At 40.2% G+C, this 231308-nt stretch overlaps 4 protein-coding genes and 1 long non-coding RNA gene across 6 annotated transcripts; 2 read left to right on the top strand and 3 right to left on the bottom strand.

The window, feature by feature from the left end:
- Positions 1-9865: 9865 nt before the first annotated feature.
- LOC118225209 lies at positions 9866-13344 on the bottom strand. Its single transcript, XR_004764785.1, has 3 exons — positions 12012-13344; positions 10878-10987; positions 9866-10420 (listed from the first exon to the last, which is right to left on the bottom strand). It is a non-coding gene; the product is annotated as an uncharacterized LOC118225209 (long non-coding RNA).
- A 4853-nt stretch (positions 13345-18197) lies between these two features.
- On the bottom strand, positions 18198-25699 carry galr1a (galanin receptor 1a). The gene is made up of 3 exons (XM_035407443.1): positions 24568-25699; positions 24116-24181; positions 18198-19728 (listed from the first exon to the last, which is right to left on the bottom strand). Exons 1-3 carry the CDS (start codon positions 25234-25236, stop codon positions 19411-19413), a joined length of 1053 nt encoding a protein of 350 aa, XP_035263334.1. The 5' UTR covers positions 25237-25699; the 3' UTR covers positions 18198-19410.
- A 22949-nt stretch (positions 25700-48648) lies between these two features.
- LOC118230525 (myelin basic protein-like) lies at positions 48649-108780 on the top strand. Its single transcript, XM_035423626.1, has 4 exons — positions 48649-48856; positions 66459-66517; positions 82253-82316; positions 108401-108780. Exons 2-4 carry the CDS (start codon positions 66473-66475, stop codon positions 108691-108693), a joined length of 402 nt encoding a protein of 133 aa, XP_035279517.1. The 5' UTR covers positions 48649-48856; positions 66459-66472; the 3' UTR covers positions 108694-108780.
- On the top strand, positions 108756-132420 carry mbpa (myelin basic protein a). Of its 2 annotated transcripts, XM_035423612.1 has the most exons (6): positions 108756-108905; positions 118888-118977; positions 120788-120814; positions 121413-121442; positions 125978-126088; positions 130712-132420. In XM_035423612.1, the coding sequence occupies exons 1-6, from the start codon at positions 108786-108788 to the stop codon at positions 130745-130747; spliced, it is 414 nt and encodes a 137-aa protein (XP_035279503.1). In that variant the 5' UTR covers positions 108756-108785; the 3' UTR covers positions 130748-132420. The 2 variants fall into 2 exon arrangements, with proteins under 2 accessions (XP_035279503.1, XP_035279510.1); XM_035423619.1 differs by lacking the exon at positions 121413-121442.
- A 483-nt stretch (positions 132421-132903) lies between these two features.
- On the bottom strand, positions 132904-201009 carry LOC118209310 (zinc finger protein 236-like). The gene is made up of 32 exons (XM_035384543.1): positions 200863-201009; positions 199140-199282; positions 198428-198592; positions 196637-196815; positions 195774-195904; positions 194743-194915; positions 187444-187566; positions 186975-187148; positions 185049-185247; positions 184691-184963; positions 180437-180640; positions 179896-180028; positions 178415-178675; positions 177267-177520; positions 174946-175047; positions 173263-173405; positions 172280-172383; positions 167080-167231; positions 166450-166632; positions 163682-163970; positions 161099-161202; positions 158695-159102; positions 154598-154743; positions 153168-153393; positions 152209-152403; positions 151386-151541; positions 150449-150621; positions 148672-148800; positions 148075-148272; positions 143416-143545; positions 139057-139230; positions 132904-135367 (listed from the first exon to the last, which is right to left on the bottom strand). Exons 1-32 carry the CDS (start codon positions 200912-200914, stop codon positions 135234-135236), a joined length of 5610 nt encoding a protein of 1869 aa, XP_035240434.1. The 5' UTR covers positions 200915-201009; the 3' UTR covers positions 132904-135233.
- Between the last annotated feature and the right edge of the window lie 30299 nt (positions 201010-231308).

Below are 231308 nucleotides of genomic sequence, written 5' to 3' on the forward strand. Positions count from 1 at the left end.
TGCAGGTGCTAATTCATAGCTGGGCATACATGGAAACATAATGCACATGAACCAGCCAATGAGAATTGAATATTCAGCCAAGCTGTTGAATATTGGTTTTGTGGGTGTGCAACATTTGTTAGTTGAGAATAATATTATTTGTATGATATCTGACACTGTGTTCATTGATACCATAGGCTGCAAATTAAGACTTTATGACTGAAAAACTTAGGTACTGATTGTGTGTTATGTGTATATGCATTTTCTATACACCGAGCGGTGCCTCCCGCCCATGATGCGTTCTAAAAATAGATTTTTTCACAATGCCAGCAATCAATTTGGAATCGAGAAAATTATGTGATTATTCGCTCTGCTAAATAATTGAAAATCACCATCCCTAGAGTCTACCATCCCCCAACAGAAGAGGTCTGATTGTCTTGGTAGTACATCATAAGCAGATCATTATCAAGAAAGTGTCCTGGGGCTCTGTTTTCCAGAGCTTGTGTCACGTAATTTTGTATCGTAACGCTTGTTCCCAACTGGTCTATGATCCTCGCTATCCATCAATCATCGCTGTCCTAGCACACATCTCTTCTACCTCTGCTCACTCTTCCTCATGATCAAACTTCCACTTGTTGCTACCTTACAAGACCAATCAATAAGGGACATATTACTGAATGTACAGTAGCACAGCCAGTGATGACACATGCCTTTTATCCCTTAGAATATTCTTGTGAAGCCCCCATTTTCACTTGACTCCCATAGTTTCAGTCACTTCCCCCAGATCACCTGTTAAAATCTTCCATCTTGCATTGACTCCCATAGATTTTTACCCAGACAACATCCCCCTAACATTTCGGAATATACTAAATTACAAAAAATAAAAATTCTGAATGCAACCAGCACTGTCTCTTTAAAAACCCTGCTCTTGTGCAGTCAACTTGCCTTAATGTTAACAATTACACTTTGGCAGGTTTATGCTTCCATAATTTTCTGGGGTTCCTTTTGAATATCTATCAATATCTAGCATGGCATGGAATATCTAGCATGGCATTTGGTATTAGATATGCAGTAAATTCACATTTACATATTAGGCATATAGCTGATGCTGTTATCTAGAGCAAATTACTGGTAATTTGTCAGCAACCAGCCAAAGTTTCACTCGTACATTGCTACACAATCATTCATTAAAATGTCTCAGATGTTGTGTCTAGCTTGTGAATGTGAGGTTTGGCTATAGCTATTTACCTGAATGAGGTTATAATAATTGTCTGGCATTTGGGGATCTCCTTTATATCATTACTTTTAACTACCTTTGCCACACACAACTCTGCAACACAAAAATGCAAGCAATATAATTTTCAACAATCCAATAAACACTAGAGGATAAGCCTTTTGTAACTATTTATAGATGCAGATATGACACATTCTGCCCCAGAAACTCTTTATTAATCAGAGGTGCACAAGGCTGGAAGTACAGCTTGCGTGTGATCTGCGTGAGCCATCACGAGGTGCAATCTATACTGTAAGCGTTGCTGATAATGTCTTCCAACGAATTAACTAAAATTCCCACAATTAATGAGGGTCAATCTTTGCATGAAATTCTCCCCCTCTAAAGAGCAGGCATGAATCAAGGTGCAAGATGGAGACACAGGTATAGTCCTTGAAGAGAATCTTTGCAGCAAGTCACATTATTTCAACTTCCTGAGCAAGAAATCATCAAACAGTGCAGATGATTAATATGAATGATTATTAATTCATTATTGCAGCCAAGAAATAAAGGCTGGGTATTTGCCACGGAAAATAGAATCTAAAGTTGCAGAGCGGTGACGGCAAAGTTGTTAAAAATCACGGAAAACTGAAAAGAGGCAGAAATCACAGAATGTTCAAAAACATGAATTTATTTAATTAACCAATAGATCTCATGTGCAGCAGTGGGACATAATTCACATAAAATGTCCAGTTGTAGCAGCAGTAACAAGTGCTTCAAAAAAAAGACAAAAATAACATTGTCCGTGACACCTGCGACCTTTGTGACACCCAACCATTCAAATAATTACACTTCTGGGAGAAATAACAGATGACCTAGAAACTCCCACTCATTCCCATTCCGTCCCATCAATAGTCAAGCCCCTTGCAACATTACACTCTCTCACATCTGAATTAATTTATGTGCCACCACAGCTGGAATATACACATTCTGTTCTGCACTGTCTATAGTGAGGATAGCCTACACTCTTATGAGGCATGAAATGAAGATACACAGTACAATGTTCAGTTGTGAAATGTCCAGTGTAAAATCGACTCTTACAGATTTTATATGAAACCACTATAGCCAAAGTGGACTCATATTAACTCTGTAGGAGCTGATTTAACACTCAACATTTTACCGTGTATTCAATACACTAAACGGGAGTTTTCGTTGTTAAACTCTGCTTCATATGCAAATGTGAATAGAAGGCAGTATTCGCTGAATTGCATAATCAGCTGTAGCCTTAGTAAATAAGACATTCATTTCAGCGAGACTGCAAATGCACCAACATACCATCCAACAGCCCACAATTTGCGCTGCAAGCTTTATGTATGTAAATTTGGCCTTAATTCTTCAACAATGTCACATCACACAGTCATTTACAAAGAACAACAAATTAAGCAGAAAAAATATTCCCCTTTATAAGATACTAACTTGCAGGGATAACAAATTTAAATGGTCTTTTGTTCTGTTGACTGACTAGTATACAATAATGCACTGGTATACAGAGAATAATTTTTATTAACTTGGAGCTGTGAGAAAGCAAAATTGTTCATCCGCAGTCAGTGGTACGTTGGATCACAGGCCCGTATGTACCTTTCAGGCAAAAGCTCACAATGTTACATTATCCATTTCTCGGAACGCAGGGCTTTGTTTGAGTAATTGCTTCTGCTCCAGGTAACATTCTGCAGCGACATTTTTTGTAGATCACAGTGACCTGTGAGCATGGTAGCGAAGGTAATATTAGGCCTTCTACTCTCCTCCGTCCTGTCACGCTGCCTGTGATTATCCCAAAAAGGTGGGGCACGTTGCCAAGGCGCCGTGCTGTTATGCCGGGTGCCTAGTTTTAGAGAAAAGAGGTTGCCCATAGCAGGTTCCAGTCACATCTCAGCGCCAGGGCGACCCTCAAACACAAAGGACCAGCCGATACTCTACACGACGGCTTGTTATGCTTTGACAGGACAACGGTGTCTCTGTGCTTTTGCATACATTTGTATCATTTGTCAGCCATATGTATTGGCGATGTGGGCAGAAGTGGTCCATTATAAGGACTCTTGAATGTTTGTTTGGAAGCTTCACAGGCAAGGGATGCTGTTGAATTGGGGAAGAGGTGGGCTCAGAGCTTTAGGATTTTCACTCTATATCCAGCCCAAGCTTACAAAAAAATGTTGATTAATTAATGGAACTGGGAAGTAGTGCTTCGCAACGTTTAAGGGGCTGGGCTTACAATCAGAGAATGGTATATTGGATTCCAAAGTGGGGTACTATCATTATGTTCTTAAGCAGGAACTTAAACTGGATTGATTAATTAAATGTACAACTACATAAATGCACATTATAATAATAATCTTACATACGGGGGCAGGGGGGGCAATTCGTCCCGGCCATGGGCTCGAGGGGGACCCAGGATATGGGGTAAAACAATTTCTAATTTATATATATATATATATATATATATATATGTGTGTATGTGTGTGTGTGTGTGTGTGTGTGTGTGTACTGTATATGAATTCTCAATTACTTGTCCATTTCCCATTTTGGAAAAGCAGAAAACTGACCACAGTTACTTTCATACTGAACCTGTCTCTGTGGACAATAAAATTTGCTCATTTCAGGTGTGTGGGTGTGAGAGAGAAAGACTCTGTAAAGCATCTTTGTGACAGTTCTCTGCAAGAAGTGCTACACAAATAAAATTTATTTGATTTTGAGAGACGTGACAGAGACAGGGAGAGAGAGAAAGAGAGAGAGAACAGCAGTGTAAACATTTACATGTATTCCCTCTATAATTCTTTCTCATGAGAGGGAGGAAAATTGAACAAGTCAGACATGACAGAAATTATGGCAATGACTCTAATGAATTTGAGACATTTTAATCAAATGTGAGGCAGCTGGATGACTGTTGGAGGTCAATTCAATTAAATTAATCTTAATCAATATCCAAGGCAATTACTCTTACAAAGCGTGTACAAGGACAATGCACAAGATGTAAAGATCCCTTCCTCTTCAAGTTGGTGGCATGAATATTAATTGCTTTGATGTTGGATGTGCACTCTTTTTCCCTCAGATAAAATGTGTCAATGTTTGTCTTTGCTCTTTAACATTTCCTCATTCTCAAAAGATACTGCAGAGAAGAATAATACACATGATGGAGTAAGCTTTCGCTACTTTTCAGCTTTATTAGAAAGCTTAATATTTGGTGGACGGTTTACACAAGCTGTTGCAATATCTGAAGAAAAACATGTTTTCAGTGTACAAAAATGCCAAGTTATTCTCACATACAAAGCACTGTCTATAAGTCATTAAAATTGCTAAATTTAGGCCTGCCATTAAAAGTATTGATATCAAAACCAAGTTACAAGACAATATTGGCAATCTTAGCTCACGCAAATTAAACAAGATGTATTCCAAAGCAAAGCTGCTGCCCAATGTTTCCTAAATTATTTCTAATAACTTGGCCCTGTTTTTTAATCTTACCACCTGAAGAGAATGTGGTCATTGGAAGTGTATGTGTCACATCAAAGTGTCAAATGGGAATCATTTATAGTGGAAATAATCAGCAAGTGTACTGTTTAGCACTACCACTTTTCTATATAAATAAAATAACAATTGTTGAGACACACGGAGCTGAGCTACTTCAAACTATAACAAGCTGTCACCATCAGAAACCAAACACATATCCCCTTGAAAAGCACTTTACTCCTTCAATTTCAACTCCTGAGCTGTTACACTCTTGACAGAAAGTAGCCTTTCCATTCAGACTCTTCTGTCTGATGCTGCTCGTCAAGTAGTTCTTGATTAATTTTCATTTTAAAAATGATTAATTCATTTAAACAGTGCTTTGCTGTTGCTACTGTGACAGGCAATGTCAACAAGTGCAGTAGCCTACACCTCTCACTGAAGGTTACCGGATGATGCAAAATAAGCATTTTCACTAGTATGAGACTGAGGTGTGTGTTGCCGATCTCAGTTTTAAAATATAGCCTGAATGACAGCAGTTCAGCTAGGAAGGTTGTTGACATACCCATGTTCAGACAGACTATTTGACATGTTTCTTTTTTTTTTTTTTTTAAAAGCCTTTGAACTCTGGCAACTTCTCAACCTTTCTCTCCAGGTCCGTTTTCTCTTTTGTCTTCTGAGATCCAGTTTTTGTGTTTATATGGCATTTTGACAGGACAGGACAGGATAGGGCTAGCTACCATTAATTGAGAAATGTGACGTTTGCCGGTAGCTACAGTAGCCTAGGAAAAAACATATATGTCCATTGTGTGTAATAACCAAAGAGAAAGTTGCCTGTAATGTATGCAAACTGGAGCTTCCCTACTAACCTTCCAAATACTGACATGTTTTCCCCTCCAAAGGAGATCAGTCAGTACAATTTAGTTTAAGTAAGCCATCGTTGCAAATTAATGATTCGACCAACAGTTGATCTTCATTGGCATTGTTATGATCTTCCCTGGTTTAAAAAACTTACTGTTGTCATTATTTCTTAGTTATAGCACAGCATCTTTAATCTATTTAACCACAAGTTTAATATGGAATTTAAACCTGACAGTAATATTTATACATTTAGACAATGTTTTGTTGAAATTTTGACATTGGAGAATTCCAACAAATCTCCGTTATTTACGAGATTCATTCAAACTCAGTTTTTGGAAATGAATAACATGTTGGTTCAACTGGGATAACCATTTGGACTAAAACATACTGCTATTCGGCATCAATTATGTGTATTTCATCACAAACAAAATAGCCATCGAAACCAAGGCCTAAGATAACTTCATATTAAACAATTTGTGAACTGTCCAACAATACCTGGTCAATCAAAGCACTACATTTGCCATGTAGTAGAACCATTCTGCAACATTAACCTGTGTTCTTCTTCAAAAGCGTTAGTCCGCTTTGTACTCACTGTTCAGTTTTAGCAACAGTTGATTTTCAAAATTGGCACAAATGATCCTTGCTCTTTTGGCTGAGAATAGTAGCTCAGCACAGCTGCAAAGGTGTTTACATGCTGCAGAGGCAGGAAGTCTTGTGTTCACGTGCAGATGCAAATTTCTTTTCTAAAATCTAACCCTGTAACAATGCAAAACAAACACTTTCAGATTATGGAATATTTCTGAACTTGTGTTGCATAATTAACTGACTGTGATAAAATTTGCAGACTGTAACTCTGAACCTAAAGCCACCTTATTCCACAACCTAAAAAATCCTATGAAAAGTCTACTCACCCTTTTTAAATGTGATGGCCAAGTCACAGAATTATAACAAGGCACTTTTCAAAGAATGCATGTACAGGTATCGTCTATCGTCTAAGATTGGGGAATGTTTCAATAGTATCATTTTACGTTCATCACTATGATCATATTGTGCTGAAATTAGATATTGTATTGGGCCTTTCTGTGTGGAGTTTGCATGTTCTCCCCGTGTTTGCGTGGGTTTCCTCTGGGTACTCCAGTTTCCTCACACAGTCCAAAGACATACAGGTTGGAAACTCTAAATTGTCCATAGGTGTGAGTGAATGGTGACACTGGGATAGACTCCAGCACCCCCACAACCCTGCCCAGGATAAGTGGGTATAGATAATGGTTGGATGGATTCTGCAATATTGTTGCATGAATTAATAATGAGCAATAATTAAGTTTGACCCCTCACAAAATTAAGTCTCAAATATTTGTTCCTGAAAACACTGCATCAGAAAATAATGTATGATTATATTTACCGATCACTAACATTGACAATAGCTGCCCCAAACTCATTCTACTGTTGTGATGGGCGGTGACATAATCATGCATCACTTTCCGAGATGCAGTGTTTTCAGGAAGCTTAGTGATTTGAATGGCGGTTGTGAGGTCACTGGGAGGACTTTAAAGAGTTTCATATCATGTTTCATATTACACAATACCATGGAGGTCAATGTGATAAACATCAATTAGATTAGCCCATATAACCTTTACTGATTTTCACAGAAAAATACCCAATTTTTTTTTTGTTTGTTTTTTTTTTTTTTTTTTAAAGAGCTAATCAGTTTAAAACCGATTTTTACTTGGATTTCATATTTCCACTCTTCAAAAAAGTTCCTGTTTGTGTGAGATCATGTAAACGCTGTCCTCTTGCGGTCAATTTGACCCTTAATTTCAGCCCTCCTTTGGGCAATGGGCCTGGTTTGTCATTATTGTAAACTATAATGGTTTTCCAACAAAAAATGCTTGAACAATGAAATCGATGACATCCTAATCGATTTTAGCCTGTGATACCAGTTTGGTTAATCCTGACATGACCAGGACAATACTTGCTTGCTTGAGGAAGGTGGATTCTCTGATTCTGCCTCTTGTTTTTTGAATACAGTCATCATATTCTTTCAGTTTTGATGGATGCTTTCTCTTTAACAAGAAATATCCATGATTAATAAACAAAGGTGCAACAGACGTTTTATAGAAGTTTTCAGCGTTCTGAGCATTGCAAATCCTGTGTCTGACAGTGAGGCTAACTGCCATGAGGCAGCTATCATAGATAGTGGTGGGCGTTACAGTTCCTTTCAGGGACACAAATCCTTTGATTCCATTCCCTAAAAGGATTCGTTCCCAGATTTGTTCACCGGGTCCTTCGTTCTTGACTCCAATTTCTGACTTTGTTCACTGACTGCAGTTCCTAGTGAACGAGAACGAGAGTCATGCAGAGACTGGTTCCGACTTCTGACTCTTCATTCAAGGATTCTATTTCCTAGTGAACGAGAGTCATGCAGTGACTGATTCCAACTTCAGACTCTAGTTCTGAGTGAAAGAAATGTGACACTGTGCTTTGTATGTGAATTCCTACATTAACCTAGCACAGGCCAACACTGCTATTATGCAATTCACCAATATTTTCTAAACATTTTGCTAATTTAAAAATGATATGGGCACCTTTTCTTGTTATTTACTCAAGTAGCGTTTACTGTTTGCTTGCCAGTAGGCCAAGTGGCACAAGTTAGCCCACTAAATATTTTGCAAATGACAGAACTGTTGACGATTACAATATAATGTATCCAGGATATTTTATTTTATTAGTAAGGGCATATTAATTCACAATGTGGGACAATTTCTTATGGATTTGTAGCTTTATGGTGCAGATGTTTTATAGTGGATCAAACCAGTCATAAAATAGCTAGCCAAAATTGTGATTTTACATTTCAGTTTTACACTCTTTATCTTCATAGTCAGTGGCTGTCCCAATTTTATGACCCGTAATTCACATATTTTACTGCATTGCCGTGCCATGCGTTACTGTGGCGTGATTATCGGGTATGATTTTATGTGCCTTGGCTATAGCTATTTGTATTTGTGTTGGGTAACTGTGTCAGTTTCCTGCATCAAACATTGATACCCTCTTTTGTTCACGGTTTATTTACATCATGCAAATAAGAGAGCAGGCTACTCATAGCTTATAGCCTTTCTCAGGTGTAACTGGGCTAGTGTAGGCCTATGCAAATTGATTTTAATTCTATAGGTCTACTCATTACTTAGGCAAGTTCATCATTGTAATACAGGCAACAAGCTATTAGGAAGAGAAGTAATAAAGCTAGAACACAGAGTTTGCTGTTTCTACTCATACTGTAGTTTTGGTTGCAGGAGCACTGAATGTCTGAGAAGAGCAATTTCAGGATGCCAGCGTCCTGGCCACTCGGGGGCTTGCATGAAGGGGAACACAGAGGGCCTGGTTTTTTTAATTCTTTTTAACGATGAGTTTTTTATTATTATTTTTTGACTGAGCAAGGCAAGATTCGACTATAGTGTTGATAGACAAGCAGGGGGCCCCTATTGGCTACAAGGAATATAGAGAGCCCCCCCCCCCACCATCCTAGTAGCCAATACCCTACATCATCGTGAGGCTTCCTACCCGTCTATCATGCTACCATCAAATCATGTCTAGTTTAACCCGAGTAGAACCTACCCTTCTGGGGCTGACCAATGTGAATGAGTAAGCTAAGGCTACTTTGTAAATGAAGAGAAAATGTCTGAGTGGTGCTTTAAAGAGACAACTAGAACAAAATGCAGAGCTGAATAAAACAAAGCTACTGAATATACCATCTCTCTGGTCATTGCTAAATCAGGTGGGAGAGGGAATAGGCTTTGTTATTTATTTATCTCAAGATGATGACTAAACTCTCTCAGTGGTTCCCAAAAATCATTATCTGAATAAGCTAAAGCTAAAATACCAAAAATGACATCATTATTCTGGCCAGTAAAAGTCAGCGAAGTTTTCACATTGACTCTCAAATTGCAATTGCAGGTATCTTGTATGCCTATCTCCACCACAGCAGCTTGCAGAGGCCAGAAATTGTGAAAAATAAGAAAGCTGAATTAAAGATGTTGCTGAACTGCTGTATTTAAAGCACTTCTGCCCAGTTTTTCTTATGTTGCCACAGAATGTAATCTCTTTTTGACAATTCCTCTGACTGTGGCTTCTGCAGAGAGAGCAAGCTGAACCTACAAGCCGTGGTTAAAACATTTGCACAAAGAAATGCAAGGCAACACAGCCGCTTAGGCTTAGTATAGACATAGAAGTAGTAAAACAGGAGGACAGGACTATCTCTCAAGTGAGATAAAATATACATAAATTAATCTATGTAATTATTATTATTATTATTATTGTTATTTGTTTCATGAAATGCCGTTGTGCTTTCCGAGTTGTTTATTTGTTTCATGTAACGCAGTTGTGGTTTACACATCTTGGTCACCGTATTATTTATTTTGAATAAAATTTTAATAAAAAACAACAGTTTAAGATTCCCCGTCCATAATTCGATTGCCCCAGACACTACTGTTAGGTTGTATAATTTAAAGTGGAGAACACGTCTGACTTTTCAGCAGTGCATGCAAGATTTCCAAGCAGTCACATCCTTTTCTCAGCTCCATTGACCTCATCATCTGCAATAATGAGTCATAGTTTTTTGCCCATTAAAGCAATTTTGAAAATAGCCCATTAACCTGAGGCAAGATTGTTCTTATATTAAGAATTCTGATGACCTGTTGCTACTCTCAAAATGGCTGGACCATATCCAAATTTATTCATTCAACGGAAACAGGTTTTTCTGAGATGGGAGTTTGCAGTGGAAGTGCCAACAGGATCCTGTGCACATGCATAGGCTGGTTTTGAATTCTTTAAAATGTCTCCTTGCTAACTGACATTGCTTCCTGTCCTTGATTCCTTCTGAGAAGAGATGAAGAAATTAAAATGAGTCAAAGGCTTCAGAAGAATTGTGACATACAGTACTTGTTCATTCACATCTAGAAATCAGACATGTTCAATCACATGTAGAATTTAGACATGCTTGTTCATTCACATGTAGAATTGAGAGATATTGTATACTCATTCGTTAACATGTAGAATTTAGACATGCTTGTTCATTCTCATGTAGAATTCAGAGATATTGTATACTCATTCTTTCACATGTATAATTTAGACATGCTTGTTCAATCTCATGTAGAAATCAAACATACTCATTCATCCACATGTAGAATTCAGACACTTATTCATTCACGTTATTTTGCGGTGAAACAATTTAGGATTGATAATGAGGCCCCTCAGTACATATGCGTTTACTCTAATCCTGATCTAATCTTGTAAAATATGGGCAGCACAATGGTGCAGTGGGTGGCACTGTTACCTCACAGCAAGAAGGTCCTTTGTTCAAATCCCGACCGGGGCCTTTCTGTCTGGAGTTTTCATGTTCTCCCTGTGTCTGCGTGGGCGTTCTCCAGGTTCTCCGATTTCCTCCTGCAGTCCAAAGACATTCAGGTTAGGTTAATTGGTGAGTCTTAATTGCCCCTAGGTATGAGTGTGTGAGTGAATGGTGTGTGTGCCCAGCGATTGACTGGAAAATTGTCCAGGGTGTATTCCATGCATGTTGGGCGAGAGGCAGGATCGGAATCAGCATCTTCTGCAACCCTGACCAAGAATAAGTGGGTATAGATAATCGATGGATGGATTTTGTAAAGATTCCATTGTGTGAATATTATTTGGGGGCCAAGTACCAATGGTGTGTCAGATAACTAATTTTTAGATTATCACCTTGAGAAACACAATATTATTTGATCTGGCAAACTTGCTCTGTTCTGACCATAGGAATGCTGTCTTTGCCTGCTCTCCCCCAACAAACATCAAAGGAAACATCCTTGAGGCAAACTTTGATCTTTTCTTTTGATGGTTTTCTTGGAACTGACTTTGGAGAAACAAGCTGTGGTTTGATATTTTTTTCATTTATTCTTTTGTGGCTGTAACCTGTCCATGGCTGTAACATTATTTATCTGTTAAGGTAGTTTGAATCTCATTTTTAAATTAGACATTCAATTTATTTATTTGTTTATTTATTTTTGTACATAATACATTTCTTACATTTATTTTGGTTGTGAGTTGTACATTCTGGTAAAGATTAATCCAACAGGTTGCTCAGGGGATGTAATTGCTAATTAATAACTTTAAAGCAAGAAAATAAAACGCCAATATATGTCTCCAAAGCAGCTTGTTATGCCCCCAGGGGTCGTACTATGTCTGTATATTATATGATTGTCTTTAAATTACCTTTTATTTTTCCTTTGGTTTGAACTATTTCCTATGACACATGGTACCTTGAGACTGTAGGACTCAAGGAAAGAAGTGCTACAGCTTCCTACAGTATATCTGCAGCACTATACGTGGACAGAAGCAGCTTAGTGCATCAGAGAGAAGACATCAAAGTAGCAACAATGGAAATTACATTAAAAAATAACAAAAACATCTTCATGTCATTTTCACCAATTACCTTTAGACAATCCAGATCTATTGAAGATGTGGTTAGTTGTCCTCAACCGGGATGTCAGCACACCAGTTCACCTTCCCTCTTCGACCACCCATCTGCTGCAACGCCTCATCCGTGAATTGCACCTTTATTAATGATTGAAGCTGATGTTTTGTAGTTGTAATCGTAGATGTAATCGTAGGTTAAATTTTGGCATCCCTTGCTATAAGACTTCCTATAACAGCAAATACCGGAAATTGATCCATAAGCATAGTGCACTAATTACTTGATGATGATGGGATGGATTGTGATGGATTGTGAAGCTCTTCAAACAACGATATGATGCATGGAAGTGAAAAATACCTAATAAGTTCTATCAGTGTGTGTGCGCGCACGCGTGCGTGTGTGTGCCTGCGTGTGTGTGCATATATGAGAAAACCAGCTGCAAGTGGCTTTTCGGGGAGCTAACTGAATCTCAACTTTTCCCCGCTCCAGGGGTAAACAAAAGATGACATGAGCAAGAGGGAGTGAGAAAGAGAGAGTGCAACCACAGCCCAGAGACTGCATTGCTCTCACAAAATATATCACCAAATATACTCTGTGTTCCAGCCTTGATTGCCAAGGCTATGGAATAGCAAAAAATAAATAAATAAAAACTCCTTTTGGAGGCTAGTTGCAAATGTTTGCTATATAATGGTTTTTCACAACATTGATGAATGCCATGAACTTGTCAACCGGTAAACATAAAACCTCTTCTAGAATGTTGATATCTAAGATCCTTGTTGCTGAACATGCATTTTACATGGTAATGCATATGTCCATCTACTTGCTGGCTGCAACACTCTGTCCTAACTGCTCACTACTCAGCCTGCATGTGTGCTTAGCATTTTAAATATCTTCAATTGAGTGGGAATGGCGCTCAGCCAAAGAAGACATTTAAAGTGACGTTTCCCCTGGCATACTGTGACAGAAGCAGGGAGTTTCTCCTCAGAAGAGTAAAAACTGTCACATCAGTCAAAAAAATGTACAGTCTGGGGGCTTTTCAGGAACCTGGGCGCTGCAAACCATTTACTTATCCATAATTTCCATAAAATGCTCCAGTCATCCATTTTCCCTGTCAGCAGTAGCCTACGGAGCTAGACACTGTGAGAACTGGTGTAGTTTTAGATTCAGGATTTGGTTTTGTATTTCATTCAAGGGAAGAATAAATAAAAGCTAACATTTGTAAATAACTCCTAGCTCAATTTATTATTAGATGGAGGGCACCAAAAGTAAGCTCTTGTTAAATTGGCATGTTTTTGTTACAAAACCAGACTAATCTAGCTAGTGTTAATATGAGAAATTATCACAGAGGCAATTCTACACCAATGTCATGCACAGGAAAAATATAGATAAGAGCACTCCGGACTGTAAGGTAGAGAGTACAGTAAATACATGTTCTTAAATTAATGCTAATATATCTCTGAAAAGTGCAGTTTTTGCTTTAAATAATCATTGACATAATATTAGGTAATAATAATAATTTCCAAAATAATGCATCCAGGTATCTCAGAAATGAAATGAAATACAAGTTCATTTTAAAGGCACAGACAGTATTTGGAGACATTTATTTTCATGTGTATGAGTTTTATGAGGTAATAGCATGTTTCTCTTTAAGACAAAAGCAAATTCTATGAACACAAGCTAAAATACACAAGAAATTTAGAGAAATCTATGGCATTTATGTCACAGGTCTGCTTATTTATCCAAGCAGATGCAATAAAGCCTTTCAAACTGATGAGAAAAGCATGGTGAAATACTTATCTTCAATTCATGTGCAGTTGAAGTTAAGACAGAGGGGGGAAGAAGCAAAATAATGCAAATTTAGGAAAACAAAGGCTGAAAAAAAACATTTAAACCACAATTGTATTGTACTAATTGCTGTTCCTTTCCTGTAAGCTGTTGAAATGAAAAACAGTTCCTGGAATACCCTGTCAGTTTAATGAATAATAAAATGTGGTACAGACTATTTTACATCCTTGTAATTTCTTACCAATTTCTTGGTCTATTTATGGATACCAGACCCAGCACAGAGTGTACACTAGTTTCTGTAGCCATGCTCAGTTCACATCTTTCTTCCATAATATCTCTGTTGACAGTGAAGCCTGGGGCTACTGTATGTGCTCCTGTTGCTGTCAATACATCCTACTATTTCAGACACCAGGGGTGAGTGGAAGGATCTTCATGCACATAAATTAAAATCCATTCCATATATTTCAACACCCAGAACATAACTTATACAGCAAGACAGCACCAACACAAAATATTAATAAGATGAAGATGTACTTGTCATTTTAAAATTGGTGCATTTTTTCAGTAATTAAAAAAAAAAAAAACACTTCACTATTAATGTAGTAACAGTTTAATTGTGAGCTCATTTAATTTGTCATTGAAAGTTAAGGGCAGCCCACAAAGGAACTCTGAATCTGGTCAGAGCAAGGCAAATTTGCACTGAACAGCAGTACCCATCCCATCCCACAAACTGCAGTACATACTGCCATGATTGGTCAACCAATGACTGATAATATTTATCACACAAGCCATCAAGAACCTGGAAACCAGATGTGTGAAAGTGACCCAAAACAGGATTCTGTGTTACATATGCAGTGAGCTTCATAATGATTGGGACAAAGTTTTTTTTCTTTCTTGTTTTGGTTATATTTCACTATTTAAAATTTGTAATCAAACAATTCACACGTGTTAAAGTGCACATTCTCAGATTTTATTTAAGGGTATTTTTAATACACTTTGGTTTCACCATGTAGAAATTACAACACTTTTTATACATAGCCAGTCCCCCCCTTTTCAAGGCATCATTGTGTTTGGGACATTACTAATGTCATGTAAATGGGACTAGTCAAGTTTAGAACTTCGTTGCAAGTCCTTTGCATCCAATGACTGTTTGAAGCTTTCTGACCCATAGACATCACCAGGTGCTGAGTATCTTCTCTGGTGATACTCTGCCAGGCCTGTACTGCAGCCATATTCAGCTCCTGCTGGTTTCGAGGGCTAGTTTCCTTGAGTTTTTTCTTCAGCATATGAAACGCGAGTTCAGTTGGACTCAGATTGGATGAATTGCCTGTCAAGAACTTTCCGGTTTTTGGCTTTGAAAAACTAAGTTATGTTTGGGATTATTGTTTTACTGTAGGGTGAATTTCCAATCCAATGAATTTGGAGGCATTTGCTTGAACTTGAGCAGATAGGATGCTTCTGTACACTTCAGAATTCATACCTGTGGCAGCCATACATGCCCAAACCATAACACCCCTACCACCATGTTTCACTGTAAAAAAATTTTTAAAAAGGGGGTTGCGGGGTGATTTTGACCTTTGGCAGTTTGATTTGCCTACACACTTTGCTCTTGCCCTCACTGTGATACATGGGAATATCGGTCTGATCTGTCCACAAGGCCCTTTTCCCAGAACTCCACAGGTTATTTTAGGTACTGTAGTTTTGTTTGTGAAGTCCTTTGCGAACCGTGGTCACTGACACATGCATGCCTGCCGCCTGAAGAGTGTTTCAGATCTGTTAGAGTGGTTTTTGGGGGGTTTTCTTTAGTATGTTGGGAATTCTTGGGTCATCAGCTGTAAAGGTCTTCCTATGTGATTACTGAGTTTACCAGTGCTCTCTTTCTTCTTATTGATGTCCCAAACTGGTTTTTCTTATTTGTCAGGCACATAATGGATTCCTTGACTTTCACTGGCACAGCTCCAGTCATCATGTTGACAAAATGCCAATAACAGACTCCAAAGGCAATCAAAAGCCAAGAATTAAGAGATATTAAAAGCCCTCTTACACCTACACTAAGGAAGCAATTTAACACACCTGATTAATCAGAAACACCTGTGAAGCCATTTATCCCAACCATTATGGCACCGTGAAACCGTGGGCTATTTGTAAAAAGCTGTAATTTCTACATGGTGAAACCAAAGTGCATAAAAATACCCTTAAATAAAAGCTGGGAATCTGCACTTTGTTTTATTGCAAATATAAAATTGTGGAATACAGGGCCAAATCAAGAAAAAAATAAGTCTTTGTCCCAAACGTTTTGGAGCCCACTGTATGCAAATCAGATTTTTAATTATGCATATTTGATTTTACAATGGAAATATTATCTGCAAGTTGGCCCACTGACATTTTCCCATTCATTTGTGAGTACACAATTCCAACAAAAAAGTTAACATTAACTATCTAGTTAGCTAGCTGAAAATGCACACCAAACAGTTATTGTACTGGAGCCAGGATGAAGGGACCCTGGATTTAAACCAAAAACACAAAAATATATAATGCTGTCATTGTTTTTGAACTTTTGTGACAATTTGTATTATTTCCCAGAAACTGTAAATTAATCATTACAGTATATCTTATCTGCATTGATACAGTGGCGAGAAAGTTATTATCATATTGTGGACATTGGGGACATTTTCCTTTTATGATTGAATGTTTAATATGCCACTTTAATATTTCCACTTCCTTCCACAGCCAAATATGAAAAGGTGTTCTGAATAAGCAACATTATTGACAGCAGCATTAAATATAATCCAACATTAAATGCCTTCCAAAGTTTTTATGAAGTTACTAATAAATTATCTACACTACACAAAATTCATAACAAAGTTATCACCCATCACTTGTTACAGATAATAAATACAGATATATTTTCCAGATGTTCACTTTGTACAATTATGAGTGACGATCAGTTGCAGTTTTAATGCGAAACACAAACTACTGCAAACCCAGAGCAGAAGCCTTTGTGGTATACAGAGCAGGCGTGTGTTAAAGTCCATCTCATAATCATGTGTCATTTTGTTTTCATTAGGCGTCCATGCTTAACAGTTTCTGCCACTGCATGGAAAAGCACACAGCATTATGCTGTGCCATACCCCTGTATCCTGACATCATAAATAACCCCATACACCCCTCCAAAGAGATGGGCAGATGCTGTTTGTCAGTGAACACAAGATGAACAGCTTGAGAGCACACTGTCTAAAAAAATAAATAAATACAAAATGGATGCAGATAGTGTTTCTCACAGGCCATGCACATATTTATAATGGCAGTAATCATAATTGGCCAGTTTCAGCCCAAGCTGTCTGTTATTTACAGATATTCTCAAAAGATTCCCTAATCAGTCGGATCAGTCCAAAAATTTAAATAAAATATATATAGTTTATATATCCATGCAGTCGTAAATGTGAAAGTGTACGCTGTAACCAACGCTTATGATTTTCTACTTTTTCAGTCCAGGGGTGGACAAATCATAAATCCATGTGGTAGTCCTCCTACTACAATGACTGCAATGCAGGTAAATCTGGTAGCCCAGTTTCATTTTTCGGCAGCCCACATATATAGATATATGCAGGTATGTGTCCCTTATCTTACATTTACTAAGTTATTAAAATTGCACTAAGTGTGTCAGATTTAAAAATCAAAATAGCGCAAGGTATTCTTTAATTTGCTTACCCTTTCATTCATGCTAATGATTATAATTGTGTAAATGGTGATCAGTTGTGAACAGCCTAACATTAGATTCATCAAGGGAAAACCTTTTTTTTTTTTGCCAAACCATATTCAACAGTGGCCTAGGGAGTTCACTGCTGGTCCCTTGGGTTTTGAAGCATCACAGTTTGTTAGTCCTGTACAATACATGCCATACATGCCCAAACCATAACACCCCCAACGCCACGTTTCACAGATGAGGGGGGGTGCTTTGGATCTTGGGCAGTTCCAATTGGCCTTGATACAAGTGAATCTTGGTCTCATCTATTCACATTTTTTCCAGAACTCTGCATTCTCCTTTATGGTGCTTCTACAGCAAACTGTAACCTGGCCATCCTGTTTTTGCGGCAAACTAGTGGTTTGCATCTTGCAGTACAGCCTCTGTATTTTTGTTTGTGAAGTCATCTGTGGACAGTAGTCATTAATAGATCCATGCCTGCCTGAAGTGTGTTTCTGAACTGTTGGACAGTTGTTTGTCTTCATTGTGGTGAGAATCCTTTGGTCATCTACTGTAGAGGTCTTCCTTGGCTTACCAGGCTTTTTGTGATTTATGAGCTTACCAGTGCTCTCTTTCTGTTTAAGGATGTCCCCAACTGTTTTTTTTCTTCTTATTTCACTGAACACAGAAACACCTGTGACACAATTTGTCCCAAACATTATGATGCCCTGAAATGGGGGGACTATTTATAAAAAGAGTTGTAATGTCTACATGTTGAAACCAAAATGTATGATAAATTCCCTTAAATAAAAGCTGAGAATGTGCACTTTAACCACATGCAAATTACAAATCTAATATATTTTGTTCAGGACTAACAAACTGTGATGTTTCAAAGCCCGAGGGCCCAGCAGTAAACTCCCTAGGCCACTGTTGAATATGGATTGGCAAAAAAGACAAAATCTAATTGGGTTTTAATCTAATCTAAAGGGTTTCCCTTGATTAATCTAAGGGTAGGCAGTTCACAACTGATCAGCATTTTGACAGCAGAGTGGAGCTTGAATGTCTGCCCTTTCCCAGGAGCTACAAAATTATAATAATTTGCTTGAATGAAACCACATTAAAGAATACCTCACGCTATTAAGATTTTTCAAATCTTACGCTTTGAATAGCCCAATTTGACTATCTTAGCAAATGCAAGGTAAGTGACACATACCTGTATATATCAATATATATGTGGGCTGCCAAAAAATTGAACTGGGCTACCAGATTTACTTGCATTGTAGTTCAGAGGACTACTACATGTATTTATGATTTGTCCACCCTTCTGAAAAAACTGAAAATCTTGAGTGCTTGTTACAGTGTACACGTTTATGACTGAGTGGATCATTCAGTGGCTGCAGATGTTTATTTTTTAGACTGCAGCCATACTGTTCTTTTTTTTTCCAAGAGTGTGGTGTTCCTTTCATCTTGTTAAAAAAGTGTTAAAGACCAAAGTAGGAACAATGAAGCTATTACGTACACAAAAATCAGCATGAAAAAGGGATCTCGTTCACAGTTTTTGAAATGTCATAAGCATTGAATATGTCATCAAGAATCAACAAATACATTTCTGGTATCCTAAAGGTTTCTAGAAACACTTCCCATTCCGTTTCCATTGACCATGGCATGGATATTATATAACATACAGGTGTCAGTAATACTGACATGTATGTCCGTCCCGATGGGACCTGCCAATGATTTAAAACCACTGGTTGAGTTATTATGATACATCTACAGTATGTTAAAATTTATCTGTATCACTTCATGTCACAGTAGAAAAAATAAATTGTCAACCTCAGTCGTTTACACAATCTGCGGCTGTTCCATCTTGCTTCTCACCCCTCTCTGAAATGGCCATGTCTTTGCCCAGAGCTTCTCGCCGGGGGTAACAACCTCCCAGAGACTCAGTCAGACATTTGTGCAGTTGGTGGATGGCGGTGTGTCCATTTTGCTCCTTATCTCTTTGATGTCATTGAGGGGGGACTCGTTGCTGAGCTGACACTTAAACACTTGCTTGTAGGCCTTCCGAAAGTTCTCCGACAGGAAGGCATAAATGATGGGGTTGACGGAGGAGTTGCTGTAGGCCAGGCAGTGGGCCACCACCCGGAACACAAAGGAAGCCTGGTTGAGGGGGAAGGTACCAAACTCCGCCCAGAGGTGAACCACATGGTGGGGCAGCCAGGACAAGCAGAACACCACCACAACCACCAGAACTGTCTGGGCAGTCTGGGGGAGGGACAGGACAGGACATGAGTGACTTCAGAGAAATACCCTCCTGTTTCATTCATTCACATCTCAGGAAGATCTCGTTAAGTTGTATTCTGAGACTAATACAGATATTCTCTGCAACGTCCTCTGCATACTATTTTTAATGTAATAGTAGTAAAATGAGGAGTGATTTGATGATGTCGGAAAAAATTGAAAATAATTATTTATTTTTCTATTTTATTTTTTTAAATTTTATTCTAGATTAAATGGAAGTTGTATTATTTTTCTTCACAAATACAGTTTGATGAGGTAATTAGTGATTGTGGAATATGGCTGTCAGGTTTAGATACAATATTTTAATATTATTTGAAAATTGAAAAAAATTAACGTTCCAATATGTAATTGCTTTATCATGTGTGCTATGAAAATCTACAGTGTTCTGCGTTTCAAAGATGTATGTTTTCCTTCTGCACTACCCTTTTCCTTACACTGGTGCATAGCCAATCAGGTTTTGAGTTTTTTTATTTATTATTTTAATTAGTGTAGCTGAATAATGTTCTGCAGTTAGAGATGATGCATGGAAACAAAGCACTGCAACCAGTTACCCAGAATCCACTTGTGTGGTGGAAAACCATTGCACAGCTAGTGCAGAAACACATAAGCATTCCAGGTATTTCTGTAAATATATATATATTTTTTTTTTAAATGTGCAGCACTGTCCTCTAACAAAGTGGATCACGGTGTGTAAATAAGCTTTGAAAGAATCGTGTTAATGAAACCTACAAAGCTGACTGTAACTGCTTATAATGCCTTTATCAGTCATATTTTAAAGGTGTTAGGTCATCGAATCTGGTAATGAGACTCACTTCAGTCAAAATGCCTTAAAAAAGCAAGTTCCTCAATGTTTCAGTTCTGGCTATGATGTACTGAAGTATCTTTGATTGTTGCATTGATTCTGACTAATAACCCCTGTGACTAATGATACTTAGATGATGATACATTGCGTGTTTGTGCAAAAGTCAATCTAGCAGATCACAGTTATTCATGGATTGTTAAATAAAACTGACAGCTAAAGTCTTTGAGCGTTGGAAAAATTCTGGATATTTATTTTTATAAATGACAAGTTATGTTTCTCTTGGTCTTTAGGCAACTATTAGCATAATTACAATTATTCCATGCAACAGATGCTTATTAAGTTATTAATCATGATATCTCTGGGCATGTAATACATTTGGAATACACTGTTCTGTATTATGTATTTCAGATACGTAGCAGGCTTGACAAAGCAATATGATAATGGCTCCTATGTTTATGGGAAAATTAATGTTGTCCCAGGTTGAGCTCTTTCAACCCCAAACCAAAACCCTACCACTTTGGGTATAATGTATATTCTAAAAAAGGATCAGATTCTCTGGCATGTAAAACAATGACAGGGTGAAGCCCAAAGCTTGATAGGCAATACAGAGGTAGATATGACTGTCCTTGGGAAGCACAGCCCTTGTTACCCAGGTGGCAATCCCAGTTATATTAGCTGGCTTGGCTGAGGCAACCAATCATACTCTAGTTCTGATTCTAGGACATGATATTACCATCTGTAGCAGACACCTGTACACTCTGTTGCTGTACATTCTCTCTCTGTGCTAAATCTCACAGAAAGCAGAGAGGCAGTTACTGTCGACTATCCGCACACATACCAAGAGATACAATTACTTCCAGTAGCTAAAGGCACAGATCCCACGCCAACAGAACAAACTTCAGCATTTCTGTGGCTGGAATTCTGTCACCATCTTCAAATGATGTGCATGTGCACATTCAACACTTCAGAGTTTTAGAACACACAGCAGTTGCATCACATTTATGTTACGTGCTTCGCTGATCTCAGACTCATAAGTCACGGTTCTTACTTGAGTCATCACTATTCTTAAGAGCTATGACTACTTGAATGCTACCAGGCACAAAGAAAAGGTGGCCAGTGTTGTCGTGAGAAAAGATCAGGCAAAGCCTCAGAGCCAGGCTCTGAACTCTCAGGCCGCATGCTGAGAGCGCGAGAGCAGGACCCATGACACCTCGCTGCGAGCCAGTATTAGGCCCATCGGGCACGGCTGGCTTGGCTTCCCAGGATCAGGTTTCATGTCCTTTCTGCCAATGCTTTTATTAGGTTCACCACGGGGTTGCAATTTATCTTTTGCCCATAATCTTGGCTCGTCCAAGTTTTTTGTTTCTCCTTGTATATTGCCTTATCCTCATCCCCAAACTCTAGAAAGAAGGAGCATATGGGAAAAGTCTAAAAGAAAGATTCTCTCAGACCAGAATTCCCTTACATACATATCAATGAATCAAACCAATCTACCCAGGCATTAGCATGACCAATGCATTCCCATCGGTAAATTAAGTATAATCCTTGGTTTCATATCTAAACATTTCTGGAACCCTAAAAATCTTTGAAAATTAGCATCCATATTTAGCAAGCACTGCTGACTTAATGCCTGACTGAGCCAAATAAATGAACACAAATGGCTTAATCACTTAATTAACTGAAGTTCCATTCCTCTGAATAAATTATATATTTGACAAACGCCAAACAAAATTTTTATTTGAGGTGCCATGCAACAACGCTCTGCCTTTCATTTAACTTGACTGTAAATTTTGACTGATGCTGCTATGGACCCTTTGAATTTAACTATTGCAATCACTATAATTGTTTCCTTTTTTGATGAAGTGCATGCATTTTTAAAAAATACAATACTTTCAGTATCAAGCAGTATTAACATTATTCTCAAGCTACCCTAAATGTAGTCAAGAACGATTTGGGAATATGAAAAAGTCCATACACTAGTTCAGGCTATTTTGGACACAAGGAAGCAATATCTTCTGGGTATGATGTTTCTTTTTCCATTCATTTATAAATGTGATAAAAAGAGGTTATTTAAAAACTGTTTTTATAATTTTGTTTTCTCAGCTGCTATTGACAATACGCTTCCCACCATTATACCCGAGAGAGCAAACTAGGCCTCTAATTATTGATTAAATGTTTATTTAAATTGCTTGTGCTCAGTCAGAAGAACAGACAAACCAGGTTTGTTCTAAATATTTGATTAATTTACTTTTTTCATATTGCAAGTGCTGCTAGTTGGTTTGCCCTGTTTAGATTATGTTATTGCAAATAAACTGTGGCACTACTGGCTCCATGGTCCATCGTAATAAAAAAGATAAGCATTGTGGAATAACCAGTCAGTAACACTAATTTAAAATGAAGAAGCAGCATTAAAGGAGGGGAGCACAGAGAAATGTATTCAGGACACACTGGATGCTCTGAATCAGGCACAAACCTCCGGTTAGTGTGGGCAAGTTGGCACAAAGTGGGTAATGTTAATGTTTATATATGAAGGCAGCAGAAGACAATTCCCTTTAGGGATAAAAACACAGAAAAGACTTTCACTGTGGTCCCCAAAATACCCAACACACACACACACACACGCGTGCGCGCACACCCACACACACACACACACACACACACACACATTGAATCGGACATTCTATTACTATGAATAGCAATGCATTTTTTGTAATAAAAATGTTTCATTGCTATGTTGAATCTGAGTTGAGTGTTGTGCATTTAAGAAAAGTCTGTGAAATTACTACTGGGAACTAGAGAAAAACAATTCTTGTAATTGGACATTTGACATGCAAAATTATAATATTTAAAGCTTCTTCATCTTTACAAGATTTATTTTTTTATATGGTGCAGGGAGACTGTGTTTTGTAAGATAAGGTGAATGATTTTAACGAATGAGTTTATTCAAGAACCACATATTAATTGCAAGACTACTGTAACATATCCTACGTAGGCTGCGTGTGCCTTGCCGCAAATAATATACAGAAGCAAAACCACTGCAATGATACCATCCAATCCAAAACTTTCGAACGATTAATATCGCCCTGTATTATTTTATGCGACTGAACATTAGTGAGAATTTTAATTTTATGATTAAACGCACAGAAACAAAACACAAACGCAATAAAAACAATCATACTTCATTACAATATTGGTTTGACTGCCTTTGTGTTTTGCCTTTCTCCATAAATAAGCTCACTAATAAATTAATATAGTGCGTACTATTAATTGTTCATAAAAAGTGTTAAATGTATACAGACATGGGCAGGTCTGCCTTCGGTATCCATAGTCACAAAAAAACATAAACCATGTCTATGGCTTTTAATGTAACATATATTGATGGGTCATTAGGCTGGGTTACTGATTTTTCCGTTGCGAGCTGTGGCATTCTAACAAAGTAAATACCCGTTAAAACAGTTGTCTCGCTTTTAGAGCACCTAAATGTCAAGGAGCGGCATGGATTATTTAGACTTCCTTACTTGACAACTGTTGACAAACAGTCATACATACCTTCTTCTTTGACGCTTCCGATTTCTTGGACAAGTTCCTCAGCTTTTTGTGCAAATGGTTTAAAACCTGCAAAGGCATAACAAATACAATGGTGACAGTGGTATACGGACGAACTGGAATAAGCATCCATCTTTGTCATATGTGGAGTCGCTGAAATTTAATGGGTTTTTTTTCCCTTTTCTTTTCGGTTTCCATATTTTTATTGTAAAAGGGGTTGCTAAATCAGTTTGTTTCTTTTGCTAACCAGTGCTTTGCTAAACGTGCGCAACTTTGCCACCAACAGCGAGAATAAAGGTGGGGAAGGGAAGAGGGTGTTTAGAATAATATAACATTAGCTAACGCCCAATACTAAATTAAATTACTATAAAAAATCACCTTTTTGAAAATATACTGATGGGACTGATGTTTAATGAGTGCGTTACTATGGTAGGCTAAATATCCAGGATGCTTACCTTTGCGTAACAAAACGAAATTAAAAGAAGCGGCAGCACGTAACCAAAAACAAAAGTGCATACAACGTAGACCTTCTTTTGATTCAGATCCGGCCACTCTTCCCAGCAATAGGTACCGTTATCTCCCCTCACTATGCCCTTGTAATAGGCAACCGGCGCTGCCATGGCAAACGACAGAATCCAAATCACGACCACTCCAATCAAAGCATGTTTAGCCACCCGAATCGACGACGATTTTCTGGAGTGCACGATGGCGATGTAGCGGTCCACCGACATCGCGGACAAGGTGAATATACTGACCAACATAGACACCGTGAAAAAGTAGTGAATGAATTTGCAGATGAACGCTCCCAGCACCCAAGTCGGGAGTATATACACAGTCGATTGAAACGGAATGCAGAACAGAAGGTACGACAGATCAGCTATGCTGAGGTTGAGGATGAATATGTTGGTGGTGCTCCGAGGTTTTCCAGGTTTACTCCGGGCGAGGACCGTTATCACCATGGAGTTTCCCAGCACACCGAGAGTGAATATGAGTCCAAAGATTACAAGCGTTATAAAGTTGTCGATGCCAATCCCAAATAAAAGTTTCTTTGGCGCTGTCGCCGTATCCGTTATATTGAAATTCCCCAGTCCTTCACTTAGGTTACTTAAAGCTGACGAGTCCATCACTTTAGATCACAGGAATACCACACTCTTGAAAAAAAAGATATTACGTTCTAATTTCTGCAAAGGTCAAGCTAACTTGTGCGTATCTACTGCACATCTAATATACGCACAATAAGGCGAGGGTGTCTTTTCGATTGATACATGACTTCTCACGCCTCCATTAAAAGTAGGAGCACACGTTCTTCGATAAGAAAAATTGACTTAGTAATTTATAGGATTTTTTGCCGATTTCCTGTTTAAAACCTTTGGCAATGTGAACATTTTAAAGATTTACTCCAAAGAAATGTCTAAAGCTACGTACGCTTTAGGCTACATAAATATGTAGTCACATATAATATGTAAATGGTAAATCTGGTTTTCAGTATTGATACTTTATGGTGCGGCTCCCACTGGAGAGACTTCTTCTGTAGACACCTGATGCGCTCGTGTTCGCTGGCTGCCTCCTTGCAAGTCCCTTCGAACCGGCGTTCCCACCAGAAATTATAGTGGGGCAGGGCTGCGCCTCCAACGTCACCAGGCAGTGTTGCAGACTCAAACCTACCAAAACTCACTGCACACAGAGCAACGCTACCTATCAGCGTGCGTCAGTCCCTATTTCATATCTCTCGGTGTACACATTTTTTTTGTGTAAGATGTCTTTTGTGATTAAAAGTTTCTTGCGCAACCCTAAGACACGAAGACAACCTTAGTGATGAGTGCGTGACGAATTCAAGGAACAATGAACCTTTGTTGCAGAGAAGGTCCATATTTCTGTAATGACAATGATTTCCTGCGATGATGGATAGAGGAGGGACTGGGGCTGGCAGTGGAGCTGTGATCTGAAAACAAATTAGTGTTATAATATATACATAACTCTTGGGGACGCTATCCACTTAAACTGCTTGCTAACTTTTGTGGCCAGTTCTTAAAAGAAAAATGGTCCCCCAGGAAGTATCCAGAGGCACATTTGAGTGTCTTCTTATTTGAATTTAAATGATTTGACTTCAAATAGCCCTCTGCCAAATCGCAATGAGCAGAGCTAAACAGAAAGCAGAAAGAAGGAAGAGCATTGATGTAATGTCAAACATCAATTCTATATTATTTTTGCTCGGGTATATTCGGCAGACAGTATTATTTGTGAAAGCAGATGTGCAATTATTTCTAATACCTATCATTTTCTGAAATATTGCAGGGACGTTGCATGCGTCCTTTCCATAGGTCCGCCTTACAAATGAAAATCGTTTACGTCTGCCTGCTGATGAAATCATCAGAGATATGCGAGGTCAGTTCTATCATTACTGCAATCAGTTTCTCCAAATGGTAGTCCACATATTCTTGGTGAATTTTTCTGGTGATGTCGATGTTGATGTGGAACAAACAATTATGTCTTTTGCAAATCCCCTGGGAAATTGTAGAATTTACATAACACGGCGGTTCAAATGTCATAGATTAGTTTCCCTTGTGTTTGAAATATGCGTGGTTTTCAGAAGTCATACGCCATTCTGCATTTTAACAAGCACGAATCCGCAATAGCTGGGACCGCACACTCGCATGCATCCATGTGTGCATTCACGCACACACCCTCACACAACACGTAACCTCTTCTTTGGCTCATGACCAACCTTTCCACGAAATCTTGTGCAAATCTGTGAATCCATTTGGGAGTTATGCGCCTTTTTTGTGGTAGGCCACGCCCCCTCTTGGTCAATCGGCCTGAAAGATACCTAGCTGTACCTTCCGGTCATGACCAACATCCATGCCAAATTTCAGCCTCCTGGGGCGAAAACTGTGGCCGCTACGGGGTGGAACACTTTTGTGTACCAACCGGCCAACCAACCTACCGACCGACAGACAGAGCTATTAGAGCTGCGGTCGCAGCTAAAAAATTAACTTGGACTAACAAAACATGATTAAACGTGCATTGATTTAAAATGTAGCATAGAGACTGCATGTTGCTCAACGAAATCCTAGACATAGCTATATTTGAATATGCATATTCATATGCATTTTCTCTCTCTCTGTCTCTCTCTCTCTCTCTCTCTCTCTAGCTACGACATCAGCAAGTCTGTTCTCCCTGTGCTTTTTATTGGCATGCTGTCATGATAGGCGACCTGTAAAAGACCATTATTATTATTATTATTATTATTATTATTATTATTATTATTATTATAATAAGCCCCCGCAGCTATCGTTAATTGTTCACTATAACTTGTAACCTCAGGTAGGCCTGTCTGTGGGTCTATGGGTTGCACAGCTATGACCGTCAGTTTATCTTCATTTATTTATTTATTTATTATCGCACTTGTTTGAGGGAATACTGTATTTTCGCCAGCGATGATGGTAATTAGAGTAGTGGCTGTTTGCTGTTCGAACTCTTCCGATTGAATTACTGCCTTACTTTTATCTGAAATATGGCATGCACTCGCGTTTACTTAGATTAATTAGTTTTATGGTACTCATGCTTTAAAAAGCTCTTAAAAAATAAACATAGGAGGCGCACATGCATGATTAAAGAGGGAGATTTGGCACGAGGCTAATGGAACAAGATCCCAAGGCATTGAACATTTGCACCACGAGAAGAGCTTAGTATGTTTACAGTGTTGTTAAAAGTATCACAGAGAAGGAACGTTTTCAGAAATGTGTTGCTCAGAGTAAAGGATAAAGCACACACTTGTGATTTGATTTAGGCCTTGATGCCAGTAGTTACATTCATAAGGTGGGGAAATTTTTATCTGTCTTTCTTGTGATTTTCATTCTTATATGTCTAGGTTTTACTTTATGCGTTTTTATTATTATTATTATTATTATTATTATTATTATTATTATTATTATTATTATTATTTTATTTATTTCACTATTAGTGTTTGTTTTCAATTGGCCCAGGGTTGTATATGTATTTATTTTTGGATATATATATATATATGAGATTGTAGACATTGATAACATTCACGTGAAGTAAATCCAAAGCAACTTGTACAACAACATTATGCCTCCACTGGTTGTATATGTTTATGTTACCTGATTACTAAAACAACAAACAAACAAAAAAAAACATTTAATCTGATCTTTGTTTGGAACTGTTACAGATGTTTCTATGAAGAAGGAATGTATCCCGAGACCACTGCACTCAGTGTAAGGTGTGGCATGGCTTCCTTTATCAGGGGTCTGCAACCCTGGTCCTGGAGAGCCACAGGTTCTGCTGTATTTCATGGTTCCTCAGCACATAATCAATCAAAGCAATTGGTTACACAGTTAAGTCATTTCACCTGGACACTTGGTTGGTTCTGATTTTAAAGTGAAATACAGTCTGTCTGGTCCTGATTAATCTTGGGAATAAAGAGCTTGTGACACATACAAGTGCTGGCATAGGTTGTGATTGTTAATAAGTACCATAAAATGTATATGTTTGTGTGCATAGCGTCAGAAAACATAGCATTGCCGTACATGCTGCTGGAAATGACTCATAGTTTATTCTATTACATTAAAAGCTACAAACTTGCTGATGCCCCTAGCCAGCGTAAAGCTGGCAGGTGGCTGGCATCACTATATCTTTCAATGCACACAAAAACTAAATTTAAAACATACACTGAAACTGAAATAATGGTTTCTAAAAACTTAGAAAGTAAACTAACTTTAAGGATTTGATGACATCTCAGCCATAATATTGGTGAAGTGATCACTTGGATTCAGTTTAAGCTGCAAGTGTTAAAGCCAGGTGCCACCTTGCTTCACCACCAAGGTTACTTACTCTTTCTTCTACCAAATAATCACAGGTGAGATATATTTTTGTGCTGTTATCTTAGTCTTTGGACCCAGGTGTGAAAGAAAATGAAATGGAGCAAATGTCATGGAATGCCAAGCCAGGAACTATGGGAACCAGCAGCAACTCACAGATCTGAGTTGCCTCCGCCTGTTGTCACGATGAGGGTCATATTTTTCACAGGAGACTTCCTGTGGAGTGGAGGGGTCACCGATGGGGCTGGTCTGATACTAACAGGTACCTTAAACATTGGATCCTTTTTGACTACACTGGATAGCACTGCTGGAACAGTAACAAGACTACCTTCACACACCCTTTATCATTGAAACATATTGATCAGGCAACTACATTTTATTAATGTTATTACTTCATCAAGATTGATAAAGCACAGATCAAACAGCCATACTTTCAAAAATAAGGCAAAAATCATATGCTCCAAATTCTGTGATAGAAAAATAAGTATACTAGAATTAAATTGGAATGGTTTGTTGTAATATATATGCCTCGGCCATTCGTGAAAGTTGCCATATAACAGAAGGTCAAAATAATAGATTCCAGTTCTGATGGGGAATAAATTCAGTGTGTACTTACTCTATGTTTTTCAGCAGATTTAAGCCAGACAGACAAACAGGCAGACTGGGATGATGATATGTAATCCACTTTAGAGATGGTTAGAGATCAGTTGAAGAAAACATTTCAGTTTAACAATGAAACAAAATATCTATCAAACATAAAGCAAGAGAATACAGTCTGAATGATAGCATTGAATGACTTGCACCATGGCAATGAATTTAAGGAGTACTAATTGTACATCATTCTGTCCCTTGTCTGGGTCTTTAGTGTACAGTTTCTCATAGTTAAATTGTTTTCAACTGATAATGAGAACACAGGTATGTATGTGATTAATACTTATGTGTAAAATGTATCCCTCTCATTGACCTGTGGATATCTGTCATATATTCATATTTTATGATTAATGTGGTTATTCCAGATTAATGGCCTGGACTACAAAATGGCAGTATTATGAGCAGATTGGTTTAGATATGTTCCACTTAGTAAGGCAACCTAAAATATTTTGCGTCTGGCCCAAGCTGTTGCATTTAAGCTGTCTACACAAGGTAGCAGTAAGTCCACTAGATGGAGCTGTTTCAAATCGAAGTGGTGTCATGGGGGTATTTACGGAAAGCATGCTTACTTTCAACTTCTGTCCATTATGTTGACACCATTTGTCATGGTTTTATTTGAGGCTCCATGGAAAATGTAGGTACTCTGCAAAATTTTAAGATCAAGTTTGTCATTCCACCACAAAAAACGTGTTTTGACCTGAGATCACTGAGGCCACTGAGACCAATCACTACTTTAAAATGGCGAAGATAAGGTAGATGTTTCTCTTTCATTGGCATAGACAATATTCAGAGAGTCATATATAGAACAAAAACAGCACTGTATAAAAAATACACATTGGACATAAAGGCAAGCATGGTCATGAAATCAATCAAATATGCTGAGTAATGTTTTTATTCTTCTGTTTTAAGAACTAATTTAGCTAATGGACAGATTTATTTTATTTTATTTTATTTTTTTAGGAAATGTAAGCACTTGCACTGTAAAATGTTTTAACTACTACCATTCTATCCAGAGGTTTTGTAACAGATTTGAGGAATTTTACATCCTTATATCGATACGCAGTGCAAAATTGAAAACTGGAAAGAACAGTACTGTTGTGCTGCTTTTACCTGTGGTTGGGTTAAGTTGAATATGCTGCAATCATGTAACCTCTCATGATGATCATGAAGAAAACTTTTTCCATGAGCATAATGGTGAGCAGTAACCCATGTCAGTGTTCATGCACTCTGGCTGCATTTTCCCCCCACAATGCTGTTAAAGCCATGCACTTATTTGTTTTAAGATTGAACATGGGAAGGCATCCGAAAGTTATTTCCATATTGGCACATATACCCCTGAACTTGCATGCTTTTTCTTTCTTCTCTTGTTTTTAATACGGTTTAAAATTCATATATTCTCAAAACTTTGTGAGGTCCTAAATTTAATTTAGAAAAGATCAAGGAAATGGTACTACAGTTCTGGAGGCTGAACCATAGTTGCCCAGAAGACAAATCTATACTTATGATTCCAAAAGCATAGAACCACAAGTATACAGTAGATCTCTATATGAGTCACACACTTCATATGCCCATGTTTAATACATTGATTGAGAGTCTGAAAATGTCCCTCTATGAAGTGTCCTATCCCCTGTCTCTTATAAGATACGATAGATTGTGAAGCCTGTTGGCTTTGTTCCATTGCTATCATTTTAACTGCACCTTCTGAAAAGGGGATTCCATAAATGTGCTTTTCCTTCAATGGACTGTCATATCTCGCTTGTTCAGATATCCTTCATTTCTTAATCCTCCTGTTTGCCAGGGACACAGGAAAGGTGATAGTGGATATGCAAATCATCCATTTATGTGACGGTCTGTGTTTCATTCATTTTGCATGAGATATGAGCAGCTGTTGTGTCACTGAAATCATTTGAAATCCATTCTGAAAAGCTGGCTCTGCAGGCCAGTTACTGTTGGATTTTCGTGAAATGAACCCAGATCATATAGTTTTTTTTTTTTAGCAGAATTGGATTGTGAAAAGGGCTGTGTAGCCTATTAGAAGGTGATGCTGGTCAGGTGGTCAGTTTTGTGGGATTTTGACCCAGGGCACTATTGTTTTATATTAAAAAGGGTTATTGCCTTTTTGAAAAAGTGCCTTAGTCTTTAAGGGCCACAGTGAGTTGGGACCTTGGTGTAACATCTTATTTGAAAGTTGCCATGGCATTATACAACAATGGTTCCCAAATTCCCCAAACCTATGACCCATTTAATGGACAAATACATTTTCTGTAGCCCTCCACTTATGAAAATGTAGTCTAATATATAAAAATATAGAATTAAGATCATTTGGCTCCAACTTAGTTTTTTTGCAGTAGGTTTCCTATGTGAATACTAAGCACAATTCTGCTCACTTTCAGGAGTTTAGCCTGAGACAGGTATAGGCTGGCATGGTTGCTGGTAGCAGTCCTCTTGAATTGCACAGGAAAAGTGAAATAAATGAGAAAATGTAAAAAGATTTTGGGGAGGAGGAAGACTGCTCTAATGAATGTTGTGTGCAATGTTTCATCAAAAAAGTGTCCCTGTCGCCATCTGTTTTAAATGAGAAAATAAGGAGAGGACTGACCTATGGAGAACTCATTTACTGGGAAATCAGTACAGCACAAAGGAGTGTTACAATTAGATGATCATCAGTCCTCAACGCCAAATGTTCAGCATTGCCTTCTGCCTCTTATATCTGCAGTTCTGATGGCTGACAGGTATTGGAAAGGTACTAAATTAGGACTTTTTCTCCATTAAGATATATCATGCTGACTGATTTGCTCATGTATCCGAGTCTGTCTTACAGTCTGTCAGAGGGATATGTGTTTCAGTATTGCGAAGGGGAGGTAAAGCAATTAAGACCAAGCCATTAATCACATGGCTTATTGAATGAATGACCACCTTGAGAAGGTCGATAAGTTTATATATCTTTCAATGTTCACTATATATTTTCCATAAGAAATGCCCTGAGACAGCCATTTATTTACATGCTGGCTCACTAACAACACAAGAAAAAAGAAAAACACCATTCCTCACAAATTATTGGAGCAAATTGAACTGCTCAAAGTTAATTGGGGACAGATTGGTTTGGGTTTCTTTTTCACTCATTAGTACCCAATTTGTCTTAATGCGATGGAGAGACCAGAATCGAGTTTCAAATAACAAAAAGGACACCACCAAGGCATTGGTCATCCCATCCAAAAATGGACTGGCAAATTGTGCTACTTTGCACAGGAGTCTGAATAATTTATAATCTGATAGATTAATTTGTTGATGTCATTTGTCAGATTTATTTGAGTATCTGTGTTTTAAGGTTTTTTTTAAAGAAAATTGAGTATTTCTAGTTTTAGAAATTCTTAATCAGAGTGACCCTTCTAAAGGTTCTTAAGACCCAAATAACCTGCTTGTTTACTGTGAGCAAAGGGAAACAACATTCGATGTTCGTTGGGTACATCTTAACATTTCCCGGACGAGTGTCAGTTCTATTGTAGTGAATTTAGGGTCAAGAAGGAACATGCTCAGCAATGTACACTCCAGTGATCATCTCACATATATGTGTCATCGGAGCCTGAAAAATAAATAAATGTCCATATGTTATGGCAAGTAATAGATTCATTCTCAGTTCTAGGCTTTGATAATGGTATGGTAAGATTGGCTTAATGGCCTGTGCTCCTCATTATGCTTTCATCAGTTTAATGTGTTCTTTTGTTCGCTGCTTTCAAGTTTTCGTTACAAGGCAGTTTTATGTCTGTCCAAACAGCATTTGGGCTTCATTTTTGCATTGAATTCTCCAACTGACAGACACAGGGGGAAAGATGCTAGAGCTGAATTTTGTCTCAATAATAAACTTCACAGATTCAAACAGAGTTCAAACACAGATTCCTTCAAGAGATGAGATTTACAAGTATTTATGATGTTCCTTTGTATTTTTTTCATTTCATCTTCAGAAAACTAAAACATTGGGCCACATTCACAAAATTTTTCTAAAATTATTCTTACTATCGCTCTTTAAAATGTTCCTATGAAAATCCAATTCATGACACATGCAGACCTTTGTTTTTGTGCGTATCCCAGTTTTATGAGATGATGAATGCAGGCTGTTTGTCAACTTTATGCACAATCCTGTTCATGTGATTAGCATAATGAATCAGCCATGAACAAATACAGATAAGAAAAAAAAATTATGAATGCCAAATTGTTCTTGAAAACGTTCTGATCGTACACATTTTGTGAATGAGGCCAATTGTGTCCTCTGAAGTAGCCAAATTCATTTAATTAGAAATGTAATAATTTCATTTTTAATTATTGTATTATTATTTATATGATGACCTTTATTAGTTTGCCATTACTTTGTAGCTTTTGGCTGTGCTTTTAGGTCATTGTAGTATTGGAACATTAATCTCCGCCCAAAGAGCAGATCAGGTTCTCCACAACATTTGCCTGTATGAGGCTTCATCTATACTACCTGTGAAAAGGATCCCCCGTTCCTTTTCGCTAGCCCACGAGTCCCCAAGAGTGTGAATAGCTCACACGTGTTAACTGTGTTTAGCATAGACCGATGGCCTGGTGGAGAGATATAACCAGACCCTGAAAAGCGTGATCCGAAAGTTTGTTGCCGGAAATGGCAAGGACTGGGATCGCTGGCTGCCCTACCTGATGTTTGCCTACCGTGAGGTCCCCCAGGCCTCAACGGGGTTCTCTCCTTTCAAACTCTTGTATGGGAGGCAGGTGAGGGGACCCCTTGATGTGCTGCAGGATGCATGGGATAAGCCAAAAGCACCGGAGAAGACTACCGTTCTCGCCTACGTGCTGAAAATGAGGGAGAAGATGGAGGAGATGGCCGAGCTGGTGCACACCAACATGGAGAAGGCTCAACACCACCAAAAAGCCTGGTATGACAAATCAGCTAAGCAGAGAACCTTCCATTCTGGACAAAAGGTACTGTTACTGTTACCCACCTCTGAGAACAAGCTGTTAGCTCGATGGCATTGACCCTATGAGGTAACAAGGAAAATGGGGCCTGCCACTTATGAAATTAACATGCCTGAAAGAAAGAAAACTAAACAAACCTTTCAGGTTAATCTCTTGAAAACATGGAATGATTGGGAGGTTCCAGTCAGCCAGCAATTCATGGTGCAGGCGGTCGTGGAGGAGGACATCCCAGAGCAGTTCTTCCCCTTGGGGGTACAGACCTCCACCCTGGATTTGTCCAGCATTTTGGCCAGCAACGGGAGCTGGAGGCCATCATTCCACTGGGCCTTGTGCAAGAAAGGCCTGGATTTACCACCCTGGTAGAGCACAACATCCCTCTCAAAGACACCACTCCGGTGCGACAGAGGATGTACCGGATTCCAGAGAGCTTGCTTCCAGTGCTTAAGGATGAGCTGGAAGTAATGAAGTCACTGGGGGTCATCGAAAGGTCACACAGTGAGTGGAGTAACCCTGTTGTGCTAGTACCTAAAAAGGATAGCAGCATTAGGTTTTGCATAGATTTCTGCCGTGTCAACGCACAGTCTCACTTCGATGCCTACCTAATGCCCCGGCTGGAGGACCTCATTGAGCATCTGGGTAAGGCCAACTACATCAGCACCTTGGACCTTTGTAAGGGGTATTGGCAGGTACCCCTTGCCAAAGCAGATAGACCATTCACAGCATTCAGAACATTGCAGGGGCTCTTCCAGTTCACTGTGATGCCCTTTGGCCTGCAGGGGGCACCGGCTACTTTCTAGCGGCTCATGGACTGCATGCTGGAGGACACTGACTCCTATTTTGTGGTGGTCAGCACCACCTGGGAGGAGCACCTCACACATCTGGCTGAGGTGTTGCAACGCATCGACCAAGCGGGTCTGACTATCCAGCCCAAGAAATGTGTTCTGGCTAAACCTAAGGCCAGGTATCTGGGACACATCCTGGGGCGGGGGGTGATCAGACCGCAGAAGGACAAAGTGCAGGCTGTGCAGGACTATCAACGACCACAGACTAAGAAAGAGGTCCGGTCCTTTCTTGGACTTATTGGCTGGTACCGGAGGTTTGTGCCAGATTTTGCCACTAGAGCTGCACCTTTAACGGACTTGACACAGAAGTTGGGGTCCAATCAAGTTCCATGGGGGCCTGAGCAAGAAAGGGCTTTTGTCGATCTAAAAGTGGCTCTTTGTAAAGATCCAGTCCTCCAGAGCCCTAACTTTGACGAGCCCTTCACTGTGCAAACGGATGCTTCAGGCGTTGGGCTTGGGGCAGTTTTTCTCCAAGGAGAAGGGGGCAATCAAAGACCCGTGGCTTATATAAACCGTAAGCTGTTTCCAAGGGAAACTCGATACTCGACTATTGAACTCGAATGCCTTGCGGTGAAATGGACTTTGGACACTTTTAAATATTATCTGCTTGGCAGAGACTTTATCCTTGAGACTGACCACAGAGCCCTTCAGTGGCTCGGGAACATGAAGGACTCTAACGCCTGGGTCACCCGGTGGTTTTTGGCTCTACAGCCATACAGGTTCACGGTCCGGTACAGGGCCGGAAAACAGAATACGGTGGCAGACTTTCTATCTCGCCATCCAGATGGCGAGCCTTCAGAGGGGGAGGGAAATGTGAAAAGGATCCCCCGTTCCTTTTCGCTAGCCCACGAGTCCCCAAGAGCGTGAATAGCTCACACGTGTTAACTATGTTTAGCATGGCCGAGTGTTCGGTCATACCCATAAATAAAACGCAATGCGATAATTGGCTCACATTCCAGTTTATTCCAACCAAACATCTCCACTGTTTAAATAATGTCATACCCATAAATAAAACGCAAAGCGATAATTCGCTCACATTCACGTTTATTGCAACCGAACATCTCCACTGTTTAAATAATGCGGTACCCATTATTTTACATGGTTCATTTTATATTCCATCTGTGTTTCTGTCATATGCCTTCCTATATTTCAGTACAAACATTCATTTTACTCACAGTTTAATCACAAACACCTCCACTTCCGCATTCAGCTGTCGGCTGGGTTACTAGGGCGCGTGCCCGTCGTTCACGTGCCTATTTATCAGTTGAGTGGAAGACATCATTTAAAGGGAGGGTGTCGAGATTTTGAGACATGACACATTTTGATGTAATGTGATTGATTATGTATGTCCAAGGATGAACTTCAAAGGAATAAACATGGTATTGTTAAAACGACTTGAATTGGTGTAACTTGTAACTGTTATTGCATGTATTACTTTTTTCCATTGTGGCTATGTAAATTGGAGTACCCTGGGGAATGGTTTAGCCCAATTATGGGAAATATATATAATGGGGCCAGTTTCTTTCAGTGGGGTTCTTTTCGTTGGGTGAACAGCTTGCTGTGAGGCTGGGTAATGTTATCATGCTAAAGCTATCTGCTAATTACTAATGACCAATTCTACCTGTTACTAAGGCCCTTTTATTGTTTCCCGGGAATGTACAGTACCTTGCGTAAGATGTATGTTTTTTTTTTGTTTGTTTGTTTTAATTGTTGATTTTTGGGAAGCTCTGTAAATAAATCAGTACTTTGGCATCCGACTTCTGGAGTGACGCCGTCTCTGTTCACCACCATCCAGTACCACCTGGTCACACTCATTCTGTTAAACAAGTGAGTCCCGCTAACGCAGCCTCACACTACCCTTGATGGCAACAAACTTCCCAGTGTGTCCTGCTGAAAAGAAACCTGATAGCATGATGCTGCCACCACTATGCCTGGTAAGGATGGTGTTACCTAGATAATGGACTGTTTGGTTTGCGCCAAACATACTCTTCCCTTTCAGGTCAACTTTTGTCTCATCAGACCACGAAAATCTTCTTCCAGAAGGTCTCAGGTTGTCTCGCATGGCTTCTGATAAACTCCAGGTGTGAATTAATGTTTGCCTTTCTCAGAAGTGACTTCTCACAAGCCACTCTCCCAAAGAGGCCAAATCCACGAAGTGCTGTAAAACTGGGTTATCTCTGGACAGTTTCTCCCAATTTAGCCCAAGAGCCATGCAGCCCTCTGTCTTAGCTGGCCTCTTGTTTACTTCTCTGATAATTGCCCTTCTTGTCCAGTTGCTCAGTTTGGTAGGACAGTCTGATCTTGATACTATCTGTCTTGTGCTATATTTTCTTTTTACATTTGGTGCTTTGCCAGTCTTTTTATAACTTTATCCACCTTTTGTTTACTTCATTTTGAAGTTCCACAAGCAAGTCCCTGATCTTCATGTCAGTATGACTGATCTGATCTGCTGTTTCAGTTGTGAGAACTAACAAAGTAAAATATTCATTCTGCAAGCATGCAGTTGAACACAGGTGGATTCAAAATCAGCATAGATGGACCTTGCTAAAGTATTTAGGGAGATCTCAAGAAAATTGAATACATCTGGCCCAATCTATGTTTCTAATACAGATGGTGTGAATACCTATCAAGACATTTTCAGGTTAATTTTTAATATAGTTCGGAAGACGTCTGAATACTTCATTTTATTTTGACATTACACTGCCATTTATGTAGAAGTACAAAAAGTCCCATTTAAAGATATTTTAATTTAACTTAGCAACACTGCATAATAGGAAATAATCAATGGTGACATTAAAACTTGTCTCATTTGAAACTTTATAATGTGTAAAAAGCTCAACAAACAATGGTGGCTTGGCCATTAGTTGAATCCACAATGCACAATGTGAGAGAGGTGGATTTTGGCCCTAGCAGCTGTCAAACCAGGACATGTCCTGCCTGTGAACCTGGGGGAGAACATCACAGCTTCCATGTCCCCTTCAGCTAGGTAAATAATAATATTAAAACAAAAACAGGGTTTTCCTGTTGATGATAACAACAAGGCCTTTTTGAATGGGTTTCAGTAACTTGACATTGTTCGTTGGGCCATCTGGGTAATTTGCATTCATGGCTGATAACAGGGAGATAACCGTGGCTCTAACTCACTTCCCAATTAGATTGTGTCCTGGGAGCAGTGCTCCTGTATTAGTCCTGCATGATAGCAGTGCAGGTTCTGCTGAGGACAAACCCATGGATAATCAAACAAAGTACATCTCATGTAAACCAGGTGGGAAAACGAAACACACTCTGCGTAATACGAGTGATGGAAAGTCTCTGTATAATCTCTGCATTTCTTTTTTCATGGCCAGTGCAAGTCCTCAAGAAAAAAAATGACACTTGTGCAATGGCGGTTTTTAATTAGTGTAATTACATTTTTATGTAAATATGAATGGAGCCATTCTCAACCACGCATCGTGCTAGTTCTCTTCAAACAGAAGCCTTATAGCTATAATCTAACCGTACAATGTCTTATTTATTCAGTTTCACATTGAAATTGAGAGGAAAATGTTCAAAGAGTAAAATTAATGCTGTTATTTTATTATTGATATATGAATGGAAAATTTCCCATTGTAAACCAAATATACTTTATCCTCTTGCTGATTTCTGATGTCTCGTGTGACAGTTATTTAAATTTGAAACAATACCTTGAAAGTTATATGGAAAACAAATATTTGGGGAAACAGTAATGTGACTTAAATAAGCAGATGGATGCACTAGTACAACAGTCAAATTCTTAGCTTAAAATATAGAAAACGTGACCTGAGAAGCAGGTGATCTACAAGGTGAATCACAATTTGCAACAGTTCATGACATTTATTCAATTTAAAGGATTTGTTTACCATTGTTCTCTATTCAAAATGGTGCTGCTCCTATGTGCACTACTTTTAACCAGTCCCTGAGGTACTGCTGTTTCTATGGTGACCAATTGCTTCCTGTCCAGACTACATGTATTTTAACAGTATTACCTAGTTATCAAACCAAAGGGCTTACAGTTTTTATGTAATTATCTTTAATGCTTTTGCTTTCTGAGTTCTGGCTAAACAAGGTTCTCAGTGTAGAGACCTAGGAGACAGGATGATCATTTTCTGCTTTGTGTAGTTGAAACAAAACAGAAAATATAGACAATTATAAATAAACCTTTACTTAATGCATTTCCATCCAAACCACTAAATAGTCAAATCCATTTTCTGTGACCCATCCCTTAATACAATCAGACTAGCACACATTGCCCCACATTGAAATTATTCACACATTTAATAAAGATGGCCAAAGAAGACTGTATAAAATAAACAATATATGTAATCAGCTACATTGCATGCTCAAAAAAATTGGAAAATTATTTAATTTTATGCTAATAGAAAAAAACTAAGTAAAAGAAGTTATGAATACAGTCTTCATTGTTAATCTTCAAGCGCATGAATAAATTTAGAGGACACTATGTAAAAGTATGTAAATAAAAAGTCCGTAACACAGTGGTTTTTAAACTCCATCCTGGGGACCCCTGTGTATGCTGGTTTTTGTTCCAACCACAATGGCAATCCCAGAATTTTAACAAACTGTCAATTTTTCTTAATAGTGTTTTTTGAGTTTTGAGTGATTATTTAACCACTTAAGCCACATTATGTGAGAAATAGCTATGCATGCATTGAAGAATAAAAGTTTCCTTTTCACATTGTGCTAGTTTGCAATTGATCATACAAAGAGAGGTACAACATTTTTGAACTGATCAAACTAGTGACTGAGCTGAATCGATTGGCTCCTAAACGCTTTGCAAATAATAATGAACCAAACTTGCATTGTGTTGACACAATGCTAGTTCGACTTGTTATCATTTTCTTTGACTTCAAATTCTTCATTATCAACCAAGTAGCTAGTTTTAGTGTCCACATGCTCACCAATTACGAGCCTGTTGATTCACCTCAGTCTTTAAATTGATCATTTAACAAAGGTATGTATGTAATCATTTGCAATATTGCACAATGTGAATGCAGGACATAATGCCACCTAAGAGGGTAAATATTGCCTCAAAACATGAAAAGTGTAATTAAGAAATCTTAAGAGCTTTATAAAATTGTGGGATTGCAATTGTGGTTGGGACGAAAACCAGCATACACAGGGGCATGCAGGACCCCATTTTAAAAACCGCTGCTGTAACATGGCAAAACAGCTGCATGTACAGCTTGATAACTTGAAATGCAATGCAGTACAGTTCTTTATTTGACTGGTGTGCATATCAATGGAAAGTGTATGTTAAGAAAAGCTTTTTATCATATTTGTCCCAGAACCCACTTCGACCCTTCTCATTACCAGTTTGGGAACCACAAATTTATAGATCGACGTAGTTGCTTCCATTTGATGATGCTTATGCCAAGTCTTGAGAATCCCAAGTCTTGAGATTTTTGAATGATGCCTGAATCTGAGGGCTGGCACTGTATCATTTAATGGCAGAGTGTCCATGCCTTGACTCAGTTCAGCCATAACAGCAGGTTTTGAAATAAGAGGCAAAACCATTAAGGTTTCTGGAGATCTATGGCATGACCCAGAATGATAGCTTCTGCCATGTTGAAAAATTATTTTGTTTCGTACTGGCGCATCTGATTGTGTAGCCCTAAGGCCATTTTATACCAGCGTCCCTATGCCCTCCAAAGGACAATAAAAAGTGCTAGAGAGGAAGGAAAAAGCAATTTCAGAGAGCCAAATTGTTTGTGCCAAGCGTTTGCTTGAGCATGTTCTATTCTATATCGATTCAACTTCATGTATTGTTACCGAGGGATTTTATGAAAGGTGACACTTTCAGGATGCCCTAACAAATTGCATGCCTGCTTCGCTGAATGCTGAGAAAAATATTGCCTTCCACAGGGATTCTGAAATATCCTTGAGCCCACTTGATCACTTGATCATTTCAACATCCCACTCATCACCTTGTATCCGTGATTACTGATGTATGATCTGTGCCTCCTCCCCAGAGTAAAGGACAGAGGAGAGGAGGAACCAGGAGGATGAGTCTTCCATGCCGCAGCCATGTTGCCAAAACTTCTCAGTTGCCTACAATGTTACTGTTCCCATTTTCATCCTCAAATGTTGTACACAACCTGACCATGCAGTCCTATGCATTCTGATTAGACTTCACTGTCCTGTACATAATCATCCATCTGAAACATCAAGACCCCACAGCCCAATCAATACACAACAGAGGTTAGAATTTCTTGGGGACATTGTTCAGTGCTATTCCGGAATTATTTTTAATTTCCACAAATAAATTTCAACATTCATTTTCGTCTCCATATAAAAAGGTTTAGACAAACTGGAATTTCTTGAAGGTACACTGAACCTGTAGCCTATCTTGATATGCCCAACAGACACCAAGGTGAAGCCACTGGCATAGAGGAAAAATATCTAAAAAGCCAAAACTTGATAATGAAGCATTTGTGTAAATCACATCCGATAAGGTTAACGGAAAACATTACGAAAAAATAGACCCTTAATGTCCACTTCATACACTCTGCAGTGAGATTTTGGGAAAGATATAGTGGCAGCATTCCAATGCAGACTGTGCATGGACCGCACACATTTCTTACATCATATAACCGAAATACAGATTGGCCAAAATCTGCCGGTCACCGATCGCATGTTATGGAGCAAAAAACCGTCCGGTTCCAACCCACGGCTGATCAATTGGTCCACCCCTAGTTGTGACTTTTGGAAAAGACAGTCCTAACAGCAGCAAAACACACAGAACTCCCCATGTTCTGAATTCATTCTCCTTAATAACAAATAAAAAGTATACTAAATGAATGAATGTTCTGATCAGAAAACATCATTCCTAATATTTGCATAATGGAGCTAGCTATTTGTACACACACTGCCAATAGTATTATGATATCTTGTCTTATCCCTCCTGCTTTTCTCAACATTTTGTCTGCATCTTCCTTGGAACAGAATGTCACCATGGTAACCATTTATTGCCTGTTCTCTCAAAGAGGAGGGAAAGGTCTTCTATATCTTAAGGAGACTCATAAGTTGATCTCGACATTGATGAGGGTAAATTTGTCCTTGAGCTTGCTCACATGCAATAGTCCCCAAGGCTAACGAACATGTGTACTTAATATAATGACCACTGAGTGCAGTTTGGGTACCCTAATGTTGGACACAGCCAAGTTAAACAATAAACATAATTATTTGTCATATGTTCAGACTTAGTTCTAGACATAGGTAATTGCCTAGAGCCCTCTATCTGGAGGGTCCCTCAGTCCACAAACCCCCTGCCAACCGCAGCCAGGTCTGCAGTTACAATCATGACATTACCTTCATATATACCGGACAGTATGGACATGCTAAAGAAATGTTAGGATATAATTATTAATGATCAAATAGTGTATCATAATGGAGATAAGTGGGACCATTACATAAGGTACTCAAGTGCATAATGATGACTGCTTCAGTTTAAAAGTGGAGCTGTCACAACAAATTTGATCCGGGCTGCAAAAATGATCCGGATGAGGTAATGACATTTTAAAACCATTGTGATGTACTTAAAGTTTCATTACAGCGTCCGTTGCTATGCCAACGTTGTCAGCCTTGCTACATTCCGTGGCGATAAAGATTTTAAGACAACTCAGCAATTTCTCTGGTTTAATGAGTTATTTTCCAGCCTGAAATGCGATTTCAGCTACGCATGCCATCTAACTTGCAAGTAGTATCTCCCTAAATATGAATTAAATTAAATAAAAAAATTTAACAGAAAATAATAATAAATGTGATTTTATCCACAGAAATAGCTATACAAAAATGCAAAATAAATGTTGTGGTCGCGATCGCTGTCGTAGACATCAGAAGGAAATGTCACTGACAAAATTAAAAATGTTTGCGCTCTTTGCAGTGGCATGGGCTGGAAATGAGCTGTAAGAGCAGAATAAGGCCTTGAAGTGAATCACAACACTGCCTACTGATCATACATAAGATCGCTGTGAGGTTGCTTTCCATAGAGGATTTCAGCTGCATGCTCCCATATTACTGAAAATGTGGTAGCGGTGGCTAGCTATAAGTGCATACCGGCATATGAGTGTTGTGTGCGTTGTGTTGATCGTAGCGTAGCGCTGGGTAGCAGAGCAGCTAACTAATTTGTGAGACTGAACTGCTGTACCCATTGATATACTTTTGGACTGGGAAGGCTTCCGTAGGTGTAGAGAGAGGGGGTAGTACAAAGTGTGAGAGGAGGAGAAGAAACAAACATGGAACCGTCCAGACCTACGGCGCAACTCAGTTCTATCTGTTTTTAGCTGGCACCACCTGCGCATGCGTCCTACTAAACGAAGCACCACCTGCGCATGCGTCCCACAAAACGTCCCTCAAAGGTTGTCCGTGAGTGAGTGAGTGAGTGACTACAATTTGCCATGCATAGCCCATGGCGCCAGTTCCTGTGCGCCGTGGGAAAAAGAAAAAAAAGGCAGTCATCTTTGTTCAGAATACTTTTCTTTTTGGAGGAAAATAGGGAACCAGATTTAATAGCCGTAAACATAAAAGCAGTAGGGGACAGCAGGGCAAAACACTTTAAAGAGCTTTAAAGACATATCAGGTTAAACATGCAGAATTACTATCTCTTTGTCTCCAACGACGGCCGGAGAGTTCTATAAACAAGTCGGGAGATATTTCCAAAAGTCTGTTTCAGCTATATGCAAGTGTTTTTTGGCTACTGCATTGTGTGTGTATGCCAAGGAATCCAAAATATGTCATAGTAAACAGTCGTTTAGTGGCTAAAAGATCACATAGTTTTGATATAGCATACTAGCATGCTGGGATTGCTAGCCAGGCAAGAGTACAGACACCCCCCTGCGGGGTTAAACCTCTAAGGGTTAAACCGATCAGGGTTGTTAGCGTGTTGTCAGTTGACTATTAATTAACCAATTGATGGTTCTCAAGATGGAAATCATGCACCCTGTTATTGTTGCACTGTTTAGGTATTATCTAACTATCTAACAATCAAACGTCCAGCAGAAATAACAGTATAGCTAACTGCAAGTAGCTAGCTCAATTTGTAGCTAACGCATCACTTCAACAAGTATTTAGCCATGCCAATTGTAGCAGGTACTAGTAGCCATACATATGAGTCATAAACACTGTGCAAAGGCAAACTGGTGCAAAAATAAAATGTATTATGATTTTGTTACCTTAAGCAGTAGCAAAATTTGTAGTCATGGAAGCAATTTTTCCTGCGGCATTCATAGACTCCCATGTTTTTTTGTTTTTTTTCCAAGTCGGAGATGTCAGAGCCATCAGAAATATCCCATATTTCCTACTTACACTGGGAGGTTGTGAACAGTTTTTCCCGGTTGGAAGATGGTAATTTTGGTAACTTCCATTTAACGTGAACACAGCATAAACACACTCTGTCCCCACTTCACCAAAACTTGTGAACGCACATCAACATTTTTAGCTACGACTCCTCAGCAAGCTGGATTACAAATACACTGAATTCCTGAACATTAGTCGGAACCAGACATTAGCTGGCTACAGCTGGAAAGCAGGGTTGGGTTTAACTAATGTGATCTATCTGACAGGTAACATTAGTTTACCTAGTTAACCTAGGTCAACTACCTAACTTAACACACAGATAACAGTAGCAAACATTTCCCATTTCCAAGAACTAGGTTCCAAGTCAAGTAATGTTATCAATAATAGCTACCTACTTCGGTGGCTAAATTCATTGAAGGACCTGGTAAATTAGTGTTGAATTTTTGACCTACATGTCCAGCAGTAGCAATAGTTTCAGAGCGAGCTCTATCAAATTCTCTTTTTTTGTGCATTTGCTAGCACTGACCATGCCCGAGCAAGGCATTTGTCAGCCATTGGTGAAACTCTTTCTTTCTCAACACATCTATGTGCACAAGGTCAATCCTATTGTTGATTGGTTCACCACATATAACCCAGCAAATCTGGAACATTGGCTGAAGTACAAAGCTGTTCCAGGTTTTACTCAGTGCACTTCGCTAACTCAGTAATTCTGCTTTGTGGGTGGGAATTTGAGGGTATAAACAGCGTATGGTGCCTAATTTTTCTCACAGTGGCTGATTAATACCATTCCGCCAACATCTTTCTAAAGAATGTTACTGCAGCTTTACGTAAACCAAAAACACCAAATAGGCCTAATATAAGTGTTGGGTCTGATGGCATGCTTGTGAGTGTTTATATTTGAGTTAATGCAAAAAACATTGCATTTATATAGCACTTTTCCAGATGCTCAAAGGTGCTTTACAGTAAGGGGGGTGGGAGTGCTCACCTTACCCACCACCAATGTTTGGTAATGCATGGCAGCCATTTTTCGCCAGAACGCTCTCCTCAAATCAGCTAGGTGGAGAGAGAGAGAACCATTTTTAGGCTATTAAATCATGGTGGCATCATTAGGTGGCAGCCTGGGAGAGTCCGATTGGGAATTTAGCCTGGACCCCAGGGAAACCCCTACTCTTTGCGATGAGTGTCATGGGGTTTTTAATAATCACAGTGAGTTAGGACGTCGGTTTAATGTTGCATCTGAAAGATGGCATCTTTTACAGCACACTGTCCCCGTCACTACACTGGGGAATTTGGGTTTATTTGACATATCATTATCAATCATTGGCAGTCACTTTTATTGAAAGCTAAACTAAAACTAGCAAGCTTGCTCTTCAAACTAAAATTAAAATGAAACTGAAAGTCAGAATTGAAAGCTAAATACAAATATGAATTATTTTGAATAAATTGAGGTTATTTAGATAGGTTAGTTAATACTATAATTGTACTGATAAACATTGTGCTCTGTAAGTGGTCTGTAACTAGGCTACTTAAATTCGATTTTCATAGAAATAATAAGCATTCTAAATAGAAACCTCTTCTGTGTTCCCAAACACACATTTTGATCATACCAATGTACAAATTCAGATAAAAAGAAGAGATGAATGGCAGTGTTTGTGTAAATTAAGTTTTACATTTCTTAAGCACAGTCATGACTGTACACATACAGTATGAATAATTCTCATTGTGTTTGTTTGAAGCATTTATTTCATTTTAAAATATGTAAACAAAGTTCTGTTTTTTTCGTCAACACAGTGATGGAGAATAGGGAACTGTTTCTTTATTTTCAATTCATTTTAAATGTCATTTGATGAAACACATAAAGCCAAGAAGACATGTGGGATAGTATGAATTTGTCATATCACTTTTAAAAAGTATACAATTTATAATTAATTGTTGATTAGGAGTTGACAATGTAGAAATGTCAAAGTTGGAAGAAAGGAAAAAAAAGAAAAGAATGTTGATTGATCTTTGCGGTGCCGGCCACTATATTTTTTTGCTGAAACCTGTGTGTGTACCACAGCTTAATTAACCTGAGAAACAATGCATTATGCCCCTAAGGCATACGTAAAAATGTTGGGCATTTGTTTTAGTTTTCATGTTGTTAAAATAAATGAAAACACATTTTGGTGTGTTTATGCATTGTGTGTCATTTTATATTTGTCCAAAGAAACCAACAGTCTAATCTTTTGTATGGCTGTAAGCACTTCACACAGGTGCTAAGGAATATGCTTTAGTTGACTATCACTTATGTAGTTTAGATTGGATTTACGATGGACACGGACTAAATCACTGTAACATTCAATCATTCAACATTAAAATTCACTCCAGGACTTGGCCTGTCCTGCTTCCGTTGTAATACATTAAAATCAGTCACTATTACCTTAATCTTGGGTCACTTGCTCAAACCTTTCCAATTTCCTATATTAAATAGGACTATGGAGGCCTGACTAGTAATTAACAGTCTCTGGTTCTACCTGTGCTTCAAGCTATCTGAATTAATGTTGTTTTGCTACCTCGTTTCATTAACTCAATACATCTGATTTGAATCTGCACTATAATTTTCATTTCAACATTTACCATTAAAAGATAAAAATTCCAATTGACTCTCGGTGGCAGAAGTTGACTAGCTATACAACCAAGGGCCTCCTTATTGAACTTTCCTTAAACACACTGCAACATTTGCAAGATGAAAAACTGTGGCATTCAAAGGACATGCGACTACATAACTTATGTGCACTAATTTTAAAAGGGAAAAGTTCAACTTTCAAGTTAAATTGTACAAAATTATTCTGTTCCAACCTTGGGATACCACATCATGACAAATTCTTATTTGAGCATTATTCTTTCAAAGCATCACTTGAACATATTCATTTTTAATTTTTAAATAAAGTCAATGGGAAAAGTCATTTAAACACTAGAGAGGAGCCCTCTGCAGTTAATCACAGAGTTTGCTGTTTGATATATTAAAGCATTATCATCTAATCTACTAAGATTTTGAAAGGCGCAATGCACAGAGCCGTTCATTTTTAATCCAACGTCATCATCGCTAATTTCCGTAACATTAATCTTGTCTACTGAAAACTCTGCTGCTGGTTTTACAGAGTGCTGAATTTAAAGCCTATCAGGTAAATACACCAAACCAGTTGAGCACATTGGAGATATGGGGAATCTCATGCAAATGTAAATTTGAAATGTCAGCAGGGTACAGGAATTTTTCCCCTGGGCTGTAGGCGGAGCCAAGTAGGCCTAAATGCTTCCATAAACTTAAAACAGCACAGAAGTATTAAACCTGCACATTGTGTAATTTGCTTGGCATGGATAGATGTCTATGTATAAAATAATAAATAAAAAAAAACAATTTAAAGCTAAAGTGGGATAAACTGAACAAGTGGGGAAACTAGAAATAGTGTTCTAAATAATTGCTGAGACAGAGGTTAAAAATGCATTGTCAAACGTGGACTAAGTACCCTACCTTCTTCTTTGACCTTTAGTTTATCATACTGATAAGGCTTTTAAAAAATGCCTTCAGAAATTGCAGAGACATTATGTCACATTTAAACGTCCATGGTAGTCTATCGTTGTGCCATACAATTTAAAATTATATTCTGGCATTGATTGCATATTTGGCAAATAATTCAACAATAAACACACTACTATTTTACTTTCCAAATGACTGATTAAACATAACTAGTGATACGCAGACTAGGCTATTCATGGTCGTGAGGGACATTGATAATGCGATTTTCTAGCGTTACTCACACATAATGTGTGTAGTATAAACCTTAAGAACATATCTCGTGACTCCCATATCATTATAACTGTATGCACGCTCGCTCTCTTCACCCATAATCCACGGAGCATGCCCCACCCCGCAGAAACATCACTCTTACCTAAAAACAGGAAGCAGTGAGGCATGCTCACTCACTCAAACCAGAAACAGTGAAAAATACGAAAAAAGGAGAAAACTACCGACGACAATTAGAGAGGAATTTCCGCTATAGTTGTCTTACCGAAGGTTCTCTAAAAGGAAGGAACCATTGGTACACCGCTTTTATTTAACTGTGGTGGATGCAGTTGATTGAATCCAAAAGAAGAGGGTATGTACAAACCTCACAAAAAATTATTGTTGTTTACTGGGGCCAGCTGTAGCCTACTGTTTGGTGGAAAGACGGGGCGCGCAAACGTTCTCGGTCCCGATGTTATGGAATTGCAGGAATGACCAGTTATTAAATGATTGATATGTAATCATGAAATGCGCGTCACCGTGATCCTGAGGTTTAGCATGGTTCATCCACTCAAAATATGCGTGGTATGTTCTGTTTTTCCTCGCATTAGCTAGCGAGTCCTTGGTGGAGAATGCAAACAAAAGTCCACGTCGTATTACTATCCAAACCACAGACATTTATTCAGTTAATGCTGGATGCTTGGGATTGAGCTGGGGTGTGCATAAATATATACATCTCACAGAGCCTCGAATTTGAACCGAGCATCCTGAAGCATATCGTTTGATAACATGATAATGTCGCGCCTTCAGTTATAATTTTCGTTAATGTAGTCATGGAATATTTCACAGGCACGTACTTGACCCAGAGGAAATAGCTACGAAGATACAGTAAGGAATGGATTGGAAATTCTTCAGTGAGTAGGCTAGTAAACACGATCGGCTGAAGAGTAAAATTGGTTGCGTAAATATCATTTGCAGCTTCCGGTATCTCGTGGGCGAACGCGTTCGTGTGTTTTCCTTATTTTTAATTTGGTGGATGATGAGTTTAATTATTTTCTTTTGTTTTATTATTATTTTTACGTATATTCGAACTTGTATCACGTGGACTGCATGAGGCGGGTATATCAAATGAAAACTCATACAGTCTTCAACGTTTCACTGACAGATGCATTTCTGTTAAAACTAGCTGTGCTATATTGCAAGTAAATCTGTCTGGAAATAAATAATCATCTACAGGCTGTGTGAAACATTTGAAAAGTACATGTTTTAAGGTTTTCTGAAAATGCATTTCAGCGTAAAAGGTCGATGATGCTGTGTTCTAGAAATAAACAGCAAGGGTACATGAATCTTATGTAGCCTATATACTAAATAAAAGCAGCCACCTTCATGCAAACTTGACATGCCAAGATAGTGAGAACAGGGAACTTGAGTCGTAATACCATCTGTTAATCATGAATGTCTTAATTCCATATTGCATTTTCACCAGACAGGCCTCATGCCTGACTTTTTTCAAGTAAAAAAAATAAAGTTTATTTGTATACACAAGTATTTTTTGAGAATCATTTTTATTAAATTTGTTAAGAGGAGAGTGCAGAGGTCAAACCACTTCATATAGGCTATCTAGTTTCTCGATACTGTGGCAACATTGTGCTATCACTGCCCACTCTGTATATTATCTGGCACAGTGGTACCATGACCATCTTGATCAAAAAAGAAAATTTCTTAGATTTTAACATGTTTTCAGTCAAATCTCGATATAGGTATTGCCTTTTTCATTTCACCTGGGCTTTCTTATCACCTTAGATCACCTGTATAATGGTTCAGTCTATCTTGATCCTGGTGTGCCACAGCTATATAATCCATATAATTAATCTGTCCTAATTTTGGAGTTAGAGCTTTGGGCAGAGCAAAAACTAGAAATATGTGCTCTAAGACCTCTCCCTGAAACTGAGCTAAAATACCATTGTGCAACATTTAATGAAATGAGCCGTGAACAAAGGAACAACTGTCACAAGTGAAGTTAGTATATAGGAAAGTTTCATATTTTGGCCAGTGCTTTAAGACTGAGAGCTTTGCTTGGCCCCTGAAGAAGGGTGTCACATATTTCTGGAATGTGGTAAACCCAGTTTCTCTCATGTAGCAAAATGTGGCAGTCTTAAAAAATGTGATGTTGAAGGGATAGTTCGCTTTCTGTTTTATTTAAAAATATATATATATATATTATTTCAGTTTTAGTCTATGCATTTGATTGACCCAGACTGTTTTTGTATGCATTGTAGGGTATTTTAGGTATTTACTGAAGTTTCTGATAACCTGTCAGCTTTACATTGGGAGGTACACAGCATTCAGGGGTTTGTGGTCTAAAGCAAGAAAATTCACTTCAAGTAACTCCAGAGCAGGTTGTATAGTCTCTTTATTTTTTTAGTGGCTATACATATGAACAGATTAAGCTAACTGTTTAGCACTTATTCACAATTATAAATATTAGGCTAGCACATTTTCTGTATTGCCATAGTATTCCTTTACTTGAGTGCAGCAGTCCCAGGTTGCATGAGCCACAGGAAAAATATATTGAAAATAATATTGAGCATATTTTTTTGAAGAAACTTTGAACATCTGGAGGCATAGCATTACTGTACAAAATGAAAATGTACACTAAAAATGAAATGTTTACAAAGCTCAGGAAGTGAACTATGATTTTAAGGTTTTCTGAAAGCCTTGTGAGGCTGTTGTGGAAGTCAAGGATAGAGTGAACACACAGAATAAAACTTATGAGTTTTGTGAGCTATTAAAACAATAAAATCCTAAACATTCTGAAGAAACGGCTGACAAAAATAATTTTATAAATAGCAGCCGAAATGCCAGTCACACACACAGGCTCACGGCTGTGTTGCCTTACATTGTGTTCAGCGAAGGGTGGATTTCCCTCTTATCAGTTTAGAGTTTCCAGATTGCACAATACACAGAACATTCCATATGTGACACAAGGGGAGAGGCTGGGAACAAGGTGAATGGGGCAGTTATTTTCTGTGCGTATGTCATTGTTGGCAACACGCTCAGAGTTTGTACTGTTAACTAGTTTGACGGAGGTATAGTTCCAGGTGACACAGCGGTCTTCAAATCCCACACTCCGTTTTATCGCCCAAATTCCTCCCAAATAAAGAATTAATAGGGGGGAAAAATATCCAAGGTTCAGTAGCTGTTAAAAAAAATTGCAGCAGGTGCCAGGTTAGTCTATTTTCAGATCTAGAACTTTAGATCCATACTTTTGTAAGGCATGAAATTGTTTTTTGGAGCTGTGGGTTTCTTTAGGGTCTTTTTGTCACGTTTTTCAATTGTGCGTTATGCCCTTTGGTCTGTAATTATTCACTTTAGTGTCATTTTGTCTTCACCAGTGGAAGACATCTTGGACTCGACAGGTAGTGACAGGATGATTACTCAGTGAAATTGTGTGGATATTTTGAAAGGCTGGGCAGTGTGATGTGTGGGTTTAGGCTGTGGTTCCTGGCATTGTGGAGCAGGTCAGGGAGCTATGCAGACGGTGCTCAGTAGGTGGACACCAGCAATCTATCCACCAAGAAATTGAACTTCCGCTCATGCCTACAACTTCCCTGCATTCATTTGTTTCCCGTAGATGATGATTAGTGGTCTGTTAAATTGAATTACCCGTAATTGTGTTAGGCAGACGCAGAAGTTGCCCCACAGATTGGATTTCCAAGAAGGTCTGAGGCTTGTGTTCCATGTATGAAAAGTTAAGTGGATGGCACAGGCAGAAGATAGAACCAGATGTTCTGGGTTATATTAATAGTTGGTTACAACTATAAAATGGAGAGCTTTTGGTAGGTAATCCTAGATGGTTGATGTAATCCACAATATATTCTGTCAGCATCTCTGGTGGTAACAGGTTTATCAGTGCTATCAGTGGTAATTCTATCAAAGGGTTAGATTCTTTAAAAGAAAAAAAAGCACAAAAATGTAGGCCTACAGCTTCAGAAAAAAATATAAATAGAAAAAAGAATGTATGATGAATGCGATTTCAAGCATGTCATATTGAACTCAATCGACTTATTCAAGGGCCAGAGCTTAGCCTGGCAGTTGTAAGGTTCTAACATACACATAGAACTCAGGATATCTGCACCCCCTAGTAACTTGCCTATACACTAGTGTCGTAGCAGGATACACAATTGAATTTATGCAGGCTACACAAGGCAGAAACACGACCATGTCTACCAAGATGATAGCGAACCGTATAGATCCACACTACCGGCGGAAAGCAGACTCCTCCGTATAGGCTATGCATAACTGCTAGCACAGACGAAAGCTTGAAACACTATTTTGGAGTCAGATAACTGAGATAACATTAAATAAATCCTGTTCCAGTAGCAACAGGTAAGACTGCACACATTCGTTTGACATCACAAATACTTCCAGTGTTTGTTTTGCGGTGGGGTTTCTTAAAGTTGATGACCTCAACGTGACACATTTTGGTTTCTTACAGTGGGTGACCTTGAAACACTTTTTGGTGTATCTGAGGGGTTTCGTACACTCTTTACCATTCAGAAAAATCTCTGGTCAGAGCTCTAAGCAAAGAACAAAGGTGGAATGAATACACGCCTTAAAACATTCCTTATTTTAAGTTTGTTTGACCCAGAGGCGTAGACGTGGAGGTTGTTTTGCTGCAGTGCAGAAGGTTACTGAGAAAGCATTGAGCGTGACACACATTGCTCTTTCAAGCGACAGCAGGTTAAGCATGTGAAGAATGCAGGGCTTTGGTGCACTGTTCCAGGGAGATATCAAGGCCAACTTTTCTTCTATTTACCCACAATCCAGCAGAACAAAGCTTAGCTGGAAGGTAGGCGGTCTCTATTGGAGAATGCTCTCCTGCCTTTTTGTTACCGTTTTAGATATTTATAAAGTATGGGTCATGGTGAACGCTGTTGTGGTCTTTACTGCCTTATACTTGTACACAAACTCTTGCTATCTTTCTCATATGTGTGCTCACTCACTCACTCACTCACTCACTCACTCACTTTCTACTTCTCAGTCTCTTTTTCCCAGTACTAAACCAAGCAGTGATCACAATGTCTTCCTGTTTGAAAATGAACCCTTTGTCTGTCTTGTTGGGAATCACAGGACAGAGTACTTCAGGATGTCTCAGAATGCAGCTGTTGTTTTGCCTGCGTTGGGTTTTCTCTGCTGTGAATGGCAGGACTCTAGGGCATCCCGGGCTCAGTGGAAACATCACCCCGTCCCCAGCCCGCAGCTGCAGTCCTCTCCTGAGCTGCGCTTGGGATGGCCATGAGCCAGAGAGCTTTTCCAGAGACAGATGTTGACATCTGACCCTCGTGTCAGTGACTACGCACTCAGGGGGCTTACGCTGTGCGGCAGCGCACGACGGGGCATTACACGTCTCCTCCCGCCAAGAGTCAGCAGCTGCTGTTTTGAATGATGCGTTTGTCCGTTGGGCCTTAAGCCTTAAGTCAGTGGGTAAAAGACGCCGGCTCGAGTACTGAGTTCCAGGCACGAATGGGTTCTTTCTCTTTCTTGGCGGAATTTTATATGCGTGCATAGGCATGTGTGCGTTCCATTGTACAGCGTCTGTGTTGGGGGAGGGGTGGCTGTAGCACTCTGTTCAGTACCTTGGAGAGTGCCACTCAACGACACCGTGGCTCAGCTGGGTGGCTTCGGTTTTGGCTGGTCGCTGGAATGGCGGGTTCAGTGAGCCCCCTTTTCCAATTCACTGACTGACCTGTCTGTTCCAGACACTGAGCGCCGTTGATGTTTGCACGTGTGGCCCTACCTTCATCAGAAACGTCTGACATCATCTCCGTGGGGGTCGGAGTGTTTTTGCAGAAGCCAATTTGAAGGCAAGTTTGAGACATCCAGACAAAGGACAAAATAAGACTTTTTAATGAGTCCGTGAAAGTAAAGTCTTGCTGTGATATGCCAGGCTCCCGGAATGGGTGCTAATTTCAAGGCCTCTATCATTTGTGAAATGGGGTTCTCACCTGTGTCCTACCCCATTGGCATACCTTCCTGTTCTAATCGGCATGAAATGTTTCTTCATCTCATGGTATTGACTCCCTGTAATTGCTGGGTTTTTGTACTACAGAATAATCTAGGCCTATATTGCTTCGTGTTCATTTTCCTAAGTTCTACGCAGTGCGAGTGTTTCAGCTAAGCAGTAGGCTATTCATTTCAGCTCTTTGGTACTCAGGGCGTATGCATAGATCAGTGAGTGACAAAGGCTACATTTCACAAAGTTCCTCTGGAAATATTACTTAGTGGTGTTGATAGGAGAGAAAACATTGGTTGTAGATTTGAAGGTTTTGCCAGAGCTGAATTTATTGCCTCTGTGTCTCAGCTTTTGTCATTGTTGGGAGTTTGTTGTCTCAAACTGTCTCTGCTTGAAGTAGAGCCCTTGTTTCGCTGAAATGACATACTGACTAAGAAAAACAAGTCGCTAAAAATCATCCAGATTCAAGTCCCCTTTTTTCTGTGAAATATTTTGCCATTTTATTTTTTTCTTATTCTGAGATGGTACTAACTTAATGTAATCACTATGGTATTCTTGTCATCCATTTTGAGTAATTATTATATGGTAGCATTGTGTTTCTTCAGTGCTCACAAAGTGTTTTGCATTACTTTGATCATTGACATACTTATGGCTAAAGCATACAAATGAACAGTTGAAGAAGCCATAGTGACCATAGTTGTTTGATTGAATAGGCTACTTAACTTCTACTCTGTCTTATTTCCCAGTGCTTCTAATGTCCAAGCACTGCACAGAGTTATGGAGACTTAAGGATAGATCCCTGGCAGTCCTCTGTCTTAAGAAATGGGACGAAAGTCGAGCTGAACCCTGGATGTGCACCATTACATATACCCTAATGGCAAGGATAAGGTCCTGTCAGCCACTTAGTTGAAAGTATGTGAATTAGGCCTACATAGTGGATGACATTAACAATGATGTTGGTTTGGTATTTGTGAACGATGGGAGATTAAATCCACTTATTACATCATTCATTCCTCCCTGTTGAAAGAGTTGAGCTTTGACTAATTAACTGAAAACCTGTTATTTTTCTAAAAGTATGGATGGGCAATATGGGAACTGTCACAGGATGAATAGGGGACAAAACAGTACTTAGTAAGATTGACTGTACAATGGAGTGTCTAATTGTAACAAGCAAGCTTAAGGAATTGCCATCAGAACTGTCCCCCTGAGTGACCAAAATAAAGTGACATTGTCTTAGCTGATTCTGCGTTATGTGGCAGGCTCATCTCTGTCATAGGCAAAATTTTAAAAACAAGCTATACACCCAAAACATGAATCTGTTATTCTCTCCAAAGGCAGGCATGAGTTTTTTGGTGTGGGCAAATCTGTACAACTGTGTTTCTTAATTTTTAATTTTGAGGAATGATTGCACATGTGTATTGCATTCCCTGAGTGCTTAGACTCAGTGCTTACATTTGTCATGCTTTTCAATAACTGCTAAACTTGTAGCCTGTGTGAATTAATAATTGCAACTTTTACTTCTGCTTGTTGGTAAAACCTGAGGACTAAGTCAGCATAGCGCTTAGATTTAATACTCCCTTAACTTCAGTGAGTCATAAACCCAGTCCTGCCCTCTGAATGGGACAGTTTGCTCTCACAGGTAACGAGGACCCACATTTGCAAATAAATTGAGCCAGTGTGGACTTGAAAGAGGGGATGAGACTCAGGCCTAGATTAATGGCAGACTGCGTTATTTGCTTCTTGAAGAATGAAGCTAGTTTGATGGTGTTCTCAAACTGAAATAACTGACTTACTGACTGCATGACTTGGAGCTTTATCTTGACTGAGGTTTCGTTGTAACTATCACCAATTGACAACTCCTTGTCCTGTGACAGCCATTACATAACTATTGTGCTTAAGCTTTAATATCGCTAATGGGAACTTTAGATTTCTGAATTTATAAACCCTTCAAGTCTTGCTTTTAGAATGCCATAAGCCGTTCGCTGATGACATAGTTTGCATCTGATTCTTTGAAAAGGCATTGGTTGCAGAGTTTGAGTGTTAATGTTTAATGATCTTCCCTTTACTCTGATCTTTGTGATCTGTGGTGTTGTGGGTGTTGTATATGAAAATAGTATAAAGATCAAAATGATAGTAGTTGATACTGCTCTCTTGAGGTTTTACAGAGGTATAGTGCAACTTGCTAGAGTGTGTACCTCCATAAGTTAATTTAACTGAGGTTCCCAAAATGTATTTTCCATTCACAGTTCCACAAACACAAACTAACAAACAGATAAATAAACAGGAAGCCTGGGCAATAAGATGGACTAGGCTATAGGTTAAATTAGAATATTGTGCACCCTTGTTGAAACATAATTTCAGAGATTTTGTTTACAAGTTTCTCATTACCCATATGAACTATTCTTGGAATAATCTTGAATGCATTTCATTTTTTATGAATTTAAAGCCTTAGCCTGTTATTTTGAATACAGCATCAATGGTCCTGTCTATGTCGCTGGTGTGATGTGTTGCATAACATGACAGCCTAACTCATATTTGTGTCTGGAATTTGGTACCCTGGATACTGTGGAATTTGTATGCACATATTCAAAGACTTTATCTCATGATTGGACTGTATTGTGTATATATAACTTTTCAATCAATCTCCATAGTGGGAAAAAGTAGCCTAATTGTTTTCAAAATTCTGTTTATACACTTAAATCATCTGCAGTCATTTAATGGCAACACTTCCCATTTGGAAAGCATTTCCTTTTTCACCATTTGGTCTTAACTTCACTTGCATTGAATGCAACCTTTACTGACGTATAAAATGTGGTAACATCAGTCTCATTACCACATGAAAGCTTTGAATCATCAAGCAGCATTTAAGGGAAATGTAGCCTACCTTCATTGACTTTGGATTTGTGCCTTCTAAGAGGATTACCGGATGCCTACAAATAAAAATCTCTCTTTTAACACTGTCTCTCTTGTTATTCTGGCAGTATTGCATACAGAATTGGAATGGAAAAGATCCTTTGTTTGATGGGAGCTTACATGTTGTTTGAATAAATGTAGCTTTGAGTTTTTTTTTTGTTTTTTTAAATGAGCTGATGTGCTTGCGACCAGTGACCAGTCATTATGGTCAGCATCCTTGGGAAGAGAGGGTGGATTAACAGGAATAAGCAGAGGAAATGCAGTTATTCCAAAATATACCCGCTGTAAAATATGCATACTGAATTCTTCCATTTTAATTTCGTCACAATGCCAACTGAAACCTGAAGATAAAATGCCTTATGTACTCTATACCCTTCAAACTGAGTACATTATCTTATTTATTAGATTTTTAGTTGCAAGGGGGATTTGTAAGGATTTGTAAGGTGCTTAATTTCTCATTTCTAAATGAGTATTGTGTAGCAGTTGCTCCACAGTACACTGTAGAATAATGGTTATGTTGTGCCCTATTTTGAGACGACAGTCAAGAATGAAATGGCAACAGAAAACAAAATTATTGGTTGACCTTAGTCTTGTTATGGTAGAATGTTGTTTTATGGCCCAGTGATTTGAGTAATTTGTGATTGACCTGAAAGAATCTATTTTCTTCAAATATCCAGCTATTTTATAAAATGGGTGCCAGATTTACCCTCAGAAAAACAGTCAACACTTTACCATATTATCAAGAAGATTTAGGCTATGCAATCTGGAGGTTTTGGTTGGATGTAGCCTACAACATGAACAGCAAGTTGATACCCCTTGCTCGTTTGCCATTTTTACAACAACTGAAGCAATGCAAAACAGATTTAAAAGCAGAATTGCCTTTGCTGTGGCATTGGCATGAGCCAGCTGGCTAGTTAACTGGGTGGCTGGAGCTGCCCAGTTTGCAAGGCTGGTGATATGCAATTGGCGTAGGGGGCTGGGGGAGAAGCCTTCCAAAGTCGACCGTCATGGCACAAAAGGCGTATGAGCATACGCCTCTGAAAGCCGGTGCTTCGTCCAGGCTGACACTTTCCCTGAGTTAATTTTTTTCTCAGAGAGAATTCCCAGAACTCATTGAAAACGATACACCCTTTGTCATTCTTCCAGACTGCTTTAGCTTATTTTTCATACTTTCTCTTTGGGGTGCAATGAATTTGAAGCAGTCTCTGTGATCCACTTCTTTGATAGTGGTATTTAATTTGTTCCCCTGCCTCCTTGCAAAGGCATTAAAACTTGCTTCCTGAATGCAGCCTTATCAGAAAGTGTATTTGGAGATATGTGGGGGCAAGGGAATGTATAATGTTAACGCAATTTGTCTGTCAATAGTGTAGGCCCCACTCTTTAAACACTGAGCATTTTTAACTCTGCTGGATGTGCTGACACCCAAAGCAGTCACCCTATTGTGACCCAGAGCCTAGCTTCATAAGACTTCTTTACTTGATTGAAAGTTTCTAATCTTAACTAGCTCACCTGGTGCCATCACAGGACCCAAAGGCTAATGTTGCACCAGATCTGGTTCTCCTGAAAAATGGGGCTCTCCTCTGAGGTGCTGTCAAAAAGTATTAGTGAGATTGTCTGTATGCTTGCAAATCAAATAGTGCACAACGTGAAATCGGCTGTATAACGAAACTGAATTCTTCTGCTTTGCTACGTGCTCTGACAACGAAGTGAGACTTTTCACGCAGTCATGATTCCACATACGTGGTGATGTCTGCCTTTCAGCATTCTTCACACACGAGACAGACTGACTCTTGTACTCTTTCAACAAATGTAAAAAAAGCAGACCAGAAATGATACTGTTTCTTGTTGATGCACTCTGTGTTAGGGAAAGGATTGAACTCCACAGCAATATGCTGTGGAGAAATGCACTTCCTGGCTGTCACATGGTTGAACTCCCATTAGTCCTTAGAAATGAAATATTTTAGGTATTTTTTTACAGAGGAAAAGGGTGGTGGAGTGGCTATTACAGGTAATAGAACCTGGTAAAATCTTTATACTCACTGAAGATTCATCCTTGCACTCTTACTATTGCATACTGTGTTGCTATCATTGCAGCAGTGCACTATGCTTTGAAGCACGTAGAGGAAGTGATCTGTGGTTAGCTCAAGAGGCTGAGTAACCATGGCTGCCTGAGTTGATTCACACGTTTGTAACACCCTTTATCTCATGGCTATTTCTACTGCATACACCTTCGTAAGGTAATTATCCTTCCGGCTTTCATATGAGCTACGAAGTAATTGCAACAGGCTTGGAACTGAACTGTCATCAAATGACCGGTTCACCACTTATACCGGTCTGCGGCGGCACAACCCGCACATAAGGCAGAGTAGGTTGTGGAGAGGAAGTGATGCTGCTCTGTTACCTTTTTTTGTTGAAGGCAGGCAGTTGAAATATACATGACACCAAGAGATGCAGTTTCCTTGGCTTTATGCAATGCTTTCGTCTTTTAAGTCCTTGCCTGATCCTGGAGCAGTTGCATAACCTGTGGAGTAGATGCTGTGATGGGCCATGTTAACTCTCTCAGCGCTGAGACAGCTTTCTGCCTCATGGCCAACAGACGCCTAGCTCTGCTTGAGACTCGTCAGATTTGTTCAGCTCTTGTTGTTGATTGCAAGTGGTTTGTGTAAATACAGAGGCCCATCACAGAAGGACAAAATATTTCCAGTCCAATAAACTGTTTTACTTGGAGAGTAAATTTGGACGTTGGCAATCGATTAGAAATCTGTCAGGTGGTCATGTGTGAATAACAGATAATAAAGAAATGCTAATACATATCAGTGCTGTGTCTGCCATATTATATTTGGCAGATGTAATGTTTACCATATTTATTAATCTCAATGTTTATATATATTTAATTAGCTTACCTTCCACATAATAGATATGTGAATGTACACTCACTGGCCGCTTTATTAGGAACACCTGTCTAGTACCGGGTAGGACCTCCTCCTGAACAGCCTTAATTCCTTGCCGCATGGACTCAACAAGGTGCAGGAAACAATCCCTTTGGGAATTTGGTCCATGCTGACTCGATAGCATCACACAGTGCCTGCAGATTTTTTGGCCCCACATTCATGCTACAAACCTCTCATTCCACCTCATTCCAAAGGTGCTCTATTGGATTGAAATCTGGAGACAGTGCAGGCTATTGGAGTAAACAGAAGTCATTATCGTGTTTACAAAACCAGCTTGAGATGATGTGTGCTTTGTGACATGGTTTATTATCCTGGAGGTATCCATTTGAAAAAGGGTAGACTGTGGCCATAAAAAGATGCACACGGTCAGCAACAATGTGTAAGTATGCTGTGGCATACCACCACCACCACCAGCCTGATCTGTTGACACAAGGCAGGATGGATCCATGGATTCATTCTGTTCACACCAAATTTTGACCCTACCATCTGCATGTCATAACAAAAATTGAGATTTGTCAGATTCCAATCTTCAACTGTCCAGTTTTGGTGATCACTTGGCCATTGTAGCCTCATCATCCTGTTCATAGCTGAGAGGGGTAGAACCCAGTATGGTCTTCTGCTGTTGCCTATCCATGTCAAGATTTAGCATGTGTGTGTTCAGAGAGGCTGTTCTGTACACCACTGTTATAAACAGCTGTTATTAGAGCATTTGTGACCTTTCTGTTAGCTTGAACTAGCCTGCCCATTCTCCCCTGACCTCTGTAGTTTCTGGTCACAGAACTGCTGCTCCCTGGATGATTTTTGTTTATCGCACCATTCTCTGTAAACTATAGAGACAGTAGTGCATGAAACTCCCAGGAGAGCTGCTTTTTTGGAGATGCTGTAACGACCACGTCTGTCACCAACAATCATACCACTGTCAGAGTCGCTTAGATCATGCATCTTGGCCATTCAAATTTTTGGTTGAACAAATAACTAACCCAAACCTTTATGTATTGAGCTGCAGTCTCATGTTTCGCTGTTTTAAGGAGCAGGCTATTTGCTTCAACCGTAGGTGTACCTAATAAAGTGGCTGGACAGTATGTACTGTAACTGTACAGTGAACTAAAGATTGCTTTGTTAATGAACAGACCCAGGTATACTTTACAGTAGCATGTTAAAGGTACAAAAAAAACTCCTTAAGCACATTCACACATTGGCCTGGGTGCTTGGAGATCAAGTGTGTCACATGACTTGGGCGTGGACCCAGTTTGCCTGGTTACAAACTTGTGTGTACATGCAGTAGGTGTACCTTTTTTGCAGACCTCTTTTCAGAAAACAGGCCCAGCACACACGAAGGGAATGCACATTTTACATCTTTGTTTAATTAATACTTGCTTTTCTGGCTCTGTTTTTAATCAGTCATAAGAAGTAGGCTATATGTTCCCGTTTGTATTTATGTATTGCTGTTCTTTGCTCTTTCTAACTCCAGTTAACTTTGTCCTTAACTGAAAATAATAAGTATTACTATTTTGGTTACTCACACAATATTGAGTCTGTAAAGTGCTAAACTTTTCAAAAATGTCCTAGTTGCGAAAACTGTAGCACTTATTTATATATTGCAAAGGTGTTTGACCTGAAGGATGCGTGGACTACTCTGGCTGGGGGGTCAAAAGGGCAGATGGTCAGATGGCCCTTTTGTTTAATTTTCATGGTGGGGTGAAATCATGGGTCTGAACACAGAGTGGCTCATTCTCACTGAAGACATATTTGCCAGTCTGCCAGCTCGTCTCTGGGTGTGACTCTACTAGCTTCAATCATTTGTTTGCACTTCAAACCGTTCCTACATTAATTTACAATGCTGCTCGTTTTACCCTGTGGGAAACTACATTGAGCTGTGCTCTTAGGCCCAGTGACTCTGGTTCACAGTCCAATTCTTAATATGAGTAGGAAATTAGATTGTTGGACACACTAATCATTTATAATCATGCTTTTAATGGCCTCAAAACTGTAAATGAAACTTTTCCAGGTAAACATGCCCCAACACGAAATAGGCCTACATTTCCTGCATGACTGTATCTCGTGGAGAGCAAGCTAAAAACTCACCCATTTAGGAACATACTATGCATCTTAAAAATAAATGTAGTCAAAAAGTGAATTTTTAGATGTTCGATTACTACACATGTAGTGCGATACTGATACCTTCAACAAAAAAACCTCAAAGAAGTACAGAACATTTATTAACAGTAAACCTGTGATTCACTGAAAATGAAAGTAGGTTGTTTATTTTTCTAAGTTCATTACATTAGGAACAGTTAAAGCATTCACTAACAGACCTGAATATAATTGTACAAATTTGGCAAAATGAACATTAAAATTTTTTTTTATTATTATTATTATTATTAATATTTTGCAGTTAGTATGCCTTAACTTAGTTTCAGGTTAGATTTGCTGTATAGCCTAAGGCTCCTGAGCTGTGCATCTCAAAACCTATTTTAAGCAAATAGACTTTGAAACACAAATTACGTCCTGTAGTTGACAACAAAAGGCTACACAGACATTCAAATTACCCCCAGAAAGCCTACTTTGAAAGCATAACATGAAAGAAAACAAACTAGTCCCTGTAAATTCAGTTGCATCTTGGTTTTTGCAATTAAAAAAAGCTCTCACTTGTTATCAGTGAACCAAGCATTCCTGGTTACACAGTCTGCCAGTATGTATATTGACAAAAGACCTAATGAATCCCTGAGATATTTAAACATGTTAGATGCTTCCTTCTGTTTATGAATATTTAATTGCACTATAGATACTGCCTCATTTTTTCATCACTGCAGCACATACAAAATATTGAAAGAAAAACAATCCAAGCTTCTAGGTTTGGACTCTTTAGGAACAAGATTTCTAAATTCCTAAATTCCTGCTTGTTCCATAAACTATAATTAAACGAACAAATAGCCTAGTATTATATGTTCATAACGCATGTCCACACGTGTTCTCTTCTTTGAAATCCAGTAAGTGGTCATCCTAAATTAAATGAAAAATTATAATTATACTATGTTGATGATTATCAAATGCTGATTGTAACTTTGCATAACAATCATTCGCCGCCATATGGCTTAACTTCTTTCTTTCATCTTTATTTCCTTTAATCACATTTGATGTGCTATTAAATATCCAAACCACATGAAATGCTTCCGTGCGGAGGGGGGGGGGGGAAGGGGAGGGGGGAAGGGGAGGGGGGGAACACTACCATTCCTGTCTATTGGGTGTTGATATGACTTCCACTCAGTAGCAGAGCCTTGCAAGTTCCATGTGAACACATCACGTTATCAAAGAAAAGGAGGATGATTCTTTAAAAAAACATTTGATAATTGCTGATTTGGTTTATCACCCAGCCCTATGAATCCTTCACAATTTGTGCAGCCAGATTTGTAATAGTCAATGGATGAAAACTAATAAAATAGGCCTTCCATTGATGATGGTATTTTAAAACCACATTGCGTAACTTTATAAAAATACGGTATATCGCCCAGCTGTAGCCAACATATGTTTTTATACAAGATTTCAATGTGTGCAAATTTATGTTTCCTGTCTGAAGTCCCTTAAGATAAAAGAGTGTTAAAAATTTAAATTTTAAAGATAGATAAACATATTTTGATAATTTGAAGCCTTTTTTGGTTAGAATATCTACATTATTATTTTATTTCATATTTTATTTTATTTTTATAGGCATCTTTAATTTTGTTGCAAACCATCACAATACTAAGACTGGTAAATGAGAGTGATGCATTTCCTTTTCAGTGGCCCTGCTATCTTTCACCTCTTGTGAACAGTTTGATTTCCCACTGGACCTAACTAATGTCAAACAATTGGTTTATCCGCATTTAATTTAATTGCTAAGACATGTGCCTTTGTCTAATTTTGACAAGATTTTTAACCATTGAAAAGTCTGAATTGTTTTTGTTTCATTGCTTGCCTTTGCATCATGAATAATAAAGAGTCTTATATAAGGCATAATTGCTTGTACTATTTCTGGATTCTTGCCACGTTCAGCAGCCTGTGCTTCGTCAGAGGTTTAAAATTCTGAGGTTATATCTTACATATCCAAGTTTACCTTACTAGCGCTGCTTGTAATGAGGGTTTTACCTACCGCTGTGTTTAATTTACACTTTAAGCTAAAGTGTGAAAGGTGAGCAATATTACTTTTACTTTTCTATAATGTGGAAATTGAATTTCTCTATTCCGTATATTTTTTTTAGGCAAGTCTTTCCAGGTCCTCATTCATATGCACATGACTGGTGAAGAGAATGGGATTATCCAGCTTTCCGCATTGTAGCAAAGATCTCTTTAGTGTGCATTAACATTACCATGTCGCCTCTTCTATGCTCTTCCCTCACCACCTGCTTTTCCACCTGTGCAATTTAGAGGTGATGAGGTGTACAGTGACTGCTGTGACTCGGTGAAAAGAGCATTCAGTAGGATTCTTTGTTTGCCGTCTTTGATTCTTTTTTCTTTTTCAAATTGTCCAGTGCAGTGGGAAATGGAAATGGGAAACCTGGAAACTTTCTTTATAAGGTTAAATGCGCTAAACCCTCTCTCTATATATAGTGCTAAATTAGTCCCACTGAGCTCAGTTTAATGATGTTCTACAGTCATGACAGATTCTGCTGTGTGTTCGAGTAGGATTGCCTTGCCCTAGGTGTGAAATTGCATTCAGATTAAAATCATGAATTTAGAACTTAACAAAGAGGAAAAGTTCAGCTTCCAGATAATACATTGCTCAGAGGGGCAACAAAGAAAAACCTGGCACTAAGAAAACAAACATAATATTCATGAGTACCTAGGAACCTGTGACCTTTAGGTTACAAGACTAGCTCCTTACCCATTGTACTATGCTGTCGCCCCATTGCATACCAAATTGCATTTGCTATGCATTTCTGAGTATGCCAGGTTATAAAGTTCCGTAGTATAATAAATGTAGTATGCTTCAAGTATCCAGATGGCATACTAACTGTAATTACACTAACTGTATTTACACCAACCACACTATTCTGGAAATAAGTAGCATTTGTGATCAGAATTGTTCTTTGTGCTGGGTTGTTTCCATGGGGACACATGAGCTCCTCCTGGTCAATCAGAGAATATTGAACAACTATGGCAGCCAAATTATGGTAGTAACCCAAGTATAAGTGACTGCATAACGTTTGTGCTTAATTTGACATGAAAACAAATACAATGGATAATATTCATGTAATGGCTTCAATTGTGCCAGTTTAAACATTTTTCTTGGGGTGGGGGATCCTCATACTGAAGACAATTCTTTTGAATAGTTCCACTTGTTTAGTTTTCATTGATATGCCCCTTGCTATTTAGTTAATGTGGAAATCACAAAACTAGATAGCACCACTAATTTAAATTGAGCCGTTAGCTCCTTAGAAAGGACTCTGTAGTCCGTATGTTTTGATGAGAGAAACACAGAGTCGGTCCTTTGAGGGAATTTTTCACTCAGAAAATAAAATCAATTTTTATTTGAGCTGTCATTGAAATTCATAGGCAATAGGTCTAGGCCTGTACCCAGCTTCTTTAGGGATCTGTATGTCTGTATTCTAAAATGAAGAACTTAGAAAAGAAACATACCTTGCATTAATGCTGGTAGCTTGATGGTTTGAGTGTCTTTTGAAAAACAAATGTTTCCCATCACCTGATGCATAAACTCTTATCTGGTGGGCTTCTGCTTTATAGCTTAGGTACAAGTACTATACTTCCTTGTTTTATCATTTCCTTGGTTTAAGTCACCATGCCCAACAACAATATTGAGATCCCTGTAGACATGCAGAATTTGTTTCCGTTGAATTATAAGAAGTTTTGACTGGTTAGTGTGTTTTGCTAGTTCACCTCTAACTAAACTCTTGGGTGTAGTTTCAAATGTCTGTTCTTTTACTGAATCATAATCACATTAATCTCAAGCTCTGAATTGGTATGGGTGTTAAATGACAGTCATGAGGTCAATTGTCTAAATTTTACACTTTAAAAGTAGCATGCATCAATGTGGTTGTAGCATTAATGAAGAAGCGGTCATTTTCTATGGCTTAAGGCATGTCTCTCTCTCTTTGTAGTCACAGTTGATGACATGGGACTGCACCTGGCAAAACGTGAGACCCCTCTGGAAGAAAAGGTAAGGCTACCACGTGTGCAGGGGAAATGTGTGCAAGGGCAGGAAGTTCTGTTGAAAGGGAGGCTTACTAACTATTGCAGTAGCATAAGACTTGGGTGAGTGGGGTGTGAGGAGACAAAACTTTGAAATATAAAATGCTGATTCAGGGCAGTGTAAAAAGAACTACGGAAAATCTAGAGCACTTTTTTAAGAGGGCTCAGACGTGAAGTTGCTGACATAGCAGTGCAAACATAATTAAGCTGATTTGCTCATAAAAAAAGAAAAGCATTACTGCAAACAGAAACATTAGTCGGTTAGTGTGGTCAAGTTCAGACGTCCTACTTCACAGCCTCAAGTAGGCAGTATACTTCGTACGAAGGTAGAACTTTTTGAGCAAAACAAAGCAATCGGAACAACTGACGAACAAAAAGATGCGGTGTTGTGTGTTCGTACGATGCAGTGTGCGACGGACTCCAGGGAGAACTTTTCGAAAAGTTCTTTCTTGTTCTCCGACCTCCCCCTCTGAGCTATTGGTCCAAATATCGCATAGTTGGTTACGTCACGGTTGAGAGTTCAGAGGGCTGAATTCACATGCTAATGTACGGAGAGTCAACGCCAATCTCTCTTCTGTAGAGATGGGAATTCTGTGTGTTCCCGCATGTTTGATGAATGGTGCTACTCGTTTCAGCAAGTCATCAAAACGCGTAGCGCACATTCGGAAATAAGAGAAAGTGGACTCCCTTGTCTAAACTCGCATTTGCCGAATGTACAGACAAAACTCTACATTCTCCGTCCTACTCTGATTTAGAGGGCGAACGTATCATCTTCTTCGCCTTTTTGCATAGCTAGATAAACTAAAGCCACTTTAAACACTTAAAACTTTTTGTTTTGTGTTGTGATCTCACGTAGCCCTTCTCTTTATACATCCATAGCGTAGCCACGAGACAGAGATCTAGTTGAGATTCCAGCCCCAGTTAATAGCTGCCTCATAATTATTCGTAATTATTCACGCCCCAGCGGCGTGGACTGACTTTAAATGGTGCAGTGTTCTCACTGAGTATACCGACAACAGTTTTCGTGGACATGTTCGCCGGTGGTTCTCAATCCTGAAGTTCTTTCTTCTTACTGAGTATACTGCCAGCTTCAGACAGAGAGCCTGAAACTTCAGGGTCTGAAATGCAGACAGACGTTTGGTAATTGGAGTATGTGTCTGTCAGCATTGTCTTATCCTTTCTTTCTATCTCTGTACACTCAAATAGTAAAAGAGGTCCTTGCACCTACCATACACTACGCAGTATTTGTTGCAATTGAGCTGTCGCAGACAGATTTTCAATGTCGGAGATACATCATCATGATTTTAGCTTGTGAAGGACTAGTGATAAAAAAGACAGGTTAAATGTGAGAGGATATCCAGCTTTATTTGTCTGAAACTCATGTGATGTATTTGAGGCATTATGTCTATCCTTGGTATCATCTAATTCGAACCCTCTGATAGTTGTACCCTGCAGTCTCCATCATTTATTTTACTTTAGACAGAATCTGCATTCCCTTTTAGCACTTTTTTCTTTTACTCTGAAACGATATTTTCTTTATATGCTGAGTCTACCGTGACAATATAATCATGTATCTGCACATTTTCGTACTACTGCAGTGTTTTTGTCGACGGTCTTTCCTTTATCAGGTAAGTGCCTAACGTTTGCATTCATACTTTATACGGTCAAAACTGTTAAGTGTGTGCTTCAGCCATCTATGGCTTTAAAATTCATAAAATGAATTACAGCCATTGAGCAGTGAACAGTCATTGTCTAAATGTCTGGATGATCCTTTAAGTTTAGAGAGGATAGAAGATGGGCCTTTCATTTTAGCTAATTTTCTTTCAAATGAATTTGAGACAGTCTTCTCCTCCATGTACTTTTTGAATCACTCTCTTTGTTTGTTGTTCTGGCTGAAAGCATCTATTTTTGTACGCTATTCCCAAGCAGCAGTCGAGATAACCATTTTCTGCTCTGTAGGGCCTGTGTTTCCGTGGTAACTGTTCCACCGTTGGAGGCAGTATTAGCCAAGTTTATGCACCGTCTTCTGTCCAAGTCAGCTTCAGAGTTACTTGACACACTCTGCAGCATGAAAGCAAACAAAAATACTTTGAGTGGGAAGGAAGCCTTAGCTATAACATGCCTTTTTACCGGTATATCTGCTAACAGTATGTAAAGCAAGTTGTGATAACAAAGAAGCAAATGAAATGAATAGAGGTGATGGCTGAGATGAGTGCTGCTGGCCGCTTTATGAAGTCAAAGTGAGCCATTTCCAACAACTTCATCAGCTAATGTGTAGCCAGGTCAAGCTTTGATTGAGTCACCGTGTCTGTCTATCGATCTCAAGAAAAGAAGTTCCAGCGTTGCCAAGCAGCACTACATTAGTCAGCACGTTGAGGAGGAAAAGGTGTTGCATTTATTTATTTATTTTGTGAGTGTAGTTGAAGCAGACATACTAGTGGAAAGTCTGTCCTAGCTGGAGAGATGGCAGCCAAGTTTTTTTGTTTTCAAGATAATTTTTTGGACAGACTTTGTGCATTCACCATATCAGGGCAGGCTTGTAGTGGCACCCTTTGATGGCTGTCCTATCAGAACTTGAATGCGCAAGTAACAAGATCATTTTTAGTCTTCCATTTTTTGTGAAGTGCCACATTGCTTGGCTAATAGTTGCTGTTTTACAGCCATATTGATGTGTACTGCTGTTTCTGCAACTACACACAGGGAGTTTGCATACTCACTGATGGTATTTTGTGTTTACCTTGCACTTCACTAAAACGTTCCTAAAGATGTATTCATTTTTTATTTTTAAAATTATTTATTTATTTATTTATTATTTTTATATTTATTGTTAAAGCAAGTCACTAAAAGCACTTTTTATGTCTTTTATGTCTGTTTTATATGTTGTTTTTGTCTGCTGCTTTAACACCCAAATTTCCCCACCTGGGGATTAATAAAGTCTATCTTATTTTATCTTAATCTTACCGATTTGTGCTTAAATAAAGCCCCCTGGCACTTTTCAGGATAAGTGCTGAGACACTGAATGTTTTGCTGTAGTGATTTCTGATTCGCAAGAGATTTTTCTGCTCTGTAACCTCAAGTTCATCATTCTTTCTTTCCCAAAAATTGGCTAATGGTTCATCTTAGACACTTGAATCATGATTTTAGCATTGCATGAGCAAGTTTCCCTTTCCTTTTTTAATTTTTCTTTTTATAGCACCCCTTGTTCCCCTGCTTTTTCTTCTTCTCCTAGTGCAGTACCCAGTCATATATATCACTCTGCAGTGTTGCAGTCATTGCACCGGAGGACTGCACTTCTTGTATCCTTTTTTTTTTGTTGCAGTGAGACAGGGAAGCCCTGTTAACTAAATACACCCCCCCCCCCCTTCCCTCCTGGTGACACTACAGCCAATCAGGGACCTCTTCGCAACTTGCCGGCACAGCCAGGATGCAATTCTGGACTGTTGGGCACATCCCCGCTTAGTGCTATAGCTCAGCACCCCTTCTGGCAGTCTGTTACCCAGAAATCAACTGGAAAAAAACCTACCTTTTAGATTTAGTATAGAACAATGATTAGATATACTTGAATGCTTGCACTTTGAGTTTAGACTTTTTTTTTTTTGGAATATTGGAATTTATTGACTTGAGCATGGTTAGAGAATTTTAAGTTGCATCCCTTTTGATGTTTTCAAGCATAAAACCCACTAATCGTTTTGTGTTAGTAGTCTATGAGAAAAGATTCATGCAAATGCATGAATGCAAGTTCACTGAAAAAGTAAATCATTTTTTATTACTGTCAATACTGTTAACCACAAAAAAGCGGACAACTATTTTGCACAAAAATATTGTGCCCCTTAGAAACACGTTTTTGTGCTTCAGAACCCAAGCTCCTCACTGACAATGGCTTGAACACAAAAACATCCGATGTGCTCATGCTGAACTGCTGTCAATAAAAGAACATAAAATGATGTGAAAGGTTATCTTTTAAGTGTGGATCTACAATATAGGCCTACCTGTTATTAGCTTAGAGTTTTAGGCTTTTACACACTGGATTTTGTAGTATCGTGGATTTCTGATGTTTAAGTCCAGCAATTTGTACCACAATACTATCAAAGTTGAAGATACTGATTAGTCAGATTATTAGATTATTAATTTATTAAATTATCACTGTTCTTGGGAGTATCTATCTTCTCGTTCACTTCTTTTTAGTACGACTAGACTGTTAGCTATGAAAGCAATAGTGTTCGGGCCCTAAATAAGTTGTAGTGAGCCCATGATTGCTAATAGAACATGAAGGATATTTTGCTGTTTTTATTTCAGGGAGAATGAGCATATCTGAAATACTCCCATAAAGATGTATCATTAGAGGTGGATCTTTTATGGTGATGTCTCCCTGTCACCCTTTCCTTCCTCTCTGTCTTCCTCTGTTCTTAACCTCCAGTAAGAGACAATAAGACACTTGTGCAGACGTCAATGAATGTGAAATAACATTTCATTTGATAATAGATGGCATATTTTAGCCAATATGACTGGATGGTCTGTATGGACCATGTCGTCTGCCCGCTAAAAACTGGTGGGAAAGGCATTGTGAGATACAAATCATCGTTTCTCTAGAATAATGTGGCCACTGTCATTAGTGTTCTTTTTCTCCTGACCTCTTCGTCTAGTGGAGGGAGGGAGAGGGAGAGAGAGAGAGAGAGAGAGAGTTTGTTTTAACTTCCCAACCATAGCTTGACTTAAAGTATGATTTTGGCTATGAGGTCCCCTGGAGTCACCACCACTGTTAATGCACAGTCCACTAGCAACATTAATTTCTACCCCAAAATATTAATTCACACTCTTACCTCCCATGCAGTTACATTACATGACGTATTAGGACATCACTGTTTAACAAAGTGAATGAAGGTGTACAATTAAATGTTCCCTTAGCCAGTGGTGTCATCGTTCATTTTCGAATGGCTAAATGAAACTGAGGCTTCAGCAGGTGAATTTTGATGATCTAGATGAACAGCTGTGGGTAGACAGCTGATTTCAAACATCCATGTCTTAGCACTAGAATTTCCTTGCTATGCTGAACCTGCTGCACATATATAGCCTATATATACAATGTGTAGCTTATGTGTTTTGTGCTGAAGAAAAAGAAAGCGCTGTCATTTTGTATATTAACACTGGAGGCTGAAACCTTCAACAGGATTTTTGTGAATAAAACTATGAGATATAAAATACGATTACAATCACTCAGTTCACAGAACCATGGCAACATTAAAAATGTCCATGCATTTATTTCTAGATGTTAGGGATGGGTATGAGCAATGGATTAATCGATTACTTGGATACGCGCATACTTTTTTTTTTTTTTCTTTTGTTGGATACGCGCATACTCGACTGTTTTTATTTTCACATATAAGGCTACAGTAGGACTATGCAGCTATGTGTTGGAACTTGGGCTCCGTTTATCATCATATCATCTGTAGGCTATGTAAAAAATGAAACATTAAAATTGAGGATATTTATTCATCTAACATGAACAGAATAAAGCAAATATATGTTGCTATGCTTTTTCTTGGTAAACCGTTGTATAAATGGGATTATGCCCGAGGGGCTGATCATTACTGATAATTACTTATAGCCTAATTGAATGCTCTGTGGTGAGGAAAATTTCCCGAGACAAATTGACTGCCTCCTTCAGTTGTAATAAGACATGTGTTTCATTGTAATGTAAACGTTATTTAAAGTAGTAATCTCGAAGATTTTCATTAAAATAAATGTCTGTTAAGTCACTATCTATCGCCGAATTAGGTAACACAATGGTGATTGAGCCTGTTATTATATTAATTTATATTATTATTATTATTATAATTTATGATTAAAGAACTGGGTGTCTGTGGCGACATTCCCGGGAAAAAATCACAAGTGGCGCATAGTTAGTGACGCGTTTTCCATCGCCCATCAGTGGTTGGTCCGCCAGAGAGGGTAGGCGGAGCTAACGCAACAGGCTTGCTTTTCAACTCACTTGTGTGTGAGCGGCGTACTGTTTTTTCCGGTGTCTGCTACAGTAACAGAGAAAGTTATGGAACCCTAAAAAGTTCTTGTGTAACATGAGAGGTCATATTATTTGTTGATGTAGATTTCGTATTACATTTGATGACAATGTAACGTTACTAAATTACTAAGCTATTTGCACAGCTAACGCTAGCTACCGGACCATGTCAAGAAAGGCAACATTAGTTTAGACAACGTTGCGCACAGTATCCATCTCTCATATCAGGTAACGTTGCGTTAGCTAGCTAGCTAATGTAATTAACACAATCTAATGTCAGCTAACAATTAGAAAAAACGCTAGCTAACGCTACCGACCGGTACCGACCTCGCCAACCGTCTCTCGAGTGCAATGCAATGCTAAAGGGGCAGGCAACGGCTCTGCTACTAACCAGTTCACACCGCTGCAGTTTTCTCTGCAACATTCTAAAACCGTTTCGTCTCGTTGCGAATATATCCTCATATGTTCCTTCAACCATGACCCCCTTTTCTGATGAAATCTCCTTTGTTTTTGTTTTATTCGTCTTGTACTGATTGCTAATTTAACACTCAGCTCAGCTTTATTCTCGAACAGTTTAGCTAGCAAAACCAGAAACACCAGAGGTAACATTTTGTAAGGCAGTTGTTTCAAAAATATTACACAACAGTCATTCACGAAAAAGACTGTTTATTGTGCACGAGATACATAATTGCACGAGCCACAGCGAATCCCGCAAATTCTTCCCTGCAGTGTGAAGATGTTCACACCGGGCAAACGGTGGATAAAGAACGTGTGTGGAAATTGATCATCACTAATTCTACCCCAGATCTGCTACAGCATTTTAACCTGACTCGGCAGTGTAAAGACAGTTTAAGTTAGCCTAATGTTAGACAATGAATGAGTATGTTCATAACATTACTTTTATAACAACCATTTTTTATTCAGTAAAAAATAAGTGTTATAGTTGGCGTGGCCCAGGTGCCAACTGACTGACGTCACACAGGCGACAATGGTTGGATCCGGTTGGATGTGAGGTCCAAAAACGCACCTGCAATTACCGCTTCTCGCCATTGGCACCGCCATAGAGAACGAAACTGAAATCTTCGAGATTGTAACTTTAAGTATTCCGAAAAAAATCCTATACCATAGCCTATAGGCTATCACTTTCCAACGATCACATTTCTATGGTAGCTCAAACGGGTTATCTAATAAAAAAATGTGTTTTACGTCAAAATGGTCTCACACAATGCTTATCACGGTCTCATAGAATTTTTATTAATGTAGAACAGTGATTGACCTTTTCAGGCGCTACTTCATAGCCGGGCTTATGTGGGAAAACAGGACCAGGTCAAAACCTAGTATACGGTTGAACTGGCCGACCAATGGTGTAACTTCACCACAGACACTCGCGTTAGTAGAGCTTGCCTGCTGTTGCGGTCCAGGCAAAAAAAAAAGTTCAGTGCAAATACTTTACCAATATAATAAATAGTCTACATACATAAATAGATAAGCAGTCCAATCTATACATTCGAGTAAAGCAGATCGCGGAATTCTTGTCAACTTAATTCGTAAAGTCGTGTTGACTAACTTCGGGTTAAAGTGCACAGCTAAATCATGACTAATCCAAAGCAAACAGCGATGCTTGTAACTATTAGGTTAACGTCTGCTAAATTAAACTGGGATAATCTCAACAGTAAATTAGACCTCTTGCTCTCTTAACGATAGCGTCAGACAACTAACCACACCACCTAGCCAACTAGTTAGACTAACACCTCAGAAAACACAAAATTCGAGTTCAAAATATTTTGGACCTATACTAACGTTAACTTTACGTAACCCTGGCTTCACACCCATCAGTAGCAGTCGGAGCAGAGTTTGCTAGCAAGCCACGAAAATGAATCAGTCACAAGGGGAAAACGGATAAATAAACGTTAGCGGGACAAAAAGTAAACTACCCACTGTTTTACCTGGAATCTAACGATGTGTGATCTTGATAAAGGGTAACGTTAGCGACAACATGTTTGTCGTTAAATTCGGCTTGCTGGCTAACTTGCCATTTATTTCTCAGAAGAAAAGCTGTTTATGGGGGTAGTACCAAACAACTTACGTTGAGCTTCTTTCATGCGTTTCTTGATTCAATTTAAACTACTAGTTTATTCCTCTTCATTTAGATATCTCCCCGTCATAGTCAGTTTAAATGGTAGCTAAAACTAAACCAGGTTAAGACCTAGTGTATGGCTGTGTAACTTTATCATTGACAAAAAGACTAAGCATTAAGATTTTATCATGTTCAGAAAACTTAGGTACTGATGTGCGTTGCGCGTGCATGCATTTTCGATATGGCTGGTGCCGCCGGGCCAAGATACGTTCTAAAAATAGCTTCTTCCCCATGCTAGGGATCTATTTGGAATCGGCCACATTAAGCGATGACTCCGATCTGTAAAATTATTGAAAATCACCACCCCTACTATATATGCACGTACAGTTTATTATATTTCTATACATATCGTTCTTTTGTTCATCTCAATGCATTGTAGACTGACATTTGTATGTGGTTTATCCGTCATGCTTGAAAGGAAGCGTTTTATAGCCTGTGTCAAGAAGAGTCAAGAAACTCATAACTGAGAATTCATCCCTGTCTCTGCACTGCTTACTGTAATTGGACCTTAATTGAAAAGGACAGGGAGCTCAATTTGCAGTCCCTCACCTTGTGAAGTAGGAAACTAAGCCTTTTGTTCCTGGCTGCATCAGGGGTTTAAGTGGCGGGTAATGCACGTTAATGACATTGCATAATTAACCTCCGCCTAAGTTCATTTTTCATTTCTCCCAAATTGCTGCAGAGAATATAACGGTGCCATTAAAATCTAAAAGCCCTGCTGTTGTTGAGCTTTGACACATTTCTTGCTGAGATTTTTCTTGCAGTAGCTTGTATACCTTTCGTATAAACTTAGAAGGATTAAGAAGGAAATTACACAGAACCATGTTTCTGTCGTAACAACATGAAGAATATCGTAATGGCAAATAACTTGCATTGCATTTCTCTGGTGTACTTGACAGAATGGAAAGGCTCACTTTAAATAGTTGTTTTAAGAAACATAGATGACACTCCCAAAGTCCGTATGTAACACACTAAGGTCTCTGTTATAATCATTTTGGATGATTTTAGGAGGCTGATTTCCTTCAGAAGAAATTAAGCTGTTCAAAAGGTTAACAGAAATGGTTAATCGCCTCACAAGTCGTAACATTGTATCTAGTGTAGTAGTTCTGTATCTATGAGGCAAACCTTGTATGATTGAAGCTTTGGCTGTCAATCATGCAGAGGCAGACACTCATTCTTCATACGTTTGTGTAAATCTTAAAGGGTTTAGTGAATAAATTTGATTAGCATTTTCTGAACATAATAGCCATATGTTGCTGTAAATCCTCTAACCTCAAAAGTGAAACTGTTCAAGAGAAAAAAGACTGAAATATCTTAGTCTTTCAATCCGGTGAGACCTATAATTTACATTTATTTGCATAACATCCATAAAATAAAATTCATTTTTAATTACATCATCATTAAAATGTTGAGGTATTTGTGGAAGTACTTTCTGTGGTAGGTATTTATAAATCCATAAGAATTTTAATTTTTTAAAAATAAATATTTAAAAAACCTTGAAGTTCTAAACTTTGATCATTTGGTCATGTTTTCTTTTGCTATGGCAACACCTTTTTGAATAGATGGTGCTTGTTTTCAAAATGGAGCAAAGTGCAGCTTCTACTAAGGAATATTAAGGCTGCAAATCAATAAATGAATCACAGAAGTTGTAAAGAACCTTCAGTGTCACAACAAGTAACACACAAAGGGCACCATCTAGACTGCCTTTTTAAAATTACCTAAGCAGTCAGTCATCAATACACCAGTGGGTTCTTGAGACAGTTTTCTGACCCCTGTCGATGCTGTCCTAATCTCAGCTTTTAATTAGCCAAAAACTAACCGAAACAGGCTTTTGGTCAATGCCCTAGGTCCACTCATTAAAACAAATATCTGTCATTCCTGGTGAACTATAGTGTAAAAAGTAAGGTAGTTACCTGTATTTCCTAATTGTGTGGCTTCATGAGTGGCAAACATTTTGGCAGGTTAAGTTGGGCATCCTCTCCCCAGACTTCAAGCTGTCTGACCCTTTGGAGTTAGCTGCTGACATACCGCATGTTCTACCTGGCTTAATTAGCTTGTTCGCTGTAACCATGCTCCGTTTTTAGTTTTTGGCTTGGATGTACCCCTTCTCTGTTTCTTGAGTTGGTTGCACCCATAACCTGTTTTTTTTTTTTTGCTTCTGTTTTTGCCCGGAGTAAGAGAAAAACTATTCAGATGGCAGAACGATGCACATATACATCATATAGTGTAAGCTAGTTCTGCTCTAACTCAACCGTTTTGTGGTGTCTTTAAATAGTTTTCAGAGTATTTCCACTTTCAGTGAACTTCCATGAAACCGTGTTTTTGTCAGGTGTATCCGGTTTTTCCTCAGAATTGAAGTCTGGTATACTTACTGCGAAAGCTACCACTGTTGTCGTGACAACTGCGGAGGAGACAGGCATAATGGGCAGTTTCCTGAGTAGAAATATGAGTTTACTGATGGACAGAATGCAAAACAAACCTGAAAACATTTCTCCAGTTATTGTAAAACATGTGTCTTAAAAAACCTGTAATTCATGTAGTATCCATGTTGCTTTCAGCGCCAACTCAAATTCGACACTCATTCAAGTGGTTCATTCTTGTACACTTAGTACAATACAATACTACAGTACCTTTGTGTTTATATGAAGCACTATATTATAATTTTGCAGTGTACACTGAAATAATTTATTATTTAAATTGGTCAGTTGGCGAGTATGCATGTCAATTTTTGTGTGTATATGCATGCGTGTGTGCGCACATGTGCACTTTTGCAAGGAAGAAAGGTGTTAAACTAGTTCCCATATTATAATTTTAAAATGTGGTATGCCAGAATGACGTAGGTGTTCAAAGAAGCAGCCAGCAACAAGGCTGATGCACAGGATGACGGACATGTTCGTGTTCTGTTTAGAAGTGTTTTTTTTTTTTTTTGCAGCGGATTCAATGAGATAGATTAGTTGGTATCCAAACAAAACAAAAGAAACAGTTTACTAAAAATTGAGATTAGTAAAATTTTAACTGCACTGTTATCCAAAAAAAGTTTAACATGAGATGGTACTTCATAAAGGGAAGTCAGGTACAGACATGAAAAAATCTGTTTGTTTTTAGCTTTTAATGATGTCATAGATTGATATCAGCGAAAAAGAGACCAGATGACCAATGTCCCTTTTCTGCACATCACTATCACCTCAAGCCTACATCCCACTGCAAAGTCTGTCGACATCTGTTTACACACAGACACACAGACATACACACAAATGCACACACTAGGACTTTTCAGGCTAATTAGTCTAGTCTTTACCTCATTAACATTCTCTGCTGCACACACTGTATCTGTGCCTTGTTAACCTGCTCTGCTTTGTTAACATGCTCTGATATGTGGACACTTTCCCTTGTCCCTGATCTTGCCACCTAGCCAGAAGTAATACTAGCCGAAATGTCATCACAAAATGATAATTTTGCTTGTCTCCAAATTTGAATCCTCAACTGTGATGCAGCAATGTCTGTTTGCATCCCTGGCGAGTTTTTCCACATCAAGGGCACAAGTGTTTTGCAAAATGTTGAAGGTTGGGGCTGTCAAAAAACAGAAGGATCTATTTGTAAATCCTACACCTCCCTATTTGTCACTGTTGCAGCCTTACAATGCCCTTCTCCTCTGTGTCAACCTGTTTGATGATGAAACAGTTTCTATGCCCAATCTTTATGGTGTGAGCAGGATGTTCCTCTCAATATTTTATTCTACACCTTCTCGATTCACTTGGAGCGCAGTAACCAAATTTCCATCACCCACAAGGAATAATAATATTAAAGCATTTATTCAGCAGCAGAGATGGTCCCTGAGCACTCACATGAAAGCACACGAAGGCTGTTAACTGATCTGATTGCGCCTGTCCTCATAAAACATGATGGATAATCTCAATAGCCATGGGCATCATTCAGTGCAGAGTGCAGGATGGTGTTTTTGCATTACCCAGGCACTTGCAGTGGGGTACATCTCTGGGTAAGCACACTGGTACAAGAATAACTTGGAAATTTCCACAGAGCAAAGCTGTCATCTCATGTAACAATTGCCATATTGCCTCAAGAAGCTTCTCTTTCACCAGAAGCACACATTTTAAAATTAAGTTATCAACAGACAGTGGATATGTTTGGATAATGTATTTCTTTGCAGATAAACCTTTTTTATTGTTTTGTTAACTCACTTCATTCAATTTATTTGGGCTTTATTAGTTGGAGTTTTTAAGATTTAAGCAAAAAAACAGCTCTCCAGAATCAGAGTTTCAAAACATTGGTTATGACGTGTCACTGTAACAAATTGCTTTTATTCAAGTACCGGTTTTCCAAAAAAACAACCTTCCTTTTGCTTTCTGCACAATAATTACCATTCAGTATTTTATTTAAGTTTGCAACAGATTTTTTTTTTTTTTTAAAGAATACTCCAAAACACACACACACACACACACACACACACAATGCATTGCCTCACCAAATACACTTCTCACTTATATGTCTACACAACATGATGTGACAACATCCATGCATGCATAAAATGTGATGTAATGCAGTTGTTTGAGAGAGACCTTTGTGTCTGACATACGGTTATTATTTATCTAGGGAAATGAGCTGGGAAGACAAATGCACACAAAATGGCGATGTCGTATAATAAAACCCTTTATTCTAAGCTGTTATTATACCTAAATTGGATTCAAAAGGTTATTTCCCCTCAAGTGTTCTTCATTATAACAAAACATTTACTTACCCAGCATATGTTGTTTTCCCTTGCCAGATCATACTGCATAATGTTATTGGATACTGAAATCCATGAACCTATAATAATAGCATGTTTTGCATATTCTGAATGCTCAATGCAGTCTTTTTCTACAAAATAAGTGCTTATTAAGCTATATGGGGTTAATGTGATGCATCTGTACTTTTTGAATGTGAAAAACAGAATCTTACAAAGAAGGCAATGTAAGAACGTATGTTTGTTTAAACAGAACACATTTAAATTCAGTACAAGCAAAATAAATAGGTCTACATTTCAGTGTGATTCTGTGCTTGGTTTGTGGCTGCATTCATTGAAAAAAACATAGCACCTTTATATAAGAAATATTGTTCCTAGCTTTCAAAAGCACACTAGGGATGAGATCAGTTGGACAAAACAATTCATCACCACTTCACAGGCATGCTGTTGATGGATGAAGTCATAACAGTTAAGTAAGATTTCTCCACAATGACAGAATTGGCATGCAACTGATTTTGCTGTGTACAGTTGCAAAGTATTTACAGGATATTGCTAAATTAATAGAACATTTGCCTTCAGACTAAACGATGAATTTTAAGACAGCCGTAAGGTGACGCCATTTGGTGTTTGTCCAGAATGGCTACAGCAGCACTTTATTTCTGATTTGTTGTCAGCAGCAGTGAACGTAGACAGTGGAATTCAGTCAGTGCATCTCCCTGCCCCTCCGTCACCCTGGATCGCTAGTTAACATTGAGACGTGCATGCGTGGACACCAGCTGGAGGAAGCAAATGCCTCATTGGACACAACAAAGAGGGTTTCTGACTCACCAGGGTTGACGAAGCTGATCTCCCTTGGATTGGCGTAAGAAGCAGTGGAGCAAGCCACACTGAGTATTGATGAAACTCATCATTTGTAACATCATTCGAGGTGCAGGAGGCACGGAAAGTTGGGTAAATACAGGAGAGAACCAACAGGAGATGAAATTACAGAGTAGTCACAAAAGCCTCCCTGAGGGAAGTACTCTAAAAACGAGCAGTACGTAATAGCCTTCAGAAACCTAAAAATACCTATTCTATATTTTCCTTCCTAGTGGTGTGCGTGTGTGCGTGTGTGCCTGCAGTCTGAAAGAAAAAAAAAAAATATATAAAAGCAATGAAGAGGTGACGGTAAGCTCCCCAGGGAGCTGTCCCTGTGGCAGCCAGAAGGCCTTAGGGGCTGAGCAAAGAACAAGAAGGGCCTGTCTATTAGGAAGTATATCTCACATCTACTACCTTGAACCCTAATGCTTAAATAATCCACTCCAACTGCAGAACCGCGCTAGAAGCAGCCTTAAGCTGTATGTATGGTTATTCTCTGTGAAATAAAGCAGCGGGGGTTCTATCCGTTTACCTGCATCATTTAATTAATTATGTCAACATGAATTTGAAAAGGAAAGCCAGAGAATGTATTTACTCAGGGTTGCCAGGCACAAACAAAATAAACTACTGTAACAATGGTGAGCATGAATGTGTGATGTGCTTCTGGTCTTTCTCATAAACCAGCCTCTATATTTTAAAGGGCTTACTCAGTAGCTAAGTGGGTAGTATAATGCATACAACTCTCAACAGTAAATATTTAAAATAATCATAACCCCAGCCTCCGGCACTTTGTGGACCTGCAGTTTTCACAGTAGAGATTTATTCACTCTAGATGGCGCAGCATGTTCTCATGTTTTTCAGACAGAAGAATTTAAAATGTCAATGTTAATCTTATTTTTGCAGGATTTTTGTGCCCACAAATATGGACAGGAAAGACTCATTGGAATAATGTTTAATTTATTTATTTTTTTTGTTCATAGGAATTTTAGTAAAGGATCAGTGGCTAATCATATTTGAGGGCTTCCTCTTGACCCGTCTGACAGGCCTTGCATGTGCGGTCTGCCCACCACCTTTTAACATTTAACTCGTTAAGGATTTTTTCTGAAGAGGAAGAAAGATTGACACTGTGGCATTGTTCGCAAGATTCTCTGCGCCCAAGCCTGAACCACCATTAAACATTTAATCACCCAGACTCTGTTCCTTTCTTGGTCTCTTAGCATTTGATGGTGGGATAAGAGTGTGGTTTGCAGAAAACAGGAAACACTGCGTGAAATAATCAAAAGAGCATCACTGGCAGGCAGTGAAAGGTGACCACACAGCGTTTCGTAGAAAAGGAGTTTAAGGAAAACATACAGTATTATGCACTTTTAATTGCTGCAACTCTGCAAATAGCTTGTGGCAGTTTGTGATAGCATTAATGTTACCAGTGTTAGTGTTATTAGTGCCTGTGTTCCCAGTGGAAGATTCCAAACGATTAGCAAGTCGTAGATTTTAAAAATACACATTTACCTTTGTGCACGCAAAGTGTGGACGGGTCCTCGTTGAAAAAGTATGCGCCACTTTGTCATGTTCATTGAGAAACAAACACAAACCTCTAATATGAAAGGGGGATGTATTTGGTTATATGAACTGTGGCTTTGTAGGATGCTGAAATGGGTAACGATAAACGCAAATCTCTCATCTCGTTTGTAAAGCGCTATCACCAGCACGCATTAAAAGTGGCCGAACACATTTCTTGGGACTGTTTGAAAGCTTGTTCCATTTTTGATGCATCATTTCATTCATAACACATTTGTATACTCTAAATGGATACATCTGTGCTGTAGCCATTCAAAACGATGATAATCATTAACCTTCTCCACCCCTGTTTGAACGAGCGTATGTGCTGAAAAGCATCTCTCTCTCTCTCGTCATGGTTGCTCATGTCCTGTTTCTGCTTTTTTTTTTGCAGGAGCCAGCGTCAGAACCTGCAGCAGCCCTGACTGCCGCTGATCCGGACGACAATGAGGTTTTTGGTAAGAAGATATGAACAGACGGGGGGGAAAAATGCAATTCACTTCTCTTGACATTTTATGCTATAGAAAAATATTGCATGAAGTGCCACTTAGAATGCTGCTGTCAAACGCCAATTCTGAAAAACAGAGAAGCGTGTTCCTTCAAGGCAGACACTCTATTGTTACCTTATCTCCCTAGGATTAAAAAATATTCAAATGTCGTTGTCTGTACAGAAAGGGAAAGGTCTTCATCCTACCAGAAGTGCAATGAATTGCTAATTCAGAGGTGGCAGGTGGCACACTAAACGGTGAACACTATAAAAATAAGGATTGTCCCCCATGAATGCTGGGGTTCCATTAACTCCTTAGGGCCACAGACATGCTTTGAAACATAAGATTTATGTCTCTGTAGATGTATTCTGGGTCTCTGTACTATGTGGAGGTGTAAGAAGGCCATTTTGGTGCAATAGCACAACACTGGCCACTTATAACTTTAAGTCACAAATATTAAGGAATGGGAATATGCATTACAATTTGGAATACTTGAAACAGTTTTGTGTAGCTAGTGTTTCTGCCAGTCCTCAAAGGCAGACTGTGGCACATGAATATGTGTTATATTGCAGCTCTGGGTGGCACAAGGATCCTGGCTACACCTACAGGGACGTAAATCTTAGATAATTCATGTTGTTGTCTTATTCCTTAGGCTCTGGTTTCCATTTCACTTAGCCTATATGTTGAAAGGGCAGAATCATTTGTTTTTTTAATTGTTTAAGCTTTAATGTGGCATGATGTGCTCTGAAGGCAAATAGTTTTGCATCCGGGTGCTACTGGCAGAGTTTAAAGAGGTAAATATCTGTGCTTTTGTAGTTAAAAGTCCATAGCTTCTCAGTAGGATAGAAAGTAATATTGACTTGCAGAATCACTGCCAATCTCTTATTTCACACAAGAGAGAGATATAGAGAGAGTGTTAATTATGGTTTCATACTGCTTGACACTGCTATTCTAAGGTATGGTTGATGGTTATAAAAGGAACATGGTGTCCTGCAGTACCACAGCTGAACAGAAGAGGAGGTTGTTTCTCTCTGCCTCTCCTTTAGCAGTTGTGACTTCATTGTCCACCACCGCCCTAGTCTTGGTGCAACCCTGAAAGGCCTGCCCTTTGAGCTCATCTACAGAACATGTCATTAGAACATGTAATGCAAACTAATAAAAATATGTATTATAGAAGATATATTTAAGTATATGTCAAAATATTTGAAATATGGAACAAAATAAGTGCCTCCCCAATTCAGTTATTGGGAAGACATATGTGTCTAAGTCATTCCTAATGTTGGGCATGTCCCAGAAGGGGGCTCTGTCATCTTTTTCCCTCAGGGACACTGCAAATGTTTTGTTTGAGGGCAGTGACCACCAGAGGAAAAATCCACACTTGCCATCGTTGTGCATAAACTGACTTTATGAATGTCATTAATTTATTAGCTGAGTCACCTGTGTAGACTTCTGCACAATAGGCCATTGTCACGGTGGATGCAGCTGAATTAAGTCAGGACGGCTCTCTTAGAGGCCGATTTGTCAAATATCACACCAAGAAAGATCAGCAATCAACCGAGACCTGTGGACCTTTATATTCAGAATCGGGCAACAGTTGAGCATTTATGTAACATTTATTTCTTATTTTTTTATCATGTTTCCTTGCTGTGAATAATTGTATTTCATTTATTTTTCTTTGTTCTGTCGGGGTGGAGGGGGGGAGGGTGCATTATAGCCATAGCACAGCAGCACTATTCATTAACACAATGTGTCTGCTGTTAATGCGTGATTAACGGTACAGCATGAAGAGAATGCAGGTGTAATGAGTCAGTCTCTGGATTCACAGGCTGGAGTTAGCCAGCGCCTGGCACACATCCAGAATAATGTCTCCCTTCACACAACCAGAAATGGTGGAGAAGAGAGCGAGAGAAGAAGGGAAGAGCAGAGAGAAAGGACGTAGAGCACTGCAAATCCCATCCTCATTTCAGCAAATTTCCATTTCTTTTATGACAAGGGATTGTCATTTAGAAGGGATGATCAGGCCTCATTAATTATGTTTCATTAGTTTAGGCTGTGGCAACTGTACTTATTTTGTAAATAAGGACACTCGATTCAAATTGAAAAATTATATTCAAATATTCGGCTTGATTTTACTCATGCTGATTAAAGTATGTTCCCTTGTTTTGTCCATTTTACCTTAAAATGAATTGTCCTTCAATTGAATACATTTGGGGGAAACAAAACATTCTAGTGCTCTCTTGAACTCCACAAATATTAATTTCGACCACTAATACAGTTACTCAGTCATTTTTCATAATGTATGCCCAGGGATATTTATTCAGTTCATGCATATCATTATAGCTCAATTATAACGGGCTAAATTCATACCATGCAGAATTACTGGGATGCCTGGTGTGCCAACCCCCAGTTCCCCATACCCCATATCAATACAGAAATTAGTTGGCACTTTTCAGGGTTTCCTACTGAAATAACAACAATAACCACAGACTCTCGCTCTTTTCAGTCATTGACCTCAGTATCCTCTCGCCTCAAAATAAATGTAATGTAAATACACAGAATTCAAATACAGTTCTAAACACAGCCACTCAATCCTAAATAACTTTGCCTTGCTTCCTTTTCTTCTTAATTTTCCTGTTGATTACATCATTGGAAATACTCCAGCAGTTATTCATCTCTATGCAACCAAAAACAACCTCATTTCACATTTATTTCTCCATCTGTTCATAGAGGCCATTTGCAGAACACAAACGTTAAAATAATATATATTCTTTAATAACTTGCTTTAAAGGCCCAGGAAACTGGATACAGTGGAAGTGTGGTTACATTGCCCAGAAGTGACAATTGATTGTCTTTTTAATATTTCTTTCAAATTTTTAACCCACTTATAACCATTAAATTGTAATAAACACTATTAGATTATTGTGACATGGTCAGCAGTATGACAGGATGGGCGTGTATCCTGCACTCATGAACATTCACTTTCATAAGACACGTCATATGTAAACCATTCCTAGCTAGATTAGTGCCATTTAGCTGGCAGATTTTCCCATGCAGTAACCTTAAACTACCAGATAAATTGAAAGAAAGCAACATAAACTAAGATTTACCATTGTATAGTTAAACCTGAAGATCATTCAATGTGCAATAATGTTGTAACATTAGACTCTATAGCAGTCTCAAACTTTGGACATCACCCCCGAATAAAGAAAGTCTTTGATTCCTCGTCTAAACTTGAAAGCTATTTAATTGTTGCTAGATAACGGTAGGCCTACCCACTGATCCACCAAGTTCCAGATGAAATTTGGCACTGCAAATGCTAACTGTATGGGTTATTGTAATATTGCAGTGCCTGTGGGCTCCAGAAATAAAACTAATTTCTTGTCTTCATTTTTGGGAAAAGAAAAAAATGTATTGCTTTCTCTGCATTTAGAGAAAGGACGGTGGTTAGGCATTTTCAACTTAGCTTGCCTTACCTGCACAAAAAGGGAAGGAGCATCATTTACATATTACATGTAGAAAGGATTTCACTGGACTTAAGGTTTTTGTTACGTAACTGACACCCAGTTAACCCTGCCCACTGAAAACCTGGCATTTAGCCAAGCAAGCTAATTTTTGCACAGGCAAAAATATGTTCTCTTTGTAAGTGTTATTTAAAAATATTTATCGGCTGTTTATGAATGCGAAAAAAGTATCAACACATCAGCAAAGAATTCACAAATTTCAGTTTCCTGGACCTTTAAAATGTTTGAGTAACATTATACGGAATATAGCATAAGCCACATCTGTCCCAATTCATGTGCGACTAGCTAGCTACACAGATTTTAGCTACAAAAGCTTCAAACAGTTCACTTATAATGAAAATACTATAGTGTAGCCAGTTAGATAGCTAGCTGTTTGCTCTCTCGTCCCTCAAAGTTTAGCTAGGTTAATTTAGTTGGAAGGATTCCTGTTCCTAGCACAGTATAATTCACTTCAGAATTGCATGTTTATTTTACCTATAGTAGTAAGGATTGCAGAGGCAACTTAGTTCAGTAATTAAATTTTTGGTGCCTCTAACATTTTAAAGGTGGGAGCATGAGTTTAAAAAGCCCTGCTGCCAACTGCAAGGAAATGGCGACTGCTGGATGTGCTGTACTCAGAGCTAGGAAAGGTCATGGTCTGGGTGACCAGCATGTTGCCACTGTCCTCCCTCCTTCAGAAGGGTGAAATGAATATGCCTTTATACCGTTATACACGGTGCCGACTCCCAGCTGCTTTCCAGAGAAGCTCTAGCAGATAGCAGGATAGCAGGGTGCCTATCCTGAACCACCTTTATGGTGTTACACAGGGTTAAATAGCAACAGTGCAAAGTGCTGCCATCCTCGCATCCCCTTTGATGGTGCCGAATATTAAAATGGATACCCTTGAACGGTTGTCATGGGGAAGTCGGCTCCATGCTTTTCAACTCAATAAATATAAAAAAACGCTGACAAAACAAAAATATAGATGTGAAGAGAGGATGCGTAGAAAGCGGTGTTTGCCGAGCATTGCGGTGTTGCTCACCCAACACCAGTGACGAAAGAAAGGCACTTGTTTTCTGCTTCTCGGGTCCGTGTATGAGCATTGAGCTGAAGATGGGGTGGCTGCAGCGTGCTAGTGAAAAAGACCAAGCCTTTGCACTCTGCCCAGGTGTGGTGGACAGAGAGCAGAGAGGGAAAGCAGGATCTAGCATTCGTATGAGTGTGATGGGGGACACGTGTACAGCACATTGTTTTTGTTTGTGCCTGTGAGTATGTGGCAGAATCAATACTGTGTGCGCGTGTGTGCGCGTGTGTGTGCGTGCGTGCGTGTATTTGTGTGTTTTTAAGTATGTGTTCGCTTGTCGTGGCATCTTATGTAAATGGTTCATGTGCATACATGTTTCTGTGTGGGTTTGTGTGTGTGTGTGTGTTTCAGGGCTGCACGATATATCAAATCAGTTTCTAAAAAGTTTTTAGCCTAAGAATAACCTCTGCTACAGGGCATATTGGCGATATCTTGTCTTTCATTTTTCCTGTAAACAACCAAATGTCAGAGGCCAACTGAAATGCTTCCAGGAAAAAAAACATCACGCTTATCTATTGAATGCTGATAAGATGGCCAATCAGCAGCAAGGCCTTACAGCTACACATGATCACTTAGAGGCCTTGCTGCTGATTGGCTGTCTTATCAACACCCAAGATATCCCCCCACCCTCCCAGAAGCATTTGACCTGGCCTCTGATGCTTGGTTGTTTACTACTGCATCAGGTATGATTAAAGAAAAAAAACATCCCCTGTACGCCCCTTGGTGGTTGGTTTTTGTAATTACGTCCAAAAATACGTGATTCCATATGTTGTGCGGTGCTAGCGCATGTGCATGTTTGTGTACATGTAGAAGCATATATGTGTTCCCAGGAGAGAGTACCTGCAGAGCCATATGATCTATTTTAATATGGTCAGTGGCAGTGTCCCCTGCTGGGAGGAGGGCTGCGGGACCCCTACGGAGACAGCTCAGCAGCAGCACACGTCACAGTGTGCCTCTCCAGCAGAAAAGCAGGATGCAGACTAAGATTAAAGCACCGAACAATCAGCTCTCCGCTGTTACCATGAGCACCAGATCAATAGAAAAGCCATTTTCACCAGGACACTAACAGAAGCTATTTGTAGAATGGGCTGTACTGAGTCTTGTCACTAGGTAACTATAGTCAAGAATGGATGGAAGGAATATAACCTGTTACTGGCACGAGTCCACCAATCATAGCTGGTTCCGTTAAGGGCATAGTACTTCAAACAGGTACTTGGCGTCCTTTATTTATCAATTGTTTCTCATCAATGGGGATGTAAAGCTTTTTTTTCACTCTTAATCATCCCATCTCCCAGCATGGTGTGCTGGCCTGCTGCTCACAGTAAAAAGATAAGCAGGTGCTTTTAAGCCTTGAAGTGCTACCACAGTAAATTTGAATTTTGCCCATGAAATGCCACAGAGGTGAATTATTAGATAGTCCCTGTCAAAGTATTTTTTAAAATGAGCTGGTGAAAAAATAAATGGTGAAAGCATTGCAGTGGGTGTTTATGTTGGCTAAAAAAACAACAAAAAAAACAACAGAGGCACTCAAAAACGTGCTACCTGATAGCCTATTTGTATAATTCTGACTCTTCTTTAGGCCACAACCAAGAGGTGAAGTGTTAGGTGATGTATGGTAAGTTTTGCTTGATTAGCTGCATTCTGAAATTCTAGCAATTGGTGCTAAATGCAAATGTGTCCACTTAATTACATTACGGTATTTAAGTGGAAATTGTAGACCTAGATTGAAGCATCATGTGTTAATTTTCCTACTTCCCAATTATAATTTCAAGTTCAGACTTTTTGAAATTGTGATTACAAAAAACAATTCAGTTAAAGTTAAAGATGGTTTAGTTTTGGTTTAGACTGGCAAAACACAATCTGTAACATCCCAAGGCTGAAGATTCACTGAAATTGAGACTTCAGTTTCATCAGTTGCATGTTGATAACCATTCTGTAGGACATCAAGTGTGTGTAATTACTTGTGTGTCTGTGACTGTGTGTGTGTGTACATGTGCGACACGCGCCTTAGTGTATGCTTTGTTTATATATGTGTGCGCGCATTCCGAAAAACAGTTGCAAATGTGCAAAGAAACTTTCTCTTATTTATTGTACTAGATTGTTCTAGGCTTTGATACATTTTTTTTCATAACACATTTTAATTAATAATGTCAAGGCAAGTTTTTAAAAGATTGGTTTATGAAAATCATTGAGAACCGAGAAATCAGAAATAATTCAGAAAAGAAAAAAATTTGAATTATTCCTACAATGCTTCTTGCAAATAATTTGCTTAAAGATATATTTTTTATATAAAAGTGCCAGCATAATACATAACCCTGATCAACCTGGTCCCTGTCTAGACTAGAAGCAACCCATTTACTAATTAATAAAAGGGTGTTCTCTGACCAAAACTATAAATCTACAAAAAATGTAGTGTCAATGTAGGTTCTTGCTAGTGAGTGCCATAAAAATATATGTGTGTTTCTTGACCAGTAAATATTTTCATGCAGAAACATTTTATTTACACCTTGGAATTGGACTGTTTTAATAAAAGCCAATAATAGGATTCATGCCAAGTTTGACCTCCTTGGCTAGTGTCCTGAAAAGGCAATTCCTTTGGAATTAAAACATTTTATCAACCATGACCTCGTACTGACAAATTTTACAGTTACAAGTAACAGTATTTTAAATAATAAATTGATTTCCAGATATCGTACACAGAAATAAAAATCACTCAGGAGAGACTGTTTGGCACAGTCCATTTCTGTAACCCTCTCTGCTTTCGCATTGAAATGTGCTCAATGATAAATGAATTAGAAGAAGGAAAAAGCAAGTAACGATTTTGAAAATTAACAAAAAGCTTTTACCCCACTCAGGTGGGTGGGTTTATTTCCGTTGACCTATCATCTTCAGGCACCACTCAACCAGGGCACACAGAGGTGGATACAAAATAAGTATTGTACCTTACTGAACCTGTGTTTAGCAGTTGTCTATGACCATGAAATGCACTTTTTGTACGTCGCTTTGGATAAAAGCGTCTGCCAAATAAATGTAATGTAATGGATACGACAAACAAATACAAGTATTTGTTTTCACAAAAATAATAACATAAGCTATATATTCATCTACCCAGCTGATGTGTTTTCATAAAGGCCTGTCTCTTGACTGCTGTCTCCTGTTTTGACTTCCTGCCGCGTATTTATTGCATTCTCTGAAGTTTCAACTTCCTGTCAAAAGAAGTCCCTCTGTTCTGTTCCTGTGCTTTGTGCTTGAAGCCTTTCATCTTGGAATGTGATGGGATTTCTGCACATGCCCGCTGTTTGATTAGTGAGAAAGTAAGCCTGTCGCAGTCTCGCCGCAGAAGAGTAGAGGCCCGACACTGCTTTTCACCTCCGTCCTTTTTAACATCTGGCTTTCAGTGATTATTGCAGACACCTGTTGCTTAAAATAACATTGTATTCTGACATTTTGGCTTAAACCGAGTTAAATCATTAAAACGTAAAGATGTAAAATGCAGTGTAAATTGTTTCAGAGCTTTTACTTGGTTTGCATTTTGTGGGCTACAATTTTAATTAAATACTAATATAATATCAATAGTACGTAATATATAAAGTAAATACTCATGCTAGGCCAATTTTTACTTTGTTCTTGAATAAAGCTGCCATTGACCTGTTTTCCTAAGAACTGCAATGTGTTGGTCCTTAACAGATTTAGGGTAGTTGCTTATATTTAATTTTACTCTATTTTTCATTTCTTTCTCAGCCGAGTGGTTAGATTTAAGTGGATAGATCGAGACTGTTATCTGAGTTCTTTTTTTGTTGGTATCTATAAAACTGTGCTTTGAGGGAAAAAGTAGGCTATCTCCCCTATATCCCAGGGACTCTCAATTCCCAATTGTTCATAAGACGGCCTTTCATTGCGATTGTATGACTCTTCAATCCAATACTTGCACTGGGGGTTTCATACTCTGTACAGAGAGCTGTATTACTAAAGCAAGATACCAAAGATTGGCACATAGGCTATTTGGTGCATTTTACCTCCACTAAATATAGCCTATTAATTATTTCTTGAAGTGATACACTGTTGCTGGGTTATGTCAAGATGTAGTTATGTCCCATTGCACACTTTGCATACAAGTTAACAGAACTATCCAGAAACAAAGAGAAAAAGGGAATGTCCTTGTTTAGTGTTAAATCACTGCTGTCAGTCAATGCACTCTTGTAAAAGCATGTTCAAGATCAAAACACTCTTGCTCCCAGAAAGGAACTCTGCTTAAGTCAACCATTTAGTTTTCCCTACTGTGTCTTTGTAGAGAAAATGGAAACAGCAGCCCCAATGCTTGTTAGTTTCCTCCAAGTCTCACTTGAAGCTGCCTGTTGGTGTTACACTAACCTGTTGGTTAGGCTAGCCTATTGGTTTTATACCTGCAGTAAGAAAAGCGTTAGGACCATTATTTTCACGTCTGGTGGAGTATTGAAGCTCAGGACAAGCTGTTCTTATCAAATGGAGTGAGCAAAACATCCATGTGACCCTGCTTACCCAATCCTGGCTGGCACTGTGTGATAGACACAAGGGCCGAAATAATTTGGTGCCAGCTGAAAGCACTTGGGCTGCTATTAAAAGGGTCTCGCTTCGAACGGGGCTGTTTTGAAGTGTTTTACCAGGAGCCGACGTACGGCGCCTCCCGGCACATTTTAAGCCTTCCTGTCCTTCCTGTGTGGTCACAAGCCTTGTGCAAACAACGCAGGTTAAATCAGCACTGGTTTAAAAACCCATTAGGGTGCCATTACCCGTGAGATTGCAATGATTCAGTCTAATATACCGCCCTCCACTTCCCCTGGTGGAGGACCCAGATGACTCCACCGTGACCTCCCTGGCTCCACATTGGCACACTCCCCGTGCCCCGCGGTGTACCGGCTGGCGTGTCGCTCCTTTACCACTTTTAAATGAAGCCCCAATGGTTTCTCGGTCTCGCCGGCGTGAGTCTCAAAGGCCACTTCCTTTCATCAGGGAAGCGGCAGCAGGAAAGAGATGAATACAGATGACTGTTAAAAATTCATTTACAGTACTGGATGAAATAAAATGGGTGCCTTTCATCGAAAAGACTCCAATTCTGCTTTATTTAAGGTAGAGGGGTTTCTTTTCCAAATTGGTTTGTGTTGTCATTTATTCCCCTATACATTTCTGGAAAGGGTAAGCTACCTCTACATAAAATGATGGTTATGTAGATTCAGCGAAAATGAATACTGGTGCACAGACTGTTTCCACTTGCTCAGGCAGAAAATGAGGGTGAATTTGTGGGATAACAGCTGGATATGATATGAAAGACGATACTGGAAACATGTGTCTCAGGGCAGCATTGTCTTCCGCCTGTCATTAGAAGATCCATTGACAAATTACCGTGCCTAGCCTTCATCAACCACATGGCAGTTTGTGTCTGATACTGCTGAGCTCATTGTGAGTCGCAGTCCCCTGGTTAAGCGCAGATGCAGATTGCGTCCTCCATTCTACTGGGTAGAGTGCTGCTACTCCCGTTTCAGTCCTCTCATAATGTCACAGCTCTCCCAAGCGTGTGCATAATTATTTGTAGTGAACTAATGAAAAGCTGGTGAAAGGTGTGCGATGTCAAAGAGTTATTTTACTTAAAGTTAAATATTGAACCAGTAGCCCTTGAATAGGAAAGTCCTCCCATCACGTACCTGGATGTGTATGTAATTCCACTTAATGATCAAATAGAAATTGGAAAAAGTCCTGTGCAGTTGGATCGTTTTGACAACTGATCATTTAGGCAAATGACAAACATAAACAAGACTTGCGTAAATTTGTTACTCATTACTTTTGGGAAATGACATTGCATTTAGATAAAATGGACTATAGTGTGGTAATAAAGCTAGACAATCAGAAAGAGAAATGTGACTTAAAGTGTAAATTGTTCCTGGCTTACAGGGCTGAATCGCTGTAATTTAATTCCCCCCAGTATCTTCAAACATTTTCTGAGTAAATGAAACATAACTCATAGCATGTGGTCCTTGACTTTAATTGCTTTTCTGTCGAGCCCCTTTCTTCAGCTTTGTAAGGGCGGCCTGCGATGCAGCGGGCAGCGGTGATGTCATAAATCATGATTTTGTTAAGCCTTTTACCCTCATGCCCTCGGAAAGTGGAGGCTCCCCTCGAACTTGGCCCTGCCCTTTAATCAGCCCTCTGCCGCTCGTTACTAATGCCATTGAAAAGCCAGCATGCAGAAGGTCTCGGACGGAGAATTAAAGTTAATTCACAATATACTTTAATAATTTGATTCCGGGGCCTTTTCTTGTTTCTCGTTTATATGCCAAATGAAGAAAAATGCAGTATGAAGAGATTGCAGGGTCCTATGGGTGGGTAGTGGTGGACGGGGGGGGGTGGGAGGTGGGGGCAGGGGAGGGGGGGTGTTGAGATGTGTTGTACCGTGAAAGCCATTCAAAATCTTCTTTCTTTTACGTTTGACTGAACTGATGAGCACTGTTGTGATTACCAGAATCGTTCTTCTCAAAGTGTGGGAGTATGCTTAAAAGGATTAAATATTGGATTAAATATTAATAAAGATTGACATGCAGTCTTTATTATTATCATTTTTTCAGAAAAGGGCAATTTTGCAGTTGCAGAAACAGAACACCTATGTATTTTTCCTTTGTTTTTGTTCCGTTACATGAAACCAGATCCATTGTAAAATGAAAAATGAAGCCAAAAAGGAGCAATTTTGCTTTCTTATTAGTGATCTGGATATCCTACTCACGTTGGAGGCAGTGCGTCCTTTACTCAAAGACAAATGCATAGTCTTCTGTGGCAGTGTACATTTTCCTTTTAATTATTTTGCTCTGTGCGAGGATATGAGCTCCATTCTTCTGAAAAACCACCTCCAGACTCTGTTTTAATCAAGGCAGAAACTGTTTGATTGAAGTATTGCTTTGTGCAAATTTGGACAAAAATGATTAGCTCTGTTGTTCTGAAGAACACAGAGTAAGACTGACTCTAGCTGACATGTCCATAAAGGTATATATAGAGACAAAGTTGTAAATGAAGCAACGGTGTGGTGTTTGTTACAAGACGTCCACTCTCGGTCCATCTGATTGTTGAATAGTGTTGATGTTACCATTTGACAATTAAGTTATTGATCATGACCAAAGCAGTAGTACACTTGGTGAAAACAATGTTCCATAATACCCTCACAGATTTAGGAACTGATGTTTCTGTGTTGGAAAGAAAGTGTAAGAACCTAAGAACATTCATGCCTGACCATCAAGCCTGAAATGATCTGGCAGTAGAAATGTTGTTTTTTGATTGGTCAGTTGTGTGGTGTCAGAAGATGGGATCTTAAGAGGAGTGGCAAAAGATTGGTATGCCGGGCTAGTCATTCTGCAACAGCTTACAGGAGACACCGACTGTAAGATAATTACCTGCAAAGACACCTTGCACTACATTACAGGCATTTAGCAGACGCTCTTATCCAGAGCAACTTACACAACTTTTTACATAGCATTTACATTGCATTAATTACATTGCACCCATTGCACACCTCAGGTTTAAACAACAGGAAGTAGGTTTTGCATATGGTCTGTAGAGAAGAAAAATTCATAATAAGTCAAAGTACCCCTCCCCCAAAATAGTGTATTGACTGGATGCAAAATGTTGTTTTTCATTTTCTGCCAACTTAGAAATTATAATTGAAAACAACCAACCGTCATATTTAAAACCTCACATTGAATACACCACAGTATGGAACATTATTTCACAACCTCGGTCCTTGGGGACTCCTGTGTATGCTAGTTTTTGTTGCAACCACAATTTCAATCCCAGAATTTTAACAAGCTGTTATTTTTTTTTCTTAATTAGGTGCTTTTCATGTTTAGAGGCATTATATTATGCTCTTAAACCACATGCCATGAAGAATAAAAGTCCCGTATTTGCTATGTGCTTATTGTGCTGTATTGCAAACAAGTGCATATAAAGAGTAACAAAATTATTTAACTGAACAGATTTAAGACTGAGGTGAATCAGGAGGTTCCTAATTGCTATGTGGACACATGGTCACTAAAACTAACCATTTGGAAGATAATGAATTCAGAGATAAAGCAAATAAAAATGATCCAAACTCGTGTTGATAAGTTTAAGGGAAAACAATGAAAGAACTTGAAAACATGTGTTTGACAAACCAGTTAGGAGCCAACTGATTCAGTTGGCTTTAATTCGATTATATAAAAATGTTGTGATTTTTTATGTAACTTGTTTAGCAATATAGTTCAATAAGCACAATGTGAACAAAGGATTTTTATTCTTGCATAGGAATGTATGACGTAATGTGGTTTAAGAGGGTATATAATCCCTCTAACTATGAACATTTAACCTAATTAACCTAATCTCTCTAACCTAATTAAGAAAAAATAACAGCTTGTTAAAATTCTGGAATTGCAACTGTGATTAGAGTAAAAAACCAGGTCTAAGGTTGGGAACCACTGGTACAGAGTAATCATAGAACAGTATGAATGACAGTTACCATTGCTTTATAAAATATGTGAGACAACTAGAGTAGTATCTAGTATTTATACAATATCTTTGCCTACTCTGTAGTCTGGGACTGACTTTTAAGCTGTCAAACATATGATCAAGTTATGCTGTTTTAATGCATTTGAATGTATTCTTGAGGCATAACAAGTCAATTGTAGTCAATACATTAATAGATATTAATTTGTTTTACCCATAATTTGGACTTTTTCTGGACATTGAAGGTTAAGGTTTGAGCCAATTCATTTCACCCCCGCACTGCTGATAACTGGTCTGAATAAAAATAATTTTAAAAAACCTGAAAGAGACAAAAATGCAGCAGTGGTAATAGCATTTTCAATGCTGAGAGAATTATACTGTTTCAGATTTGTTCATTTTTTTATGAACAACTGTCAACCTAAACTGCAGAATAATTTTCTGAGATTCATCACACACATTACAAAATTCATTACAAAATTTTAATACGTTTTTCATTTGTTTCTTAAGCACCAAGCTTAGCTATTCTAATCTATTTAATTCTCCTTTTTAATCTTAAAGTAGAGAACATTGTGAATTATTCATTAAATCAATGTTTGTTGGGAAGTCCTATTGAGATAACTACTATGAACAAGAATTAGTACATTTGCTTTTAAAAAGTGGTGCAGACAATGTATAGTAATTCAAATACATTGAGGAAATCATACATTAATTCCATTTTAGTCATTATTTTTCATACATGTTTTTGTAATATTAATGAATTGGTGATCCTGACTTTCATTCATGTGCACAGTATGCTTTTTTTCAAGAAAAACATGTCCAACCAAGCCACAGATAATTATTTGTACAAAGCTGTTTTGTTATACGTTACCTTTTAAGGTTGGAAAGGCAGTTTTCAGCTAAATTGAGATAAAATTCCGCACAGATATGCAAATACTATGAGACAGATCTCATTTAATTAAGCTATGCATTTTATTTAATATTTATGATGTTTTTCTGTGTAATGGTTACATTTTTTAGGCAAGTGACCATAACATCTGTATGAGAAAGAAAAATGGGGCCTCACAGGCACATAAGCCTATGAAAGCTTAATGTCAGTCCCTGCTTTCTCTTTCCTGTGGAAATGATCAAAGATCAAAGAGGTTACAATAAGCATTGTTTCTGACTCATCTTTATATGCAGTGTATATATGCTTGCTCATGTACACTTGCACATGTACATTATGATAGAAGCAATTTGTACTTGCTTATTTGCCCCAAAGCTGGAAGAAAGGTATTGACTATTTTGCAGAGGGTAATAAAACGTTGTGAGGGCCCTTGCAGTCGTCTCTGCGGCTGTATCTACCACTAGCTGGCACAGGCCCTGGTACGGCCTTGGTGCTCCAGTGGTGTCCTGCAGCTCAAAAGCAGATATTGTCAGAGTGCATCACTGTGACAGTGTTCTCCAGTTTGACACCATTGTTCTGACTCTCTGTGGCAGGCGGTGTGTAAAGACCACGGTGTGCGCGTGTGTGTGTGAGAGAGGGAATGCAAAGTAAACCCCGTGAACTGGTTGACTTCCAAATGCTTTTGTGAATGGGGTATCTCACTGGTGGGACCCCCACCAGCAGACCACTGCCAAATGGGCAAGAGAAGACTCCTTGATTCTGGGTCTGAAATTAGTTTTTTGCCTGATTCTGCAAGAGTGCAAATGTTTTTTATCACCTTTTTGCTATTGTGTCTATTTCCAGTTCCTTTCCGGTGAATATTACATTTAAAATAATGTAAGGCCTTTTTTTCATTTTCATTAGAGGGTATTTGGATCCACAGGGGAAAATGTGTGTTTGAGGATTTATGGATAGCACAATCCTGGGATTACGTCACCTCTCCAGGCCATCTGGCTGGACAAACGACGAGTGTAGTGGACAGCTGGAGCCGGCCAGGGCAGGAGATGAATGGATCGTCAGATCCTAGAGAGAACCTACTGTAATATACTACCCTTATGAAGGGTTTCAATTAAAGTTCAGTTTAAGTTGTATCAGAGTTACACCAGAAGTATAGTATTACCCACATGTAGAAGTTCAGAAGATAATGTTGAATAAGCATTCCATTAAAGTAGAGAGGAGGGCTAAAGAGTAGAAAGATGCCCTGAGCTAATATCCATAGATTTTGAATGAAATCACCCATTTCGCTCAAAACTAGGTGGTGACACTCCATTAGGTGACACCCTGTGAATACCATATCTGTAGAGCAGTGCAGGAGTGATCCCCCTGCAAGGCCGTTCCTTTCCACATGCAGATCTTGGGAGGTTTCAGTGGGAACGTTTGTGTCTGGTTCGTCTTCCGCTGCGTAGCCTTGCACACGGTGACATGGCGGGGCTTGTTATGTCAGGGTCAGATCGACTCGTCTCTGACTCGTCGATTGTCTCTCAGTAACCATCTTTCAGGGGCGGGGGGTTCCCATCATTAGTCATGTCCAGGACAGGCACGATGCTACAGTCTATCATGCCTGTATGAAGCACGTATTGCTCTCGGAGTGTAGCAGAGGTAGCGGCTGTCAGTGGAAGAAAGCTGCGGAAGCCTGATGGGTTGTTTTGGATTTGCTCCAGAAAGTTGAGGATGCTGAGAACACTACATTGTGGAAATAAAGAACTGTGAATCATTAATCACAGTAAGAAGGTAGCAAAAGGGCGAATGACAGACAATGCTGCTCCAAGCTGTTTCTCAGTGAACATTTTTTTTTTTTTTTTTTTGTGAAAAGTCCGTGAAACACCATCTGGGCTTTCGGGTGAAAACCCATCAGCATTTGGTTGAAAAGTGAAAGTTTTCTAGCCAATTAGGACCGTTCTGTATCCAGGTAAAAGCTGAGCTATTCAGACATTTGAAAAAGAAGTACTGCTTGGGTCTGGGAACAACTGGTGCTCATTGGTAAGGCAGGTAGAACAACAGGCCTGGAAGAAGACACCGCCTCTCGAAAGTGAATAAATTTAAAAAGTGCAGTACTAAGGAAAAAGGCCAAGGTGCTCTGTCTCCAAGTGAAACAATGGATAAAAAGCCTTTATTAAATTGGCTAGAACAAGGCAATGAAACAGACCAATGAGTACCGACACTAAGTCTTCATCAGGGTCCTAAAAACAATAGGTGGCACAAACACAAGGACTGTTGTTCAGCATTTGTAAAAACCGGAGCTATATTGGAGTAAACCTAGTCTGATTATGTCAAAATGTCTCTCAACCTAGATTTCCACCCCTCTAGACATCTAGATTCTTGGTTTTTCTGACTGAGTTGCTGCACTGCTCAAAGTTTCCTTCTGTTGAAGGGCATTTAGAGGAAATGGAATGCAAAGCAAGAACTTCATGTCTTATATGGTAACAGTAGCCTGTCAGATTCACCCTCAGGCAGTTCCATCACCCTCATTTGAAACTTACCGGTGGCTTGAAAATAGGGTCTGTAACAGCAATGCTACATTAGTATCAGCTTGTTAACTAGTGCCAGTACAGAAAGGATCACACCATGTTTTAATAGCTAGGCTATTTAAAAGTGTAAAGAATGCTATAGATCTAGCCTAATACCCTGGTTCAAGCCGACGATTAGCGTTTTCTCAGGTGAGCTGATTAAAACGGCGTGTGCTTTGTTCAGTTGAATAACATCAAACAAACTAAACCACTCACATCATTTATGTCTGGGGAAAAATATGAGAAAAACAAATATGAAAAGCGAGAAAGTCTAAAATATATAGCATCCCTCAGTATTCCATACCACTTTTTATTCGTATTCAGTCTGCAAGGTGTATTTATATTTTATTACAGGGGCCATTGGTTGAAAGAATACTAAGCCTAGGAGCATTTTCAAAATTCCATTAATATTTTATGTTTTCATTTGGGATTTTCCCTTCCTTTTAAGCTTTGAACAGTCTGGAAAGCCATCATATAATTTTTCGGTGCCTTCTTTCAATAAAAGAATAGAAGAGCATTTTTTTTAAAATTTGACAATTGAATAAAATCATTTTGTAGCTTGCTCCAGTGGTTCTGAGCTTTCCAATACATTGCTTCGAGGGTTGCTAATAATAGGATTTTTGTTTACGTGATGCCGAATTTGAAGGAAGCACTTTGAACACACATATTGAATCAGAAACACTCCAGTTATGAAACAAGCTGTGTTTCTCAAAGATTCATGTTCAGATACAGCTGGTGGAATGAGTACATTATTTCAGTGGGTTGTCTCTTTATTACAAATACCATTTATCACTTGTATTATACAAGCTTTTTTGTGGTGATGAATATGTTCTCTGTGTACGGTTAGCATGTCAAGTGTGGAAACTTAATGCATGTTCTCTCCCACTCACTGTTAGGCCCTCGTGGATTGCTTTAACAAACCTTATTTGCGTATGCATACATTGCCCTCCATGAAGTTTGTGACAGACATATTTTTTCTTGGCACTGTTCTCCACAATTTTACATTTCTAATCAAGCAATTCTCATGTAAAGTGCACACTCAACTTTTATAAAATCTTGGATTCACCATGTGGAAACTACAGCACTTTTTTATACATAACCCCCCCCCCCCCATAATTTTTGGGACAAATGGCTTCACAGGTGTTTCTGATTAGTGCAGGTATAAGAGAGACTAGTATCTAGTCTCGATTCAAGGCTTTTTATTGCCTTTGTAGTCTTTTATTGGAGTTTGTCAAAATGTGGACCAGAGTTCTGCCTATGAAAGTCAAGGAAGTGATTATGAGGCAGAGGAATCTATTTTTTTTTAAACAGTCAGAGATATAGGCCAAACCTTAGGCTCACCAAAATTAACTGTTTGGAACATCATTAAGAAGAAAGAGCACTGTTGAGCTCAGAAATCACATAGGGCCTGGTAGGCCAAGAAAGAGCTCTACAGTTGATGACTGAAGAATTCTCCCCATTCTCACCTCAAGCACCTGTCTGACAGATCAGATACACTCTTCGGGAGGCAGACATGGATGTGTCAGTGATTGACTACTGCTACCGCAGAAGACAAAGGCTACACTGCAAGGTGCAAAAAACTATCAAAAATAGGATGGTCGGGTTACAGTTTGCTAAGAGTTCTGGAGAAAGGTCTTGTGGACAGATGGAACCAAGATTTGATGACAAATATAAAATTGTGGTGTACAGAGCCAAAATCAAGAAAAAATATGTCTTTGTCCTAAGTATTATGGAGGACACTGTATATCCTCAGATCTTACCAGAATGTTGTATATACTTTAAATTACCTTTTGCTATAATTCACTATATTTAAATGAATACTGTAGCAGAAGAAGTTCCTAGATTTACACTGAGTCACTGCCTAGTTTTCCCTCTAATGTGTCTAAGACATGCTGTGGGTGTGGCTTCTGTAACCCCACCCGATTCATAGATCCTTGGTGGGCTTATAAGGGGCTTCGTTAGTGAGAACAATGTGGCTGTTCACCAGTTTAAGGGAGGCACCATCTCAGCTGTGATACTGGGAGGGAAAAAAAGATCTCCTGAAGGATCGACATGAATAAAACATTTAACGCAGTGAAACAGGAGGATGCTTTGTTCGCGGGCTCGTGGGTGCCTCTCAAAGCAATTGCGAATGCCGCTACAACGGATTTGTTCAGCGCTTAGGTGGGTGTCAGCGGTCCGGGGCCGCATACCTCTCGCGGTTCGAAAATGCCTCCCGTGCCTGTGTCCCACCACTTCTCTGCATGGCTCTTATTGTTGTCCCGGTCAACCCCCTCCTGCCCTCGATGTGGAGCCACAAAGCCCAGCGTCTTCTGCAGGCCGTGAGGCCGGCCCACCTCATGCATTCCTACCCCATGCTGGCCGATGGCTGTGGGTGCTGCTCAAACCCCCCCCCCCCACCTGCAGTAGACGGCAGATGCCTTGCGGTGGACATGACCGAGTGAATAACCGTACCCCCCTCACTCTGTGTCATCTCTTTCATCTTTATGTGACTGAAGACCCATTTTCTGAAACCCAGGTTGTGCTCAGTAGGACATCGTTGAGTGATATCTCAGAAACTGTTGCCCTGGCACCCTGACCGCCCTTTGATGTCCTTCCCCAAGGAAAGTGGGATATCCCTTTATTTCATGTTGCTGGACTCCTGGAGCCACATGAATTCCTACACATTAAGCCAGTAGCCATTCTTAATGGAATGTTTTTTTTTCAGTTCATTATTTGCCACATCGCACAAACGAATAGATAGATACTCCATTGTCCTCCAAGAGGATACTTTTACCATGACTGGTATAGGTGACCAATGTAGATTCACATTCACACCACTTCAACAAAGGCACATAAAACATGAGAAACACTAGGGAAAAACATGGGCACATTCACTGTTTAAACTTTTTTAGGAAAATGACTTTTTTGTAGAGTCAAGATTTGAAATGCAAGACTACTTAATTTGTAAGTTTACAACCCTCTTACATTTAGCAGAGGTCCTGGACAAGCTTGTATGTGTTTTTTTCCCCCTCTGAAAGTAGATTTATAAACACTAACATCTGCTGATGAGGTTGATGGAGCTCTCTCAGTTAACCTCCAGGCATGGGTATCTGTAATTGATCTGACCTTCACCAATGGTGGTGTGTGCCACTAGTAGCACACCCTCAATTAACACTGTCCACACTCATTCTACGACAAATACTGCCTAAGATCTGTGATAGTGGTCCATCAATCTCGCCACCTGTAGGGACAAGTTAATAATTGAGCAGGCCATGGCAGCAGGACACGAATATTATCTGACAGACGGGAAGTCTTTGACGATAACATCAGCGAGGTCGTGTCCACCTGAGATTGCTTTTCTGCCCATTGGGCCAATCACTGAATGGCACTTCTGACATCCTTTCGTTCGTTCAGACATTAAGGTTCAAAAAGTAAAAATTGGATTGTATTATTTGAAAAGCACTTAGGGGAAATTAAACAGGTGTCTTGAGAAAAGGTTGTTGAAGATCTGCGTCAACTGAAAACGACATTTTCTTTCTTCCTCATGATGCAACTGAAGCGCAATAAGAAAATATGTTTCCAGCGCAGACACTTCACCTATGTTGATGTGATAATAATGTAAATGATATCCCTCTGTGTTGTTTTGCAGTGGGCTCGAAGAACATCAAAGCAAACCCTTCACAAGCATGATTTCCTTAATGCCCTGCTGTATACTGCTCCTCCGAGTTTGTTCTGTATGCTGTTTTATGCTTATCGATTTGCTTTGATTCTCCACTATTTTCTGTTGTGTTGCTCACCTCCTTTTAAACTCTGGCAAACTTTTCTCTTCTGTTGTTGTTCTGTTGTACTCTGCTGTGTCACTCTGGGGGCGAGCACCTGCAAAACGAATGTAATGTATTCTCTTATACTGTCGCTTTTTTATTCTCTTTGGTTCTTTTCTGTTGCATTTGTATTAAGCTAAATAACCCTGAGTAACCACAGCAGGCAAAGTAGCTCTCAAAGTCTGAGCATATAGGGAATATAAGAGGGAGTCTCACTGCATGGTGGTTAATTCAGTAACCTTCGGTTCACAGCTTTGAAATTCAATGGGAAGAGTTTTGGAAGAAAAGACATTCATCGTCAGCTTTTACCTTCCTTTGCTCAGTGTGACGGAAGAGTCTTCCTCCGCCCTGCCAGTGCTGGCTGCAGAGGTCGAGCGAGTGGGCGGAGCCATCGTGGCACTGTCAGACTCACCCTGCATGATGATGCCCAGCGGCATACCCTCGGTGCAGCACACTGCTGTTTGATTCACTGACTGGAATTCATCCATGGGAGGCATTGATGTAACACTTGTTTTTAATGCGATACACCAGTAACATTTAAGTTGGATTAAACTGTGTAACAAAAATTTTTTTTTATTTTTGGTGGTTGTTTGAATATGTGTTGTTCAAGTCACCTGTGCCAGCTGTGGAAAGAATATTCTCTTAGCTTGACATGTACTATTAGAATCATGCCTTCAATGACCAGTGGTTGGTTATTTACAAGCCACCACATCAGGATCCCTATGAAAGTCAATTAGCTGGCCTGTGCAAGTAGTGTTTAATTTGAATTGAAAAATCAGTTTGGCACACAATGGATGACCTTGGCATAATTCTAATTTAGATATGCTGTAGGTTATGATCAATATCTGCAGGTTTCACATCTGACCTTGCATAGGTTAACCATAGACCTTAATGGTAAATCTTGGTTACAGAAGGTGGTCAGTTTGTCAGTCAGGACTGTCTTGTTGCAAGGATACTTGAACCAAAGTGCATTGTAAGAACAGATGTTCAGGGAGTCATTGGACCGGGAGAGGGATTGAAGAGCTGCAGGGCTGTTACTGACACCCTCAGATGTGTTGTGGCTCAGTTGATGGAACTGTCAGACATCCACCTGAGAGACTGGGCTGTTCCCGGCAGGGTCCTCAGAGGGAGGGAGCGCCCCGTGAGCAGATGGCACTGCGCTGACTGTGCCGAATCCGTGTGGCCGTGGCTCCGGTTGGGTAATCGCCCCGGATACCGTGCCACACTCTCACCAGCAGCGTGCAGAACCGCCCCGGTTGCCACAGATCACCTGACACTAGAGAGCTCCGCATCATAGGACTTTTGACAACTACCTGCGTCCCCCACAAAAATCATATTCTCATCATTAAGCTTTCATGTGTTCTTTAGGACTGTGGCAACCTGCCTGTATCCAGGGAAGAAAAGGAATAAAAAGACCAAACTGTCTTTCTTAACTCTTTAGAAAGGCCTTTTTTTGCTTAATTACAAATGTAAGTGCTGCAATTATTGTGCAGTATTACGTAAGTCTCAGAAAGCATTACTGTCTTGTGCAGATGGTTTTATATATCCTAACAAAGTGTGTTAGCACAGTCGTTCCTGCAGGCTGCTTGTATAATTGTACGGGTCCAAGGCCACTAATGCAGCATGATCCACATTTCTGCAGGTCAGGCTTTCGAGCCTGACCCTCAGGCCGGTGGATTTAGCTGTGAGTGCGATAATTGTCATTTGCCAGAGATAAGGAGAATGCCATCTTGCTGGCCAGAGGGTCTACATTTCTACCAGTCCATTCTGAACAGCATGACTAGCAAATGGGAAATGGACGTGCTGCAGGGCCATTTGCACAGTAGTCTGCTTCTCAGTAATCAGACAGACTTCTCCAGGCTGCGAGATCGCATCGTTTTTATTTGTCCCTTTGATGTGTTTATTTACAGAGGCATACTGCTGTATTTTAGTAATGTCGGCATATACATAGATTTTTCCTGCTATAATTTTTATACTGGAACATTGAAAAGAACTGACCTGGAATACATTTTATCACTTAGGGGGCAGTTCTTCCTCTGAGATTTACACAGCACACATGCTTGTGGATTTATTGGTGCAAGCAAAGACATTAGACACATCCTTTTTCCTTTTAAACATAAAAAATTTCTGTGTACACGTGTGCGTGTATACGCATGTGCGAGTGGGTACACTTGCATGTATATGCGTGTGTGCGAGTGCATAAGTATGTGTGTGCGAGTGTGTATGCGTGTGCGTGTGTGAGTGTACGCATGTGTGTGTATATGCGTCTGTGTGCGAGCATGCGTGTGCGAGTGTACGCATGTGCATGTATATGTGTCTGTGTGCGAGCGTGTATGCACGTGTGTGCGCAAGTGTGTGCATGTATATGCGTCTGTGTGCAGGCGTGTGTGCGCGCAAGTGTATGCATGTGCATGTATGCGCGTCTGTGTGCGAGCGTGTATGCGTGTGTGTGCGCGAGTGTACGCATGTGCATGTATACGCATGTGTGCATGAGTACGCATGTGCATGTATACGCGTGTGTGTGAGCACGTCCAACCTCTTCACACTCCCACACAATGGTTCCGTCAGCAGGCATGAGCCTGAGTGAGATTTTTTTTTTTTTTTTTCCCTCTGCTCCTCAGCACGATGTCCTGCTGACATCATGGCAGCCAGCAGGAGCTTTTCCATAACCCAGAGAGTGCTGGAGAAAAGAGACAAAACTCTTACTCGCTCGGACTCAAAAGAGCTGGTGGCCATTATTTTTACTATTATTACTGTTTATCATTATGCACATCAACTACAATGAAAAATGGGCCAATTATCAGGTATAAGACTTGGGCTGGGGGTGGGGGGAAAATGAAAGCATGTTAGTCTGTAGAGGTCTATGTCCTTGTGAGGCCTGTGATAGTGTTAACAAAACAGTAATATAACAATTTTCGGATTTGCCAGAGAACGTGCTGGTGCTTTTATCATCTTGGTCACTGCCTCGTCTGACAGACAGTCAGACACACTTGTCTGGGTTGTCTGAGCTTCACTGAGCGAAGCAAAAAACCAGAAATGATGCTTTCTGGAGTTTTGGATTACAGTAATGGCACTTCGTAGCATGCTCATTTTTCTTGTTCTATGCTACTGCTTTTGTTTGGTTTTGGGAAAAGGATAAAAAATGATAAAGGCACATGATATGTGTCTGATAAGACAATATATGCTCATGTGGTTCTGCTTCAGAGTGAACTATGGCACCTTAATGTGGTCATTACAAAAATAATCACTCATCATATTGGACATTCAGTGCATTGTGGTCTAAGGAAAAGGTCCAACATAGGGGCGACATAGCTCAGGAGGTAAGAGCGGTTGTCTGACAGTCGGAGGGTTGCCATTTTGATCCTGGGCTTGTCGAAGTGTCCCTGAGCAAGACACCTAACCCCTAATTGCTCCCAACAAGCTGATTGGTACCTTGCATTGCAGCCTTTCACCGTTGGTGTGTGAGTGTGTGTGTGAATGGGTGAATGAGAGGCATCAATTGTAATTGCTTTGGATAAAAGCTCTATATAAATGCAGTCCATTTACCATTTACCATTTAGGTCCAAACCAGAAAAAGATGGCTGCAACAAGCCACAATCAATTTGGATATATGTAGAGCTCCCTCACTGTTGGATCAGTAGTTTTCTGATAAAGCAAATATATTTCACCACAAAGTATTAATTATTAAGTATTAGTATAATGTTTCTTCATTTTTGATCAAATCAAATTGAATGGCGTAATCCATTGAAAGTTCTAAATTGTCGTTTTTTATTTCAGTGAGGTCAAATCGAGATAGGATGTGGTACGGAGGGCCTTTGGAGTTTATTAAATTGGCAAAGTATGAGTTACAACACAAAATATACGAGCTATACAAGTCAGAAAATAATTTTTTTACTGGAAGTCCATTACAGATAAAAAATGTCCTCTTGGTTAATATTTCTGAAGAGATGAAAGGGTTATATTTATCCGTTTTTACTTTCTTTTTCTCCATCCGTTTTTACTCACGGAAAGTACCTGCAACTCATTGCCTCACAGTGAAATAAGATAGGCTTTAGCACCAAGCTCAACAGAAGGCATGGATAAGCACATCAGTGCGAGTGAAGCTGGCCTTGGTACAGTTCTGTGTGATACAGAGGTCCATGAGGCCTGGCAACTCTAGAATGCCTGTGTAAAATTCCCCTGATCTGGGACAATATTATTCAGGTTCAGTCTCTTTTTCATTAGTGTTCATTGGTCCCATATGAGGACAAGTTGTGATTAGTGAAGTGGCTGTAATATGCAAAGGTCTGTGAGGTTAAGTCGTAGAGGTGGTAATTGCAGTGAGATTTGGAGGCAATTCGACTGAAGTCTCCATAGGATGCTTTTGAAAGCTCACAAGTTCTCACACAGCCAACATGATAGCCCTCTTAGGAAACCCATTTACAGGTTTGTTCATTTGAGAATTGCCAGTGTGAGCATAACAGTTTCACATTACTTTCTTGTTTTTGTTTGATGGATAATTCATTTACACATTTAATACCTTCTATTATTACCGAGTGTTGTATTCCCCATGGTAATTCTAACTTGCATGATCTGCTGGAAAACCACCAAAAAAACATTCTGTGCTTAGTTTTTTTTTTCCTCATCTATTTTATGGAAATAATTTTGATGGTGGTGAAATCTCACATAATGAGACTCTATCTGAAAGTAAACAAGTTGTGTCTTGCTTTATCTTGCTTGCTTAAATGGCTGTCTTATCTTTACCATTTTCAATCGTGCAATTGAAACGGTATTGGCAACACACTGTCTCATCATCCAGGACAGCACAACTGTTTCCTAGTAACCTTTGAATATCAGGATTTTTTTTTCCGCCTTCATGCTGGTTGAATCCCCAAACTCGTTTCTATAACGGCGACTTTGGTAGATCAGATGGCATTAAGATTCCATTTGGCTGTGCAGTCATTCCTAAATAAGATAAGTGTCATGATGCTTGTCATTTCAAATCCATACTTAGATGAGTTATTTTTATGACACAGCTCGCTTTGTTCCTCAGAAATAACTATGCAAAAAGGAAGGAAAAAACAAAAACAAAACAAAGGACGACTGTTAAAAAAATGTTAGTATGCAGATACCCTGGTGTTCTGCTGCACCACTTAGCGTAGTACAGTATCGCATTGTTCACTGGGTGTGGATAGCTGATCAATGCATAAGAACCAGTGGAGTTTGCCTCACCATCTCTTAACTAAATGCCATAGATCTTAATATGTCAATGTGTTCCACCTTCCATCACACTTGAACCACTGCTTCCATGGAAAAAACACTTACATAACCTTTAATTTGTATGGTATCCATTTGTTAAAAAAACATCCATACTGTTGTATTTGTTTTGGGACTTTGTGACTTCATATGAAAGAGTTTAAAACAAAGGAGCTGTTCCATTTTTAAAAAAAGAAATGTCTCTTTTCTGATGTTACTTTCAAGCCTGGTGTCGTTTAGGTTCAAATTATGGTACAGCACCCAAAGCGTGTATTTCTTGATGATCAGCGGAGATGGCCTCAAAAATCATGATCGGTGACAATTTGCGTTGTTACTGTGCGATATAGTAACATATCTCTAAACGTGTTCACGGTTTTCCACCCCCACCCCCCACCTCCATTTCCAATGAAAGAGGAGAGAATTTTAACAAGAGGCCCTATTGTCCCTGAGGCAGTTCTGCACCAGGCCCAAGTCCATAGATAACCCTTGTTGTTCTTCTTCTTTCAGGCCAGGGTGAGGCAGATGTAAACCAGAACAATGGGAGCCCCTCGGAGAAGACAGCGGCGACTGACTCCACGGGAGCAGGGGGCCCGAAGAATGCCTGGAGCGATGCCAGCGCAGCTGACCCCAACGCCGCCCGCCCCCACTTGGTCCGCCTATTCTCCCGAGATGCCCCGGGGCGGCAGGACAACACCTTCAAAGACCGCCCCTCCGAGTCGGATGAGCTGCATACCATCCAGGAGCACAGCGGAACGGGCACGGAGTCGGGTTCGGATTGCGCAGAGCAAGACGCAGACTAGAGTCGCTCTCTCGTTTTTTTCCTCCCCCCTGACATTTCAAAACCGAGAGACAGAGCATCCTAAGCCCTAACCCTTGACCATCGACACCTAAAATGGCAACCGCTGGCACTTCGGGACAGGCGACCTTCGGTCTGGGCAGGAGGAAGAAGAACCCTGGTCTACTGGACCAGATTGGGAAGTTCTTTGGAGGGGACAAGAAGAGGAAGAGCAAGGTGAGAGATGAGGAATTCCATTCTGGGTGAAAGTTCCGAATAAGTAAAAACAAACGTGAAATTTTTACATAGTTTTGTATTGTCTTTTTTTGTTATCCTTTTTTTGAAAATGGTTCGAAAGGATTCATTGCAGGAATATTTACTTGTTTCTGTTTTCTGTTTTTTCCTTTTGTCAGAGGTTTTAAGAAATGTTATGTACCAAATTTGTATTGCGTGGTTATTAACCGCATGACATTGCCATTGCGGATACACTGGATTAAAACTTCAGGGTGTGGTTGGAAGTTTATGGCCATATAGTAGATAGGCGTCTTATCAATAACTTAGCATTCCTTATCAAAACTACTTTCTTATTAGAGTAGGCCTCTAAGAGATGTTTGCAAATTTGCAGGATATTTCTGACATTGATTTTTTATGTCTTCAGCCAAACTATAAGATTGTCCAGATGGTCTCATGAACTATGCTGTCTGTAGCAGACTCAGCTGGGTCAGTTTTGTACGCTTATACACAAGCTAGACAATTGTGATATTATCATTTTCTATAGTGGAGGGTGACAGTGATAGAGAACCTTTACTTTCATATATTCCTTATTTTGTGATCAGTGGTACTAATGTAATGGTCTCAACTATTAAATGACCATTTTGGAGTTTAAGTTTGCCTAGTTGATGGAGTTGATTACAGGAAAAGCATCCTTTATTTGTGGAACAGGCGATGTGTCACCTGCTTAATCTGTACTTGTGTCAAAAATTAAATGTATGTAAGTAGGTATGTCTTACTGCATTTCAAATCTTGAAAATTTCAACAACTTTGCAGAACTTGACAATTCTGCATGTCGGGGCTAGATAGCAGGTTTTTCTGAAGGGGTAGACTTAAAAATGGGTGTGTCTGCTGTTTTTGAATATACAGTATAATATGAAATGTCAGACTTTCCTGTACATAATTGTGCTGAGAGATAATATATTATCCACTAACCTAATATGTTCAGATTAATATATTGGCATTTCTGGAATTCAAGAAGCTGTATCACATATGGTAATGGGTACAGAATGTTTACGACTAGGTTCATGAGCTTACATTACTGTGTGGCATTACTGAATCGCTGCAAATGCAAAATCTCCTAAGAAATCAGGTGGCAAAGCCTGAAGTTGACTTGCGATTCAGAATGAAAGTCAAAACAGGCAGAGTGGCGATATTGGAGTCCACAACCCGCTCTTTTCTTGCATAGGGTAATATTGAACTATGGAAAGTGCACAGCATCTCTGGGGCCAACCCTAACATTTCCACATGGAAACATAATCATAAACCCCATCAAACAGTGTCGATTTTTGCTCCTTCATCCGAGATTGCATCGGGGAATACGGCAAACTGGTTCCGTGCTGCGTCTTATGAATATGCAATGCACCTAGCCCTCTGTGTCGGTCCATTACTGTAATGTAAAAAAGGCCTGCCACAGACAGCCCTCAAGGGGGCTTGTATAGAACCAGAACAGGGAAATCACATTCAAGTGTATAACAATTCACAGTGTTAAACATTGGAATGTGTGGGACTACAAAATAATCTGCTCATTAGTTCTATGAAGTTGGCATATGAATAATCCCATAGACTTCTAGACTCACAGTTTGACCATTTTTATAACATGGATTTGTTTTTCCAGATATAAATATCTGTTAAGCAAATGTATCCTGCCACATTTTTGCCACTGTTTATATTTTTCTGTTTCGTTAGACCTAACAAAATGTATGATTTTCCTGCCACAGTTGTTGGAATGATTTGGGAAGTGTTCTTCATGGCTGTTTGTTCAATTTCTTGCCAAAAGGAACTGATTTAGTGTACTTTCTGTTGCTCGTTGCAGTTGGAGTATTCCTATGAGTACAAAGTAGTTATCTCTTTCTACTATTAAGGCTGAAATTTCTTCTACATATCTAAATAATTATGTAATGGGTGGGCATGCAAAGGATCAAAGTTTCTACTCAGTGTTCCACAATGGCCTTGTTCTTTAAAATGTACTAATTGGGAGTAAAGCTTCACCAGTCTTGTTTCAGCCTTTCAAAGGATCTTGAGCAGGGCAACAGTATTACTTAAAATGATCAAGTTATTTCCACTCTTTTAATGTTATTCAGTTAATTTGATAAAACAAAAAAACTTTTACTCCAGGTACTAATTTTGAATAGAAAATAAGAAAAATAGTTTTAGAGGTGTAAAATCCTAATAAATAATCATCAACAAGATGTAGATTACAAGGCTGTATTCTCTTTCTGGTGTTGATTTATCTTCAGGAATAGATTGTTAATCTTACCATGTCTTGAATTGTTTTTTGGTTTTTTTAATTGAGCAAGTTTGTCTGTTAAACTTCCCTAGAGGGGAAATAGTGCCATGTTCAATCAAGTGGATCGAATGACCATCGATTCAAACAGCAAAATGTTTGTGCAAAAACGGGAGGGAATCATACATCTTCTTTCAATGTTACAATGCAGAACACCAGGTCAAGTAGTTCTGTCTTGTTTTAATCAAATGCAGTTTACTTAAAATCAAATGGTTGAGGCCAGATCACTGATTAACATTTAGTATGAGTTTGTACCAATGCTATTTGTACGGCTTTGATGTGTATGTTTTTTTTTTTGTTTTGTTTTGTTTTGTTTTTTGCTTTGCTTGTTTTTTTGTTTTTGTTTTTGTTTTTTTTACTATTCTGTCTTAAGTTCCTCTTGAATGCATGGCCAATGAATAACTATTCTACAACTGCTGAGTATCACCAAAACTATTGCACACCAAGTTTGAATCTCAGGAACCTCTCCGGACATATTTTTGAACAACTTCTAATGCACCTACCACAGAAGATCTGCCAAGTCTGAAAACAGATTTTTATTCATTTTAAGCTATAAAATGATTTACTACTAGGCCTCATTTTGAATATTTAAAATTATAAGAATTTGTGTTTCGCTTCATGGATTTATGTATTTTGCGGTTACTTGTACATGGACATGGCAGTTGTCTGTGGAAAAAACTACCACAAACAAGAATTTTAGGGGTGACAGTGTGTGCAAAAGTCTGTCCGGTGTCACTCTGTCCAAACCCTAGCATGGTCATTCCAAGCATGTTGCCTTGCTTGTGAGTGAGTCCAAAAACAAAGGGAACTTAAGTATCACATTGGGCCAGTCAATGAACCAGGGGACCTCACTCCTCTAGTGCAGATTACCTGTTGCCTGTTTTTACCTTCTCAGAAAACTGTGAGGTCACACTTTGTATGAGGCTATAGTGATTAACCGCAAGTATTTCAGAGGCTCACCTTGTTGAATGATCTCTTTTGTAAGCATTGTATATGAAAATTAATGCTTGTAATCTTTATTACTCTACTGTATACCAGCCTTCCTCCAAAGCTCTCTCTTAACCGGACATTGTTCTATGCTTTTGGATGACAGCTTGATTAAACGCTTTAACAACAAACACACAGCATTCTCCTCTTTCCTTTGTTTAATGTTCCTCTTTCTTTGATAACTCACCATGCGTCCAAAGGTTTTGATATTGCCAGAAATGGTTATCATTCTAACCCTGTAACAACATTATTGAGTAATCATGCCATGAATAGAAATAATGACATGCATTTTCACAGTGGCTTTTCTGTCAGATGAAATGAGGTTATGAAATGAATCAATGCATCTGGGTCTAATCACAGCCACAATGTTTCTGATTTCATTTGATACCATAGGCCAAAATGTACAGCGAGTGGAAGGTGCCTGTCGCTTTATTTATTCATGTTTAGTTTTACCATTATTCAGTTCTCATCCACGGTGACAATCTGGTGACTCTGGTGACTTAGAGGTTGGTGGGGAATGTGAAGAATTGTTCAGTCAATCAACTGTAAAGGGGATTTGTGGTTTGGATGGCCAGGTTAATGGAAGTAGTTTTATCAGTGAGTGGGGAAGAGAATGTCTTTGTAAAGCATCCTCTTGAATCCAATGGTGGTGTGTAAGCACTGTGCCAAAGCCCGTCTTATGATTGTGAGCCTAAGCCTTTCACATGATATTCATCATTTTCTGAGATTCAGCCTTGTAAGGCTTTAGGGGGAAGAGTTCCTTCTGAACTCCCAACTGTCTGATTGGCCTTAGTTGACTTTGTAAAAAGTATAACCAAAGCCTTTATGATAACCGTTAAGTTAAACCATGCTGGTCTTAAATCACAAATCTGGGTCAAATAAAAAATAACCCCCCCCCCCCCAAAACTATGTATACAGGAAGGTTAGACTATCTTTTATAAAACATTTTCTGACTCAGCCAGAAAACATTACAATGATGAGAGGCATGGGTAGAGTGACATCACGACTAACTGCGGGAGAAAAGCTGGGTTGTGTGCTGGTACTAAGAATATGGACCTCAGTGGCAGCATGACCTCTAATTTATAGGATGTCACATTTCAGGTCAAAATGTGAAGATGCTTTTAACCATGTTAACTGCAAAAGATGATAAAGGGAAAGACTGAGTCTTGTATTCAATTGTGGCTCCTATAATCATAACAGAACACTTGCTTTTGAACCAGGAATGCTATAACATTTAACCACAATTTAACCATGGTTTACTGTTGATGGTAACTAATTACTGTATATTAAGTGCCCTATAACAAGCAATTAAGGACTAAAAGTCAATAATTTGTTTAATTGCACATTTTATCTGAATAACCCTGACCTCAGCTGTAACTCTACTGCTGAACTTAACTTCACCCAAAATTATAACTCAAAACTCAAGCTAACCCATCACACACTAACTACACTCAGTGTCTATCAGACAACTGTACTAGACTTGATATGACCTGACAACTGGAACTGCAGCTTAACTATAGTAAAATTTTGGATCTGAAACATGTGCATTGTTATGAGCTAATGTGAATTTTAAACCACAGGAACACACTGAGGATGTTTAGGCCTTACATTGAGAAGATCAGGTTGAAGAAGTCTAAATATACACTTATTTTGCCTAGGCAATAGATTGTCCCATCGTTTATGTGAAGAAATTATTTACTTTACTTTGTAACATGCTATGTATTGGTGATGGATTTTTTGTCATTTTCCTGGGTGGTATAATTAAATTTAGTGAAATGTATGTATCAAATCTTTTTAAACAGTTTAGGTTCTCTAGGGTCATTCTATGTTTATCTGAGAGGCGGAGATCATTCATCATAGTGTATTTCCCATATGTTCAAACAGTTAAAGCATCTCCTGCTGAGTAATTGTAAATGTTATTTCGAATATACTGCAGGAGGGAGCTTAGGAGATGCAGGACCTGTCATATAGCACTGGGTTTTACTTTGAAGGTTGCCTGGAGTTATGAGTATTTTGGAAAGTGGATTACAGGATGGGTAGTGTAGCAGTGTTCTGGAACACTCCTCCTGTGGGGAAAAAAAGCTATTTTTATTTTATTTATGATATTATTTTGGCTTTGGGTAGCTGTAGGCATGACTAATTATGAAGCACTGGTGCTTGCTGCGATTTAAAACAAACAAAAAAAACAATGTAACATTTTATCAAATAAAAGCAGGCCGCTTCATCATTGTGAGACTGTAGAGCGAAGATAAGGCTTTAAATCCATGGACATTATCATTTTGAAAGGCAAATTTTCTTGCTTATTCAGTACAGGCCATATACTAATATACAAATTTAACTAGTTTGTTATTTACCATGTGCATGTGTAAGTGGTTGAGCACGTGTGATTGGATGATTGGCTGTGTGCTGTTTACCTCCACTGGGCAAAGAGCTTTTGATAAGTACTCCAGCAGAATGATAAGTGTTCTGTCCACATTAACACCTCTTTAGCATATTGAATAATTGTCCACTCATGATCCATTTTTAAAGAGCACAATTTTAAAGAGTGTATAGAAAAGCAGAATTCACATCTCCGTAGAAGATGAGTCAACGTCACATGAAAACGCCAGCAGCCTCTGAACATCCTTCAGGGTCTGTGATGAGGAGGCGGAGTCACCGCAGGGATCCCGGTAGATGCTGTCTGCAGGTGCCCAGTGCAGATCTGTCCAAAAGGCTGACCTCTTCAGAGTGATCCTGTCCAGTGGATGTGACAGATGGGACTTCAATTTGGGTTAAATGCCTGACCCAAGATCACAATGGCTGTTTCCCAACTGGGAATCAAACTTGTACCACCCGTTCCAGCTTGTCAGTCCAGCCACTTAAGCAAAATAACTTACAGCATCTGAAACTTCTGACAGTCTTGTGCATAGAAATGAACCCCGACCAGGTGAGTTATCTTGACTTTCAGTAATTTATAATCTTAACACGTAAAGCACTGGACACTGCCCCCAACCCTCTTGAGAATCATCAGATTGTCTCCTTTGAAAACCTGTCAAACAGGCCTGCTGCTATAGGTGGAGACATCAGTGAAGAAAACAACAGAGCCAAACACTGGTTATAAGTATTGACTCACAAATGATGTTTATCTTCAGAAAGTTTGACATGCTCAAAATTTTTAAATCTCCAAAAACCATTTGAAAAAGTATTGCATATATTTGTAAGTCAAAGTTAAGGACAAATGCTGATTGATTCAAGGACACTGTTCAGTAGCTGCATGTCAAACTGTAGGAACAAAGTAGGAAAGTTCTGGATTCACATTATGGAACCTCAAGGTCTCCTCTAAAGACAGGAAGTCATGAATATTCATTAAGCACTGAGATCCACAGCATGACATGATTGGCTCTGACTGTTAAATTGTGTATAGAACCTCAGTATCAGCCAGGTTTGTAAAATAAGTTCAAGGCCTTGCCAGTTATGAATTTTCAAACATAAGCACCATATTCATTGGAAAACATCCAAAGCAGGAAGAAATAGAGAGATATATCTGTGTGACAGGGTGGTAGTAGGCCCCAAGCTTTGACAGAAGGCAGAGTAGAGGGGTTTAAGAGAGTGAAAGAAATATTTGGTCATCTAAGATGGCTCACAAGTTTAAGGCCATGTCCGCTTAAAATTTCTTCCTTGATTGGCAGCCCACAGAACGGGCACACAACTGATCATGGTCTCCAAATGTCCATATATAAGAATGTAGTTGCTTTCAGAATTCAAGAATAATCTCAAATTTATAAAATAGTCTTAATTTCACTGTATTTTTTTCAGTTGCTTTGTGGAACTATGGAAAAAAAATGTTTTAATAGCACACAATATTTACATTTCTCAATTGTGATACTCAATAGTCAAACGATTTTGAAAGATTGGCAGGCACAAAGATATGGTAAACCTTATGTTCTCTTGCAATGTCTTCTGTTTTTATGACAGGGCCAACTGCATTTAAACTATTAGGATGATATCTAACCAACAAAGAAGTGCTATTTTGGCTGTAAACTTACTTTATAAATCAGTGGCTTAAAAATACTTCAATTTAAATAAAAAAGTTTGCATCATTATTCTTACTTCCTTATTCTGTCTTGCAACTTTGAAACTACTTTTAGGTGCTATGGTATATCTAATCTAATTTAATCTAATTTTGTTTCTGTCTCTATCTGTTCATTGAATTGTCTTTGCTCCAAATGAAATGTTGATTGGCTTGATTGATCAGTTTGGTGAAAACTATAAGCCGTATTTCTGTGCTAAAAGATGCAAACAAATGTGTTTCTGCAGTATTATTTTGTTAATACAACCTGTGACAAATGAAATTTGGTGGGTTTCTTTTTATTAATACACCTGGGCCAAAGTTATATTCAAGTATTCTGTGTGTATACGTTTGAAAACAATAGCTAGGCTACAGTGCTCAATCATTAGAACAACCAGCCACAGACTGAAGATTTGAGTCTCTTAAACATCATTCTCTGACATGGGAAGTGCCACCTCTTCACTCAGTACACTCAGCTGACTGTTTGTATTTATTTGTACTGTAAGTTAAAATGACCTTTATAGTGCATGGGGATCAACTCAGGGAGACAGGAAATGAGAAAAGTGGGGGAAATATACCTGTGACTCTTTCTCACTACAACAAGTGACTGGTGACCTGAGTGTTTGGCAGAAATAGGCCTTCCTCCTCTCTCCACCCTCTTGTCTTATTTCCATCCTCCACTTCGTGATTGATCCATTTAAATAAGTTTCAGATCAATTGAACCTGATGAAGAGATGGGTTAGCTGAATGACTAATTTATTCATTTGAACTCCACTTGATCTGTGCCAAGTTGTTTTCTTATTTTGACCATAAGTAAATATCTTAGGTGTGTGGTGCTGTTTGAGATTTGGGTCACTTGGCTTTAGTATGTAGCTAATGAGCACATGCTTTGCTGTCTCTGGGTGCCCTGAGTAGTCTACAAAAACCAGTCGATTCCAATCCAAAGACATACACTGATTATACTGGCTTGATGAAAAAAGTTTAGTAATTCCTGATAGATTCTAAATATGCTCTGCAATTATAGCTGTTAGTGGCTTCCAAATGTTTATGTTGTGTCTACCCATCAATAAAAATATCGACTACTGCCAACGATGTAGGTGGAATATCAACTGAAATGATGGCACAGAAGGCCTAAACAAGCAACTAAACAGTTTTCTGAGGTACTAAAATAGCTTTAAAGCAACGGAAGTTTCTTTTGTCATGTGTTAACATTGTATACCATTGTATTGTATACATCTTTTGAAATACAGGCTATCCTTCTATGTGCCAACTTCATTTCAATTATGCATTAAGTTTATGCTGTCTTCGACAAGTACGGTGCTTAGCGGAATGATTAAGAATAACCCACGTCGTGTGCTGACACAAGTCCATCCATGCATTCATTCACTATGTGGCTGTGGGCACGCAAATGTTGGAGGTCCATACATCATTAAGGTTGAAGCAGCATAGATCTGTTGAATCTGTGTTTTACAAGGAGATCGGGGCCCGGGATCGTTTTACTTCACCAAGAAAGGTATTTTTAAGTCATTACATTTGTATTCACTACATGAGAGTAATGGGGAGTTGTTTGAAGATCTATTAGTGAGCTGAAAGTGTAATTCCCCCACCCCACCCCAGAGACTGAGACGAATCTGTAATCTCACAATTTCAGGAATGATTTAATTAATTCAGGCTTTATCAGCGTGCACTTAATATGTGAACTCCCCGATGCAAGCATTCAGAGTTCAGCAGCCTCTTAATTACTATGCAGAGCCTGAGAGTGAGGGCAATCATTAATGGAAACCTTTATATCTTTTGGACATTTGACAAGGTTGCTTCCTCTGCACACGAATGATATAGTATGTTTGCAGGAATTGTTTTAGTCTCCAATCCATACCACAGTGTTAAACGAGTGTGCAACTGTGAAAGCGTAGCCTTTACTATTGCGTTTCTGTGGGGTCTTCCGGCCTACATAATGCATATTAGGCCTCCGTGATTTTTAATGATTTTTTTAAATGCACATTTTATTTGAAGATGGATTTGGATGCAATCTAAATGAAGTGTGCCTCATCCTTAACTTTGAGTGAGAAATAATGATGCACCATTTTTTTAATTCTAGCCAGGCATGTTTGTATTTAGTTAATTTCATCTACTGCTGTGTAAATTAAGCAATTAAACATAACATGCTTAAATGGATTACTCTACTTAACGGCTTAGGGACTAAATGATAAATGTGACTGAGTGGAAATAATACACAACCTATAATCTGCCACAATATTATGCTTCATGTGTCCTTTTTTTCTACATTATTTGCTGATCCTCCCGGATGTACTGTGGAGTTCATATTTTACATCAAACATGGGAGATGAAGCTGCGCGGGTTAGCCTACATATCACTCTCAAATCTGCTGCAGCTATGGCCGACATGGGGTTGGGACCTACATGGGCTGCCACTGTGCCATACTGTAATTTCTTAATCATATGTATGTATGCCTTTCCATGATGGATAGCACTGTCTACATTTGCTTGAAGGAAGAAAACTGCAAGCCTGAGTTGAATCCCTCCAGGTAGATTACAGAACCTGAAAGGATTTTGGCTGTCTATGAGGCACAGTGTAACCTGGAATCTTTTTCTGTCCGTGTCCCCTAGGGGTCCTTCCGGGGTTCCGCCGCCCCTGTCCAGGCCTCCCCTCGTCGCCGTGGGGAAGAGAACGCCGTGGTGCACTTCTTCAGATCCATTGTGAGTAGCCACCATCAAACACCTCTCCTCTGTCACCAAAGAGATTCTCTTCAAAATATTCCACCCTTTTGTTAATCGCCTCAAACACATTTCCCTGGATGCGATGAAAACCAATCTAGCAAGGAGACATTTTTTTATCACCCAGTATAGTAGTTAGCGACCCACTTCCCATCTACTTGCAGTGCAACCCTAAACTTGTTAATTCTCTTTTTGCCTGGCTTGTTTCGGAAAGCATTTCTTGGACCAGACATTTTAAAGTCTGGCTCCAGGCTTGAATAAGTTCACGTTTCCCTGAGGTTTATCAAGTCTTGGAGGTTATTTGAATTGAATTTGCAGTCAGCATACTGTGGCCCATGGAGGCCTTGACCGCTGGCCATACTCTGCTCTTGATTAATGCTGTGCGTGGCTTTCTAACTGAAATATTGATCATACTTCTTGCAGAGAAGTCTAAACTTAACAATTAATAATTCAGTGGACCTGTCTAACCACCAAAGCTGTTATTAGAAGGAGATACAAACTTTTTGAAATGTTCTGCTTGCAAATTATGACCCACTTTCTCAGCTCAAGTCATTAATTAGAAATATAATTATTCTCCAGGTACAGTATGCCATAGCTAGATTTACTTTCCAGCTTTTTTTTTTTTTTTTCCTTTTTTGCTTTTTTTTTTTGGTTTGCAATCCAAGTGTAATGCAATTTGGAAAGAGTATAAAGGAAATGAAATTAAATAATTAAAGGTAATGGAAGAAAATTTTGCATAACAGAGTGTTCAGGCACATGCTCGCTTGGATAATTTATAGATATAACATTCTCTTACCAGTCTGTTACAAAGCCTGGGGCCTCATTTATAAAACGGTCTTACGATCAATTTTGATCTTAAGTATGACTTAAACAGAAAATCACATATAAGTAGTTATTTATGAAACCTTACTTTGACATGGAAATGATCTTATCTCTCAAAGTCTAGACTTGACGTAAGTGATTTTCCTGCTGGCTATGTAGGGGTATTGTAGGTTGGGACGCATATGCGTCCAAGCCTGTGGTGAACTTTACATTAGCTTTATGAACAATTTGTTCACTGCAGCGGCAACACATTACCAAGCTACCTGTTTGGCTTTGTTTGTCAACCCACTATTTATTCCACCGAATAATACATGTTGCCTGTCTTCAATCTCCTCTACCATTGCCGTGATCTCGTCTTCCAAATAGTTTGCTTTTCTCTTTTGGTCCATGGTTATTCCTGAATAAACCTTCATTTGTACTAGCATTATATAAGGGGAATTTGGTGATTGTAAGTTAATTTGAGATTTATAGATCATAGGTGCGTAAGTTACAAATGGGCATCTTAGAACCTGCGTAAGAAAGGTTTTTTATGCTCAGTATCTTTTATGAATCGAACGTGAGCACACCATCGAAAATGATCTTAAGACTAAGTTCAGGTATAAATCTAAGGACGTTTTTATAAATGAGGCCCCTGATCTTGTGTGTTGATGGCTAAATATTTTCACCCACTGCATTTGGTTTCTATGCTCCTGACTTTACATTGGAGCGGCTAGTAGTGACTATAACTCCTCAACCAAACCATGAAGGAAAACAGTCTCTCCCTAATGATAAACTTTCTCTGCTTGTAGTCAGAGGCTTATTTTCTTCCTGTGGTGCAGGGGCAAGAAAATGCTTTTCCTGTCAAGACAAGGCAATAATGAAGATCTCCATATCTCCATCCCCACCATTATACTTCTGCGTATGCTATACAGTGTTTATGACCTGAATTCCATGGCTAATTCTGTTTGCATTTTTTGTTCATTGTCCCCAGGTTTCCCCTCCTCCTCCCAAATCCAGGGTAAGTTCACTACCTCTCTCTCTCTTTCGTTCTCTCTCTCTCTCTCTCTCTCTCTGCTTTTTGAGTTAGTCTTGACGCATGGAACACAGACAATCAGAGGACAACTCTTTTGCCACACAGACCCATGACTCCACCACACGTGCATTGATTATGTCACTTCCTGTCTCACAGCACTTTTTTAATTGCCATGTGACAATCTCCCCCGCACGAGGCTCCAGGAAATATTTGCGGTCTCCTCTTAAACCTGAGACAGAATAATTTGTGCTTTTCTCTACCAACATTGAGTGATTTCTTAACAAGAATATAAAAACAACTGAAAACGGCGATAAATGTTAGAATTTGCAACGCCTCATTTCAAGAAACGAGAAAGGTGCCATAAATGCCTGTATGTTTCATCTCAATGCCATACTGAGGTGTGTAGGATGGAGAATAGGAGTCATCTCAATGCTGTTGTCACCAGATGTCTGTTGAAATATGCCAGCCTGACAGAGGCTGGGCATGGCGGCACAGGTCCGCAGAGTGCCCAGCGAGCTGGGCTTGGCAAACACGTTTCCAAAATGTCCCCTCATGACCCTGTCTCTGTCTCTTTCATGTCCAGTGGAGAGGACTTTCTGCCAAATTAGGCCTGGTAGGTGATTCAAACGCAATCTCCAAACAACAACAACAACAACAAAAACTCCATATGTCCCTTGTTTTTTTTTTCTCTCCCGTTTTATTTTTGAACATTTTGCCAATCCCCTTTTGGCTCACTTCATATTTTTCCCACCCATTTTTTCTTCCTTGTTTTAAATAATTTCCCTCTGCATGGTTCCTCTTGACCTGACCTTTGTTTGACCTGGCTCATTTTTCTTCCCAGTAGTTGCTTCTCCCCCATTGGCTGTGTTCTGTGTGATGAGCACTTACATTATTTAACAGTTCAGACCAGATTTGTCTAGGGAACAGGGGGTTGAGTTTTGAAGGGGTGGAAGGGTTGATGGTTTTTTGGTTTTCTAAGATACTGAATTTTTACCTTCCAGAAGTTTTCACAATTTCTCTCTTTCTCTTTGATATAATTTTTCTCATGCAAGTTTAACTATTCTTCCAACAGCTTTCTTTTCAATTCTGTTGTGACAGTTAAAATTGAAAAGGATCCAAAATCTTGTCATAACATGGAACACTGGTTCAAGAGAGCAAGGTGGATTTGTGATACTTTTTCATTTTCACGGTTTTCTTTGCAGTATTTTTGAAGTTTTCTTAGGGATAGCAAATTTGGTAAACTCTGCAATGTGCAGCTTTTGCACATGTCAGTAATGAATACTAAATATTTAGTTAGAAGGAGCATTTTAACAGGTTTTATAAATGTTTCACAAACATAATATTTGATAAATAGCAAGGTTATGTACGATTATATACAGCATAACCAAACTTTTGAGAGTGTGTTGCCAAAAGAAGCCACAGTTCTCATTGCAGTGACCAACTGGTGAACCTAAGAGGTTATGAAAGGAAGGGATTGTGGGGATGTGAAAGTCAGATAAGGGGGCAATTAGGTGGCAGATGAGAAAGTCAGTGTTTTTTTGGAGTTTGACCAGGACGCTGGGGGCTAACACCCTTTCTCTTTCAAAAAGTTCCAAGAGCTCTTAATTCATTGCAGTGATTCAGGGCCTTGGTTTAAAATATCAGCAGTATCTTCTGTAGCACAAAGCTCCCCTCGCTGTTCTGGGCATTGGATTTTTAATTTGAAGGAAGAGTGACCAGGATTACTGACCCACCAACACCTCCTTCAGCAGCAAATTAGTTTTCCATGCAAGTCTCCCAACCAAGCACCAACCAAGCCCAACCATACTTAGCTTCAGTAGCTTGACATGAGAAGGGTACAGGGTGTTTTTTTCCCCTAAAAAGAGAATACACCCTCTCCCAAACCTGGCAGATTCTTATTTCAAGAATCTGTGAAGTATTCCTAGTGTTTTTTGCTGGCTTATTTGGATCTTGATTTGATTGTAGAGAAAACAATTAGCAATTGGAATTTCGTTTGTATACAGTGTGTATGCTGGTCAGGAATTGGTTGAACCATAGAGACTTGTAAATGTGTACTTGTGCATGAAAAACAATAACTGTGAGTTCATTATAAGTACTGCAGTCAGATCAAGTGTAAAGTTTGTGTGATTACTTGCCCATTGCTTGCAAATTACCTCCTTGCAAAGGAGGTCACTTTTAATGAATAAATGAGTGTATTGCATTTAACTATAATAACAGTTAAATGAAGCGTTATTTGTGTTATGACACCTTAATCTAGAACGGCTAACTTTCTCTGGACCTGGACATTTTATGTACCAGAACTCATGTAGAACTTAACTCCGGCCTAAACTGGAGCAATGATATCTGTTACACAATCACATTATATGGCCATAAGTATGTAGACACCTGACATCCAACATCTCATCTAATAATATGGAATCCGTCCACCCTTTGCTGCTATAACAACCTCCACTCTTCTGGGCAGGCTTTATACTAGATGTCTGAGCATTGCTTCCATTCAGCCAGAAGAGAATTAGTGAGGTTGGGCACTGATTGGACGATTATGCCTGGTTTGCAGTTCGCTTTCCAATCAATTCCAAAGGCATGGATGGAGGTGAGGTCAGGTCTCTATGCAGACCAAGTGAGTCCACACTGTTCTTGATAAAACCATTTCAATTGAAACAGAATAGTCTAGAATGTGATTGTATGCTGTAGCATTAACCATGACATAAATTGATCTCTGAAACAGGGCAAGGTTCTGAAACAGGGCTGAAACAAATTGAGAATTTCTGATAAATTCCGAATCAGTTGTTGAATTGAAATTGGAGACAGGACATTGGATTTTAATTTAAATTTGCAAAGGAGTGGAATTCATTGAAGTTCAATAGTGAGTTTTATTTTTTATTTTTTTTTACATTTATTTATCACTATAAACAATGCTTACTTTGATATCAAGGACATTGTTACAAGGATTTTGTCAAAAACACAAGCAAAACAATTACTTCATAAGATAAATACCATTATGTACAGTAGTCTGTTAACACTTAAAGATATGTATGTATTGTATGAAGCCTATGACAAGTATTTTCAGTTTAGTTAAATATGTGAAAAATACATATCCATAATGTATTGCTTAAGATATGAATAAAGAAAAGTCATTGATAATGAGTTGTGTTTTATAACACTATTCGACATCTGACTTCTAAGGTAATATTTTAAAAGGAAATTGTTGCTGTTATGAGTGGAAAAAGCTGGAGGAGGCATATTTGTCATAATGAACAGAATTGGTTCATTATGGAAAATGTTCAGTTCATTTGTCTAATTCCTGAAATATCAATTCAAATTATAATTCAGCATCCTGGTGGGTTTTAAAAAACTGTTATTGAAATAATACATTTAATTTTAATCAATTAAAAAATTGTGAATTGACCCCCAGTCTTCCTCTATAATTTTGTCTCCATTGACTCACAGGTCACTGTTAATAATTCCAGTATAATCAGCAATCCCCACATCTTCCAGTTCAATAGTAACTGATGAATTAGTTCACTGTGCTGTAACATCTGTTTCAGACACAACTTTATTTTTCTTGTTTCCTCCAGGTTAGATTGAATTAATCAGGATTTCTCCCTATCTTCCCTGCGTTATTGATGTCTTTTACTTTGCGAAAGTACCTTTGGTCTCCACCGTTTACCAGCCTCTTAATCACTGTCAGAAGGCATCTATGTTCACTGGGTTTAGGAGTGAGCAGAAAGTGGTTGGCTCTTAAATTGCAATGAATAGCTTTAGCCATTCTGCTATTTTCCACAAAGGTATGGAGGTGGACAAAACCTGTTTAGTTTAATTATTTTAAAAAATATAATAGTGTAATAATATAGTGTAATTTTCAGCAATGTTTTCTGCTTTGACTGCACCAACCCTCATTTATTTATTTATTATCCGTAGCATGTTTAAAGGCATCATGATAATATATACAGTGAACATTGTAAAACGTATCAGTGAATATAGTTAAAATGCAAACACTGATAGTGAGCAGTATATATACAAAGGCACGGTATAGTTAAAAGCTATATCTGGAGGTTAGAGGTACAATTTCAAAAGTAGCCCAGCTAAATTACAAGCTTAAAGCTTTGTCCCCTGCAGCTTTCACTAGCTTTGACCAAATACAAGATTGCATTTCAGGTGCAAGCTCTGTCACCCTTCTGTGAATCTGCCATTAAGTTGCTAAACACATCTGTGAAAACAGGGGCTGTAATCATACAAAAATATCTCTTGTTGAAAATAGAATTTAAGTTGGAAATCCTTTAAGCTAAATGAATAATCCGGCACAAAGTCATGAAGCCTTTTTAGATCTTAAGATTACTCATAATCACAAAATATCTAAGCAAATAAAAAGACTCAAAGAACTCACACTAGCTTCAGAGAGTTCATATTTGTAGTTGAAGGTCATGTTTGACCACAACAAAAGATTTTCAGATGTCTTGGAAGACATTTATAAGCTTCCCTTTCTGTGCTGACAATTTATATCTTTCTGAGCACAGAAGCCTGTGGTTTCATTTGTCTGTCAGCCAGAGTTGTTAGTGTAGTGCATTTGTCGCAACAATTGAAATATATAATGAAGGAGCACACTCCCATTGTGTTTTCCTGACAGCTGATCGGGCGTAGCTTTTTATTGAAAAAGACAGTGATGGTGAAAAGACTCAAATACCCGTATATGAAATGGATTGCAGTGTTATTGTGTGCGTGTTCCATAACATAAAGTTTCTTTCTCTGCAATCGTGTAAGGCGCACTTTCTATTCTGTCTGGGAGTTTCTCCTAGTTTCTCTCGATGTTACTCAAGGTGCAGTGGTGGGTGCACTCTAACAGTAGTCCAGGACTTTTATGCAGGACTGCATTTCAAGTCTTACGCCTATTCTCAAGAGTTTCCCCGAAGAATGTTTATGAACATGACCTCTGATGTGGTGAAGTTTTCAGTCTTTGTGTCCCCCGTCGGCGTCGCCATGGCGCTCCTCTCTCCTGGGCATGGAGCCTGTCTGTTCTACCTCAGCCTCATTCTCTTGGCCCCTCAGGGGGCGGGGTTCTTCTCATTCCTTTCCGGAGCAAAGGCCCGGGCCCTGCTCACCTCGGCCCCGCCCCTCTGCTGTGTCCTGATTGTGGGTGTCTCTTTCCAGGGGGACCAGAGGTCCTCGCAGTCTCGCTCTGATGCCAGCAAATCTCCCTTCAAAGGACAGAAAGACCGCCGGGGAGAAGGGGAGGGCACCCTGTCCAGGATCTTCAAAATGGTAAAAAAAAAACAACAACAACAACAACATAAAGTGCCTTTTCTTTTTACACCCAGGGCCAAAGGAAGCAGTACCGCCTACACGGCTGGATAGAGAGGAGGAACGCTTTTCTTATGCCTTTCTCTCACACTACAATCATGATGTCATCATCGCTGTCATCATCAGTGAGCAACCAGCCGCAAATTATTCATCCAAACCGTTTTACTGGTATTACATGCAGCTCAGGAAATATTCACTTATGCATGCCATTTGAGAGACGTGGGTATGTTAATTTGCACTGACCTCATTTGGGTCCGTGGGCAGTCCTTTCCTGTGCCACTAACAGGCCACAAATGAAGCAGATATTCTCATACAGAAGAGGATTTAGGCTTCATTGCACATATTATCCATTCACATCAGTGCGCATTCACTCTACCCATTCAGGTTGAGTACTTTTCCAAGGAGATGCACCACCTAGGATTTGAACCAGCAAATCCAGTTCTTTAACCATCCCTCAGAGCACAGATACTCATCAGTTCAACACACAGTAGAGACTGGGACAAGTATGACACTGAGTGACAGGAGTCTCACATGCTAGAGATGTTGCCCTACCCTGATTTTGAAAGTATGGTAAAGTGCCAAGAATCACAATCTCCAAACATGGCTGCTTGCTCACTTTTAACTGAAAGCGGTGGTGTTCTGATACATGTAAACAACCTGTGTTCAGTCTTCAGTCGTGCTAAGGATGCTGGTGGCGTTGCTGTAGAAAATGTACAAATGCATGTAAGCGTATTTTTTTTGGCTGTGTGTTGCCAAGGACACATGACACGAGATATGAATTGACACTCTTTGGACAGCTTTAAGTTAAGCCCAGCAGCGAAATCCAAGATTCTCAAACGCTCTCTCCACAGTCTGAATTTAACGAGGCTCAGCTCCCCGTGCACTTCACTGAGGGGGTGAATGGCCCAGAATTCAGTTCATACCCACTTAAACCATCTGACAGCCCTGCCAGAGGGAAAGTACTTTCCACCCGTCTTGGCACTACGCTGCTCGTCTGCGTTTCGATGAGGTAGAATTATGTTTCTCCATCTGTATGGGGATCCTTCTCAAAAATTCCTGGAACATCAAGAGCAATTTCCCCACCCCTAATTTAGAGAGCCCCTGCACTGAATCCTAATATTTTGGACATAGCATAGCGAGGCAGTACCAGTGGTTTAATTAGTCAAGCTGTCTGAGCTCAGATATATCCTGTTTAATTACAGTTCCTGAGAAACATAAGAAGAGTGAGGGGCCCACTTAGTATGTGCTGGTTTATCAACCCAAGCCCCTCATTTCCCAAGGAATATGCTCTCTCATAGAAGGTTTCTAGGCTGTCACAAGTAAACCGAGTGAAAACTGATGTTGAGAAGGTGGTTGTTCTATGTTGTAGCTGAAATGGGATGTAATTAAGTTATCCAGCTCCACATACACTCAATTAAAATTGAGCAGGCTGTCCAAATGTCAGTGCCCATGTGAGACAACAGGGATAATTGGAAATAAGCAATTATAAGAAAGTATACTGATTACAGATTACTGTGGTTATCCCTCAGAGGAGAAATAGTCAACAAGCAAGGAAGACTAAGGTGTAATGATACAGTATATGAAAGATACAATGAAAAACTGATGAAATACATTCTCAGATAAGGGTTTGGGGCCAAGACGGTAAATGGTAAATGGCCATGGCGCGTGTGTGTGTGTGTGTGTGTGTGTGTGTGTACGGTTTTTTTTTAAGCAAATAACATTGAGGCTGGTTTGTCTTTTCCCTTTTTGTCCTCTTCATGTTAATTAACAGATTATATCCCTGCCTCTTCTCAGGATTGACATGTGATTGCCAAAACGCTAAAACAATCATGGAAATTTTTCATTGTTCATGTAGGGGAAAAAAAGTCAAGAGTTCTACCGTCTCTTGAGAAGTGGGGAGACTTCTCTGCATAACGATGGATCATTCAAGGGAATCAGTAGATTCATTTAGCATGACATTCAGTATGACACACTGGGAGTTGATTAAGGCGCTGACTCCCATGTGAGTCAATTGCACGTGCACTCAATCAGATGGCATTTCAGCTTAGGGCTGTAAGTACTTGTGAAAAGTGTCCTAGGTGGGCTGTAGTTCTGGTTGCACGTTAGCATTCAGCACGTGCACTGTGTTTGCAGTGAAGTGCGGCGTGCCTGTTCTGGCTCTTGCAGTTATCCGTTTTTAGTTGCACTCAGAGCCATTTGCAAAAATGGCGTTGAAAATCACTTTGGACCAAAGCGTCCGCTAAATGGATACATTTAAAAGCAACAACTGAACGCATCTGAAAGAGAGACTGGTTAATTTTCCCAGCTTAGGAAGGCACAAATTTTAACTGATTACAATTTTGAACTGATTTTACATTTTAAGCCTGGTCCGAGGGAAATGTCTGCACATTGGCAGTTCTAGCCTGGTATGTAGCATTGAAAAGTACGCTTGAACACTGACAAAACAGGGAGGTATCATTTGCCATTATGGTACAGTAAGTGATAAACGCAAACCACTCTGCATCCTTCCTCCAAACTGAGCTGAGTACCTCACCTTTTTCAGCATTTTTCATGCATGTTGGAAAAGCAGGACTTTCAGGTGAATCCTTTGACTTAAAAATTCTTTTTTTATCAGCAATGAGCTATGTGAAGAGGAATTAAGCTGGACTGGACATATTTTTCCCCTGTAAGTAAGGTTTGCATTTTGTGCATGCCTTTTAATGATGCAGATTTTCCCTCATATAATCTTGTTTTGCAGCACAGATGGAAAACACGGAAACGGGCTTTCATAAAGTTTCATAGTTTTCTTCCTTTTCTTTTTTCTAGTTTGGTTTTAAAATGCATGAGTGTTTTCCCCTCCCTCCAACTAGGAATAACGATTTTCAGTGACACTCCAAAAGCACGTTTCTCAAAAGCGATGTCCGCTTTTACTGTTGCCTAGGAATGAGGGACTTAAAAGCTTTGTATGGTATGGATTATCTTAATTCAAATCATTATCTCAAAGAAGAGCTTTTCCTCATTTGTATAATCATGTTTTGTTACAATCCTCCCTTTTTCTGTTTCTTTCTTCAAGGGAGGAGAAGATGCAGTCCATTCCTGAAATCCGTTTATGCAAAATACTTCCAATCGGAGATCAATTTTGTCTGAAATCCCAAAACTCACTGGGAGCTTTTCGTTTTTAACATTGTGTTCTCATTGCTCTTAGGAGAGGCAGAAACGTATAAAACCTTTTCATAAAGTTTTCTTTTTATATGTTACCTGACTATGACTATGTCAAATACGAAAAATGACTATGAAATACGAAATTGCCCTTTTCCCCTTTTGTGTCTCTACGCAATTAACTTTTAGCTTGCGTATCCCCCATTCCGGCTTTGTATACTCATCCATTTCCTTACACTCTCCCTTTCAAATCATCATCAGTCCGGATACTCATAAGTAGTATTCTTAAACCCATACTAATATTATTGTGTCACCCTTATGTGTAATGTTGGAGTAAGTAACCCTGGTTGTGGGGTACAGTTCTCGAGATTTTTCTGGTCCCTTTAGATGATGAATTACTGAGAACTGTGAGCACAAAGTACTTTTCATTCTTCATGGTTAGAGCAGGTCTCCCCTGTAAAAAAAAAAGTTATCATACTGTGAAAACACTGTGCTTTCAAAGCTGATCCCGAAGCTCAGTGCTCAAGTGGCAGCATCTGGGCTTATCTTCCATCACACAGGAGTTTCTGCTCAAGTCTTCGTGAACTCAAACAGCCCACCTCAAGCAAGAAATGCACAGATCCAAGTGCACCATATGTTGTACTGAATCTCAGACTGCAGTCGGAAGCTCAGCTCCGAGTTTCTCTTCAATCCGTCAACCAATCGATTTTTTGCCTACATAGAGGTTTATTTTCCCCCCACAATTTTTTTTTTACCTCAAAGGCCTAGACCCAGTGTGAATAGCAGGGGAAAATGTGAGGGGAAAACAGAATGGAAATAAAGAATGAAACCTTGCTTTCTCTCTTCAAGAACGTTGTCTATGGGGATGTGTAAAGTAAGAAAAACTTTTTTTGGAGAAAGAAATTCCTTTACTACTCTGTGCCAATTTGTTAAAAAAAAAAAAAAACTTGTTTATAGACTCTCATAAAGCATGTACATAAAAATAATTTTATGTACATGCTTTAATTTTATTTAAAAAATTAACATAAAATTCTTCCTATCAACATTCATAGACAGTAATGCATTATGAAGTGGTAATTCAATGCTAATGATGAAGCATTCTGTTGGGACAAGAGCTAGAGGCCGTATATAATTACACAAAATAAGGTGTGACCAAAAATATACATTAACCCTCATTGCATGTATTATTTTACCCTTTTGTTTTTTTTTTCTTCAATTTAATATAATCAACAAAATGTACTGCAAACTAAGATGGCTCTTTCTCAAACGGTAGGCTCAGCGTCAGCAGGACTAGAACATCCACGAAAAGTGTTTCTTCATTATCACAAGTTTCCTGACTGAAGATACATTTTGAGTATATTGTGATTACTAAAGTCATGACGGTTGACTGCCATCCAGTCAAACTAGCCTCCTGCTAACACTACATTGCCTTTGTTTGCTTTACAGGGAGGAAGCCGATCTGGTTCACCAGCGAAACGCTGATGTCACTTCCTTCTGATCCCCTTTTAAAGGAACAAGATGTCAACTTAAAAGAGGAAAGAAGAAAAAAGGAAGGAAATCTCCGCTTGACAGACTCACACCTTGCTCTGCTCTTTAACGCACTAATAACCGCCGCGCCTCGTTTCCCTGGCAGCAGATAGCATCGAGACCTCCGCGCATAGTTAGCCCCGCTGCGAATCCAGTGCGGTCGCCATACTGTATGTGAGACCGTTGTCGAAGACGTCGCTGGTTGCCTCACAAGCTAAGTCCTAAAGGATTCGGGGTTTCTCTTTTTTTTCTTTGCTACCATCTTCAAAATGTCCAAAAAAAAAACCAAAACAAAATTAAAAAAAAAAAAACAACAAAAAAAAAACCAAAAAAACAAAATGAGGCCGAGTAATCGGCCGAACTGAACTGTCGTCTTGTAACTGACCCAGCGACCGGTCAGATGTCCGCTTTGTCCCTGTGCTTTGGTCACATGGTTTCTGGTAGAATGTAGGAGTTCATTTTCATTTGGTGTCTGTCTTAGTCTTTTTTCAACATAGAAGGCTTGTCATTTAACACGTTTATTACAATTGTTTTTGTTGTTCATTTTATTTTTTTTAAAATATCCCCTTTGGTTTTTGGGTAGCTTGAAACATTTAAAACATGCTCAATGTTACTGTCTGAAATGTTAGTCGTCCTGTCAAGACTACACTCTGTCTACCTAAAATATGTATTGTCCAGAGTCTTTTGTCCTCAGTGTTTTACTGCAGTCTGTGGCTGGTTGTGAATTTTGATGATGCGTTACATATGATGGTTATAAACTGGACTAACTACGATGTTCTACTTTGTATTAATACAAAATGCGCTATTAAATTATAGTCGTCATCCTCTGTTGGTCATTTTTAACAAAGGTACTAAAATCACAATGGATATGGCGCTGGACGTGTTCCAACCATGTCTAAAATGTAAAAAGGTCTGAAGTGCACTGTTTATTTTTCCATAAGAAAGGAGAAAAGGTCTACGTTGCGTCAAAGCGTGTGCTGGCACAGCTGTATTTATAGCAGCTGCTGCAGCATGACAGCCGATTTAATTTCTGCTCTTCTCTCCATTTATTTGTGTTTTTCTCTTTCCGTGTTATGGTGTCTTGCCTTCTACACAAGCACTGCGCATACAAAGAATTGTAGCTGATGCAAAGAATACAGCTAGCTGATGCAATGCCATGTGATTTCCTAAGAGTGCGCTGCATATATAGATGGGTTTAAATAGGCCCACGTAAAGGTGCTCATTTATTAACAAACTAAAACAAACAAAAACATGTGTTTTGTTGTTCCTCGTGTGTCCAAACGTGGGTTAGGATTTCATGCGGGAGAGAGGAGTGTTCGGGGAAGTCGTTGAGAGTCCAGAGGGAAAGAAAAATGGCAGACTGATGAAGCATGTTGGCTCTGCAATGTTCATGTCTCAAAAAAAGAATAATAATAATAAATAAAAAAAACTGCCCATGGGTTTATGAACAGTACAAGTATTCTGTAGTGCATCCCCACCCCCATCTCTGTGTGTATGTGATTTCTGTGAATGAATGTAAATTAAAACCCTGAAACCTTTGAGTATTGTACCTGCCACCAAAAAAATAAAGATAAAAACATGACATGCCTCTTTAACGTAAAGTAAAAATAAAAAAACTCATAAAAGAAGCTTTTGTCCAAGAATCCTTTTTAGTTTAGCGAAACTGCACACACACACAGACACACAATTTCACATTCAGTTTACTAAGACATGAGGGTCCCCAAGGGAACGTATGCTTAAAACACATATTGACCCCTTTCAGTTTCAAAAAGTCCTTTGAGAAGACATGGAGTAAACATGCTGGTGTGCGTGCGCACACACACGCGCACACACACACACACACACACACACACACAAGCACACTGCTGGGAATACAGCACATATGGTGCTTGTGCCTGCTGCTCCAGCTTTAGCTCTATGAAATTTAGCTCCACAGATGAAGCACAGCCAAAATATCAACATATTAAATGAAAGGGGTTTTAGAGTGAAACAAAAAAGCAGATTTGAGATTTTAAAAACACTGAATTAAATTACAGCATGTTTTTTTTTTTTTTTAAATACCAAAGAATGCACAGACACAAATGAGAACACACTTTCAGACAGAAAAAAAATAATGTTTAAAGACTTACGTAAAAATGAATTTATTTTCACTTAAATACTTTTTAAAATTACAAAATACATTCCTGTCCTGAACTATACAACTTATACTATCTGTACATTAACCTAATGATGGATAAAACTGAACCTAAAGAAAAAAACAAAGACAAAGTGAACTCCCATTCAGCATTCATCTGTAATTATGTGAAATAAATCCCCAAACATGTCCAATCTATACAATATTTACATTGTAATTTAAACAAAAAGTACAACCCAAAGTTTTATGAGGTTGAAGTTGGCTTCAAAGTAAATACTGCATGACAAGGCTGCCTTATAACAATGCCCTCTCAACATGCTTTATGTAAACTAAGGGCTGTGAGTTTTTTAAACAATTTATGCTGCATCCAGACTGTGTACTTGTAACCTGTTCCACAATTATGCCATTACATTAACAAGTGAAACACTGAAATGAGTAACAAAAATGAAGGCATCCTTTTCAGTTTTACAGCAAAATCATTTCTAAACAGTAATAGTAATAAAAATAATAATACATTATTACTCAAGCTTGCCTTTTGGAAAATGTATAAATAATGCCAACATATGCAGTGGAAAACAAATATTCACATCTGAGGTTATGCCCATTTAGAAAAAGCTGAACCAGCCTGACAATTAGAATCGAACAGTAGATAATGTAGAATAGCATTATGGTATTCCTGCATGTCATGTGGATAACATGTTTATCACTTGTGGTTTCATGCAAATCAGTCAATACGCTGCATTACGGGAAACCATTGATGTTCAAAGACTTCCATTCACAGATGGTGACACACTGATGCACTAGCTTCCACTTTGTAGTCTTCACACACTGTCCCCCAACAAACTCGTTAGCTGTGCAGCTGTCAGATTTGATCTCTGCCAATAACCAGTTTGCACAACATTGTAGCCTCGGACAGTTTTAAAGTTTTGAAAAAAAAAAAAATAAAAAAAAAAATATATATATATATATATATATATATTAAAAAATAAAATTGTTTTTTTAAACTATCCTTATGAGTGCCACGGTTTTCGAGTCAAATGAAATATGCTCTCTGAAGGTGTGACCAGAGTAGAGAATGCAAGCATGCGTCATATTTAAATGATATAAAAAATTGAATTGTATACTACCACAGTTAGCCGTTAGCACAGCGCTTAATTATGTACTGCACTGTACGAGACATACTATTAGTTACGTTACAGCGTACGCCTTATATTGGACTTGACCTTGTATTGGACCTTTCTGTCACTGCTATATAAACCAGAAGATACTTTGTTATCAGCAATATTACCCTTAATCAAAGAATGTTTAACACTGACATGCTAATTTTCTATTGTGGGACCAGTAGGTGGAAATGTACTGGATGTCTTAGTAAATATTTGGCTTATTATATAAAGGTCTTCATTTGGTTTTCCATTTACTCGTTGTTTGATCTGCTATGATGCACAAGGAATTCTCACACACAAATTCATGCTAATACAGAGAGATATACACATGTGCAAATGCAGATGCACACAAAAGCAAAAGCATGCAACACTACATGTTTGCAAGCACACACATGTATGCAAGCATGTGCACGCATGTGGACACAGACAATCAGTCAGACAGACAGACACACAGACAGACACACACTTAAGTTCTGCTGAGAAAGACACTATAGAGAAACGGAATCAGAAGAACATTATCAGTAAACCGAGGAGCCTAGAGAATCTGTACCCACCGACCACAAAAATGGTGGTGTTCTCTCTTCTCTCTTAACTTAAACTCCCAGAACACAGGTCTCATAAAAAGCTGTCATTCACATACTCGGCTGGCCCAACACAACTTTCCAGACTATCCTGCCAACATTTACACACAATGGCAACAAGCACTTAAAAAGCAGTTCTTCATGCTTAGTAAAGCCAGTTCAATGGCGGAACACAATCCAGTTTTATATGGTTATGTTCAGAATGCTTTCCAGCAACACCTTTGATAATCCGGTGTGAATTTACCTCTGAGGTAGGGGAAATCTGGTGAGATTTGAGATTTGAAGTTTATGAATTTTATTTTAAGCTCACCAGAGTTCTCATTTCTGTTATGGTGCATTGGGCCTTTGTGTGTGCAGTTGTCTGTGGTTCGGTCTGGGATGAACATGATATTTCTACATAAAGCACTTATTGGGGAGTTGTAACCAGGTGTGTGGTGAAATATATAAGCTTTCCAGCGTGTCAGTGTGACACCATCATGACGTAAACACTTCAAGCGATGTTTAAAAAGAGGAATAAAAAAATGAAACAAAAAGAAAGGGAAGAGTCCATTGTGAGGCAGAGGCTACCGGAAAACGTTAGGAATCGTGCACTGCCAGTCTCCAGACGACTCCTGCACCACCTCCTCCAGGTCCAGCTCCGGCCCAGCCTCCTCCTCTCCCTCTGTTCCCTGCTCCATGGACACCTCCTGGTTGCCCCCTGGATTGGAGGAAAAGTATAAATTAGTCTCACTCAAATCAGACATTATACTTTCCAAGACTTTTCAATGTTTCAAGGAAAAACATGTCACAGGCAAGCATTTCTTGTGGAGTCAGGGATACAGTACTTTTGTACATACAGGTACATACATTTTTAGGCATATTATTTTCGAAACATTCTGTGCTCACATAAAAACACTCTCCAGTGCCAAATGACTTTTATTTGTGGAATTAATGTGCAAAATATTGTCCATGGATGTGTTTTGCTCGCAGAAAAGTTTTTTTTTTGTTTTGTTTAATTCAGCCAATTTGTCCCTGCTACTTTGGGACATTTTAGATACCTTTCATGACTTTCAGCATGGCATGATTTCCCAGAATTAAATATTTTCAATGGTTTTAATGGCACAAAGAAGGGAATGGGCGGTCTCAGTGGGCGGAAAAAGCAATAGATTTTAATGACTTCCCCGAATCACTTTCAAACTTCCTGGGATGCCAAGTGATAGATGATAGGGGTCTGGCCGGCGCTGCCAAGGCCAATACTGATTATACCTCCAAACGGCGCTGCTTCAGAATTCATTCAGTTAATTACACAAGGTTGATGGACTTCTATTAATATGGTTACTTACATATCCACACACCTTAATCAGGCTGCTCTGAGTGACTGGAAACCAAGAGAGCTGGCACATTTTCATGAATTAATCAGAAGTAGAAATAAGCTGAACAGTGGAGCAAAGCAATCTCCAGCAAATGCAATCAGGGAGGTATGTATTATATCTATGAATCTATGATCTAACAAGCCCCCCCCCCAGACAGACAGGCAGACAGACAGACATATTCACACACACACACACACGCATGCATGCAAACGCTCGTACACACTCCTCTCACACTCCTCTCAGCGTACCTACACCTCCACTCCAACACACACCGAGGCCGTGCAATCACCGTCCCATCGTAATCTAAAGACCTCAATCGAGTTCTGCGGTGACTTTTTTCTTCCCTCAAAAATAGTAAGTTCCCCATCTCATCAGCGAGAGACTAAAGCAGCTTTGCTGCAGTCCCCAGGACAAGTGCTGATTGACCCCCTGCGAGGCTGGGCTCCTTTCAACACTAATTCATTCATTATTTCTTCTCAAAGGTATGGAGGTTTCCCCTACTTCAGCCATCCTCTACGGAGAATAAAGCATGAAAGGGTTCTTACTAGCAGGGCTGCAGGTGCATTATGCCTGCTACAGTTACCTTATATGACACAGAAGGAGCAGGGACCCTGGACCTAACATTTACCTTATTTTGGCGATCAATTTCTTTATAACATTTTGCATTCAGTAAATTGATGCACACAAATGCTCAAAAATGGAATTAGCTAATTCCACAAGGCTTTCTTTTCAAAAGGGCAGGAGACAAGTTAGGAATGGTCATAATAAAAGAACACAAAACAAAAAAGTCAGGTCCTGATAACATTTTCAGTGACCCTGCACTACATGTGCACTCATACAAAGGCAACAAAAATATACTGTGTACGGTCCCTTGGCCAGGATTTCACAAACTCCATGTGTAAGCTGGTTTTTATTTTAGCCAGTCAGCCTCAATTAACATTATTTGAAAAAAAAAAAAAAAAATTATTTATGTGCTTCTCCCTCAGCTAATTTGAACAAACCGCAGGCTTGGCTGGTTTATATTTGAAAATTACCCGCAAACTATAATTTCCATGACCAGGTGTCCACACTTTCATCATTTAGAACCCTACTGTGATTTCACCAGTCATTCGAGCTCTTTAGCATAAACAGCGAAACCACTTTCAAGGGAATTATCTTTCCCAGAATGCATTACAGAAGATGAAAGCCATGGCCGTCAAAGACATGATCTGACTGATCAGAAACTCATCTGACAAATACGGGTTCTTCATTTCTCACGGCATGCATATCCATTTCTCACATACTGTGACATAACGTGGCCTTAGAGGGCAAGTCATCATAAGTGTCTGATTCAAAATGATTAACTGAGCATTAATATGTGGGAATTGTTAATAGTGTCGGAATGAGAACCGGCTCACGGTGATGACAGTGTTAGGGAAAGCCTGCTGTAGACCCAAAACCCAGTCCTTTCAACCCTGGTCCCCGAGTCCAAGATTGTCAGCTCCTTTATTCCGGCTGAACACAATCAGCCTCTCGACTGAAGCAGTTTAACAGAGCCGGGAAAACCGTAGCATTCAAGGCTGTTGGGTGGCAGAAGCACTCACTCATTTTCAGCTGATGCTCCCCATAGCTTGGAATTGCAATCTGCCTGTGCCAGTGCTGACAGAACTGCACAGAGGCGTATAACTGGCCGTGACATAGTCCAGGGCACTCACCTGCCCCATCACACAGCAGCAACTCCTCCGGTTGCTAGGGCGCCTGGTGTTCGTCTGCACCAAATGCGTACGTGGGGCAGTTCTCTGGCGCAATGGCCGCCTACTCCAGCCAGTTGACTGCAGACTGAAAATAAGCAGCAGCTGCCAATGTATGGGGTGCAGGCTCCTTCGCTGAAAACTGCTGAATTGCGCCCCCTTTGGACCAGAGCTGGGAAATTCCACCAAACTGAAGCCTGCAGAAGTCGTTTACATTAATAACTTTAAAATATTCAACTGCTAATAATAGTAGTTAACTAGAAGAGTGCACTCAGCAGAGTGCAGATCTCCGCCAGGCGAAGCACTTGTTGATCACTTGCGGCCCCTACCGGCCGGTTAGAGATTTCGCAGATACACAAACACACACATACACACACACATGCACACACGTGACCAAACGCATAATCCCCTGCAGGCTCTGCCTGGCGGAGATAATTAAAAGGTATATGTATGTCAACTACTAGTTCACACTAAAGTCACACTGCCAATGGTCAAATAATTTTTTCTTCTCCCACTTCCAATTTACATTAAAAAATGCCAATCCTAGTCTCGACAGTGAGGGATGCTATCATGAGCACAGAGCCCAGAGCGAACACCTTCAGACTGCTAGTAGACACCTTCCTGTGCTCTGATGAAAAATTAAAGCAGACAAGTCACTCAAGCAAAGAGGCGGTTTAAAATATTTAAGGCGAGCCCCGAAAGTAACCCAATGTGTCTTCCATCTTCAAAGCTTATCATTTCCACCTGTCATGATATCAAACCTGTCAGACGGCATGAGACTGAAAGTGATAGGCTGGTTGGACAAGAGCAATGATAACAACACCACAACTTCAGAAGGGAAGACTGCATATGATGGACTCGAAGGGGCAGTGTATTCTTTTTTTCCAACTTCTGCAAGGTTATGTTAAGTAAACATAGGAAATTTCTTTGGATGGGATACACAGAAATTCCAAATTATCTCTCCAAAATAATGACCTGAAAAACTACACGCACAAAAAGCTATTACAGGGGTAGAGATTCCCAAGAATCAAGTAAGACTCAATCATGTCAACCCTCTTCTGTTGATACTCTAGCACCAATTTATACTCAAAGCCCCACCCAGGCAAACCATTTGCTTCATTATTTAATTCTATCAGTCTGAAGTCTTCAAGTTGAAGACAAACCATACAGTAGTCAGATGGAAATAACCCTGTGTCATGTCTCATTTGTCAAACTGGACAAAAATATCAAGAAACTGAACAACCAAAACACCACCTTGAGCGTGACTTCATTTTGAAAACACTGTTACTTCGGCAGTGACCCACCATAGCTGTGCGAGCGCTTCACGTGGAGCTTCATGTTGCTCTTCTGGGTGAAGCCGATGCCGCACACCTCACACTTGTAAGGCTTCTCTCCGGTGTGCTTCACCCTGTGGACCTGGAGGGCGCTCTTCTGGTTAAACGCTTTATCGCACTGCTGGCACTTGAAGGGTCGCTCACCTGAAAATAACACGCAGCTGGTTAAAAAGGCTTGCTCTGAAAAGGTTAGTCTGGGTTCATTCGAACTTGGCATTTAATATGAGTAGAACCAGATATCTCTGCTTGATTTCGTAAAATTTTTATGAGTAATGGGGGTAGGTCTGCTACGGATTTTCAACTGGATCCTCAAACGACTGCATTGTGTGAGGTTAGCTTGCCAAGAAAAAAAAGACCAATCCTCAGCAGCCAAGGGGACCAACTGCACTCTGGTACATAAGGACAACATTGCGTGTCCCTATGCTAAAATGTGACAAAATTCATAACGTTCACAATCACAGTTAGCGGTAATAGAGACACAATATCTGGGTTTATTGCTGTAAGGGGCACATGAAAATCAAACGCGTGGATTTGTTCTCATGTTCAACTCTCTGAATACAATAAAAATACATTTTACAAATTTCACAGATGTTCTTATCGTGAGCAAATTGCACAATTGACATGCTTTTATACAGAATCAATTTACACAGCTGGATATATACTGAAGCATGTTAGGTACCTTACCTTAAGTACCTTACTGGAGGATACAACAGGAGTACCCCACCAGGGAACTGAACCAACAACCTTAGAGTTGCAAGTCCAGATCCCCAACCACTGAACATGCTAATGCTGATGTAACAATAGCTACTGGTAACTGAAAGCAATGGAGTCCTACAGCACTGACTTAGAATGTTGAAAAAACACTCCTAAAAACCTACTATTCAAATGGATAAAATAATGTTAAAATAAAACAATACTGAGCCCTGCTGCAAGGGTATCACTAGGGATTAGCAGATCCCCTCTGGAATTCTGGAAGCTAACCTTCAGTTAAGTCTTAAATACTGTGATCTACAAATACAGGGAAATAAACAGATGTGTCATCACTACTATTTTCGTCTCTCCAATTCAAGATACCTTCATTCATTAAAATGCTTAGAAAATTAGTAATATACCAATTACATCATCACTTCAAGTCTTTCGCAGGTGTAAAAAAATATCTGTTTTTTTACACAGGAAATACAGCTAACACCAATTATTCTGGGCATTAGACAGACCATATTGAGTTATGATTTTTATGTAGAGTTGGTGATTGAATCCATGCCAGTGAATGTATAAATGAGAAAACCACCCACACTGGCTAGCACTACTGAGGAGCACACAATGAATTTTTATCTCAGGCAGTGCCTGGGATTACTTCCAATACCTTCTTGAACACCGAGAGATTTCATTTCATTTTTATCTATTCATTTATATTTAAACACACTTTTCCATGTTCCTTCAATAAATATAACTCAGTAGCAGAAGTCATGTCGTACCACAGCCAATTGTCAAAACTGATTTTCCCAGACAGAAATGGTTTCCTGTTTATTTCCATTGTGAAGCACTAAAGTACCCATTTACGGGCTTTAAAACCGAGGACTGGTCACGTGCATCCTCCCAGCTTTAACGCGGAGAAGATTCCAGAGGCCTCCGTGTGACCAGACACGGTTATGCAACATCACCCCATGGCAGACCCTCGGGTTGACTCCTGAGGGGTGAAGGCTGCACTCTGGGAAACGTGGAGGGGCTCTGAAGAGAGCGATTAGCGCAGTCTCTCGCTAACGCTCTGCTGAAACAGGAGGAGCTGAGGCTGGAATTTTCCAAAGGTAATTTCAATCGCACGTATGCGGAGCTGTGCACCTCGTAACAAAAGACAGGAAGAGGCTGTCACATTGCACTTACGAATGTGTGGCAACCAAATTTTGGTAAGCCTGCAGTGTCAAAAGAAGTTCATTTCTAAATACAGGATTGACTAGAGGGGTTTCATATGTAGAACTTCATTGGCTTTGCTGTTTTGAATTCGTTCAGCTTCATTCTGGAAGTGTATTGATAAAAGGGGCATAAGACCAAGTGGGGTCTTTCGCTGCTACGTGGGTAGATCCTGTCAGGACACCTTACACCAAAAATGTTCTGTTGCAGAGGATGCTGACAGCCAGTGCACTCATACGGCAGTTCCCTCCCTGTCTGTCTGCTTCTTTGCCCACTAATCTCTAACAAAAACTCAACACCGCCTCCTTAAAGCTCGACTGTGCCAAGACTGACGGTACCGTGCTTAAGTTTCAAGACAAATGCCATGTTGGCTTTCAACAGTCAAACTCACCAAGTCACAATAAATCCTGCCTATATCTAAGGCCCTGTGCGGAAGATTATGAGGGAAAAAAATACACACGTGAGGAAGTGATTGATTGAAGACCACTTGCTGTCACAAATAAATATTTTTTAAAAACACCTGTTCACTCTCAGGGGCTGTGTATGAGCATGCTTCTACACAGTTCACGATTTGGGAATTCCAAATGGGTGGGACTGGAGATACCAAATTTATTCAAAATAAAAAACAGGGAGTGCATTATTATAATCCCCACTCCACCATCTTTTTGTTGTTGTTTAAAACTTGCTATACTGAACAATAATTCACTGATCACAAAAATTAAGCTAAAGGAGCTATGCGTTATAATGACATGGAAACACTTACATTGTTACAAATGTAACCACCATAAAGTAGAATCTCCTTAAGCAGGTTTGTGTGCTCTTTTATTACTGAGAGACCGTTTAATTTAATTTGACTTGACTTTTCAATAAACATTCAGTTCCAAGCAGATGAACATATTGCTCGTTAATCATAATTTAGAAGGGGAAGACTTCGCATATTGACTACACGTCTCTGCCTAATTGGTATGAAACTGTCTCAAACTGTAATGCATCCAACCGTAGCGTTCGGTATCATTCTTTAAAAAAGGCTGTCATTTCAGTAACAGCAATGTTCTCCATATCGTATCGATTTACTAACAGGCTAATCAAATTGTGACAGTTAAATCAAAGGTTAAAAGCCCTTCCCCCATTAATGCCCCGACCGCAGTCACCCAGGTCCACTCATTCGCCCTGTCCTCCATTCGCCATGGCAACAACAGATGGCAGTGAATTAGCGTGGAGTCGGCATGCATATTTTGATTAGAAACATGGAGGTGTCCCCCCAGCAGGCAAAACTCAATATTTCATCCAGCAGAGAAAGTCGAAGAAACAGTGCTAGGCCACGCCTTCTCAATAATTGTGTATCATTCTGCTCAACTCTCTCACAAGGGGACTCGTTCTATACTTTCAATTATTTCAGAGCTTAAATAATAAGCATCTCTGTCAAACAGAAGTTCAAAGCAATTATCTCAGGGTGTGAGTATTTTCTCTGAAATTATTAAAAAGGAAAATTAATTGCTTTTATTTCAATGAGCTCTATTTACAATGCTGATGCTGATCCTGGCAAGCATTAGTGTTCAAGACAGCCATTAGATACCAAAGGGCTGACTGGAAGAACACAATTAAGAAACAAAAAAAAAAAGCAATTAAATATAATAACACATTAGGGAAGGAAACGTTTTCCAGAAAGTTAGATTTGCAGAAGTTTGATAAACTTTGTGAGCCCAGGGGGATGGAGGATGGGGAGGAGGGCTGGTTCATGTTCTTTAAAAGCAATTAATCACATAAAATTATGTATTATTATTTTTTTAATTACAGGCACAAGTAAGACTGCCAATATTTGAATAATCTTTCAGTTTTAATGTTCATATGTCACATATTTAACTGTACTTACATATTGTTTCATTGTCATAAAAAAACAGTCATTGTTGAGATCACAGCAAGAAACACCTCGCCCACAATATACCTGCCGTTTTATTGGAAACAATACTCAAAATGCCTGCAAAATAAAATAATACAGTGCATACCTTGCTAAATACATACCTTCACCTCACTTTAACCAATGCATATGTGCGTGTGTGTGTGTGTGCGTGTGTGTGTGTGTGTTACAGTATAAGGGTGCAGCTCTACCTGTGTGGGTCCTGTTTTAAGATGGGGCAGTGCGTGTGTGTTACAGTATAAGGGTGCAGTTCTACCTGTGTGGGTCCTGTTTTAAGATGGGGCAGTGCGTGTGTGTGTGTGTGTGTTACAGTATAAGGGTGCAGCTCTACCTGTGTGGGTCCTGTTTTAAGATGGGGCAGTGCGTGTGTGTGTGTGTGTGTTACAGTATAAGGGTGCAGCTCTACCTGTGTGGGTCCTGTTTTAAGATGGGGCAGTGTGTGTGTGTGTGTGTGTGTGTGTGTGTGTGTGTGTGTGTGTTACAGTATAAGGGTACAGCTCTACCTGTGTGGGTCCTGTTGTGCCTCTCCAGCTGGCTGGGCTTGGCGAAGGCCTTGTCACAGGAAGAGCACTTGAAGGTGCGGGGTCTCTGTGAGCTCAGCGAGGGCCCCTGCTGGTGGACATGCTCATGTTCCTGCAGTCAGAAAACAACAAAACAACCAGCGTTAACAACCAGCCCATGGCCCTGGAGGCTGCTAACGGAGCTCCTCACAATGGCTGCAGCCATTAATGCTCCGTCTCCTGCCAACTATCCACGAACTGTCTCTACACAACGGAGCAGAACTGTATCCTTCCCAAATAAAACGCATTTCATTTTGCACAACAAAATGGTTTGCGATCACTGGGCCTCATTCATGAAACCTGTACGATTACATTCGTTCATAAACTGTGTGTAAGGACATTTCCAAGAACATCTCAGCATTAATCATTTTTTTCTTATCTGTATCTCTTTCCTTTTGCTAATCACATGAAGCATAAAAAAGCATTATGCATACAATTTACAATCAGCATTCATCATCTCATACACCTGGGACATGCACAAAAACAAAGAACAATGGTCTGTACATGTGTAATAAATCCCATATTGGTTTTTTGTAGGGAAGTTTTTAAGAACAAAAGTAAGGATAATTTAAGAAACGTTTTGTGGATGAGGCCCAATGATATTACTTCATAATAACTTTTTAAATCAACTAGGTTAAGGATGATGGTTAAGGATGCAAAGTTGGCACATGACTGAGATCCTTTCCCCCAAATGCAAGTACAGGCAGGCAGGGGAGTCTCCCACTGAGAAAATGGCCAAGATTACATCAACCTTTCACTTCGACTTAGAATACTTTATTCTTCGCAAAAAAACTTATTGGTGAGTTTCTGTGATCGAGAAACGCAAAAAGCAGCATTTAATTTAGAGTCAAAGTTCAGCGTTGACTGGCTCAGTGGCTCGCCCAGGTAAAGTCCAAAATGTTCCGAGCAGGTGTTACTTATAACAAATGACTAATCCATCTCGGCAGGACGCCAGCTGAAAGGACAGTGGACTAAGTGCGATTCCCTAGCCTGATGATCTTTCAGGATGGTTCCCCTCCGTTCCCAGAGCTCTCTGTGTCACGCGCATCCATTTATGGGTAAAAAAACAGCCTTAATTCAATTCAATTCAATTCAATGTGATCCACAGTCCCTCGCCTGCTGTTGAGGCAAGCCTTGGAAAGATATTTACTGGGGCCTTTACATAGCTGTCAACCAGGTCTGCTGTGGCATTGTATCAATGCATAGATGACTGTGTGTTGACTGGACATATGCTTCCAGCTGTTTGCATGATCATCACCCTCATCATAGGCTGTTGTACCTGGTATGGAGAATAGCATACAGACCATGTGGACTTCTAACCCACAGATGCAGCAGCCCTGATGCTCAGAACTGTATTAAAATAAAGCGTACGGTACAACTAACCAGCTGAGTTCCACAAATACTCTTGATTTACAGAAATAAGACTACATAAAAATAAATATGGACTTTAAAAGTCTACTAAATATAAAAGGAGGTGCCTCGCTTTGGTTTTGAAATCCCACAAAGCATGCCGTAAATGACTGAGAAAAGAGTTTTCTTCTTTAGCAAATGACAGCAACATAGGAAAATATAACCTAAACAAACAATAAATTCCAATACAATAAGACCACGTGATGGTACACTTCAAAATGAGAAATATACAGACACAGAAGAGCCTGGTTCCACAAATAAGTGAAAGGCAGCTTCTGTTACAGAAAAGGGAGTTTACTTATAACAACACAAAGTCATTGCACTCCAGAAAATATGTTCCAAACTGGAAAATGGAAAAAAGAAAAAGAAAAAGAAAAAAAGAAAAAGAAAAATAATCACAACAGTTCCAAGCTACGGAAATGAAGTCTTGACCCTGAGCCGCGAACACGGAATGCTATGGAGAAACTCTGACTGCAGATACTGGTGAAGTCTGTTCACGCTCCATCACTTCATTATTCCCGTTTTTTTCAAAAGATGTAGAACCGGAACGAGCAGCGCGGCTTTGACACTTGCGCCAAAAGATAAAAGCATCCCTCGGTTTCGTATCATCGCAAGATAGCATTGTTTACATTAAGAAGCAATCTGGGACAGACAGGTCCCTGAGAATCTGGCCCTGTTCACAGAGTGCACAGGGAATCGTTTACCGTCAAACTGTTTACTGCGCTACAAAACCTCATTTGAAAGCCTCTACGCAACAGGACCGTATCTGGTTTTCTCCTGCAGGCAAGGGTGCAACCCCAGCGGGTAGTTTGAACCCAAAGCAAAATGCTGGAGATGAGCGTTAAACAAGCAGTGATGAATTTGCCAAGAACCTGACTACAAAAGCACTTAGAAGATGATTATCTTGAAATGTGATTGACCCCCCTCTCCAACCCCATCAATAATGTAGTCCTCTCAGGAGTTTGGTTTGTTTAGGAATTTCACCCCTCCCCTCCTCCCAAAATATGAATTCACTGGACTCCACGGTTCCAATATACGGCTGTTTAATGTTTTGACATTACTCCAATTGGTTATGCCAAAAGGTCATTTCATAGAGCTTACGCTTGCTGGAAAGAATCAAAAATATTGGGCAGAACAGTGCTATTCATCATCCATGACACGCAATTCCTCCTTTTCTTCACTTCTGAGTCAGGGCAGGATATATTTTCAGTGGGTACATCCAACAAACTGTCACCGCAATGAATCCACTTCACTTTGTGTGGATCGGGTTTGTCAGATTAAAAAAATAATAATAAAAAACACAAAAATTTGGGTCGGGGGCAGAAGCTAGCTGCAGATGAGTACATTTTCAAGTCCCAAATGAAGCAGAAAGAGCTACCGTCGTCCCACAACGGGCAGGGAAGAGCCAGCGAGAGGGTTGAGTGTCGCGTGTCCAATGAGGTAAACCGTGCGTAAAGACGCCTAAAAAACAACTCCACTTCTGCTACCGCCGAAACTACGCTGAAGTGTCTCTTACAACCCCGCAATCCGACTGACTCATGCTCCCTCACTGCCGCGCGCCGATTCGCTGTCACTAGGGACGGCGTCCGTCCATTTCTCGGAGGGTAAAAATAAATACATTGAGACATCAATGCTTCGATTTTTTGGAACGAGGCGAAACCTGCTTTTTACGCAATTTGTGAAGACAGGATCCTGTATCCACACATTGGTATAACTACAGCAAATGCTAAATTAACACTTTTATATTATATTCCATCATACTTACATTACTGCTAGAAATGATCCAAACACCATTCTTACTGAATAATCTTAGTACGCTTAACACTTTTATCTGTGCCTGTTTTGTTTCTTGGAGCCATTTTTGTGTGAAAAAATGTATTTGAAACAGTTACCTTATTGGCTACGAGTGGTAATGATATAATGTAACCATCAGTAATTTGAAATAATGTCTACAAGCAAAAATAAATAAATAGCCTAAATGCATTGTTTCTGTAATCTGTGCCAGTCCAGTGCATGTAACCGTTTAACAGTCAATGGCAAATTTGGTCTCTGTTCTTTCGATCTGCAATGCGATCGCCACTTTCGGTAACAAATGTACCGAAGCGCTTGTTCGTTCCACTAATTTCAGAAAAAAATTAATTAAAATAAAATTCTGCACTGACAGAAACACAAACAAAAAGGTTTAGTAAAAACATTTACTAAAACAATTTAGGCAAAATCAAAGACAAAAGCACTACTGGCTGCGCTGAAGCTGAGCAAGGGTTGTGAACTGTTTTACATTGTTGTTGTTTTCGGTGTCCTCCATTATTTCCTCTGGAGAATGCTTATTGGAGTGCGCGGGAAAGGTGACAACAGATGTATTGTTCAAGGGCAGAATATCAAACCCATTCTGAAGTCCATTATATTCGGGCCATTTAGGGTTATCTTTCAAGGCTGGCAGAGCCTACTACAGCCTTCGTTCGTGCTGCCCTTTCCGACACCTTTATCACGGTGTACGATTCAGTTTCCGCAGTTCCGTGACCCTGACCAAACAAAATGTTTAAAGCACCTTCTCTCTACAGCTAATCACATGTTTGAGGGCTGACCTCTATTAATTGTAATTCCACAGGAAGTGTTTTTCTCCTGCTGTAGGGAGACCATCTGCTGTCATCCAGAGGGCAAGAGTCAGGGGAACACAGGGCATGCACAAGGGGTGGTGCAAGAGATAACAGTTGTGTGTGCGCGTGCATGCGTGTATCTGTGCGTGTGAGTTTGCGTGCGTGTGTGTGGGTGGTGTGTGTGCGTGTGGGTTTGCATGCGTGTGGGTTCGCGATTGTGTGAGTGTGGGTTTAAGTGTGCGGGTTTGTGTGCGTGGGTTTGCGCGTGTGTGTGTGGGTTTGGGTTTGTGTGCGTGCATAAGTGAGTGAGAATGAATGATAGCTCACATGAGCATGAATGAACGAGTGGGTGAGTATGCATCGGGGACTGGCTGCACGCGTAAACAAGTGAGTGTATGAGTCAGTTATGTGAGACAATGAGCAAGTGTGTGTGTGTGCATCAATGGCTATGTGTGAGTGAGTGTGTCATTGTGTGCGCATCAGTGGGTGAGTGTGTGAGTGTGCATCAGCGGGTATGTGAGTGTGTGCATCAGTGGCTGTTTGCGCCTGTGAGTGAGTATATTGCGTACATGTCCGTGCCTGTGTGCAGTCCTACCTTGAGGTGCGTGGCTCTCTTAAAAGCCTTGTTGCAGACCCTGCAGACATGGCAGCGCTCCTTTCCGTGCGTCTGCCTGCAGTGTCTCCTCAGCATGACTGCGGTCAGGAAGACCTGGTTGCAGTAGAAGCACTGGTTCAGACCCTGCTGTGTGTCAGCTGCTGGCTCCTTCACCAACTGCCTGGTCACCTCTGGGATCTGGAACATGGCAAACAGATGTTACAGGAGCATGCACACATGCACAGTATACATACACACGCACGTACACACGCACACACAGCCACTGTATACACACACGCAAATACACACACACGCCAGTGTCAGGTACATTCTGTTATCACATAAATTTCTTGATCAGCAGAACAAGCTCCTTATCCAGAGCAGCTAGCTGCTATAAGTACTCATGTCTTTTATTCTTTTTATTTTCCAAACAATGAGGAGAAGGGTCTTGCGAATCCCTGCTTTTTACCCATACCCCTCAGATCCAGAATATGAGGGATTATTTTAATCTCTAATCAGTCATTTCCCTCCCGTCCAACACAGGACATTATAAATATAACATTACATAATGCGTGTGCATATATATTCTCCTCTTACCCGGAAACCATCGTCAGGAGGTCCCACAGTACCATGGGTTGGGTGGCTGACCAGAATGACCTGCTGGGAGGAGTTGGCCGGTTGTCCGTGGATACCGGCTTCACTCAGAATAGCGGGGAACTGCTGGCTCTGCAGAGAGAGGCGGGGGACCATTGGGTAATGCGGTCTGTCTGACAGAAATACACACTTCCAGGTAACTCAGCTGCTACTAGCGGGCCCGAATTGAGGATTGTTAAGCCGTGGATCGAAAACGAAAACTATTAGCATAAAAATGAGCTTGAATGCGGTTAGTCACAGAATGCTTCACTGTTCAACACGCCTGTGAATCAGCTCTCAAGGGGAGGAGCATGCATTGTGTCACAAAGGGAGGACTGTATCTGGAGGCTGTGCTGCAGTACTAGTTTACTCAATAGGTAGCTAGCTGGTGACTACCCTAGGCTTTAGCATGGCGGCTGCCTGGATTAAGTGTTCGTGGGGGTGACCACAGGCATTCGTTTGAACAGGGATTTGAAATTGTACAGTATATCATTAAAGTTACTCTTCCAAGTATGACAGAATATTTAGTCTTAAAAGTTTAGAGTCTAAACTCTCATGCATATCAATTATATTTGCTAAAATCTGTCATCCTAAATCCTGTCCATCAGAGAACTCAAGCTGACACCCAACTGATTACTGCTTTATGAATTGCAATTATACACACAGCATGAAGACACCAAGCGGTTATTAGATCAAAGTAGATGCAATGAACCTTAATACAGGCCAAAAGAAGGTTTTAACCCCAAATGTTTAATACAACCCCGAAAAACCTGTCACATACTGCATGTGTTTGTCTGTCTGAGTGAATATACTTGAGTTTGTTTGTTAAGAGATGTGTGTGTATGTGAGTTTGCGTGTGCCCATGTACACTACATGGCCAAAGTATACGGACACCAGACATCCAACTTCTCATCCAATGCTATAATAGCAATCTCCACTTTTCTGGGAAGGCTTTATACTAGATGTTGGAGCATTGTTGCAGGGATTTGCTTCCATTCAGCTTGAAGAGCATTAGAGAGGTTGGGCACTGATTGGGCAATAAGGCCTGGCTCTCCAATTGATCCCAAAGGTGTTAGATGGGGTTGAGGTCAGGGCTCTGTGCAGTTCTTCCACACTGTTCCCAACAAAAGCATTTCTGTGACGTATTGTGTTGTGAGCAGGAGTGACGTTTTGTGTTGTGTGTATGAGTGATGTGTAGTGTGTGCATGAGTAACGTGTTGGGTTGTGTGTATGAGTGATGTGATGTGTGTGAATAACGTGTTGGGCTGTGCGTATGAGTGATGTGTTGTGTGTGAGAGAGTAATGTGTTGGGTTGTGTGTATGAGTGATGTCCCGTGTGTGTGTGTGAATAACGTGTTGGGTTGTGTGTATGAGTGATGTGATGTGTGTGAATAACGTGTTGGGCTGTGCGTATGAGTGATGTGATGTGTGTGAATAACGTGTTGGGCTGTGCGTATGAGTGATGTGATGTGTGTGAATAACGTGTTGGGCTGTGCGTATGAGTGATGTGTGTGTGAGAGTAATGTGTTGGGTTGTGTGTATGAGTGATGTCCCGTGTGTGTGCGTGAATAACGTGTTGGGTTGTGTGTATGAGTGATGTACTGTGTTGTGTGCGCGTGAGTGACATATTGTGATGTATGCGCGAGTGATGTATCGTGTTGTGTGTAAGAGTGATGTGTTGTGTTGTGTGTGTGTGAGTGACATATTTGTTGGGTGCTGGCTGTTTAACTTGCGTGCAGACCTGGGAGGCGATGTTAAGGGTGACTGTGTCCAGGCCGCTGGACAGCATGCCCTGAGTGTCCGCCAGGGTAAGCGTCACGCTGCCGTCGCTGGCCACGCCCGTAGATGACATCACCAGGCTCTGGGAGGACACCGTCGCCTGAGAGAGGGAGGTGGTGGGGGGCAGGCTGTTGACTGACCAGGAAAAGGAGAGAATAAAGAGAACATTCTCATCAAATCAGACCAGTGCACTTAGTTCATCCACTTACATATTATAGCTGCATAATGCTGTGCCAGTGGTTTATTGATTAGAGTTAAAAGGTTCATTTACGCATTTGCCTTATGATATATATCACTGTGTACACACACACACATGTACAAATTTGTGTTCATACATACATATAGCCCACCAAGTCTGTTCCTGAAGTATAACACATAGGTAGAGTTCAATAGGCATTAAATTACTGTGTATATCACAATGAGCATAATAAATAAGAGGTCTTTCTTCATGCGAGTAAACAGTAAATTCGCCATGCGGTGAATGCCCTGCTGGAAGCCCGGCACACAGTTCGTTTTTAGCCTGGTAAATGCCACATTGCTTTTGAATGTACAGTGTGTGAAGGCTTCCGACAGAAGCAGAGCCGGAGGAGTCCGGGTGACACACAGAAAGAGTTCTCTAAAGTGCAGTTTGTCACAATCCCCGGACTCGCCCACTATACTGACACTACTTTTAGCATTCCCATAGCATATTTATGCTACATGGACAACTGAGCGCAAAATTGAATTTCCACGAAAGAGCAATCGAACTCCTCCTAGCTCCTTTGCCATCATAACAGAACAGCACTCAGTTATTTAGATATACATTTAGTTATTTATGTATATCTATTTATTTATGTATTTATTAGAATGGTTAGTGTCTGTCATTTTAAAGGTTTGTGACTCCGCACACTCAGTCTCACCTGTCATTCCAGCGCTGGTCGGGCTCTGAGATAGCAGCTGGTCGCTAGCGATGGTGAGCGTGGCTCCGCCCGCCTGGGTGCTCATGGGAGACGCCAGCCGGATCCCGCCCATGTCGGCGCCGCCGGCGGTGCTGTGCTGCGGGATGAGGTCCTGACCTTGAGGCGAAAAACACGGGGGGGGGGGGGGACACACACGCTCAGACGCATCCCGCGCTTTTCAGCGCCGAGGCAGACGCGCGCGAGCGGAACGCCACATCGGCTTCGGCGGTAAACGCGGCGCGACCGCCAGCGGCCATGCCGTTGACAGTTTAAGGCAACAGGAGAAGGCAGAAGGTATCCCCTAATTAAAGTTACACATGAACCGCTAAGCTGCTGGATTTCAGAGGATTTTCATAGCGGACGCAGGAAAGGATCGTCATGGCCTGGGGGTGGGGGTTTGGGTAAAGATGAGTCTAAGAATGCACTATGAAAACAAATGTCATTCTTCACAGTATTTAAAGGAATATTCCAACTGTGCCTGGAAAAGGATGCCGCATTCGTCTTTGATTGCGGGATGAAATGCGTAGGCAGTGTGTGTACGAGATCCAGCAATGACTGCTTGCAGAATTACCTACTAAATTGACTTTTTTCAGCTAAGGACCGGAGCCTCAAGTGGTTTGCGTGCATTGTCATGCGATGCACGTCCATCAGCGTGCATTGTGTGTGCGCATGTGCGACTGTGTATATTCATGCGTGTCCTTGAGCGTGTATGTATGCGATATTTGCATGCATGTGCGAGTGTGCATTTTCATGCATGTCCTTGAGCAGAGATGCGCATGGGTACCTGATATGGTGAGCGTGATCTCCTGTGGGTTATTGGCCGAGGGGGCGGAGCCTGCAGCAGTAGAGGCCTGGGCCTGGGCCTGGGCCAGGGCCTGGCTGAGGCTGGAGTTGTTGATGGTCAGCGTGATCTCCTGACCGTTCCCGCCTGCCGTCACCAGCCCCGACGACGTCATCACGTGGGACAGATCCTGAGAGCCTGGGGAAAGGTGACAAGCCTACTAGCACCAGAGCTCCCAAACTACCACCAGCTCTTCACCCTGAAGTGTCCACCCTGTGATTGTGGAACCTCACCGCTATAAAACGGGTAACATTTCATACCTTTGTCCAACAGCACCTACAGCCTACAATGACACATTTTGATGTCTTTACTTCTCGGATATATGCAAGGCCACCTAGCTCCCTAGCTCTTCAATATTTAACAACTGCAAGCAAACAAGTTTATTTTTTCTGAAAGTCAAAAACCCATATTTTATCAAATATGACAGTGTAATCAATCTACTCCTGAACAGGGAAGAGGCAGGGTTGCTGGACGGCTCATCCTGTTAAGGCACTGTTCCAGTGAATGGCTGAGACCCACAGGCTGCTAATGAGTCTGGACTGCGCCAGTGCTTCTGTGTTCCCCTGTCCTGCTCACATCTCTTTTATATACTGTGTATACATATATATATATTACATATTGTATTATTACATATGTATCTGACACCATCACACTTCATGTGCACTCTGCTGAATAAGGGCGGCAGTACGCGCATCACCGGGCATTCCGAAATTGTGAGGAAAAAAAGGGCAAAAAGCACAAAACCGGAAAAAAAATAAAATAAAGACACAGAAAGGAAAAGGTCTCACAGCGGTTTGAGAGTCCATGGAAGAAAGGTTAATACAACAGAAACGACAAAAGAAAAAAAAAACTACAAAAGAAAACAAAAGGGGACGAGGGCACTGTCGGGGGTCGTGACGCACCGCTGGCATCTCGCTCCGCCAGGCCCGCGATGCCCACGCTCGCCGAGGTGATGGAGGGCTGCAGGGAGAGGCTGCTCAGCGGGTGGATCACCACGTTGGCGGGCACGGCCGAGTCGCCCGCCATGAGGTGGGCGCCGGAGTGCTGGGAGAGGCCAGAGTCGCCCGCCAGCTGGTGAGAGAGCAGGCTGCCCTGCTGCAGAGTCTGCTGCAGGATACTGGGGTCGATCTGGAACAGGGAAATGGAGTTTCATACTTTACACATGGGGAATATGTGCATAATAATAACAACAACAACAACAATAATAATAATAATAAAAAATATTATTATTATTATTTAAAACAAAGCTGTTTACACAGGGCTAACAAAGCACCCTCCAAAATAATAGCTGTTAGCTGTGCTACAGTGGTACAGTGGATTGTTACACTGCTACTGGCCTGACAGTTAATTGTCCCATTAATGTGGTCACTGTTCCTCTTATGAAACCTAACAAACGGACTCATCTTCTTCATTTAACAAGACGCTCTGGATAGGAGCATCTGCACTACAGAGGTAATGTACCAACAACCAACAGCTCTTTTTTTTTCATTCGATCAGAAATTCACAGGCAGCGAAAAAAAAGCATGCATGGAGCTCAAAGGCAACTAATAACAATAATAAAATAGAAAGGAGGTGCAAAAACTGAACAATCACTCATACAGCACTCAAAAATAAATAAAAAACGAACCCAGAAATTGTATAATCACTGTGCTCAGTGTTTCTTTTGATCTTTTGAGCCCTTTCAAAAACTGTTATTTCGCTCAGAAAAATCAATGAACATCCAAAGAAATAGAAGAGAAAAATCACACCATATAATTTGTTTTTTAAAATTTTATTTATTTATTTTTACCTATAATGCCCTGTACTGTATCTTTGTTCTTTTCTGCACCTTATTTGTGAACACATTTTACCCAAACAACATTCAACCAAATTCTACCTGTCACTTTGAAAGACAATGCAGCCAGTGTTTCCAACAGTGATTCTTTGATGCTGCATCCCATTAGGAATCTGGAGCAATCAATGTTTTTCTTCAAATTTACAACATAAAGAAATTAAAGAATGAAGAAATGTATGCCAGAGCCTCCAACTGCTTAAGAACTGTGTGCGGGCTGTGTTTTACAGTTTGTGGAAAGTGTACTGTGTATCTTTCTGAACTTATAACATAAAGGCTATACAACCTACAGGACATTTCACATTTTTTGCTCTGAAGGAAACATTGACTGCCATCTCCGTTTTGTATAGCAGCTCCATCCAAAAAACATTTTCCCTTTTCATTCCAAGAGGTTTGAGGGACATTTCTAGACAATGACAAGCTCTTAATAACATTTTTATCAGCAGCAGGGGGTGAAGGTGTGTAAGCGCACGGCTGAACCCGAATGGGCCGTTTGAATACCTGCAGCGTGATATTGTTGATGTTCGTGGTGTCGATGCCGGAGATTTGCACGTTGGGGCACACCAAGTTGGCGGAGGTCAGCTGCAGCTGAATGCCCTCTAAGGTGGCGAGTCCTTCGGGGAGGGAAACCGTCAGATCGCCCGCCGCTGGAGAAAGAACAGACAAGCAGATGGATCGGGTTTACTCATGTGATGGGTAACAACTGGAGCTGTCATGAGCTGGCGACCGCAGTTCTGTCAGCCAATCAGAAACACTGCTGTGAAACACAACATCTGCTCTTCATTTAAGGCTCGCAACTGAGCGCAAGTGTTGCTTTTTTCCTCTCTGTACACAGAGTTCGGGGAGTTAAACAATCATTAAAATCAACCTTGGGCTAATTAAAATTCAGCCATATGCTTGTATTTACTGAAAACTCATACGAGTTTACTGGTGTAGTGAAATACACTAAAGACAGCTTGATTTCTTTTCATAAGCTTTTAAGTCATTATTTTTTACAATTTTGTTATATTTGGGCTTAAACGCCAAAAACTCAATCAGCAATTTCACTGAGTGACATCGTATTCCAATGCTGTGATACGTAGACGTGGACGTCAGTTGCACCAGATGCAACCCACGACGTCAGTCACTCAGTGAAAACTAGTTTTCATTGGCTAGAGCCTCTGACTTCCGCCACCATATCTCTATGATAAAACTCGCCTTCATTCTGATAGCACCAAATAATTCCAGGAAGGTTTCCTTTGCTTTGACTGAGTTGCATATGCCCTTAAAGAGACTATCCATCTGACTGAAATGCACTCTTAAAGGTTAGAAGAAATGTCGATTGAATCCAGGCCTACGATTGCTTCAATGCAGTAACATCGCCTTACAGCACCTAACAGCTCCACCCATGTTTGGGTCAATGAAACTCTACTGCGCAATCACCGTTCTTTTCTCCCTCCTTCAAAGAAAGAACGAGAGTGAAAGAAAGAGTGGCTCCGGGAACTGAACACTCAGCTCCTCAACGTGAGTTCAGAATCAAGTCTGGCTTCTGATCGGTTTCATGGTTCAGCACACCTAACTTAAAAACAGCCATTTCTCCCTGACTTTTTGCTTTGGGGAGTCACGCAAGAAAAAGCATCATAAATTACTTTCGGATTTCTCATTCTGTGGTTCTGTATACTCCTTTGAGATTTGTTTATGACATTTGGGGTCTGTATGCTTTCCCCCCTGTAAGAATAATTTGAGTGAGGGTTTGACAGAAACATATTTAAATAATTCCACTTTCCAGTTCCAACTGAGAATTCCTGAAAGTCTAATATTCTACTATGTTACCACTATTACGCTATATCGAAGTCAGTAGAGTTTCATTTATAATCCTATGCATAAAATCAACCAGTTGTCCAATTTAATACATTTTTAAAGTACATATTTTCTGCAATGAATAATACATGTCAGAAATCATACACTGGCCACGAAGAAACTCTAGGGTTGTTTTTTTTTTTTTTTTTGCTTGAATTTCAGTCCTCTATTTCAAGCCACGTGTCAAACAAAAGTCTCAGGCACAATGAAGAAGGACAGCGTGAGACAGTTTTTATTAGCTGTCGGGCTCCGGATTGGCCTTTAGTGTTTTAGACAGCACAGCACTTCAATTAAAATGTCCACCGTTCCTTGAGGTGGTGTGGGGAGGAGAAAGTGGACAGATACACAAGAGATGCACATAAATAAATAAAGGGTAGCTGTGAATGTCACACATTTAAGTAAAGAAAACAGCACATTGCTCGAAAAGTTAAATTTAACCATCGTCACCAGCTGGTTTGCCATTTCTTATTACGTTTTGATGTCGATGTGCGAAAACCTGCTTGGGTCTCTCGGCACAGAACAAAATCTATTACAAGTAAGCCTTTGGCATCAGGGAACATTTTTTTCAGGGTATCTCACTGACCAAAGTACATTTGCCATTTTTCCTTAGTTGTGGGTGACAGACCTCATAAAAAGCAAGGTAAAACACAAAATAAATCGCAATAAATGAATAAGGGGGATAAAAGTGCAGCATCACGTTCACCATGGGCTTAGGGTCAAGTGTTGGCAAAAAAACAACAATCTGCACATCCTCCATCCCAGAAAGCTCGAAAGCCTCAGCAGTGTATTGCAGAGTCATTCTAAATATCACATCATCGAATGACAGGACGACGCCGATAAGTTTCCGCGGTGACATGACTCACAGGAGGCACTATTACAGAATATTTCCTTACAGAGATTGCAAGAAAGAAACAGCAGGATTAAGATAAAAAGGACTACATAAATAAACGTCTTGTCGTTGTGAGCCTGCTTACGGAAGATAAGAGATGCAGGTGGAGCTTTATGCATCTTATCCCTGTGAAGGGAACCTATGGTGAAAACCCTGATAGCAGCTACGGCTACGGCTGCCAGTCCTGATCCCAGCGCGCAGTAAAGCCTCTATAGTCTAGAGTAAATCAGCGAATTCATTTCCACTCCGCTGTCCGGATGATTTCGGCGCACGTGTCAAGTGTCGGGGAATTAAGGTGGGAACAAGGCAAATTTAAGACGTCTGGCGGAATTCAATCTCGAGTGGCTCTAGAAAAGGCCGAGCCTCGGGGGACGCGCGAGGCTTTGGCTGTTTGTAATAAAGACATGCTGCTGAGCTCATTATTGACGGCTTCCGAGGGGGAGCCCTCAATCCAGGGAGCATTTTCCATTTTAACAGACGGATTCCTGCTGCAAGTCACCGCACGGCCAATAGAAAGCCAACAGCAGGACTTAGTAAATTATATATTACTCTTACAGGAAAAAGGCTTCATGGTTATGCCAATGGTTATACAATGTATTGAGAAAAGCCCTGTTTAACTACTCATTAGGCCCTCTGGAGACACCCCACAGAGGAAAGGCAGGCAGGGTAAAAGGTTATATCGTGGCTTGGTGGATTCAAAATAATTTCAGCCTGTTTAAAATTCTGCCTCTGGGGAATAGAGAATATTTTTCTGAGACAGATTTATGGGACCCCGACAGATGACACGGTGGGTTGCACATAATGAGCTGCAGGCGTCTGGTGAAAAAGAGGGCTCTGATCCAGAACTCATTTAGCGCCGCTAACAGCGGCGTCAGAACGCTGCAGCACGGCCCCGTCTCTCCAGTAAACAAACAAGCAGTAAAGAGGCGGGATGAAACGTCCCCGCTGAAATCCACCGCGGCCGCCCCCGAGACGAAAACGCAGAAAAAGCAACCGCGCGGAGTGGGCGCCGCTGGCAGATGCTTCCACGTTTCTCCCCCGAAACATTTCTCAAAATCCACCCTCTTCGGCTGACTCCCATAAAAAAATAAAAAAAAACGTTCAGGACCCCTACTTCATGCTATTAAAATACACTATTCATCTAAAACCTTCCCAAAGAATTTGAAAAAAAATAAATCCCCGCCGTCGGGGGAAACATTATGATTCTGGCAACCCTCAGAACAAATGTCGCTGTACCTGCTTTGCTGAACTGACAGTACAGTCAACGCCCCAAAGCAAAGCCGCATCTGGATTACAGGTCTGCACATGCTATAGGCCAAAAAAGATAACTAAACTAATGCAACCAATTTATTTTTTAAATGAAAGTAATTCTCATAAATCTTCACTTAAAAGGAAATCTCTTAACATGGTTAAATAAAACACAAAAACATCAGAACTGATCTTAAATAAGGTTTCTTAAAAGAAAATTGCTTTTTGCAATTAAAATTTCCACAGTCAAACTTCCCCCAGAGAATATGCCTAGCATTAGTGGGATTGTTAATTTGTGAATTGTCCTTTTATCAGCGGAATACAATGTCATCCACTCTGTATGAGTCCTCTGGCTAGAACTTAATCAAAATACAACACAGGAAAAGGGGGAGGAGCAAATTCGATTAAACCAAAGGAATAAAGAAAAAAAACCATGACGAGGGCCTATTTGTCCTTCACAATTACCTCAAAATCAAATTACAATATTACATTGTTTGTCTTCACAAACACAGTTTGGAAAGTTTAGCAATAACCTAAATTTGATTACCTGTTTACGTTTCCATTTTTGGTTTTAAGTAAAAGTTAAGCAGGACTATCGATTGAGCCCAAGCCCATGTCTTACCAGAAACTGAGGCGGGCAGAATGGCCTGTCCCACAAGGCCTTGCTGTAGGAGGTTCTGGTCAAACTGACCCGCGAGCACAGGGTTGCTGGAGATGTAGACGCCTGGGTCGTTGGGGCCTGTCTGGAGCAGGCTGACAGGGGGCAGGGCATCGGAGGGAGGGGGTTGGGCCGGGGGCGGGGCCTGCTGCCCCTGCTGCCTGTCGGATGCCCTCTTGGCCTTCTTGCTCTCGGAGGTGGGCTTATAGTGGCACTGGATGTGGGTCTTCCTGTGCCCGGACGTCCGGAAGCGGAGGTCGCAGAACGGGCACTTGAAGGGCTTGGAGCCCGTGTGCAGACGCATGTGCACTTTCAGGCTGCCCTTGGTTGAGAAGGCCGTGTTGCACATGTGACAGTTGAACAGCTTCTGGCCTGCAGATGTACATTAGACCATCAGACATCCGCTCTACACTATGAAATCCCAAATGAATTCAGCAGAATTAATATTAAACAAGAGGCACCTGGCCAATGAGATGGCAGAGGTGTGTTACATTGTTTATTTCCTTAAAAATTGGTCTTAACCATAGATACTATTTTAGCATAACTAAAATGACATACATTGACCTGGTCACAAAGGTCATTTGTCTTTGACTTTTATTCACAGTTAAAGTCTTATTTAACACTGTTCAGAAACCTGCAAACCTTCTAAAGAAAACAGTGACACTTGCATTTAAATAAATAAAAAACATTTCATTGAAACCGATAAATTGTTTTATGTAATCTACTCACACAGAAAGATGTTTACTGATGTGCTACAAGGTAGACACTTGGTGATCATCCCTGACTAGAGTGGATTTAAATGAATGAATGGAACCTAAACTAAACACACTAAAAAGAAGAAATCAGGCACGTCAATGGTTGGAATCAACGAGGCCTCTCAGAACTACAAAGACCGTTGTAGGTTAGAACGGAAATATTGATAATAATCAGGCCACTAGATAGCTTCATTCGTTACATTGTAGCTAACTCTTCTTATTTTAGCTATACAATGTTATAGCTATCAGCCCTGCACAGTACGATACCTTATTCTGATGCATGATTGTAGGTTTATGAAAAATCGAATCTGTCATTAACATTTCAGTAGCATCACTTCCGTGTATTGCTGAAATCTTATTTGCCAATGTGACAAATCGCCTCATTGTACCTATCACACTGCAAGAGCAACAATGAAAATATCAAACATGTTTGAAATGATCGGCTGGTCCCAGAGTGAATCAGGAGAACGAGACAGCAATGAACGGGAGTGCGCTTACCCTCCCACACTATCCAAGTAACGACGACCGTTTTCGGTCCGATCTTGAAACTCTTTCTGGGACACCCAAATTGGCTGTGACCTTCCCAACATTAGTGTCACCATGGGGCTTGAACCCAGAACCTTTTGCCTATGAGTGCAGTTCCCGAACCGCTGTAGTGCACTGTACTTCGCTCAAGCTCAGGGCACAGACCCAATGCTCCCATCACCGCACAGCTAATGATGGTGTAAGGCCAAACTGTAGGATACCTTCAGTTGCTTATTAGGAAACCTCTGACAGGGTCATGCACTCTTACTCATAACAACCAGGCAGACAAGTAATGAAATCGGCAAAAAGAAATGGAATCCACCTAAAACACGTCCACGTTTCATGCGTAACATTTAATGACTCCAACTCTACACAGGTCAAAAGGGGCGACTTCGCAAACTCCCTGGCAAGTGCACAGTGTACTAAACTCAACTTACCGTTAACTACTAAAGCTTATAAACAGCATAGATTATTTTCAACGTCAACCCTGTCACATTTTCCTGCATAATTTAAAGTTCTCAAATCACCAACACATGTAATTGTGTCATTTGCATAACCAGACTGAACTGCACTTGATGGAAACGGACACCAACAAGATTAGCAATTTATGCCTGAGAGAACGAGCTTGAACTAAAATTTGGCCTCATGACTTAAACTGTTGAAATATTTAAGCGTTTCACTCTAACACTTGAATAATAACAGACCCCGTGTTACATATACAACCTTTGGAGCAGTGCATGAGCTAGCTCATACATGAGTAATCGTGGCAACCCTGACCTTATCTTTAAAAATACGTTTACTTATAAATATTTATTATCGAGCGATCATTTACATATTTTCTGATCCGTTTATTATTTTGTATATTATTATATTATTTATTACTACACCATACTGACCATAGGACCATAACGTATACTTATAAAACAAAACTGTTAACGGTTAAACGTTAATACAATAAAAACAAACAATAGTAATAATACTTATCGTCATCATCATCATCTTCATAATGGTTGTGATAATGAGTGGAGATGTAGAACATACTGAGAAGGCGCTTGACGGTGATGCTGACGCTGATGATCATTCCTTACCTGTGTGTGTCTTCACATGGCAGTCCAGAGTGGATTTGACAGTGAAGCTCTTCCCGCACTCGTCACACTTGTAGGGCTTCTCTCCCGTGTGGATCCGGATGTGCCTGCCAGGGACGGACAGAAAACACAACATCCTGAATACAAAGCACATTCTTAACGTAAAAAACAACTTGCGATCTCACTGCTGTGCAGTGTAATAATCTTTATTTCAACCAGCGGAAGTCCAGGCAGAGCAGTTTTTGAACTCAAGTAAACCAGAGTGACTATGACCCACCGCCCCCCTGGTCAGTTGTGTCCTTTCGTCGTGGACTCCTGGTGATGGATGGCTAATGATATCTCCCAGGGTCAGACCTACAGTGTCTGAACTACAGAGCCCAGCCTTCCCTGAGGATTTATCCCAGGGGCACTTGAAGACTTCAATCCCAGAAGTTTTCATTAGAACGAAATAGACAACAGAGCTGCTCTGAGGAGCAGTCTGACAGTTTGGTGTCGCATCTCCCTTCACATATTTAAATGGCCGATATCAGTTGTCCAGTAGATTTTCAAGGTGGCAACATTTGGCTAGTGTGGTAAATCTAAACAGCATCTTCAGCTGACGATCACAGCTCAGTTACAGCAAGGGGAGCAATTTAAAGTGACAGCCTTTCAGCATCGCAGTGTTGTTTTGGTTTCGTTCACTTTTTCTTTTGCTCATTAAGCCGCCCGTGAAATGAAATGATTGACAGCCGGTGTCACGCCGGGGCTTACAGTCAGATGGAACCCGTATCTGTTTGAGGCTCACAGATGTTCAAAATCAATCTTCTCCAGCCCTTTTTTCCCCCTCATCGGCGTTTCTGTCCCTCAGTGACCTTTCACGGGAGAGGACGAAGAAACAAGGACAAACTCTGAATCCCCTCCGCTGCCTGTTTTGTGCTGCTCAGGGATTGGCTAGTTGCGCCCTTCCCATCAGCCCTTCTGTTTCAGGCAGCTGAAGAGAGGCCCTGCGTGCCGTACTGGCAGATGCCTCTCCATCCTGGGTCCGCCATCTCAATTAGCGGCTTCGCACCTTTCCTGACAGAGCATTCCTCTTAATTACCATTGTTCTAGAAACCCAGGTAACAGCCTCCCCCGCACCAATTACGTCAAAACATGTACTCGTTTCATAGAAACTTTAAATGCTTAAGCTTCAGCCTCCTTTATAATGTCACAAGCCATTGTCTGCAGTGAAAGCTCAGACAAAGTCATTTTCAAATTGCGCTTTTTATGGTATTCTCATTTTTTGAATGTGCCCTGGGGAAAATGGCTCCTCCTGGCTTCCGCTGTAATTTATACATGCGTGTGCCAGACAGGGATTACGGTGACATGGGGGGGGGGGGGGGGAGATGAGACTGACGAAGCACAAGCCTTGAAACATACGGTTGTGTAATGCGGAATAATGTGTGAAGCCTGCCACGCGTTTGCCGATTTCATGCTTGTTTCTCCTATTATAGCAGATCCTGTTTTGCCAGTTTCTGACCCATAATGAAATTCAGTGATCTGGCTGAATGGCGGCTTTTAGATGCACTGCACACAATTACGCCTCTCAGTCCTTGACATTTTCAGTAGAAAAGGAGATGTATTTTGATCAAAGCAATGATTGAATATTTTCCCAGCATGCTATTTAAAGACAGCTGGTATATTGTCATCTGGGCACAGAAATGAATGACAAGAATATCCGCAGGTGGACAATATCCAACAGCTTCATGTCTGTACTGATTAAAAACCTCAGTACTGTGGACAGTCAACCTTATCTTAATATACATTTTGTTCTCTCGTGAATGGACGATAAACAACTTCTGACAAGCGTGACTAACAGGAGAGGATCCATGCCTTGACCTGTTGCCTGTGGCTCTGAAATTAAATAAGTTTACACTCAAGTGTTTAATGCAGCCCTGAGGTGCTCCATTTGCACTGTAAGGACATGAGGAGCTGAGGCATTTGAACAAGGAGGGAAAACTGCGAACAGTTTTACCTTTATCTGACAGAATGAGTGCCCTGCACATTCAGATGAATTTCCACCTGCAGTTTTGTCCCCCGAGGGGAGTTTAGAGCCTTTAATTGAAATGACCCAGCAGGGAACCCAGCGATATGTCAGACTGGGCCCAAAGCGACAGTTTGCCTTGTTGGAGGGAAACAGCTGTTATTGTGGCCAGGTTTCACCGCCCCTAGATTCTCCCAAAAGCCGGGGTCCCGTTACTGAGGCCTTTTGGTTTAGGCCTAGTAGAACGCAGTAGATTACTCACCAGACATGGGTCAAAATACGTATTTGTTTTGGATTCAAATACATTTCTACGCTTTACTGATCTTCTCTGGTGTATTGGAACCAATGAAATACTCACAAAAAGTGCAGACCCCACCTTCTGGTCTTATTGGCAGGCTCAGTTACACCAGGCAAAATCAACAGAGCACAGAAAAGTATTTGAATCCAAAACAAATACGTATTTGACCCAGGCCTGCTACTCACTCGACCAATTAGCAGCGCAGCAGTACATTAGTAAGTCCTTTCCTGAAGAGGCCGCTCTCCACGTTTCCGGCGGTGAAGCGGTTTTGGGCGCGAGCGCTCACCTGGCCAGGTCGCTGGGCTTCTTGAAGCTCTTGGGGCAGTAGTTGCAGCGGTTGGCGAACTTCGGCTCGGTCTGCAGCTCGACGGCCTTGTCCTTGATCTCGCTGATGCGGTCGCGCTCGGCGGCCGACTGGGCCAGGACCTTCTCGGACACGGAGGCGCCGTCGCGGGGCTCGCGCTTGGCCAGCTCGGCCGTCTGCTCCTCCGTGAAGGTGATGATCCCGGTGCGATTCCGCTTCGCCGCCATCCGGTCCGAGCCCTCATCCTCCTCCGCATCGTCCTCGTCCAGAACTGCCAGCCAAACACGCGCAGTTAATCATAAAAGTACACTCATAAGAAAACGTGCAACTGAAACACACACACAGACACAGACACACACACAAATGCACCCACACACACACACACAGACAGAGACACAGATGCAGACATAAGCACACCCACCCACACACACATAGACAAAAAAGCACACACACACACACACACACAAATGCACACACACGCACACACACGCACACACACGCACACACACACACACACACAAATGAAGCCACCCACCCACACACACACAAACAAACACACACACATGCGCGCGCACACACACACACACACACATACACACACACGCGCGCGCACACACACAAAAACAAACGAACAACAAAGAAACACACTCAGGCTCATAACAGACATGCTGTGTGTACGGGTGGCTGGAACAGCAGAATTCAGATGGCTACAGATGAGACTCTGACACTGCCAGATATTAATGCACAGGCTAATCTGAAACCATCCATCCAATTCAGATCCATAACACACAGATATCAACATAAACCATCAACATTAAACAGCTTAAATAGCTCAATAAGCAAAATGTCACCACTTCATCACTGCCTTGCAATCTGTGAGCTGTTACAGGGCGAAAGAACATTTCCAACAGTGATATTAATCATAAATACACAAACTCCCACACTCCACTGCAGAAGAAAAAAAGGAAAATGGGTAGATTCAGCCTGTCAGTCATTAATATTGCAGTGAAAATGAGATTCAGTATAGCTAACACTTTCTTACAATGTATAATAAAGAATTCATTTTACTTGTTCTGCTATGAAGCATCAGCGTCCATGCCTTCATGATTTTAACTTCTCAGAGGCCTAATCAGCTTTTCATTACACTTCGAGCACAAAATGTTTCTGCACATCTAAACAGTGATATTAGATAATGCTTACTCAATGAGAAAAAAGGGGCCATGCCAAATGCCAGCTCACAGTGCGGACTTAGAAAAACACAGGCAATAGAACATCACTTCTTTTCCCCGTATTTCACGAAACAAATCCTCAAAGAATCATTAACTGGCCAAATATGTTTTATCACATTTTTTTTGGTTATTTCTTTAGCAGCCGGGATTGCAACGAAAAGCTATTATTTCAATCACGAATGACAAGAATGACATGATGGTGATTGTGACATTCACTCGGTCAGTATGCTAAAAAAAAAAGGTCTGTTAATCTAGAAGCCGCTCAGCAGGATAAAGATAAGGCCCGGCAGATGATTTCATCATGACTTTTGTTCCTCTAAAAGGTCAATGGGTGTTAATTTGACCTCTTCATCAAACGGCTGGCTCCTCACAGCGAGGCTCTTTCACTGCATTGTTAACCTGCACATCTCCCTGGACATTTCATCTCCTCATGCGAATGGTTGACTTTCTAACGGCCTGTCTATCACGCTCAGTTTGGTCCGGGGCCTCAATTCAATCAGGATTTTTTAATTTTTTTATTTGACAAATATATGGAAGTTAAGGACAAATAATTAACAAAAAAGTTAGTTATTTAATTGCTAGTCAAAGTCAGAAAGTGTTTGACTGAATCCAGACCTGTGTCAGTTTGGCTGAGTTCTCAACAGCGTGTCCTTGCTACCAATTTAAAAACAGCCGGCTCAGGCAAATGAAGCATGTAACCTCCTCCAAAAGCATGTGCTGCTAATTGCCACTGATCATCAAGCTGCAGTCTGCAAGGCTTGACTCAGAGGGAGATGCTTCATCTGCAGCTCTACAGGTGGACATACAGGCACCCAATCGACTGGCTGGACACTAATGAAGGATAAGACTCATCCTAGCTGACTGACCATTCCAATTCCTGAGCAGCATTAATCGTGCACAATCCAGATTCCATACCGGACTGTGGAGGCCATCCAAGCACTAGAGCAGTGCCTTACAGGAATTAACTACCCAGCAGTCCCATGATCAATTCTGCAATGGTGACTACTTTACAGTCAGATTGTACTTAGCATATTGGGAGAATTCTGAATGCGTGCATGTGCTGTCACTGTGCTGTCACTGTGAATATGCTGTCAACAAGTACACAAAATGAATTATTCCGTATATAAACATATATTCTGAAAGCAAAAGTTTGGAAATGCAAAGCGTCGCAGATACTTTTCTACACCACCCAGAGGGAGATATGAGTGTGTTTATTTACCTTGTGCAATGTTTTGTCAAGTCTTTAAAAATGAGACGACTGAAAAATAAACTCAATCTACAGTTCTTTTTTTCAGGAGATTGAAAAAAGAACTGGAATATTGACTCACTTGAACAAAATAAAATTGCCTCACTAAAGCCCAGCAGTCTCTGCTCAGTTGGCCAACATTCACTGACTTTTCAAAAACAGTGGGACATAGTTCACTTTTCATTACTTTACCTTGACTTCCCAAAACTCATATATTTTCTGAGATGTTTAAGGAACTGATAGGAATTGGGAAGCTGGTATTATGTGGTCAGTACCTCTGGATCCCACGATGTGGTCCTTCTTCATATGCTTCCTGCACAGCAGGCTGGTTCTGAAAGTCTCCTCGCACATGGAGCACTTGTAGGGCTTCATGTTCATGTGGATGATCATGTGGCGGTTCAGGCTGCCATTGGTGGTGAAGGAGGCATCGCACACGTTGCACTTGAAGGCCTTCACACCTTGGAGAGAAAGAGAGCAAGTAAGAGAGGGAGTAGAAAAGACAGAGTGAGGGATAATTGGAAATAGGGGTTGTGTGTAATTAGATGCTGCAGTCCTGGCCAACAGAAGCCAAGCTAGTTCTGGGTGATGCTAGGCCCAATAGCGCATCAGCCGACCACCGCTGGCAATGGCAAGGTTCAAATTAGAAACCAGACCGTGGGGCCCATCCATGCACTAGAACAGTGTTTATTGAATAGGCCATCCCGCAGCCCTGCTTGCTAACTATTCTACAGCAGAACACCAGTTACAGGTACAGTGATTCATATGGAGTACACAAGAAAACGAATGCCCACCCTAATGGTCATTTTTTTTTCAGTCAATTTAAAGGGTGATATTTCTGTAGAAGGTGTACTAAGGACATCATGTACGACAGTTAACCCCTGTACAGACGACGTCGATGCCGTTACCGGTATGCGTGTTCAGATGGGATTTGAGCACGCCAGCGGACACGAAGCTGCGGCCGCACAGGTTGCACCTGTAAGGCTTCTCTCCGGTGTGCGAGCGCACGTGCTGCTTCAGGTGGCTGGACTTCTTGAAGCCTTTGTTACAGATGGAGCACCTGAGAGAGACCAATCACAACGCAGCAGATTGACAACCTTTAAAATGGAGCTCAGACCGTCAACTGACAGCGTTGCAAACTGGCACATACACAAACTGAACACAAACCACGTGACTCATAAAGCGTGTCTGCAACATTTTAGGAAGTTTGGGTGATTCAAAAAATTACATCAGGTTAAATTATTAAATTACATCAGGTAATATAAGACATAGAAACTATTAATTGCAAAGACGCAAAAACAAGCACAAATAAAATTATTTTAAAATGTCCCAAAATGGAACTAGCGCACTGTCATATTCTTTCATGTCAGAAGAATGGTTCGGTGGCGCCTCATTTACATGCAATCAGTTGGCCTCCAGAGAATTTAAAACATTGAGGGAATCATCTCATTGTCTCTGGATGTACCAACAGCTTTTACTGTAACAAAGACCTCAATTTTCATGAAAGTTTTTTTTTTTTTATGTATCTATTTTAGGATTATAATTGCAGGCTTTATGGTTTCATAGATGGATGTTAGCTATATGAATATGATTTGTATTATGGTTCTAAGGTGGCATTACATGGTGTTCCAGAAACTTTTACTTGAAAGTTAGCTGCTGGGTAGCATCACTGATAAAACTTCAGTATGCTTGGCACATACTGAACATGGAAAGGCAAATAAATAAATAAAATGGGTTTCTGGTTTCAAAAATTGCACTTCTTGGAACAGATAAAATCTGTCTTATCTGTCAGATCATAACCTAGTTCAGGTAAAAAAAAATAAAAAAAACAGTACACTTTGTTTTTCATTTTGAGGGACAGAGTAACAGTATTTGTGTGTGACTGAAATTAACAAAACCAAGTGGGAATGTAAAAGAATAACATATTTAAGACTTGCTAAGCTCGCTAAATTTTTTTGCGGACAGTTAAGGAAAAAGCCTACTGCGGTGGCACTGAATGTGGTCCAAGACTAATTAACATTTAGGCTCATGATTAAATCGAAGCGTGTTTTTTTCCCTCACAAACGTCCTGGTCAAAACTGTTCTCCTGAGAAGAAAAAAAAAACATTGTAAGGCAAAGTTAAGAACAAGAGAATTAATTCTCACAACTGATGCAGCAGTCTTCATACTCCCTGTCAAAGCCTCTAGAGCAGTGGTCTCCAACCCTGGTCCTGGAGAGCTACAGGGTCTGCTGGTTTTCATAGTGAATCTGCACTTTATGAATCAATTAGAGCAGTTGATTACACAGTTAACTCAACTCACCCGGTGTCTTGGGTCTCAATTGGGTGCTGATTTTAAGGTGAACAACAAAAACCAGCAGACCCTGTAGCTCTCCAGGACCAGGGTTGGAGACCACTGCTCTAGAGAGACGTCTGCGCTTTTTATAGACAATAATGACTAATAAGAAACTGTGAGCCTAGTGATGCCAGTTCCTGGAATGGCAACATTATGATATGGCAACAAAAAAAAGTAACTAATGCTAAATTTACAACTCCTCTCCCTGACAAGGCCTTTGCCTCAACAGTCATGACTTCCCTGCTGGGGGCTAAAATTGTTCTGCTATTAATATTCCCTTTGCCTCCTCAAAGATAAGCTTCACTTTGTTCTAATAAAACGTACCTTTTAAAGGAATTAGAGTGCCACACACAATTACTCACAATGACCCTTGACAAAAATGAACAAGAAGCTATATTTGATCTAAAAATGTTCAATGTTCAATCAAAACAAGACTTCTCCAGAATTATAAACTTATTTCCCCATATAAACAGGGTCACAAATTTTCACATCTGTTTTCAGTGCTTTCAGCACCCTCTCTTTCTATCGAGTTGTCTTCAACAGCCTTTTATTAACTTGTAAAACATATTCAGGAGGATTTTTGACTATTCCTGCATACAGAATCTTTTAAGACCATTCAAATAGTTTGGTCTGTGCTTGTTGAGTACCTTCTTCAGTTCAAATCAAGAGCACCTAATTGGGTTCAAGTCTGCCAACTGAGGGGGCCATTGTAAGACAACCCTTTTAAAGTTAGTACCGTTTCTTGTTTGGTTTTGAGGTATGCTTGGGATCACAGATATTCTGTGGCCCATGGGGGTCTGTATAAAATTTCTATCTTGAGGTTCTTTCCTCTCTTTTCGCTGCTCTCCCACCAGCCACTCGCCTACATGAGCCTAACACTGGAATTTCAACATCACCAAAAGCTTAAAGTAAAATTTAAAATTTAAGCTTAAAGTAAAATACATTTTAAAAAATGGAAAGCTTTGCACTTGTTCTTTTAAGCATTCACAGCTGGATAGGCGCAAAATGAGTTCCTGATTACAATGACCTTAACAATAAAAAAGTCCCAGGACCAGCCGATGTAAAGCAACGCCATAACATCAATTATCCACCACCATATCTGGCCATAGGTATGATTTCCTATTCAGCATAAGCTTCCTTCTTCTGATGAAAAATCCAGTACTTATACACGTGGCCAAAGCCTACACTTTTAGCATTTTCCCTTCCTCATTTTGGGTCCGCCTTGCTCAGAACAAACACCTATTGTACTTCCAGGGAAGTGAAAGAAACTTTTGAACAGCTGTCACAATGATCTGCATTCAATCAAAACTCGCCCTTAACTGTGAATGTCAATTAAATGCAAGTGTTCTTTTTTCTCATAAAAGAAGTTCTGGCACATTCAGATGTGGAAAAAATGAAGTCCCCAAACTGTGCTTGTGAAGGAAGAACAAATATTTTAATTTATTTGTAAATCCAAGGCCAAATGCCGACTGAATCGAGGACAGGGACCCATAAATGAAATTAAAAAGCGATGTCGAGTCGAGCAGAAGCTATTGGCGCTAATGTCCCCTCATAGTTTATCTGGCATACGCAGACGTAAGATCAATAAGGGCTCTGTTCCGCAGCACGGTGGAGCAGATTTCAGACCACCGCCATCCGCGCGCATCTATCAGAGGGATTTTATCTCCACCTGCATTATTCTACAAAAAGGAAAATAATTCATCTGGGCCGCAGCAAAGTTAAAACCACACAGCTTTGTTGAGACGCATAAAGGGTTTCCTGAAATAACTCGGTACTCAGCTGTGAAATAGAGAAGATTAAAGGACACCTCAAAGAAACCAAAAATGCAACAACTGAAATAGATGCGAAAACATACTTTCATGCATTGTTCAACTGGCAGCAGGGAAGAAAGATTCAATTTACACTGAATATTTTCTATTTTTTGCCTTTTCTATATAAACATGCCCTTGTACACGCACATTTTTATATGTTGCACTATACATGGGGTAAAAATGAAAATGAACACATTTAGAAAATACATCAAAAGATGTATCATGCGTTATAAAAAAATATTGTTGTGTATTCTTTAAAAAAGGACAACAGTGTATTGTTTGCATTCACAAGAAATGTCCTTTCACAATACTGTCACACAGGTAGGGAGATGCGGCAGTTCTCACATAGTTTTCACATAGAGAGAGCGCGTTCCACACCCACACAGACATGAAAACAAATAAACAAAAACCTTTACCCTTCCGCCTCGCAAGCTCTGTGCAAAAATAATAAACTGGAATAACAAAGTCAAAAGAGAGCAAAATGCAGTAAAAGCTTTTCAGTTTCTGCTCTTCCCAACTGGCCAACTATTCAGCTCCTTAGTTTTTCAGCTATGCTACTTTCACTCAGTTTCTCACAAATAGACTTGCTCTCTCTCAGCATGCGTGGTCCCGGCCTCAGCCCCGCACTGTGGAGAGGAGCACACCGTGAAGCACTTGGGCTGATTCATAAAGACAGCCATGGTGACTGCGCTCACCCCACCAGCATGTGCGGCAGACAGTACTCAAACTCTCTGTCGAATAGTGGAATGTGCGGGTTTGGTGGAGGGGGGGGGGGGGGATTCTGAAATCTAGTCACTGCAGTACATTAGGCAGCAGGGGCAGAAGCTAGAAGCTACACCTAAAAGTCATGGGTTTGAATCCCATTAGATATGATAAACAAGAAAGCTTGACCAAGGCCATCACACCCCTCCAATAAAATCCAGATTTTATTGCTATATGTATTATACTGTGATAGAAGAACCCAAAACAGGTGCAAACAAACCAATAAAGTTATTAAGCTTCAATATAGAAAGGATCTGAGAGCACTCCACGTGGACTAGTGCAGTGAGCAGAGACAGGGATTAAGGGACTGTCTCTGTCACTCTGGCAGTATATAATAAAACACTGATACGAACACTCAATATTATTATCATGAAACAAACTGTACCCACCGGCTCTCAAATCTACAGTATTACACGAGTACTTCATGTGAAAGTGCACACTGGTGGGGAGCAACTTGAACGCGAGTTTTGAATTCGTTTATTTATTCCATAATGGTAAGTTATGAAAGGCTACATGTTGCGTACAATTTGTCAAAAAACAAGCTGTCCTCACTGCAAGCCGAGATTAACAGGAACACTGAGAAATGCAGCACTGCTGATCCAGCCAATCATCATAGAGGAATGTAACAAACAACAGAACCCTGCGTAAGTGCCCAGGTTTTGTTTCATGTCCTATCCATGCAAAACATACAGAGAGCTATTTGTGGCCAGAGGCCAAGAATGCACTTCAAATAAAAAATGGTTTCTGATAAGCACATCAGGTTTCCATAACAAAAAAGACTATTTCGTGCAGAATTGTCTTGAAAGTACCACTCCGGATGAAGGACAAATAATTAGCATGTCTTTTTTGAGCATATTACATTAAAAAGTAGCATGCTATTATGTATGCTTAAATATCAAAACTCAGAGAACAGGACACTGGAGAGGAGCCAAGCTGACCCATTGCCACATTGTAGCTCAGTACTCACAACTCGTTCATTTACATGAAGGACAAAGGATTCATGAAAGCAGTTAAAATTAGGAGGGGGGGGGGGCAGGGGGGGAGAGAGCCACCAGGGAACACCACTGCTCTCTGCACCACCCATGAATCCATGAATTTGGTTTAACCTCAGATCACAGAAAAAGCACAGCTTCCAGATCAGTGCCTCAGGGCTTTGGCCCTCCCACAGCTCCCTGTCCAGGCTCCTCATTGGTGCACTGACCTGTATGTCCTCCTGCTGTTGTCCTCGCTGTCCTCCTGGAAGTCCTGCCGCTGGCCCGGAAGCTGGAGGTCACCCTGGGACGTTTCCTGGAGCAGGCCGCTCGCCTGACCAAGAACACAGTGTCATGGCAACGGCACGATAACTCTAGATAACTCTACAACCCAACTTGCAGTTTCCATCACATCCCCTAAAACATTTCACGTATATTCATGTCATTAGATTATTAAAAATGCAATCAGGGTTCCAGAATTTGCCTATGCCACAATTTTAAGGACGATTCAAGTCCTTCAAGCTCCCATTCTACCAAAATCACAGACCCATAAAAAAGACTCACATGTTGCACACAAGCAACAAATAATCAATAAAAATGCCACACAGCACTGTTTCCTAGGTATGCATAACCTTGTCTAGGCAACTCATCGCTAACTTTCCACAATAATAATAATTTGTATTGGTAAATACACACGCATCAGGGTTTTATGCAACCATAACAGGCAGCTCACCAAGATCAAAAAAGGCTTCCGAGATACGCTATCTAATCTGTCAAAATTATGGCTAAACCCTGCATACGACTGTCCATGTATTTCAAGCAGATATCTGGCATGAATATGTGCTACGTGTGATGTGATAAAGAAATATATGAAAACAGCTGAAGGTGGGTATGAACATTTCCAGTTTCCAGATCACGATCCTCACCCTGGTAAATGGCTAGATGCAGAAAGCTGAATGCGGGTCACATCTCAGTCAATAATCAGCAAGACACGCTTCCGCACAGACGACGGTCGAGATGCGTTTAAATAATGATGAGATGAGTCACCATTGCTCAAACTTTCCTGGAACCCATCGTCACCACTTAGCTTCGTTTAGTGGCAAAAACGAAGCGTTCCTTATTGGCAACGCGGTGACCGCGCGGCGTAGCCGGCTATGCGAAGCGAGCGTGTAATAGGACCCATCGAGCCGCGGTCGCCGCGGCGGCAACTCACCACCTCAGCGCCAGACACGTGCAGCAGGTTCTGGGAGTGGTAGCTGGACGTCAGGGCCTGAGACTCCAGGGTGCTGGAATCCTGCAGCTGCTGCACTGTAGAGAACTGGGTCTGCTGGGTAAAGCCCTCAGCCATGGAGAACCCTGGGGGGGTTAAGGGCACTCCATTACCCATAAACCCACAAAGCTGTTCAAACCCATACCTCTACACATCAGATGACCACACTCATACCATTATCCATCAATTGAAAACATTTTCACTTCATTACTCATAAGCCAAAAGATATTCACCCTTAAACAATCACCAATCATCCCTCCAGACATTCACACTCACGCCATTACCTATGAGCTAACATAAAGTAAAACCACAACCTTGAACAGTTACCCATGTATGGACAAGGCATTCAGTTACATCATTACCCATCAACACCCACAAAATATTCACATTTTGACCAGTATCCCTCAACAATAATGTCAGGTTGTAAAGACAGCTGCCATCATGTATCACATATGTGCTGTATCTCCATATAACTAAGTACTACCTCATAGATTATTTATCATTATTTCAGCATGTTTTCCTCTGAAACAGTGTCAATCTATATTTCAGCCGGTTGGTGTGAAAAGCATGAGTCCAATTCACACAAAAACTTCTGTAAATGTTTGTTGCTAACAGGGAGCCACAGAGCGTAACATCAGCATACTAAAGTTGATTAGAATTTTTTTGTTGCAAGATATGCATGTGCTTTTTATAATGATTAGCTCGGCTCACCAATTAATTCCACTCCAGGCATACACGTGGCAAATTAAACAAATGTGCAGAATTTAGATACGAACGTAAGAGCACTGTGCTGACACCATCTACTATACAGAGCAGTAAAACTGTGTGGGAGAAAGTTTACTGACGACAGCGTTATACATCATGGTGGGGGAGTGAATACAATGAAATGCCTGCAGTTGGCCTGCGGGATTCTTAAGGGAGCATCTGCCACAGGCAAAGAGAATGGAAATACGGTGGGGCTGAACAGGGCTGTGGGTCTGAATCCAGAGAGAGTACAGCTGCTCCATCCCCTAGTGCCCTCCCTTGCATGGCTTCAATATACAATACAGTGGCATAAATGAAAAATACGAATGCAAAAAGTACAATAAATAAATAAAAATAACAAAATGACCATGCCACAGCAGTTTTCTATTCTGTATTTACCACTTTAAAAAAGCAGCCCCCAGAGAGATAAAGAGAAAACAGAGCCATCGAGTGAGAGTGAGATAGAAAGAGAGAAACAGAGAGAGAGAGAGAGCAACAGATGCAAATTCATAAGATTTTATCAACCAGAAATCAGAGGCTTGAGCACCATCAGTTGCCTCGAAACTGGAATGGAAAAATCATATCTATTAAATGCATTAATCTTCCCTGAGCCGGGAGGCCAGCAGAACAATGCGACAGCGGCTAATTTCAGTAAACAAGCCGGCTGAGTCATAATTGGCTGGGCTGCGAAAGGTCCAAGCGCGGCGTGACAGCGCTCGGCTGTCCGCGGTAATTGATTCCCGCCCAGCCGGCGAGGTGTTAACAACGCCGCGGCTGATCCGCCGTCCTTCCGCGGGCTTAAATTGCGCTCCGGAGTGCGCGGCGACGCGTCTGGAAGGTGCTTTTATTGGCTGGGCGGAGCAGAGAGACGGCGGGCGTTACCCTGCGCGAGGGCCTGCTGGTCGTAGGCTTGCTGGGGAAGGGTCTGCGTCTCGAACTGGCCCATGTTCTGCGGCAGTGCATGCTGGGAGGTCACGTACGTGTCTGTATCCATTGGGCAAGAGAGGGGAGAAAACAAACGGGGTTAGTTGTGTTTGTGTGTGACAGACATCAAAGAGAGAAAGAGAGAGAGAAATGGAGGGAGACGGTAGGTAAGTGGTCTGCTGTTATGAGCCAGGTCCTGGGTCACATGACCCATTATCTGTTGATAATGACTCCACAGCAAACGCAAATCTCTCTCCCATTAAGCAAGACACAGGTGTGTTAACACTGGACTGCCACAGCCCAACCATCACACTTCCTGCACCTCAGGGACACGCCATCTGAAAGCAACCCCGACCCAAAAGCTCACAAGACATCTTGCCGGCATCAAGACCCATTACACACGACCCGCTTCCTTCTTTTCCAGAGACCTGCCCGTTTATGTATTTTTTTTATTTATTTCCGAGCCATGAGAAGAGTAATTAGGCTCACGCCAGGAAAGCGGGAGGAGGAATCGCTCTGCCGAGTGCTCCCCGAGGGACGACGGTGAAACGATGGACAGATTCGCGCGCGCTTCCCGCTGATGTTTTCCCTCCATACGTGGAGGTTGTGTAAGAGAAAAACAGCGTGTTACCGGTGGCGACCTTTTCAAACAGCGGTGATCTGTCCCATTCCGAGACGCGAGGCCAGCTCTGACCTTTCATTACTGCGGCGATCAGACGCAGCAGCAGCGGGAGCACCAGTCTAATGCGACATCTCGGAGACGGAACTTTCCGGCAATAACAAACAACGCAAAGAACATGCATCAAATATTCTCAGCTTGTGCCCAAACATATAGGACTATTTTAAGACTGCTTTTATCTACCTGTGCCTGGTCAGCCAGGGGTCTACAAGTTATACAACTCAGTAAAAAATTAAGAGACCACCCCGAAAGACCATCCCATTTTTAAAGAAGACTGAGGGTTAAACTCCACCAAATATTGATTGCGGACCCTTTCCTGAGCAAAGACATTGCTATATTTATTATTAATTTATGGCTATAAACTTGCTTAGTTTGCAATATTCAATATATAACAACATATATTGAATACACATACTGTATATACCAGCATACATTGGTTTTTTGACCAGCACAATAAATGTCCCGAATGACAATATTTTTGTTTGGAATTAATATCAAATGAAATCTATAGCTCCCAAAAGAATATCAAAAGTTAGATTGTTTGCTGATGATACATAATATAGAAATATAAAAATGGCCACAAACAAATGCTGTTTCCGGATCATCACATTAAATCCCAATCGAAGCCCAAGCTCGTTATGTCTTTTTATGACAGGAATCAACTTGAGGGGGGTTGTTCGTCGTTTCTTTTGTTTTTTTGTCTCTATATCATAATTGGGTGTAAAGGGCACCATCTTTGTGCGGCAGTTCTCAAAGGACAAATGTAGAAACAGGCGATATCCTCTGTCTCAATCAAAAGCACAGCACACTTTCACAGAATGAGACTGATTGCCCATCACTCAGCACAAGACCCCTCTTTAACATGTTCGCAGCTGTGAGAGTTCGCTCAGCCACTGAGTCATTCTGGCTCAACAGATCTAAGAGCCGTTTAAAGAGCTCTACCATGCTATTTCGCAGTGATTTCAGTGCGGTTCATTTGCTCTATTTCCAGCAATAATGCATTTAATTCCTCTCATTTTGTAAGATTACTCCTTCGTCTTCCACCCAAGGTCTCTGCTCAAGGACAGGCAAGTTTGGGACTGCAAAAGTGTTGGAATTTTTCAAAGTCATTTTGAGTTCTCTCCATAGCTCCCATCGTATCGTTTTGTCTGCCCTACGTGTTTCTGGCCATGAAAGTTTAAAACAGCACTTTAAAGATTAACCAGACAGGGGCAGGGAGGTACGGTCCCCTGAAACTCCCTCCCGGTGCATTACAATGAGGCCAACGGGCTGGCCCTGCATTTGAATTAGCGCCCTCGTATCAGATAAAAGCGGAAAAAAGAAATGAATCCACGGTCTGCTGCGCTCTCTCGATCCAACGTCGGGGGGCCGGATTGTAATTTCCAGAAAGAACAGCTTCTGAAAGAGGAGAGCCATTTGTTCTTAAGGTGCAGGGGGTTTGTGGGGGTCTTTTTTTCTACCTGCCAAAGCAGCTTTCGAGCACAGTGGTGTAGCGAGAAGCAGCTTTTTACCCACTTTTTAAGCTTCTCCATATCAGTTTTCTCCACAGCGGGGAGGAGGGAGGGGGGGCGGGCGGGCGGAGAGAGAGAGAGAGGCTTACCGTCCTCCTGCACAAGCGACTGGTCGCCGAGCTGCGTCTCCAGGGCAACCTGCTGGGGGGCGCCCACTACCTGCGCCTGGCCCAGGCCCAGAATGCCCTGCTGCTCAGGGCCCACCGTGGGCGGCGGCTGCAGGGCGTCGCCCTCCATCTCCACCTGCATGCTCGCTGCCACGCCCGCCCCGTCCATGGGATCGTCCAGGGAGGGGGTGTCGGAGGGGCCCTGCTGCTGGTGCAGCTGCTGTGCCAGTTCATATCTAGTTTTGGGGACGAGGGGTCACAGTTAGGAGAAAGCCCAATGTAACTTTCATTTTTCACATACACTGAACTACACAGATTTTGGTACAATGTACTGCAGATCATCTAATTTGTATTGTTTATAATTTTCCTTAAGACACAGCCAGACAACTTTTTTATTTTTTGTTTTCCTGGGGTAGGAAAACAATATGGCACAACTATTCAAAACTAATGTTTCATTGCTGCTACTCTATAAAACCAAAATGCAGTTTTACTTTAAGTAAATTCAGCAGTTTCAACATAAACAACTGGAAAAAGTCATTAACTAAAAACACTAAAAACAAATTTAACATAATCGTCAAAGACCACCGAATACTTGAATCGATTAAGTTACCTAACTGAAATGGTTAAAGGCAATTGATTTTCTCAAAACATTTCAGTAAACAGAACTTTCTTGTTTTACAGAGAAGGGAACGACGTTGGAAGAATTCACAATGAGGTACAGCATCCATATTAACACTTTCTGCAGCTCAGCAGCATGAAGAAACAAGCCCTGCTACAGCCTCCAGGGAGACCAAGAGATACGTGCTTCCCAACACAATGTGAGAACTGAAGTTATTGCAGCAGCAGCAGCAGCAAGGGGAGCCACTATTGACAGGGAAGGAAAACTGATTTTATAACTGAATATACAATCTGCTCCACCACCTCTCAGAAGTCAATGAGAAAAATAACCAGAACAACAAGGAGAATTTTTATTGTAGCATTAAATAATAATAATAACAACAATTATTATTATGATTATTTTTTAATTATTATTATTATTATTATTATTATTATTATTATTATTAATATTGTTAATATTGTTAATATTGTTAATATTGTTAATGTTATTATTATAAGCAGATTGCGCACACCTGTGTGTCTTCATATGCTTCCTGCAGTTCGGGGACGACTTGAAGGTCTTCTGGCAGTAGGGGCACATGTAGGGTCGGAGGTCACTGTGCGTGGTCATGTGACGCCGCAGGCTGCCGCTGGTGGTGAAGGTGCTGTCGCAGGTCAGGCACTTGTACGCCTTGAGGCCCAAGTGGGTGCGGATGTGGGCCTTCAGCACCCCCGACGAGGCAAAGCCCTTGCTGCACTGGAGGCATTTGTAGGGCCGTTCCCCCGTGTGGGACCTGCAGACAGGCACAGGACGCACCAACGCTAATGCTAACAGCACCAGGACCGGGGACCGGGGACCAGGGACATGTTGGGCCTCACAAAATAATCACCGATCGTCACTTCATTTAAAATAGCATGGAAAATGTCAGTTACCAACATTTTGCAATATCAGCCGTATATTTGGACCATCCCTGTTTTTTTAAACGTAATTATAGAGTGAAATTTACCGTTTTCCACTCGGACGTGTGACCTTTATTAAACAAGCCCAATTTCAGCTCTTGGTTTTTGAGAAGAGACCTGGAAATGGCATTGTGCTAATGCAAAGGGCAAAATGACATTTGAAGAAAACCCATGAGCTTCTGTGCAATTTATTTTCTTGTCTTAACCTCACACTAAAAAGAAAACAATTGGGTACCTTTTCAGCACAGAGTAAAAAATAGAGATGATGGGTTGGGTTGGTTTCCCCCCCCCCGCCCCCCGCCCCCCCTTGTTGACGGACAGTCATGACTCGCTGTCAGAGAACATAAAGTACAGAGAAAGGCTGACTCAAAAACATTTTCAACCTGCGAAAAAGTGAATTCGAGAGCATAATCTATCACTCACTCACAAGATTAAACAGAAAACTGTTTGGCGACAACAGTTTGGGGACAAAATCAACGTGATTTCTCAACCTCTCTTGCGAGTTCCCTGGTGACTGGGTAGTGAGCAAGTGTCATCATAAAATTGGACTGTCACAAAGACAGACTGCCGTGACGCCAGTTGCAACACGTTTTGTGTTCTCAGGTAAAATCCCTTCTCCGTGACAAGTTGATCAGCAAACAGAGGTCCCGTCTCTAGGCAAAGTGCATTATATGATTGTATTAACATTCCAGAAACTTTAACCAGCTGAGCACTGCTTTGCTTCCGAGATTCTGTATGAAAAGTAACATCGAAATAGCGGGCTGACGCCAGACTTTTAACTGAATGCCTCATATAAAGGGTACCTTGCAACAAAGAGCCCTGAGCGCTAAGATGATGTGCCATTAGGGAAGCTCTAACACAGCCTTGATCTACTAATCCCACTCTGCTGCTAAGATCTAACGTCCCTGAAGGACCAATGATATTGTGCACACACTGGGATAACAGATGCGTAACACGGGGCTAGACGCATTACATTCCTCAGAAAGATAAGGCCCAGGGAAGAGTGCTGGGACCCTGGCCTTATCTGTTCATTTTCCCCCCGCCGCTGTCTCACCTAACATGCTGCTTCAAGTGGCTGGATTTCTTGTAGGCCTTGCTGCAGTAGAGGCACTTGTACGGTCGGTCGTTCTCCACAATGTCCAGGTACTGCTGCAGGGAGAGGCGGGAATTCTGGTTCTGGACGAGGCCTGGTTTGGGAAACACGAGAGGAATGACCTTTCCGTCGTCCTCCGGAAGAGAGCTTTCTTCCAGCGCAATGACATACAGTAATAGCACTCCGGAGAAAACCAGACCGTCTGCTTATCACCAGGCTGTCGTTATGTTATTACAATAACATATTAAACATTCAGATACACATCATTTATGTATCGCGCGTAATCAGATTTTCCAGGCTGTAGAGACACTATTGCAACGGTGCCAAGGGACTTTCGTATTTAATTAGCGAATTATTGAATCGAATTATTGAAGAACGAACAGCCACTTGAAATGTCGCGTACATTTCCTACTCAAATGACGTGTCGTCTCATAAGAACGGCATGGGTGTGCAGGGGGTGAAGGCGAGGTTAGGGCGGGGTGTGCGGACTGCGGGGCGGTACCCAGGTCGGTGATGAGGATGGGTTCCTGCAGGGGGATGTCGGGCAGCGGGAGGTTCCCCCGGGCCGAGCGCGTCTTGTGGGGCTTCCTCGGCCCCTTCTGCTTCTTCTGCTGGGCGCTCTTGAAGTGCGAGGCCACGTGGGTCTTCCGGTGGCCCGAGGTTCGAAAGATTTTGTCGCAGTGCGGGCACGGGAACGGGCGCACGCCTGCAAGGGAGGGGCGGGGGTTCAACATCAGCGCCCCCATCATCATCATCGTTTATTTTCACAAGAGACACCTTCAGCTAGAGACATGTCAAAAGCCAACCTTTTACATTCTATCCTTTTCATAGCTGGAGGCTCACTGAAGCTATTCAAGTTAAGTACCTTCACCACGCATTAGACTCAGCGTAGGAAACACATTGACAGTGACACTGTATTTTAAAAGGGCCTGACAGGAAGGCAGTATCACTGACTTAGTGTGCAGATTAGTAGCTGGAGCATGGAACTGGTTGTTGTACCTTTCAAGGTTGTTTACCCTTCAAATTCAGAAGTAAAAGTAAATATCACATGGCACATGGTAAAAAAAAGATTAAGTGAATAACAAAACCTACCGAATTACCAAACATCATTATTTTATCATTATACTAACCAACATACATGAGATTTCATGAGATCACTTCTTTTCTAGGCCCGGAGGACAATTCCTGCATTAATGCATGCTTGGGGCGACATTCTAGAGGGCTGTACATGCAGCTATTTTCGCTGAAATGAAATTCATACATGATGCAATAGCCACATATAAATTGGAAATCTTATAGTGGTAGTAGTTGCCACTTAGCAATTAATAAAAAGATGGCTGTGAATTAACTGCTCCCATTAACGTTAAGCATTTTGTTAATATCTTAAAGTATGAATTTCATATAAAATCTAATGAAATGCAGATTAGATATGGGGTTTCACAGGCCTACTCTGTCTATGGGTTACGGTTTCTATAATGACTTTAAGCAAGTATTACACCAATTAAGTGACTCATACACTCTCAAAGATGATCATGTTTCCATATATGTAATGTGCAATACCAGTGAGACAGAATATCAACCAAGGTTTATAATGTGCATAATTGCTGAGGGCCATCCATTTTCAATTTTACAGTATAATTTACACAGATACATCCACCAATGACACAGAAAAATCAATGCTTCGCACATGGCTATGTGTAAAAAGCTTACATGGCTCAATCCCTTTGCTACACTGAATGCTGATTATGCAAATCATGGAGTTTTGCAGCGCAGCAAAACTCAGGCCTTTTAAATGATGACCCAAATACTAACTACTTAGGTTTGTTTTAAAAAATGATTCACTTGCTCCAAAAAAAACTGAAGAATTACTGGCTTACCTAATCTCATTAAACCATGGAACAAAAAAAATATTGTAAAGCAACAGAAAATGGCTTCACAATACAAATGCAACACCCTCTCTTGTATATATTCAAGTTGTTTTTAAAGTCTATTTTTTAAATTCACGAAGCAGAATGACAGAAAGGTCTCTTTGGAGTCAGGATCAACTTCAAAGCAGAAAGACTGAATCTAATTAGATTTTGCTTGATGCGTATGAACAGAAAGGATTTGTACTCTGATTAATGTGTCAAAAAATAAGTCTTTCCTTCGTTAAGGTGTAATTATATAAATGATGCTGAGTGGGTTTACTTTGCAAATTAAAAAATAAGAAAAAGAAATTTTAGAAAGAAAAATGGTGAAAGACTACATAAGAATATGATTATTTCAATGCATAAATTATCTGTACTGCAGATCAAATATAACAAATGTACTGTCACACACCACTTGGTTGGAATAAAAACAAAACAAAACTTCTAAGCCTTCATCAATGTTAATGACTCAGTTGCTCCTTTAAAGTTCTTTCTTGAATGTTCAAATTGCTTGAGAAAAGCGAAGGTTTGTTTACTTCAGCACTTACATCTAAGGATCTTCTTGGACGGATAAAAACAGAAATTTGAAATCCCTAAATTACACACTTTGTGATGGAGAAAACACTGAAGTACAGTACAGTAACTGCTATCAAAATGCCCTAGGGCTAGTGCCATACTGTAGATAAAAGGATGCTTCTCTGAGAACTAAACTACATTCACCACACCACTTTGAGCTGAAAAAATATCTTTCATTTTTCAAGAAACAATAAATGATAAATAATGGAAATAATAATTACTAATTTAATTGAATTAATTTAATTGGATACATCAGATTCCATACTGTGAAATATATTCTGAAAATAATGGCTATAACTGAAATAATTGTTCAAACCATTAAATTACATTTTCACACACAACAGATACTGTTGTGCCGAGAAACTTATAAAAATGCATGTAGTTTATGCAAAGAGCAGAGACAATCAGACACAATTAGTGTCACAACTGACAGGGGTATTTTTTACATAAACCTACAGCACAAAGTGAAGCACGAGCAAAAGGAAGTCAGTAGTGCTTCAAATGGATTTAAGAGTACAGTTTTAAGAACAGCATAACTGAATAAATGCTCAGGGTTAGGCGAGATGAGTTTCCAGTCTGGGGCTGAAGACAGGCAGTGATTGGGCTGCCCTGACTGCTGTGAGGAGCTTTTTCCACCCGTGGGGGGTCAAAGTAAAGAAGAGACATGATAGAATGGGAACCGATTCCGGAAGGGATAGCGAGGATCGGAGCTGCCTGGAAGGAGTGCCAGGTTTGATAATAAATTGCACATGAGAGGGTGCAGTTCCTGTAAGCTGAGACCAGATCTGTGCTTGTACAGGCCAAACCTGGAAGCCAATGGAAGGATATGAGGAGAAGCATGATGTGAGTATTTGGGGAGGGGGGGGGAGGGAGGGGGTTACAGACAAGATGAATGACTGGAGGGGTCTGACAGCACATGCAGGTGCTGTCAGACCCCTCAAGTGCTGTCAGGTGCTGTCAGACCAGTAAAAAGAGAATTGCAGTAGACCAGTCAGGACAGTACAAGGGCCTGGACAATCAGCTGGGAAGCATATGCAGTGCAAAATGTTACGAAGAAAGAAATCCAAGGTCAGGATAACTGTCGTAATATTCTCAGTGAATGATTTTTATCCTGTATTATCCCAATAATCATATTAGTCCGGGATCCGGACCACATCATATTATCGAGTAATATATTATATTATTAAGCTATATCCTCCCAAGCTCGGATGTTGGCTGGATATAGCTGTAAACATAAAATAGATCAGAGAAATCTGTGTAGAGAGAGAAAAAGAAAAACACCCTTCCTACGGTTTCCCACATCAAATTATACGGTCTCTCTAAAGCCGTAATCTAAAAACTAGATATTCGACAGAAAGCTCTTTGATATCATTTGCATTTTAAAGTTGGTTATTTTACATCGCATATGTACTGGGCAAAGGGATATTCTATTCTATTAGATTTTATTTTTCAGCAGGCTACTCAATGGCATATCCTAACAAACGGCCAGCCTTTAATGACAGAGGATGCGAGGCCATCACATGGCATCACACGCAAGAGGCTGGAGATGCATGAATACAGCACTAACTTTCAGGCGCTTTTGAAGTTTCATAGAGATGATAAAAGCTTCCTGGATTTGATGATGACAAAATATTTTCAAGAGGAAAATGAGAGAGTAGCACTGTTTACTGTAGAGGGAGAAGGGCTGCATACGCTGCACTTTACATATAAAGAGCGTCAGCACTGAAACAAGGGGCTCCACTGAAAATATCATTAATATCGTCTGAAATATTATTAACCCCCACGCAGAACAGAACTGCAGCAAGGCTACACGCTTTGTGTCTGCATTGTACTGAATCCAGTTTCAGTGAACACAGCCCTGTGATAATTCAGTTCCAAAAGAACTTAACAATTTGTACTCTTCAGAATTCAGGGAAATTGACAGCAAGAAAAAATTGCATTATTATTATTAGAAGCGGTAGCATTTTAGTAGTAACACAACATAAAGCACTTCCTTCACTCCCTGGGCTGACTCCCACATGAACACTGAAAGATGACAGCGACTTCTTTTTACCCATTGTGGCTCAGCGCTAGGCTTTCAAGTTCTCACACTGAACCTTAATGGCCAGTATAGGCCCATCGGCCCTATGCGTCATCCATAACACTGACCAAAATACTGAACCCACGTATGCACCTGAGTGGAAATGGAGCAGACACCTGGGCCGGTCTAGAAATGGCAGATCAAAGGCAGTGGTCCCCCCATCCCCTGGAGGTGCGGGGCTGCAGGCTCTCACCTGTGTGCAGGCGCATGTGCACCTTCATGCTGCCCGACGTGGAGAAGCACTTCCTGCAGCACTGGCACTCGAAGGCCTTGATGCCGGTGTGGGTCTTCATGTGGGCCGTGAGCGTGCTCTTGACGGCGAAGGCGCGGAAGCACTGCTTGCACTTGAACGGCTTCTCGTGCGTGTGGATCCTGATGTGGCGCACCAGGTCGCTCGGCTTCTTGAACTCCTTGCCGCAGTAGGGGCACACGTGCCACCGGACCCCGTTCTCCTCCCTGATAGAGCCTGGAAGGAGAGGCAGTCGGTGTAAATGGGGATGCACAAACACGCTAGCTTTAGCCTCATTGGAGACAATGCTCTCTCTCTTCACCTGGCATCTGCATAGGTTTCTTGTAGATGCTCCTCTTCTCCTTCCGGTGAATTTTGTCGGAGCCAAGGCCTTTATTAGGGGCGGGGACCACTCCTTCCGTCGTCTGGTTCTGGGCGGCCGCGCCTGGCCTGGGGGCGCTGCTGTTCTGGGTGTGTGACTGTACCGGGATGGTGCTGAGTCCGCTGTTCTCCAGGGCTTGCTGAAATCAGGAGACAGAAAACATTTCCGTGACAAAGCACATAACCGTAACACCTTCAACAATGTTCCACCGAGGTATTTCATGTTATGTACGTACATTACCCAAAAGTAGAACAGCCTTACCTACAATTTAAGCCTGAAACCTTCAAAACATGTGATTTGCTGTAACAGGACTGGCTGGTGACATTCTGCACATTGTTGGCCTTCACACTGTTAATCAGGCTATCAATCCAACTGGTACTTTCATAATAATTCAGAAGCATGAGCCTTCATAAGGATGATTTTATTAAATTGCAGTAAAGGTTGGTTAGTAATTTTGATACAGTAATTTAATCTTCCTTAAGATGAGTAATCATTCCTGTTCATCCAACCTGCTGAGGTTTATTGCAGTCATTAATAATTTCTAAATTTCTGAATAACTGTACAAAGTGAGTATTGTACCTTCTCGGACCTGTGTTTGTAGTTGTTCCAATGACCTTTGGTATGCACTTATTGTACGCCGCTTTGGATAAAAGAGTCCGCCAAATAAATGTAATGTAATTTCAGTTGTACCCTCTCTTGACACTGGGACCCCTCAAATTAAGAAGGAAAAGTTCTGTATGGAATGGTATAATGCATTTGCCAATTCATGCTATAATTCAGCAAGGACTAAAGCTATGGCAGGTGATATCTTTTGGCACAATCTTCCTTGACCTTCTGGAGAAAATTCACTGACATTTCCCCCTCCCCCTCACCTTTTGTCTTACAAAAAGATGACATTCCCTCACCTACAGTGAAAATAAATAGGTTTGAAGACTGCGAGCCATGAGCAGAACCAGGTATATAATTTTCTTCAGAGCAAAACAATTTCAGAGTCTTTTGTGCGAGGTGATTGAAGAGGGGTTTTTTTTCGGCCATCACTCTCCTTCCACCTCGCAAACCGTTCAAGTGTAATCGCTCTGTGAGGCTCCAAATATCCTCCTCCGTGTAACAAATGAACCGTTTCGTCATTCCCTCAAACCCGTCATTTCTCACCCCATTCCCTCCACGGCACATTTCCTACCCTGACATTTTTCTACTCTCAGCAAAACGGAACCTTGCAATATGTAAATAACTGTCAACTTTTTTTTTTTTTTTTTTAAACAAAATATTTTCACCAATATAAACCGTTTAAGTCCTCATTTATAATGTTACTTCCAGCATCAAGAAAATATATATTTAAAGCATAAATACTGTATTTAAGCCAAATGCTTAGCCAGTAAATTTGTTAGTGTGTTGTTTTTTTTTTTTTGTTTTTTTCCCCCGTCGAGCCAATGGATGTCTCTTGCCTGTCAATAGGTTTTTTTTTTTTAAACGGGCAGGTGTTCCAATTAGGACCAAGTTCTGGCAAAGCAGAGAGGAGCCAGGCCAAACGTTTCCAGATTGCAGCGCGGAGACAAATGCTGTGACCACGCTGTGTGTCGGCAAGCTGAGCAACGGGGGCAGAGACCACAACACTGCCACACCGGCTCTAACAAGGGAAGTGATTTCTAGGTGGCGTAGGATTTAATGAGGCCGCACACCTGATGCGAAGGTGTCAACTCCGTAACGCAGAGAAACAGACAGGACAGAGCCTGCGGGGAGGTGGGTTGCAACATGCTGCCGTGTTTGTTTCGCTTGTTTATTTTTTCCAGATTGTGGGACACCTGGGGGCGGGAGGAGGAGCGTGATTTTGGCTGCTGGGGGGGGGGTGGTGGGGTGGTGGCTCACCTGTAAGATGTCTTGGTTGATCCCCGTTTCCATGGAAATGGCCGGCACGGGGGGTGGTGCCTGGGCGCTCTCGCCGGTCACTTGCTCCGACAGCTCAAGCAGTTGCTGGATCACGTCCGTCACTCCTGCCGCACCCTCCGCCCCCGTCACTGTCTGCCCCGCCTCCCCCACCTCCTAATAAGTGCGGAACAGGACAGTGAGAGAGAGAGAGACAGAGAAAAGAAGAGGGGTGAGAGGGCAGCAGGGGATAAGGGGAGGAGAGAGGAGAGCGTGCATTTCTGGACTACTGAAGTTTACTGTATTGTATCCATTATTTACTGTACTGAAGACACTTCCTGTGGCCTTGCATACAGGCACTTCCTGTGACCCCGCTTACAGGCGAGACAGTGCGGCCGTGTGGGCAGCTGGGGGCACAGTCTGTGCTTGTGAGGGGGAACTGCATATCAGGCTGACCACATATGAACATCACCTGTGCATGGGGAGGGTCCTCGATGATGGAGATGTGCATCTTGCTGATGTGCGCGTTGAGGCTGCCCAGCTTTTTAAACACACAGCTACAGTCCAAACAGTGGAACAATGGAACTCCCTTTGACTGCAAAAGAATTGAGAAAGAGAGGCAGGGGAAGGTAGGGGAAGGGAAAAGATACAAGTGAGAGTGAGAGGGAGATGGTAAGAGACTAGGGATGTGCTCGGTTATTTGAAAAAGCGAATAACCGAATGGGGAGTCTGTATTCATTTACACATTGAGCAAAATGGATGTTCTAAAATTTTGATTTATCAGTATAGAGAGACCTCTATAATGTTTGGCTGAAAAAGACTTTTTTTAATTTGGCTCCGTACTCCTCCATAGCGTACATTCCTAGCTTTATTTTAAGGGAATTTTTATACTTTGGTTTCAGCATGTAGTAATTACAGCCCTTTTTATACATAGCCCCCCTATTTCAGGGAACCATAATGTTTTGGGACATACTAATGTTAAGTAAATGAAAGTAATCAAGTTTAGTTTTCCATGCAATAACTGCATGGAGTCTGTGACCCTTAGACATCACCAGGCGCTGAGTATCATTGGTGATGCTCTGCCAGGCCTGTACTGCAGCCATCTTCGGCTTGTTTTGGGGGCTAGTTTCTCTTCAGCCTATAAAACACATGTTCACTAGGATTCAGATCAGGTGAATGACTTGGCCAGTCAAGAATGTTCCAGTTTTTGGTCATGAAAAACTTTGTTGCTTTAGCAATATGTTTGGGATCATTGTCTTCCTGCAGGATGAAGCGCTGTCCAATGCATTTGGAGGCATTTGCTTGGACTTCAGCAGATTAGATGCTTTTGTACACTTCAGAATTATTTCTGCTGTTGCCATTAGCAGTTACATCATCAATAAAGACAAGTGAGCTAGTACCTGTGGCAGCCATACATGCCAAAACCATTACACTTTCACCACCAAGTGTCACAGGTAAGAGAGGGTGCTTTGGATCTTGGGCAGTTCCTTTTGCCCTCCATACTTTGCTATTGTCATCACTCTAATACAAGTGAATCTTGGTCTCATCTATCCACAAGACCTTTTCTAGAACTCTGCAGGCTCTTTTATGTACTTATAAGCAAATTGTTACCTGTCCATCCTGTTTTTCCAGCTAACTAGCGATTTGCATCTTGTAGTGAAGCCTCTGTAGTTGTGTTCCTGAAATCGTCTGCAGACAGTAGCCAATGACACACCCACGCCTGCCTCCTGAAAAATGTTTCTAATCTGGCGGACAAGTGTTTGTGGGTTTTTCTTCAGTATAACAAGAATTTTTCAGTCCTCAACTGGAGAAGCTTCCTTGACCTACCAGGTCATTTGTGATTACTGAGCCCACCGGTGGTCCTTTTCTTCTTAATGACAAACATTTAATGATGTTCCAAACAGTTGATTTTGGTTAGCCTAAGTTTGGCTCATGTCTGACTGTTTTTTCTTATTATTATTTTTCAGCCTCATAATGGATTTCTTGTCTTTCATTGACACAAAGCTAGTCCTCATATTGACAAACGCCAATAATACAGTCCAATGAAAAGCTTTGAGTCAAGACTAGATACTGAAAACTCTCTTAAACCTGCATTAAGGAAGCAAATGAACACACCTGACTAATCAGGAACACTGGTAAAGCCATTTGACGCTAATATTATGGTGCCCTGAAATTGAAAGACCATGTATTAAAGGTGCTGCAATTACGACATGGTGAAATGAACGACAGCTGCTTCTATATGCTAATTGTTATTATTGTAAGGCATATTAGCCTGAATGGCAAAAAAAAACAAAAATTGATCAGAACATCAAATCATTATTTGTAGCTTGTTTCATCCTGTTGTTGGTAAAACTATCAGAATAAAATTATGAACAACACACATTTGGCATATTATGGCAGAAATAGTAACTTTTATCAGAATTCAAATACATTGGTGTAAAATGCACATTTTTAAATGTTGTGCATTCCAAAGACCGCTGCATCCCATCGGCTAGCACTACCACTGGTTAAATGGATTAGTGGATGGTTGCTGAAAAAAAGAATTTATGAGGATATCCGCACAGGGACGTTACTACAGATGTCCATCTCTCTAAAAAACACAAAGGAAAAGAATAGTAGTGGGACAGAGAGAGAGATTAATTCTGGCTAAACATCAACTGACATTGTTTTTCATGTCTAAAAATATAATGCAATATATTTTGATAATAGGGTCAGGATAAATAGGTATCCTTTGTATACTAACTAGAGCAGAGAACATCGTGCAATTTCTTTTCATACGTGTATTTCATTACTTTTTAACCAGGCATCTCCACAGCCTAAAAACTGGATGTCTTTTGCAAAGTTACCTCATTCTCATAATTCTGAATAATTAGCATGAAATTCAATAAAAAACAAGTTTTTTCCTTAAACAATGGAAGGTAGGACAGACTATAGAACACAGAAAACCAGACAAGATAAACCAAAGATAAACCACTTTTTTGACAAAGTGAAACACAGCTGTGATCTGAATGTTTTGTGCAATTCACAACAAAAGTCTGAACAAGAAACCAAGAATACAATAACTAAAACTAATGATTGTATTACTCATTGCTAAAAGACAAGACTAAAAAATGAGAAAAATAAAAATGAGCTCTCAATAAACCAATGATATAACCTCATAAGTCATATATTTGTCTTGGAATTATAATATGCAAGCTCTCAGCAATGTAATATCTTAGAAGGATGTTGGCCAATTGTTTTTTTAGCCTGTTACTTGCAAGGCTAATAAATCATTAATGGCAGATATAATAACAATAAAAGTTAATAAATGAAAACATGGAGGACACTAAGAGGTGGGAGGTAAGAGGAAATTGAGGGAACATTGAGGGATAAAAATCCTAATGTTAATACTTAAATGTTAATAATTTCTGTTTAAATATTTACCGTTAGGTTTATTCCAGCATGATAAAGGTATACTCACAAAAACTAAAACCATTTCAAACAGCACATCAAAAACAAAAACCTTTGAACTCAAAGCTGAGGGGAAAAGTAATAAAGTTATGAAAGTCTGTAACAGCACATTTTTTAAATGAACTTTAACAGGGGAACTCTTTCACTGAATCATGTCCTTGGGTAAGCTTTATCATTCAGGGTCCGCAGAATCTTTTCAGTTACACAAAAAAATGAAAAAAAAAACGCGTTTCTCTAAAGTCAGCAAGTCTTTGGATGGTGAAAGTGCTGCATAGTCCTTTGGCAAAACATTTACTATGCACTGCCAATCAACAGCAGCTTTTAATGAAAGCCTACGGCACAGGCCTTTCATAAACTGCCAACAAAACAATTCAGTCTATCTGTTATATATCTGGCACAGGTTTTATAGTGTAATATCATCTACTCCCGTTTGCTTTCTTTAACATTATATAGTTCAGGGAGCTCTCTTTTATCAGCAAAAACACATTCTGATCAAATAATACAGCATGCACATGACTAGCGGTTCCCAAACTGGGATTTGAGGACCAGCGGTGGTCCGTGAAGGAGTGCTAGGGGGTCTTGCAAAACACAAATTTAAGAATACATTGTATGTGTTTCCGTTTTTATATTTGGCCACCAGTGTAGCATAATGGTTATGGAACTGGGCTTTTAACTCCAAGGCTACGGATTTGATTCCCATGAGGGGAACTGCTGTTGCATCTTTGTGCAAAGTAGCCTACTTGACCTAAATTGATTCAATAAATGTTCAGCTGCATAAATGGACTGTATGTAAAAAGCATGCAAGCTGTGTAAGCGTCGGCTGACTTTAATAAACTACACAACCCTCTAAGCCTCACCGGAATGGAAGCATTAAATTCATTGTGGAGGAAACTTAAACGTATAAAAACTATGACCTTTAATATCAACCAATATCAACATTTAAAATCTATATTTTGAGCACTTTAAAGGGTTTTGAAAAGATATGGCAAGTTTTTAATATATCCACTGCAGCTCACTCTGATACAACGTACCTCAACGGGGCCAATGTTTCTCGGGCTCACAGCGCCTAAAAATTACATTCGAAAAACTCAACAGCAATATCTCTTTCCAAATATAATGACACGGTTACTCACGAACATCCACGTACCTTTCTGTGAACAGTTTAATAAAAAACATGTTGACACTGCACCCAGAAATACTGGGCCTTCTGGCACAGAGACTAACGTGGATATACACACATGGCGTACTTCGGTAGGAAGTAGTTTTCAATGAAACCGAGCACAACAAGGCCTGTGGACGTTCGTGAGTAATAACCGTGTCGTTATATTTGAAAAGAGAGGTTGCTGTTGAGTTTTTCCAATGTCAATTTTTTAGCTTTGAGCGCCACAAACATTTGGCCCCCGCTGATGTCCGTTGTATCAGGGTGAGCCGCAGCGGATATCGAGAAGACTTGACAGATCTCAGCAAAACCGAACGGACAAATAGCAAGTGGAAATACACCTTTATTTTTGGGTGAAGAACCCCCGTAAAGTGCCGAAATAAGGAGGTCCACCCTTCAGTGGAAGAAAATTCACTGAGACAAGGCCTGCCATTCTAAAAACAAAAGCAGTGGTCATAAGCAGATGCTTTCATCTCTTCATTACAGAGGCTAAACATTCTTTGGAGAGGAGTGAGCACATTTTAAGCCTGCCTGAAATAATCAGCCTTCCTCATATTTCAATCGTGCACTGCCAAGCGGAATGGCGTGAAGGACACTTGTACGAATAGACGGATAATCAAAACGCAGCAACGGCTGGCAACTCGTACCCCAGCAATAGCTGAACCTCGGCGGATTTGCACCTATACACTCAAACACAAGGCTGCCGCGGCTCCGCGTTAAACCAGAGCAGACCACTGTCGGGAAAGATACGTCAGGCTTGGACGCCGTTTGAAAGAGGGGTCATCAAAAACCAGGGCTGGCCTTTGATGCGCATATCAAGGAGATGTCCACACGCGTTAATGGCGGATACCTCAAATGCCTGTCATCATGGAGTACAGCTCTGCCGACACCCCCCCGCCCCCCGCCCCCCACCCCCTACGCTCTTCATGTTTGTATAAATGTAATATTACTCCTTTTGAATTCAGAAAAAAGAAGGGAATAAACAGGATCCTTTGTGAGGCAGCTGCAGAAGACAATCTAGTCTGATGAAAATGATGCTTTGGGCTTTAATTGTTTTGATAGTGTTTATGCTTCTGCATACAATAGTTTCCCCATGCTATTTCTTTCATTTACATTTAAATAGCAAACCGTTACAAGTCAAAATTCCCCCTCCATCTGATTTCTATTCTGCAAGTTCCTTCAGCAGCACACTCTTCTATGTGAAAAGGCCTTTCCTTTCACCTCAAAAAGGGATCCAGTGGGAATTCCCCCACTACAAAAGTTGCTTTATAACAAATCCTACAAAATAAGTATGTTAGTACAGCCATACCGCACCCCCAGATCTTTGCTTTCTTTAATTCTGGGGTGACCAGTCCTATAGTCCTGGAAAACCACAGGATCTACTGATGTTCAGTGTCAATTGATCACCATTTACGAATCCTTACAGTCGATTACTCAGTTAACGGACAGGTACCGCTTCCAATTTACAGAGTCTACAGCAGTTGCTGATTTTAGGATGAAAAAATTCAGCTACCCCTGTTACTATCCAGCACCAGGGTTGTTAACCTTTGGTCTTGCTGCTCCTCTAGAGCTGCTTCATCTAGATGTTCAAGATCAACAGCATTTCTCAGAAGCGGATTGCATTTCAAACTGCGGCACCGATGCCTTGGACACAGAGAGTTGCTATGGTAATGATGAGGTGAGGGTGGAGCTCAAAGCTGAAAACAACAAAGTCTTGTGCGTGCCCGCTGTCACACACAGAGACAGGAGCCGCTTCAAACCCACACACACAGTGTGCAGCAGTTCAGCCGACGGCAATGCACATGGTCGGCACAGCACAACCACAGCACAATTTCTCACTGCGAGACCAACAAGAGCTACACCTAGAGGGATCTGGGGGGGGTGGGGGGTCAAACAGGATGTTGATATTACACCGGGGGAGGAGGAGGCGGAGGGAAAATGGAGATCAGAGATATGAGGGAGGTGGAGGGGTCATTGAGGATAGAGGTATGAGGGAGGTGGATGGGTCATTGAAGATAGTGGTATGAGGGAGGTGGAGGGGTCATTAAGGATAGTGGTATGAGTGAGGTGGATGGGTTGGTCAGAGCTATCACAGCACATTCAGGCCCTTTATTCACTTGCAGCCATCAATGGGAGTCCTTCAGTTCTTTCAACCTCCAGTTCGACTCTCTCAGCATGAATCATGGCCAACCTCCTTTGCTTATTTTTTTTTTTTTGTTCTTTACTAGGTCAACAACGGGTTGCTAATATGACGTGCAACACCTATCATTTTTATGAAGTGAGGACCTTCTTTCATCCGTTTCTTTTTTCACGCCTCACCGGGGAGTGCATTAGCTGCAGTTTTCACAAAATGGGAGACGCCCTCACGGGTGTCATTAAGAACACACGTTGTAAAGAAGTTTGACTCAGCACTGGCACCGAGAACCAGCGATGACTGAAGCCAAAAACAAACAGACACTGACGCACACTGTCAGTGACTGGTTGAATTGAACCAATCGTTGTAAAGAGTAAAACCCTTTTGATGGGTTCAGGCAAGTCAAACAACTGAAAGATAATTTTAGTTCCACCCTCATGAGGTCCATGAAATCTCAACTTCCACCCAGTACACACAGCATGGATGACCTTTTTTTTTTTTTAGTTTCTTTTTTTCTTTGAAAAACTGGGGCCTGGACAAATAATGGCAAACCATCACTTGTTCAATATGCATTGACAAACAACAGAGGAAATACACACCGATGCCATTTAAAAAGCCATATCTCTCCCTTGTGTACGCAAAGGGGCTGCAGCAGGGCTGGCAGTGAAACAGAGAATCTGAATCAAGACCCAGTTGCCAGATTATTACGCTTCTCCCAGTCCTGCTGTTAGCCTGCATAGAGGCAGAACTGGAGCTGAGGCAGCATCTGCCGCAGCCAGCAAAGCAGCAGCTATTTGACACACTATAATGTGGAAGCATATCTATTTGGTCACGTAATATATATTTTGGCCCTATACAAAACACCTATCAGTTTTGCTACAGTATACACACGTAAGAACAATTACCTAGGATCCGGACACAACACAAGGTTTATAATACTATTATATTTTAACGGGAACCCCCTGAGACTTCCTCACAAACCCCCAGTTTAGGGAGCTGAGGGACTCGGTTCAAGAAAGAAAGCTCACCTCTGAATGCACTCTCTGGACGTGGGAGTGCAGGTTGCCCTTCTGGGAGAAGGAGGCGGGGCAGAGCAAGCAAAGGTGGGGCTTCTCGCCCGTGTGCCGCACCATGTGGGTCTGCAGCACCACCTTCTGGTTGAAGGCCTTCCCGCAGTGAGTGCACTTGTACGGCCTTTCACCTGGGAGATAAAGGTTGGGCGACTGTGTCAAATAAATGAATCACTTACAGGATGAAGCAGCTCTATGCTGAATTTTTGAAACCTTATCCATCAACCTCCCATCAACTACCTCACTAACAACCCATCAGCAACGATTTTGACTGTCCCTGATTATGAGTGACACATTTTCTTTCAAGTTTCTTTCAGAAATTTTAGTGGCAGGAAAGCAAATACAGGAGGAAATATTTTATTAAACTGACAAGTTCAAATCTAAAAAAAGGGGGTATAATGCTAATGTTGTAAACAATTTTTTGTCAGACACAAAACATGCTATATCTAGATGTACTTGCGGTATCTGTTTTGGAACTGGGTGCAATTTGGAACTGGGTGCAATAAGCAGAGATATAACACTTATGTCATTTCTAGCTTGTGGTGTTGCTCACTGAAAGAGCACAGAATACTCAATCTAAGAATGTTCTCTGTGATTCTAGGCCTCTTGAACCCAGTGAAGTACCCAAGGACTAATTAGGCCTAATTATAGTAAATTAGTTGAATGAGAGTTTTTGTGAGGCACAAAAAAGACATAATGGTTCATGAGTAGCAACACTTCCAATAATGCAGCTAGAGGGACCCCTGGTGGACAACGGCAGACTAGACAATACACTACATAATTAATCATCGGATAAAATACCGAAAAGCATGCTTCATGATTTAAAACCATCATTTATCTCAATCTAAAATATACATTAAATACATTTAGGCCAAGGGGGATCATATGCACAAATTTGGTAGAGTTGCAAGTACTCTACCAAATTTGACTTTACACAGAACGTTTTTAATGTGCCTACGTCTCTAATGCTACAATTGTATGACACTCACCAGTGTGTATCCGGATGTGTCGAACCAGCTGGCTGGGCTTCTTAAACGCCTTTCCACAGTGTTGGCAACTGTTTGTGAACCCACTCCGGTCAATGTTCCTCTTGTAGTTTCTAGAGTTTCCAATGATCGGTCTGATGATAAACCCATTAAAAGAGTTAACCTTCCAGGTTCACTAGGTACACAATGCTCCCTCCATACCAGTTTAATATAATTTTCTCTTTGCAGAATGTGCTCTGTCTCCTCATCAAACAGCATGAAATGAATTATCACCTTAAAAAAACATTTTTTATGTCAAATAAGAGTGGTATTTGTGGATTGCCAGCACTTCAGTGCTCCTATATTTCATATCAGGAGCACTTGCAATTATTTTCAAAGATCCCCAAAATAATTTAAGAAGCACAGCTTAACTCAGACAAAAATGCACAAGTGGATGGTTCAAGCATGTGCTGACAAGTTGGCCTTGTGATTCACAAAGGCTTCGAGCATCCAACCAAGTAGGCATTTTCCTCAATAAGCTTCAATGCAAAACAACTAGCAATGCCTCATTTCACAAAAAGGGTTTATTTTGTAACATATTTCCATCTTTTGCTTTATCCTGCTGAGAGATTAATGCTACGGAGAGCACACACTATGTGGGCTGAACGCAATTATTACATAAATTAATTTCTGTTCGGGCTTCAATGGGCAGGAACTCCTACCATATTGAGCCAATCATTCAGCGCAGCCATCTTATTACTGAAAAATAATTCCAACTGCGCTTTTGATAACCTACAGTTTATCTGCCCTGCGTTAAATGGCTGAGATTCATGGACAGGAATAGGACCCGGTTGGCACTTCCTGTCTGTGGGGCCCGTTTCCCTCACCTCATCCGCAGATGGGTCTTCATGTGCTCCTTGAGCTGGGAGGACATCTTAAACTCCTTGCCGCAGGCCTTGCAGGTGTAGACCTTGGTTCCTGACAGCTCCTTGCGGTGCTCCTCCAGGTGCAGGGACAGCTGGCTGTGCAGAACAAACTCATCCCCACACTCGCTGCAGATCAGGTTCTAAGGGGAGATGGACACCAAAAGAGGGGGGTCAGAAAGCACCCAACTGGACAAGTCTTGGAATTCGCCATTGGCGGGGGAAAGGCACAGCCCCAATGGGGTACAAGGACATGCCCGTTAAGCATGAAAATGCCACTAAAATCCCAGCTTCTCAAAATGAAAGGATTGGAGAGATAGACAGTAATGTAGAAGGTGTCTTGGCATGATGGTCAAACAAAAGGTTTAGAGATCTCCTACTCTGCATAACAGATCATTTTGAAGGGTCTTTACCCAAAAGCCATAATGAAAGTGATAATTAACTATTGATCTCAAACTCTAAGAAGCAATATGGCGTAGCATGCATGACTGATTGTCGCCATATCCAAAAAAAAATATTAATGAAAGGGAAGTGCTGTAGTCATCAGTTATTTCAGCACCAACTTTTAATGTGTCAAAGACAAATGTTTTTTTTAAATTACATTCAGAGGGAAACAAATTGTAATGTCACAAATAATAATTCATACAATCATAAAATTAGAGCACTAGTTAAAAACCTATTTGTTGGCACATTCATTATTATTTTGTGGCACCTTATATTGGATAAATACATACACAATTCAACTGAATGGTATGCAGTGAGTCCCATTTTGATCATGCTATTTTACTTACTCCCATACTCTTATGCCATTTCACTGTAATGCACTCTAAGATCCATAAATGGCGCTATACAAATTAAATCCATTACCGTTTGGTGCAAATTCCAGGAAAGTGCATTATGTCACAAGAGTCCTGAGTGCATTCAATAATTAGGAGCCAATTGTATAGGCTAATGCATCATTTACGGCTATTACCACAGTCAGGTACTGCGTAAGGCCATGTTTGCAGTCTAAAAGTGTGTATACGAATTTATTTAAACAGTGTCCCAACGAATTTGTGGATAAAAATGAAGAAATACTATGAACACTTCAAAGAGCATCTCCAACTACTTGGAATGCAAAAATAACCACACTGAAACATGAAAAGAGAAGGGAAAATCCATGGTGTTTGCTTTTGGGAAATAATACCTCTTAGCAGACTTCAACAGCATGTGGATAGCATGTTCTTTCCCTAGCCCCCATACATTTATTTTTCCCATTTCAGGACTCATGAAGTCATGCTGGGGTTCAAAGGTCAGGAAGCAATTAAATTTTGGCTGGCTAGTTTCACAAATGTACACTGGAAAAAAGTGTTTTAGTCTTGTAACAATATTTTAGTCGTGTAGTGAGACTTCAAATTGTATTTCTTTTCTATCAAACAGAAAATATTAGCTTGTTTTAAGTAACTTAATGCTTGTCAAGTGAAATTGTATTTCCCCATTGGCAAATGTGTCAAACTGCCTCACCTCATTGGCAATCTGTTTGCCTTATTTAGCAAAAAGGGAAAATAAATAATATTTTCAGTCTAGATATAAGACTAAAATACTTGTCAAGAATCTTATTTTTTGGTTTTGCAGTGTAGCACATTTGCACCTTGTGCAACGATATTAAATTTATCATCACACATTAGCATTAACCCCCACCACTGCACAGACACAAATAAAAAAGTGCATGCTGGGAAAAAAGGGAAGAGGCAATGAGGCTCTGGGACTACGCACCTCCTCCTTTTCATGCAGCATGATGTGGGACTTGAGGCTGGCCACTCGGGAAAACTTCTTGTGACACTTTGGACAGGTGGGGTCCACGACAGCGTGGGTGGACTTGTGGAGCTTGAGGTTGAACTCCACGTTGAAGGACATCGGGCACTCGTCGCACCGGTGAGGCTGTCAGGGAGAGAGGGAGGGCAGGCGAGGGAGACTATGAGAGGGGCTTTCGTGTTTTATTGGGCACTGCAGCAGGCATGGGTGCCCAACACAAGGGTGATGGGTTTGCCTCCCTGGCTCAAACACAGGCTGCTCATGTGCATACATGTATGCTCTCTCCTGTATGCGTGAACTAGCCACCTTCTTGCAGGGACTTAACAGCTGCTTTATTTTCTCAGGGCCACCTAGATTTATTTTTTCACTGCCAACTAATTTTTCACTCCCCCTATACAGCAGACTTGGCCATCGGAAAATCAGTCTCATCTTTAGCAACTGTGTAACACACAGCAAATATGTAAATACATTTTTTAAAAATAATAATAAAAAACAGCATGACAAGGATAAGATTTGGGTGAGTCTGAAGAGCAGTATTCAAGGTTGACTTGTGGAGAGTGAGAAAAAAATACAAGACCTAAAAATAGTGGCCACCTTTTCACAAAGAACACAGCCAAAGACTCCAGTACAGACCCCTGGGGCTCAGGAATAAGGACCTCTGCACTTCACTTGCCTTATCATTGATTTCATGATCGCGCATATGCCGCTGCAGCTGGCTCTCTTTGGTGAAAGACAGTGAGCACACAGTACACTTCTTCTCCCTGGTGTCTGCATGACTGTAACCAGAATTCTCTGGGTTGGACTCCTGCACACCTTCTGCAAAGGGAAAGATTAAATAAGTGCCTTCTAATCATTGCTCCTCCTATTGCGATAAATAAATAAGCGTATTGTGTGTGTGACCTGCAACATCAGATATGCTGGGTTAATCTTATAAACGTCCAATGCTGACCATCTAATACAATAATTAAGTCATGCTGAATGTTAACGTGTGACTGGTTCGCAGGTCTCCCTCACAGAAGACATCTTGATCTCATTTAGACTACTTGTAAAAATAAATAATTAAACAAAAACAAATTTGAATGAATGTGCGGCTTTCAGATGATCTGCAACAAAAAAAAAATCTAAATCATGATAATACATACACATTTCAAAAAATAAATAAATAAACAACGGGATCGACTTATGAAGAAACATTTCACTTCTTAATGCCCCGTTCCCCCGGAATTGTGTCCAATTAGAAACTAGGTAACCAACCAACATGTGAAATTAACAATAGCTCGGTAGTAGATGCGTAGCGTAGTCATTAGATGATATTAACGAAGTGTCCAGTGTGTAACATGGGGGGCAGGTTTGGAATCAAGTTCGTTGTAACGTTTTGGAGCGGATTTTGGCTGGTTATTTAGGGAATGCATTTTTAAAAGTTGGTTAGACTATTAATGCAGCATGTGATTCGTGTATTCCACATAACGTAAGCCTGGCAGCCAAATTGTGGGCATGCTAACGTTAGGTCCAGTTTGTTACTTAACGTTACAGAAGGACAGTTTGTGTGGATGGCTAATATATAAGGGTAATATCACTATTGTTTTGAAGACATATGACTATTTGAAAGCTACTACTTTGATTAACTAGAAGTGCTTAATAAGAAAGGTTGGCAAATATCTACCTAACGTAATTCGCACGAACGTGTTTCAGTTGCGCAAATGTGACTAGATAGCTAGTAATGCCACATGTTAACCGGTGAGAAATGTTCGCTTGGTAGCCAGTTAGCTAGCCATGTAGTGTTATGCGAGTCTCTTAAGACAGCGTTACGTTAGATGATCACGTTGAAAACACAGTATTGTGAACTATAGCCAACTAGCTAACGTTAGCTAGCACATAAGCCTAGCCAGCGAGCAACAGAAGTATGCTATGCAAGCAACGATTTCGTGTTTGTCCAGAAAGACTCTTGCAACCAAGCTAACGTACCTACATGATCAGCTAACAAACAACAAAGCGAGCAGTTAGCTAGTTGCAACACGCACACACCAGGAAACAAAACAAGGCAGCACCCGTACAACGTTAGCGAAACGTTTATTTAGCTAATCAAAAGTGTTGTCGTTTCTAATCTGTTTACAAAAGTATCCTGCTCTCCCTAAACGACATGCCCTCTTGGAGGTGTAAATTTAGGATGGATCGGACTAAGTAGAGCCACCAAATGTTATTAATATCATTCCGCCTCAATCACTCCTTTTACAGCACAAAAGAAATGGACACCAACAGTACTATATCCGGGGACTATATACACAATGTTCAAGTGCTTTTATCTCAGAGATACCGCAATTTGCCCGAGGCTTGCCTACATGGTTAAAAGGCTTAGACGGTGCTTTATTTATTCGTGGTATTTTGGCACTGTTTACCTGATTCATCGTTGGTTTTGTCCCTTAGTTTGCGAGGCCGGCCCCGCGGCATAGTTCCAGGTTTCAAGGCGGGTGTACTGTGAACGATTTGGATTTCAAAATGGCGGCCAAATGGAGAGTTCTTTGCCGAGACGGAGAAGGGAACGAGGCCATGAACTTTTGTGTCGATATGGCTTGGCGTGAATGTGGAAGAGGGAGCCCTCTAGTGTCGAAAAACAGTTCTCCCAGTCCGTATGTATATTGAGCCATACGCTTCTGAGACACATTTTTAAATATTCTTTATAAACTTAACTTTATTTACATTCTGTTATGCCAGCATGAAGCAATTAATCAATATACTTAAGTATCACTCACTGAAACATAAAACCTGAAAACTGCATACAGAACATGTCTATGGGAAGACTCAAACACTATAAAATGAAAACCTAGGTTAGTGTTCCAGCTGACTTCATGAGCAGAGGTCTAAATGAAACCTAGAAAATTGTTTCAAATTAAATGTTTTTCTACAACACTAGATATTATTAGCTTAGTGTGATCACATTTTTATGTTATTATTTAGTATACAGTGCTCAGTAAATTGAAGGATATCCACAACAAGCATAAGACACTTCACATTTATGTAGGAACACAGATATTCAAAATGACCAGTTTTCATTAGCTTTATCTGCTTTATACTTCTGAGCAGCCATATGTAAGCATATTTGTTAAAAACAGACAAGATGGCGATTTTAAGAGTGGGGATTCTAATGTTGCCCAATTTTCCTGTTTTAAACCCATTTGTATGCAATGCCTAACACAATTATAATAAATTTATATTTGGGATCATAAAATCAGCTACTTAAATTTCTAGCACTGCATACCAAACACACTCAAAGTGAAACATTCATCCTGACAAGATGGTGCATGCATTTCTCAAGTAGTGAAATGACATTGTATGATCCAAATAGTCTCTGAATGCTGCAGCATATTTCTGAATTTTCAGAATGAGAGAGAGGAAGATAGCACGTGCATGTGTGGGGGAGGGGGAGCTGGTAAATGTGCGGATGCATGTAGAGGAGAAAGAGGTCAATCGGAATGCGGCAAAAAAACCTGTTGCAGTTTCTTTGGTTTTATTTTTGTGTATGTGCGTGGGGGTTGGGGGGGGGGGGGGTGGGCTTGGTTCTTGGAATGAATCTGTTTAGTCTCAAGGGCAGTAGGAAAAGTGGGGAAGTGTCTATATATATGAAGTCAAAACTTTTAGCCTGCATGCTGCATGTCTGATCCATGTATCAAAAACAAAACACAAAATGGTATTTTTGTCATTGTGATTTGTCAGATATCTTAAGAAATATAATACATTGCCATTCGTGGTAAAGGCAAAATGTCTGAATCCATGTCTATAGCCGCGTTTCCACCAAAATTACCCGGAACTTTCAGTCCCAGGAACTACTTTACCAGGAACTAAAAGGTTCCTTCAGCCAATGGTTGTCTGCGTTTCCACCGGGGTCTAAAGTACCGCGAAGATTAGGCAAATTAGCCCACTGACGTTGTCGTCGGTCCATCTGTCATATGATTTCTTCTGTAACCCCATACTACCACCGAAGTAGCCTACATTATTTTCTAATAACCGGGACAGCCCGGAGGGGTTTATTCCACTTATATACAACGGGTTACCAACAATGACTATATATGGTTACTTTTGTATTTATTGATTTTCATATATCCTCTCAAACACATTCATTAACAGCAGAAAACATGCACACGTTGTAAACAATTTGCTGTTTTATTACTTTCTCGTCGTCAATTCCATATAGGCTAATCGCAAAATGACAAGAATAGAACGAAAACTCGGACTTGCGTGAAAATGTAAATTAGTAGTGGTACAGCCACCGTTTGCTTTCCTTCGAAGTTACTGCTAGCCGAGCAGCGAAGTGTGCCCTCCAGATGCGAACCATGCACGATAAATGAGTCCATAGTCTTCCTGGTCTTTTCGTGGAATTGAAAAATGGCAGTAAAATTGAGTAAAATTACGGCAGTCTGAAAAAGCTAAAGCGAAGATTACTAGAATTAACCTGTTATTTTACCCGGATAAAAAGTGCGGAAGGTGATTTCCAGTTTGCTTGTACTGTATCACCAATGTTAATTATGCAGAACTACCGCATACCTCACATAACTGTATCAAACGTTTTGAGTCAATTACAACGGGCTAACAAAGAAAATCCGGAAGAAAATATTCAGCAACCGAATTAATCCGTTTGAATGTTTTGGTAGCCTACGTAATATGCTGTCCCAGCACGAATGCTTAGCATTTTATAAAACGAATACTAAAGCAAGAAAAGAACAGAAGAGCACACGTTATAATTCCAAGACGTTATAACCAAGAAGTAGGCTACTGCGCCGCATAACATACAAGTTTGATTTGAAGTTATTATGAAAATAAATTGGTTTGCCGCTGCATATTTTCAAACATGGCGGGTAATGGCGGAAAATAAATACAACACAAATGCTACGAGTACTCGACCAATCAGAAATGTTCAGCGCTGCAAGCTCCACCCAAAAGGTTCCTGTACTTTCGGAAAGTACTACCCCCCGAGCAGGAACGTTTTGGGGGGTAAAACAAAGCCCCCAGAACTAAATTTAGACCCTAGTTCCTGCGGTGGAAACGCACTGAGTTCCTCAAAAGGTTCCTAGTTCCGGGGTATAGTTCCTGCGGTGGAAACGCGGCTTATGTGTTTCTTTGAGCTAGAATGTATATGCATAAAATAAATAATATCTCAACAAAAACCTACCTTCAATGTACAAAAATGGCAAGTTACTCATGCAAAAAAGGCACTGTCTATAAGTCATTAATCAAAACTTGCCAAGTCTAGTCCTGCCATTAAAAGTATTGATTTCAAAATGAGCCCAGGTTACAACAAACAATATTGGATATCTTAGCTGACACAAATGTGACCCATAAAGTTTGAATGACCACATTCTCTTCAGATGGTAAGATGAAAAAACACAGGGCCCAGTTACTTTAAATAATTTAGGAAACATTGGGTAGCATTGCTTTGGAATAGAGCTTGTTTAATTTGTGTGAGCTCATATAGCCAATATTGTTTGATGTAAATGGTAACTTGTAAGTTTTAATTAGACAGCGCTTTGTATGTGTGAGTAACTTGCCTTTTTTGCATGTGTGAGTAAAAAAAAGACATTTTAAAAAACTAGTGAGGTTATTCAAGTAAGTAGAAGTCATGGCCAAGTGGTTGAGGCTGTGTAATAGAAATCCATTGCCAACAACGGAGTGCTTTTGATGTGTTATATGGGGAATTTAATGACATTTAAAATCCACAGGCCAGGACAATTCATACAAACAAAATGCTAACTGTCTCAATTTTAGCAGATTACTGTAACTTGCATTTTTCATGCAGTTTTAAAAAAAATAGAGTTTTTAAGGTGCTTCAGATCCTTTGATCTGCGTTTATGAGTTGCCCTCTTCACCTGAAACCACAGCTGTTCGATTGGGTTCAAGTCTGATTCTGGGGTATGACTGGATCATTGTCTTGCCAAAACGTCCATTTACAGGTAAGTTTGAACTTATTGGTAGCAGGACCATGTTTTGTTTCACAATATTTTGGTGCTCGTTGAAGTCCATGATCTCATTGACCCTATGAAGAACTCTGTCAGACCACTTGATGCAAAGCAACCCCATAACATCAAAAATCCACCAAAATATCAAACCGTTGGACTTTTCAAGATTAGCATCCGTCTTCTAATGCCAAAGCCACTACTCTATGGGTCCATATGCCCAAATATTGTAGTTTTGTTCTCACTTGACCAGAGCACCCGTTTCTGATAGTTCCAAAAATTCCAATGCCATTTCTTTTTCCTCTTGCCCTGAGTGGATATTTTATTTTTACAACCATTCCAAAAAGCCTATTGGCATGGAGGTGCTGCAAATTTGGAGACATTTTTTTTGTTTGTAACCAGCTCACTTGGCTTGTAAAGGTCAACAACCTGTTGTTTTGCTTCTTCTGAGAGTTCTTTGACTTTCCCTCAGTGATGTGATGATAAATGTGTGATACTTCATTCTTCATACTGTATTCTATTCCACCGCAGTACATTTCTCTAAGACTGATGGACGTGTTCATCCATCCATTATCTATACCCACTTAACCTGTTCAGGGTCACAGGGGGTGCTGGACGGTGCATTGGGCAAGAGGCATTCTCAGAAGTAAAAAGGCATTTGAAAGAATTTGAAGACTCATTATTTTAAGTTATTGAATGTGCGTGTACATTATATAATAATAATAATGATAACAATAATAATATTAATAATACTGTTGTTGTTACTGTTATAATAATAATACTATTGTTGTTGCTGTTATTATAATAATAATAATAACAAAAATTATTATTATCATCATCATCAACATCATCATCATTATTATTATTATTATGCCAAATTTATTATTTGTCCACTTCTGTACATTGCTCTGAATAAGAGGAGACGTCTTAGTGCTAAGTGATCATAACACAATATGTTATTTCCAGTAGACACTTGCCGCTTGATTTGGAAATAATGCGACAACAGAGGGCGCTGTTTAGTTGCTGAAATGTAGAAGAAAGCTTCGTTGAGATGTTGATCTGTCGGTCTGTCAAGACTTCCACTCAGATAAGATCTGCATAGTCTCAACTGTCAAAGTCATCTTGCTGGTGCTACTCACTTCCTGTTTGTTAGATTTATAGGAAATGGCAACTGATATTTAATGTAACTTTTTTGCTTCTATATGCATACACATATACAGTCGGTATATCTGAGAGAGAAATAGAGGTAGAGTTGCAGTTGACAATACTTAGGATCTTGATTTTAGAATTTGATTATGAATTTAAAAGCTTGGTACATCATTGAGTCTATAGAATTCCATGGGAAAAAAGGCCCTTCATCTACATTTTTAACTTTCATAGCAGTCAGTAGTATGTCTCAAGTGTTGTTCTTATTGTTGATTCATTAAGGTCTTACTAGTGACCGAGCCATTGGCTTGAACCTACTGAAAATACATTTTAGTGCACATTTAATTCAAAATGATTGTCCTTTTCAGTGAGCTGTAGTCTTCATTAATAATGATGATCTCACAAAGACAGGAAGTAAACTGTTTTCAGTTCAGTATCACCAGCATATTGGCCTTGTCCTTGGAGTATGTCCCAGTGAAGTAGAACGACTGAAAAAAGCTCACCAGTGTGAGAACAATGAACAGAAAACGGACATGAAAACAATGCCTCTGATATTTCAGTTATGAGACTGTGTAGGATGTGGGGGTCGCAAAGGAACAAGAGAACCAGCCAGTGTGTGTGTGTGTGTGTGAGTGAGTGGGAAGGTTCCATGTCAGTTTATCTGTGTGTTTATGAGTGTACACGGGTGTGCCTGTATATGTGTGAGTGTAAAAAAGGGGGAGACGGGATTGGCATTATGTGTGCATGGATATTTGTCTACGTTTATGTGCTTGTGGTGTGTGTGTCTGTGATAGATGCCAGATTGTGTGCATGGGTGTATCATAAGCAGCATTGTTCAATGAGTGGTCATGTTAGAGGGATGTCTTCCTGTATTTCTTCTGCTCAGCTCCCTCCCTGGGTGTAAAATGCTAGGATTGTTGCTTTCCTAAGTGGCCCCTGTCTCCTCCTGTTTCCCTCTGTGCTCTCTACCCTGTATACAGTAACTCCTCCCATCTCCTCGCATGACCTCCAGCAGCATCTGTTCAGTCTCTAGGTCATGGGTTAATTAATAGGTCCACCACTTCACTCACACGCTATCATACTCACTCATTCATTGCTTCCATTAGTCAGGGGCAACAAAAACTGGACCTATGCTCATTAAAACGCTCTTAGAAAATATGTGACTATGTCATTATCTGAAAATAAGCTGGTTTTGTTATCTCAAAATAAGCAATTTTGTTTTTGCATTTTCTTCACCAATTGCCATTTTATAAAGGGGTCTTCGGGTTCCCTGCATGCCATAATAGATTGTGTGTTAAGTTGCTTGAGAGGAGCCATTGCGCTGCAGTTATAGCATTTTTTGTGGTTCCAACTAATGACCCCTTCTCGTGCCACAAAAAGAAAATTCCCCTGAGTCAAAGGTCACAGCCGACACGCACAGGCGCTCTTGTCACATGGATAAGTTGGATAAGTAAATGTGCCGTTTGTGTTAACAGACAGGAACGGTTGTGTATAGCACGGGAGTAAAGCGTAAAGACAAATGTGGTTTTCTTGTGCTTCTTTTGAGTTGGCTCCTGTTGTGGGAATAGCATAAAGAAGGCCTGCACGTGAGCCAGATTAACAATTTATAAGCAGAGTTAACCATATTTAGTATAACATTTGCAGCTCTGGCAACAATGGTCTTGTTAATATGAATTAATTGACCTTTGTCAAATTTGCACAAAGGGTTGACTTTCAGTGTTTCCTGTGTAAAAAAAATGTAATTGGCTCTCATAATTAGAAGGATGTGCTATATTGGCTCCATGTATTCAGATTGAATTTATATTGATTATTTAAATGGAAAGACTGAAGGAGAGCCATTTTGTCAGCGTATAGTAATCACACCTGTTTCAGTGTGGCAGTCCTACATCACAGGGAGGTGCATATCATTGAAAAATGAAGGATTGGGAATCTTTGTGTTGTCTCGACCAGAATCTCAGAGTCTGGAGGAGTTGCTGTCTGAAGGGTTTGATTGAATGTCCCTATTGATTTTCACACAGATGGGAGATCCATTATGAGCCCTACCGTAAATCACATTATGGCATGCCCTATCGCTGAAAAGATATGTCTTCCGCTAAGGTCTTGTTAGCATCATTTTTACCTTGGCTAACCTGTGCCAGCAAAGGGCATTTTCACAGAGAAATGCCTACGAACGGCTTTACTTTGAAACGCGCTCCATAAAGCAACAGGATATCCTATGTGAGAGGGTCTCTCACGGACTGAAAGTGATGCCTTCCTATTCTGTGAGGTCATGCAACCTGGACGGGGCCCTTTCAGCACTTAAGGGTGGCAGTGGCGGTGGGGGGAGGGGGGGGGGGGGGTTGACATTGAGGATTTGGACGCGTGAAAGGCCTGGAACACAATGACCCTCTCTGGAATTTATAGCATTCTTATAGAGAGGGCTGCAAGAGGCTGCCTTTTGTTTTCTTTTCTTTCATTCCTGAAATATTCTTTTTTTTTTCTTAGCACAGTTCTTCAGATTGTCAGTGAAAAGGGCATGATTTGAGCAATGCTTCTCTGTAGAAATTTAAATGTTATATGTAATTTTTCTATATAATAAGGCTACAGAATTGGGGTATATACTATTGCTTTTGTGATTATTTTGTTAATGAATGTGTAACATTTTTTACATTGTTATTATAATTGCACAGCTGGATATCTGGAAATTCTCACCATGTGCCTCGTTCAGCAGGGTAACAGCAGTGACCACCCTGAGATTTGAATTGTCCTCTTACAGATCTTACTCCCTAACCAGTCCGTTACATACCCACACTTATTTAGGGACATGAGCACGACTGATACTCAAAGCGTAGATTTTAATACAGATCACGAATTAACTCATTAATAAAGTGAAAACATGAGACATTTAATTAAGCTGCTGTAAACCAATCACAGTAGAGCTGCTGTGGAGAGAGGGGCCCTACCCGTGAGCAAGAGGCTCACTGTCAGGGTACTACAGTTGATACCAGTTGTGCACCTCTACAGTTTGTTCTCATTTTTGAGATTGGCTCAATATTGCCATGGGAACAAAAGCCCAGACACCACACCGACCTTGAGAGACAAGAAGTTGTACCCGCCCTCCATCCCTCTTCCTCTGCGGTCAAGGGAGCGCAATCAATCATCGAAGCAGTCATACGCCATCGGGAGACAGTAAACCCCACCCAGACGAGGGCGCTGAGCGTGAGCGTTAACCCCGGCGTCCTGGTCAAATTCCCAAAATGGCTCCTTCAATCTGGCACCTAATCATTTCCCCCCACAATCCTTTTAGCTTCCCTCTCTCCCCAGGTCATCAATAGAAAAAAGAAATGCGTTCTCACTTGACCTTCCCAGTTAAAGAAAGGTGCAAAAATAAATGAATGGCTACGTTTTAAAGTGTAGCCATTCGTGGCTACATGGCTACATCATACCACTCATTTTGGTAGATGCAATCTTGAGTATTTAAAAAAAAAACACCTGCTTCAAAGCATGATCCCCCCCTCCCCCCACCCCCGGCACACGCACCCCAAACAGCTGTACAGCCTGGTTTTGACAAGTGCTTTCCCTTTTGTGGTTGTAAATTAAAGACTGCCTGCCAAACACATGGTAAAAACAAAGCCTGACCATTGCACCTGCCTGCTCAGTTTGGGGCATTCATTTCCCAAAGCATTTTTTGAGATGGTACAAAACAAGCAGGGTGAAACATAATAATATACAATCAGAATAAATACAGAATGGAGCTGCTTCCACCCACAGCACTCCCCTTCTATTCTAAGAGGAGAAAATAAACACACCTTCCTTTTCTCTTTGAAAAGCCCAAGTTCCCCTTTCTCTGCTGGCCTCCCCACCTATGTCTATTCTTTCTCCTGAAGCCTTAGGCCTGGATTTAGCGGTGTACTTAACTTTCATTTGCAAATAAATGTAAGTGTATATTTGTGTCATCACAAACATGGAAAGTTAACTTTGCTTTCTAAACTTATAAGACTGTGTTTGTGAATAAAAATAAACATGTATATGTAATTTTGCAAATATTGTTTGAATCTGGGCCAGATTGCCAAAATGAATATTATTCTTTTGTACAGATATTGGGAAGTAACAAAGGAAGTTAAGAAAATTCACATACATAAATAACTCCGAGCCACAGAACTGAATTACACATTTAAAACCACAGAGCTTGACAACGCTCACGACCAAGTAATATCTGAAATATTCACATGCACTATTAGATAAATGTTTACGGGGCTCAATCTGTTCTGAGCTGATGTGGAAGCAGAGGATGAAGTCACTGAGGGTGACCTTCTGGGTGACCTTGGCCCACGGATGGTTAAGTCTAGCTCGAAGGTCTTCTCCCACGCGAGCTGAAGACAGCACTCAGCCTGTCAGCGAGGGCGTCCGTGCCCATCGACCGACACACTCTCTGCAGCTACGGAAATATCCACACACAGGACCTCCACTCTGTCGCTGTAAAGGCATTTCACAGAAAAAAGCTAAATATATACTGGCCCTTTATAAGCATAGAATAAAGGTTACATGCTCGCAACAGTGAAAGCACTTACAGTACATTTTAACTGATTACTTTCCATGTACGTTCCTTGATTAACAAAAATTTTTTTCAAAACTTTCATTTCAAAATAAATCAAATTAATATCATCAGATATAATAATTGGCAATTTTATTTTTTGACTCAGTTATTTGGCTCTTGCAGCATATTCCTATATGCAAAGATTATTTGAATATGTGCATGATTGCACCGTTTGTTTTCTCTGTCCAAACTCTGTAGGGATGAAACACTGCTGCTCTGTTTCCACCTGACCTGCCGATGATTGCCGCTGTTAGTTATTGATACATAAGGCAATTATTAGGGCACGGATGGCAGGAGCTTCAGTCACAAAGGCTACTCAACTGGCTAGTGTTTCAATCGAGACAGTGGCTAATATGACATCTGCATTCAGAACGATGGGAAAAGACATCAGTAAATAGGGATGAAAATTGTGGTCGAAAGTGTACATTCGATGACTGTGATGCTTGTGCATTTAGTGCAATATATAAAGAAAAACAGAAGAGCAACTCTTCCTCAGGTGACTGAGAATGTTGATGCAGGACGTGATCAGAATGTGTCGTCAGCAAGAGCAATCTGTCAGCAACCACACAGAGAGGGATATTATAGTGGGGTTGCAGTGCATAAACCCCTTATTACAAAGACAAATTTGAGTTCAGTGGTGCAAAAACCATAGGCACTGGTTGACAGAGATGTGGAAAAAAGGGATATGGTCAGATGAGTCATCCTTCACCATATTATTGGCAAGTGCATGTGTGGCGTACACCCAGACAACTGTACAGGCCTGAATGTTGACCCCTACAGTAAGGGTGGTTCTGTTATGCTGTGGGGGGCATTTCCCTGGCATGGTTTGGGTTAAAGTTATTCTGAGTGATCACCTTTATCCTATGATGAAACATTTCTCTCCTGATGGGGGTGGTCTCTTCCAGGATGACATTTCCCCATCCACAGGGCACAAGGGGATCACTGAATGGCCTATGACCTTCGCTGTAACAGGTCTCAACCCATTTGAACACCTATGAGAGATTTTAGACCAACATGTTAGACAGCACTCTCCACCACCATCATCAAAACAGCAAATGAGGGAATATCTTTTGGGAGAATGGTGTTCCATCCCTCCAGTAGAGTTCCAGAGACAAATAGAATCCATGGCAAGGCACATTGAAGCTGTTCTGATGGCTCATGGTGGCCCAACACCATACTAAGACATTTGATAATGGCTTTTCCTTTACTTTGTCACCCGTGTTTGTGCATATATACAGATACATATGTGTGCGTGTGTGTGTGTGTGCATGTATACAGCATTATCACTGTGCCATAACTTCCTATTTATGTGTTAAATTACAATCCAATGCATAACAGACTGTTTATCAATACACTGAAAAGAATTTCAAAATAGATCTTTAAAAGATCATACAGCCAAACAAATAATATTTCAAGTGTGGGAACATAGTATGTGCTGTAGCTGACTGTTATCAGCGAGATACTGATGTGGCTGGACTGTTCTCAGCAAAGTACTACTAAGAAAGGATAAAGAGGTAGTCAGTGCAGCTGACAGTGTTATCTATCTCTGCAGAGAAGCGGGCCCTCTCCTTGCCATCATCTCCTTGATCATCTCTGTGCCAGAGTATTTTGTGTCTGGAATACAGCAGCTGTCCCTGTACTTGCATTTCAGCATCATAGTCTGCTGCAGGTTAAACACATGCACACGCTCAGACACACATGCGTTCACAAACACATACACAAAAATAGACATGCACCCAAGCCCACGCCCCCAAGCGCACACACACACACACTCACACACACACTGTCTCTCTCTCTCCAAATTAACACGATGCTCCGGAAGATAATACATTCATCGACATGTTGACACAAGTATGTATCCCCTCCTAACTACATAGTTTAAAAGAACTCAGGAGAGAAACAACGTGTTAATTAATGGTTGCTAGGGGACACATGTTCGTTCGGTGTTCTGCAGCTATTGTGTTTGTATGTACAAACCCACAGGAGATTTTTTTTTTTTTTGCCACCATGAGTCTTATCTCCAATACTCTTTCAAGGAAATAACAGCACTTGTGTCAGTTCACAGAATTACAAATAAATCATATTTTATGGTCCTGGATGCTTAGAGCTTAGAGACTATTAATCTACTGCTGAATAAATTGTTTCAAACATCCTGGATGTATTTATTATTTTCCCTTTCTCATTTTATCTTTTCTTTCTTCTCTATAGTTGACCATGTCAAGGCCACCTAATTGGCCATTTCAATATATCACATGGCACAAGGCACAAACAATTGTGTGTCTTTGTCAGTGTCATGTATATAAGCAGTCTCAAATATGTCCCTGTTTAACTGGAAGTCATGTAACCAGATGTAACCATGGTGGGTGGGGGTGTCAGGTGTAGGAGACATGAAAAACAACCTTATTGATTAGAATATGGCAGTCCCTTTCACATTGATACTTGTATGAGACAATATTTTTATGAACATTGTTTTATATAATGAGCTTTTTTCAATTATAGGCATATTCTGTATGATTGCCTTATTGTATGCATTTTTCTGGAATTTGATCTGGAAAAGGATATCTGATAAAATGTATGAAAGTAAATTTAAATAATTTCCTATTTTTTAGTTTCAAGTGACCTGCAGTGGGAATAAAAACATGAAAACACAACAATGGCACATCTCTTTATATTGTATAAATGTTTATTTATCATTTGAAGTAGTTAAACATTATTATGTTCATGAGAAATATATTTCAAAGAGATTCCATGTGCCAGGAACACTCCACTCTTGATGACAGTGTTTGAAAACTGCATTTGATAATACTCATAATCGTATAATAAACTCATAATCAGTGCATCATGGAACACTAAAAGCTAAGCATGGGACCTCATTTCTAAAACCCACACGTCACAAATCAGGATAACATCCAAATACAAAGGTTTTTATTGAAACTGAAATTGTGCAGGTTCTCAGAATAATGCCTGTCAAGTGGAGCAAGGCCTCTTCCCTCTGCATATCCAACTAAATAAATAAATACGGTACATAAACAAACAAACAAACAGCAAATAGTTTTGGTGTCACTTAATCTAGGCAATGATCTCATGAAAATGCAGAACTCATGTAAATACAAATACAAAGCCAGCCTGAACAATCAGTTCTCCCTAGACAAGGATGCCCAGAGTAAACTGTTCCTGACTCCCCCCCCCCCCCCCCCCCCCCCCAATTAAAACAGTGCAGTTCTCTTTATATCTGAAAACTAATCAAAAGAAAAATGTGAAACTGTAAGAAACAGATATGTACTTCCTGTTATAAAGAAAAATACCCATTTAATTATATCTATATTCTTCTTTCTATATTTACCCTCCTTCACAATGTGCAAATGTTTGGACCCCTTTGGAAGAGAAAGGGAAAAAAACACATTGTCAGATAAATATATATTATCCTACCATACCCTGAGGGACAATACATAAAGAAATTCAATATAGTTAATACATTGTGCATGCGCGTGTATATAAAATTGATGTTTATAACGCTACTGTTTTTGGATTTGTGAATTTGTTTTTTGTTCTTTAGCAACACAATTTCATTTGGCATGCCAAATATTTATTTTTTAATTTTAATCCACTTTATTTGATAAATTGCATAGACCAATTTTTGACAAATTCCTGAAAAAGTTATTTAATCCTCCTACGTATCATCTTCTATTCAAAGTAATAGTGTTGATGACACCAAATAGGCAGTGACATTATTATCAGTTAGTACGAAGTGCTTATTTTCTCATATTTTAAGGCTAGCTGTATAGCTGATATTGTAGTAGCACGTGAACATGAACTGTATGCTACTTGTACATAAGGCAAGTCAAAAATGTAATTGGTTGAGTGCCCTTATGTTCAAGCTAGAATGTTATTGTAATGGTGAGCTTGTATCCTGTAAAGAGATATAGAGATAGAGGGAGAGAGAGAGGGAGGAAGAGAGGCAGATGGTGGGTACTGAGATAGAAGAAGAGATATAGAGAGAAAGAAAAAGATAAAGGCAGATGGTAGATACAGTGATGGAGTCAGATAGGAGAAATAGAAAGAATAAATAATTGTGAAAAAGAAAAATATAAAAGAAAGGCAGATGGTAGATACAGAAAAAAGAAAGAATGTGGGTAGAAGGGAAAGATAGAAGGAGAGAGGAAGAGAAAGAGAGGGCAGGGGAAGGAGAGAGAGAGAGAGAGAGAGAGAGAGAGAGAGAGGCAGATGGTAAAGTTGGGAGGCAGTGCTTGCTCATGACCGGGACAATCCCTGAGCTAATCCCAGCTCCCCTGCCATGACAACCCTGCACACCCCCACACCCCCCAGCTCCATCACTCACTCAGATCCCCTCCCTCCTTTTCAGCTGCACATGATCCACATCTGCTCTCTCTTTGTCCCCCCACCCCACCCAATCCCTCATTCATTATGAAGACCGGTCATCAGTTTCTCCGCTTGCTTCCAATCACTTGTGTAAAATGAGCTATGCATGTTTAACCCTGATCATAAACCATAATCTTAACTGAATCCTGAAATCAAGCCTTAGCTACATTTAAAATTTTTAAGTCTTACTAGACATTTCGTTTAACTTCTTACACGTTATGTCCTTGGTGGTTGCTGAACAAATTATAAGTTAAGAACCTATTAGGGTTTTCCTATTGCAGGAGAAACAACTCAGGTTCTGGTATCCTGCAAGGTGTAAAATCCTGGAAGTATGAAAGTGATTCATATGAACAGTGAACTCACTGCATAACCTGATTCAATGAGGGGAGGTGGATAAATGAAAGGTGGACAAACCAGTAAAAATGAAAATAAGCTTGGCAGCTGACACAATTTAAAAATGTGAATATGCAAAGTGTGAATTCATTCAACAAACATTTTTTCCCCACAATTATTTTGTTTTAACAGTGCGGTGAACATAGATTATCAAGTACCAAGAAGTCCGAGCACCAAGTATGGATGCAGGCATACCACTGAAGTACTGCACTGTGTAAAATTTGGCACGTGGCCAGGCTGTCATTCTCGATTAGAAACTGACATTAGCATTGAAATGAGGGCGTCTGATAATCCGGTAGGTCGCTTATGCTGGCGGCGGCTATGCGGGACTCTTTATTGGTGTTTTCAAAACGTTTAAAAGACATTTAATTCAATGGCATACTGCATAACTTAAAGTAAGTTTCGAGTGCTAAAATTGTACATGCAAAAGATATTTTTATAAAAAGCCAAAAATTATAAATAAATCATTTAAATTATATGTCTACATTTCCGTGGATATAGTATCCTGCATTTTAACAAACTGGTTTTAACTATAAAGTTTTGCCTCCACACCCTTGAAAAATAAGTATATTGCAACACTGCAATGGACAGGCTAATGCTAACCAGCCAATCAAAACAAAAACACACCCAGACCCACAAACACACGCGCAGAGCTATATTCACATCTGCACTGAGCAGGCCCTGCATTAAAGCCTTTGAAGGACACAGATAATAACATCTGGATCTGTGGGCCCTGCCCAACTTTATTTGTCCTGACAGGCCAAATCAATTAGACACCATTAGGGAGCACTGTTGAACAGCCCTGGCGAACGATTCGGACATCTTCCTGTCAGTGCACCACTTTGACAGAATCTATCTCTTGTTTCAAATCGAATTTCTGGTACAGAGAAGCAGATATGAGCAGATTTTCTTTGATGAATGGCACAGAGGCAAAATAAACAGGTTATTTGCATGACAATAGTGGGTTGTGGAAAGCAGGTTATGGTCTGAGGGAGAGTGAAAGGAAGAAAACAAGAGAGAGAGAGACTGTTAGTACTGTAAACTTGCATGTATATATGTTTTGGCAAAAAAAGTATTGCTTTTTGTCACAGCAATCAAATGAAAGCATGCTGAAATTGAAAAACTGATGGGGAGCCTGAGTGCATGTGTATTTTTGTGTGTAGGTCTATGTGTTCCGGTGTAACTGTAGCTCAGATAATGAAATACAGGACACCTTTCGGCTACCGTAGCCAAGACACAAAATACTCAGGCAGAAAGTTCTTGTGCTGGCAAGGAGAGCGGCTGGTTCTTCAGAGATAGATAACACTCTCAGCTATTTTCACTACCACTTTATCCTTTATAGTACTTTGCTGAGAACAGTCCAGCGACATGAGTATCTCACTGATAACAGGCAGCTACAGCACATACCACGTTCCACGATCACACATTATAACATGCACTATTGATATCAGGATTGGAAAGCACTTCCTGTCTGAAGCATCTGCCTTTTAACATCTTTTCACCTTCGAGAATCTAATTCAGACTTCAGGAGAAAGGAGCCAATATTTCTTGCAAAGAAGTACATCACTCGTTTTGCCTTCTAAAAATTATTCGGAAGTCATCACATAAATAATTTAGATTATCCAACAAGGAAGTCTCTTTGGGTTCTGAAGGTCACTGTCAATCATGGCCTGTGGACTTTTCTGTGAACGCAAGGTTATTATCAGCGGACTGCTCTCCAGCATTGTGTTTCAGCCGGAGCACTGTTGGTGGCTGCTAATTGGCCAGCATTAACGAATCGCACCTCTAAAGGTTAAGATATACAGGAAGACCTGACCTGAAGTAGACAAGTATGCACACATTAAAAGAAGACCAAACTGAAGTCTTTTAATATTATTCTCTGCATTCTCTTGCTTGCCTTGTGTAAAAAAAAAATTATGAAAAAATTGTTATCCATATAACCTTCATTATTATATTAACAAATAAATAATGCTTTATAATTAAGTGCATTTAATGAATATGATTTGTGACGAATATTGAATGATCATCATCATTATCACCACCACCATTTTGTAAATGTAATTTCTAACAGTTGGGCAAACAGAAATCAGGAATCAGGAATCAGGAATAAGGACAAATGTAGGTATTGTGGGAATTTCAGTGTCAATGCTACTAGTCTTTTCGTGATGAAGGCAAACTGCAGACTTGTGTGTGCTTTTGCATTGGCAGAGGAGTGCACCAGAGACTCACTCCTTTGTTTTAGCTTTGTTCACTGAGTTAAAAGGTTTCCCTAGCATGCTGGTATTGTAATATCCACTTGAGAAGGGTGTGGACCCCCTCTGGTTCAGGTGCAATGAACTCTCTCTCTCGCTCTCTGAGCTGACTATTTATGGACAGCGGGGGCGAGTATTTCAGCCACTGAAAGGTTTAGAACCTGTGATTCAGATACTTTCTGTCCAAGACAAGAGGTTTCAGCTCAGTCTTCCTACCCCAGTCACTCAAACCAGTCGTTATAGGGCATCTTTTGCTTCTGACACAGGTTCGGCTGCAACATACAAAAAGTACCTACGATGAATCTAACCAGTACTACACCCACCCAAGTCCGTTACACTTATATCCAAGCCTTTCATTTGCTGTTAAAGCATAACGTTTTCCACCACAGCTTTCAGTGTGCTGCCTGGTAGAACTCTTATGGACATCGTAGCTCCACCTGCAGCTGGCTCAACATACACTAGCCAATTAAAATGAGTGACAAAAAAGTATGTGCACACAGAAGTCAAATATAAACAGGCCACCTAACTGGTTTCAGCCTGGAATTAGTATCAATGCATTTAAAGTATCCTGTTAGGTCGCAGTCTTAAATTCAAGTACTGGAAGGTAAAACATTGTAAGTGAATGACTGGTGGAGCAAGCACGTTCTAAACTCTGTGGGACCGCGAAGGCGAAGAAGGACCGCCCTCAAAAGGCACACATTCTTCCAGCATCGAGTGTTTGTTTTTCATGGGATAATGAGAAAGATTCAATATGAGGGAGATGCATTATTTTTGCATTACGCCAAAGTTCTCTCTGAATTAAAGCAAACAATGGATTGACCTGAGAGGCCCTGAAGAAAAACAGATGCCTTCCTCTTTTCTGCTTTCTGGCTTATGATCATTATTAACAGAGAACTACGGCAGGCTGATTTTAGACAAATGACAGAATGGTCTACACATTATAATTCAGATGCTAATAAACACACATTTCCAATTGAGCAAATATAATGACATAAATCATAAACCTATTAAACTGGGGGGGGGGGGGGGGGGGGGTGAAGTGCCATAAAACACGAAACACATCTGACCTCATTCAAGTACTTGGTAACCAGCTTCTTTCTCATTGTTACAGTACCTGATAGTGAACTTCAGATTATCTTTAGTTACAATTTTATTTGTAATTTAGGCAGTGCATTATGCAGTCGAATCTATGGTGCATTCAAACTTTGAATCTTAAACTCTCATACTCTTTCCCATACACAAAATGTATATTTAATAACAAGGTGAACCATGATTACAATTAATCAAATTGCAGGAATTAAAGTATAATTTGTGTGATCATAACGGCTTTTTCATGGATAGATGCCATAAAAAGCCTACATAACCTCATAACCAGTCATGTTTTCCTCCATACAGGTACCCGACATTGTAATTATTTAATAAGACATGTTGCTTTTAACTTCAACTAATTGGCTTTGATTGGTTCATATACGGCGAAACTGACTAAACATGGTTAAAACTGAACAGTATATATATATTTTTTAAATTTTTAATTTTTTCAATTCAAAAGCAACACGATTCCCATTTTTTATTTTCTGAACAGTCAGATTCGGGGAAACGTTGAGGTTGCACGGTGGCCATTTATAGCGCACATTCATGCTCAGATGCAGAAAACAACCCCTGTAGGCTATGCTACTATCATATATATATATATATATATATATATATATATATATATATATAGCTTTAAGATAACCTACATCAGAATCATGATGAAAACGTATCTGAAACGGACATAAACGTCATAAACGATAAATATAGCCTACATTGAAAAACTAAAAAAGGAAAAAAAAAATTATTATTGTTATGATTTATTTATTTTTTTCCAAAGACTGCTTCATTTGTGCACGGTCTGGCGCTCACAGTACCTATTACTGTACAATGACGCATAGTCAGGCAGATTTCGAAGACATGGACTTCGCACGGAACAAACAAACCATAGAACTCCCCTTTGTGCGGAGAGCTCTCCAGAGAAGACTCCCCGCCAAGCTGCATCTCAGTTCATTAGGGGTCTAAATGCGGGGACGCGCTAATTCCCTCTAAAAGGAGCTGAGCCGCTTCCAAGTATTAAGCGTGAAAGGGATTCAATGAGGGGAAAATTGAACTTTTATTACTGTTTTTATTATCTGATTTCCATGTTAGCCTATCTTTGTTGCATTTAGCATGGTCCCGTAGGTTGGGTTTGTAAGGTCCCACTTTTGGGGTTTTGCAGCGCGAACAGGAATGTGCAGAAATAAACGTTCGGAGACGCCCCTTCGGGACTAATTGGATTTTCTATTGTGGGCGCTGTCAGTGTCTTCAGCGCTGGCACAAAGAAAATTGTGGGCGCAATATTGACGGCAATGGCAATGCAATAATAATTTAAAGACATCGATAGTTTGCATATCGAAAACAGTCTCCCTGGTCTACTTAGCCTGTCACTGTAAATATGAAAGTGTAGCATAACCATGACGGCTAACTATTGCCGTAATCTATGCTGCTAAACAGTTAATTGTTTTTGGGGAGTTTCAGTCTTGCAGTTTCCACTGAAGTAGACTGTTCCTTAGAAAATATTGGCTTATTCATGCACGGAACAATAGGCTGCAAGCATTCATTTCGAAATCTGACAGAAAAACAAAAACAACCCGCTTGTCAAGTATTATAAATATATATATATATACATATCAGGAAAGCGTTTCCAAGACACAACCACGTTTTAAAATGCGACACCGGAATGACAGTAGGAGCAGATGATTGGTGAATGACCAGGAATAATGTAGGGCTATAATATGGTATGAATGTTGGTAAAACTCGAAACCGGTGCACGCGGTTCCACTCAGTTACCTCCCGTTGAACGCATGGCTCTTTTGAGATTCGACGTTTTCGCGACACAGCCCCACTGCCTTCACTCCCTGTGAAGGGAGTGGGGCTGGAGACAATTAACAGATGGCATTGTCAGGTTGCTTAGCTCCACAGGCTGAAACCTGTGTCAGTTGGGGGATACGGGTTTCGTATGCAAATTAGACAGAGGAAGGCAAGTTCTTGTTTTTGTATTAAAATAAACGTAGGCCTAATCATTTAAGACTACTACTTATACCAGGCGATGTAAAGGAAGCATTCATATCTTTGTTGACTCATTAGCATTATATTTATATGTATATATATAAAGAGTTAGTGTGCAACTGAATGGAAACATAGATTACTGGGCACTGTGAACTGTGAAGGACAGTATGCTGTCTGTGGCTACTGCAGTTTAGACCATGTTTCCACAGCTCGCTGTCCAGAATTAGGGCATTGATTGTAAAAACACAATGTAGAACTGAGAGAGGAAGGGGGTGTGGGGTTACCACAGCCCATCCCCCCACAGCACAAAACATCAGCAGCTCTATTATTTCCTCTTTCCCTTCCAGAGTTAAGACACATTTCAGACACATGATTATAAAGAGATCTAGTGCTTCAGATGGTTGTGGTTACTGCACATTTACAATTTCCACCTTGTACTTACCCAGCAGTCCTGTGTTTGGTTGTCCTAATGGACATTATTCTTTAATTATATTCAGACCAATATATATATAATATATAATGGAAAAAAAGATGAAAAACTTTTGTCTCTACTCTTTTATCATCTTACAGTAGTCTAGTTTCCTATGTAATGCAAAAAATTAATTAATTAATTAATTAAAAAAACAAGCAATTATTTTCTGTCTTCTTGCCAGTCAGTGTAATACAACAGAGAGACAACACTGTCAGTCTTTCACGTAATTAGAAGGTGGGGGGATTACATTTCTGTGGGGGTAATAGGAGATTAGGGAATCGAGTTGCCTATCTTTTCAGACACATAGGCTAAACTGAAGCATTTGCCTGATTGCGGGGTGGGGAAGTGGGCACAGCACAATGCGAGTGAGCAACAGCTGTCTGGCACAGCAGTGTCACCAGAAGGCGTGGCCTAGTCACTGCACGCACAGCTCAGCAAACACACGCTCCCGGGTACTGTAGAACAACACAATGCTGCTTAGGCTTAAAGCATGCTAGGCATGCTAAGAACCATAAAATAATGGTCTCACAATCAATAGCTTGCGCTACTGTGATAATTGTACAGGTAGTGCTATTAGCAGTAGTAGTAGCATCAGTAACAGTACATTGTTGAGGTTTTTGCAGAAGCAGGAACAGAAGTAATGGTAAAATTCATTATCAGTGATGCAGGAGTAGGAAAGCCTTTCATTATTGTTCCTGTAATCATACAGTATGTGTAATCTTTACTGCCAGTGGACTAAGTAGTAGTAGCAATGGAGTAAGTGTAGTAGTAGTTGTAATAGCTGTTGTCATTTTTGATATAATAGTAGAATACTTAAAATGCATTAACTGCTGCAGATAGTAGTGGTTGTAGTAGTGGCAGAAAATAGTAGTAGTGTAGTAACAATAGGGTTTAGTAACATTTATTAGCAATAGTGGTAGCAGTGGAAGTAAATTGGAAGTACAGCGAAAATATAACAGCCAGACAAGTTTAAAGAGCATTTACAATACTTGCAATGATGTCTTAAAAAAAAAAAAAAGAACATAAAAAGACAACAGATACTGAGAGGCTTGTAACTGGTGACAGTTCAAAGACAGGGGAGACTTACAAAACAGCTTTGTAGTGACACTAATAACAGTATTAAAGCAATAACTAATAGCACGGTGTGTGTTCCCCTTTAATTTACTCCTATTGAACAGGGAACTGTTTCATTCCCAAGCTGTGTGGTGCCCTTTAGGGACCACAGCACATGCTCCTGAAGAGCACTAAAAAATATCCCCCCAGCTAAAGGTAACGGTGCTGGGGGCCTGCAGGTCACAATTTCTCTGATACCTAATAATAATTTAGAAATTCATTATTAAGGTAAAACAAAAAGTATGAAATTCATGTCATTAAAACAGACAAACAGAAACGCAATTAAGAAAGGAGTGCTGAACAGAGAAAATCAACCTTCGGCTTTCATTTGTAACTAAATTCAGAGGGGAGAAGGGAGGAGAGCTGATGCAATTGTTATCATGTAGCCGTCAGCTCCCAGTTAATGACTAAACAAAGTATGAACATTACATGCATGCTCACTGTTCTTCGCCGTCCTTTCAGAATTGACTTTTTTTCCGGACTGCTGAGCCTGGATTTGCAAAATAAGGTTGTGACTATAAAATGACTTCATTCATGTTTCTTGTTTGCTTGTGCAGATGCTAAATGATTGGGGTTCTTGGTAAGGAGAGCCCAATTTCTTGGAGTAGTTGGACCTGGGTCTAAATGATAAAAATTTCCCCACAGGCAAAAGGGGATTACAGAAACAGTTTGACCAAAGATAATCAATAACCTACGTTGTGCCGTCTAGACGCCACTCCTTTGTTCAGTCGTGCTCACAAGTGCTCGCAATGTTTGACCCTGTCTGCCATGACCCTGTCATGAGCACGAGGCCTCATGGTTACAATTATGCTACCGTCTGCCACAACTTCCAAATAACAGAGAGGGATGAAGGTTTACAATTTAAGAGTACATCTAATGATGCACATTTTTAAATGTCTTATGCCAGTTGTCATCCTGGAATAATGCAAACTCAAATATTATAAACAAAGCAATGAACATTAACATATGGCAGTAATTGATCCATGTACATTTAAAAAAAAAAAAAAAACAACAAAAAGTTTTTCTTTGCCTTATTCAATATTTTAAAAAACTGTATTACAAATGTTATGGAAATCTTGAAGGATGCTAAATATTTAAGCAAAATTCCTAAATATTCAGTCAACAGACATTCATATAAAACATTTTAAGGTATGCAGTGGAATAGGTATCTACACGGACCCTACTTCAACACAGGGAAAGAAGAATATCTGTTTGTGTTTGTATTACAGACTGCCCTTATGAGCCACGGGGTGGGGGGGGGGGGGGGGGGGGTAACCCATGTTACATCTGATTACCATAAAGTTCCATTAAGTATGGATCATGTAAACATGCCTTGTGCATTGCAGATGAGCTGATTGACTGGGATGCTAGTGAAATTTCCTAAAACAGATACAGATGCCGAGCTCTTATTATGAACAATAAAGCACCGGCTCGAGTTGCAGCTTGTCATTTTGCTGCACGGCCTCAGTCACTAAAAGTGTCAGGTTTATACATTGCACCTTTAATTCCAGTATGATTAAACCCCGAAGGTGCCACCGGTTCCTCCCGGAGATTGTTTTCCTTTTGAATTGGGTTCCACCACTTTGTTCTGTGACTCTCTGACCTCATGAATATTATGCATTAACCAGAATGGAATAATATTCCCTTACAGCAGGGGGTGGCGTAGACACCCCGTCATGTTAATGATGCGCACATTCGGCTGCAGAGCTTCCACAACCCTCGCTCATGACAAATTCTGCACTTCTTGATTTCTGACATCCAAGGGGTCAATCTTTCTGCGCACATGCACACACACACTTACACACGCATGCATGCATGCAGGCACACACGCATGCACGCACACACACACACAAATACACACACACACATTTAGCAATTTTACAAGAGGGCTATTTATATGTCTGTTCCATGGAATGGCCTGTTCCATCTCTTTTTGGAAAAAAATATTCCCTGTAATAGCTGTTACTACTTTGCTTTTTACTGTTTAGTGGCAAAACATTGTAACTGCACAAATTGCTCACTCAACAGATTGGAGTGAATGACAAAGTGATGGATACTGCTTTATGCATGAGATTTTTTTTTTTTTTTTTTTTAAATCAGAAAGCATTAAATTTCTTTTTTTAATTCCTTTTTGCTGGAGGTGAGGAGGAGTGTGGTTTCAAACATAAAACACAAAATTCAAATTAATTTTATTTGTATTGCACTTATTAGAGGGACACTGTCACAAAGACATTTCACTGGGGAAATAATGATGACAACAGAAAATTCAGCTCATCTAGATTTGTAGTTTACTTTCATACTAGTGCGTATCCAACACTGCATCCAGCCTGTACTTGAACACATTTAAGGTCTTTGTACATGCATTGAAATGTAGAATTTACCTTTAAGTAATTTCAATCAGTACCTTCTTGTTCTGTTGAAAGACAAATCTTTTCTTGTTCTCTTTTTTAAAATGTGAAAACCTCAGTAAAATCCCTCATCTCTCCCTAGTTTCTTTTTGTTAAGAATGAATAATTTAAATGTCTTTTCCACTCACTTGTATGTCTTTCGTATAGTATGGTATCCAGAAATGCAAACAATACTTTTGTTACAAAATGTGAAGTTTTGTTCTATTGTATAAGATTGATATAATCTCATTTTTGTTAAAAATTGATTAGGCTCAATATTTTTGCTATGTATCCCAGCATCCTTACTTACTGCAACACCACAATGCCAAAATCCTGATAGACTATAAGCAACTACTACAACTAGTCTTTAAATTGATAAAACAAATCTGTCATGAATTACTATTTCCTAAATACAGGATTCACGTTGAATTAAACTGATTGTCACTTTTTTTGTCAGTTTTTTTGTCCACCTCTAAATTCTGATAATCTAAGTGTTTTTGGATCAACTTAAGAGATACCAATCTTAACTCGAGTTTTGTATAATCTACAAATGTATCTAATTAGACCCTGCCCCTATCAAGCTTTTTATGTGACTGAAGAAAAACAGAGGTTTCAAGAAATCAATAACCGGTGCAAATTAAGAAACAAAAAGCTGTAAAAGATTTTGAGGGGATGAATGTGTTAGTTTGTTGAACACTACATGGCTAAATCTGAATCATTCTGGGTTTTTGTGGGAATTTGGATTTGATGGAACATATGGGACAATTCAAATTTGTTTTATGAAACTTGTCAATATTGTTCTTTAATGACACTCATAAATAGTACTTCTGTTGAATAGAATTATAATGAAGTAATATACATCCCAGATAAATCTGTCCAGTTTAAAAAACAGTAAACAGAGCAAAATGGAACTGATCTCTTCAGTGTGCATGAAAGATGCATTTATACAGATTTGTCACACACATTTGCACATGGTAAGAATATATTAACTGGCTTTGCTGTTTGCATATTTACAGACAAAATGAGCAATGATTCCAAGAAATGATAAAAGAAAACAATATGACTAAAGGGTTTATGGAGCACTGAGTCAAATCACTGTGGGGGAAGCAACATAAATCTCTTATTGATCAAGCTTCGCAATTGCACTGTCTGAAAACCGAAATGTTTTCTGTCGCGGAATGACTCATGATGTGTGGAGTTTCACAAACCCTTAACTGCCAAAGCTGATAAAACCGCTCGTTTCAGGTTCAGGAAGTCCCTGTCTGTCTTCTTTTATTTCATATGCGAGTGAAGCTACGGCCTTTCTGGTTAAAGAAATGGAATCCTCTGGCCCATTGGCAATGCACCTAGCTACACTGAACTCATGGTCCAACTCATTTTTCAGATATTCCAGCAATGCACAATTGAATGACTCAAATAATCCCAATTTAAGAGGAACTGAGTAATCAATTAGACGACTTAGACAATGCTGCTTTTACTAAATGGAATGTCAGGAACATATGTTGCATATATTATGTACAACCAAGTTATTTTAATTGTAAAATGAAAGTGTTTCTTTAAGATGGTAAGTGACACCATTAAGCCTCATTCACATTTCCAGTCATATTTATTAGATTAATTATACTGGGGTGGGAAGGCATACTATCTAGTGTAAGACTTCCCAAAAAGTAAGTACATTTTACTTAAACAGTTTAAGCATTGTAAAAAATGTTGGTGTTGCTCTCAGTCATTTATCGATTAAAATCATATTGATGAAATAATATGCAGTAAAGAAAGAACTTTTGTTTTTTTTCAAGGTGAACTAACAATATGTCTGTTCCTAAATGTGTTATGATGGACAGTAGCACAACACATCATACAGTTCTGCAAAGTATATATATATATATATATTGGCTGATTAGCTGTTTCTTAGCCAGCTGTGTGTGTTTGCATAATTACTTCATACAGAAGAAAGCTAACAAAATGTCTAAAGTTGATTCTAGAAGTGGAATTTGCATTTGGAGTCTGTTTCTGTTGTCTCTCAACATAGGGACCAAGTAAGTGTTAAATGCAGTTAAAACAGGCCATTTTGAGACTGAACAATCTGAATAAATCAATCAAAGAGCCAAAATTGGGACATTTGGAATGTCGAAATTAACTATTTGCCACATTGTTAGGAAGAAATACTGGGGATGATGAGCTCAGCAACAACAAGTGGCCTAATCGACTACAGAAGAGACTACAGAAATGGATGGCTGAAGAGCACTTTCATTTGTGAAGAAAACGCTCTTTTTGACAGTTGAACAGATCAAGTACAATCTTGGTAAGCCTGAAGAACAGAACAGCCAGGTTAGAGTTTGCTCAAAAAGTAACAGAGTTCCAGAACACAGTCTTATGGACAGATAAGATAACTATCAACCTGCGCCAAGCGATGGAAGTGTAGAGAAAGAAAGGAACTGCTCATAATCCAAAGTGGCCCCTTCATCTGTAAAACATGGTGTAGGTGCTATGCTTTGGTTTGTTTGGCCGTTCGTGAATATAAATAGGTTTTGTTCAGTAACACTAATTTGAGCATCCTGGGGCAATAAAGAAGGACGCTCCTTGGGTTCTCTGTTTCGTTTTTTTCCCCTCTCGATTCACTGTTGCGCTCAGTGGAAGTCTAGTAACAGGAATATCTTGATCAGCAGAGGCAAACCAACCTAGTGATGCCACAACCAAGCTTGTTCCCAGTTGGCTGCACCTTAGTGCTAGTAGCAGCAAAAAAGCAGACTTCAATTTATTTTTCCAGCAAATACAGGCCAATTTCAGATTTGAATACAGGGCCATATCTTATCTAAGGTAAAAGCAAATGAACCAGAGTCATATTACTGAGTGCTCCCCGTTCTCTGCTTCATCATTGTATTCCCTCAGCTAGTGAACAGCCTAGTTCCAGCTGTCCCTGCTGCAGCTTAATACTGTGAAATACAAACTTAAAGCACCAAGAATGTATGCAGGTGTGTGTTTTGCTTTGTGCCCCCATCACAACACACTCATTTATCCCAAAACATGAACCACAAGCATATAGTATCAACACGAATCTGTCTGATTCTTGATTCTAGACCTGGGCAGATATACAAATATGTCCTAGTCATCTGAGCATATCAAAGATTAAACTGAGCGGCAGTGTTGGGTAGCCAGTTGGATAATGTTAGTATATGCTTGTCTGGTATTATGATTTCAAACTCTAGGGAAAACACTATGCATGTCATTGTTACCTCTAATGATGGATTATTAATAAGACAGTGGCATAGGTTTGGGGCCCCAGCTGGTGCTGACACAGTGTAGTGCTGGCGGTGCTGTGGTTTCTATTGCATATGAAGGCCTAAGGCTGGATGTATTCTCCCCTTGGAACAATGAGAATGACACAGTATGATCAATTGCGCAGGTGAATCACATTCTAACCCACAATGACTTTAGGGAACATGATAAGACGAGAATGGAAGGAAAGCAAAGGCACTCGGTTGAAGAGAAAAGGGTTATCTTAGCATTTTTCAAGGGGTTGGGGGGCTGCTATTTGATATCTCATGAATATTTAAATAATGTAGCATGGGTTTCCTGTATTAGAGAGGCGCACAGACGTAGCCCTCGTGGTCGTATGGAACTTCTGGTGCTCTGGTGTTTTTTCATGGGAAACCCAGCAAATGCATGTCACACAACTTCCGGAAAGACCCATTAGACACGCAACTGCACTGCACAGTGAGGCCTAATCCAACCTTTTGTCTCTTAGCCTAAAGGGTGACATCACTGTCCATGATGAACTTCATGTACACAATGCAGCCCCTTAAACAAACGGAGTCACGGGGTCAGAGAGGCTGCTGGCTGGCTCATGCTGCTAAGACACTGTCCTAGTGTGTGTCTGTTCTGGTATCCAATCCTGACTATGCCAATGCTACCAGTGACCTGTAAGGCAACACATAATCTTCCATAGTCCAAAGAGTTAGGAATGTAGTTAGTTGGATGGTAGACTTTGTCCCGTTGTACACCAGTGAGTTCTCTGGTTGATCAGAGACCTGCAGACTGCTTAAAGAATATGTGAATGAAGTGTACAATGAATACAGACTTACTTACCTACTCTCTCAAAACTTAATACAGCTTAAAAAAAACAATCAGACTTGTCCGTGTTAAGAGATACAGAAAAAGATGTGGTTACATTTTTGAAAAATCACCAACATCTTTTGCTCATAGTGACTATCAAGCCCAGCATTGATCAAAGCTCAGGGTTTGATAAAATGTGCTGATTGTCACTCTTAAGTGGATAATTGAATCGCAATAGATTTAATGCCCATTCGCTAATATGCACTCACTGAAACGGAATGAGAAGACCTAGACAGCCAGGAGAGAGCAGGGCAAACAGGCAGCTTCGAGGAATTCTATAATAGCATGCTAATGCGTCACTGCTTTTATTCCAATGCAGTGACAAGCCACACAGTGTAACTTGATCCATCCAGTGAATCAGAAGCATGAGTGAGACTTTTCTGAGAGACATTCTCAGTTCTCAGTTTTTGAAAACAATAAATACTTTTCAGAAGACATTAAAAAGTAAAAAAATATTTGAATATCTTGCACACTCACACAACTACATCCAGAGAGAAATTAACAGCTGTTTACATCCACAACTCAGTCACAGTGGGCCCTTCGAACACTGAGAACTATCTCAAGGCCCTGAGCAAGGGCTCATGGGAAATCCATGGCCACAGAGATAACTGTCACAGGGGCTTGTTCTGGGAGTGCTCTGAGACCCCCTGTTTCCCTCGTGCGCTTGAGGACTATGTGTCAACTAACATCAGAAGCTGCTGCGAGATCCAGAGGGCCATCGGCAGGTTATCTTATGAAAGCCCTGTGCTGCCGAACCCAAGAAATTGCAGGGCAGAAATACAAGCAAATGGGGATAGTAAATCATAGAGAGTAGGCTGTATTCCCAGGTTAGACACCATTAGTGGAACTTTGGTCTTATCTGGAATCACTTCAGTTCATGTGCAGCAGTTCAAATGCATAACGCATAAAAGTTGTGTAAACCTATCAATTTAAAGTTGTTGGCAAAACAACATAGTTTTTGTTGTAGGTTGACACAAAAGTCTTAATCCCAGTTGAATTCAAAATCAAGATAACTGAAACATCATTAGTTAAACAAGGCACATATGATAATAATTGATCAATAATTTATCGCTGACACCATTCAGCGACATACTTCTTACACATTTGCTTTATGCAATGTTATAAACTGTGCTACAGTTTGTCATGGGGATGTTAAAGGATATATTAAATATTATTGGCACTTACAATGCTTGTGTACACATAATTATTTAAACATAACCCCAAATACTTCTGAAATGCACAGAAATGTTATCCACTGACAGCCCTCCGATAAATCACAAACCACACACAGGAGGTAGAGCCCTGCAACCACTTACAATGTCTTACTTAGCAACCCAGCCAGAAGAATAAACGGGCAAAGTCACAAACAGCCTGCAAAGGGTGAGGCCAAATTAGGTCAGCGAAGCTTGCTCTTTGCAGATACATCTGTGTTGAGAGACTTTGTCTGTTTTGTTACATTCCCCGAAGCCATACAATGAAGACACAGCAGACTTATCAAACAGAACTTTGGATTTACAGTAATTGGACTTAGATGTTGCTGTGCAGAGTTTTAAAACTTTTGGTACATTTCCAGATATTAGTTTGTAGTTCATCTAGTTAATCTTAGATCTGTTGCTTGGGTCTGATTTTACAGTTCTTCATGTCATAAAAGAAAAATATAATGACGATAAATCTCACTTGAGACCTGCAATTTGTCTGGTTGTGCGTTGATCAGATACAGTACTACTGTAGTCTATCCTTAAAATAATAGGAGCATGAAATAAGTGTTTACGTAAAGTTTACATATGAACTAGATACAAGAAGAAACTCTGTCTGAAAAAAAAAACTAATTTATAGTTTATTCTTTGATTTTGTGACCATTTTTTTTCCGCATTCATATGAAACAATTACAGCAACACAAAAAGACCCCTCACCTCCCCCTCCCCCTCCCCCTCCCCCAATCCCACCCTTGGGAATAAGACTACAAAATGGGAATGGAAAGCAAGTCTAGTCAGAAAGCTATAACGAGGAAGCAAAACAGTTGGTACAAGGCTTTGGTCCTACATTTTCTTCTGAAAAACTCAGCAAACACATCCATTTCATTTAACCGGTGGATTTTATCATTGCCTCACAATAAATTAAAGTTGCCTACTAACTGAGGAAAATAAGATTCTGCTGGAAACTACATTAGCAACATCCATTATTGTGTCCCACAAAAGCGAGTGTTACCTCAGAACTTAACGAAGAAACTGAAGCTGGGGAAACAATAAATAGTAAAGAACAGAGGCATTTTCGGTGAACGTTCCTCGGTGTTTGCGCTGAAAATTTAAACCGGCTCAAATTCCAATGCCACTCGGCGACTGAAAAGACGACCTGTTCATTGGGGCAGTGTTGGGATGCCATTCGAATGATCCTTCCCCCAGCCTCTCCGTTTATCCATCTAGCATATGCGTTTTTATAAACAACTGAGATAATGAAATAAATTAATAATACAACACAGGATACATTGTCAAGTTCATTGTTAATCTCAAACATTCTGGACGTTTAATTTTTCAAAAGGACAGATCAGCACATCGCTTTCAGATCAAACCAAATTTGAATTCCGGTATGCAAGTTAGTAACGACATAGTTCAGTCCTGGCAAATGTCATTCGCACACATAGACATTTTAACAACCTATAGGCTATACATAAACGATTTCGTTTTCACAAAGCTGAAATCCAGAAGGAGCAAGAATTTATTTCGCAATACCTTTATTTTGTACAAAAGCATATCAATGTAATTTTTATGAAACACTTACAAGATCAAATTTCTAAAAACATAAATATGATGATTCAAACTAAATGTATAGAGATATAGCTATTGTTAACAAGTATGGATTATCAATTTGGTATCACCAATGGTATTGGTTATTTTTAAGATTTGCCACTATAACGAATAATCCACGAGATTAAATAATTTTAATAGTGTAAGTAATGTTTTTTAAATCTCGGGACATGTAAGCAC

The sequence above is a fragment of the Anguilla anguilla genome, chromosome 1 (assembly GCF_013347855.1).
Source record: "Anguilla anguilla isolate fAngAng1 chromosome 1, fAngAng1.pri, whole genome shotgun sequence".
In the NCBI taxonomy this organism is placed as follows: Eukaryota; Metazoa; Chordata; class Actinopteri; order Anguilliformes; family Anguillidae; genus Anguilla; species Anguilla anguilla.

Bases quoted from the DNA above. Each gene is read 5' to 3' on its own strand.
- galr1a (XM_035407443.1), bottom strand. From the start codon at position 25,236: ATGGACTCGTCAGCTTTAAGTAACCTAAGTGAAGGACTGGGGAATTTC. The intron at 24,182-24,567 runs GTAAGCATCCTG...ATGCCTTTGCAG, and splicing joins TTTCGTTTTGTTACGCAAAG to GTTTTAAACCATTTGCACAA. The intron at 19,729-24,115 runs GTATGTATGACT...TCCCTCCCCCAG, and splicing joins CGGAAGCGTCAAAGAAGAAG to ACTGCCCAGACAGTTCTGGT.
- LOC118230525 (XM_035423626.1), top strand. From the start codon at position 66,473: ATGGGACTGCACCTGGCAAAACGTGAGACCCCTCTGGAAGAAAAG. The intron at 66,518-82,252 runs GTAAGGCTACCA...TTTTTTTTGCAG, and splicing joins AGACCCCTCTGGAAGAAAAG to GAGCCAGCGTCAGAACCTGC. The intron at 82,317-108,400 runs GTAAGAAGATAT...TTCTTCTTTCAG, and splicing joins GGACGACAATGAGGTTTTTG to GCCAGGGTGAGGCAGATGTA.
- mbpa (XM_035423612.1), top strand. From the start codon at position 108,786: ATGGCAACCGCTGGCACTTCGGGACAGGCGACCTTCGGTCTGGGCAGG. The intron at 118,978-120,787 runs GTGAGTAGCCAC...CATTGTCCCCAG, and splicing joins TGCACTTCTTCAGATCCATT to GTTTCCCCTCCTCCTCCCAA. The intron at 126,089-130,711 runs GTAAAAAAAAAA...TTTGCTTTACAG, and splicing joins TGTCCAGGATCTTCAAAATG to GGAGGAAGCCGATCTGGTTC.
- LOC118209310 (XM_035384543.1), bottom strand. From the start codon at position 200,914: ATGCCGCGGGGCCGGCCTCGCAAACTAAGGGACAAAACCAACGATGAA. The intron at 175,048-177,266 runs GTAAGCCTCTCT...CAATGGATACAG, and splicing joins GTCGCTTGTGCAGGAGGACG to ACACGTACGTGACCTCCCAG. The intron at 173,406-174,945 runs GTAACGCCCGCC...TAACCCCCCCAG, and splicing joins CCAGCAGGCCCTCGCGCAGG to GGTTCTCCATGGCTGAGGGC.